Consider the following 251428-nt stretch of genomic DNA (forward strand, 5'->3'; position numbering starts at 1 on the left):
TTTAGGCTTATTTTAATTTGTTACTCGGTAGGGAATGTATCAGCCCTTCACTTTGCTGGTGTAACTAAAATTATTAGTTCTTCAACTTTGTTTTTTGTAGTAGCTCTGGGGCTAAGAAACTCAAAATAATGAATGTGCCATCTGCCAGCAAGTTTAGCTACTATTACTTGGTTTATAACCAGGAGTGTATGTGGCAAAAGGAACCAGTCTTCCTAAAAAGGAAGGGATGGAGAAGTTGAGCAGTTTAACAAAAGGAAATAGGGCACAGAAGTTGAAGATCCTCTGAGCAAGGGGAGATGTTGGAGGTTTTAAACATAAGTGTTTGTTTTCTTCATTTACCATGGTGTAAGGAATTTGGGGACTTGATGGGCTGGTATCCAGATCACTGGATGATAGTTTGGGACCATCTGTCCGTTGGATTTTCCACATCAAAGAGTCTGAACCCTCGAAACATCTTTGCAATGGGAAAAGGTGATTTGACATTGATGCAATTCCATTTCATTGATGATGTTTCACCTTCTGTAATCCTGGAGAGGGAAAGATCTTGTCTGGCTGCTGTGCCCTGCTCTTAAATGTCTCCCTGAGAAGCCTCATTCCTGAGAGCCAGGAATGTGAGTCTGGAATCAGAAATAAAACAAACCCATGGGCTAGTTTGGGCCTCTGGCTCACTGGAAACCAGGCCCAGGCTTGTCATCTCTGCTGCATATCTTCTTGATTTGTAGAAGGAAAGATCAGGGAAGTCTTAGGTGTGCACTTGTCTGTTTATTCCTTGACAAAGCCTTTCTCAAGTGTCCATACATTTCGTACTTGATATGTTTGTGCATTTCCAGCACACTCACCCTGGCTTCTCTTGTCTGGAACAGGCTTTTCAAATTCCTCTACTGCTGCAATGATCTTTTAGAGTAAACATGGATTTTGTGTTAATTTAGTGCACTAGGCAAATAGTGCACAATGTACATGCTCCCTTCGTGCCTCCAGTAGTGGACATCCTCTCTGTGTATTTTATCTTAATGTGCTCCCTTCCCATGCTGCTGGGGGGTCACAGGCACCCAAACCACTCCTAAAAGTTAGTACCGCTGTCAATGGTTTAGTCACATCAGGATGATGCTTCATAAACCAGGATTTATTGGTTGGGAAATGGTGCTGTGCCAATGCAGCTCCAAGCGGGCACCTCTGCCGTGGTGCAGCCCTGTGCCCGTGACTGTGGCAGTGCAAATCAGCTGCGTCCCTTTACCTGGTGACAGACTCTTCACGCAGGGGGGTCTGACCCTCAATAATGAGCCCTAGTGCTGCTGAGGTGAGGAGCTCCTTTCCAGAGCCACTGTGTCTACCATCTACAGCTCTCACCAAGCCTCTGAGCTGGGTCTCCTCACTCTATCCATCCCTGCATGCTGTCAGCTCCCACAAATCCCCTTCCCTCCCCATCCCATCATGCCTCCCAGAACATCCCAGTCCTGCATGGATCATGGAGCATATTAGGAATACTTGAGCTGAAAAAAACCCAACGGGATTCAAAAGGAACATAAATTATCTTCACATTTGTATCTGGTTATTAATTTATGCTGTCACTTCAACGCACAGACTTTTCTTTTTTTCTCTCCACTGATCCACTGATTTTAGTAGTGCTGGGAATCCATAAAAGAAAATGAATTCAGTTTAATATATTTGATGTGTGTGTGAGAAAACTCTTCGCTGAGTTTGAATAATTAGAAATAGTTCATTTTATCACCACTGTCAGGCCGGGCTCTATCAATATGAGTCGGTTATAGAGCTCTAAAGGTAAGTTGAAGCCAGCAGCTTATTGGACTATATTCTTGTTGGAGCCAAAGTGTGGTGATAAATTGTTCATAAACCACATCACAGAAGACTGCTTATTATGTCTTTGAATTACATCACTGTCTCCCTAATTGGCTTTGATATTGCTGTGCTTATTTTAGGACACTTCTGATGAGTGAAGAATTTTCTTTCTTCCACTTCGATATAAATGTACTATCTGTAGTTCCTTTTGCACTCTCTTCGAATTTTATTCCAATGCTGTGGAGGACATTAAACCAATTTCACTGCGTTAATTTCTGCCTGTCTGATTGCTGCCCCATTTCTGTGGGCATGAAGCAAATCATTAGTCAGAACTAAACTGAAGAAATGTAACATATATATTAAAATATTTCCTGAAAAGTAAGTGTCGGGTTCATACAACTATTTCGCGCTCAGCTGGTTCAATGGGCTCAGCTCTCCCGAACGGGGGTGAAGTTTGGCCTTGCACCAGCCACAGATGTCGTTCAGCTGTCAGCATCCGACATGAGGCCCTCATGGACGGGGTTAAGTGCAGCCAGGAGAAGATCCAACTTGATCAGCTCCAGACCACGAACAGGCATCTGAGTGTCCAAACTGGGAGTTATAGTTGCTTTCTCTCTAAGGTGCTCTCCCACTGCCCTGTAATTCCTGTGCTCCTGGCTATTCAGTGTCCCAGGAAAGGCAGCAAGTGTCCCCCCACCCTCACCCACCCAGCAACCCCATCCCACGGTAGCCAGGTGGCTCTGGTTCTCTTTACAGGCATCTCAGTTGCCCCTTCAAGCAAAGACCTGCAGTTGAGGTTATTTCAGGCCAAGTCCTCTGACTGTTGGCTGTTTTAAGGGAAAGGTGGCAACTGCTCTACTGAGTGTGTCTTTCACTGAGCGTAAGTCTGAGGCTTTGGAGGCCCAAACATGATAGTTTAGACAAGAAATTGTTGCCTTTTCTTGTGGACGCCCAAGGAACCTTCTGGCCACCTCAGAGGACGTTGTAGAGATTCCAGGATTAAGCAATGCTGAAGAGCGGACAGGCTGCATCAGTACTGGGACTTGACCAGAATTTAGGCTGCCTGATCGTCACCTGCACGATCCGATCAGGGAGACAAAAGAAGTGCTCCCCACCCACCTCCGACTCTTTCAGGAGCAAGTGCCCTCTCTTGGGTCATGGGAAGGGATTGTCTGGAAGTCTCATTTGGGGATGGACACATCATGTGGCAAATAGCTAAAATATTCAGAAATGAACATACTAAGTCCTAAGGAACATAAAATAGTAATGAAACTGCTGCAGCGAAAGAGAGACAGCTGCAGCCAACAACTCCTTAGAAAGTTACGGTAAAGTAAGAAAATCCCCATTGTGTCTGGCTGAAAATGGGGATGCTGTGGACAGAACTCATCCTGCAGAGCTTTACCGACCAACAGAGAGCAAGGAGGCAGGAAACCAGTGAGCTCCTTAGTTTATTAAGCATCTCGTCTGTCCTATTGCTTTCATCCCCATTTTCTATGACTCCTAAAGGGCACGATGCCTGAATTTTTAGTCTGTAGGGCCCACTGCGCTCAGCCTTCCCTCTTCTGATTCACTGCAGGGTTTTACATTCGCTTTATGTCTTTTAAGGCAACTTGAACTCCTAAATACAGGGAGCAGCCATGTTCTCCTGAGCATGAGACTTACTTGGCTCAGATGTTTTGTGAAAGGATAGGAGCAGACTTTTGTACGGTTTCTCGCTACCTTTACTGTCCTTGCACTGCAGATGTTGCAGCCCATGAAAGGGCTGAAGAGATGCTAAGTCAAATGGTTTGAAGGGACAAATATGTAGTAAAACATCTAGTCTTGTGTGCATTAAGCAAGGTCAAGGAAATCTGAGCAGTATTTGGAATCCAAGAAGAGGAGCACTGGGAAAGGTGAGGAGCAAAGCGGATGCAAAGAGGATTGTCCAGAGGGACTGGAGGAATATGTATCCCTCTTAAAGAGTAGCAGGTCTGTTATGTTCATAATGCTTTACTCTAAAGTGGTATCCTGGCTTTCAAACACCCTTTGTAAATTGAATCTGTGCTGATGTATGCCCTAGGAAAGCTCTCAGGAAAATAAATAGGTGGTTTTCAGTGCTTTCTGCCCTGTAAATATAGTCATCCTGCATTTTCCTTCTGAAAATAATACGGAGTTCAATAGTTCAAATGAATCACAGTGACACCTCTCAAATTATTTCTCTCAGCAATGTAAGATAAGCTTGACACAATATATTAATTACTGAGATCTATCTTTGTGTCAAACACATAATCAACAAAGAAATCTGATTCTGACAAGTGAAAAGGGAAACCACTGTTTCCGAACTGCTCCTCCTGAAAGCTACCTCCTTTCAGGGGCGATTTCTGGGTGTCACTTCCAGCCTGTGTTTCTCATAGAGTGCAGAGATTTCTGGTCCAAAATTCTTGATTATAAGGAGAGTTTAGCAAGGGAGTACCCCAGCCCACTGCCCTTTGTGGGGAGCGGTGTCTCAGTGAGGGTGGAAGGACACTTGGGGCACACAGAAGCATGGTGAGAGCCCTGGGCCATTTCAGGGAAGGTCAAGGATCACAGCCTCCCCACTGCATTGTAAGGTGTACAGAACACCACAGCACTGTCTCTGTCATCCATTCTTTCACAAACCTAATATATGACTTCTTCGCATGCTGAATACTGTACAGATCACCTCTTGAGCTACAGAGATGGGAGGCAGAAAGAGGAAAACTGGTTTCATTATGCTCAGGATCCTAACTCTGATGGAGCAGTTCAGTTAGCTATTTATTTATCAGTTATATATTTATTTTAGTTTTCCTTTTTGCAGTCCCATGTCACTGGAGAGACAGACAAGAGATCCTTAGATTAGCTCCTGGTGAAGCTCATGTTACAGCTGTGAGCCATTAGCTCGCGGCACACTGGAGGCCTGTGTGCCATCACAGAGTGATTGATGTGGCTCTTGGGCACGTCCAGCTCTGAAATTCTAACGGAGTTTTGCTTGGGAAGGTGGAATCGCGCAGAGCAATACTCAGTTGTGTTTGATCAATGCCAGGGAGGATTCTGGATGGCATTTCTTGCTCTCTGTCTCCACTAATTGACTATATGTGTTGATATGAAGTTTTGGCAAACATTTGACATGAGAAGTTATAAGGTAAAGGTTTGCAACTGAGTTGCCGTGTATCTTGAACCCTAGCGAACTACCTGCATGCTTTCCTGATGCTGCCGGGTAGAAAGCCGGAGTACATCTAGTAAATAAATTGCTTTCCATAACCGCCTTCAAGTCTGTCTCCTTTAAATGAGCATGGACGTGAAACACAGCTGTGAACCTATGCCACAATTTTTCATTTTAATTTGTGATTTTATCCAAAGCAATAGTCTTCTCGAAGCTGGCTTCATCACAGTTCAAAAGCATTCAACAGAACATTAACTCCTCAGGTTTTCAGCTTGCTGGGAGAACTGCTTGTTGCTGTTTTGCATTCAGGGCTAGCCGCGTGCTGCTCAGGCTCGTTCCACTTCCTCCCGGATTCATATTTAAGTGGGGTCATCTCTCAGGAGGAAGGCCAAGTTAACTTGCTGGAAAAGCAAAGAGCTTTCTTTTCATAGAATGAAATTGCAAGTCTCTTTCAATCTCATTTACGTGGCTGTTACACCAGTGTGGACACCTGATTTACGGTGCTGCCTGATTTACAACTCTCCGAGATCAGATTTAGCCCTAAGAGTTTCTTGAGTTAATGCAAGTGGAAATATTGCATTAGCTGAAGAAAAGAAAATGGCAAGGAAAACACAGTGTAATGGTTGCTAATGAGAGGACTAATTATGGGTAACTGGTGATTCGATACACAACATGACTGAGCTAAAATAGTGACATTCGGATTTATGTCCAGGTGCAGCAAAGGGTAGAGGGATGTACCCACCGGCAGATGTGAATGTGCCATGTGCTACACCTAAAGCTGAGCCTTGCGCAGAATCACTTTGCTAAGGTCCAGGAAACCAGTTTCTTCTTTTGTGCTCTCATTTTCATGTAGGGTCATGAAAAACTTGGCAGGCAAACCTGCTTCCTTTCAGGCTGCTAACCTGATGGGAGAAAAGAAAACACTTTTCTGGTGTTCTGGTTCTGAAGACATTGGCTCCAGCGATTCACTGCCTGGGTGATTTTTGCTTTTCATTGTTTATTAAGATTACAGTGAGTTGGCACCAAAACGATGAGGTCAGGAGTCCCAAATTAAACAAATAAATAGACTTTCACATCTACTTTAAAAAAATTTCTGCAAATATGCTTTTCTACGAGAACAGATGGTTCCGTCATTTCTGCTTCTGCAGAATGTTTTGTTTTAGTAGGATACAGTCGTTATCTCTGTCTCTGTTGTTTTTCTTAAGCTTTTGCTTTATGTCAGTTTTCACCATTATCACATCTCTGGGTGCATTAGAAACCAACCCTGTGACTGCAACAAAGAGAAAGTGTCTTTACTAATTATTTTCATAATTTCTTAAAATACTTACGGTTTTCATTCCGATTTGCAATGAAATAGCAAAATTTCCTGTGCCTAGAAATTCTTGTCAGCTCTCATTTTAAGGCCAAGGGACACAATTTAAAGCATTAGATAAATAACTTGCATGCACTGCCTACACTGAAAGAAGATGGATTGCATGTGTTTCCTTCTCTCATCTTTGTCTTGTAGACCATCTTGTTTGATGGACAGCCAAGCAAGGGCTGAAATGTACTTTAGATAGACTTCAATAGTTTTTTTTTTCTCCTTCCTGACCAGTGGGATTTAACTTGCAATGTTTAGCACAGAACTGTACACTCCATTTGGTACAACTTCAAGAGCACAATAATTACAGGAATAAATCACCAATATCTGCTCAGCGTTTGTGGAAACGAAGATTATAAAGCACTAGAGAGCTGCAAGCACTAGCAGCTGGAGAAGACAGTGCTGGAAAGTAGTTTGTCTCTAAAGTTACCTCCCTAAGGAAGAGAGTTAATTATGATAATAATATTCTTATTCTTTTGTTTCTTTGGGACCAGAACTTTGGAAATGGGTCTGAGCAGTGGTATAGGCAGACAAATCTAGAAATGCCCCCAAATATAAAAACTGCAGTACTCAGGGCATCACCTTCCAGAGAGAAAAGCATAGAAGATAGTAGAAGATAGTTTTCCCAACTATCTCAGGCACATTTGGACCTTGATCTTTAAAAATATTCCAGCTTTTGGTTCCTATGGAAAGTAAAGGAGGTTAAAATGTCCAACAGGTGTTTATGTCTGCTAATGTAAAGTCATTTTTATGCTCTCTGTCCTCTTGAAGGCATCACAGCTAGCCCAAATTTACAGCCAGATTCACTATACAACAAATTTAGTTTGGATTGCTTGGTGTGGGATGCAGAAACATGCAAGCTCGACCCTCTTTCTGCCCCTCCTCCCCTTGTCCCAGATAAAAGCATGGCAATACTCAGTATTGCAGCAATGCATATTTGTGGATGCTGCCTCCCAGTTGTGGCTCCATACAGTACATTGCCAAAGAGCTCTGCAGAAAACTTTCCACTGTGTATACAGACACCCAACCTTTGGGGTATTGTCGTGGTTTGATCCGGCAGGCAGCCAAACACCACTCAACTGCTCGCTCACTCCTCCCCCACCCCCAGGGACACAGGGAGAGAATCGGAAGAGTAAGAGTGAGAAAAACTCGTGGGTTGAGATAAAGACAGTTTAATAGAACAGAAAAAGGAAGGGATAATAATAATAATAATAATAATAATAATAATAATAGAATATACAAAATGAGTGATGCACAATGCAATTGCTCACCACCCGTGCTGACCAATAACCAAGTAGCGATCGGTACTTCCTGGAACACACCTACCATTCATATACTGAGCATGATGTCACATGGTATGGAATACCCCGTTGGCCAGCTGGGCCAGCTGTCCCGGCTATGCTCCCTCCCAGCCTCTGGGCTTGGCAGAGCATGGAAGCTGAATGTCCTTGACTAGCAGGGTACTTAGCAACAACTAAAAACATCAGTGTGTAATCAACATTCTTCTCATACTAAATCCAAAACACAGCAGTAGGAAGAAATTTAACTCTATCCCAGCTGAAACCAGGACAGGTATTTTTGGCTTGACATGCACTATAGCAAGCAGGAGCTCAGCTACTGAGGAGAAGTAAATTTGTTACAGAGAGTTGTTGAGATTATATGCATCACTTCATCATCCTTGAAGGTTTTGTTGAGATTATATGCATCTCTCCCACATTTCTTGAAGGAGTCCTCACAGAAGCATCTGCCATGGCTCCTTCTAGTGCTAGCCAAGGATTGAGGGTCTGGGCAGGAAAAGTGATAGCTGATAAGGCACAACAAATCATAAGTGAGATACCTGGAGGGGCTTTAGACAGTCCTTGAGCATAAGGATTGGTTTCTGCAGTCTTCAGTTGACTTCTACCAAATGAGGAGTGCAACTGGCCTATTGGTATCGATTTAGACTACCTTGCCAAGGAAAAGCTTGTTACCTAGGTGAGACTGTATAGTCTCCAAGTAAAACATTTCATAAATGAGAGCAAGTGCCTAACATTTATATCACCAGGCTGGCTATTTTCTTTCTGTGATAAATGCCAATGCTGAAAGGCAAACAAGAAGCAGAATCTATTCTATTCTTCAAAATTTTGGATAATAGAGATTCCAAACTGTTTAAATTTGGAACCACTCAAATGCTAAAAAGACATCAAACCCAATATAAAATATTTTATAAATCTAGTTCAATACGACTCATTCATTTTGCTCTGATTAAAGTAAGAACATATCTCTTGTGACATTTTCAAAACAAAATGGGACAACCTCAATAAGTCATTTACTTTTTTCTATCTAATAATAGTTTGAAAACAGTATCCAGAGAAACATTTCACTTTCAATGAAACTGCAAGGAAAATCTCTTCTGGCTAAAATATTTCAACCAGCTCTGGGATTGAAAACGTCCTGGGTTAACATTTATTTTACAGTCAGTCAGATCTATTTCCTGGCAAGACCACCTGGCTGGTGAATACCAGAGGATAAAACCAACATATACAAGTCTCAGGATAAAGGTTTCTGTCACAAATAAATCAATGTCCCAGCAGCACATAAATGGAAAGTGCGAGAGGAGAGACTGTAAGGCTGTGATCATGTGGATTTATTAGAATTCAGGTCATGCTGATGTATGAAAAATGCTGTCGGGGAACAATAATTCACTTTACTTTGGACTGGATAGATTAGGAAATATGGCCTCTTGCCTTAGTTTTCAGAGCTGGTATTTCTTATCCATGGGAAATGTGAAATTCACTATGTCAGTAAGGAATGAAGCTGTAGGAGAGAGAAAATCTGAGGCTTAACCAAAACTTTCAAAGTGACTAGTGACACTGGATTGCTAATGGAATCTTATTTTTGGAAGGGTAATCTAGAACCATCTGTGTCTCTTTGATATCTCTTCAAAACTGGGCACCCCAAAAGTGAGGAACACATCCTAACTTAATGTCTTAGTCTTAGTGATTAATTCTAGACTCTCTCTGGAAGAGGAAGCAGGTACCAATACTTCTCTGGACAAGAGAGAATGTGTATTTGTAAGTAATTTAGGAGTTGCCAACACTGGTTTACAAGAATAATAGACAAACACATAACAAATAAACATGAACTTTTTATAGTATTTTTTTAGCATCTTGCTTTCCCATTTTCAGACACCTTATTGTAAGAACCTTTGTTTATTGCCCAGAAGTGGGCTTCATCAAGTTTATTAGCATGGTGTCAAGTGACATCAAGTGGTCATTTGAAGAAATCATTTGCGTCTTTCCTTCAGAGCAGTGGCCTTGGACTGCTCTGCAGACCCCCAGAGGCTGAGATGCCCAGAACCATAGTAAGAGCTCAGTACTGATCCATGCTACTGTATTAAAAACAAACGTTCATAAATGTGTCCACTCTGTGCATGTACTTTGTGCAGTCTGTGAAAGACTACAGTCTTCCCATGATTCCACTGAGCCAAATATTTGGGAAACAAATTCTTGGAATTACCCAGGATTTCTCTACTTCCTTGATCAGCTATAGCTGTTGGTATAAGCCAAGACATTCCTAGATATGTTGAAACAGAGCTTGTTTCACTAAACTTCATATTCTAACCTTATCAAATCCATGGTCCTGAACCATCAATGTTTATTTCACACGCGTCTGAGAACTTTTGTAAAATGCAGGTGGGCCATGTTCTAGGAGAATGGGTGAAACAACAGGCTTGGTAGATGAGCAGCCCTGAGCAACCTGCTCTAGGAGGTCCTGTTTGAGCATGAGTGTGGGACTAGATGATCTTCAGGGATCCCTTCCCTCGTCCATTCTGTGAGCCTGTGATTCTGTTTGGTTGCAACAATATTGAAATACTTGTTTTGAAAACACATTTGTGTGTTGGTTTGTTGTGTTTTTTCCTCAGAACGTCCCTATCCTCACAATATGGTTCCAATCTGCTAGAATGTAATTTTCTAGTATAAAAAGAGTCTTTCACAAAACTTTCAACTGCTGTAGTTCCCAGAGTTGCTGTGTGAAAAAATTCCAAATCCATAATAATCTGCCCAGCTCTGGGGGCAGAGACACCAGTACTTGAAACCTTGCTGTCTAGACCAGTTCTGGATTCCTCGCAGGTCTGATGTATTGCTAACTGGATTCTGTGCATGTTTTTCAGGGAGGCTGAAGACAACATAAATGCTATAAATTCAGCTCAGTTATTCTTTATGCAGGTTGTTGCTGTCTCAAAGTCTTAGAGTTCTGGTGACAATTAATTGCAGCAATTTTAAAATTTTCATCTCTACTTTTAACAAGTACTTTAGTTTTAACAAAGCTAGTAACTAGATTAATGTCACCTCATCCATTTCTCTGGCTTCCCTTGTGATGCTCTGGTGGGATTATGCAACTTCAATCTTTTTTCAGCTGTTGAAGTTTTATTGATAAATGTGTAATAGCACAGAAGTGACCAGCGTACTAGAAGTGCGGTTAAGAAGTTGTGAATTGAGATCGCTTATAGCACCTGTTGTATTCCTGATCTGTTCAGAAGTGATTTGTTTTTCCTCAGCATTTCAATTAAGGCATGTTGAAATCTTTTGAGTTACAACCATTAGACATCCCTCTATCTTCAGAGGTTTGGAAAAAAAAAAAAGAGCTAGTCTGTGTAAGAAGTAGGAATATTGACACATTCAGGCAGCGTTTCTTACTCCATAATGTTCGTTGCTCCCGAAGATTCCCTGTGTGTCTGGCAATTTAAAAGAAAAGAGGTCAGAAGTTTCCTGCAACTTTGGAAAAAATAGTGACAGGGTTTAATGCTCTGTGGTGATGGGATGGCTCCAGACCCATCCGAGAAATGTATTTCTGTGTTACTAGACAAGATCTTCTACGGGACCTCGTTTCCAGGTGCTGTGAGAGGGACCTGCAAGTGTGAGGGACTAGGGACAAGCTCTAATGCTCATTTAGTATCCCAGGATAGAGTCTGTTCCCATCATACCAAGGTACCTCCTGAATGGTGCCATCGTATAGTGATGATCGAGACCATCAAGAGATGAAGGGACCAGTTCCCTCCTTTGTAGCATAGAGATAGGTATGGCAGCTCTCCAGTTCCTGTCTTGTTCCAGACAAAAAAAGTCCTGAAAAATGGAGTTGCTGTATTTTTAAAAAATGTCCAAAGAAGATAGTCCTCATCCTGTAAGGACCTTATCCTGTACGTTCGTTAGGTGTAGCTCTGAACAGAGCAGGCATTTCCAGAGAGAGTCACTGCCCCACCTGATTTCTAGATGCTTAGCCAGTCTTTGGTAGGAATGAGATGTCCAGTATTGGGAAGAATAGTTTTGGTGTTAGGCAGAAGAAGAAATGTCAGGAGGTAGCGGGAAGAGGTTGACAACACAGGGTTGCTGTTGAGCAGAACTTTTCTGACTTGTAATTTTGGACTTTGGGTCAATTTTGGATTTGTCTCCTGCTCTGCTCACCCTCTCCCGTAGCAATGAAGCAACTTTAAATGGTCCTGGAAAAGTAGCAAACTTACTTAAGAAAAGGCTCTCTTTTATACCATGCAAATTCAGACTGCGGGAAGCTTTGTCTCAGTCCCTCAAAGTTGTTTTTCAGATGTCAGTACTTATATTGCAACTCATCCCACTTCAACCTGGGTAAAGGTACTGAATCCAAATTTTACAAAGGTCCAGCAGCGCTTTCTGTCCCAGTGTGCTTACATTTCCATGTAAAATTATATTTGTATCAGTCATTGATGAAACACTCAAAATGTCACTTTACCATTTTTACAGCCACCCTCCTGCATATTTTCCCTTCCCATCTTGAACTTCTTCCAGACGTTTCAATCTCTTTAAAACCTTTGTTTTTACAGGAACGGTAGTGCTTTTCCCAACAGGTAAAACTATTTCCATTCCAGGTATTTGCCGAACAGTTAATAATTATGTCCTATAAATCAAATGACCTAGTGCTTTCTGAAAAGCAATGGAAACTTTTCCATCAGTGGGAATGTGTCAGTATTTTAATTAAATGCAAAATAATACTCATTACATCTAACAATGCAAGTAGAAGAGGTTTACATTTTATCCAAATAAATGAGCAAACAGTCCAAATCCCGAGAGCAACAGAATGAAATGGAATTAAGCTGCCTGTGATGGTTTCCCCCCTAAAATAATCATTCCTGGCCACTCTATCACAGGTGCTTCCGTTTTTCAATTTATTTCTTAATTACATTTTCCTTTCAGAATTTTTTCTCTGACTTCAAGTGCCATAATTCATCTATCTCTTTTCCTTCCTTTCTAAAAGTTACCCTAGACTCAGTCAGAAATGGAAGTGGGGGAGCAAGCTAGAGCACTGATTGAAATGGAAAATGGCATCACTCTATTAAGATCCAAAATAACAAACAGAAAAGTTCCCAAAAGGTAAAGAATAAAAAAAAAAAAACCAGCTATGTGTACAAAAAGTCAGCAAAGTACCCTTCGGTTGAGTCAATTTTGTCCTTATGTTAAACCACTTCCACAGAAGAGTCACCAAAAGAGTTGGCAAGTGCAGGGGCTTCAACGTGCTTGCAAAGCACAATGGAACATATGACAAGGCTCTGTGGCACGGGAATGGTGAGGTGCCCGAGAAGGGGGATCCAGGCTCTGAGAGTCAGCATGTGGGCACCTATGGAGCCCCGCAGGCAGAGGATCCACAGCCAGGAATTCACGCCTGCAAGTGGAGTCTTACAGAGGCTCTACGCTATGCCACCACCCTGTGCATAGGCTTCGCTCTCCAGCATCACGGGCTTGCTCTGTGTTTTCAGAGTAGTCCAACCGCACAGCAATGCCCCACCCTTTGCCAGGCTTCTAGGGAATATCTATGCTGCTAAATGAAAGACATCTTAAGTGCTGGACCTCTATTGTCCACATTGCTTAGCTGATAACTCACTCTCCAACTCTGCTGTGGACGTCTCCAACTCATTTGTAGACAAATTTGGGACAGAAAGGGTAAGCTCTAAAGAGCATAGATGTGAGCCAGCTGGTTCCACTTGCTCTTGGTGTCTGAGGCTGTTTCCTTTAGCAACACAGACATGGTTTAAGCAGCTTTCTGGAGGAATTGCCTGGTTGGTGTTGCATCCCAAAATAATGCTTGCAGTTCTTTAGGGTGGAAAGTTATGGTGAGACATTGAGTTTGGGATCTCTGTTCATTTAGAGGCTTCGCAAAGAGACAGAGACTCCACAGAGATGTGGAATAGCTTCTAGTATCAAAAGGGCCTGCACTCTTTGAAGTGAGTGGGAGAATTTCCCCTGGCTCCGGGGGCCCCGTATCTGACCATGGTTGCAGAACAGCCCTGGGGACCTCTGCAGAGACCAGAGCTGGGCTGGCTGTGCATGGGCTTCTAGGAAAGTGTCCACAGGGTTTCTCTACATCAGCAATAGCCTTCTGCATGTTGCCTGACTGTGTTCTGGCCAGTCAGAGGAAAGCAGATTATTTGAGCAGTCCGTCATAATGTGTTAGTGCCTTTTCTGTCCTGTTCGTATCCCATAGGCGCTGTGCTGTATTGAGATGCATTTTTGCTAACAAAATCTGAAAGCCTATTAGGAGTGACTTTTGTGTCTTTATCAGCAAAAATGCAGATTTAATCTGATATGAAAACTACTAATCTGTTAGGACTTGGACATTTCATTAGCATGGAGAGAAGCTTTTATTGCCTGCTCAAGCTCATAAACTTGTCTCCAACTGGAAGGAAATGGCATGTAGTTTGAAATCCCGGAGCTGGTTAGTACATGTGCTCAGGTGCCACGTCAATCTCACTTGCCCCAGGGAATGCTTGTAGCACCGTGCTAAGCCTACGCTTAAAGGTCGCATGAGGAGAGACTGCTACTCGTCGTGCTGCTCTGCACCCTGCAGCTTTGCATCCGCAGTAACTGTGCTGGGAGCGGAAGCGTTGCTTGGGAAAGTGCTACTTGAGTAGGAATAGATACTAAGCTACTGGCCAGCTAAGCTGTCCCTATGAGCCTCTGACATCAAGGAAGCAGGGAAAGGAAAGGAAAAGTAATTTATTGAGAGTCACAGGTGAGGACTTGGCTGGGCTTTGCACCCAACAGCATCAATTCCTGCCCTAGATGGATGAAATAGCGAGTGACTCACTGGAGGAAGCCTTGCGTCCTTTCTTCCCACTGTCGCTCTGTGCTGTCCCACCCATGCTCTGCTCACAGTCCCCTTGGCTCTATATCACCCTCACCAGTGCTTTGCCTCCCTGTCTTCTCCTTTCCCTCTTCGCCTTTCTCTGCCTCTGCATAGGCCTAACTGGGCTTTCCTACTCTACTACTCCTTCTCTTATGTGGTTCAGCTGGGTTTATCCTCCTTCTCGTTTTTCCCAGACTTAGGAAGGGTTCTTCTGTGTTAGCTGTTCTTCATAAACTGTGGAGAGCATAGATTTGAGCCTTGAATGAGGTCATTCCTTCAAAGTGCTTTGGGGGGGACAAGGAGGTTTAGGGATGGCTCTTATCCTGGAAAGAAAAGTTGAGTCTACTGTTTTCTCCCCCTGAATCTTATATTTCATCCAATGTTAGAAAAGATTATACATAGGCTATTATTGTCACAAACATGGTGTAGATCTGCTGCAGGAAGATTTAGGTGTAGTATTGGTTGAAAATGGCAAGAGCCGGTCCCTGCTGCATTTTCTGCCACTATTACTCGTGTGATGGAGCTGCATTTACGGCATGTCAGGGGAATTCTGATGAACATTGGTACAATCGCCATCAAAATCTAAGTACTGATGCTATATTCAGCCTCAAGGCTGGAGTAAGATTATTCAGAGCACCTAGCATTAGACCCTTGCATCTGAAGGCCAGTCCCCTGTATTGCTAACGCCGCTGTATTCCCAATGGAGGGAGAGTGCCTCCCCTGAGGAGTAATTCAGAGTGGTGATACTACCTCTTCAGACCTGCCTCTCCACTTGCTAGCAGCATACGAAGTGGGGGTCTTCTGTTGTCCCCCAGCCTCTCAACTGCTTGCCTTTTAATTTGTACCTTTAACTTATATCCTGAGCAATCTGATAGCAGAAATATGTCAATGAAGTAAAACTCGGTAACCTGATACAGCAAAAAATGGTCCTGATCCACAAGTACAGGATTCGGTAGCAGAAAGACAAAATCATCAGTGTATTTATCTGACCACTTCAGCTGTTACACGATAGCTATTTGCAAAGCCAGGGTTATGTCTCACAGCTGGAGCAGCCTGTCTTAGATAAATATAAAACTTGCTATAAGGGAATAGCTCGTAATTGGGTTATGCACAGTGTTTTAATTAGATTTACGTAAATGCATACAATGCATTGCAGAAATCAATAGCTTGAAGACATTCTTTGCTTTTATTGTTTAATTCAGCAATATCAAGTCAGTTGAATTAATAGCATGCTTACATTTACCCCAACCCTCCAAAACCGACACTCTTAACATGACTGATGGTATGTTTGAAATGTGCTGTGCTGCATAATGAGCTCTGCTGAGCAGGTCCATTGCACGGTGCTCTCTTTTATCAGTCTGGCCGCTTGCAGACAGTACCTGTCCAGTACAAAGGAAGGAGGTAGGAAGTATTTTAATTCTAGGAAGAATTTAAAGATTGAACAAAAGCTGTGCCATCCAAAACAGGACAGCTGAATAGTAATTAATCTGACTTGGTAGGCTGACATGAGCTTATCAGTTACTGGAGATGAAGCATTTACCATCTCTGCAAATGGTAGCAATAGTAGAGAGTGAAGCAAGGTCTTTTTGTTATGACTAGAAGTAAAAGCCTATGAGCTACACATATCATGTTTCATAGACAGGGTGTGCTGATTTTCTGCAGAGATCTTAAGGAAAAAATAATTGTTTCATTATTTATTTCAACTGAGAAATTGAAATCGTTGAAAATAATTGCTTTATTATTTACTGATAAAGACTTTCTTGTCTATATCCATCAACTGAGAGGAAAAGGGCAGAAAGAAAACAGTATTATCAGCTACTTCTTAAAGGGGACGAGTTCAAGTGCAGTGTGAGATGGATTTAAAACACTCTGAGGCTCCCAAATAGCCCTGTATGGCATTTTTTAGGGAAAAAAGTAGCAGATTTTCTTTTTTTTCCTGTTTTGTTTCCTCCCTCAGTGTGGTCTGGATGGCACTACTGCTTTTCCATATCTGAAGAAGCCTTTCCGCCCTTAGGAAAACTTTTAGGGAAAATAAGGATGAGACTTTTGGAACAGCTTGATATTGGGCTCACTTACAGTCAATGAAAGCAACTGCTGCCAAGTGCTTCAAAACTCTTACCTTAAAAGATCACTTGTTATAGAGAAAACTATGACTTTCCAGGAACATCATCAAATGCAGAGTTATGCACTCAGAAGTTAACTGCCAGAGCTTGTGCAAGGTCCATTTTTGCAGACTTTTTATGATACAGTCTTTAATTGACTCATCACCGTCTAAACCTCCTGCCTTCTTCAGTACCTCAGTGGACACCATTCATTTATCCTTTCTGGACAAAGTGTAGTTTCAAACCTTTTTTACTGCTGCTATTTAGCCCCAGTATATTGTTCCTCACCAGTTGGGCTTTATCACTGTAGTAACATAACCAGATTTTTGGGTGTCTGAAGATGCTCAGAGAGTTGTAATGGAAGTTTCCAAAGCATCATTGTTTTTCCCTGGAAATCCCAACTAGATCCTTCTGTTCTTCCATCTATAAGCCTGAGCTCTTCAGCTCTAGCCCTCCAACCTGGTTTTTGGTCTCTTTTTCCTATTGTACCATTCAATCCTGTCTTATCCCCTTCTCCCAAGTTCAGACCCTGTCTTGCCTCTTCATTCTTTCTCCTCCATTCTGTTGCTTTGCTGGATCCTCCTCCCAAACTCTTGTCTCCTCCTTTCTTTCTCCCAATCCCTGCCCCATCAGTGCTTCATGGTTTGGATGTTTTTCATCCCCTTCATCCTGGCTGCATGTCATCCTAGCTGTCCTCATACAGCCCTTCTGCTTACCCAGTCAAGTGCTACACAACCCTTCAGCAGTAATTGAAGAGAAGGTCCAGCTCCACTTTCACCACTGCAGGCTGCAGCACGTGGTGTCCCGCGGGGCCACGGCCTGCGCCCCATGCTAGTTGCATGTAAGAGGGATCACACATCTCAGAGGCTGTGCAATCTTCTGAGACTGAAGCTGCCACCTTCAAAAGTATCAACACTCACAGCCAGAAAAATCCACTAAATTGAGCCTTATAATTCGGTGGATTTTCACAGCAGCAGGAAAAGGCAGAGCTGTGACCCCAAAGATCACACCTGCACTAAATTCTAATATGCTCATGGTTTCTAATGAAACTAAGCAAAGCAAAAGGCTTGCCAATATTATTTTAAGACAGCAAAGGAAGATATGCTTCCTGTTCTCTTTTATTCTTATTCTTGTTCGGAAGTTCTAAACTTTGTTCTCAACTGGTTTTCACCAAAAAAGAAAAGAGAAAAAAAACCCACAATAGCCAAAACCAAAACAAAAAGCCTAAGCAACCCCTGCCTTAAATGAATTATCAGACTGGAAAATTTTAGTGATAGTATGGCAAAGCTATAGGCAACTGAAAACAGGTTCTCTTAAAGGAAGTGTTGTATTTATCAAGCCTTGCATGCACACCCCCACACCCCCCCCGAAATGGCTCAGAGACCATCTTGCTTTCAGTAAGTGATATTCCTCTTCATTAAACAACAGAAGTTGGTGTTGATAAATGTATACTGTTATTTTAATTCAAAAAACAAAAGCCTTGTGTATCCTCAACAATGTTTGGTGCTACCACTGATTTATACCATCATAAAGGTTAAATTTAAATTTTATTAAAGGATGGGAATTGTCACGAGGGCTAAAGCTTTCATTCTGTCTAGAGTGCAACTGGAGTGAACAGCAGTAGCACATTTGTACTTACACAGGCTAAGAAATGGGCTATATGAGGACTATGAAAACAAGCACTTAATAGAAATAAAATCTTTGGACCAGCTAATTTGTGAGTTTCCATGTTTGCCACTTAGTTCAGTTAATTTTTCATTCTCTTACCTTTTTTTTTCTCTTGCCCTTCATCTTGTGATGTCCACAGCAACACCGTAGTTCCAAAAAAATAGGGTGGGCTGATGGGTCTGATGAGACCTGTCTTCAGCAAAACTTCTGCTAGGTGGACTGACACCATAGCCAGAAGCATCCAAGTAAATATTGTTTTCCAAAAAAAACCCCAATGTTAAAAACAGCTAATAGAGTTCTGTGCTTGAGTACCTTCATCAGACATACCCTGAAAATTATCCTGGTTGTCTCAATGGATTGAGTACTGGTGACCAAGAGGTGGTTTTAGGAAGGAAGATTTAAGGTGCCATTTATATCAGTGCACAATCTTGTGCTAACCAAGAAAATGTACAGTCACTACAGCTGTGCAGACCAGACTTAAAACGTATCATCTCAATTAAACAGATGTAAATCAGGGGTTACATAACTACAATACAAGGAGTCACTTTGGCTCTACAAGAAGGAATTGGATCATGACCTGGCCATAGATGCAGAATTTGCATATGGAAAGAAATATGCAAATATGCCAGTAAAGTATTTCAAATGAAAACAATAACCACTAGAATAGAAAACATCTTTCAGTTCAGTCTTTGAAAGAGTATGAAATAAACTCCTTTGTAGAAATTTGAAAGTATGCCCAGGCAAGATATGTACGAAAAGAAATCTGAATTGGAGGTGGGAACATGTATCTCTCCTATAAAAATGTTTGGGTTTTTTTTGCAGAGTAAGACATTCTTCAATGAATTTTGTAAGACTCAGTTTATGCAGGGAAATGCTAATGTTATCGTGTAAAGGAAGCTGCTGGGCCAACTCAAATCAAGTTTGGACTGCATCCTATAAAGTCTGTGTGGTTAAAACAGGAGTAAGCATATGCATTTTCATTGCCTGGATTTGAACAGTAGTCTCCAAAATAACTTGGTTCAATATTTGGCAGACAGGGAAGAAGGAAGAAAAGCTGAATCTTCAATAAAATTGTCACTTGTATTCACAAGAGCAATATAGACCAGAGTAAGGTACTTTTTGAAACTGCATAAAAGAACAAGCAGGAAGATGGAGCAAGAGACAGTCAAAACCACAAGAAAAGACAAAGAAGGGTCAATGCTGTGGTGGACTTGGAAGATCCCCTGAATGAAAAAAGGAAATCGGTTCCACGTGGCAGTGAGGAGTCAATAACAAGTGAATGATAAGGACAGGAAATGGCAGAAGAAAGAAGGCCCTGGGCTAAGAACTTGAAGAAATGGCACAAGGAAATGGACTCTGGAGACTATTGCTTACCTATAGTTTTGCTTACTTGCAGTACATGGGGAGCATATGTAGTGTATCTTGTCATCCTTAAAAATAAAGTTGGGTGGCTGGTGGCCTGGTGCATGACTCTTTTTGCAATTAGTTTCATGGTGAGAAGAGTAACTATTCATGGTGTTTGTGAGGATACACTAGCCCACTTCCTTTGAGCCCTAGCTGATGCATAGACATGAAGTGTTCCTTCAACTGACCAGTCCAGGTGGAGAGTGTGAGCTTTCCCTCCATCAACTGGCCAGAGTAGTGAGCTGTGGTGGCCCTAAATTGTGGTGGTGCATAACAGACTGAGCACTCCAAAACTTTCAAACCTACTATTATCCCTTTTATATTTCATTATTCAGCCGTGGCTCTTTCCACCTGAAACTGTTCTGACTGTATAGTAGGGCTAGATTTTTCCATTACATATCTTATGGAAATCCATAAAGCAGAATTTTCAGAAGCAATGCTATTGGTTTTCAAATTGGACTGTTCAGACTCTAAATTAATGTGATGGCAATACTTTTCTTGCGAAATGTTGCAGAGAAAGGAGCCCATATTTCACTGATTTCTTTTTTGCTCATTTTTCTATTTTAAGAACTCATATAGAAGGAGTCAGGCTTTCTGCAGTTATCTGATGGTCACGTCACCCTGGAATGCTCTCAGGAGATGTCTTCTTCCACGTTCTTACAGTGCCGTGGGAATAGAAGCTATTGGTAATGCTGTGGCTAGTGGCACTTCCCAGGAGATGGATCTGGATTGTGCCTGGTCAATGGTTGCTAAGAATAAAGAGATCCAAAAAGATGGTAGTTAGGGAATAAGATTAACAAATCCATGGCCAGAAAGGGTCACCCTGATCAGCCAGTCTCACCGCTTGCATAATGAAAGCCAGATTCAGGCAGCAATTTAGGTATGAAGCTCATAGCTCTTCTTGGAGTTGCTTTAAATTCTTTTAAACGAGGTTCTGTGTATTCTTAAATACACCAAGGGATGGTGAGCCCACCACTTGCCAGCCATAAGTTTGCGAAGCCAGTCACTGTCAGCGCAACAGCAGTACTCTTTCTTCTTTAATGTGAACTAGTCTGGTGGCCTGCACACTGGCTTTTGTAACGTCTTTCACAAGCAATAAAGTCATCACTGATTAACCGAGACGTCTTCCCCACCATGATCTTGACTATGATCTTCATCACTTTCTCCTGGTTTAACTGAATAGATGGCACCGAAGTCCCCCTGACTATATTTGTACCATGAAAACGGATGGGTTGCGTACCAGAACCGACAATTATTGTTGAGGTGCAGGAGCAAAGTCCAGACAAAGTCTTCCCCCTCCCACTGCTGGTTGTTCTCACCCTGTGAGTACTGCCCAGGTGGGATACTCAGTGGGCTGAAGGAATAGCAAAAGGCTGTAGATGTAGAAATATTGAAGCTCCTTCATTTATCTCATTTGAACTCATTTAAAGATCCCCCTGGCCAGTATAAGCAAACCAACCATGAGTGGGGTCACTGCATGTGCTGGCTCAAAAGCAGTTCTGCTTCAGTAAACTTTGGAAATCTGGCCTTGCACAAATTTCAAGAAACCTAAATCTTTTAAGTTGTCCACAAAGGAAAATTAAGAAGAACGTGTTTTGGAAGTAAAATGCTTTAGTTCACTTCTCCTTTATGTTCATATAACATGCAACTTTTAAAAACAAGAATGAAATGTTTAGCTTAAAAAATCCCTGAAATTGTATGGTGTGACATTGTCTGCTTTTCTCTTTACTTCTATTTGTATCCAAAGATAAAATATTGGCAGATCAACATGGTTTTAGTATTGATTCATACTTTTGTTAAGCTATAACAAGCTGCCCATGGTGTTTGCTATAGTTAGTTACATTCAGGTAGTCTTTCAGATAAACTCAGACTTGCCTGAATTCATTCATGGGAAAGGCTGGCCAGACATCTGGGGCTGGTAGCTCCACATGGTAAGGGAAAGAATCTGCCACACTGTCTTCCAAGGTTCGGTGTTATACACTTTAATTATTGCCAGTTATTTCAGTGAAACTGTCTGTGCAGTAAGGTACTTCTAAATGTTCAGAAAAGTGATGTAATCCAGCTCTACCTCATTACCACAACTATAGTGAAATGGTAAAGGCGGAATAAATTGCCTGGTATAATTATGTATATTGCCAGATGTTCTTAATCATTCCACTTCAAGCCTCCTTTGCTAACTGCAATTTTGAGCCTTTTCCGAATCTAAACAAATTGGTAAACATGAGTAATTAAAAAGAAATTAAATGGATTTTAGAAGTGAATTACTGTAGTTCCTGCAACACTATATAATGTAATTAGCACCTTTAAAATCAATCTGGGCTAGAAGATGTGCTTTATGTGGCACAAAGGATGTTTCATTTGTGGTTTGCACTAAAAACATAGTAATTGTGTTAGTGTGGTTAAACATCTCAACAGAACCATACCAGGCATGTAAGGAGAAATTTATTCTTACAGCTGATTTATTAAAATAGAAGCAGAAAGCCATATCTCAGCTGGTGTAAATCACAATATTTGCACTGACTGTTACATGTTGAACTTGCACCAGCTGAGCCTATGGCCCATCCTCCATTTGGATTCATGCAAGCAAAGGTCTGTTGGTAGCCCTATTCACAGTAAATGATTTTTGGCTCTGTAGCTAGAACTCCTCTTTCAAATGAGACAAAGTTCCCGTAGCTGAAAGCAGAAGATACCCTACTATTAGTTCATTTTTATTTTTTTATCGTGTTGATATTTGGAATCTTTCTTTTTTTTGCTTTACAATACTCTGAGGATATGAAGAAAAAAAACAAAGCTGTAACACAGATTGTCTCAAAGAAAACAGATTTCTGACCAAAGTTTTCCTTAGAGGCTCAAAGACACTTGTGCTTTGTCAGAACTCTGTGGTGTACCATAAAAGCTCCATTTATCTGGGAGAATACAGGTATTACCAACAGAGGAAGGTGGGTAAGCATGGGATATCTGCTACAGGAATCACAGACGTAGCAGTGTTGGTGGGGAAGGACCTCTGGAGGCCTATAGTCCAATTCACTGCTCAGCCGTGATTTTGTCTAGCCGTGTCTTGAAAGCCTCCAAGGATGGACATTATAGCACTTCCCTGTGCAGCTCGCTCTAGCATTGCAGCACTCGCCTGATGAAAAAGTTTCTCCTGAACCTCCAAAATGGCAATTTACAGGCATTTTCCCTTGTTATACTCTCTGCCCCTACGGGGTCTTTGTAATCTTTGTAATTACCCTTCAAGAAGTTGAACTACCCTTCAAGCCACCTGATCATGTCTTAGCCTCCTCTCTGCTGGATTAAACAAGCCCAGCTCCCTCACCACCTCATTGTAGGTCATGTCCACTCTCAACTTACATTGAACCTGGTGTTCACTATAATCCCCTGCTCCTTTCCAGCAGGACTGCTGCTCATTGAAGCAGATCCCAGCCTGCACGAGGGAATGGGGTTAATTCCAGGTGCAGAACTTTGCACCTTTCTGTTGAAATCCATGAGGTTTCTGGTTGTCCCAGTCAAGTTTCTCAAGATCTCTCTGGACTGAAGAGAAGCATCAAAAGAGAGAAGAATCCTTTTCTGTATGTTTTGTGCTAACTACAAGGCACTCCGTGATTTGATCCCAGTAAATTCTTTAATTGCACCTAATTATCTTATTGCAAACTAGAGAGTATTTCCTGCAGACCGGGAAGGAAGCAACAGTATTTCTGTTCTTAAATACAGATTTATCAGAAGTTAGGGTACGCAGCTAGTTTGCAGAAACACTTAGATACGCTCAGAGTACCTATGGCGTCTACTGCCTGCCTCTTGACTGTCGCAGCCAACAAATGGGTACTTGTCTCCTTTCACCAGAATGCAAGTTGAAAAGTGGAAAGTTGCTTCAGCCATCCGTCTGCTAGAAGTATGTAGGCAATGCAAAGGAAAGCCTCTTGCATCATGCTGATGAGATGCTCATCTGCTTCTTTTCAAACACAGTGGACCAGATCTGCTGCTGCTGCTAAATTGGCTTTCACTACACTAAAGATACGGAGTTATGCCAACTGACAGCAGGGCCAGAGCAACAGCACTTTAATGGGTTTTGCCTTATTTAACTATCACCATTTGTTACAGGATCGTTCATTAGATGCAGCATAAAGTACAAGTATTTTTATTAGGTTTTCAGCTCTCCTTTTCCATCAGAGAGAGGTTCCACTTTCAAATGAATATTAGAAGAACATTAAATTCTTAGCTATCCCTAATCTTTATGGTTTCATTCGAGTTCATAATATATCTTCTGGTTTATCCTGTGAGCTGGGAGCTATCTATTTGACGGACTTAGTCGAAAGATACAGTATAAGCAGATAGTTTGGTTAAGTCGATTTTTGCAGTTTAAGTGGGTCTAAAGCACATCATGCCTGGGATTATCTTTATACTTATGGTTAAGTTTGACAGAATTTGAGCATTCTTTGTGTATTGCAGTGTACAGCTTGGAAAGTAAAAGGCAGCTAGGTTATTGGTTTATCTGTAAAGGAGCGTTTGAAGGAGCAGGTAGATGATTTACATTTTCATTGTTTTGTACATCACTCAGGGAGAAAGTAAATATTTTGGCAGCTTAGATCATGTGATAGTGAAACAAGAGACCTCGTTAATTCAGATATTTCAGATTAACCAGCAGCAGAAAGGAGGAATTATGACTGCCCAATTTGCTCCAACTGGAAAAATCTAAATCTAGACCAAGGTCAGGTACATCACAAATGAAGGAACAATATGAAGTGCATTTAATTTCCTGAGGGCTGTGATAAAATTAAGATAGGAACCTTGGGAAGAGAGTATAATATACCACTCAGCCCTACCAAGCCTCACATGTTTATGTGTGTCATAGCTGATTTGAAAGGATGATCCCTAAAAAAAACCTGCAGAATTTTCTATTTTTGTACTTCTAGGAGTTCTTGCCTTTCTGAGTAGGGCCATTCACAGAGCCAAATGATGTTCAGTTGTGCAATATTACTTAGCGAAAGTATTTGTGCTCTTTGTCAGTAACGAGGGACAAGACCACACTTTCATTTCTTCAGCCAGCACATAACTCTGTGATAAGCTGTGCCTTCCCTCCCATGGGATTGCAAATCATAGCCCTGCAACAGGCTTTGCCGTCTTAGATTTAGCACTTGCCTTTCGCAGTGAGAGAATTGCTCGTGGTAGAAAAGACCCTTCCTCACAAACAAAGCAGGAGCAGGGCCCTGAGGAGTCCTGCACCGCTGCTGCTGCAAAGCATTTCGTTAAGCTTAATTTATTTTGCAGAGGCGAGAAAAGAAGGAGCAGCACTAGCTAGGGGAGAAAGAGAGGCAGTGGAAACATTACTGCTTTACACCGCCGTCTCCTCGAGGTCGTTGTAAGAAAGGCTTTTGCTCCAGTGGGTGAAAACTCGCCCTCTTTCTCTACTTTTTTTCTTCTCTCTTCAGTCCATCTCTTTAATAACTTTATTTGCATACCCATGGAAATATGTGCGTGCGTGTGTGTGTGCATGTGTATACACATATATTTTTATATAGGGGTGTCTGTACATTGTGATCTGAATTGAAAGCATGTTATTACTGTCTCTTACAGACTAAGGGCTCTGTTCTAAACAGTAAATGTCACACACATTCACTCCTGGTTGAAAATAACACCTAGCATTTTCTTAGCTCAGATCAGATCAGACCAGCTGACACTGGGAAGGAGTTTAAATTGCCCTCTAACCCATGCCTATTTTTCTTCCCTATTTCACAAAGGTTAGACACATCTGTGAAAGCTCCTCTTTGCGTTCTGCCCGCTTTTTTGTTCTCTTCACCCAGGTAACCGAAGTCCTCTGTCCCTGTCCAAAGACCAGACTGTAACGCTGGCTCTTCAGCTCGAGTAACAGCAGCCAAGAGCAGAAGCGTTTGTGATTGAAAGTAACCATTGACAAAAGGGGAGGATGGCAAAATACCTGCAGGCCACCGAACATTTCCCAACAATTCAGCTACGGCCAACTGTGAGTGCTAATTAGAGACATTGCGTCACGGACCTGCTATTAAAAGGGAAGGGAAAGGGGTCTGTTTACCTTTGTTGCATTTAGTTCAGCTTATACAAGGAGCGGTTGCTTCTCCTGGCTTTTGGGAAGCGTGTTGCATGCCTGATGCTGCACCCAGAGCACGGCTCCGGCAGCGAGTGAGAGGGTGCGGCGGTGCCGGAGAGCACCGAGGTCTCAGCAGTGAACTGAAAATTCAGTTGGACTCTGAGGAAGAAGTCCGTATTGCTATGAAATGTAGTTGTGCAGAGTCTCTCTCGCACGCACGTGCGTATCAAAGTCAGATTAAATTGATGGTTAAAAAGCAAAGAAATCCAAGGTGTTTTTAAAGCACCAAGTTTAGTGTCCTCGGTAGTCAGCAGCGTTAGCGCTGCACGGTCAGAAACCATGAGCCTGTTTTCCCCCGGAGATCACGCAGATGTAAAGGTGGTGCGTGCAGCGGTTCCATGCCATAACTGCATGTGCAAGGTTGCGTGTTATTCTCAAGGGTTGACGAGCCACGCATTTACACTAAAAACATGTAAGTAATGGCTCTGGTGTGTTCGTACCTGTAGGGTCTAATGCTTTTACAGCTGTCAAATGTAAAGAAATTTTACGTAATAATAATAATAATAATAATACAAAATCATTAGTTTCTGTAACCCTCAGCCTAAGCAGGTCTTTGTGCTAGATTAAACCCTGTCTTTCCTCTGTATACTTGTGTGTCACATGCTTGTTCCAAGGTGTGCAAATTAAGTTTAAAATCTTCAGTTATCTTCCTTAATTCTGCGGCAGCAAGTCCAGAAGGGGGGAAAGGTTTCACACCCCAAAAGCCGTTCCATTCCTCTGCTCTCAGGCATCAGAATAAATGAGAGCAATCATTTCTCATCTCATCAACAGACACACCTTGAGGGGTTTCACCTTACCCTAACGCAAACCCCTCAAATGGATCTTCGGATGAGATGAGCCCACTGCTGCTCTTAAAACTGTGGGACCAGCAAACAGAGATCAGATGTGAGAAATGTATTTCCAGATTTAAAAAACCACTAACTCACGGTGGTTTGGGAGCCAAACTCCTGGTCATTTCATGTTAGCAATATTGAGTTACCTTCTTTTGAAGGATTTTGAGGTCACTCTCCATCTATTCCTGGTTTGCTGCTCTCTGAGTGATCGGTTCTTGGTTGCAATTTTTTGCCACATTTGTTTTACGCTAACATTTTGCTTCGTTTATATGGGATTTGATTGCTTATCATGTGATTAGATGTGATTAGCTAATGGAAACATGAACTAATTATTGTAGCCCTGTACTAGCAGCTTGGTTTGGCTTGACACCAGGGTCCAAGTTGAACATACAATTGCAAGCCAGAGGGAGCGAAGCCCAGGTCTGAATATTTGCAGGGGAGCACTGCAAGGGCCACCGAGGTGTTTCTGCAGAAGAGGCTATGTGCTGCCCAAGAGCCATGTCCAGCTTGGGAGGCAGTTCAAGTGGACAATCAATTAGCAGTGCCAGCAGTGGTGTGCAAATATGCATGTGGAAGAAGACCCTACAGCAATGGTGAACCTCAGATCAGAACCCTGGACTGCATTTTAGGCTGAAATTGCGTTCTCAGGAGAGGGTTGGAGTCCTCCGTTGCAGGGGAGAAATTACTAGGTCACCTTAGTCATCCCTAAGGAGAAATTACACAACTCCTGAGTCCTCAGTGGTTTTCTAATAAACAACCCAACAAGCTCATCTTCCTTTGCTGGCTCCCCAGGCAGATCTCCAGTCACAAGGGTGAAGAATTTGCTGTTTGTTACATCTGAGCACAGAACAACTTGCATCTCTTAGCAATGCCAGAGTAATACTGATCTTATGCAGCAAGGATCAACTGAATGTCACGTGCTACCAGTTTTGAAAGCACATTTTCGAAGGTGCCCCATGGTAAATGAACCCAACAATTACCTAGGACTTTGTAGGTGGGTTTTATCCTGCACTGGGAGAAGAGGAGAGCTGCGTCACCCAGCCAGGCTGACATGGTGTTTTGGCAACATGGCAAACAAAAGCAACTCCATAGAGACATTATGCAAACTGCTTCACGATGGGTTAGAAATATGAGCTGGGATTACAAATGAGGGACTAATCACGTGAAACTTGTAAAGGGAGAGAGGTACTCACAAAGTACCAGTGCTCAAAAATCCCTACTGAGCACTCTGTTTAAAAAGACATTTAACATTAAACAGGTGAGCCCTGTTTAATGAACAATCTGAGTAATAAATGGTCTTGTAGCCAAAGCATGGAACTGAACCAAGAGAAAGCATGAACACAGTAGCCAGGCTGCTGTAACCAGAGGCTGGGAGACCAGCAGTTCATAGTTATCTGCTGTTACAGGGGAATGGACCTCTTGGAGCGGGTTCAGAGGAGGCCACAAGAATGATCAGCAGAGTGGAACACCTCTCCTATGAGGAAAGGCTGAGAGAGTTGGGGTTATTCAGCCTGGAGAAGAGAAGGCTTTGGGGAGACCTTATTGCAGCCTTTTAATACTTAAAGCGGGCTTATAAGAAAGATGGGGACAAACTTTTTAGCGGGGTCTGTTGCAATAGAACAAGGGGGAATGGTTTTAAACTAAAAGAGGGTAGATTTAGACTAGATATAAGGAAGAAATTTTTTACAATGAGGGTGGTGAAACACTGGCACAGGTTGCCCAGAGAGGTGGTAGATGCCCCATCCCTGGAAACATTCAAGGTCAGGTTGGATGGGGCTCTGAGCAACCTGATCTAGTTGAAGATGTCCCTGCCCCCTGCAGGGGGGTTGGACTAGATGACCTTTAAAGGTCCCTTCCAATCCAAACTATTCTATGATTCTATGATTCTATGAACGTTTTGCCATTCAACGAACAGGTGGGATTTATCCACACAAAGGCAGGCACCTGCATCTCAGTGAGGTTCTATGTTCTTATTTTAAACCAAAGGAGGTAGAGATGCTCATAAAGCACTGTTCGTCTGACCTATCTAGATGTTTAATTTTGAGAAAAAATTCTGCTTAGGCACATTATTGCATGCATGCACACACATGAACACGTGCACACACACAGACACACATGAGCATTCTTTCTCTGTCTTCTTCTGTTGCCTGCAAAAGAGGTCTGGGTGATTAGCTGAGATGCAAACGACTACAGGTCAGGCACTGAAGGGTGAACAGATGAGCCCCAAACGAATGCTACATTGCGTGGAGCTGTGACAGCAGCATGTACCTGGAAGGGAACAGCTTTCCTCCGCACGGTACTGCTCAGTGCTTTGCTTGCATCCAAGCAAGCCCCCAGCCCGCTATTTAGAGGTTCTAAGCCCTCTATTTAGAGGTTCTAGAAAGGGTTATTCTGATTTCTTTATTGGACAAGATAAAAGGGAATTCTGAGACACGATCATCTTCTTCTCCCTTTGTGTGGGTGGTGCACACATCTTTTTTCCTGTTGCCCTGGTCCTTCAGGTGTTCAAAAGGGCAATACCAGTGCTGGGCATCGGGCGAACATACGCAGGTCAGAGGTAGTGAGCCCTGGGTGAAGCTGGACGTAGCCTGAAACAGAAATGGGAGCACAGAGGAGCCTTTTGGGGTGAAGCCCCAGCTCAGCAGCACTGGCAGCATGTTGGGCGTGGGTACTGGCCCCTATGTGACTCCAGTCCAGAGCTTGGCATCAATTTTTAAAATATTTGAAAGTACTGAAAGGTTCTCTGCACCTCGCTGCTAATGAGATTTCAATGTAAGATAAAAGGAACCGTGTCTAACCCAGATTAAACTCGCTTCTGAGTTATTTTTAGCTTACCTAAACTCTTTCAACCCTTTCGGCAAAACTCATCAAAATTCATCTCTACTAAAAGGATGTAACTTCAAAGAAGTCATATGCATTAAATGTCAACATGCTTTACTCATTATAAATTACAGTATCATTAAATCTAACATGAGTTAAAATGAGGAAGATTTAATTTTACTATCTTTAAAACGAAGGCTTTTTAGCAAGGGAATAAACTTTGCTTTTAAAATTATTTTTAAAGTAAAAGTTGGTATAGAAGCTTTATTTTACATTGTATCATATTTGTATATAATAATAAAGACAAAAATGTAACACTCCATTGTTCTTAGGAAAATGTGGAAATAGTAGCTTACTTCTGCTCATTTTACAACCCTCTTTTTGGATAGACCTCTAATTTAAACTATGGAAACTGAAAATGTTCCTTTAAAACTGGTTGTCATGGTTATAAAATCCCGAAAGAAATGATGTGCGTCTGCATCTGCTGAGGGAAACATTTATGGCATGATTTAGCGGGGGGGGGAAGCAACCACCCACCACAACCCATTTTCAGACTTGCTTATTACATTACTTGATAATAATTCATCACCCTCCCCAAAAAGCCGCAGAAAGGCTTCTCACACATTTTTTCACTGCATGCAGTTCATTAGCAAATATCATATGGTGAGGGGTTAGTTCTGTCAAGTTCTAACAGGTTGGGGTTTTTTGTTTGTTTGTTTTCTTTAGTTGTCTTTGTTTCAAGCAAGCTTATCTGGAAATAGAGCGTGCTAGACTACTAGCGTACATTTGCTGCCACAACTGATGTCTTGGATTCCCTCTGTTATTTTTCTTTCCCTGCTACAGTTAGAAAGTCATCTGGCCAGAATAAAAAGCCAACGTCAAAACTGCAGGTCAAACCAGCCAGAACAAGAGTCTGCATTTCTTGATGGAGCTCAAAAAAGAAAAAGAAAAGAAAAAGAGGAAAAGGAAAAAGAAAAAGAGAAAAGGAAAGAAAAAAGGGAAAGGGAAAGGAAAAGAGAAAAAAAAAGAAAAGGGAAAAAGGGAAAAGGAGGGGAAAGGGGAAGGGGAAGGGGAAGGGGAAGGGGAATGGGAAGGGGAAGGGGAAGGGGAAGGGAAAGGGAAAGGGAAAGGGAAAGGGAAAGGGAAAGGGAAAGGGAAGGAAACATCATTCTACTAAAGGAAAACTTTTGTAAAGCCATATGCTCCCAGGACAAAGTTTCCCAACCTTTTGAAGCCATAGGTTTATTAGAAATGGTTCTATGTTGGGCCAGGCCTTATCTCTTACAGGGATGCAGAAGTCCGCACGTGTCTTAGAAGCTATTGTTCGGCACTTTTCATTTTTCACTAAGAAAAGCTGATTACCTGCACAATTAAAAAAATTATGCTACGAAAGACTGAGGTAGCATTATTTAATCTTTAGAAGGAAGGAGAAAGACAAAGGGTGGATGATCTGTTGGCTGGAGGAAATCTCTGCAGCTCCTGGCCCTGCTTCACAAAGTAAATAGAAGGTAAGGAGGATGGGGGCATCTTTGATAAATAATATGCTTTATGTTACCAGATTGTGAACCACAAATGGGATTCAAAGAGTCTGTTTATACCCATTGATCCCGGGCTTTTCCTATTATCCTGGTTTCGGCTGGGATAGAGTTAAATTTCTTCCTACTGCTGTGTTTTGGATTTAGTATGAGAAGAATGTTGATAACACACTGATGTTTTCAGTTGTTTCTAAGTACCCTGCTAGTCAAGGACAGCTCCCATGCTCCACCGACTGAGCTAGGTGTACAAGATGGGAGGGAACATAGCCAGGACAGCCAGCCCAGCTGGCCAACGGGGTATTCCATACCATGTGACGTCATGCTTAGTATATGAATGGTAGGCGTGATCTAGGAAGTACCGATCACTACTTGGTTATTGGTCAGCAGGTGGTGAGCAATTGCATTGTGCATCACTCATTTTGTATATTCTGTTATTATTATTTTCTGTTTTCTGTTCTATTAAACTGTCTTTATCTCAACCCACGAGTTTTTCTCACTCTTACCCTTCTGATTCTCTCCCCGTCCCACCGGGGGTGGGGTGGGAGATAGGGGAGTGAGCGAGCGGCTGCGTGGTGTTTGGTTGCCTGCCGGGTTAAACCATGACACCTATTCAAATACTGCTGCTGGAGAAGGAAGTTTGGTGTCCCCAGCATGAAGCAGAACCCTTCTGAGAAAGTTTGGAAAATCATGACAGGCTGAGCTACTGAAAACCTGTGGATATTTCCAGACTCTTTGAGCTTCCCGCACTCATGAAACCAGGGATGCCATTTTTCACCATTCTGTTTCATGGAAAATTATGTCTAATGAATATTTTCTACTCTCCCAAAAGAAGCCAGTAATTTATAGCAACTGAATGGAAGAATATAGGAAACTGGAGAAGAGGGGGAGCATCAGGGACAGAATTTTGCTTCTCCAACCTTCTTGCATCCCTTCATTCCATCTTAGCAAATGCAAAATCTTGCATTTTTGAATGCCTACATGTGACTTTTGATTGTTCATGTGCTGCATGATCACACATTTGCCTTTTCCCTTGCTGCCTGTTGAGTGAGAGACGTGCTTTCCCATGTCTGCACTACGAGCCCTCGCTCAGGCTCTGCTCAGCCCTAATGGCTGGAATAAATAGGGAAAAGACGGGCAGGCGGCAGGGCTGCGTCCACCCAGCTCCCCACAGCTGGTCCCACTTTTACCTTCTGCCTCCACTGAAGGGTACTGCCAAGTTGTGGCATAGTGGAGCTGGGGTCTTTGAATGTTACAACACTTATATATGTACAAAAAACAGCTAAATGCATCCAAATTCTCTTCCCATGTTGAATAGTGTCTGTTCTGCAGTCCTAGACCTTGCATACCAATGTGCTATTCTTTGAGTAGTGTCTATATCACTGATTTATAATGCTGTCCTAATGCCTATGTATAAGTAGATGGCACAAGTGATTAATCCGTCAAGTCTGTCTGTCCATCTATTTCTTATCTCAGTTCTTTTCTTGCCTGTGCTTTATTTACCTAGCAGGCAATAAATTGATTCGATCTCTCTCCTTATCCAGCCTTTTATTATTCCCCTGCTAATTATTAGTAAAAAGACTAGGCAGCCTCTCGGAGGGTCACCCTCTGCCCCATGCCATGGGGGCAGCTGTCCCACCCGCTCTCAGCTGAGACGGACCATCACTGCCTCCGCCAGTGAAGCCCTGCACTCTCCAGGGGCTGACAACAGTCTGCTTCGCTGCAATCAGATTAATTTGGAAGTATGTTACTTTCCTGGAGAAAATGTCACAGAATTAGAGAGGAAAGAGATGGAAGAGGTTTATTAAATCGGTCGGTCCATCTTCCTGCCAATCAAGGGCACTTCCCGACAGTGCATCCTCCCGGCTTTGCTCCAGCGATGTTTCCAAAGTGCCTCGTGATGTGCTGCCGGCCCCTGCCCTTGAGGGCTCTCCACAGCCGGCACCATCCCGTGTCAGGAGCACTTAGCTGGCCGCGCGTCCTGCACCTGCGCTCTGCGCTCCTGGCCCGTCGCCGTCCCTCCTCATTTATTCCCGTTTGCGAGCGGCACAAGCATACTCGGAAGACCTTCCTCCTCTTCGTTAAAGGAGGTGTTGAGTAGCACTAATCCTGGCAGCAGCACTTGTGAAGCCAGAAAGCGCCTCTGGGATGGCATACTTTGCTGTTTATCAGCGAGGTCACCTCAATGCCTCAGTGGGCAGGTTCCAGCTCATGTAGCTGTGGTCTCCTTCATGCCAATAGGACAAGATACAGCTACAGAGATACGGATTCAGACCCTTTGCTACAATATTTAACCTGCCCTAGACTTTTTACCTTCTAACCCTCTCAGTGAGAGCCTATTTTAAAAGAACACTTTAAGTTGTGCTGGTCTAATGAGAAACAAACCCTTCATATGGTCTGTACAAGCTGGGAATTCCTGAAAATACCTGTGACACTTGGACATCTTTGACAGTCAGTGGGGTAGCATAGCACTGGGCTAACATGGCCAACTTTTGTTCTGACCTGACCAGACGAATCATTTCGGTTTGGGGTTGGTGGTGGGTTTCCATGACCTGCTGCAGAAATGGTTGGACTGTCCCAAATGGTGTCCCGTGCGAGCTCTCAGATTGCTTTTCCATCCTGGGAGCCAGAAACGAGTCTTCCAGAAGCAGAAACTTGCCTCTTCGGATTTCAGGCACTCCCATCCTTGTTTCAGCATCTCTGAAAATCGGAAGGGGAGCAACCAGATTTGTAGAGAAATCTTAGGTTTGGGATCTCTTTAAATACCTCTCTCCCCCATGCAGAATCACAGGCTAGCTTTAAAATTGTGCCCTGGATAACGAGTAACGAGCGCTCAGCTCTCTGTCTCTCTCGCTTAGCTGCCCCGGGAGTGAAGGCACTGCTGACAGTGGCGGCAGCTCTTGGGAGATAGGAAAGTTTGCGAGAGCTGGACAGGAGCAAGTGACTTGCAGGCACTGCAAGAAATGAAGAGGCAACAGGCAGCAGTGGGAGCAGCGCCTGGCAGGCTTGAGCCGGGGAGCTCGTGGAGACAGGAGCTGTCACACAGGTCTGTGCTTTCCGGCTGCTTTAGTTGTTGGGCACTTCCCAGCAGAGAGTTTTGTCATTCGCAGGGGAAGACCAACCCCCTGGCTTTCCTCTGCAGGTGTGTTTATAAAAAGCCTTTCTTGACAGATGCTTCACTCCTCCTGAACCGCATGTTCTCCATGTGCAGAAGAATAATAGATACTACCAGTGAATCTAACTCTTCCCTTCATAATCTGCATTATAATAATCATTAAGCCAGCTTCTCATAACATGTTCACAGAAAGCTTTTGGCAGCTCCTCTAAAAAGATATTTCTTTAAGCTTTTTGCAAATGGATGCTCCAGCAAGAATGGTCCATGTTGCTCTTGAAGGACTTGTGTGATGACTCTAAATACTGCATTTCACCTGCAGGATATGTATTTGCAAAAATACTGGAGCCAATGTTTCCATGCCTGCGTTTGTCCAGCCCAACGGCAATTTATAACCAGCAGCCCAGCACACTAATGACATAAGGGTGTTGTCACCTTAGGCCCCCCCAACCTGGATAATGGGGACAGATAATCCATCCGAAGGGTTTCAGTGAGCTGGAAGTGCCCTGTGTCTTGCTTGTCATGACAGATCTTTAGCAGGATCAGGTTCCAACTCAATGAGTTACCTAAATTTTAGGTGAGATGAACACAGGCCATAGGGAGTAGAATAGGAAGGTAAATGTTCAGATCTTGTCTCTCCCTTGGTGAATGTCAGCAGAGCTTGAGGCTCTGCACGTCCATTTGCGATGGCAGAGAAATTAAGGTATTTTGCTAGTGTCTCTATTTACCATTTCTTTATACAGCACAATTTATTTGTATTTAATTCTATAAATACACCATATATTTGTATTTATTTGTTTGGCAGCCTTTGAAGAGAAGTGGTTATGAACAGGAGAAGCCATTGACAAATGGCTTGCAAGGCAAACCTCTACTTCCCACAACCGCACTAAGCAATCAGGACATATTTTCTGTGTCTTTCTAACCAAGGGCAGAAGAGCACCTTCAAAAAGTGGTGGCAGTGACTGCTGAGCAGCTGCTGGTGCTAGCAGTCAAAAGTGCTGCCACAAAGGTTTGCAGAGGCGTATTGCTGCGTGTGAGCTCAGCGTAGCTTTTTAAATATCTGCCCCATGCTGCCCAAATGCTTCAAACACTCCACCTTCAGGCTTGCAGGACCAGCCTGCTCGTGCCTGAATCATCATGAATGATTTGTGAACTTTCTTAGGTGCAACCTAGTGAGCAAGAAACTATACTCAGGGAGACCTGGCTAGATGGAAATCATTGGCCAGGAGAGGGAGGTGGTCAAGGTGGCCCCAAAATAGCTGACATCAGTGGTATTTCGCTCTTTATCCATTTTCTGAGTCGTGCACTAAAAAAGTTCAGGAGGCTTTCAATGCCTGGCTCAATTTGTGCTCTGAAGTTTCTATGCAGCAAAGTTACCCACCGAAGAATTGCCAGCATTAAAGAACTTGCTCACTCCGTGTCCTGGTTTCGCCTGGGATAGAGTTAAATTTCTTCCTAGTGCTGTGTTTTGGATTTAGTATGAGGAGAATGTTGATAACACACTGATGTTTTCAGTTGTTGCCAAGTACCTTGTCAAGGACAACAATCCTCTGCTAGACTGGGAGGGAGCACAGCCGGGACAGCTGGCCCAGCTGGCCAACAGGGTATTCCATACCATGTGACGTCATGCTCAGTATATGAAGGGTAGGCGTGTTGCAGGAAGTGGCGATCGTTACTTGGTTATCGGTCAGCGCGGGTGGTGAGCAATTGCATTGTGCATCACTCATTTTATATATTCTATTATTATTATTATTATTTTCCCTTTTCTGTTCTATTAAACTGTCTTTATCTCAACCCACGAGTTTTTTCTCACTCTCAACCTTCCGATTCTCTTCCCCGCCCCACCGGGGGAGGGGAGTGAGCGAGCGGCTGCGTGGTATTTGGCTGCCCGCCGGGTTAAACCACCGTTAAGACACTCCGTCTTCATTACTTCACCTAATCAGAGGTGTAAGACGATCGTTTTAGCCTCATTCTCTGCCAAATAACATCACTGTGGACAATAAGGAAAAGAACTTTATAAGAAGTTGCCTGTAAAGGGCGCACTGATGTGAGGAAGGAGCCGGTCTGAACCAAGCCTCTGTCTCTGCCCTGTGCTCCTGGCCCCTGTTAGCTTGTACACATTGTTTATAGACGGATCCTAAATCAGTGGGAGCATCAGCCCTGGAGAATAAATCTTCAGCCCAATGTGTTGGATGGTGCTCTCGTAAAGGGAATGAGATGTGCATATATATTCACTTGTTTCCCTGGCTTTCAGGGCTTATTTAGGCAGAGGTAATATGCACAGGTAAAGCTATCTGCAAAGCAGAGGCAATCTCAGGGACCGATCCTGCATCTCAGCCGGCATCCTTGCCGCTTGTAGGGGTACAAGCCACACCCTGTCTGGGGGCATGGAAGGGGTTTGAGATGCTGGTGAGGACCAGTCCCATGGATAATGACAGAAGTTGTCCGCTTGCTCAGGCACAGCTGCACTACCACACAAACCAGTGCTGCCAGCCAGTAACAAATCAGCTCCTGCAAATAAATCCACTCTTGCTTCATCCTTCAGTCTCCCTCCATCGTGCCTGGCAGCTCCCTTTCCAGCGTGGCTCCCAGGGCTGGGGTGCACAGCCTTGACACCGTCCCAAACGCCCACTTGGAAAAAGCCGCTGTGCTGACGCTGCCAGCTTCCTATCTGGTGAAAGCCAACCCTGATTACAAAAGAGAAGCAGCAGGAGCGGTCTCTGCCACTGGGTTTTCAGCGATGGAAATTACGGCCTGTTCTACCAGTGCCTGCCATGAAGGCTTTAAGCTGTCCTCCCTCCTGTGCTGAGCCCGCGGTCTCCTCACCGCAGCTGAGGATGCTGAGAGTAAGCGCTCAGCGAGTCAAAAAAAAGAAAAGGTCAGCGATGGGTATTTTTCACCATAAATAGAAAACATTTTCTCCCGAGAGAACCTGTCCCTACAGACGGTAACACCTATCAGTGGACAGCTAGATTTGGATGCTTTACCCTCAAACTGAATTAGTTCCACTCTGCCTGTCACAGCTGTAATTACCCCTCTCAAGCCCTGATACCGTCACTGGCCGGGACAAAGGATCTGGATCAAAGACTTGCAAGGGAATAGAAAAAACTCCACCAACTTCCATGTGCTTTGGTTTCTGAGCTGAAGGAGTGTCAGAGCAACCGTGGATTCAAGAACACGTCAGCAATGTTGTGTATATATATATGTGTGTGTCAGAAAAGTCACTGGCACCTTGGCACGGGTGATTCTTTGGGGAATGCCACTTGTGACAAAGCTAACGATGTAAGAAGCAAAGGGAGGAAATGTCTTAGAAATTATTGGAACTTGCTATTTCCAAGTGAAACACTTCTGCCTCTACCCCACCCTCCCAATCTTTATTTTTCATTTGGAATGTATCTAACGTATGGAATTGTTTTGAAGCAAAGAAGTTATGCATTTGCACCAAATAAAATGGAACATTTTATGAACAAAAGGTTATAAGCAAATACTTACTATCCACTTAGATAAAGTATTCCTTCTTCATCCTGATTTGCTTGGGGGAGGGAATTAAATGCTACAAAAGTTTTATGGATGAGATACCTGTGCCCAGCTCAGCTTGATTTATTTCCTACTGTCTTCAGGCTAGTGAGGAGGAAGGCCAAGCATTGTTCCTGTTGTTCTGTATACAAGCTCCACTCAAACAATAGCCCCAAGCCTCCTAAAAATAAGATTACATTTTGCTCATTAATCTCAGCAAATTGTGTTCTGCTTTGGCCAGGAAAACAAGAGCTATCGCTTTTATGGTGCCAGAGTTCAAGAGAAGTAACACCACAAGCACACAAGGTCAATAAAATGCACTTTTTATTCTGTATCAATGAAAATATAGCCACATGTAAATAAAGACGTGTGGAAAAAAAAAATCAACATTGATCCTCCCTGAAGAAGTACAGTTCATTGTGCTAAAACCCATAATCCTTTGGGTTAGAAACAGTTGTCTGCCAATGCTTTTAAAGTGACCCACATTTTCCTTGTTGTTGAATTTTAGCAAACAGAAAAGTGCAACAAGAAACTTGCTACAGATTAACCGATTTCAATCGACCACGCAGGGCGATGTCCAAAAGTGACCGGGTAGTCACGTTTAACCAAAGCGTTCCCACGCCTTCCTCCTCGGCAGTCACGCGAGTGGTCAAGGGAGCATCCACTCTGTAGGAACCGATGTGTGATTTTCAGTAGAAAGATGGTCCTTCCTCGATGTAATTCATGATCGCTTTGCAGATTTCGGATATGGTAGCAGAGGTGCATTCCTTTTATAGCTGTTCAGTTTCAAATGCTTTATTTTTTTTTTCTCTAGGTTTTTATAAGCTTCTTGCTGTCAAAATACAGTTCTCAATTGCTTTTGTAGAAATAATCCTGAAAGGCAGAGGCATTTAAAATCCCCCCAAATCCTCAGTATATTAACAACAGCAAAAAAGATAGCTGGGCTGTTCAAAAATATCATCAGTAACATGAATGCCATTTGCATTGGCTAGTGTACAAAGAGCAGCAAGTAGTAACAAAAGAAACATTATCCGAGCAATAACCCTTTCCCCCAATTTCTCCCTTGCAAAAAAAGTTTTCCCAAAATATTTTTCCTCCCCACAGTCCAGTGTCTGTGAATCACATACATTCAAAAGCTGCAGTTACTCTGTAGATCAGTTTTTCCAATATGAGCTTTTAAAACCAGTTGTTTTGCCCAACTTCTCCAGGAGGGTTGCACAAATGCCATTATACCAGCTGGTGCTTTTTCAGCTAACGGGACACCTTGAAATTTGAAATCAAAACTAAGGACCTCAGGGTAAAAAAGGAGACTTTAAAGCCCATTATGCTTTGCTTGGGAAGAAAGTCCTGCTAATGTTAGTGGAACGATTCCCACAAACCAGGCATTAGCGTTGCAGGATCGTCCCCGTTAGGTGCTCAGGGGTGCAGAGCGAGACGTCGCAGCACAAGCGTGGGTCAGCGAGCGCTGGGCTGGCGAAACAAGGCTGCCTGCTCCCAGGGAAAGAAAAGAAACGCATATTGGCCATGCAGCGGCATTTCAGCAGAGAAAGAGAAGGCAGGTTATGCCTGGGACGGGTGCTCAGCACAGACCGTGTGGGTACCTCGCCAGAGCAGGCTGGGGTGGTTTTTTAGATTCAGCCTCTCGCTGTGCAGGCTTGTAGAGCTGCTCCTGGCTCAGTTCGGTTTTCAGTTGTCATTTGAGGTGAGGGGGGAAGCCTAGGGAAAAAAGCTAGAAAAATAGCCCAACGTTTTGACTGTAATGAGGTCCTCTGTGATGACGATTCTTTAGAAAAATCTCCCCCTGCCACTAATTGTGAGAGCACTCTGAGCACGCCGTTACGAGGATACTTCACCAGACACCACCAGGGATCTGGGGGTGCACAGATGCAAGATCATGCCCACCCCTCATCCCCCCTTTCCTCCTATATTGCCCAGATTTTTCCTCCTTTAAGAGCCTAGGATGACCAGTTGCCTAAACATTAGTGGGAACTCATAAACATTTCAAAGGGATGGGGGAGGCAGGGGAGGAATCCTAAAATCCATGCCAAAACTCCCGTGGCTGTCATGGAGCCAGGACTTCACCCTTCGAAGCCTGGTCTGGGGTGGGGGCTACACTTCCATGAAGTCCTACAGAAGCTGCTCCTTCCCTGCGTGATGCTCCGCTCCGCTCCAGCCGCGGACGGGCATGAGGAAACACAAACAGGACTCAAAAGTTGAGCACGTCAGCCCACGTCTGCATCAGCAGCGCTTGGATACAGGGATGGCAGGACAGGATTCGGAGCCTCACAGTATCTGGTGCACAAACTCCTGTCTTTGTCATCGTCTCTCTCTGTGGTAGCAATAATAACTTTATTTTCAACTGTGCTTCTCCCCCGAGGGAGTTTGCACAGCTTATGTACATATCTGGCTTGTACAAGGATATTCTAGACAGTCATGAATTTTAAGCAGTTTCTTTGGATGGAAATTACTGACAGTTCAGACACTGATAATAAGTCATTTGGATTCAAATATGTATTAATTAAAAAGTGCCCTTTCCCTGATTGGTTCAGCTGCTTTTTATGGCAATTTACCTTGCTGTCCTACTCTTCAAACACACCCTCTACATTTCTGCCTGCATTCCACATGCGGCATTTTATAGGGCGTGAAATCTTGGACCCATTTGCATTAGACAAGGGCCTGAAATTAAAATTCTGGTACCCGCAGCTCTTGGTTTTGAGAAAGCTCAGCCCGTGCTGAAACTCGCTGTCCTGTTCCCTCTGCGAGAACTGCGTTAGACTTACAGAAATTAATGGAAAGATCTCCACTGATCTTAAGAAGAACATTTACACAGGATGCTTGAAGTCTGAAATATTTACCTTCAAAACGAAGAACACAATTTAGAATATCTGCTGAGACACTTTACTGAACCACTTGGTCACTGGCTGGTATTTAAGCAGGACATTAACAAATCAGCCCTAACTACAATTCCTATTAGCATATCATTTCTTCTGAACACAAATAGCAAAACAGATCATTATCTCATTAAATCTGCTGATGCAACATTAATCAATCTTCCCGTTTCTACAAGTTGCTAGCCTCATAATCCAGGCAAGGAAAAAAGAAGTCAAGGAAGGAAGGAAGAGAGAAAGAAAGAAAGAAAAAGAAAGAAAGAGAGAAAGCGAAAAGAGATAAACAAGCAAACAAGGAAGGGAAACACTGCTTTTCGTTGTGGAAAACATCCTGCGTCGTATTCCGTAGCTTTCAAAACACGCAGAAATTCACAGAAGATACGCAGCTACACCTGCACGTGAAAGCCCCCGCCAAGTGCTATATGCATAACAACAGTAAATAGGTATGTAAAGTTTATGAAGCATATCATGTCCTAATTAACGTGAGAACGGTTTGCAGTACTAATGGGATTTTGTTACATAAACTGTGCTGATAAGGCATTGGAGCTTTAGACAGTCAGCAAGTGTACTTTTACTACTGGGATGTTTTCTGGAAAAGATACAGTGAACCTTTATCTCCACTGCAACCCCGCAAGCTGCAGGTTTACTGTGGTGTCCCACGTCCCTTGCAGGGCCACAGCTCTCTTAAAGGGCAAATAATCGACAATCGGTGACAAGCAAGGAAGGGAACAAACCTGTCCTATAAGAAATACTGCAGTACCAGCTTTAGGAGCACCTTTGAATCACTGTGAAACTAGTGGCAGGGGAAATACATTGAGGTTAGTTGTGAAATTTGCCCGTGCTCGTAAAATAGTGCTAAGTATTACATTTGAGGAAACATGTTTTGCGTGCAAGTTTTCTGGGAAAGCTGATTAGCCAGTTCTGCACTCCACAGAAACAAGCCTTGGTTCCCCTTGTCTGAGCACAGGGATTTTACTGGGACAGTTGAAAGGTGCATTTACAGAGTTGCTTTGCACTTTAACGTTAATGAGCTTTTTCACTCGTATCAATAAATTCTCCCGCTCACATGTTTAGCATTCCTTTGGCATGCATTGCCAGATAAATCCTTTATTGTCTTTCTGGTAGCTTGCCCAATTCCCACAAGGCAGATTTTTAAAACCCAAATCCTGCCTTATTACTAGCTACTGCCTCTCCCACTCAATAAATTGAATTTACCACTTGATAGAATTATGCAGTTGGTGGCACTCAGCCCTTCCTGTAAGTAAAAAAAAAACGTGGCTGGGAATCTACAGAGCATCAACGGGCCGTAGGAAGAGTTGGGAGGTGCCATTGCATCCTTGCACCCACAGTCCTTTTCTAAGAGCCACATCGTGGGAGGACCCTGCAGAACAAAAACCCTTCTGTTATTGATTTCAGGAGAAGGACGTTCACACTGACGTGCTGATGACCCCAAAGCGATGAGCTCTGAACACGCAGTGAGTGCAACGGGGTTGTTGGTATTCAAAAGCTAGGTTTAAACTACTCGTTTAGGTGACATTTCAGCTCTGTAATTTTTAAGTACCACCTGACTGAGCTTGTTTGTAATGCCTACAGGACTCCTAATTATACCTAAAATATAAAAAAAAAAGAAGCTGTTGCCAAACAGCATTTGATGATACAAGTGAAGAAGGCAGTAATTAATCCTGCAGGGACAACAGAGGACTAATTAGAAGCAGAGCAGAAATTTTGTTTTGCTTTAGGGAAAAAAAACCATTTTGCATGAGAGCTCGGGTAAGACACCCAATTTACAAACTGAACTGTCACCTCCAACTAATGGTCCTGGCAGCAGCCCTGGATGCAACTGGATTCCCAATTGATCAGCCAGAAAGCGCAGTGTACCGCACCGCTCCTTGCCTGCTTGCAACGAGCCATGCGTGTCCTCTCTTGTCCCACCAGCTGCATGAGGTGGACAGCACAAAAGGGTTTTTTTTTCCCTAGGAAAACAAAGTGGTGACAGAGAAAAGAGGCACAACAACTCAGGAAATTCTTCTGAAACCAAGCGCAGGACAGGAAAGCGCCTGCGTGTCCTGGCGTACCACGCATGGAAATGTTGAGCAGAGCCCAAGGGTCTGCCCGAGGAAATGAAGAGGACTTTTACGAGCACTGCATGGCACCAGTTCAAAGTGCCGCCGGTGGTGAAGTTCAGCTAAGGTGTAACTGGAGGAGGAAACCAGAGGAAATGGTCACACATGGCAGATGCTGGACTGGGTGTGAAGCTGGTGTCTCACTTGAGTTCCCCTTCTCAAACTGGCTCATTAAAAAACACAAACACTCCAATCCCTGCTATTCTATGGGACACTGTACTGTTCAAGATTTTCCAAAGATCCATAAATAAAATAAAAATTAAGTTTCGTTTAATAAAATAATGCACAGAGATGGCATAAGGTTTGCCCTGTTATTCCTGATATATTTGGAGACTCGCTGCCAAGCCACAGATTGGAAAGGATTTTTTGAGTAACCCTGTGAGGGATATGGAGGAGGTTAGAGAGTCTGGAAAAATAGCTTATTACACCTAATAGGGCTAGGTGTAAACCTTGGAATGTGCCTAGAAAAGCAGGGAATAAGCCTGAGAATGGGACAGACTCTAGGGATGTGTGCGGGCCCCATGGACATACCCAGACCCATACCAGACAAGCCCAGGCCATTTCAGCAGTGGTGTCCACACACTGACAGCGAGAGGAGCAGGTTGAATCCCGAGGGGTGAGAATCACCCACTCATCCAGCCACTCATGAGAAACCTACTTGCCACTGCCCTTCACACCTTTCCTAGAGCCTTCGATGCGCATGTCTGCCAGTGCAACACTGAAAACCAGCTCAAATGCTATTGCTTTTTGGACAGCATTTTCAGATACTGTAATCACCTTTCACTGGGCTGGGGAAGAGGTTGGAAGAGGCAGTGAATGTTGCTGATGCATCCATATTAGCCCCCTATTCCCAGAAACTGCATGGTCACCGAGACATTTTTACTCAGTGTTTGACAACAAGTGTGGATGTTAGCTGATGCCAAGTGAAGGGCTTAATTTATTTATATGCCATAGTTTTAGAATATGCCAAATTTCTCTGGTGTCTGCTTGATGAGTATCAGCTCTTAGAAATATTCGTTATCTTGAAAATTGGCACCCCATTCCTCAGTATGGCATTTAAATTGAAAACCAGAAAATAAAGGAACGTAACTAAGAACCTTCAAATTTTACCGCCTCTCTATTTGTGCTATTAAAATCTACAGAATCACCAAATGATAAAACAACATAGCTTGGAAGGGACCTTTTGGAAATCATTTGGTCCAACCCCCCTGCTCAAAGCAGGGCCAACTTCAAATATAGAGCACGCATCGATGCTGCACAGTTTGGATATTATATGCCCCCTTCTGACAGGTCTTTGGCAAGCTGTAAGGGCTTTGGCTCTCCTGAAGCCCACATTTTCCCCTAAGGGCATCTATATTTGAGTCCTCTTAACGACCCTTCCCTGTCCCACAGCTGTCACCCCAGAAAGGGCTGCCAACCTCATCCTTAAATGCCACCTGAAGGAAAGACGAGTCTGCCAACTTCCAAATAAATAAATTATGAAGACGCAAACAGCAACTATGCAGAGACTAGTAAGTATTGACTTCAGTGGAATATTGTCACCATTTTTGGACACCATTTTGTACATCCTTTATTCTCCCTCTCCCCTCTCTCCTCCCATTGCACGGTGCAGAGCCAGGGCTCTGCTGTGGTCTGGGCAATCGCCTGACTGTCGGTCACTCTCTGTCTACCTTGGAAGCTCTTCACTACAATTTTTCCCTTTGTTGGACATTTCCAAGCCTTGGCCTCTTTCCACTGCATGACACAGCTCAGCATCCTCAATAAGACTCCTAACATCCTCAATACCGCAGAGCAGCCAAAGATCCCACACAGGTGGCAGCCTTCCACTGTCCAAAGATGACTGGTGATTCCCCCGTGCCTTGGCGTTGTGCATCGGGATGAAGAGCATCTCAACTGCTATATACCTGTGAAAACGGGGGTCTCTGGACAATCCTGCCATGGCACTGGGGTAAAAAGTTAAAAACCTAATCATCACAGGCCAAGAACTGAGAATCTGAGTGTCTTTATGGAGCCCTCATTAGCAGTTTAGGAGTTTCTGGCTGCGTGCTGAGACATTTCAACGTTCCCTGTACTGTTAGTCACTTGTATGAAAGTGCTTCTGTGCTGAAAGGTGGTAAGTGGTCCCTTTTAGAGCTACTTTTTTATACAAACGAAATCATTATGGGTTGGATTCACTTCATTTACCCTCTAGCAGTCTATAAATCAAGTGTCTAATCTGAAGTCGTTACTCTACAGTAAATGACGAGAGACTGGCACCTCCGGAGCATGATTTATCCCACCCACCTGTCTGAAAGACCTGTCTTAAACGGGCCAGATCTGAGTCCCCATTCCAAATGGGTAGGTATACATACATATGGTGTGTCTATACATCATTTGCAGGCAGGCAGAAACATATTCTGCCATTGCTCGGTCTGAACTGAATCTGCTCTGAACCAGATAACACACAGCCATGTCACTGAAGGGAGGGGGGGTGGGCTGAGCCCAACCTAATACAAAATCCTTTTTATAGGGCTTTTAATTAAGGCTAATTGATGTATTCATGGCAAACAGCCAGATATAGAGTTGATGCACACCAATAGTCTCAGAGTGTGGGCCAAGCAAGCTTACCTCTCCAAGCAGAAAATAATGAAGAAATGCACTTATCCGCTTTATAGACAATGGATAAAAAGGTTTGTGAGAATATTGCCCCAGATGCCTGGTTCCACCTGCCTTGCATCAGGAGGCTGATTAACACATAATGAATTAATATAATTTATTTGTCATGGCCTGGCCAAGTCCTTTTTGAATGCTTCTATCATTTGAGTATTCAAAATCAATATATGCCGCCTTGTCCCACTGTGCAATACAAGGTCAATTTTCTGTGTGACTAAATGCACCCTCAGTAAGGATGATTTTATTTTGTTTGTCATTTGTTAGGTATCACAAAGCTGACCGTTGCACAATATTCTTTATGTCAGTAAGAAAATTTGCTGCTTTTCTGCCAGAAATAATGTGGACTTCTTGTCTACTTTAGCTCTATTCAGCACTTTGCTTTAAGAATGTATTTAATTTTGAAATGCGCCACAACATATTAAAACCAACAAAAAATGCAGAGATCATATTATCCGTTTGTACCAAAAAAATAAGAGGAAAGTTATAAAAACTATTCCCAGATGTGGAAATCTAGCTGGATCAAACTTTTCCTCCCTGTAGGCTCCATGGGAAAGCACTGCTCTGGTGGCACAGACATAGGTGAAGGACTGGGGCCATTCAGGAAAAATGACAGGGTCAACTTTTCTATTTCCTTCCTTAAATTCCCTGAAGGAAATCAGTGCAGATCCAGAAGTGCCAAGAAAAATGCAAACTACTGCTGTTTAGTGCTCACAGCTCTCACTGCAGCTCAGGACAAGAAAGTCACAGAGCCCAGGCTGCCACGGAGAGGTGCCTTTCTCCAAAGGAATCCCACTTCTCAAACCCTCTCTAACAAGTATGTTAGAGCAAGACTATAAAGCCATGTAGATCCTACAGAACTGAAGAGATGTGCTAACACGGGAGCTTCTGGTACAAAAAAAGAACTGAAGAAAACACTTTACATACATACAGCCTATTAAAAACAACGATAACAAAACTTGTTAAAACTCTCTTATGTAGGAAAATGGTATTTGAACACTTTTTTCCAAAAACAGGTATCACTTTGATGCCGCCTCACTTAGGAAAAAAATATTTATTTTAACAAACTGTCTGTCCAATTCTGACATCCAAAAAGATAGGTTTGTGTTTTCCAAATGCTCAAAATCCAAGTAAAAAAGTGTCAATTCATTATAATATATCCCTCTACCTCCTCACTCCCAAATTCCATATTAAACCTTTGACTTTTTATTTTCCCTTCCAGTTCAGGATGTCTTTTTCCCCAAAAAGCCTCCAAGCTATTTCATGAGCACAACATCTGTTTTCTGACCCATGCAAACGATGACGTCTATATAACGGTCTCAGTTACTTCCAGAGCGACTGCTCACGGCTTGCAAATAGTACAACATTATTTCTGCAGCTGCCACTTCTCTTAAAATTTTCTGGGATCCAAAATACACTTTAAGGTCCAATATGATCATCAGATTCAACCTTCAGTTCACACCGTGTAACAGGGTTGCTTTCCACGTGGTGGTAAATGAAGACTGAATTTAAATCTAGCAATGAGCCCAAACTTTGGTGCCAGCAGCATCGAGTCCCTATAGCTGTGCTACTTCTCCACAACAGGGAAAAGAAAAATGGGCAAAGCTTAAGTTTGTCACTTCCAGAGTCAGCTCTGCTCTAACCCCTGTCCCCTGGCAAAGACAGAAAGATGGAAAAAAAGATTTACAAATACAAATTCAGAAGAACTGAATCTTCACTACAACAATTAATTTTTTTCAGTTATTATCCTGAAGCGCTGTTCTATCTCGTATATATAGTATTACACAAAAGTGCTATTAAAGGTACTCTAGTTCGTTTGCTTTGGAAAGTTTACTTTTCTGTATAGATTTTATTTCTATTCCAAAGTCCAGAAAGACAAAATCCACTTGTGTGCAGGTAAAATGCTTTGAACACACAAAGCACAAGGTAAGTGCTAAGAATGCCGTTACCAGCGTGTGGCTGGAACATCTGTACAGGTATACAGCTCTCGAAGGAAAGGAAAGCATGCAGCCGAGAGCCCCCTCCACGCGGCAAGTAGCTGCTTGAGCACTGGCTTAGGTGGAAGAGACACGTTCGTGTCCTTATTGCACTTAATGACTATAGGTGGTTGCTTTCAGTCAAACCTGAACTACAAGACTATGGCTAATGCTTCTTTAACAGAAAAGGAATGCCCCCGTCGGCAGCATGCTCGATCGCATCATGCACAACCGTGAGGGGATGGGAAAGCTGAACCAGTGCCCTGGTACAACTCCATGAAACAACATGTCATGCTCCGATCATGAAATTCTGGAGGCAAAGTGCTTCAGAATTGTACAAGCCAAATTTTCAGAGCAATAGCCACCAGAGTCAATCCTGCAAATCGGGCCTCCAGCTGCACCCCCAGCACGCAGAGCCTGGCACAGCCCATCTGCAGGCTGCATTTATCATGTTTGCGAAACACCCATCGCCATACTGCCTTGTACAAGGTACAAGCTGGTTCCACTGAACTTGCAACGGACAATATTGGAATATGAGAGTCAAAGCAGTACTGGAAGTGGACCTGGAAACACCGTGTTTGTTTCATGAACTTGGTATTTTACTCTATTTATAGCTTTTAGCCACTACACATTTTAACCAGTTGAGTTGCACTTGAACTGTAATAGACATTCCGGGCACAAATAATTTTCAAGGTCAGATTAATCCTGTTACATGTTCTCTCACTGTAAAGTGGCACAAAGTTACACCTGACTTGCAAGATAAACCTAAATAGAGATCCCTTTGCATGCCATGCAGTTCTATCTAGAATTACTATCAGTTACATAGAAAGAAAAGAAGTCCTTCACAAAGGCCGAGGAATGCCATTAAGGCTAAAGCTTTCTAACAAAGTCACCCCCGTTACCCTGCTGGCTCTTTTGCAGCAGCACATCACGGCAGATTCATGCATTCAAGGAACTTTACCAAAATCTGGCCCCCAGACAGCCTGCGTGACTCAGCTATTCACTGGGCAGCTCTGGGCAGTTGCTGTGTGTCTGCCTTTACCAGCAATCCAAGTCAAGCAAGAACATTCAAATCTTCAGAGCTTGGCACTTAAATTGTACCCACAAGGTCTGTACATACTCCAGCAGCCTGCAGCAACCCTGTAACTCCCCAACGCTCTAACACCCTGATTCTTTCAGAGTCCCAGGGTAGGATTTAGAGTAGGGCCTTGAAGGTCCTGCTGTTTTGCAAGTGCAGTTTGTCCTCGCAGACCAAAGCATGGTTGCAGAGTTACAGATTTGCACTTGTGTCAGAACAGCAGCTGCAAAATACAGCTGAAAGCTGTTGACAGGGGCAACTGCAGCTGTAGAAAACTATAATGAGCAGGCAGCCCAACCACCAGGCTTTGGGAAGAGTTGTCCCTTTCAGTGGCTTTTTATTCTTCCTTCTTTTTGTCTATAATTTCCTAAAGAAAGGAACTAGAGAAGAGGCAGAAACAGGCCAGAAAGGAAAAGCAAATGAGAAAGCCCATCATCTCCCAAAAAGCCTCCATGAACTGACACAACAGAAGCAATGACTTCTTTGGCTTTCTTATGAAGTTTTGGGGATTTATGGATTTGATTTCACAGTAGAAGACATGTTCACCCTAAGATGAATATTCCTAATTGCCACTACTGCAAATGATGTTTTGTTTTGGTTTGGGGTTTTTTGTATTTTTGGGGTGGGTTTTTTTGGTTTTTTTTTTAGTTTTCAAGTTTTCAGGAAGCAGTTTAGTTTAGTTTGGTTTCCTGATGTTAAGTAATGGATCTGATATCGGTGTCTGGTAAGGATGCCCACTAATTATAAACATGTCTTTTATTTACCTGATTGATAGTGATGCCTTGTGGTACATATATGTTTTACTCCAGGCACTTTTGAAAACATGGGATCTTGATGCAAGAGGCCATTTAAGTGTGGAGGAGAAATCCTTCTCTGAAGGAGCCATTGCACTCTGCCGGGCTGGCCTCAAGCTGTACCAGTTAACAGCTCTGACGGCCATTTCTGCTGTGCATCACGTGTAGCTGGATTCAAAACCAGTGCAAATGGAGAGGCAAAAAACCCCTCCACACTCAGGTGCAGACCCAGGCAGAGTCCAAAACCTCAGCTCCAAATAGGAGAACAAACAGGATCCAGTGCAAGAGCCTGCCCTGCTGCAGCCCTGCGATATTCCACCCTAGGAAGTGGAGATGGGGTCTGAACATGGTTCAAGACTGGAAGATGCTGATGGGAGCCAGCTAAGAGGAGGGTCAGAGCATCCGACACAGACCTAAGGGACTTAGTACGCGTGACAACTGGCTGTGTGGGCACTGCAAGCCTGCTCTTGAAGCGTGTCCCCCCCATGCACTGAAACCTTCCACGAGTCCAAGGTAAGAGCAGCAGGCAGCACCCTAGGGAGGACTTCATCTCCCCAACACACCCATCGCTCTCCCACCCAAACATTATCATCCAGGTGCCTTGGACTAAAGGGAATATCATCCTGACTGGTTATTTTCTCTCCTTCTCAAAGGCAGTTGCAGACTGATAAACGTCCTCAGAAAAGAGAGTGGAGGGGGATTAACTGCAGCCTTTTAACTTCAGACTTTCAAACCTGCTCACATGGCTCCCAAAGAGCTGAACTATGATTGCTCTCCCCCTTGCTCAGACCTCATGCAAAGTCCTTCTGCCAGGGGCAATGGGGGGGACAACAGGAGAGCAACCTCAACCCCACAAAAACGGGACATCCTAATAAAGATACTGACAGAGCCGGACACGATCGCCGAGTGCTGCAAAGAGAATCTACATAATGTTACTCTAACAGTTCAGTAAAAATGGCATCAGCAAAAGGAGGCTTTCAAGAAAGAAGTTACCCCCAAACACACAGGGAGAGCAGCTGAGAGGGTTTCCGTTAGTTTCGTTTTGTTACATAAATCACCATTATTATTTCTTACTTACGATGTTAAAAGAGCAGGAGGATACTTGAAAAAAAAGGCTGTGCATGCACAATACCCACACGAATAAATTCCAGTGATCCACCCCAGCACCGGACATGGTGCCCTTCCCTGGCCGCTGAGCTTGAGCCCTCCCTTTAGGAGGAGCAGGGGAATTCATCACCAAATATACAGTATATTGTAATGGAATGATACCAGGAAACAATACTAACTGGAGTCTGAACGTTTCCTCCACGTGGTCACGTTAATCTACTGTTTAACTCGGCAGAAAAGACAGTGAGGAAATAAAAGCTCAATTCACCCAGCCTGAGATCAAAACTGTCATGGCAATATTGGCAGGTTAGACCCTGATTCTTTAAATAGTACATTGCCTTTGTTAAACAAAAGTCATTCTTTTATTACATAATAGAGATTATAAATAAATGTAAAGTGTGCATGCAGTCAACTGCATATTATACAAGCAATATCTATGTTAATAATCGTTTTCTTTGGCAGGCCAGAATCCAGCTGGACATGCAATATTTACATATCAAAATCCTTGGTGTGTTCAAGTCATATTGGATGCAAGTGAAAATATATATGTATATATATTTACCGTATACACACACACATATATATGTATAAAGGTATATATACACCTCTGCATATATACTGTATACATATATACACATAGGTATATGCTAAAAGTGGATTTCATCTTTTTCTGATTCAGGTGATGCAGGCCTTGAAACACTAAAAATATCCTGACAGGGAATCTGGGGGGGCCGCTGGGGTGATAAATGAGATTTGGGGGAAGAGATCTGGGGTACGTTCTTTTCGGACAATATTTTTAAAATTTCTGCCACCTGCTTCTCAAGGGCAGCCATCCTACTGCTTAGCAGCTGGATATCTTCTTTGAGTTCGTACTTGACTTCCTGCAGCGTGGTTTGTAAGGCCTGCTCAGGAATAGGGTAGAAAGGGTGCCTAGCATCAGCCTGAATGGGGCTGTGCTCCAGGGGGCTGCGAGTCTCACCAGCTTTATCCAAGCGAAGGTCACTTTTTGTTATTCCACTGTCACAAGAGTCTGTTTTCCTCAGTGGGTTTTTATTTACACCGTTCTCCGAGTCATTGCACTTGGGGTCGTCGGACAGCAACCCCATGGACTCAGCCTTCGTGACGTTGTTCCAGTCCTCCTTCTTCTCCTCATGGGTCCCCATTGTGTTCTTCAGTCGAAGCCACCCTTTCCCGTTCCCGTTTTTCATCCGCATGGGACTGTTTACTTTCAGACATTTCTGGTCTCCGTTTCCATTTGGCTTGAGCTCCATCGCATCCCTGTTGTTCTGCTTCACAGCCTCACTGGTTTTCATGTAAGCCAGGGATGTCTGGATGGGGGTGATCTGAGATACGGTGACCACGCTGGTGCCTGTGATGGAGGCCCCGTTCTGCACGCTCCGGCTCTCCACCTGAAGCTGGTTCCTTTCGGGGTCAATGTGGGTTGAGCCTTGATTACGCATCTCCTTTTGCTGTTTGAATTTCTGGAAGAGTTTCCGCACAGGGTGGTCCACAGGGATGCTCAGCGTCACCTCGTTCTTCTGGCGCAGGCGCTCCTCTTCTTCCTTCTTGACATCGCTGATCTTCCGGAAGATGATCTATGGGGGATAAACCCACAACAGAGTCAGTACCCAAAGGACATCGCATACGGCAAACATTACTGGGAGATGGGGGAACAGTATTGAGAGAACATCCATTTCTCCTTCCTTTCTATCTTAATTTCTTGTAGTGAATTCAAACGGAGCTGATCAAGACATAGTAACCTCAGCTATATGCCACTCCATAGACACATATATATACACACACACTTTCTTAAAAGTATAGATTAAAAGTGGGTTTCACCTTTATGTCTGATGCAGAAGATAGAGCCTTGACGAACTAAAAATATCCCAACACCAAGAGAAGGAAAGAAACTGAATAAAGAGAAGAAAGTAAGTGAGCAAGAACCCAAATACTGTGATACCTACTTACCCGTTACTCACCCTCATCACTATCTTTAGTACAGATCAAAAGGAAACAGTAATTCAGTGGAGACGACACAACTGTAAGTTTAACTCAACGTACACACGAGAGACTGGAAAATCCGAATGTGCTCAATACTTTTTAGCTCTGCTTACTGCTAGTTTTATAACAGTGGCTGGAGGGTGCAATTAGGTTCCCCTTGTGCCGTGTTGTGTGGCTTCCCACGGCAACACAAGCATTTCCTGGAGAGTTTATATGCCTAATATGTGTGGGTGTACCATGGAGAAGCACCGTAACAGGGGTGCGTGATTATAAAACCCAGCAACATCCACCGTTCCGTGATGCCATGCCATTTAATGCTGCAGTTATTTCACCCTGCAGCATCTCTCAGGCCTCTATAGAAAAAGGAATCTGAGCCTCAAGCTGTGGAAGGATCCACAGAGTAAAAGCCTTTCTGATGATTTTATGCATGTTACTCATATGAATTTTTTTTTTTTTTTTTGGTTCATCCAGTTTTCTTGAATGTGGGACTGAGGCAGATTAGGGAAACTCTGGTTCTCTGGATAACAATACTAAAGTGAAAAGCAGCATGTGATTAAATGGAAATATGAACTGTGTAGGAATAGTGTTGGTAAGAAAAGTAAAAGAATGCCCCTGCAACACACAAACAAAACTCTGTGACAGTCAGATGTAGGTTTTGAAGTATCTGTTTGAGTATCCATATTTCAGTATCTATTTACTTTTTATAAAAAGGCTTCTCACGCCCGTCCATATTGCAAAGAAATAGTTGCCTTCAAGCCTCACATCTTCAGAAGTCGGCAGAGGAGTGCCACGATGGCTACAGCTCCTTCCCTGCACGAATCTGGGATGAGCTGGACTTCAAAGCTTCGTTAGAGAGCTTTCAAATGCAGTAAATATATCCTTGTGTGCTGCTGATAGATGCAGCTGCTTATAATAATTTGGAAAGTTAACATGTTTATTAGAAGCCCAGTTTAAAAAAAACCCAACAGAGAAACATGGAAGATACTTTCATCTGACTCTTCTGACCTAGATGCAGTGACACATCATACGCTCATTCAGAAGCTCCTCTTCATTAGCACCTACCCTCATGGAGCAACTCTCCCTCTCAGACAAGCCACTGGGGACAGCAAATAAATGCAAGAAAAGTTGCCCTTGATTCAAAATTAAGTAATTACATTTAATTGAAGCCATGCTCGTTAAATGAAGACTTGGAAGGTGGGTTGTGTTGTTTTGTTTTTGCCTTTCTTTCCCCGGAGGGCAGCGTGGCACCTCTGGCAGATGATGCCATGCTGAAAGCAACCAGCTGCAAGGATGTGTCTCCAAGATGTGTCTCAGAGAAGATGGCCGGTTCCTCTGGTCTCCCCATCCGGCTGTGCTGCTCTGCCCTGTGCTGTGCCAGGCCAGAGCGGCTGGGTCCCTGAAAACATCTGGGGTGGGGAAAACATCCTCTACCCAACGTTTCCCTGCTCCGTGGCCATGACCCTATCTCACAGCTTGAGCACCCTCCTCTCCCCCAGCCAGCTTGTGCCTGGCTGGTGGTGGCCGGAGGCAGCCGGGGCTGCTGCAGGGCAGGCAGCTGCCTGCAGCCTGGCAGGGGCTGGCAGCGCTCCCGTGTCCAGTGCAGCACTGGATGTGCGGTCAGGAGAGGCACGAGGTAACTTCGGTAACTTCTGTCCTGCCAGCTGTTTATACAGACCAGAGCGACAACAACAAAGACCACAGCACCAGTTTTTGATTCCTCTCCAAACACTTGCCCTTCACTGAAAACTACCCTCATCTCTCTTTTTTTCCCCAGTCTACTCTTGTTCTTTCATTTCTCCCTTTTCTCCTCTCAGTTCAAGATTTCTCCAGCCAGAGGTTATCTCCCTGCACAGAATATAATTATCTGTGACTGCTGCCGCTGCCTTCTGCAGAAGAAAAGCCAAGACTTCACTAATTTGACACTGCCTGTACCTCACGCTCCTGAAGTGGGCCCTTCTGAAAGCCAGGAAATTACTTTGTTTTTCTCTGCTGGAGGCTTCACCCCAGAACCACTTGGCCAGATGTCACTGGGGTGAGCCGACCCCCTGGCACGGGGGTCTGAGCCCAAGCGCTGCTGTGCCTCAGCATGGGGCCAACACTTTGGGGGAAGCTGAACGTATCCCTGCTGCGGGGATGGGCGGCCGAGGTGACCAACGCCTTCAGATTTGCAGTGAAAATATGCTCCGGCCAAGTGAGACCAAGGACTCCGTAACCTCTCACAGCCGTGGGCTTTCTCCCCACTTTACGCACATGCAGTGGAGAAGACACACTGCCAAAGCCTGCTGTCACCTCCCCAGGAGGAGATTTTCCTTCAGTCTCTTGCAGGATGCAAACAGGAGCGTAGCAGAGCTCTTCAATAAATCCTTTCCTCTTTCTCTGCTTGGGACAGAAAGTGCTATACCCTGGAATGATCATGGGCAGCTCCTTTGAAGAAGCAAGCCTGCTGCACTCTGCGTTAGTGCAGAAAATGCCCAGGGACTCAGAAATCCAGGGGTTAGCTGGGAGTCAAGAATTCAGGACTGATCTGCCTTGGTGGAGCCGTATTTCCAAGGGAGCAAAGGTGAGCTGATGCAAGCCGTGCGCCCACCCTCCCCTTGGCTTTCTCATGAAACCTGGATGTGTTCACAGGTGTTTGCTATTTTCTTTTTCACTCTGAAATGCATAACCAAGCAGACCCTCATATCCCAGCTGACGCTGTGAGATTATGGCACTTTGGAGACCAGGGTCTTGGTCCTCGTTCACCCACTGAACTACTGTCACCACGAGGAAACCATTTCACCCCTGCATCACCCCATGGACTGTCCCCTCTTCAGGACATCCACCCTCAACCAAGGGAGCACTACGCCTAGCACAGCAGGGATCTAGTCTTAGTCAGGACTACTCAATACCGTTAGAATGTGTATAAGTAAAAGAAAAGAAAGATCCAGACAAAGAACTGGGGGAAAAAAATGAGATGTGAATTCTACGAGTAATAGTTGTTTTGCATTACTAAATTTTTCCATATTAGGAATGTTTTCATGTGGTTGGATTTAATCCACTTCCACAGTGGTTCAACCTAAGACAGATCAGGATTAAATGTGTTTACATGGAGACTTAATTCTATTAATGTCTAATAACTATTACTGGCTATTTTCCTCTATAAATAAGAACAGAAAAACACCTCATCCAAACTGACATTCCTCAGCAAATTGGGAGAGGCTTATTTTGCAATCTTAAATTGGATGAGCAATTTCAGTTGTCCCTGCCCTTTTCAGAGGGGTTACACATAGGCCTGTTCAAACCTATGTCCCAGGAATAGACACAAACCCCAAAGGAGTTAATCAGAAGAAACTGAATTAACTGTATATATAGCACATCTCAAGGAGCAAAGAGCCATACCTCTGTGTCACGGCAAGTGCTAAATTCATTAATGTGACGGAGATTCAGTGTAGGACTTCATTTCCTTTATGGATGGGATTGTGAAAGGCTGCCCTGTGCGACACAAATCTTGTCTCACGAGACCAGGTTCCTGTTTTTCTTGCCTTTAATGTATTTATTTTGGGAAGGGGAGGGAATGGAGGTGACGTTAATTATCGAGCTGGCAAAGGTTCAGTAGAAGTCAACTGATGGCCAGCCCTGGGAACTGAAGTATTTGGATTATCTACGAAGCAGGCTCAGAGGAGACAACAGATTCTCCATTTGATCTTAACCCCAACCTCCTTTCCCTCCCCTCGGTACTGAGAGGTAACTCGCCGTGACTGCGAACTCAGCCCATCACCACTTCCAAAGAGGGACCTTACCAAAGGTACTGGCAACAGGTACGTTACTGCTGGAGCAGCTCCTGTGAGGTGCCAGCTTGTATAACCAAACCCAAAGCCAACTGCAGACAAGGGCAGCAGCAATGAGAGGTCAGGGAGCCAGCTCAAGGCTGAGACACACACAAGTTCTCCCATCTGCTGCTGAACTAATCAGTAAAGCTGTGGCCTTTCCAGATGCTTTGAAATGCATCCCTTGTCTGCTGTCTTTTTTTGTACCAGTACTGCGAAAATCATCCCTCCATGACCTTGCTCCATTCACACAGACCCGTTAATAAGCGACTCCAAGGAAGGTACGTGAATGGATTAAAGAACTCATAAAAGTCGTGAAGAATTACAGTAAGTTCATAAAAGTGGCAAATATTTGACCAGAGATCATCCTGTCCCATTCCTAGGACATCCCATGCTGTTGTCAGTAGCATTCAATACGTGCCTGGCCCTCACCACAGAAATTCACAGAAACGTATAATGGTATAGCAAAAGGGCACACAGTTGTCATGGTGATGAATACAGTGGGTGTGCACCGACTGAGAGAGAGGGAAAGCCACACAAGTCCATCAATGTAAAGATTTTCACCGACTAATAAACCCTGGGTGCCCAAGCTGAGGCATCCTACAAACGTGGCTGATGGGCAAGGGATCCTGGAGTCCTGCAGCAAGGGGAGACCCTGTCCTAGGAGAACTGGCTTGACTCAGCTCACCAGGTGTTTATGCAGCACCAAAAACTGGAACAGGAGACAAACACAACATTTCAGCCCCCACAGCTACATACAGCCATGTAGAGCAGAAGGAGGAGCCCTGCCATGTGGCTGGATTGGGGCCGCAATCAGTAACCGATAGGTCACACTCATTAATGCATAGGCTAGGCTGATGTGCGTGTTGGTCACCTCTCAAAAATTGGTTCCAGAGGTCACTATCTTGTCTGTATTAATGTCTTGTAGAAGCCCCATCTGCCTCGCATCTGGTTACTCACAATCTAAGGTATTTGTCCAGATCCCTGTATTGAGTGGTTGGAGCGAGTGGGAACTTTCCAAGCCGGCTGCAGCGATGGGGGCAGCGTGTTAGGAAATGCACCGTCCCTTGGACCACACTGAAGAGCTGGTGGCTCCCAGCTCGCTTGCGGCTGGCTGAGATCCGCAGAGCCGCTCCTTCACCAGCTTTCAAATCCCACCAGAGGGATTTGATCTGGTCCACGTCCTTCGGGAATGTCTAATTCCCATAAAAAGGGTCAGTGTCCTCACAAGGTGTGTTGGTCTTGGCATCCTTTTATATAGGTCCTCTTTTGGAAATGGGAGAGCTGTCTTCCATTGCCTCCTTGGCCTGAAATGATTCAAGGCGAGTCCTTCACACAAACTTAGCTGAAGCTGGCAAATGGATTTTGAAGTTTTTGATGATATAACCAATATCAAACAAATACTGCAATCACATATACCTCATTTTCTTTGGAAACAATGCTAAAAAACCCCCAACAAATACAACTGAAAATAATAAGGAAAGCTTAATTCATGCCTAGGCTACACAACATAAACCAAACTTTTGTAAAGACATTTGCAAAAAATGCTATTAATTTTCACATCTCGGAGTGCATTGCAGAAAAGAAGTTGCCATTTTTCTCATGCTAATGAGGGAGGCGAATTTGTGTCAGATCCAGGATTTAGACACAAGATACCCCAACCCATGCGATGCTCAGACGAGTGTGCTATTTTCCTGCTTCTAAGAATAAACTACAAAATACACCCAATTTCCAGAGCACAGACGCTCAGAGCAGCGTTCACCTACGAAGCCTGTGTCTGCATCTGAACTCATCCTCCAGGAGCCCTGCACAGTCGAGGGAGAGAAAAAGGCACTTGGAGGGTGTGAGTCATTTCACCTGCAGCTAGATGTTAAAACAGGTCAGACAAGCTGTACCCTGAAATGCCTGTTTGTCTCCTGTGTCTACACAGGGAGCTTTGTGCATGTCGCTTGGATGCAGACATCCCCCGCGTGATGGCGGGTAAGAAGTATCCAAACCCCTGCCTCTAGCAGTGCAAATGTCAGGGTTTGGTGCAGATCGTGTTAAAAGTTTTCCTGTAAAGCTTTGCTCTGTGTATGTGTGTGTGTGTATTACACACTTCATCTGATGCTATTTTTATTCCCCCCAGCATGCTGGGGTATTGCCAGTTCCCGGCTGGGATGCATTCCCCACCCAGCCTCAGAGATCAGCCAGTCCTTCCAGATAAACACTATTATTTTAAAAGCTGCAGGAGGACGAGCGACGACTGCACAGAAGACGATGCCAGACTGGCGGGTCCAAGTGAGAGCTTGTGAAAAAACAGACGTTTTGCCTACACAGAGCAATCAGATGAACCACTAATGGGGAAGGCAAAGCCCCCCTGTTCTTACCATGCTCCAGCGGTTGGCGGGGGATTGAGCTGGTCTCCCCACAGCTCCTAAGAAACTGGAGCTCACCTGGGATGGCTGTGGCTGCTCCCATACAACCTCCCTTTTGCATTGCAAATCTCATCCCACTCCCAGATGTTGCAGGACAGATCCTGCTCAGATCTCTCCCACTGCTGGCACCATGCACTGCGAAGGACTGTCATCACCGGCAAACCCTTCCCAGGCCATTGCTTTGGTATGCTCACGTGAGTCTAGGATGCTTCACCCCTCAGTCCTTGAGGACTAGTCCTCTCTAGGAGCCTTCAGTTGTCAAAACAGGGCATATCTGGGACCCTTTTTTTTGATATTCTGAAAACTAGGCCAGTCAAGCCCAATTTCTCAGGTGTAACCTTTTGTAAACAGGCTTGCTCCAATACAGAGGTGTTTTTTAAATCTAGGCAGCTCACAGAGAACATGATTTACTATGAATACTTGATGTTAAAATGTTTTTAAATCTTATTTTTTCAGATACTAAATATTTTTTAAAAAATAACTTTAAAGATGTTAACAAATCTTCCTTTTTATTTACATGAATTGAAATGTGCTTAAATTTAAAAAGTTAAACTATTGAAAGAATGGAGAGAAATGAATGGATAGGAGATCACCTCACACAAGCCCTTCTGTTTGCAATTAGGCAGAAACTGGAGCCCTGGGACCTGGGCTAGCAGAGCTGTGAAATGCAGTTCAGTCTGATAGAAGAGCCACGGGCCATCTCCTCCTGTCCTTCATCTGGAAGTCCAGCCTGTGAGCCTCACAGCGAGCCAGAGAAACCTGAACAGTTGGTGTTTAATGCAAACCTTCCTTTGGGACGGATGCAAGAAGCGCTGCCATGCACTGTGGATGGACTCACTGTGTCTGGACTGGTTCGCTGCCTTGAAAACCTGTTTCATCACAGGTTTACTGCCCTTCCAAAACAGAGAAAGTGATGGCAGCATCGCCCACAAGATGCAATTCCAGCTCTTAACCCCAAGGGAGAGTTTGGAGTAATGCGTCCTCCTAGGTCGGGGTATGGCAAGGAGGTAGGAGCAGACAGCTAGAGCCGCAAGATCAGCAAGACCAGTAAACACCAGCAAAGGGCCAGCAAGGAGCACTGGCTCTGACCCAGCTTCCATTAACAGCTTTTCGGTATGGCTCATGCATGAGAGCAACCTCTGACCGTGGTGTCCTGCACTGGCAGGAGTCTCTGCAACCGAGAAGCATGGTCAGAAACCCTCTACTGAACATGACAGCGACAAGAAACCTGGCAGAAATGGAAGGGAGCTGAAGCCACGAAAAGCGAGAGCCAACAGAAACTGAAGCCAGGGTGCCTCTTTCCAAATGCAAACTGCATTTAGGCTGCTTCACCTAATTTACTCCTCTAAATCTCCATGTTCTCTTAGCTCACTTTATTAATCTGCACTCTGAGGATGCAGAATAGATGGCCTGAAATGATGGCTTTATTTTTCTTCTGCTCTGTACACTCCTCAGATAGCTTTACTTTGTTGTGAAATTCAGCCTCAAAACCAAATTGCTCTAACAACTGTTTTAATTGCTCTCCAGTAAATTCTCCTTAATCCTCCTGTCCCAGGAACTGTTTTGTGTTAAACCATTGCTCCATCTGCGTGTGGGAAAGGAATCACTGTCCTTGGCTGTGCAGTGAAAATGACTGACTGCTGAGCAATCAGTTAATCTCCAGGATAGGAATGTTTCACTGAACTGTCTTTCATGCTGGATTTTGACGGAAAAGAAGATTTTTGTAGGTTAGTTTGTTGGCTGCTTGAAAGAAACAGTAAATAATAGCTTTTCTACAAATTTCCATTGATCCTGACTTCACAGACGCAGTAGCATGCAAAAGCAAAAGCTTGCTACCAAGCACATTTTAATTTTGCTTTGGAGAAACTGTATTCATGTAGTTTCCTCCTAAGCGATTATAGAATTGACTTGTAAGAGATGTGAAGATTTTCAATCCAAGTAACAAAGTGATGTCACTTCAAGGAAAGGAGAATTATTTCCATTATGTTGAAAAAGCCCTTTTAAGGGAAACTTAATGGCATTTTATGTGCAAGAAAGGGGTTAATCCTTTCATCATGATGTAATAAAGATCTGTGTCCCCCAAGCTGCTCATCTAAAGAAAAAGCGGGGCACGTAGGGATGGAGAGTCCCTTCAGAAGAACCCAACAACAGCCAATAACTGATTTCCCAGAGCCCATAACTTCCATCACCTTGTTACTGCTTGCTCTGTGTTGTAGAAATTGGTTACTGTAGGTCAAATTTTAATCTGATTCCATTTTGTGTTTGCAATCAATTTGCACCCGACTACTCTTGCAGAGAGACATCTGTGCATGCTGACAGTCAATTAGGCTGATCTGCATTTGCGAACAAGCACGCATATTAAGAAGACAGTGGTTGAGAGTTTGCCCCATCTACTTCATACTTGGTAGGGATCTGAGGTCATCCTGTTTTACTTTAAAACATGTCATCCAAAACATGGATTGAAGAAGAAAGAGAAGAGAAGCAGGCAGAGATCCAAGTCACATTTGTCACATCCCCGGAGCATCATGGCCCAACACACACAGCACCAGGCTAGGATTCAGGAGGATGGATTATTCTGCTGGCCTGACCTTTGGCCAAGTGGGAGGTCTTCTGCAAATCACACTGTCTCTTCATGTCTACATTTCTCCCAGTAAGAGAGGACAATAACACTGCCCTTATTTCTGCAATTAATTGGAAATCCCTCTATCATTGCTAACTATTTACAACCGAGAGACTAGGATCCATGGCTGATGGCAGAGAAGCGCCACTGTTTTGGCCTATTGTCAAAACTGAGACAGTTCATTAAAAAAAAAAACCCATAAAAATAAGGTGTTCTCAGGATTTCAACTCAAGATTAAGGGCCCAAGGCACTGCTGCACTGAGACATCTAGGGCAGTGCACAACGGATGTACAATGCTACATGAAGTCCTTTCCTGACGCCCTGATACATCAGTCAAACCTTGATTAAGGGTAGCATTGACACCTACTTTGCAAGGAAGGATCAGTCAAATCACTCAGCTTGAGTGATGGGCACTGATTCTTTAAAATGGTGTGATTACATGTTTAACTAAGCATGTGCTGAGCTAAGGAGTCAGATTGCCAAAAGAAATGCCAAAGCGTCTTACTCTGTTTGCACAATTGCACACATTTACACCGACCACAAGAGCACTTTCTGAGAGCAGCTCAGCCTCCTGAGTCGGGAGCTCTTCTGTTCTTCCAGTCGCCCTGACCTAAGCATCTCCTGCCCATACATGCAGCTCTTACAGACGCCTCCTTCTCTTTGTACCCCAGGGGAAAACAATGCATGGATTTTCTGCTGCTGCAGGCTTAGCTGTTTTATCTGTGTTTCTGCTTGGAAAGGGATGCTGAAGAAGGGCACTGTGCACCTCTGGAAGTGTGGAGCTTCGCCGTGGTTTTTAAACAAAACTCTGGAATAGAAACTGATCACTTCTTTTGCTGCTTTGCCCTCACTATTTTCTGTTTTCTTTGCTTTAACCAAACAGTAGATGCCTTAGCATGTTGCAGAACAGCCAGATTCAGACCTATTTCTCCAATACAATCAAAGACAGAAAAACGCACCTTCCACATACAAAATATTATTTAAAATAATAAACCAGAAAGGCTATTTCATTTATGAATCTATTGTATTTTTCATGGCATGGTATTTTTCAACCAGGGCCCATTGCTGGTTGGCCTAGATTAGGGTCAGTCCATTGCAGAGAGGAGTATTGATCTGTGTGGCCTCAGAAGACACTGAACTGTGACCATGATCCAAGAGGCACATCCAAGGAGCTCCTGCAAGAAGGGAAGCTGAAGTACTTATGGAGTCCCTCCTATGGGGCTCCTGTCATAACTGGGGGTAATGAAACCCAGCTTTAGCCTCCTAATTCCTTTTCAGGACCCTAAATCCTACACTGAACTCAATACAAAGACTAAATTGGACTGGGGAGCTGAAACAATTTGTTGAATCAGGGCCTAATTTTTTTTTCTGTATACAACATCAAGATGGTTAAGCATGGGGAAATTGAGCAGAGAGCAATTTTGGGATAACTGTTGCAGTGTAACTGTTACTGAGTAGTGTCTCATGGGGACCCTTGTTCCCTCTCACTGGTTAGGTTTATCCACTTTGGGATTTAAACTCACGCCTTCCTTTACTCCATGACAACTCTCCCATGTAGGCAAGTCTAGCCTGCGTTGGTCATTTGGTGGGTGAGGAAACTAAACAGTTCCTCCTGCTCTCTGCCTCCTTCTACCAATCTCTCCTCTTGCAGATGGGCTCTTGATGGACAGTATCACGTACTCATCTCTCCTTCCTCTTTCCCTTCCCTTTTCCCTTCCCCTTCCCCTTCCCCTTCCCTTCCTTACTGAAGCAGTTATTAGAGGGAGCAAAGGGCAGGGGAGATATTTCTCCTACTTCTTTGCCTGGCACTAAGGCAGAGGGAAGAGCAGATTTCTAACACTCTTGCTGGACTTTCTTTCTTTCCATCTTGCAGATGTTTCTTGCTCTGTATAGCACAGAGCTCCTGCAAGAAAGGAAACTGAAGTACTTATACAGACTGTGGTGGATTTCCAGCCCCAGGGAAAGAGGAGCCTTGCAGAAGGCTAAAAACCCAAGCTCAATAGACCCAAGATCTTTCACTGGATGGGGAGGAAAATCCCAGCAAAGACGGCCTCCACCTACCACAACAAAACCATCCCATGACTTTTAGAACTCCACACTGATGTAAATAGCTGATGACACATACCACCAAGTGGTGCACTAAGACCATGTTGCCACCACCAATCCTGCCAGCACATCACCATTAGGTACCCTAGGGCTTAGGAACTGAAGGGAGCTTCCCCTTGCCTCCTAGCCCAGTTGTGGGGTGGTGTGCTCACTGCAAGACAGTGTCCCTTCAACAGGACAGTTTCCAACTAGATCAGGAAGGCTTGGTCCTTGCAAACTTATATTGGCCATTGGATCAATATCTGCTATTGGCACTGGCCTAATGAAATGTCAGTAAGCAGCAGTGCCAATTGATTCAGGCTTTGCTGTGGTGCAGATGAGTTACAGTCTGTGCATTTTATTACAGATCATGAAAAAAAGAAACTCCTCAAAGAAAGCAGCCTTCGCTTTGCCCAGCGCAGTATCTCCTAAGAGCTTCTGAGCATAAAAAGGGAAAGATAGTTCAAAGTCTCCAGATGACAGCGGGATGGTTTGAGCTTGGGGCAGACTGCAGAAATGGTGCTCTCTGGGATGGTGAAAAGTGCCAAAAGACTTTTCTAGCCTGATTTAACTTGGAACAGAAAATCAATCATCAATAGTAATATGCAGTACTAATCTACCACTCTTCTTTCCCTGTACTGGAGAAAGTAGGATTCATGTTGCTGCCTCTTTTGCCAGATGCCAAAACCAGGGCACAGAGTGAGGGGAATGGAACCAAGGTTTCCAGCCCAAACACCCCATAGTAGGAAAAGCCATAGTGCAAAAAGATTAAACATATAAACATAAAGATATTTTTAGAGTAAAATAAAATTATTAATATAATAATGCACTTTCTTTTCACTACTGTCCAGTCTGAGAAATACAGAAATTCTGGATTTGAAATAGTTGGAAGCACTCAACTGTAACTGCAGTTAATTGCTGAAATTAAATCCAGTCCAGGACGACTTTACTGCTGTTCAGATTTGCGTTGGAAGAGGGGTGGGGAGGTGAGCAGCACTATCTCTGTTTATTTAGTGAGAATTTTCAGAAGGTTTTGCTCTTATTCCAATGAAAAATGTAAAAATCTTCACGTTTGGCTTCTGACCAGCCCTACTTGTGACAGACCCATTATTCCTGCATATCCCTAGCACAAAACCGCATAGAACATGGGCCCAGAGGATTTGCAGAATTCATGTTTTGTTCTCTGTGTTTTTGCCTCTTACGGGTTTCTGCCTGAAGACCAAATGGTCTCAATAAATGTCTAAGACAGACTTTCCATTTACAAAGTAAAACATCAGCAAAAGAATTGCAAATTATTCCCAAAATGAACTATTCTCTCCTCTCTAAGTGGAAATTTAAATTAATTGGAATCATTATGGGTTTTTTTTCCTTAAATATTACTGTACCAGACTATAAAGTGCCTGAAATTTAATCTGAAGTCGTCAGACCTGAAAAAGTGTTTTGCAACCAAAAGCTTGTTGATTTTTTTCCAGCTATATCCACTGGTCTAACAAAAGATAACACCTCTTGTTATCAGCCTTGCTTCTGACATTGAGGACATTCTACCTGGCTTTCAGAAATTTTGGTTTTATACGGAATGTGCTACCAGCTACTCTCTTTGTTCACTTCATCATTTTCAAAGTTTTGTTAATTTATTGAAAAGCTTTTATAACAGGACCTTCAATTAAAACAATGCACTTCCAGTGCCATGCGATGTAGAACACCATCAGTTTTGTTTGGAAGTGATGAGTCAGAAATGAAGAAATAATTTTGAAGGGCAGAACATATGAACAGACCCAAATGAAAAGGAAAATGGGCAGCCTCTGTACCTCGAAGAGCCAAGGCATCAAACCTTGTTGTATCTTTCCATATTACAAAACAGAGAGGTAAAACATGCTGCTCTGTCACTGTCAGACATTCCTCACCTGAACCAGGTCTAACAGTGGAGAGTAGTTTGGTGGGGAGAGCCAGATTCAAGCTAATTCAAAAACATGGCAGTATTCCTGAGTGGAGCAGATTTAGGCTGGTGGTTGGGTAGTCATTTGCTTGTTTCCTATTTGCTTCTAGACCCCAGTCAAGGACCTGTTCTTTTAAATGCTTGTGGGGCTGAAAGTGAGGGCATGTCTATGCCACACCACAGAGAGGGGCACAAGGACCCCTGTTGTAGCGTTGAGTGTTCCCTCGCAGAAAGGCAGGATTAACTAGGCTCAGTTCAGAACTGCTCTAATCTGGCTCTGCTGCTTTCAAGCCCAAAGCTCACACTGCACCATGGTTCTGCTTTCAGCCAGCCAGCCATGCCAAAATTACCTCAGAGTTACTTGTTTTCCTTCTTGACCCAGCCTATTGCCATATCAGAGAAGACTGAACCTGCCTGGACCAAATTCAGGGAAGTGCTGCCAGAGCTCACTCCCTTTCTACAGATCTTTCGGATGAAAGCCAAGCTCAAAAGACCGCTGGACGTATACCCATGTGCCTACCTTCCCCACGGGATGCCCTGCAAACGAAGCCACAGGGATGCTGCAAGGGAGAATGAGCTGGGGCAATTCAGCAACTCACATCTCTGCTTCTCAGCTCAGCACAAAATCCACTGGCAGTGTGACCTGGCGATTCTTTTAAATTGAAACCAAGACTCGGAAAAGATGAACACCTCTGGCAGGCCATTCACTGACTGAAAGACAGGGTCAGCCCACTGCGTAACAGATGCGAAATAACTCAGTTAAACCATTGGGAAATCCCAATTTAACAGGAAAAAAGACCAAAAGGTTACTTAAACTTTTAATATCTACTTCATTTAACTATAGAAGGCTCTGTGAAATAACCTTAACAAGTATCCCTGCGATTCTTCAAGTGAAACATCTCACCCAGCAAGAGCTAAAATTTTCCCAGTTGAGAGCTCTCAGTTGGCAGTGTGTGAGTAAGCAGTGCTGGCTGTTGAAACATACTGTAATTGCCTTTAACATGATCACAGCCCGTGCTTCAGTGGGGAGGAACCCCCTGAGGAGAACGAAAGACCCAAGACATAAGCTTGCAAACATTGAAGAGTATCCAGTCAAGAAGAAATACACTATGAAGAGGATGTGCTACTTTCACCTAAGCATTTCCCTTTAGCCAAAAGTCGTTGGCGTAGAGCTGCCACTGAGGGTGCTTTAGCTCAAGAGATTGAAGGAATTACAGTTTTTCAGAGGCATCTGTAATTGTCAGCAGAGCAGGGGCCTTCCATTTATGGCATAATCAAATGAAAAATTTTTAAGAGAGCATTTTAAGAGCCCATTTCAATGATGTTGCTAATGTTTCCTCGTACCTGAATCTGCACTAGCGAAGATCTCTTCCTTTCTGGGGCAGAAAGTCAAGGAAAATCACCCACAGCCAGAAGAGCCTGGAGGAGAGCTATCCACCAACTAGTGAGCTTCCTACGACAGCATCAGCCATGTGAAACTTCACCGCAAAGAGAGGCGTGCTGTTCCCTGAAGGTTACTTGTGCAGAAATGAAGTTGCTAATGATAGTTGTATCGGAGTCTCTTGTGGGCAAAACCAGTGGGTTGCCTACATGACAAACACCCAGGGCGGACAAAGTGCTCTGCCTGTCCCCAAAGGGACCATTAGATGTTTTTTCTAACCTCAGAAGATGTGACTGAGGAACTCGACAAGCGGTGACTCTGCAGAGCTTTGTATTTATTTCTGAAGGGTATCAGCAAGAGGAAGAGACAGCACAAAAGAGTTAACTAGTGGGGTTATGGGGATGGGATAAACAGATGGTGTGGTGAAGAGCCATTTCCTTCCCATTTACATACTGACTGCATTAAATCAATCCCTGGGCTTTCAGGCAACAAGCTAAGGCTCTGCTGGGGAGGATTTTAATGATCTGGCTATATCCTAGTTGTGGGTATCATTCTATTGTGTCCCGGCATTTAGTCTATTCTTGGGGAAAAGGTTCTTCAATTTTTTTCATGTGATTCTTGGTGATCTTCCCTAATACCTGTATCACAGCCATCACTTCTTTTCTAGATGTGGACCTCTGTAAAGCTCATCAGCACTGTTTTATGTTCCTATCCATGTATTTACACACTGATACAGGATGCTCCTTAGGGGCTGAGCCTGCTGTTTTTGCAGTCTTAGCTTATCTCATTGCTCCAGACCCAAACAAATCAGTTTTTAATCCTCGCTATTGTATACTTTGGCAAATGTGGCTTTAGAAGTGATCATAAATGACCTCCTCATGTAAAACTGGAGTCAGTCCAGTTGATTTGCCCCCTCTTCCTGCCTGGGGCTAGTAAGAAAACCCTGTACCTGCACAAATAAGAGGTCTTTGCAATCGACAACATTGATGATTCTGTATTTCCCCACTTGTGACTATGCTGCACCCTGTTTACACACTGTTTGTATGCTTTCTACCACTCCCTGTGCACACACAATTAAGAGAACACCAGCTGGTACAGGATAAACGCTGCTGGAAGGATGCAGAGAGACACCGGACAGAAGTACAGATCTCTACCTCTGGCTCTGTTACTTTTCATCTCAGATGCTACGTTTGCTTCCCAGAGGTCTTTTTCACCTCTAAGACTTTGGCTAAAACATCCTCTCTGTTTTTCTATGGTTTGATTTTTTTTCTGGTGCCTGAAAAATCCAGCTAACCCCTAAGCTTCCCACAGAAGACACCTTCTCCCAGGAAAGCCTTGTCCAGGCATTTCTAGGAGGCTGACACTTCTCAGCGGGGTCTGGCACCCACCTTAGATGCTAGAGAATGCCTACAGATGTGCAGCTGTGCCAGATGTTCCACCCATGGGGCAGGGCTGATCCACGGAGCAAGAGCATCTGCCCACAAGAAGGCTAGCAAGGTTAAAGGCGGCTGTTGGGGATTTTGCAAGGTCAATCTCTGTCCCAGCAGAGTCCTTATCTACCCTATTAGCAGCTATCTGACACGTTGGACTGAATTTGAGCACAACTGGCCTGGGAGGAAGCTCTTCATGGGACACGTTACTGATGAACCACAGGGCAAACAGTGCCTTCGTTCAAAATTTCTGACAAACGCTTAAAGTTATGGCTAATGGTTCATGCGGATCAGTCAGGCATCAGTTGGTATATTAATGCATGGCTGCGTTGAGCTTGTATATTATTATTCATGTACTGTTGTAGAACATCTTGAGGTTATTGGCTAAGTCCTTTAATAAATGGAAACAGGGACGATTAATAACACATGAAAAACATGCATGATTCAGTTCATCCATTTACACTTCTACTGAGGCTTTCTTCGGCAGGAGAGCTAATACAGCCTGGGAGAAGGATGGGGGTCATTCATAATTGAGCTGCTCTGAACTACCAACAACTGTTCCATTTAAAAATGGATTTGCCTTAGACACTTGATGGAGATGGAAATTCATTACAATGGCAGGCAGTCAAGGAAAGCAGAATCGGTGAAAATAGTGAGGCTAGACACAGAAATTAAGTGCTGAGATGCCAGGATGCTCTGATGAGGTCAGGGACATGGAGAAGGAAAACTGGATGCCTGTGCACTGAGGGACAAGTGATGGGCACGAACGGAAAAGCAAAGCTAATCTTAATAAAAATGCTACATTTCAGCTGACTGGTAGAAATATCCTGCTTAGAAATGCCTGCTCTTTGCTGCTGTCATCTGCTGGTTGCTTAGGTCTCCATTTTCACATTTTTAAGGGAGTGCAAAGTGTTTTAGGCTCTCAGAAAAAGCCAAAGCCCGTTCCTGTGGTAACAGGAGTGCTGTCCGTAATAAAAAACAGAGGACAATGGACTGTTTCCAAAAGGGATATGTACTCACAGCGCACGGAGAGGTGCTCTGGAGGCACAGTGACTGATGGAAACATTTAGATAGGAAGCGCTATACAAAATCTTTTTGGCAGCTGCGACAGCTTTGTGGAGTACTAATGAAATAATCTAAAATTCACCTAAAAGTGAGAGGGGAGGTCCCAAAGTTCAAAAGACCACTGACAGTTTAACTAATGGAATTAAGAGAATCAGAGACTTTTATAACTGCTTACACCACGCTCCTTTTTTTAACAGTAGCTTATACAGAAACTGAAAACTATATTATGTTTTTGTTATCTTTAGGAAGGGAAACAAATTAGGGCTGTGAAAACTGAGAAGTAAAAATATGAGGAAAAAACATGGATTAATAAAATAATTTCTTCCTAAACACAGGGAAGATTTTTGCCTTTCAGCAAGTTGCTCAAAAGTGCAATAACAGGAGACTCAGCTTATTTCAGGTGCTTCTCAGAACCTCCCCGTCCCTCCCGACAGCTATGCCCCGCTCTGGCATATGTGTAGGTCAGCTAGTCTCAAGATTGCTCTCCAGACTTCCTTTGCATGGGACCTAAACGGAGGCAGCTTGCTAATCACAGCAACTGGCTGCCAATTAAAAAAGGCACAGTCAATCAGCCATCATTAAGTTGGAAGTGACAGGCTGGGTTTTATTTTTAACTAAAACTAGTAGGATTCATGCAAACTTCCCCACAAAGTTTCTCTTGCACTTTGTGTACAATTTAATACTTTCCTACATGCACTGTTTCTTTGCTGTAAAAGGCAGCCCCAAAATAGCATTCAAAGTAAGGTAAATCTAGGATTTGCACGGCTGCAATGATTATCACATGCTGAACCAGCAGGTTTGGCTATTACTGCATCTGTGAAGTGTGTGCTGCAAAACAATAGATGGATGGATTTATACTTGCACAGAAAAGAAAGACCTTATGCAGGGAGTTTTGTTTAGCATTTCACATGCTTACAGTATGTAACTGGTGAGGAGCCTTTCTGTGCAAGCCAAGGCAAAAACCTGTTCGGAGAGGAGGAGACCAGAATAAAATCAGTGCTCTCTCCAGTGCAAAACAGCTGTGAAATTGTTACCGATCATTTCTAGATTGGACAAAATGGATCCCATTTTGGGCAGAGCCAGAAAACTCCTATTTGGGTAATTCTAAAGATCTATCTGCTCCTTGTGAAGCCTATGGGAATTAATTTATATGATCCCAACAAACAGGCAGAAGTTCTCTTTTCCCAGCCATGGTTTTGGGTGCATTGCAATTGGCATTCCCAGTCTTGAAGAAGTAAGGTTTGGGGAGTGAGAAGTCTGGTGTAGAAACTCATTTTTATACCTGCAAGTCATGCTGTGCTGTGTTACTAAAACGTCTGGCGTTCTGCTCCAGGAAGCAACAACAGAAGCAACCAGAGCACTTGGAATTAATCATCTCAGTTTTGTAACATCTCCCCCTTTTTTTGCGGTTGGAAAAGTTATAGATCTATATGGTAATTAGGCTCAGCAGCCCATGCCTGAAGAAATCCATTGCTCTGGGCTAACTGTTTGGAGGGGTGTGAGATAACACAACAGACCTCCTTCCCCACTTTCTGTGCAAATCCTACCTGCTAGGATGCCGGTGGCCTTAGCGTTCAGCACAGTTGTAGGTAATGGAGGTGGCCCACAAGCAGCAGTGGCAGCTGCTGGGCACACTGAGGGCATCACAAAATAAATTGGCTACTCTCAGCGGTAACACAAATGCATTTGTAACACTCCCATGGCTTATTAGGCACCAGAGTCACACAAAGCTATGGGGAGATCGGCTTTGTTAGGACGCCTGCCCAAAAGAGAGCCTGCTGCAGAGCTAAGCCTGGCAAAGTAACAGCCCACGAGGGAAGCTCAGGGACAGGGACGGTGATCCGCTTGGGTCTGCTGCTGGCTGAGCTGCCGGTGCCTGTGTTCATCATAACATCAAAACACGGGGAGGCTGATGATAAAAACCCTCTTAACTGGCAATCAAAAATGAAATGGCAATGTTGCTTCCCATTGCACCATGCATGTTCCCTCCCCTTTCCTAGCAGTTGGAAGAGATTAAAAGCATCAATTTTTATCGATGAGGGGAGATGAACACAAAATATTTATTTTTTAATATTTACAAGATTAAAAATAGTAAACCTTTGATTTATTTTTTTATCATCATTCAAGTCCTGTGCAACCAACACTGCCCTGAATCGATACTAGCAGACAGCCTGCAGAAGGCTTTCTGAGTCAACTAAGGAGAGTCTCTTAATTGTGACAGCTTTCTAAGCAAGAAAATGGTATTAATTCACAAAAAGCACAATAGCAAATCATTGTCAATCTGGATCTTCACTCTAACATAGCCAGTTTACACTTTTGTTTTCCTATGGACGCTGCCCATCCCTGACATTTCCTGTTTAATGATCTGTCCACAAATAAATCACTCGGTTTGCACTGCCTGCCTGAAGAAGAGATGCTCATAACTTTTGCTGGGGTAAATCAGCAGAGTGCCTTTTATAACAGCTGCTGAGTCCCTACATGCAGAAAGCAGCACATCAGCACACATGATTTTTTTCTGCAGCCATACCATACTGTTTAAAGATCCTTGAATGAAAAGGCTAAATTGCCTTGCATTTCTCAAGAAAAAACAACAGTAAAATAATAGCCTGACAAACAAGATCAAATGTCCTTTTGATTCAGATTTAGACAGAGAAGCTACATGTTCAGGAAAAAATAAGTCTACCTCTGTAATGCCAAAGGATTATCAGACTTGGGCTCAGTCCTACTTTTAACAGAGTTGATGGTGCTTTGCCTCTTGCTCCCACAGAAGCACGGTCAGGACCTCTGAGGAAAGTATTTAATTTAGAGATTATATTCAGAATAGACTAGGGGCCTGCTGGTACCCTGTGGGATTAATGTGGTTCTAAAACACTGTTAAAGATGATAGTGCATTGGCTAATCTCTGCATCTGCCTGCAGTCTAAAGGCAAAACATATTAATCCAGACTGTGCCATGAATCCATACTATCCCAGGCCTCCCAAAGACCCCAGCGGATATACAGTGCCCTGTTTTTCAGGTAAGTATTTAAACACTCACTAAGATACCCAAGTCCTTAAGATGGCAAGGAGAAGAGAGATTTCAGGTTTCACCCACTTCTGCACCCATCCACGAACGCTGTCACAGCCAAAGGAGCACGCTGTGCTTGTCGAAGGAGAGAAAACCACTGTGCTCCTCCCCCCATGCCTCTAGGGAGGGGTTCGGAGGTGTAATTGCTCCCGTACCCCCAATTTCCCAAGGTCCGTATGACCCGAAGGGTGCCCAGAAAAGACCACTCTACGGGAGATGATGAAGTGGCAAAAAGGAGAGGGAAGGGAGTGAGGCACGCAGAAAAGAGTCAGGTTCACAGCTACCAAAAAACAAGTGAGAAAGCAAACCCCCCCAACAGCTTTTACAGCAATCGCTCTGCACAGACAGCTGTCCCATGCCGTCTGGCAGAGAGGCACAGAGGGGTGAAGTTAATGCTGCCGCAGCTTTCTCTTCGAATTTTTATGCTGCTCTTCTACCTAGCAAAGTCATGCACGGTCCTCCAAGGACTAATTTCCTTGCTTTGACTGCCTCAAACTCAAAAATCCCTGTGCCCCCGAAGAGGAGCAAAGACACAAGGAATTGCCCAGGGGAGCAGGAGATGGGAGGGAAGAGCTGCGGAAAAAACTCTAGCCTCAGATCTGTAATCCTCACTCAGAAGGAATCACATAGGTCTCTCGATGGTAGAAGGTGTAGCATGGACTGTGCTGGGCTGTCTGTAACCACACAGCTACAAATACACAAGGAATTACTCCATTCTCCATATTGATAAATTCCTCACATGGGTTTGGCTCAGACCCATTAGCAGTTTCCCAAGAAATTCCAGGGCAGGAACCAGCCAGGGATCACTGTCAACTGGCAGTTTGGACAAGGCCACGTTGTTTGAATGTTTGAAGTGGGCTCTTCTGTCCCATGCACATTCAATATGCAAGTCTGGACACCATCAGAGGTGGTACTAGATCTAAATCAATGAAACAGTCTTTTAGGAAATACTGCAATGGAATATTAACATATCTGGAGATAGCTGTGAATGCAATAAAGCCAAACAATAAAAATTAAAAAAAAAATTGTCTTAAGCGAAAGCTTCTTCAAGCATAACGGAGGCTGCAGAGTCTGCTAAGATGTGAACAAAATAAAACCATATTGATTTTTGAGGGTATAACTTATTTGCTCTGTAATCATGCTAAACTGTCGCTAGAGCTAAACTATAGCTATAGGTCTTCATTTTCTGGGACATCATGTTCATATAAAAGAAGAAAAACACCCAGATAACTAAAGGCCAGAGAGGAACAGGAAAGGACAGAAGCATCCTGAGACAAGGTAAAACAATCTTTCCTTTCGCACATGGAGATGGAGAAAGGAATGTGGTGAAATTAAAGGCAAGGCTAGTCTGTGAGCTCTACAGTGGGAGCATGAGGAGGCAAATTCCCCCCTTATGCCCAAACTTAGCTGACCTTATTGCTTAAAAAAAAAAAAAAAGACCAAAAAAAAAGGAACAAGGTGCATTACTTTTGCTGGAGTTACAGGTGAGGAGAGAGTGAGGAGAAAAAGTAAGAGGCTAACCTTTGGCTTAGACAGCTCAGAAAGGTGTCCTTTGCCATGGTCACAAGAGAGTTGCCTGTTACTGCAGTGTGCCGGTTTTGGCTGGGATAGAGTTAATTTTCTTCACAGTAGCTTGTATGGGGCTATGTTTTGGATTTGTGCTGGAAACAGGGTTGATAACACAGGGATGTTTTCATGATAACACAGGGATGCTGAGCAGTGCTGACAGAGTCAAGGCCTTTTCTGCTTCTCACCCCACCCCACCAGCGAGCAGGCTGGGGGGGCAAAAGAAGCTGGGAGGGGACACAGCCAGGACAGCTGACCCCAACTGACCAAAGGGATATTCCATACCATATGACGTCATGCTCAGCATATAAAGCTGGGGGAAGAAGAAGGAAGGGGGGACGTTCGGAGTGATGGCGTTTGTCTTCCCAAGTAACCGTTCCGCCTGATGGAGCCCTGCTTTCCTGGAGGTGGCTGAACACCTGCCTGCCGATGAGGAGTGAATGAATTCCTTGTTTTGTTTCGCTTGCGTGCACGGCTTTTGCTTTATCTATTAAACATAGCTCCATCCTAGCTACTGTGAAGAAAATTAACTCTATCCCAGTCAAAATCAGCACCTGCAGTAATGAAGCAAGAGCTGTAAACACCCGAACACAAGGTCATGGGCAGCACAGCTACGAGCTGTGACTAATGTCACTCTGTGTTTTGCCCTGGAGAAGTGAAGTCACCATGCCGGGCTGGGGAATCCCTCTGTGTCCCCTTGCCTCAGCTAGGGGCAGCAAGCAGCAGGATGTATTAGCCTGCAGATGCTTGGAGTCCCTGAAAAGATACAGACAGGGAAAGGAAATATGCCATACGTGTTGCCATCAAGAAGTTGACCAAATTAATTTTCAATAGGCTTGAGCAAGTCATTGAGTTACAAACAAACTCTGAGTTAAGTCATGCCAAAAGCCTGCTGGCCATATAAGCCGTAATAGAAATTGATCTGTCGGATCTGCCCTTCCAGAGGCTTGATCCTGCACTCCCTGGGACCCTTGCCGCTGGCTCAAGCCAGCAGAGGAATAAGCTGCACATGCAAAAGAAAAGTATCAGGAATGAGACATGGATGAGGACCGAGTACCAGCCTGAGGGTGGGCACATTCCCCGTCACAGGACGGGAGTCCAGGACCCCACTGAAGCCCCACCAGATCTACATTATTAGTCACAGCAGCTCCCTAAGCAGCATGTTTTCCTCCCCTGTTTCTCTTCATTAATAATGATGGAAAAACTTGTCTTTCCCAGAGAGGTTTTGACATCATCACTGTCCCACATGGAGAAAGTTCCCAATAATAGACTGAATGAAAGAATAAAAGAATTAATAGAACAAAATAATAGAATTATTTTTAGAATAGAATTCTTATTATGTTGGAGTGGGTCCAGAGGAGGGCCATGAAAATGATCAGGCAGATGGAACGTCTGTCCTATGAAGAAAGGCTGAGAGAGTTAGGTTATTCAGCCTGGAGAAGAGAAGGCTTCGGGGAGACCTTATTGTAGCCTTTCAGTACTTAAAAAGGGCTTATAAGAAAGATGGGGACAAACTTTTTACTAGGGCCTGTTGCAACAGGACAAGGGGGAATGGTTTTAAACTAAAAGAGGGTAGATTTAGAATAAATATAAGGAAGAAATTTTCTACAGTGAGGGTGGTGACACACTGGCACAGGTTGCCCAGAGAGGCAATGCCCCATCCCTGGAAACATTCAAGGTCAGGTTGGATGGGGCTCTGAGCAACCTGATCTCATTGAAGATGTCCCTGCCCACGGCAGGGGGGTTGGACTAGATGACCTTTAAAGGTCCCTTCCAACCCAAACTATTCTATGATTCTATGAATAAAAGGTGAAAATGGATGATGGACCTGCCAGTGCAGAGGGACCACTGGGCAGAGGAGGTGCTCAGCACGTCCTGCTCCACAGTTACCCCACAGCTTTCTGTTTGCCAGAGTTACCCGAGGACAATGCTGTGATCCCCTCCTGTGTGAGCAAGTCACTCCCCACAACTGATCAGGGCTGAGTGTGAGCACCAGCTGGCAAAGTACAAACAGCTCTGAATTAAGCTGCCATAATTGTGAATGGCTTTCAGAGCTCAAAACCTGCGAAAGTCCTCAGGTTCTCCAGAATATGTGCAACCTTCAGGAGCCAGGGCCAATACGCAGAGCAATGCTTTCTGCCTCTGACATTGCTTCTGCATCAGGACACTCACTAATATAGCATGCCATCTGGAGAGCCTTAAAAATGAAAAAGAAGGGGGATCCTGAATGAACCTTGGTACAACCTTCACTTTTAGGAGACATGAATGCAGAATTCAAATTAAAATAAAGCTTTTCTAAAAAGTATGTGACACAGAAATGATGAGTGATTCAGTCAAGAAGCAACATGTGATTCATTAAAACCTCAAGCAAAAACAGAAAGCCAATTTTAAAAGAAATTATTCTAATCTGAAATAGAAAGAAAAACAGGATGTGTGTTAAGACAGTCTGATACCCTCACCTGCTAAAAAGCCTGAGAAATTCACACTGCGTTGGAGGAATTAGATAACATCAGTCGCTCACAGTGTTGTCCCTGGCTTTAAGAGCATCCCAGGGAAAAGAAACGACCCTCTCCGGATGGTATTTCACTGCCTTAAAGGCACTCGTTTCTCCTCACATCTCCTTCGCTCGCTCTCCAGCACACCTTCCAGGAGCAAATGCACCAGAGGTCCTATACGGACAATTGATCTCTTCCCTGGCTGCTCCTGACTCAGTTCTTTAACACAGCTCATTTTGCTCATGGTAGAAAACAGCAATATGTGACCATCTACCTTAAAAGCTGTGGGGGAAATCTTTGCTTTACTGAAGCACAGGAGAATTTTAGCTGTGATTTCAGGAGGGCCAAAATTTCAGTTTCATTTTTTTGTTGCACTTGCGTAGACCGTGGTGGTGTAGCAGTTAGCTGGAGATGGTGCATTAGCTGGTGCAAATGAAGCAATGATGGGAAAAAGAAAAAAGAGCTTTAAAAATATTTCAGCTGAACACTTGTTTTCTGTGGGAACACATTTGGTAGCTTGATGTAGGCCTTCCTTCCTGAATGTTGACCATCAATAAAATGTACATATATTTATACGGGTTTGAACCTCCTAGAAATCTGTCTTGGCTCCCCTCCTCAGGCCAAGCTCCATGGTTCAAGCTTGCAGAGAGGCCCTCCTCCAGCTGTGTGAAATCTTGAAAGGCACTTAATGAATTAGACATTATTAATATTCTTCTCCAACATCAGAAGGCAATAGTTAACTCTTTGAAGACATCCTAAATACTGCTTTATAACTTCCAATCCTCAGAGGCGGCTATGTAATCTCATTGTGATTTTAAAGAATATCTTTCCAGATTAATTATTTTTCCCTGTTTGGAAAAGAAGTTCAAAGTCCTGGTTCTGCCTTGGAGTGTGCATTAGTGACATTAGATGTGCCATAAAGATTTCAGAGCACGAAACATGATATGCTGCAGTACTTTGCAATTACGAATTAAAAGTCACCTCATCACCCTGGGCAGGAGAGATGACTGCAGGTTGAAAAGCTAGCAGGCACGCTCACTTTATGGACTCATAAATGCAGTGTGATGGCTGAGCTACCCAACGCACAAAAAAGAAAACAAAAATCCAGAGTTGATAATAGCATGCTGAGCAGATGCCTTAAGTAGGTCATTCAACTGCCAGGCCTCTAAATGTTATTTGGGAGTGAGAAAACATTATTTTCCCACTTCAGCGTGACTTTCTCTTCCCTGTCATGTGGAACTAACCTTTTGTGCTCAGTACTATTATTAATTTATTAGCCTTTTGAACGTCTAAATTGTTTCGCAGTCTATGGACTACATCTAAGTGCTTGTTGAGGGACAATGCAGCACAAACGTGTGTGTGTGTGCATCCACATACATGTATGCATATTTTGAAGAGCAGACCTGATGAAAGAACAATTCTGTCTATACGTTTTTGACAGTGAGAACAGCCATTTTCTTCAGCACAGAACCGCAAGGAATGTATTTTTGTTATAATTAAATGCCAAACCTTACGAGTGATGACTACTTAGAAAAAGTGCTAAGTATATTTCTACTTAAATCAATTAAAGGAGACAATGATTTTCTTTCCATTTAGATTACATGACTCCAGCACAAACTGCTGCAGTACAGTGCAGCTGTGTCAGCCCTGTCTCATTGCCTGAACAACCGCTTTCTGTTCGCCTGATGAAACCGTCCTGGATGGCACTGCTTTTCCTAAGAGATGAACTCACCGACAAACACTTCTGTGCCCAACAGGGAATCACGTATACTTTCAACAGATAGGAGGTTTGAAACAATCCCCCGAATAACTTTATGTAACAGGACTTAGATTGTGTCCCTGGTGTTGAAAGTAGCATGATCTATTTTGTGCCTAGGAACAATACACAGAATTTCTGCAAAGCAGGCTCCGGCTCAGCACATCTTACTGCAACACTGGAAGTAAGACTTTTCCCAAAATAGTTCGTGAGTAAAACTGTAGGAGACATCATAGGTGGAGTTCATCTGATGTACCCAGGTATTTAAAGGTTAGTGATCAAGGACTCTCTCAAAAGTCAACAGAAAGGGGATGATTTTCCCATCCTAGATTGGGCACTGAAGAGGGGCCAGATGATTGCCTTCTGGAGGAACCATTCCTCATGGGCTATAAAGGTGACTGGTGACTAGCTCGGATGTCATCGTTTTAGTGAAACGAACTCCACCCTGCATGTACCACACTGACACAACCCTTCTTTGACTCCATCCACTCTCATGTAATGCCCACACATGCACCCAACCAACATTTCCTTTCCTTCTGCAAAATCCAACACTGCTTTAGAAGTGCTGCTCCTTCTTGTTTTGAGTCACTGCCTCCATGGCAAAGTCCACGTACCTAACACTGAGCTATACAGGTATCTGTACTGGGGACCTGAGCCCCACGAGTGTTTCCACCTGGGTGACTCCCTATGGCAGGGCCCTGCAGGGGAACCAATTTTCCTAAAAAAAGGTGCATGGGAGAGAAGAAAATCCATGAAAACCCAGCCAGGAGGCTACTCCCTCTATGCAATCCCTGGACTACAGAGTTGAACTCCAGCACATTGCCCTGTCAGGAAAAGATATGTACGCGTTTTTGCTGTACACAACCTTGTCATGGCTAATGGGGGAAGGGGAGTCCCAGGAAGCTAGCTGAAATGACAGGTTCACAGTTTTAAGAACGAAAGAATACATTTTGGCACAATGTATGTGGCATTATCTTGTCCCATGAAATCGCCGTCAGCAAGGCCTGAGCAGAATTGTTATCGTGGAACTGTAGCTGGGGGCACATCGCAGGTAGGCAAAATGGCAAGGGTGGGGATGCTGAAGTCAAGGCTTGGAGGATATCTTATCAACAGAAAAGCGATAAGCTAGAAGCTCCAAACCAGCTTTCAAGCCCCAAAGGCCTTTTTCAGGTCTGAAGCAGAGTTAACAAGCTTCAAGTCAGAGGTAAGCTGACAAGCTGGAACCAAACCTGATTATAATTCAGCTCTTTTAGGCTCCAGCACAGACAGAGGGGGATTGCAATCCCTTTGCATTTGCTTTTTGCCATGGGTATTTTGTGCCATACTTGGTATGAGCACAAGGAATGCACTGAAAATTAAAACTCCTTTGAAAGAAGCATTTGTAAGATGCTCCAGTGGCTAGAAAGGAACTAGGCTCAGAAAAGTAAAATTCTAGTTGTCTTGAACTGTTACTCCTGTAGAGGCTGAAATTCTCTTGCGAAATACTGAGGTAGGCTCGGTACAGTATCAGGTGAGATGCCCTAGGTACAGCTGCAGAAAAATGTGTTTCAGCAGCTAGAGGATCACAGTTAATGCTCAATAATCTATAAATCATTGTTATGAGATTTCTCTATGCAAATGAAATTTATATAACCCTCATCCATCTTAAAAAAAAATCATAAAGATTAAATTTTGCAGCCGCAATGCAAATTAAAGAATCCGTTAACCTGTTTTCAAGATACGTCCTTATAGCTAATTAATTTTTAGATGAAGTGTTCTTTGAAAGGACTAATGGATAGTGAGCATTGCTGATTGATTATAAAATGAGATGGAGAGTTTAAGAAGTGAGCTATGAATGTAAAATCGCTACCAAGCTTTATTGACCTTGCCATATTAAAATTCAAGTGAGAGAAGCAGGTATTAATACAATACTTTTGCTGAGTACATTTTATTTATTTAACATCAATAAATTTCTCTTAGTTGGTCTACGCCATGCAGATCCATCAGACTGTCCTCTGACCTGTATCTTAGCAGGTGAGAGATGAAACCTCACCTCTGACGAATCCCGAATCTGGATTCTATCAGACTATAAAATATAACTTTATCCATTATGCAATGGGGGGAAAAAAGTCCCAAACCAGCAACTGTGAAGAAAAGGAAAAGAAATATAATTCATATGTCACCCTACTAGGACTGCTTCTCAGAGCTGCAAATATACGGGAAACTTTTATTGAGCCATCATTGACGAACAGTGACAACATTTATTGAAAGGCCAGTTAATCTGCAATGACCTGAAAATATCAAGAGTAAATTGGGGGTTGTTAAACACTGCAAACAGTCTGCAAGAGTGTGCAATCTCTTGGTGAGAGAAAGGGGAAAACAAGAGCAGTCGCCTTACCCGTTTCCTCAAATTGCAGGTGAGCGTGAGATTCCTTGAGAACGAGTTTGCAAAAGCAGTATAGAAGTCCAACACTTTAAGCAAGGCTTCTCGTTTAATAATATGTAAATCGCAGTATGTCAGAGCCCGTACATTGGCACATGCGTGGGCCAGACTGGTTTCCTTCCAGAAGATATCACCAAACACATCACCTTTACCTGAAAAACAGCAGGACAAATTTGTTAAAAAGTAAAACTTATGCAGTGTTTTTCAGCATACAAATTATTTCTTCCCAAACTGTCTTATGCTTCCAATTATTCTAACATAAGCTCCCAACTGTGAAAACTAATAAGGGTAAAAGTTTTAAAAGTATTTGAGGTACTTGAGTATCCTTAGCAGTAGCCCCAGGTTTTTAAGGTATTTATAGATTGCTCTGTGAAATGTCACAAAGCATAAAAACCAGATTGTAAAGGTCTCCTTGTAGCTGAAGATGCAGGTAATAGATTTTTCAAAGGCTCTTGAATATAGTAAGCACTTAACTAATGTTCAGGTGATTGAATATTTCTGAGGGTCTGTTCCTAAGTGACTTAGGAGCCCCGCTCTCACCAAAAGCCCATGACATCTAGGATCCTACACCAGCAAGGCTTTGCAGTGCGGTGCAAGAGCCAGCTTCCAGGGCCTAAGGACCTGGGTGTTTAAAGGACGTTTAAACATTTTTACTTCAGTGTGAGGGGCAACACTCCTTCTGAAAACCCACCAAAAACCTCCCTGTGACTTTTAACCTATAGATAACTGGCTCTAAATCTTAAACAGATCCAGAAGTCTAGTTCTAAATCCAAACACATCCACTTAAGTAGAGGCTTACACTTAAGTCTGTATTTAAATGTCTGCTGAGTAAGAAAGGGTTTGACCCCTTAAGACACGTGCACATATAAATAACTTCAACCAGATGTGAAAATTACACCTGAAGACTATTTCTACATTGGTGCAGCAAAACAGCTGATGCTGAGGACCTGACCTTCACCCTGCACGTTTTGAGGGCTTAGGACTAGCTGTAGTCCAGTCCCACAGTCAGAAGAGCTCCAAGGAGTAGAAGTGCATGAGATGTGCTCCTCTGCATCCCCCAGTTTCCTTCCCTCTGCGAGGAATCCACACCCCCAGACAGCCGTGCTAGACACCGAAGCAGGACAAGTGAGGAGGATCAGGACATCAGATTCAAAATCACACTCCTGACCCAGCCAAAACACCAGCATGGATGCAGACTGGAGAGACGCTTTCAGGTTTGGACCCTATGGTTGCTCTGAGACGAAGCAGCGGCAGAAAGCACCTTGAAGCATCCAAAAGCTGCCTCTTGCTTCCCAGCTTCTTGCCAGCCACGGGCTGGACAAGGGCCATGGCATGTGGTTTGTGGCTGACACCACAAATCCTGAAGCAGAAACCATGGTACAAAGGGCATTTTTTGTTTCAGACCCCAATGATATCCAAGCTCTCTATTTTAGCAGTTATTAAAAAGAAACTAAAATCAGTCAGTCAGTGGTGGTATCACTATTGATTTCAGGTACCTCAAGAAGCCCCTTAGTGAAGGTTAGTGATTTTACAGTTTTGCGATAAAAAAGGTAATACATTTTAATATTTCCTCTTTTAAGAACTTGTAACATTTCACTCAACTCTATTTTGGGAACACAGACCACAGTAATAATTTATCCAACCTTATTACTTTTGGGATCAGAGGCTCTATTTCTCTATTTCCATTTCTGCTTTAAGTATTGTATCTAGTAAAACATAGCCAACATTTCTCATGTAGAGTAAAATAAAATGTGCAAGTCCTTATCTTCATTTCCTTGTTTTAATTTCCTAACAAGAAGTCTGTATAGCAGAATCATCCCTTAAAAAGGTTATAACTGCATTCTCATTGAACTGCTTTTAAACAATTCGATGTATTTTGATGTAATTAAAATTAACTACAATACATAATACAGACAGTATAATTTATAAAACAAGTTGCTTTAAAATGCTCTCCTTATCACAGAGCATTTCCTAGTAACATGCCATTTATCTAATGTACTGTTTTGAAATTACCCTTTGCAGTTAATTGTCCTTGTCTGTACCCACAGTTCAAAACCTGGTTTACAGACATACTCAGTACAGTTACATAATTTATAGAAAATAGACCATTTCTGAAATGCACAAAATTGCTTAATGGATTTGCTCTCTGAGGTGGACACAGGACAGAGTAGAGTCCTGCTTTCAGTGGCTGCAGAGTGCAGTTAAAAAGACAGAATTCAATAACAGGGACTATTACGATTTTCCCACCAAAATGTGAACAAAATACTTGTTTTCTTTCCAAATTTAAGGTAATACATAGCTAATTTAAGCTGAGAAGTTGAAAGCAGTGGATGCTCACTCTGAAACTGTGCATGATGGTGTGTTACGGAATGTGTACCCAAACCACGGATAAATGAAATCACCATTCATAAACTTGAGAAGATCTCATTGTCTTCAGTTCAGTGAGGAGGGAACTGCACTGGGTCCCTCAGAAAGGCTGGGACATGATGAACTGAACCTATTCACTCCTCCATGAGCCATCAGTCACTGGATTTGAACGGTGAAGCTATAAGCTCCTCTTACATTGTGGTTTATTCTCTTCAGAAAGTATAAAATCTTGGAAGCATTTAAGGGTACTTGAATTTGACGTTTCCCCCACACACTTCCAAGTCTTGTCTGCCTGTTACGAATGTGCTAAGGAACCCACTGAGTGAAAACAAAACCAACCAGATTCTCCAAAACAACATATCTTTTCTCATAAATACAGAGATTAATGTACTATATTTCATCCCTATTAACTGTAGTTCACTGAGTAGAGAGCTGTAATTATTCATTCAAGTTTGATTTTACATGGCGCCACTAAATGAAAAATACCTTTCAGAGTTGCCACAGAAAATTTAACTGGTAGGTCCACCAGCTACGCAAAGGCACATATACGTTGTACACTTGCACGACACGTGCATACCTCCCGGGAAAGCCCGGGGCTGGGCTGGGAATACAGAGGCACTTGGGGCTGACGCAGCCTGCAGGCTTTCCAAAGCCTCTCTCCAGAGATTTCTTGAGGGCCCAGCATGTTACCTCCCAAATCTGCACTGCCCTGAGTCACGAGCAGTCTTAATACCCCTCCTGAACGGAGACGAAGCTCTGGGAAGTCCTCCTGCCCCTGCACTGAAAAAAAGGAATGCCGTAAAATTAGAGCGGGAACTGCTTGCATACATTTTTGCAGTTGGATACTGCTGGATTAAAGCTGGCAGGAACTTGGGTGTAAGGATTTGGGGACTGAAAGAACCACGGAAACCAAAAGGACGTGCAGGGTGTTGGTGACAGGCATCATTTTTGCTGAAATAGCTACAATGGTATCATCCTAAACATGGACAAAAATTTGCTGGTGTATTATGTACATATGCCTGTACATAAAACATACAAATATATTCATGCATGTTTGTATATATATTTAGAGACAATCACATGGTATGTAACTATATAATAGATAATAATATTTCTATACACTATTCTATCTTTTATATTATGATAACTGTCCCATACAGAAGCCGGGGGGGGGGGCAGATGTTCTCCACAGCCTTGCACCACGGACTGACTTGCCAATTTGTGAGACAGCAGCTCACGCCTGGACCTTTCAGACAGAAAAAATCTTAAGGGTCTTACGAAACTCCCCAGGAGCTTGCAAAGGGAATGAAAAAGTCTTTGAACTCAGAGAGGAAAGACGTTTATTAAACAGCACCTCAGAACCCATATATATGGGTTTAAGCAGATGTTTACAGCAGCTGTTTTGGTGCAGAAATGTTTCTCCAAATGTTATTTTGAAATAGGTAACACTGTTGTTGAGATGGTGGAAGAGCTGAGTCTCAGTTTTCAGGGTTGATGTGGCCTTTGGAAACTCCTACGGCATAAATAAATGGGGGGAAAAAATCCACTTCATTGCAGGGGGGGCATTTGTTTAAAAACAATTGTGAATTTAGTAAAAAAAAAAATAAACCTTTGTTAAACTTACAGGGCAAATATAAGGAGGAGACTTCATGAATTCAAATTCCCACACAGGTAGTACAATGTGATGTTAGAAGTTGGTAGTTTAATGGTGTCCTCTAATTTGATTCACCTGGAGATCTGTAAGGTGAGCTGGAACTGGTACATGAGCATTGTTTTAGCTTAGTAGCAGATGGACTGACACAGTGGAGTCACAGAGCAATTGTCATGATAGTAAAGCAACACCTTAATTCTGCACCTGTTTTACCGGTGGATGAAAAGCTGAACATGACCCGGCAATGTGCACTCACAGCCCAGAAAGCCAACCGTATCCTGGGCTGTATCAAAAGCAGCGTGGCCAGCAGGTCGAGGGAGGTGACTCTGCCCCTCTACTCCACTCTCGCGAGACCCCACCTGCAGTGCTGCGTCCAGCTCTGGAGCCCTCAGCTCAAGAAAGACATGGACCTGTTGGAGCGGGTCCAGAGGAGGCCACAAAAATGGTGAGGCAGATGGAACACCTCTCCTATGAGGAAAGGCTGAGAGAGTTGGTGTTATTCAGCCTGGAGAAGAGAAGGCTTTGGGGAGATCTTATTGCAGCCTTTTAATACTTAAAAGGGGCTTATAAGAAAGATGGGGACAAACTTTTTAGCGGGGCCTGTTGTGACAGAACAAGGGAGAATGGTTTTAAACTAAAAGAGGGTAGATTCAGGCTAGATATAAGGAAGCAATTTTTTACAATGAGGGTGGTGAAACCCTGGCACAGGTTGCCCAGAGAGGTGGTAGATGCCCCATCCCTGGAAACATTCAAGGTCAGGTTGGACGGGGCTCTGAGCAACCTGATCTAGCTGAAGAGGTCCCTGCTCATTGCAGGGGGGAGGATGGACTACATGACCTTTAAACGTCCCTTCCAACCCACACTATTCCGTGATTCCATGATATCTATGTAAAGGCAAAATTTATCCTTCTCCAGATGGGGACAGAAACTGAGCTAAGAAATATCCTAGTAGACACGGGAACTTGATGGGGCCTTTGGGAAAAAGTTTGAGCAGGCAGTGAAAGAATAAATTCTTGGTGGAAAACAGCACTGAGGAAAAACACATAAAAAGGACCAAGACTTCTTAAGGTGATAAGGTGTTTTTCTGTGCTGTGCAGTCTTAGCTAATAGGCCAGCTACCCTTCCCTCCATGTTAAAACATCTCTAAAGTCCCATCAGTCACACTAGCTAAAGCCAGACGTGACGAATAATGTAGGTTTTCCACCATGATATGCTCAAATCTTCTGTTGCTTATGAAAAGCAAAGGCTGATTTTGTTGCAGAATCAGTAAAACTGAATCATGTAGAGAATCAGCTCAGGTACTAATAGCCATGAAGTGATGGCAGCATGCACAGAGATGGAGGTCAGCGACCAAATACCAAGTCCTTGCAGCAATAATTACATATACTGGTATGCACATTCATACAAATACATCTGCCTGTGTCTATATATCTGCAAGGAAACCTCTGGCTGCAGGACAGACGTATCCCAAACTGATGTAGAAATCCAATGAGCAAAAAGGGAATCAGCTCCTGTCACCCAGAGCAGCACACAGCTCTGTGATGGTCCAGTGAGTAGGTGAGCTCTGCAGCTCCTTGCCACAGGACATCAGGGATGGCTGCACAGGTTTACAAAATGACGGGATGGATTCATGCAATAAAATCCATCTGTGGCTACTAAACACAAAAGACTTCCCTCTGGGTGAGGAAGACCTTAAAACACAATTTAATGGAGGGTTGGAGAATATTCTGGGGAAGTATCACTGTTTGCTTACTTCATCTTCCTACTTTCTCCTGCACATCTACTATTGGCTATTTTTGGAGACAGGCTACTGGGCTGGCTGGATTTCTGGACTTAGATAACACAGCTGTTTACGTCTGAAGCAGGGATCTGGAGAAGATGGGGGTGAGTAGTGGTGCAAATTCATCAGCTGCCTCCTGCCAGCTGGGACATCACTGCTCCCTGTGAACACAGCCTATGGTGTGCAGAGATGACTACTAGAGTGTGAGAGAGGGCTCCTTGCCTCTGTGAATATTTTAGCCAAAATCTCAGCCTTTTCTACGGCGTCCAGAAGGGCCAGAACTCCCTTGAAAATCAGATCAGAGCTGAGCACTGACCAGTCAGAAATCCAGCTCTACAGCTCTGCACATGTGAAAGGGCAGAATGATGAGGAAAACCAGCATTTCTACCATTTGAAAGATTGTCAAAATAGCTAGCAAAGAAACAATAACAAGAGACTGTGCCAAAGATCCAAGTCCATGCTGGCAAAGGTTCTTTGCATTAATTAACACAGAGCAACCTTCCCCATCTGCACCGAAAAACACAAAAGAAATTTACCTTTCTTCCAGCATTCAGGACTGCTGCAAGAAGAGCAAAAGGTCTACACAGATATTCTCCTGTTAATGAAGGGTTTATGGTCCCCATCTCTCTCACTTTTAGTGCAAGTCTCCTAGTACTTCGTATTTTTCTAGAAGCCCCAGCTCCTGGAGACAGGATATCTCCATTTTGATTTTATACAGAAATAAGTTTCTATCATTCCTGTACAAGGAAATAAACTTGAAAGCATGACCATTCCCACCATCTTCAAAACTCACAAGGCAAATCAGATTGCCTCAAACTGTTAGTCTGATTTAAAAGAAATATATCACATGATTTTAAAATAATTTTCCTTTTCTTGCACTGCCAAGACTTTTGAGCTCCTGGGTTTGGCAGTGAAGCGTGTAGGTCTAATTCAAAAACATTTCAATTCAGTGAAAGGAATCTTTCTGACATTGGAGGCTGCAGATCACATCTATAACACTCCAGCTGGCACTAAATTAAGATTGATGCTTCTTTTTAAAGTTAACTATCATGCAGATAGAGACGAAAATATTTTAAATTTACAAAATAATATGAAAAATTGAATGTTCCCTTCAACTCTGTCAGTAAGAACTAATAACACTTTTGAACAAGCATCAGTAGGACTAAATCTTACATGATACTACGTATGCCAACCCAGACATGCAAGATAGGACTTATTCCAAGGCACGTGCTTAAGAAGAGCTGCACAGTGCAGAGCAGCACATCACATTGGTTCTCAGATCAGTAATCCTTCAAGTATTTTGCAAAATACTTCGAAATTCAGCACTCAAAAAACAACCTGCATCACATTAATTATTGCAGTCCTGCTAGCTGAAAAAAACCCAACCCTTTCCTTCATGAATCATTTTCCTCGTAGTTAATTTAGAGCTTTAACTTACTAGAACAAAAGGAATTTTTCCTATAGATAAAATAGGACACAGGCTATTCTGTAAATTGCTACCAGGTGCACATTACTAACCTGGGGAAACTCTCACAATTAGTCTGCCTTGGTTTACTTCACATGAAAAACAAAAAAAAGTTCAGTATAAAATATCAAGAAATGATTTGACATAGGGCCAAATTCTGCCACCTTCATTCCACTTGAGAAGAAACCCAAGCTGTAACTAAACTAATTAAAATAACAGAATTAGCTACTAATACTATGAGATGGAATCGGACTGACAGTTTTTCATGTCATACAGTGCATCACACACAGTCAGTCTTGTCCTGCGCAAAGCACATGCCCAGCTGTATAACACCAAGGAAATTCAATGTTGATGCATGGATCCCAAATACCAAATGACTAATGCCCACAGATGAGAGCTATGGAGCGCCTGGGTCTCCTGCTTACCTAAATGGGAGCTGCTACTTGCTCAGCCTCTAAAGAACTTTCCTCTGTGTGACTTTTGGTAGGAGACTTAATCTTTTGACCTCCAAACACATGTAAGATTAAGAGTAGAAAAAGACTCATTCCTATTTTCAACTGTCATACCAAATTCAAGAAGACATGCCACTGAGGCTCTTGCTTTCCTTAACTCCTCTGATAATGAGTAATATCCCCTTCCCAGACCAAACATTTGGAAAGAATTCATGAAGCAGATCTTTAATAAGTGAAACTCTGGCTTGCCTAAAAACAATAAATCCAATAAACAACAGGTTGCACTGGGACTATACGTAGAACATGCCGAGAAGTTACATGCAACACGTAAAAGCAAATAACAACTTAATTGAATACATATGGGATCAGGACCCTAAATGTGGCTGAAACATGAGCTATTAAATCTATATTCATCCGGGCTTGAATATCAAAACTGAATTCATTTAGCAGCAACCCCCCATTAGGATTTCACTGCTCAATATATTTTTATCACTATGCAGTCTGAGCAATATTTTTGATCAATTCCTAAAATCAACATGTGAACGTGGTGGGTCATTATTTCTCTGCTGGCAAAACTACTTCTTTAAACCTTGTTAATCAATCTGCCTGGTTTAAGTTACTGCGCAACTTACACAGTCAGCTGTGCAAATAGCAGGAGCGGGAAAGCAGCTTCTAGAGACACTTGGTTGGCATCGCCACTTACATGGAACTCCTCATCAGGAGCAAATTCAGGTTAATTGTGGCAGGGTGAATTGTTAGGTGCCCTCTGCTAGCAGATGCCTCCTTTCATTAGCCTGGGGGACTTCAAACCCCTGGTTCTTCCTGAGACTTCTCTGCTGATAACACCTCCCCATGCAGAGCAGTGGCAGTTAAATTGTTTACACCTGCTTGAGACGGTGGAAAATTACTGATGTGCCTTCTCAGGGTCACCTCGCTTGCTACGAAAGTTTTGATAATTAGAGACAAGACTGTTTGCCCTTCTCCATTATCCTGGCAACTGCAGATGAGTTATGTTAAAATGACTGGATCTTGTTTTTTCTAGCGAAGCAGCACCCCATCACGCCAGCTCTGCATGTGGTGTGCTCTCTGCTACAGCAGCAGTCAGTACCCGCAAAAGGTGGGAGACTGTCCTTGAGAAATGGAGGTGACTAATGAGGGGAATGTAATGGGGCACCCGGGTATCTTCATTAATGAGTCCTACAAACTGCGGATCTACAATTGGATTCATTCTCCTACTGTACCGATTTCTGTAATGCTGATTATTGCAGCAGCTGGGCATTTAATTACCCACAAATGAGAACAAAACCAAACTAGGGGAGACAAAATGTCACAGTGCTGCAAGTTGCCCTGTCAATCACAGGGTTTCACCTGCTTTTGAGCACAAGAAATGCCAAACCTGGGGCCGTTGAGCCAGGAAAACTGCTGCTGAACAAAATGATGGTTGTCTCCACAGTGGAGCCTGCAGAAAGCACCTGGATGGGATGCAAAGTCTCCTGAGGACACTATTTCGGCAGACAGGGAGGCTGGATGTGCCAACTCACCGTGGCTCCGAGGGAAGGGAATGTGACAAGGGAAGATGGAGAAGGGGAAAAAGCAGCAACATCGTGTAGCGATTCATGCTGGGACCCGAGGGAGGACAAAGCCCTGCACTCCGGACAGAAGCACAAATGTAAGAGATGGAAGATGCATGTTCTTAACCCATTTTGGTGTCCCTACCTGATTCACTTCTTCAAGGATATTCCACTGATAAGAATACACCAAAACTTCCAGCTGCAGGTGAGCATGGTAAAAAAAAAAAAAGACACACCTTCTCTCTCTCTCTCTCCCTCTCAGCAAAGCAAATAACACTACCATATTAAATAACACTACACTATTAAAACAGTAACTGCAAAGTACCAGTTCCAAAGCAAACTTAGGAAATGAACGGCTCTGCAAGGAGCAGAGGCTGGCAGACAGCATGTCCTGCCACACTCCTGCTCCCATAGAGGAAATTAAAGAGGACAAGTTTCCAAGGGATACTTACTGCATTTCCACTCTGGGGGGTGGAGAAGATGGACAGACTGGTAGTACAACCCCGTAAGTTGACTTTCCCTAGGAAACCCAGTGTGATGGCAGACACTTGGAGTGTTCAAAGCAGGCTACAGAGGCTTTCACATTAGGCGGAGGTTTTTAAACCTGGTATCTCCATTAGGCAGATTCACTTTCCTTGTGCTTGAACTTCTCAAGGCAGAACAGATCGATAAAAATTATGTTCTTCACCATCTGATCTGCAGTCGCTATTTCAGGTGCCACATCTGCCACTATAAATGTCTTTGCAACTACATCTGGGAGAGATTTTCTTCCACAAGTGAATTTTTAGGATACAACATCTCGTAATTACTCAGTTCACTATTCTGTTAAATAATCTGTCAGAGCATGAAAAAACTCTTTAGTGTGCTCTATGACTAGAGGAAGCAGTTTATCTTGCTTTAAGTTACATTTACATACTCTGCCAATCCCTGTAGTACACCATGAACATAGCTCTGAGTCATGGGATTGCCTGTCAGCAGCCATGGCAGAATCGAAGGCACTTTCGGTAATTAAAGGTAATTCACTTTAACTAGGCATGGTTAAAGGTCTCTCCAGCCACATGGAGAATAACATAGATACTAGATTTACCATATCATAGAATCATAGAATCATTAAGGTTGGAAAAGACCTCTAAGATCATCGAGTCCAACCGTCAACCCAACACCACCATGCCCACTACACCATGTCCCTAAGTGCCTCGTTTACACGTCTTTTAAATACTTCCAGGGATGGTGACTCAACCACTTCCCTGGGCAGCCTGTTCCAAGGCCTGACCACTCTTTCAGTAAAGAAATTTCTCCTAATGTCCAATCTAAACCTCCCTTGGCACAACTTGAGGCCATTTCCTCTCGTCTTATTGCTAGTTACTTGGCAGAAGAGACCGACCCCCACCTCACTACAACCTCCTTTCAGGTAGTTGTAGAGCGCGATGAGGTCTCCCCTCAGCCTCCTCTTCTCCAGGCTAAACAACCCCAGTTCCCTCAGCCGCTCCTCACAAGACTTGTGCTCCAGGCCCTTCACCAGCTTCACTGCCCTTCTCTGGACACGCTCCAGCACCTCAATGTCCTTGTAGTGAGGGGCCCAAAACTGAACACAGGATTCGAGGTGCGGCCTCACCAGTGCCCAGCACAGGGGCACGATCACCTCCCTGCTCCTGCTGGCCACACTATTTCTGATACAGGCCAGGATGCCATTGGCCTTCTTGGCCACCTGGGCACACTGCCGGCTCACGTTCAGCCGGCTGTCGACCAGCACCGCCAGGTCCCTTTCCGCTGGGCAGCTTTCCAGCCACTCTTCCCCAAGCCTGTAGCGTTGCCTGGGGTTGTTGTGGCCAAAGTGCAGGACCCGGCACTTGGCCTTGTTGAACCTCATACAGTTGGCCTCGGCCCATCGATCCAGCCTGTCCAGGTCCCTCTGTAGAGCCTTCCTACCCTCGAGCAGATCAACACTCCCACCCAGCTTGGTGTCATCTGCAAACTTACTGAGGGAGCACTCGATCCCCTCATCCAGATCATTGATAAAGATATTGAACAGGACCGGCCCCAGTACTGAGCCCTGGGGAACACCGCTCGTGACCGGCCGCCAACTGGATTTAACTCCGTTGACCACAACTCTCTGGGCTCAGCTGTCCAGCCAGTTTTTTACCCAGCGAAGAGTGCACCTGTCTAAACCAAGGCAGAAACAAAAAGTTCTTACTGTCATTCCGAACACACAATATTCATCAGTAAATGCAATAAAGTTTTGCATGTAATCCATTTAGTGATGGCTTCTAATCCAGTAAATTACATATTTATTGTTTGTTTTCATTGTAATACCCAGAAAACCATTTATTAATGGTTAAACCATTTAAATGCTGCTACTTACTCTTAAAGCTTTTGTTTTTTAAATAGCTGTAAGCAAATATAAGATATCGTCACTGAGATTAATAATAAAAATGAAATGGTCCAGTAAGCTGAAATACAAGGAATATTTTAGTATGGAAACTGCAGATTTAGGAGCTTTCACCATAATAACTTCACACCTGAATACAGAAACAGATTCATTCTTACATTAAATCTCTCTTTTTAAAAACCTTAGTATATACTAGAATACAGAAAGCTGCAGCAGGTATTTTGAAAGAGCATGGATGTGCATTTTCCTGAGTTCATACTCTCCAGCTGGGAGAACCCGGGTTATGCCCTCCGGGAACCGTCCCCATGCAGTCCCATCCACACACCTGCACGCTGCCCAGTCCCACCCCCGTGCAGGACACACGTACACAGGCTTGTATGGCAACCTGTCAGGAGTCTCCTTCAGCTACATGCTTGTCCTCATTTCTCCTCTCCTTCCCCTTGCGGCCAGCTGGGAAGGAGCTGAAGCCTTGATTCACGACCAGTATTGACTCCCCATGTCTGCCCTCTTCCCACATGCCAGTGCAACTGCCAAGTGTAACCCCATGTCCCAGCGATCGTCCCCATGAGATACATGGAGCCCTCTGGAGCCACCTTTACAGGGAAGAAGCAGTACAGAGCTTCAGTGGGGTGTGAGACATCCCCTAGGACAAGGCCACCCACTGGATGTGCCCTCAGGGAGCCACAGCTCCAGTTTAAGAGAAGGCAAATAGCTAATATTGAACAGGAGATGAGATGTACAATAAATGGGTCTATTTTAAACAGGCAAGACAGACTCTGGATGGTTTTCATGCAGAGCCACCAGTTCTTCCTCTACATTGTTCTGCCTCTGAGGATAATTCCTGCCTCAACACTAGTGCTGACCACTCAGTCCCACCATCTGCTATACCTTTCCCAATCCCATACAAGCTAGTGAGGAGTCTGCATTAGGCTCTTTCCCACCCACTGCTTGCAAACCAGACACCACAGCGGGGTGACAGGCTGATTAACCTGGAGCTCCGCCATTACTCAGACTTCTCACGACTGTGGCTGGATAGATGGTGCACCCCTATCTCTTTGCATAGTCATATCAGACTATTTATTTTCTGTAAAGCCAGTTCACTACAAGCGACAATTTTGCTTCCTTGTAGAGACTATTTGCAGGTGTTATTCTGGGCTAAAGTATAAACAAATGAAAATCCCAGTGTGAAGGTTAACGTGGAAATCCTCCTGAGAGACTAATATAAAACAATGTGCATTTTCTCTACCAGGCTATTTAAAAGATGTCAAGCACACAGATGCCATTCTCTTCTGCTCAGGGACACTATAACTGTGACCAGTGAGCCATACTGGGCAAAAAGAGCCATTCCCAATGGCATAAAAGATGAAGGATTTGCTTCTAGAGTAGTATCTCTGGAGACACATCATCTCCATCTTATGACAACCAGTAGCCTCCTGTAGTCCCAGCTGATGTTAGGCAAGACTAGTTAATATTCGAAGCTAAGCAGAAAGCAAATATATCCAAACCCCTAGCATTTCAATAGAGATCACAGTACCTAAAATGGCCACCACTTCGTCGTCCTGGATGACTTCTAGGGATCCCGAGACCACAAAGCAAAGAGCATCAACGCTTTCCCCAGCGTGATAGATGAGGTCCCCCGGGGCGCAATGGATCGTCTGAAACTCCACAGCCAGGGCTCGCAGGCAGCCGTCGCTAGCCAGCCGGAAGGCAGGGTGCTCGTTAAAAACTTTCCGGTTTAGGTGCACGCAAATATCTGCTCTCATGTCCTTTGGGCAAATTGAGAGAACCTGAATAAAAGAAAGATGAAAAATAATCAGCTGGGAATATGACACCGGGCCAGCGCGCACTTCATGAAATACCTGAATTGATGGATCTTAAGATCCGCCTGGGTGGATCTTAAGATCCATCCATCCAGTTATTTCATAAAGCTTCTGGTGGGAGTTTTATCTTGAATTGGGGTAGTCTTTTTCTACCCATCTACTGCTTTCACTGCAGCTGAAAGGGTGATGTGGAAAAGGGACTATTCTGTTACACTGTTCTCATTCCTAACAGTTTTCACACTTGTTTTCCAGAATTGCAGGTGGCACTACTATGTCCTGTTTGTGGGTATCCCTCCAGACTTGGTGCCCAGACTATCCGCCCGCTGCTACGCTCAATCCCTGCAGGAGCACAGAACGGACGCTCAGAGCTGAAGGAGCTTGAAGACATGCAAAGATGGACCATTCACAATAGAAAACACCACATTTTGCTCACATCCAGAAAACCTAGTCTTCAAAAGTCTTGATGTAGATGACCACTTACCGACACGTATCCAAACACACCTAGGGTTTAGTTTCAGTGCCGTACAGACATATAATAAGTAACCTGCCCTGGAGGGCTTACAGACTAGAAAATCCAAAGAGTTTGAGATTAGAGCAAAAAGGAAGTATTATGAAACCTTATGAAATGTAAAGTAAAGGTGAGTGAAAAACTGTCCTGTGAACATGAAGATGTCTTCATAGAGGATCAATTAAATAACACCTTCAATTAATTTCTTACCTTAAATAGCTTTCCCTATTGAAATAGTAACACAAACACACCTGAAGAAAGAAAGTGAAAACCTGTGGGTCTTGTTAGGTTTGTAAACTGCATGTTTAATATTTGTACATCCTCCTAAACGTCCTTATAACCCTAAAATGCATGGTAGCTAATTGCACTGAGAAATATATAAAACCTTTTAAAGTTTTCCTAGGATAAATAATAGAAAAGAGCATGAGATTAACAGCACTCTGGAAGTCTCATATAAAGAAGGCTACAGATCAATAGTACTGATTAATTTCTCATTGTATGGAATTAATCTGGCAGCTTGCTCTGCAGACAGTGTGAGGGAAAGGGACATTGGGTCAATGTGTTGACTACCACTGAATATTAGCAGAGGGAGAGTCTGGTAACCCTGACTAAGCTTTGAGGCAAATGGTCATGTTAATATTGAAGTAAAGCCACGATTTTCATTTCTGTTTAATGCAGAAGAGGTATAAAACATATTATTGTAAAGTATTACTAAAGGTCCTAAAGCATAGAAGGGAAAATAGTAAACAATTTTTAGTTTAATAATAACATTTAGTCCCTTTCTTATTTTAATAGATCAAAGTTCCTTTGCGGTCAAAGATATAATGAATGCAAAAAGGTGAAGTAGAAGTTATCTTCTATCCTCTGTACTATGACAGTCTGAGGCTAGAAGGGGCTACTGCAAACATCTGCACTAACCTGTTGCACTCATAATTTTCATATCAACCCCAGAATACCTGGTAAAATTATAGCCTAGAAGGCCTTGATTTAATGTTTTCAAATTATATAGGGTAGTTGTTCCAATGGACAGCTACTCTCTTTTAAAACACGTGCTGTTTCTGAACGGATTTTTTTTAATTTTCAGCCAACAGCCAGTGGATCTCATCATGTTGCTCAGATAAAAGACCTGCAATCATCGGAAATCTCTTCCACATGTAGGTGTTTATAGAATATGACCAGGTCATCTCTCGATCTCATCTTGAATAAACAAGAGAGGTGATGCTTCTTGTGCCTAACACCATGAAGCACAGTATCCCTTTGGAAACTTCCCCATAGCATGAGGTTTTCTCACTTACAACCACCTTCCCAGATCTACCAGATAATTAGGTTTTATTTGATTTAACACAGAATAAATCAATTTGGCTTAATGCTATTTTTCTGTAACAAAATGTTGTACAGAACACATTAAAATACCCTGCATAAGTCTGTTTTATCATAAAAATTAATAATAAACACATTTGACAAGACATATTCTCTATAAACCATCGTTTGCGTTAGTAATAATGTCTTGTCTGAGTCACTGTTGACCATATCCCGTATCACATTTCCATAATTTTATTAGGGGCAAATGTCAATTTTACAAACTTATACTTACCTGAGTCATTCCATTTACCATTAGAAATATGGGCACACCTCAGTTTTTCCAGTAAAAACCAAAAATTACTTTTGAGACTGATTGTTTCATCTCAGCCCTACTTCTGGATCAAACAGAAAGTTCGTCTTTATTATAATAGAATAGAAACATGCCATCTTTCTTCTTCTCAATAGTAATTTAATGAAAAATTCTGCTTTCTTTCGTATCATGATTGATGATTAACATTTTTATCTACTCTTGGACCTAAATCATGGTTAGAAGTTTTTTACGTCCCTTTAATACTTTCAGTAATGTAAGTGCTTTTGACTTAACAGAGCTATGAATTCTCAAACACTGCTCTTAAGAAAAATGTATGTATTCATACATGACTGATTTCCAAATTTTATCTTTTAAGCTTCCAAACTGCAGGAAAAATTGGTTAAACTATTGCAGAGGTTGTTACTGTAAGATTTGGAGATGTTCCAGGACACTTTGTTTTTTGGAGTGTAAATTAACTGTGTCCCTCAAGAATAAAAGCCACTTGGATGCAAAGCAGCATATTATTTCCTCACAAATACTGAGTTAAATACAGAGTATTAAAAGTGAGCACTTAAAAGCATTTCTCTTTTTATAGACACAACAAACATATCTATCAGCACACACTGTAATATGAAGAGACAGAAAAAATTCCATCGCACAGAAAAAGCCAGTCTTAGAAAGCATAATTCAGGAATTTTCCGATGCCGTGATAAAGTGATTCTCCTAATGACATATTATGGAGATACATGGAGATATCACTTATCAACTAGTACAGCAGTAAATGAGTAATGATCCAAGAGTTAGCCAGGAACAAATATTCTTTATTTCAGTTTTCTTGTCTGCTATTCTCTGAGAACAGAGAATGAAACAGATGACAGCTAAAAGAAATACTTAATATTAAAAGATTTGGCAAAGGAGCTTTGACTGATAAAGATAAATGTAGATATACGTAGGGGAAAAAAAGAACAAAGATAGACAATCTCAATATTCAGCTATGTGTTTACTGTATGCTCCAAGCACAGGACTTCACGAGCTCCAACCTGACTTTGCAGCACTTCTTTTTGTCTTTACAAATACCAACGTCATGAATTCAGGAGAAGTCTCACAGATGCCACCAGTTTCTTTATTAGTTGTGTTGTAGAAAGGGGTTGTTGGTGACACAGATTACAGTATGTAGTAATTTTCCTGCTTCCAAAGAAGACACATAATGTGATAAAGGATCACACAGAAGCATCTGGAAGCTAATGATAAATAGTCCAAAGATCCTAAGAGCAGAAAATGAGAAAATGAGCACTTCAAATTCAGATAAACATTCTTCTGAAAATGATCCCTTATTGATAATACAAGACTTTGACATTCTTATTGTGAAATGCTGAGATGTCAGCATTTTTAAGGTGGCATGCAACTAAAAAGATACAAACTAGAAGCAACGTGGTTTTACATGAGTCCGTATGGTGTACAAATGCACACACATGGTAAGGGAGAGGATATCCTGTAACGCTCAATCTACTGTTTCACTGTTAGGGAAATGCCTCCAACACTTCATGTTAGTAGAACCAAAGTTCAGCTGGGACATTTGTTCTAGCCTGTGTATTCTTTCAGCAGCGATTCAAAAACCACCAAGACAAATTTCTGAAGAGGAAATTTCCTTAGAGATTTCAAGACCTTTCTCAGTGAAACCCATAGTTTATAAGCAAGGCAGGATATTAAGGTTGCTGACTGCATTGCTTTACTAACTGATGGTTTTGGAGCACACGACTTGGAGCAGGCAGTCTGCAGGGACCAGATGCTTGTGCTGCCACAGAAGTTGCTCCGTAATAAATCTGTAGCCACAGACTTCGCAGTCAGCTTTCCCATATGCATCCAAGCAGCATGAAAGAACAGAACCTGCTACGTTTCAACGCAAAATCAGAGGAGAACGTCGAATTCTACCCAGAGGAAAATCTTCGCTGACTGTATAAGCTGTGTTTCTACCAGAAAAGGAGCAAGGCTCCATGCCACACATGAACACTACACATGTATCCACGAAGACCTGAAGCACTACAAAGGTGAGAGAGGAGAAAGTAAAGCACAGAATGACATTTATCACTTCCCTTCTCTACACAGAAAATTAAACCTCCTCCAAGTCAGTATAAGACAATTGCTGAACTCTGCCATCATCAACTGGCACCCAGCTGATACAAACCCCAACACACCCAATGCAGAGATTCAACACCGCTGTCATCTCTAGAGCACTCTATGGCATACATAAAATGCTGGCGGTGAGTGAAAAGCTTGTGGTTGCTGCTGGAGATTGGGAAAGGCAGTAACTAGCCCTGGAAAACTCATAGGGAATTGGCACAAAACGTCTCACTATCTTTTCAGCTCGAGATGTGTAAGGGTGGAATAAAATTCCCAAGGAGGTTCCATCTGACTTTTTTCCTCTCCCATCCGTTTCCTCAGCATGCTCAGGCAGTTTAAGATAAGCCCCTTGAACAGCTCGAAGAACTCTATGGGGAGCAGAGATTATAGAGAATCTTAAAGAAAAGCAAATGAATCGAAACAAAGACTGTACAGATTAAGAGTGTGTCCAAACAGTATCTTTTAGGATGGATTTAAGTATTTTAAAAAAAATCTTTCCCGTCTGGAAAACACTACAGGATGGCTTGACAAATATTACAGAACCTGTTAAGCCTTGTTAACAAAAAGGGCAGAGGCCAGTGAATCACGAACGCTATCTATTTGCAATTCTCTTTCAGCCACAGGATTCTCACTTTCTCGGGGTTGTACCTAGGGGATATATTGACTGATATTCAAGCAAAGAGCTTAGACAGTCTTAGTGGTGGAATAACAAGGACCGTTTCCTAATGAATAACCATAACAAATATTGGAGATACTAAAAAATGTCAGCTTTGTCAATAAATAAAATAACCAGTTATAGGCCACAGAAAGCTCTCTTTATTTTGTGGAGAAAGGCCACTGGGTTTTCAGACATATTCAGCAGTCATAATCAAGGTCAGTTCTTTCCAAAAAACCACAATACCCTCTAGGCACCTCACCAAGTTATCCAGATTTTTAGAAGGATTTAGAAGGATTTGGCTCATTTGAGTAAATTCTTTTGGAGGCCTGGCTAAAAGTGTTACATTTGGCACTGGACGGAGGCCAAAGAGACAAAGGTAAGAAAACAGCTGATTGGCAAATCACAGAGCATTTTCCTGTAATAATCAGGTAATTTTGTAAGTAACTGAAAGGTGATGTATGGAACTGAGCAGTTATTAACCCTGCATGCATTAGGGTAATCTTTAATACATCACTGAATATCTTGGCACTAAGAATTGAATTTCAGCAGCAACGGTGTGCTCTGTTTTAATTGCACTAAAATCCAAGGTCACTTGGATTTAAATGCTCAGAAACTGAGATCTGAAAATCAAGTCTAATAGGTTGAGTTTGGTTTGTTTTCTTCTTAACAATACATGATCTGAACCAGTGATCAAAATGGTTAGGTTTAGTGGTATAGTAACAAAATTAACCACTTTTTAACTGAATAACAAGTGTCAGAGACATTAAAAAATCCCTAGAAACTGGCTCTCGATTACATTAAATTCAGTATTGTCAACCCAGATAGAATCTGGCTAAAGGTCTGAAAAACAGGGGAAGATGAGAGGCATCACCATGTGTTTTAAGGAATCAAGTGGCTCACCAGCACAGGGCCTGCTGGTTTGTCTAACGCACTGTGGCACACTGGTAAAATTCACCAATGACCCAAAGTAGCAGATCCCAGGTTGCCTAAGGGTTGTAGAAGTCTCAGAACAGTTAAAGGTTTTATTGTTTTCAGTTTTGCTATAATATCTATCTCAAGCACAATCATCACATGACCTTCTAATGGGGCAAAGGATAGCAGACTACAGGGAATTCTATCATTAAAATCAACTTTTTAGATAAAAGAAAGAAAAATAAGCATCAGAAAGAATATGGCATACATCAAAGAATCTCTCAAGTCACACATTTTTTGGAGTGACAACTTCTGGCACAAAGGTCACCCTTGGAAGAATGGAGTCGATCAATGAATTATTTTATTTTGTGCTTCTTCTGGAGGTGGCTTTATATTCTAACATGCAGCATTATGTAAAGACATTCAAGGGTGAAAGCATTAAGAAAACAGATCTGGAGAAGACCTTCCCCTAGATGTGGTCTCTGGAACTGACAGCCCCTCTGTCAGCTCCATCCCCTTGGTGGCAGTGCTCAGGAAAATGCCCGACCCATCCACTCGGGTACTTCTTCCCCCACAAAATAAGCTCATGAGCTGCTCCATAGTCATGGTGTATGGCCCTGGCATTTCCTCAAGCATGATAGTTCATAGTTCAACCTGTATCAATCCCAAGATGAACACATCCAAGAGGCAGAGATAATTGTGGATAATCTTTCCTGGCTCTGCACAGTGCATACAGGAGGTAAATAATCCATACCATCCATAAAGGTGAAACAGAAAGCCCCACTGGTGCACAGGCCCCGCTCTTGGACCCGTGTGAAGGACAGTGAGACCCTGACCGTCTCTCCTGCATCCCGCTCTCCAAAGAACCGTGGATTGCAACTGTACCTGGTCCTAGCTCAGCTCTGTGAGGTGAGGGAAGACTTCTTGTTCACCTCGTCCCGATCTGCAAGGAACGACCAACAACCTCGCCTCTACAACGAAACAAAAATACTTGTCCAAACGATTTTTACCTTCCCTCTTCAGCAGGGAATTGTATGTAGCTGTCACACCTAATTTTGTAGAAGTTCTCTTTGGCCACGAAGCTTGGAAGCCTTCTACCCCGGTCATCCACGAGGAAATCCAGCCAGCACTTACAGACACCTCTATGTGATGGGACACCATGGGAATGGCAGCCTGATTCCCCTATTCATCTCAGGGTATCACTAATTATTACTAAAGCTCTTGAAGATCTTATTAACAGCAATCACGACTAAACTGCACTGTCCTTCTGTAGATTAATGTTTAATAAAGTTACAACCTGTGTCTATTTACCATAAACCCATCTCTCCTGTATGAAAGCTTAGTGGGCCAGCAGTGAATAGTTTTAATACTGTGTTATTTTCCCATGATTTCCATTTCAGTCATTGCAATGTGGAATTGGCTCTCATAATTCAAATCACTATTGATGCTCAGGTTGAGACTTAAATAGACGCCTTTTTTCTTTTTCAACCTATGGCTTTTCTGAAGGAATCGACTGTTAAAACATGATAGACATTTATTTAATTGCTTTCTGAGCAAATCCTAAGCCATACAACAGCATAGAGGTCAAGAAGAGAAAATCTTTGGGTTTTACTGACATTTCAGAACGTTATCATTAGATGAAACCTTGAGACATCTGCATGTTAGTTAATGGTTGTTCTGCTTTCATGCATAATGACCTATTTCTTATAGAAGAGCTAATATCTATAAATTTTTCATTTGCTACCTAGAGATTTCAATAAAAACTAAGAGATTTGAATTCAGTGTGTGTTTCATATATCAACTTATTACTGTAAAGATTTTTTCAATTGCTTAAAAATGGTCATATACAGAGAATGCACTGCCTCTTTTTTACCTCTCTCAAAAAACAGGTTCTGCTGGATGAGAGATACTGTTTAGTATATAAAGGCTTCTTAGTTTTTTCATGTTTTTAGTCCTGCTCATTATTAGTTGAATAACCCCGAAACCTGTAACATTAAACATAAAAAAAAATTCCATCTTGTTTGAGCCACTGTTACACCAGGAGACAAGAGTCCATGTGCATGTATTACATATATCATCCCAGCTGTCAGAGGAGGGCTCACATGTTTAAGTGATTTAAGATTATGGATCAGAGGCCACTTGCTTCCCCTTAAGTAATAATAATAAATACACTAATGCTTTTAGTGTCATTGTTAATTCCTTATTTGTGAACACTCAGAGACAGGCTGAAGCGCTGTGGTTTGAAGACAGGATTTGAAGACGAGCTATTCCCACGGAGAACAGGGAAGCCAAAATTGTGTGCTTAAGGCATCGGCACTTCAGTGTGGGAGAAAAAGTCCTCCTCCACACACAAGGACAACAGACTGGGGCTTTAAAACAAAATTCTGTTCGGGACAGCTTGCTCTCACAAGCAGCAAGGACTAGATCTTCATTAAACTTCCTCCATGCTAACTTCCACTTTGCCTTCAGTTCCCATCTCATCCTTACTAGTTTTACCCAATATCTTCTTTGGGACTACACACTGAATATGTCATTCAAGAATAGATATTTGAGCTCTGATGCAACAAATCTACACATATTAAGTGATAGTAATATGTGTAGTGGTAGTAATTCCAATCAAGTTATTAACTTCAAGCATATGAATTTAAAATCTTCATTTATCAAAGAAACACATGCACATGTGTTTATTTTCACTCCATCAAATTGCTAGAATTGTTCATCACCATAGGAACCTACTGTAACACTCATATAAGAAATTTCATTCTTCGTTAGTACATTAACCTTCTTGTTTTTTGAATTTGGATTTCAAAGCAAAGCCATTTCAACATGCTGAGTGACTGAATGAAATGTATTATAAATTTGTGGCAAATGATGTTGCAAAACACATTCCAGTGTGACAATGCAGATATATTTGGAACAGTTTAGGATGTAATACTGTATGTTAGGTTGAAAAACATCCTTGGATGATGGAAACTATCTGAGCTGTCTGATGGAAACTGAAAAGTTGAGAAATTCCGCACTAATTATCATGTGTCATGAGCACAGGTGTTTTGCAAGATAATAAGAAGCTTATTGAAAAGTTCATAATAATTAAGGAGAATGGGAAATCATGTGATACAAAGATATCCAGACAACAGACTGGTCAGAATCTCATTATTGGAGCTTTGAAAACTAGACTGGAAGAAACCCCTAAGGTCACATCCAGGCTGTCAGACAAAGCAGTGCAGAGAAGCAACTCAAGACCTGGGGCAGTAATCCCCTATTCCAACCCACGCTGGAGCACTATCTGGATTTAGCGAGTCAGCTACAGGTGCAATGTAGTCCCATTAGCCCCACTGTGTCTACAGTAATAAATCTGACTTGACTCTGTGTACCTTGGAGATTCCTAAGGTGCGCTCCCATCCACTTGCTGCTCTAGGGTTAGTACAGATGGATTTAATTTAAATGCAGAGGGTCTTGAAGGGGCAATGAAGGAATGCAAGAGAAACGATCCGCTCTACATGACTAGTCTCTGGGACTGTACCACTGTTTCTATCATTTCTCAGCTGGGATTTACAACATTCTCTCATTTGTTTTGGTGAAGCGTATCATAACACCTTCCTGAGTGGAGATAAAGGTAGGAAGGCTGCCTGGCTACAACACAGCTTTCCACCCTTTTACTAAAACAAATCCTGACTTTGGCCAAGGTCCTGCAGCTGAAAGCAAACTGCCTGATCCTTACACCCGTACAGACCCAGGGATGCTCAGTGCGGGCACTACAGGCCGCTGGTGCTGTTGCTTTTCAGACTTGCAGGCTGTAAGGGATACAAAACACCAAAATATTCAAACCGGTGCTCAAGTTCTTACGTTTATCTTGTCTCTGTTCTTCTGTAACATGTGCTTTTCTGGGAAGTTCGATTAGATGCAACTACTGATGTCCAGATGCAGAGGTTTCTGAAATCCTTCCACTGTTTTAAATAGGTTTTGGATCCAGGCCTAAGTTTAGGCAAGTCTTTACCAAGGGAAAATTGTTAAAAACCTAAGTCACAGATTTTACAGCCATATTAATTATCTAGCTAAGCAGCCACTACTGTCTTACAGACCAGAGAACACTGCTTACCATGAGTCGAAGATTATGGCTCTAACTGCATTTTTATAATCTATAAAACCGGACATGCAGAAACTATGGAAGGAAATTTCAGTAATTAAAGCATAGGTTCTCCTAATTAACTGCAAAGCATCATTAAAATCTAATGAAACCGTAGTGGAATAATACAGGATTCTGGCTTAACTACAAGGAGATAAATGCAAACGAAAGTTGAATTTTCACATGGTTTTGAGTTTACACAGTAAGACTGAATGCATTTACAGTAGATTACAACATAAAAGCTCGCTTTTAACACTGTATGAATCAGCATTGGGAAGTTAGGGTATTAGTGTATAAGAAGTTAACATATTAAAGAATGTGACATACTGAGGCACAAGAATCAAAGAAATCAAAATCCTTGTTACTTAAAATAGTTGTATTTGTGATGGTAAACCAAATTTCACAGCAGATGATTAATAAGATAACTGCTGTTGCATCAGCATGATGTAAGACTAAATTTTTCAGTGTAGCGACTTCATCTTGGCATATCTGAACAAGCTGCATCATCGTTCCATATTACGCAGTAGATTCAGCTGAAGCTCTGCAAGCACTAGATATTTTAAGATATTAATCTGCCAGGATGCTTCCTCACCCTCCCTCAGACACTTGCCTTTTAAGTTCTTAGGAGGGAAATCTTCATGGAAACTGGAGCTTGAATGCCTAATTTCAGCTGATGTGCATCAGGTCCACAGAAGCCACAGGAGCATCACCGATCTCCACTGATGAAAAATCTAGACCTAGAACTATTATATCTTGCCTACATTCAAGGTATTGCAGGTGGAAACCCTTCCATCTGACTTCAGCTCTCTAAAATATCCAAGGCTAGACAGACTCACTGCACATATCACAGAGAAAGAGAGGCCCTGAGAACAATTCACTTGGTCTGTCCTGGCACACAATGAATCGCTCTCCGAAGACGACCTTTTCCTTTAATCAGCTTTTGAAGAAACCTAAATGACCAGTCCTTTCTGAGGGCTAAAGTCCTGTACGACTTCTACCCCACACGGCTGCCAGCAGTGCCACATTTTCTGTATCTCCCTACCAAAGGCCTTAAGTTCTAGCCGAGAGATTTTAGCTCAAGGAGATCAATCTCTACTGCCATTAAATCCTATATTAATTATGCTGATGGACGTGTCGATGTCCTGGGCATCAGCAAAAGGTCCAAGACAATCAAACTCATTTCATTGCAACTCACAGATGCCAATACTTTTCAGAATAATACTGATGTAGGTTAGACACCTAATTATGTTCTTGGACTAATTTGAAGACCAATTTCCCGTTGATTTCAATAGTTAAGTACATTAAAATTATTTAGTATTTAGGCAAAGTAAGACTGGAAAGCAGAAAACATTTACCATAATGAAAAATAAAGGCATATTTCCAAAGCAGCAAAACAGTCCTTTTTTAAAACATCCAGGTTTTGATCCAAACACAAACATAATAATGGAGTAGCATGCAGTTAAGAATTTGTTAGTAAGTTATATGCTGTTATACAGTCCTGTTTCTACGAAAGTACAGAATGGACACAAATTCTTGCTATCTAAATTGTTACCTCATGTACTCATACCTTCTCTGTGTCAATTCCTTTAGACATGGACCAGGTTGAGACAATATAATCCATGACTCTTTCACTAAGGCCTTTTGGGACTTGATATAATTTTAGGAAATCCCTCACATTGTTCAGCATCTCATGGTATCGGTTGGTGTTGGCATACATTTGCTGGAAAATGGTGGTGACGTTTCCAAAAATAGTTGCATAAAGAAGAGCTGAAAAAAACCAAAGGTAATTAAAAATAAATATGTATGATCCAGTAAATGCTACTCATAATTCAAGGATAACTTCAAAGAATTTTATGTATGGTTACAAATTACTGCAAAGTGCATAGGTGTAAACTGAAAATTTCTATTTATGCACACACTCTCACACATATACGTGTACAGAGTTATTTACTGAATTTACCCATAGAGCTCATACAGCCACTCAGTCTGCATTAATTTACAAAAATCAGTCATACAGATAATGTCCACACATGGAGTTATTCAAAAACAGCCAGTGCATTTTAACTCTATACCCTATACTAATCCAAACTAATTTTCAAATGTAGCTTCAGCCTGCCAGTAAACCTTGAAGGCACAAAGAATCGTGTGGATCTCCTGTAAGGTCGGCTCAGCTAGCACGTGCTATGAGTAGACAACGGCCTCAGTCCCAAAGAAGAAATGAAATGGAGAAGAAAGGAACCTGGGAAGCCTGGCAAGGAGATATCTATACAAATCGGGTCCTGTGTCAATGTCCAAGGTGGGCACAAGAAAGATTCAGAGTGGCATTTCACAGTCCGATTTCACAGCCAGCCCCCAGCAGATGACTTGGGTATGTCATGTCAACTCTAGATGTCAGTCACTAATCATTCCAAAGAGAGAAAAACTGGATTAGCGAACAATAGAAACTCCCAAGTTACCTCATTGCTGAGGACATATCAGTAGGGCAGGAGGAGGACACGGTAGAGTAGGAAGCACTACCTCAAACCCACTCCTGGAGTTACCTTCTCTTCTGGTTTCATTCTCCCCTTTCCAAACGTGCCACTGTTACTGTCAAGCTCAGCTAACTGAGTTGTGCAACACCAAAGAATGATATGCCATATTCGAGAAAATCACATGTTGTAAGTAAGCCTTTCCAACTGAGAAGGCATCAAGTGTGATGCCGCGAACACTATTTGATGGGCAATGGTTAATTTCTGAAGCCTAAATTCAGCAAAGCATTTAAGCAAAAACTTAAATGCACACCTTTGTTACTCCTGTCTTGAATAGCGGTGGATTGAAAGACGCTTTTAAAATCAAGCAAGTTTAAGGTGCCTTATTGAGTCACAATGTAATTACCCTTGCATGCAAGCCCAAAATGACATTCTTCCATTAGACATTACAGATTTTGCAGAAAAGAGAATTATTCTGATATCTCATAACACCAATGTGCGGCATTTCACTTCTGCTCTTGACATTATCAAATACACAGAAATGTGCCTGTCATTTTTAATAATCTTCGCTTGGAGATACTTTATAGCAGAATGCAGCTATGCATTTCCATATTGCCTTTTTGAAAAACAACTGGAGCCTCCAAATGGCAAGAAATAACCCACTGTGAAAGGAAAAATGCCTTCCATCTCTCAGTGCATAATGTCTTCCCTCTACACAACACATTTCTACCTCATTCCAGAAAACCCACTTTGTTTCATACTCATTTACTGTTGTTTATCACCCCTATTTGAGAGGTGGCATTTTTAAAGAAACATGGTGCTTTCCAAAAACCTGTCTAATAGAAAAATTGTACTTCCATTTCTCACCATGCTTTTTATTATGTCCATGTAAAAATTAGATGCTGAAGTTCATCAGAAATACGATGTTCATTGTTTCATCAATGTCTTGGGATTTTTCATCTCAACATGCAAGATCATATCAAACAAGGTCACATAATGTGTAGCAAAGATGAACAGGAGGTTTCAGTTTTAGAAAACACAGCAGATTAATACTCTATGTGATGTCCAGAAATAAAGCTCTTTGCACGGGTAGGTTTTTTCCTCGCTTTACTGATTGTTATATCATTTCTGCTAGCTACTGAAAAGTTTTCTCTACCTCTGTACCCATTCAGATATCTATTTCTTCACCGAAAGGGTTATCAAGCATTGGAACAGGCTGTGCAGGGAAGCGGTTGAGTCACCATCCCTGGAGGTATTTAAGAGACGTGTATACATGGTGCTTAAGGACATGGTTTAGTGGTGGACTTGGCAGTGCTAGGTTTACAGTTGGACTTGATCTTAAAGGTTTTTTCCAATGATTTCTAAACGATTCTATGATTCTATATCAACAACAAGAGTATGTGGATTATAAAAAGTCTAGATGGATGAATGCCACCCGACTTTTTTCTTTTTTTTTTTTTTCAGCTTTCACCACTCTTTTGGACTTTTGTAGTAGGACAAACATGATGAAGTGTCACTTCTTCTAAGTGCAACATCCCTCATCCTTCCGAAAAACAGTTGCTGATTTACCATGAACTCATCTCATCAGATGTGTGAGTGCAGAATATCTCTCGTCTTGCCCTCTGATGTCAGATGCATCTGAAAATGACTGTGACTATAAACTTAAAAGAGAAGTCATAACTGTCCCCGCAACCCTGCCTTTCTGCATGAATGAAATTTATGCAAGCCTGTAACTACAGCTAGACTGTACATGCAGTTACAATGCATACAACCCAACTGGCCATGCAAACCTACACAGAAGACACAGGCTGACTGAAAATGTGACACAGTGCCCTGTGAGTTGAGAAAAAAGAGATTCAACTCTGACACCTACCAGGTTGGAAACACCTAAGAATGCCATGGTAAAAACAGTTTGTCTGAAGCAACTGGCACATACTGCCTCCTCTGCAAAAAAAAATGACTCTTTGGCAGAGACAATTTGTAGAAAACATACCTCCAGAAGAGAAATTCTAGTTCTGTGTCTCTTACTATAGGGTCCTGGAAAGTTGTACTTAAAAAGAGTATGTTTGTTCAAGCAATTAAGGATAGAATAAATCATTGGATCAAGCCTGCAAAATTCCTGGAAGCATTACCCAGCAGTACCTCATTAAGCCAGAATTCACAAGCCTACACACTGTAGAGTCTGCACAGACAAAACTAGCACTATCCCTCTGTTGGAAATCAAAGCCTGCCTTTGCCTCCTATTGGAAATGGTAAGACACATAGTTGAGTTTGTCCAAAAATTCCACTTTTCTTACAGGTTACTGCATGGGGGTCCTTTGGCAAACATTTAAAAGGAACCTACTTAGATCTTCACAGCTTTGAAGCTGTGCCGCAAAGACTCTCCTCGCTTGTGGTGCTTCCCTACACCAATACTGGTAGCTGCTGGGACTGGTTTGTTGTTTTTTGGGGGACAGTACATTTTTCATAAATTGGCATGGAAAATCCACCTCTCTGTAAATCAGCTCCCCATCCCTGCTCTCTATATGATACCTAGAAAAGGGGGTCATTTAAAAAAAGCTGATATTTATTGTTTTGCAGGTCTTGGTATGCAACAGAACAAGTTTGTGCTGATAAGGAAATAATAAATATATAAATAAAATCATTCACATTGCATTTGTTACACCTGTTGTGACACTCCTCTACAGGGAAAGGGTCCTCTGCTTGGGAGGGTCTACTGAGAAGAGCTTAGTCCGCCTTAAAAATACAAGTTACCTGCTTTTGCTCTTCCCTACCCAACTTTAGGCTGGGGTAACTGCATTAGCTGCAAATACAACAGAGATGGGGCAGAACAGAGAAGTGAGCTGGATCAGCTCCTTAGTTGGCAGAGATGTCTCAGCTCAGGGATCCAACAACCTCCGGAGCCCGTTGGATCCCCTATGCACAGATGCACACGTGCAGGTACGTGCACACATGGGGACAAGCTGGCGAGCATCTAACACTGCTCTTGCCTTTCTCAGCCCGTAAAGGTTTAAGACTCTCATGAATGACCCTTAGTGCCTGTAATTAGCAAACGAAGATTTCTCAGAGTATCCCTATTTAATGAGAGAATGTTGAAGTGCCAGGTATGAACCTCACCCCTCACCTTTAAAAACCCAAAAGCAGAGGAGCACCAAGGGCATTTCACTTTTGCTGTATTTTAATTATTTTTGGCAAGGGGAACTGGCAGTAACGATCATTTGCAAAAGGTTCGGAAGGAAATAAAATATTGTGCCTCTCTTGACAGTAAGAAGATTTAAACAATCTCTAAAAAGAAATCTCTAAAGGTATACATACACTTCAATAATTTTAATTTAGTCTCTCCGTTTACAAGAAACGGGAGAGCTGATGCTACAGAGGTTGAAGGTGAAATTACCCAATTTCTTGAAATGACTAGTAGGGTCAAACTGCATTTATTCACCTTCTCTTTAATGCCTCACATTTCTCCAGTCGTTTCCTGTTATGTTTCTACAGTCATGCAATGCTCATTTACTTAATTGTCCTGTGTCTGTAAATCTGGAACAGTCTTCACTAGGTTTCATAAAGATCAAATTGATACAATGATGCAGGAATATTTTTTCTCAGTCCTAAAGGTGAGGTAGGTGGTTCAGCTGTTATTTTAATTTCTATTTTTACTCTTCAGTGCTGAAAAATCTCCCCTAAATTATATACAAGGATCTAAGTGCTATATATTTTTATACATAAAATGTGTGTTACTATATTTGTACACACATAAAAGTTTTGAATGATTTAGCAACAGTGTTACATAAATCTTTATGCCTGTTTAAAAAGAAGGAACTTTCTAAAAAAAAAAAACACTCAGAGTTACCTAAATTATCCCAAAGCATTTCAGATCTCTTATTATCCTGGCCATATGCTAAATATGTCCAGATAGGAAAATCTTCCTGTAAGAACTGAAGGCTTGATTGAGAGATCTAATTTTCCCTATGGTCTACTCTATGCTAGAGTATTATTAATCTAAGCATATACAATATACCTTTAAACTGTAATTGTAAAGAAGAATATGATTTCTTGATCCTGGAAGAATATAGATACTAATTTTTGCATGCTGAGGCTAGCTGCAACTTCTTCAATGCATTTTTGGAATTAGGTATTCCTGTAAGATTATTAGATTAATATTATTAAAGCTATATAATTCATGAGAGTTTTGATACAAACCCCAATATATAGGTACTAGATATAATTAGATATAAGCCCAGTACCCAAATATCTGATTTATTATTTTAAAAGCAGAGCAGTTTTCTGTTATTCCCTTCCACCTCACCTTAATACATCTGATTATATTGCAAAACGTTTGCAGGCGCTATTCGGTGTGGCACCTGGCAGCACATGCAGTGTCCGTCTCCCAAGTTCAACAGCCTCACTGAGACGCAGCAGCAGCAATAGGCTGCCGCTGACACAATGAACAGCTTTCTTCAAATCCATCAACATTATCCAATGAAGTGTATTATTGGAAGAAATAATCCTTTTAAGTCCCCTCCCTTATCATCATCTTACAGCACTTCTTTGGTGCCTGCCCCGTCCTGCCCCACAGCCTCAGCCTCCCACCTCCACCCCGCAGCGACCTTGGCCCCAGTAAAAATTGTGCTGTTAAAATACGCTCCCCCATTCCAGCAATGCTGACACCAGTTTTACAGCAGTGTTCAGTCAGTGTCCTAAATACAGTTACTCTCCATTTACAGGGAGGGGATATCAACACCAGAGCATACCAGCTTTCCAAAAGGTCCAAAAGTACCTGAAGTAAAAAAAAAAACTCTTTCCTCCAATTACACTTGCAGCCCCGTGCCACATAATCCAATGTATTTATCCTCCCGTAAGCCCCAACGATGCAGTGTTACACCCACTTTGCAGAGGAGAAGCTAATGGGCAAAGATCTGGATTCAGCAGTGAACTTCAACTCTGAACTTCTCACCAACATCATCCGACTGCTGAAATCAGGGGGCAGTTGGACATAATTGTGTCTAGGCGAATGCACACCATGGCCAGCTTGAATCCATCATCCCAATGGCCTATACGCTTTACATACAGTGCCTGCATCCAGACTTACATCCCATATTGCCAACACAGGGAGGTGGTGGCCCTCCATGCATTCCTATATCCCATGCTGCAGTCACATAAGATGCACAGTTCCTCCATGGGTCCAGCTGACATTCACCTGTTTTCCTGATCCAACACCTTCTTAATACTATAGTAATGCAAACTCTAAATTAAGAGGATAATGATAATAATGATGTCTGTAAAATCCCTGTTCATATTGATGGGATATTTGTTTGACGAGAACTAAACAATTATGTAATGAAGAGGATGATCCGTAGTAAAACTGTAGGAACCCACACTCGCTGTTCTTCCCTTTATAGGGGACACTGCACAGCAAAGTGGAACAGCTGCTTCAGAGGCAGTTAGGCATTTTGCATACTTTATGCAAAAATCCTTACAAAAATAAGGGCTTTCAACTGCACTTGTACAGTCACTAATTTTTAAATGGTGAAACTGGGAGCTTTTTTTTCATGAGAGCACTTAGCTAACGGAAAATATTTACTTTAAAGCTCCAATGCCTCTCCACCATGCAAATGTGATGAGTTGACTAGCTGTATTTTTGCACACACATGCAATCCAAGACTGGCCAAAATGGTATTGTAAAACACAGTACCACGCTTTACCGAGACAGTCTTAAATTAAAGCTACCGTTGCCCATAGTTATCAGTGGTTTTGGCTTCTAGCGACGGACATGTGCTGAAGTTTGCTAAGGTTACTCAGCAGCATAGACAATAAAATTACACATTGCCCCCCCCTGAGGATGAGGGGCCAAGGGCTGCCTGAGTCTGACGATGCAGATGCTAAGCAACTTGAAATCACAGTTCACACAACATCTTCCCTGCTCAACATCCCCTACCACAGCCACCCCATGTTATTAGATTACTTTGTTCGTTCATCTGAGAAATGGTGCTAGCCATCAAAAATACAGCCCTGCACAGGTTCAGTGGTCTCCTCTTGGCATTTGGATGCAATTTTCTTTCATCTGGAAAGCTTTATGTGTGTTGGGTCTGCTAGGGTCTGCTTCCCCCTCATAATATTATTCAAGGGTGTTAAGCATCATAGGGGAAGGCACAGCCTGAAAAACGGCTGCAATTACACCGTAACAGGCAGCAGAGCAAATAGCATTACCCTGTGTTAACTGAGTGGCAAAACCTCACTTTGCCTGAAAAATCCGTATCTTGTAGTGAAGGGGCCTTAATTCTGGAAACTTTTTCCCTAAGAGCTCTGGACTGAGAGTTAGGGCTTTTTCTACACATTTCATACGCGGTGGAAGCTGGGTCTAATGGGTCACAGCTTTTGGTGGTGACAATTGGGGGAGGAATATTTAAATTTCCATTTATAAGAAGCGTATAAACATAACAGAGAATAGACATAAACACAGAGAATAATTAACTAGTGAAATGAGCTAAACCATTTCTTATACTAATGCTTCATCATTCCTGTTTCTTCAGAAATCCACCACCTCCTTACCAAATGGCATATCTAGCATTTCACACGCTGCATAAAGCCCTGTGCAATGCTAAATGTTAATTACAATGCAATCATTTCCCTACAGGAATTACAGTGGGTGCAGAAGGAAAGTAGAGAGGCAGAAGATGACCAAAATTCATGAAAATTATGTTCACCATGAATGCCAGCAACCCCATGCCTCTAGCACTTTGCTCCATCCCTCATTTATCATTTTCTCCATTTTCAATATTATCTTTAACATTGCCTCATTTCCATGCAAATCTCTCCAGTACTTTGAAAAAAGCTGGATTGTGTCTGTCAAACAATCATCCACCCATCACATAAATCGTTCTCTTTCCTTTCTCCATCAAAGAAATCAAGAAGCTGCTTTCCCAGAGTGCTGTCTTTCGTGTTATTACTGGCCGGCGCTGACACCTGTAGATCAAAACCATCCCATGTGCCTTCCTCTGTGTGTCTCACCATGTCAAAACTGTCACCAGTAACAAGCACAGGACGCAAAGGGTCTCCAGCACTATTGAATGGAAGCACAGGAACCAAAGGGATCATCTCCAGAAAAAAGTTCTCTGAGCAAAGTTGGCAGCTGTCAGTATTACCATATGAAACAACTTGACAGCTTATTGCTGGATTTGAGCTGCGAGGTTTTTTTCTGTTGTTGGTTTTTTTTCCCTTAATACGTTTAAGGGAATTTTTTAGTGGGACACCAAGTTCTTGTCACATTAAAATGAACCCAGGATGTTGCTGGAGGCAGGATGCCAGAACATCACTTGCACACTGACGAACACCACCTAAATTGCCTATCTTGCTAAAATATAATAGGAAATTTGTAAACACACCTTCAAAGTACTGGACTGTACTAGAAGATGTTTCTAGCTCTCTGCTCCTAGGTTCTTTTTTTCTGCGTATGCCAATGTAAAAGATCGTACTGTATAAATCTGCGTGTTGGTGTGTTTTAGATACTCACAAATATACATATTTATACATGTACATACACACAGATACACCTGCATGTAAGTGTAAAGGCGAACATACAATACAAATGGGCTCAGACTTTCTGCAGCTGCTAATTTTCCTTTCAGTCTTCTAATTTGCTCATTCCTTCTACTTCTTTCAAATATAACTTTGCTTATCCATTTAATTAAACATTCAATTTTATCTCAGCACAATTAATAGGAATGGATTTGGGATAATTAGACAAATGATTCCAGCTATAAAACACAGGCCACGCACAGCCTTGAGAGGTGGGGTAAACACACCTGTTAGCACAACAGTGCACGCTTACACGATACCTGCCTGAAAATATTAATGAGACAGAGCGCAGGTAAAGCAATGCTGCTTCTATTCGGTAGTTCCTTTTTTCTGTATTTTAATTAATCAGCCTGAACTCTGTGTGAGGATAGATTTTTGTATGCAGTTATAGGGTATTTTTAGGAACAAAATAAAGTACTTAACTGTTAATACTAAAACCTCATATTTGGAGATGATATTTGCATCCTATTATTTTCAGAATAATTCTGCTTTGTAAAACGACCACAGAACTGGCTTCATTGAACTGAACAATAATGTTCTTACTCATCTAAGTCATCTACAGAAGCACTTTCTCTCTAATTCTCAGTCCTGCAAATTTAGCATCTCTGGACAGAGCCGAGCAAAATTTTGTATCCAAGATTTTCTATGTGATGCTGACAGTCTATCTGAAATTAAATTTGCCTTCCCTGAAGTGTTTGCACTAAAACCAATGGAAAAAAAAATAGAGTTCCACACAAAGTTGAAACAATTCACCTCCAGGTTCTACAAAGTTAAAATAATTCATAGCAAAACATTTTTCCTCCAGTCTTTTGATTTTAAACCTTTGAAACCTGAACAACAGAAGAAAATCCCATTTTGATGCAAAAAAGTCTTAACAGCCTAAGAAAAAATGGAACATTCATCACCTTCACATACCCCCCAAATTTATATTATAATGGAATATTTTCCAAAAAACGCAAACCATGAGTTCCTAGCGCACTGCTAGCAATCAGAGCCAACGTGAACCGCTTTTTGCCTGATTTATTAGCACCAGGTTTCCATTTTATCAAAGCATCTGTGCCCGTGACTGGCATGAAGCCTGCCCCCCACTCCCACTAAAGGCAACGCTTGGGCAGACTGCTGCTCAGGGCTGGACCTCAGCACCTCTTGTGTTTTGCTGGAATAACGCTGGTTTTGTCTAAAAAGTTTCACACTAATATTTTCAGGCTTTCAAGGTGAATTAACTTTACTATGCTTTGATTATCCACTGTGGGAACCTGTCCTTCATCACAATATTGATTTAGCTGTGGCAGATGCTGAGCTGTCACTGAGCCTGACAGCTTCTTCAGAGCTTCCTCGGTGGTTGTCTTGTAAAACAGTCAATAGCCAAGTGAAACCCAACCGCAAAAACGAGCACGTTTCCCACTTTCATACTGCATGAAATCATGTGTGCTACCCTGTACTGCATCCTTCCAGGAGGAGGGGGGAGGAAAAACGTTGGCCTCTTAATTTAGCATCCAGCATTACCGATTAACCCTTTATGTATTCAGACTATATCCACCCCCACCAGCCCTGACACAACGGTGGAACCACGTTTCAGTCACAGGTCTGTGGCTTTGGTGTCACTCACTGCCATTCCAAAGCCACTTCTCACCAGTGGAGAAGGGTCTTTGGGGAAGATATTAGTGTGAATGTGCTTAGCGAGAGGGTTTCATCTCCTATACAATGTCGATTTGAATCCCAGTATATTTGGGCAGTTTTTATGGCACTTGAGAGAACATCTATGGTCCTAGGAAGATGCTCTCCACATTCACCTTTGCAAGTGCCTCAAACTGTTCTGCTGAAGAGCAATGGCATGGCAAAATGGCAGGCAACATCCTAATTATATTTTTGCATTTTCTATCAGAGGAGCACAAAGCCAGACAGTAATATATAGGTTGAACTGGACATCAGTACTCCAAAGATTACAAACAGATTTATTTTCAGAATAAACAAGAGCTGCCTAAATACTCTATCAAGCACATTAATTCCACCTCTTTCCACCAGTCCCACAGCTCTCCATCACTCCCTTCCCCATAATACCAAGCCAATAACAACATTGCTAGAAATATTACTAGCCATCGATGGTGTCCTGGTAGAAGGGGTTTGAGAATACTCATTGATGCTAGTAGGGGTTTGAGAATACTCAACAGAACAACAAAAGATTGCATATATTGGCAAACTAAAACAAACAAAAAAGCCTGGCGTTTCATTTCAGCCTCTGCGCATGTATTGCTGAACTCTCCATGACTATGTGAGACTGGAAAAGTGTCTTTATTTCCTGGCAGCAGCTCCTGGAGCTCTCCTGCTTCCTGTCCAACTCCTTCTGATCAGCACTTGTTTCTATCTGATTACCTCTCTGTTTTCTTGCTCGCTATTCCAGGAAGGAGATGCTGGAATTAGATTTGCTGCATTTCCATTCCTACATTAACACTAATTTCACTGAAGTCAATGAAATTACACTGATGTCTGGAGAGTATCTGAGGAGAATAATTGAGTGTATTTTATCACTTTCCTTTGACTTTTTTGTGGTTGTTTCATAGCATTTTTAAATGTCCTATTTTACTAAAATCCATTTATTCTGAATGAAGTTACTCACTTTGGGACGATGGCGTTCCTGCTGTAAAGCTCCAGACGCCGTCTGGAAGATGCTTGTGATGCATATGGCCCACAGAGATGTGTACAGCAACAGAACTGACACACAGCATCACACCAAGAGCCCGTCTAAGCCAAAATCCTTCCTCTGACTGCAGCCCCTTCCGGATACTTATGATAAGAGTACAAGAAAGAGGGTGCACAGGGCATCTCTTGCCCTGGGCTACTCCTTCCAGACTTCCATGAACCCAGAGCCCAGGAGCCTTCTAAACTGCCCACTGCAGCCAGACCATGGTATTGGCCACCGACCAGACATCTCCACCAAGAATATCCAATTCCTTTCCACAAATCCACTTCTACTTTTTTCTCACCAAAACATTATGTGGCAAAATATTTTGTCGTGCTATTCTGCAAGTCTGACTGCCCCAGCCTTTACGCTGGCCACCCCAGCTCCCCTTGCAAGTAAGTGAGTGATTGCTCCTCTTCCCCTCCTGTGCACCACCCTTGGTTTTTGTAAGCCTTCCTCCACTGTGTTTTCTCGGTCGTGAAGAGCCCTCGTCTATCTGATCTCTCCTTCTGAGAAAGTCATTCCATGCGTCATTCTCGTCACCTTTTAGACACCCTTTTTAATCTTACAAAATCTTGTTGTAGAACAGTGCAGTGTGGTGCAATGACGTTAATTTCAATTACTTGCCTAGAAATCCTATTTGCCTTTTTTTGACCTGTACTGAATATCGCACTGATATTTTCAAGGAACTATCTGCAATAACCGTCAGATGTCTTTCCTGAGTGGTAACTGCTAATTTAGAAACCATTATTGTATAGGTATAGCTTGCTATTTTTTGCCTACATGTATTAATTTGCATGCACTGACACTGAATTTCATTTGTCCTTTTCACAATCGCTTCTGCAGTGGGATTGATATAGCAAACCAGAAACCCTAACTTCAGTATTAAGCAGAAAAAAGACCTGCAGCACAAGGGAGAAAAGCTGCACTTAGATACAACTACAAGGTAAAGAATAAAAAAAATCTGGGCAAAATTGAATTGTTTCTTACATGTTTTAGGTTTATACTAGTATCATGGCTTAGGACCCAATAACTGGGAAGATTTTATCATCTTTCTACTACAAGCAGGATTGACTATTTCCCAGAGCAGTGCAACTGCAGGCAAAGCTGTTCTTTCTTGGATTTTATCCAAGAGTGACTAAGCCAATCCTAAAAGTCCAGTGAAAATAAATGAGAGATTTGACGAATAAAAACGTCAAGATGTGACCCAACACTTATAACAGTTATGGGATGTCTCTTGAACATTAACTCTCTAGCAGCAAGAGTAAGCATCGATTTCTAAAATACATGTTTAACCCTCCAGTTTGGCAGTCCCAGTGTCACACCATTACCGACGCCGAACAGCTATCACCTTTATTCAAGTAGCAGTGAGATCAGCTACGAATGCGATAGGTTAATTTAAGTGACCTTGATGCCTTCGATGTTATTGTTCATATGCTGATAGCTGAAGGAATTACTGCGGGGTCTCTCCTCCCACTTATTTTGCCACTACATGAAGCATCTTCAGATACTTCTCAGCTGTTACGAGGCACTAATAGCTGGGCATGTACGCCATTAATTTCCTTTGTTAGGGGCAATGACATCTGAAATTATACATAGAATAGGGATTGCACATGGAATGGGGAGTTTGGGTGTATTTTCAAGTTTTTTGGTTCTTCTGTATTAATGACCTAAACCAGCTAGTGCTACCTGCAGGTATCAATCACTGTTGTATCATTCACATTGTTCCTACCACTGACTACTTCTGTGAGTAAGAAACTGTTGTAAGCCTTGCAGGATGAAGTCTTCAAAACCGGTGAAAATGAAATTCAACAACCCATTTATTAGCACATATTTTCAGGCCTTCCAGCCTGCTTCTTCCCAAGTCTCTGCAGTATGGTACATTAATTTTATACTGAACTATTAATTGTAGTTGACTTTGCAAAGCTGTTTTCTTTACATTTTTTATTCAGTTTTGCAAACCCAATCCCAATGGAGTTCATTTTATTCCCCACAGTTTGTTTGATCAGATTGCAAATATTTTCTTTAATCTTTTTAGGCATTCAGATTTATTATCTATGGAGCAGAGCCTCTTCATCTCCTCTACTGATGGTTTGGGAGAAACAATCTTTCACATATTTCTCATTTTATGCAAAAGTTTATTCCTGCAAGCACGTATTAGTAGGCATAACATTAAAACACATTTACCTAACCTAAATAAAAACACTTTGAACCAAATTTGCAAGCTAACCTGCTATGGTTCTTAATGATATTAATCTGAACTCATTTTTCCCAGAGGTTGTGATCCATAATTCACTGAGGTCAATGGGAGGTAGCTGCTGATGTTAGTGAGTTTTAGGGTCGACAATACACGATGATCTTAGAGGTCTTTTCCAACCTGTATGATTCTAAAGGTTTGTCTAAATACTTTCCATATTATCTGAACAAGTTTCTACCACAAGTTTTTTTCACTATCTCATAAATTCCCTCCACTTCTTCCTCCCCTCCCCGTCTCCTTTCAGGCTCTGCTGAAATCTTCCAGAAGTGATATAGCATATTTTTTATTTTGTTTAGAAGCTTAGCTGCCTCCCACCTGACATCACTCTAAGCTGTTTTTCTTCATTTTACTCAATGTTATTCCTAATTATTTAACCTAATTGATAAGATGCCTCCTCTGGGTAGAGCTGGTTGCCATGACATTGTAAGAAATGACTCCATATTTCTCCAGCCCTGGATCTTTCTGAGGAATTTATACAGAACATCTTGCTTTCACCAACTCCCCAGCTCCACACATATCCATAAAAAAAAATTAACGATCTAACCCTTGCAGCCAGGTTTCATTGCAATAATAGGGCTAAAAATGTTTTTTTCATAAAGTTTTCTCCTTCTGCTAATACTGGCCAAGATCACACAGCTTTAGCACTCTGCCGTAGCACTGCACGCCTTTGTCACATGAAGCGCCGTTAGTCCAGCTGCCAAATGGCAAGCTCTCATCACAGGGGACTTGTTTTACTGAAGTAACCATAATTAACAGCCTCGTCAGCTTCTGCCCTGTGGCTCCTACTAGAGTTACTAGGGATACCAAAGACTCAGGGCTGCTTAAGGACGAAGCTCTGCCTGGTTTCTCTAACCTGCCCACCACATGGAACTCGACAACTTGGCTTTGGTCTAAGACACAGGACACATGGCATCACCCACAGAGTGTCCACGGGTGTTAGCTACAACACAGACATGGACAACTCGCACACTCCCCCCACCTACACGTTCCTCCTCAAATTCAGACAAAACAGAGGCAGAGAACACACCCTTCTGCATCTGCCATCACCTTCCATGTGCCACCACCATCACATGTCCAGTGGAGCAAGATGGGTGCTCCCATGGCACAACAGCTATGACTGCCCAAATGCTGGCCTCAACTCATGCCCTATCTATGTCTACACCTGTGCTAGAACACAGGAGCCTGCACGCTGCAAGGCAGAGGCACTCTTCCTCCATGAGTTTCCAGATAGCAAAGCACAAGGTATCAACGCAACAGCCATGATTAACCTAATAGACAACTTCCTCCCTAATGATATGTTTTGAAGGCACCCGTGAAGAACGGAAGTTTCCAGGTGCCTTTCTAGTATCTTTGTGACCATGTGTAAACCTCCTCTTTCAAAACCTAAGGGACAACACGGAAGGTCGTACTTACTTGAAAATTTAACAAGTGGCTGCTAAAGGTAGAGGTACACGAAGCTGCTCAGAGATAGGACCACCCTGACAGTGGAGGGCTTCTGATAGATTGGCAAGGCAAAGGGTCTTAGAAGTAAAGGCAAATAGGCTACGCTTGATGTGACAAACGAAATGCACCCAGTGGAAAGCAACAAGCAGTGAGGTGGCACAGGCACAGTATCATCAGCGTAATAGAGCTCATACAGGTATGACTTTGGTGTGAGCCAAGCTGGGTTATAGCTGAGTGCTTTTGCAAAGCACCCCCACCATTCACATCAATAAAAAGTGGTGTGCTCTCAAAAACATGGAGGAAAGAAGACACAGTTTACAGTAAGCTGGTGTCTAAGAAGCTGGAGCCTAACCCTGAAGTTTCAGGCAACCTTCTAATTACAGTAATATGATTTGAGACAGTGAATTTCAGAACAGATGTTAATGGCTCGAGATGTTTTAAGGGCCCTGCAAGTCTCTAAGAGCTTTACAGTTGCAGAAAAAGGAGCACATTGAGGGAACCTCGTGCAAAGGGCAGGGACGCAGTACGGAGCTCCAGAAGAAGCTGAGATCCCTCTCAGGAGAGCGGTCCTTGCTAGAAGTCCCCACTCACCTTTGGCAACCCCAACCCCTCCTGCCTGGCCCCTAAGTCACCCCAAACCTCAATCCCAATCTCCTCACAACCTCCCCTAACTCATGGCCCAGACCTTTCCAATCAGGACATTCGTTTGAAATCATGAAATATAGCCAAAGCATGTTAAGTATACACCAAGCAGCATTAACAGCTCAATCTCTACAGTCCATTTTGGACTGGCTTTAGACAGTGATCACACTGCTTGTATTGCAGTACTCTGGATAATTACGTACAATTTAGAGGACCGCAGTTCGTACCTAAGCAGTCTGAAAAACACAGCATGGACAATCCTCATAGTGTATTCATCCTTGTGAAAGTTGCTAGCGAAACAGAATATTAGCTGTATCTGTTACTTTTATTTATACACACCCCTAGAGTCTGGTTCTGCTCTTCAAAACTAGGAACTTAATATTGCAGAACTGATACAGATTGGGAATAGCTAAGCTTTTTATGGTAAGCAAATATTCGTTTATTTTAATTTTTACATTATTAACAAACTCACTGGGTAAAACCTTCTTTTATTGTTGATTCATCCACAATGCTAGGATAAGAATTGTGGCAGAAGCTAAGGAAATCTTAACTAACAAGTCAGATATAACAACAAAATTGCCTCTGAAGTCCTTGATGTTATCTGCATTTCACACTTCAGAGGCATAAGGCTATTATTAAATTTTCTTGGTTTTTATTATTATTTTGGGCAGATTCATGCCGGATTCAAGGACTGATTTATTTACCTAATGTATTTATTTTCATTTATGAAAGACATTTCTGAGTGCTCTAACCAAAATAACAACAAATGAAAATTCTCAAAAGCTACCATTTACTGATTATAATTAGTAAGAGCTTGCCCATCTCCCATCTCATTTACACAAAATGAATGTACAGTCCATTTCCAAGTTCATCCTCTACAAGCAATCAGCAAACAGTAAGTACTTCAAAGAACATATACTGAGAGGGACTGAGTAGAGGGTGAGAAATGATCCTTTCAACCCCGCGCGGAACTCACAGACAATTTAAGCAAGCCTGTGCTCACCCCACAAATCTCCTCCTGCCTCATGCAGACATAGAGTCATTAATTGCTCCATAATTAGACAAGACCAAAGAAATGAATGTCACTGAGCAGAGTCAGTGTGCAGCACGCATGGCAGAGCATGACCCCTTATGGCCTCCCTAATTAACAGGTACCAAGTGCATGTACATTGAAGACAACAGGCTGCAGAAAACCACGCAGCATGGCTACGAAGAGTCACCTCGATGGAAGGGGAAGTTGTCAAAGATATGCAAAAATGCACATTAGTCAGCACACCATATACTCACTGGAAAAATGAGCCAACAAATGCAGAAGGGCAAACATGTTTTCTTTACCTGCAGCTTTTTTTTATGATCTCTGACTGCTAAAGCTGTAGGTTTGGTCCCATTCCTGAGCCGGTGGCCAGGCTGTTTTACTCTACTGTTTACAGCTATTACTGGAATGAGACATTTTGCCACTGACTTTTCCAGGGACAGTTAGAAATTCAGAATTTGACCTTTTTTCTTTTTTTTTTTTTTTTTTTGCCACAAAGCTTGATATTTACCCCCTTTGCCCTCAAAAAACATGTAGAGATTGACATGTCTCAAATTTTCTCTCTCTCAGGGAACTCTAATTTTGATACCAAACTGGAAAGAAAGACTAATTTTTAGATTTAAACATTGGGGGTGGGTGGGTGTGGATTATGGTGAAAAGAATTAAAATTAAATCGTTTTGCACTATTTTGCATTCTACTAGGTAACACTAAAGAATAAAAAACTCAAAGCAAAGGATGCTTAATGACAAAATTGATAGGTCAGTTTGTCCCTAGAGTTTATCAGGACATAATGGAAGGAAAAGGACAAGGACACAGAGTGCTAGCAAGTTTTTAAAAGATCAGTTAAATGCTTCCTCTTTGACAAATCAGTTTCTTCTATTGAAATTACATTGTCCCTCAAAAATTTTAACTAGCTTTAATAATCTGCCAATTTACTTGCTAGTAAGGGATTTCTGCAATACTCCAATGGTATTTGCATTCAGGGCATTCAGGCTTACAAGGGCCACATTGAATATCTTTGTATTTAAACTCATGAGGATGTTCAGACAAGTTACCACTGTGACATAATTTAGTACTAAATTATTACAAGCAGTTTGAAAGTAACTGCTCATCTAGTATCTTGATTTTTCTTCATTACTGGAAGAAGAAAACTATTTTCTTTTTGATCTCATGATCCTTACACAGGCTGAGATGACATCTGGGAAAGGCTATTGAACACATTGACCATGACCAATCTTCCATGTGTTATCTTTCATTTTCCTTCAGAGAAAAATAAAAAATAGTATCTCTCAGTATCAAGTACTAAAAATATATATTGCTGTCCTTCAGAAGCAAGTCTATTTCTCACTGTTTCACCTAATTTATTTCAAATAGAAAGTGAATCATTCAAATTCCTTTTTGTCAAAATCATTACAAGGGCAGTACACCCCACCCATGGAGACTTTGTCCTCTGCATGGATCTAAAATATGACTTAATACTATACTGTCACTGATAAACCAGTGGCTCTGTAGGCTGTTCACCAGGTCTTGTAACCACTAGTTGGTCAGGTCACTGCTTTGGACAGATAGTTTTTTTCAGGATAGAGCAGGCTGTGGGAACTGGGAAGGGAGGTTCAGGATGTGCCAGATCTTTTCTGTAGTTTCTGCTAGCCAGGGAAAGTGGGGATCATCAGTAGTTAGGAAATAAGGATCTGTTCTGCAAGAATACAAAAAGTTTTCCACAAAAATGTCCCAACTGTATTTTGTATTTGTGCACAACTGTATATCCCCACAGTATTTTGCATTATTTAATAACGCAATGAGGCTTTTACCATTAACTCGTCTGTAAGCCTACAGCACAGCCACAAGCTAAGTAACAGCATAAGAATTTCAATTCGTCTGGTAACATGCACTTCAAATAATTTGCAATAGAAAGTCTTTTTAAAAAGTTATTTGAGAAAATTTTCTCTTCATAGAGAGAGAAAGGGGAGGGGAGAAAAAGAACATTACCCAGCACTTTATTTTCCTAAAAATAATTTTTAATAGGTTTAAAATTTATGGGTAGTATATTTGAATGACAAAAAGATAAAAAGAATCTATATTAGGTGTAATGTCTTCTATTTAGAGAAAAGTTACAATAGAAGTTCTGGAGACATAAGTTACATAAACCTCGCATCAGAAGAAGCAAGCTCCAATGATTGCAGTAGTCCTTCTCTATAAGCTTCTCTATAACCTCTCTTCAACAGTCCCTTGCTAAGAAGAGAAGAGAAGGAAAGAAAAGGTGGATGAAAGATGCGGAATAAGGACTGAGGTTTCATTGGCAATATGTAATAATTCTTCCAGTTGTTGGTAAAAAAGGTTTTAGAATCCTTTTACCTTCATTACATGAACATTTCATGATCCATTTGAAATCAATACAGAAAAGCTACCATCTATTTTGAGAAACCAAAAACTGTCTAAATCCAGAGTGTTTCACATTATCCGCATTATTGGAGGTACTGAATTAACACTGTTCTGACAGCAAACCTGCAGACTGATTCCTTTGCCTCAAGGAACTTCAGAGACATATTTGGGAGATGTGTATTGATTTTAGCACCAGCAGAAGTAAAGAGGGAATGACAGGGAAAGGTGAAAGAATTTAAGCACTGCTTTGCTTTGTTACCCTAGCATTATTTTTGACAGAGAAAAGAAATGAAAAATCGGGTGATCGAAGAGTTTAAGAAGTCAGCTGCACCAGGATGGTAAACGCAGGTGCAACCTTCTCCTCTCTGTCCACATGCCCAACAACCACTTGACTGTGGTTATTTTCAGCTGCCTGTTTTCAGCTTCTCTTCTCAAGAAAGACACTATAGCTGCTGCTTTTCCCACAAATAGCAGTAAACATATAGTGAAAGCCAGTTGAGAAATAAAAGCCTATTACTTATGCTAAAAAGTGTACCTTTTCTAAGTACAAAACATTCTCATAATTTTCTCTTTTCTTTATAAGGAGTATAAAATGGCTATAGTATTTTCAGATGTTTTACAATTACGTGTTAATATACTCAACAGTTTTTACAAAAGTTGTGAAAAAACCCTCAAAAGTAGCAAGGATTTGCACAAAAAATATAATCTTGATAATGTGATTTTTCAAGAAGTAAGACATCTTTTAAAATACCAATTTTGGAAGAAGCATTCCATTTAAAAATTTACTTTTTCTCCTAATGTGATTATGTAATTGTATTAAATGCTCTTAGTCACTGAATTTTTGAAAAAAGAATGCAGGACAGGGTACTGCAGATGAAACTGGTCTGTACACACAGCTTCACCTCGATGCCAGAGTATTTCAGCATAAACATTCAGAATAGAGAATTTCACTTGGATGAGTACCTTGCAAAGTGAAAAATGTATCATTGTTAGGGCCTTTGGACATCATGGAACAGGTCCAAAGAAGCAGCACAAGCAGAAAACAAAGGTTAAGCAAATTCAGATGCCTGCATCATTGTGTTGCAATGAGAACTAACCCTGGAATTACTCAGAATCATCGGCTGCCTCTCTTTTTAATCTAAATATTCCTGAGTCACCTTCAATGCTGCTTTTCTGCAGAGACCAACAGACTTGGCAGGGGTATGGGAGGGACCAGGCAGAGGCACCTGCAAAGAATGAAGGTTGCTGAACTGGGAGGATGTGGGAAAGAATTAAGAAGAATGGCCAGGCTTGGTCACAGGAGATGAATGAGTTCATCTGGGAGAGAACATCTGGGAGAGAGACAGGCAGGAGCCTGAAGCAGGATGTAGTAAGAGGTATAAGTTAGAAAGTTGACTTGGGACCTCTAGAAGGTGACAGATGCATGACTGAAATCCCTCAGACCAAGGATGGTTGCCCAGGTCCTACGGAAATATTCTGATGACCAGCTTCTCCTCAAATACTCAGATGAGGGCAGTGACCCTACCATGGTGAATCCCTGTTGGCTCCTTTCAAAGACCAACTACTGGCTCCAACTGCATTTGTGGTGGTGGGTCTCAGATGGGCAAAGGATCCTGGTAGCCACCCTGCCTTATAAACTTTGGTTCATGGGATTTCCAACATTTGGATACCCACTGTGTTCAACAAGTAACCCACTAGACAACGGCCAACTCATTTGGCCATTTTCATATTGTTCCTGTCCCACACTCCCACTCAGGAAGCAGGCAATAGGCACCTAGAATTTATAAGGAGGTTTGTAGCTTCAGCCACAACTTTGAAGATTTGTTACCAGTGGTGGGGCATTTTTGTAACCTTTGGTGTTCATCATCCAAAGCAAACCCTAGGAGATGATCCTGTGGATCCAATTCAGCTGTGCGTGTTTACTCACAGTTGTAACAGAAAAGTGGGTATTTTTCTGTCTTCAGATAACACTCCAATTCCTTTCACTAATATATCTCTATTAAATTTCTCTGCTAATTAAAGAAGCCAAGGCCATAGCTAAGGAATTGGAAGGTGCTCTTCTCCAACATAGCAAAATCTTGACAATCACATTAAAGATAAAGAGCTAGAATAAATGCTGTTGGCTTTTTCAAAGGAAACATCATCATGGATATTAACACCTTCTGTGTTAACAGTAATACATGCATTAAATATAGCAGCTCGAGTGACTGAAATGCCTATAAAGCATCTGCCACAAGATAAAGCATAAAGAAAACTCTGAGCTGAGAAACACCCTGGAGAACTGGAATTAAAACAAGATCTCAAGCATACCTAAGCTATGACTTCCATCAGACTACAAATACAGTCCATTTCAATTAATCTTCATATTTAAGAAGTTACCTAAGCTATTTTGACATAAGGCTATGCAGCATTTACGGTTTTGTTATTGTATCAGAGTTCTCTCTTCCTTTCACTGTAATATTCCTATGCTCCAGCGACACAGTCTTTCCATTTTCCATCACATCATTTTCTGGGAGAGGTTAAATGGTCCCTCAGCTTTTCACAGTGGACAGGGAACATGGTTAAAGAGCCAGTCTGTTTGTGCATGCATGGAGAAGGTCTGTGTATGCACTATGTATGGCGTCATAAGTCTATGTTTTGTACATGTCTTATGAAAGACATATGTAGATGTCTTTCCCTACCAGGAAAGACAGCTCAGCCCTCCTCCCACAAGCCTGGTCACACAGTTGTCTTTAACCCAGGATAGCCAGAGTTTCAGCACCGGGGCATACAAACAGCGCAAGTGTCCCATGAACCTCAATCATCTGCTAAACATTGTTTTCCCTGTTTCAGCTTTTGCACACACACAAAACCTCCCCTGACCTCAGTTTCTTCATAATCACTCTTCCAACATACATAATGCTATTTTCCTGCTCGAGCCTTCTCTGCCTGGCAATTTCAAAACTGCCAAAACAAATCAAGCAACCACATGGTGCAACTTTGCCAAGCCTTGGTTATGACCCAGCTGAGCCATCGGTGTTTGCTGAGCATGGATGAGCATGGGGATTCATCCTGGAGGTCACTGCACTTGCAGTCACATCAGAAACACGTGGACAGTTTTACCAGCAGATGATACCTCTGACACAGGTCTGGGCTTCTGTTATCTCTGACACCACCACTGCTTTTGCATTGAACAAATGAAACACAACTAAGACTAAAACGTAGGGAGCACTGACATCCCTAGTTTTGGTTAGCTTTTCCAAGGTTTTCTGTACTACAGCTGTTCCATTGCATCATCTTTGAAAGTGAATGTACTGTCAGGTATTTAATATTTAAATTGCTGAGGCTGTTGACTGGATCCAGAATTGACATTTAATTTTTAAAAAAGGGGAGTCTAAAAAAAAAAGGAGAGGCGGAGACATAGCAGACAGAATCTTCCTTCTAACTAAATGGTGTTATTTAAATAATAATGGTAATGATAATTTGCACTGATGAGTTTTACCCCAGGTCAGGTGAGTTCGCTTCTTGGGAACCGAGTCATTGGAAAACAGTAGAAAGGAAGGAGAAGGTGTTCAGGAACAATTTTGACAATGCATTTCCTCCTCTTTTTTGTCCGATACTCCTGATGAATATTTTGTCAGCGTTTTTACCATGTAGCTCTATAGCTGATCAAAAGATAGGATAAGCAAACAGAAAAGCTGTAAAGCAGTTATCTATGGTTTTTCCAGCAAAGTGAGAGTAAAAAATAAATCAGCATTTGAAAAATGCCTTCCTGCTGTCTGTAGGAATAATTGCTCAGCAGTAGTTGAGCATCAAATCCCGCATTTACTCAGAGTAGCCTTTTCCCTCTACATCTTATCCAGAAGGTGGAACACAAACCAGATCATTGCGGGGCCCAGAAAACAAGTTACTGCAATGTCCTTAGCTCAAGGCTATCCCGAAAACCATCTCTAAGCCACAGCTGCACAACAGCACATCCCTGCAAGGCTGCTAATGTGGATGTTGGGAGTCAGAACCATTCCCAGCTGCCTGCACTCCACTCTGCCCTTGGTAAATCAAGTCTTAATGTCAAGTACACAAGGACATAACAGTACCTACTTGCCTTACTGTGGTTGCCAGCAAAAGGACTTGCCACAGACAAAAACAAGCGACTTTCAAACGAGCTTTCCAAATGACATGCTTATTTCCATAGAGTGACAGACAGAAGGGAACAAGAATAAAGAAAGGGAGTGAGCACTCAAAGTGACAAAATGTAAACAGCAGATGGTTTTACGTAACTGGCAAAAAGGGAAAAGTAAAGAAAAAAAAAAATCCCGTCATGAAATGGACTAAAACGTTGTAGATTAAAGTCTCAGTTTAAAAATTGATCCACTGTGGGAAACTGAATCACTTAAAAGAAGAAAAATGGCAGGATGCAAAGTCTCTCCATCCTGGGCCTTTGCTATGTGCTGGTCAGCCACTCTGTATTCCTCGCTGCTTTCAAACACAGGCAAAGCACACTCAAACCCAAGCCTTCCTCTTACTCTCTGAGCCTGAACATCCAACTGATTTGCAAATCTTCCTAACTCAAATCCTCCCAGAGGACATAATTGCAATAATATGATAATCAAGTTCACAAGACTCACCTTAAGAGTAGCTTAATGTTCATCTAAGCAAATGATACCCCTGTTAAGGTAACTTGCAACTGCTTGCTTACATTTCCTGCCCTAAATGTCTCACAATAACTTCTGGGCCCAGAAATAGCTGACTCTCCCTTGGAATATATTTGGGTGTGTGGATAAAAGCATCTTCTAATTCTCTTCCCACCATTTCAGCCTTTAACCAGAAACAAGCTAAGAAGGCACAGTACTAGACGTCCACTGCTGACTGTAAAGTACCAGATTCAAAGATGTGCTTACACAAAACCCCACTCAACCCAGAGCTCAGGATTGGAATTAGCAAAGGGATTAAAACCACGAGGTCACGGGATAAAATTTTTGATGGGATTAGAACCACGAGGTCAAGGAATAAACTTCTTGAGGAGATTAAAAGTACAAGGCCAAAGAACCAAAGAATTACTGGAGGGATTAAGATTGTTCCCTGGCTATTGCTATAGATGCTTCTTCCCTGAAGCACTTTCTCTTGTGCAGTTTAAAATAAAAATGCTACAAAGAAAGCAGGAAGGAAGAAAATCTGAGCAGTGGCAGTAGCAATCAGAAGGCAACATATTTCTCCTTACCCAGGTGGTTTCTTCACCTACCAAGATGCTGAGAACATGCATAGAAATACCAATTTTCATTACTGAATGGGAAACATAAATAACTTTTTGTCAGTGAACATTATGACACATCCAGTATCTGCGTGTAGTTACTCAAATCTTGAGAATGCCTGAAACGATTAAACTGTCCTCCAAGTGACCAAAGGTCGTGCACCTTCGCCTGGCCCCTGAACAAAATGAAAAGATCAGTCGCAGTCTGGCTCTTCTCCTCTCTTCCTCCACAAAGACCTTTAGCTCCAAATGTTTAGAACAAATTTAATTAGCGTGAAAAAGCAGGGTTCATGTACTGTGCTGAAATCATTGCATTTTACTGTATATTTAAAATTTCAAGAGATGATAAAACTACCTTGCAGTTTATGATTTTCCTAATGACCTTGTTTCTCTGCCTAGTCCTGCTGAACAGACAAACTTTACAACATGCTGCAGCCTCTGTGCGTCATGGGAAAAGTTAAACTTTAGAGCAAAGGGACTTAGCGACAGCCCTTTCTGTAACCACAAACTTATTTTTAAAAAATCTTTAAGTTCTTCAAGGTCCGTATGTGATCATTTAACTTTGCACTATGAAGCACTCCCCTGACATGTTCAGGAGATTCAAGCATTAGACAGCTGAAACATCATTACTTTGAAACGAAATAGTGCATTACTTTAATCAACTGCTCTTCCAGTGGACTCAGGCAGGAAAGACATCCCACGCAGGCAGCTGCCACCAAGACGGTGCTGTAGTAGCACCGTATGCCGTGGTGGGGAGTCCCTCTTATAAACGGTACTTTCAGGCAGCAGCAAGTCTCAAGTGACACAACACTTTCCAAAAGTTATTTTTATTTATTCCCATGATGATTCAGCTGATTGTCATTTTCCATATTGCATCTCAGCACATGAGGGGAAAAAAAGAAAAGGTAGATCCAACTCCTCAGTGGGTGGATAATTCAGGATGGAGCCCATCTGTCGAAGGCTGACTCTTGCCTTATCCCCAATAACTAAGCACCATTACAATCTGATTACACATCTCAGGTATCCTTTCTTGACCATTTTAGACCTAGAATTTCCTGCACTGTAAATCACAATGATAATCCTTCGTTTTTATGATTGGAATTTATTTATCAGAAAAATCTTGACATTACAAAAAGCTAGTTGCTTAAAGGAAGTGAAAGCGCAGTAGCCTAAGTCTCCTAAATCAATTTTTGGTTTTTGCTTTCTTTCTTGATTCTTTGTCACGCACATTTGGTCTTGGCAGGTTGAAAAATGAGTTGGTGGTAGGGAAGTACTCATGTACTCAGTCTATTATATGCTAGTTAACAAAAAAAAAAATCAGGTTTTCTATTTGTGATTTTTGTTGCTGTTGAAAATATGGAAACATTTGCAGGGAACTAGCTGTAATATTTGTACAAATAAGTCGTGTTTTATGTTTACTGCTGCAATGCAATTCAACACGCAGGATAATATGGTGCAATGTGAATAATTAAATTAATAATAATAAAATAATAATTAAAAATTAATTGTATATCTTACAAGTGAACAAAGCATATAGAATACTAGGAAAGTCATCTACATTGCTTGGTATTTCACAGCTCCATTCATATTGAAAAAAGAATGGTTTTAATTTTATTTGAAATCAAGTAGGTTTTGCTGGATTATGAGTATATTGATTGTGTCTTCTGAAGTTGCAACCCAGAGGACAAACCATGGGTATTCCCTCTGAAAGAGGCAAACCACACTTCTTCGTAAAGGTACTTGTTGCAGGTTTCATGCCTCTACTCTTCACTCTTTGAAATGTATTTATATAACAATATAATCAAAGCCTTCCATACTTCTATAATTTTAAACTACTGTCTGGCTTAAAAACCACTCACTTCCCATGATCTAACATAGCTGGTGCCAAGTCTGTACGTGAGACTGACTGTGTCTATTACAGGATCTGTTATATGAGCACAGTTAATCCAACAAAGTGATGCTGCTAGTGAAGTTATACACTGCCATCATGCCAAATATATACAAATTATCGTGCAATCCAGAGCACTAAATACTTTTGCAGGGAGATAAATCGCCTAGCCAGCACATGAACAAGTTACAAGTGACTGTGCACAGCATCTGCACGGAGCCGTGCAAGGTAACACTCGTCAGAACTGATTAAGTTAATGGGGTTTGGGAGCAGAATTATCTGAGTTACTCTGCTGAATCAAAATGATATTATCAATTTTGCATTCACTCTCAAGGTACTTACTGGCTCCCTCATAAGCTGTTCTTCTCCCAAGCACACAGCAGCATTGACTGCCCCATTTTCCTGCAGGAATTAGGTTAGTGGTTATTGTGTAAAGCAGCACACTCAGCTCTCAGTCGTATTTACCATTTCTTAGGAGATTACCAAGTAACAAAGGAATACATAGGCAAGGCAAGAATTTATCACCGCCCCGCATACCTGCTAAGAGAGCCCAACAGCAGCTCTTAATTTCTGTGCACAACTGGTGCGATATGGTTAAAATGGAGCTATTGATTAAGAAGGTGCTATCAGCAGACTGCACCATGCAACTCAGGGCATCTCTTCAAGAGAGGATAAAATAAAGCAGGTTTTCAGCGACACCCAACTACTTCAATTTTAAAGTTTTTCAATGCTTGGAGTAATCTCTCCGGATCATGTATTTATATCAAATGAACCTGATCCAAATCAAACTGTTGCATTGGTATATACAGAGTAAGCACACTTCAGATGTGGCCAAGCTGGACCCACTTTTGTTGATAGTTTAAATAATTTTAGGCAAATTAAGTTAATGGGGTTAAGTTAATGGGGTTAATTAAGTGCCCAATTAATAGAGGCCACTAGTGGTGATGGGCTGCACATAAACCTACAGAATGAGAAAGGAAAGATTTGCCTACAATTGAAGAAATGATAAAAGTAGAGCAATTATAAAACCAAAACATTCAGACACACACAGTAAGTTTATATATAAATTCACACCATCCATATGCACTCAATATACATTCAAAGAGAAACAATCCTTTCTTTTCCCTAAAAATATGCTATTTCAGTTCCACAAATTTCTATGGCAAAATATTTACTGGCAATGTAAAAACTCCCGTACTTCATGAGGTGATTTTATGTAAGTACAGCTGCATTGTTCTTACGAAGCTCTACCTGTGTTTCTAAGGAAATGTGGGATACAGATATCTACATTTAAGTTAGTTTTATAATGAGACTTTAAGAACATCTCTTTTTAAAGTATAGACACCTACAATGGGTTGGATGAATTGTGCCTTGAAAGTGCCCATTTCTTCTGAATGAGTCTAAAAGAAACCTAAAGGAGGTGAGGAAAGACATTAATTTTTTATATCATACATGTCTTAAGTTAGGCAAGATGAATTCTAGCCAAGGGGACCATTTTTAAAACATTCCGGACCACTAAGATTAATACTCATTTATGAGAAACAATGTGCTTTTTTAAGATGACAGAGAATCCAAGATTATGTCCCCCCATGATACCGCTTTTTACTAGGAAAGTATGGAGCATGATAGCTGTTAAAATAGAAGTCCCACAGCACACTGAAAAACTACAGCCTGAGGTCAAAAAAGAAAATCACACAACTGTAATTAAAATGATTCCTCTTGTTGCTGAATTATGGATGTACTTTGAGCCTCTTCAGGGATAGACTCTCTTCCTACCTCTACCTAACCCCATCCTTATATGATATCCGTATGTTAAGCACTCGAACCCTAAATTAGCCTACAAAACACCACTGGGACAGAAGCACAAATAAGGTATTTTTTCAGGTCATAGACCAAAATGAAGGTCAAGTTTTATGCTGACAGTAGAAATTATCATCTACAACTATTACCATAATACATCAGAAACACTCTTTTTTTCTTTTTTTTTTTTTTTTGAGTTGTTCAGTTTATTACCATTAAGAAAAAGAGGTTTCTCATTAAGGGCATCTTAGAAACAGCAGTGTGGCTTTCACCACACGGTTTAATCGGTTCTCTGAATCCCTGGGAAAACAATCAGATTGAACAAAATTCCACATTGCTTTGGTGAAGTTGACTCTAAACTGAGGAAAAAAGAGGAAAAATATGGCAGCTGGATGAAGGTCCAAAATCATTTTCTTTGGGTTAATTCAACAAGGACCTACTGACTATAGATGCCTTGAAATTCCCCTCCTGCGTGGTCCAAGCAGAGGATTCTGTTCCTCTCTTTCCCTTTTTTCCCCCTTTATTTTTTTCAGGCCAGTAAAGGAACTGACAGAATAAAAGCTCCAGATATAACATTTCAATCTGACTATATTGGTCCTTTCACTTACAGAAGCTTTCCAAGACCTAAATTAAAAAAAGTGTACTGTCCTTTCCATGAAGATATGGAACACGGACACTGCAAACCACCCCTTGCACAGAACGACCGCTCCAGTTTCATCCCAGGTTTTAACATGAACCCCAAAATCTGTCCCCTTCTTCCTCCATCACGTCTGGATGAGGAAAACCACACTTGTTGGCCATTTTTCTCTTGGACCATCTCTGCTTTTGGTTTTGCTCACCCAGCCTTTTCAAGGCAGTCCGGAGATCCTTCGGAGAGATGAAATCTCCAGGATCCGCACAGAGCACACAGAAATGAGCTCTGCTGATGCAACCACTGGAAGGAAGAGGCAAGCTGAATCCTCCTCCTTGGAGAATTTAGCACAGCTATTTGGTACTTCTTATAGTTCCTTAATCCTTAGAGATTTGTCAAGTGGGACACCTTGCTTTTTGAAATAAGTTTGCTGCACTCTCCATTAAGTGCTTGATTAATGGGCAGCTGTGTATGTGCTGATTGGGAAAGGGTGGGAGTCTGCCCTTTTTGCGGGAAAAGTGCGCATCAAATTTTCCGGTGAAAAATGGGCAAGATTAAAGCAGAAGCAAACAGAATGACTGCTATGAAATGGGCCCAAAGTGCTTTTTTAATATATTTTTAAACATCTCCAATATTCTGTACTTAAAGACTTTGACAACGTAATTCTGTGAAAAAGCTTATTTATCCTACATAAAGAACACAGAGCACTAACCTCCCAAAGGAAAGAAAATACTCATGCCTGTTGCTGTGACAAATGTTTCAGACAACAGCAAAAAAATCTCTCCTTCAGTAGCATGAAGAAACACAGAGAACAAACTTCACTGCCAGCCCTCATCCCTGGAAAAGAGGAAGAAAAATTCCTGACCATAATTAATTTCAGCCTTTTCTAATTTCACCATGATCCGTGCTTATAAATATTTTCATTAACTATCCCATACAACACTCAGCTACATACTTAGCCTAATTAGATTATGGAAATGGTTTTAAATCAGGAAGCCTTAATTAGCAGCAATTATTTCACATACTATCTCCACTATGTTATGGGATGGCATGGATAATTTCATAATGAAACAACAAAAAAAAGATTTTTCTTACAATTCCATATTCAACCATGACGCACAACACAGGCTTACTTTCTGCCTATTCAAATAGATGCTACTAACAGCAAAATTAATGCTGAGTTGATAGGTACTCACTTTCACATCTCAACACCATAAGTACACCCTGACTCAAGCCAGCTTGGCTTTCATTTAAAAAAGAAAAAAGAAAAGAAAACGGAAATGGGGGGCTGAAGCTTCCCCTTGTTTTAAGGAGAAGACGCCACATAAATCAGCCTCCAAGATACCATGCTCCATGCTCTACGATGTCATGAAAAGTAAGCTGAAATTAGTATCAGCAAGACATAGTGCTGCACAGTTGAGCCTATGGATCCTGTAGTTCTCCCCTTGTTGTCAAAACACATAGGTAACGTTCTGGTTGCATGGAAATAAGCAGAAAAACTATGTCAGGATTTTACCCTGGGACAACATAGATGGCCTTATTCCAATTATAGCTGTACATAACTACCTAACTGCGTGCCAAGTCAACAGAGTTGTGCCATGTCAGCAATTTTTGAGGGAAAGATTAGGAAAAAAATTAATTACCATCTTCAGGGAAAACCGTTTCAAGAAAAACAGCGTATGAGGTTAGAGTCCCTGAGGATAACAATGGGATAATTGTCAAAACATCTTTATCCGATATATCAGATACCCAGACTATCTAAACACAATTTAGTAAAGTCCATTGTTTTATACTGACTTCTAAAATGAAGTAATAGGATCAAAACCTAAGGAATGGATTTGTCCTCATTTTGTGACACTCTTCCAAAAAAATCTTCTGCCTATGATATTAACTTTATTGGTATTTTTAGTTAGGTGTCTTAAACGTGAAGGGACCAAAAAACAATGAAAGAGAGTATTACAAATATAAAGCTGATTGTAAAATTTTATTTGGGGCAGGAAATGGAAGTGAGGTAATACTACGTCTCACAAATATATATTCAATGTTTTTTTACCAAAATAAGGATATGTAGTTTGGAGTAAGAAAGGGAGTTAAAATGTTATTTGCAGAGTGAACAGTGCATTCCCCAGCTGAGGCAGAGTTTCACCTCCCACTCTAAACTTCCTGCCTTTCGTCAGACCTATTTGCTTTGACCTGATATTTTCCAATGTCAAGATGAATGTTTTTAGGAAATTTGAGGGAAAATGAGTTCGGATGTTTTTCATTTGTTGTAGCTCCACATGAAAAATATGGTCTTTTTCATTCATTTTTGGAAGTACGTGTAAGAGTAAAAACAGTTAATAGGCAGAAGTCTCAAATTCAGTGCAATTATTGATCACATTAGGATAAAATATATATACAAACTTTGAAAATACCCTTTCAATATTAAAAGCATTCAAACAATAACATTTTTGTTCATCTACAGTGGAATAGAATTTACTATGCTTTTTTCTTAAGGTTACTCCAAAATTTTTGAGACAGAAACAGGTTGCAAGAGCAAGAAACCAAGGAAATCTCATGCAGCAAGCTCAAACCAATGCCAAATCATCAAAATTTAAAAAATAAAAAAGTGCAAATTTTAAATTGGTTTCTTGTTCTTTATGGAGGAAAAAAGTGTCTAATATTAATCTACTATTAAGGCTTAGTACTCCAAGACCTAGTGCTTGGAGGTCAGAGAACTCAGAGTAATGACTTGATGGTTTACCTTAATCTTGTCTATTTAGTAGTTTTTATCCCACATTTCTTTTTTATAATTAACATTTCTGGGTTGTTTTGGGGGTTATGAAGGGAGCAAGGAGCAGATCCTAAACTAGTTTAAAATGTTCCATGTTGATTGTAATGGGAAAGATTTTCAGAAAAAAGGAAACATGATGTAAAAGCCAAGATCTCTCTGAAAGTGAATGGAAAATAAACTCCCAAAAAGCTGTATCGGTGTTTTGAATATGTTGCCTAAACATATTCCTAAACAACTCACATTTCCAGTGTCTATGATGGGACTTCCAAACCTTTTGTTTGGATTTATAGGAGATACCTGTTGTGGCTTTGTCATATCAGCCATATACATCTTGCCACTATACTGAATAATATTGCCTCTGCCTTAAACTTGCTAACATATCAGTTTAAAAGATCAAGATATATTGGACTGTTGCATTTATGCCTACGTATGCTCATCACATTCTTATGACAAGCAAAAGGCACTAATTTCAGCACAAATCCGTACTGTTCTCATGTGCCCTGGCTATGTTAATCCTGGAACTATTTAGCATTGAACATGCTGCTCATGGTAGGAAGAATTGCCTCCAGTCCTATGTGGTAGGCTGCATCCCCTGAAGCAAAATAATACGTATTTTAAATCAGGATGAACTAGAGGGTTCATCTGATTTCTTCCCACAAAATGCTGTGGCTCAGACCCACATGAACTTTTGGCTATCATGAAATATCCTGACTGCAGGCTATTAGATAGGCCATAGCTATGGACAGCATCCCATATTTACCTCTGCCTTCACTTGAGCTTTTAAACTGTAGTTTGGTAAAAATCAAATTCCTCTTGCACTCTTTGAATTTAACCCGAGGTCTGACTTAGGTGGCGTCAACTACAGAAATTCAGACTAATTCAGTCAGACTACTTTTTTTGTGACTCCTGGAACATTTTCATTTGTTTTTGTTGGTTCCCTGTAACTTGCAACGTGGTTTGGTAGGCACTGTACAAAAACATGTGGAGTTCCTGCCCCCAACCGTTTAACATTTAAACCAATAAATCAAGCGTAGGTTTAGAGAGGAAAAAAGAACCACGAAATTTACCAAATGCCGAAGTTCATGATTCTACCAAATGTCAGATCTGGAAATGAAACTAAAGGTTTCACATTCCTAGACGAGAGCCTTAACCTTTAGACATATCTCTACCCAAAAGCTCTTGTTCCTGTTAAACACTACCAAATAAAAAAGACCACAACTGACGACTCCTCCTTTTCATGTACACATGAAAACACATTAGTTAACAACCTCCATGTGTTGCCATTATACGTGAAGACGCTTTGTTGGTACAATTATAACCTGAAAGTCAATAAACTATGAGAAAGTCTGATTCATTCTGACATTCTTATTGTAGTAACATAAAAACCATTAAAAATGTCATGCCACTGCAGAGATGTCTGTGTCATATTGACACAATGACGCACCTTTACCCACAGTATAAATTTGGTTAGAAATATTTCTTCAGCACGCAAAGGAAGAAAGGAATAAATATCTGGTGAAGAGATAAAGAACACAGGACTCTGTTCCCTTTGAATTTATAATCGCAAAGTGATATATTTCAGCAAACATCCTCTTTGATGCTTCCTCAGCTGGCTGAAAATGCATTATAAGGTGAGGATGCATAACTTCTCTACGGTCCATTATTTCTTATTATCATCCAGATGGAGCGTGGCTATTAGAGCACCACTAAAAACTCTAATGAACTGCAATGTTTTAGATTACTAATTCTTCAACAGCGTGTTTGTATATCAATAATAGACTGTAAAAACAACAACAACAATCTGACTAATTAGGCTAGATCAAATCTGCTCAGCTCGGCTTCCTGGCCCTCCTATTCTGTGTGTTCGTTTGGGTGTTCAGTACTGATGCTGTTTCCATTAAAAGTCCTTCCAAAGCCTCTAATCACCCCCTTACAATATTGCAAACATTTAGAAGCCTTTGATGGCTCCTCTTGCTTATAAGAAGCATTTAAACAAAAACACACCCATGTTTAAACCATATGAATAATTTTCTCACTATTCTGTCTGTAATGAAGGGAGTTTAAATCTCACTCTTTCCCAAGATAGCTAGAGTATTTTACTTGGGAGATCCCCAATAGTTATCATTAACCCCTCCATTTAGCAAAGCACTTTAGAATTTATTTCATTAATACTCTCTGATATTCCTGGGTTTGTTGGTTTTTTTTTAACAGGTTACACAGAAACTTGATTTAATCTTCTGCTTTCCCAGATTGCTCCTTTAGCAGTTGGTAGAGTATGTAACAGCTGCAGGGCTGGGCCCCGCTCTGAAGCTTGGGAAAAAAGATTTTTTTTCCAAAAATGCCCAAAGCACACTGTGGGATCTATGAAGTCACCAGCTTCCTAAAACTGTAATCCTGCTCCAAAGCCCGTCAACACAACACAAATAATGTGCATCTGTTATGATTCCTGAAAAATACTAAGGAAGTTCTGCCAATGAAGATTTATTATTTTGAAATGAAGACTAATGCTTCAGATAAATCTCTCTAATTCTGCCATTTAAAATCCCATCTAACAGCCAATGCTATCCCTCGACCTCCCAGAAAAGACAGCAGAGCAACCTCGACATGGGTGCAGCCATGGGCACCCACCTGCTCCTACCCAAGGAACAGAAAGGGGACAAGGAGCTCAGTGGCACCAACCACATCAGCCTCTGCAAGGTCCCACAAGACACCAGCAGGCTCACCTTGTTTTGCTTCTCAGCAGCACCAGCTTTCAGCCCCTACTGCAACTGAAACGTATGTGATAGGGCTCAACACACCATCACTCACAAGCAAGCACACACAGAGTCTCGCACATCACCGAACAGACCTCTCTGCTAAAATGACCTCGTGCATGGGGAAAGGGAAGGTTGGCCAAGGACCTCCAAGGGTTGTGACCGTGCCACGGGTGTTGTAGGCATCTCACACACTTGTTTTCCCCTTCTTTCCTCTTTAACTTCATTTATCTTCAGACAAGGAGATTTCATTACAAGCTCCTTCTTGCATGACCAATCTTCACCCACATTTAATCATTTCAGCCTTACATCCTCTAGCTCTTTCAATATTTTCCGATACAGCACTGATGCCAACAGCTTTTTTCTGAACTTTTTCTCACCTCACTGACTTGCTTTTTTTTTTTTTCTTTCAAGTGCTAGAAAGATTGTGTTTGATTAACTAGAAAGTTACATTTCCTTTAGGTAAGGTGGACTATCAATTTGGCCAGGAAATGCCTGCATTAATGAGGCACAGTAGTAACCTTCTTTATGCCTCAATTTCCTATTCAAAAATAATGGAGTGGAAGCATCCATCAGATTTCGTGCTTTAAAATGTTTCTGGTCAAGGAGGAAGAAGAAGGGCAAATGAAGCTAGTCCTTTCACCATATAAAGGAATGATGGTTTGTTCCTATTTCTTTACCGACCAGGTGATCATTCAAACATATCATGCAAAAAAATAATTTCCATTCATCGTACCTCACTGAAATGGATGGTGAGGTTTTACAATATGCCTACATGAATTTTAGGCATGAGTCCTAGCGACCTTCAAATGGGACCTACCCTCCTAATTCCCTCTTGACTATATTTGGAAGATCCACCCATAAACCTTAAATGTCAGAAATGTTCCTTTCATTATGGCTTGCGGCCAGAAAAACACTTAAAGGTAAGCTCGCATTAAGCAACAATGAGGTCGGTGGGACTATTCGAGTGCTTAAAACACACCGCATGTTTAAGGTCCCAGTTCAGGAAGGACCGAAGGACCTGATTAAATGCTTTTAAAAAATAGGTAAGAATTCATCATACCTCACTCTGCCCGCCTAGCCTTTAACCTAACGTCATTCGATCACATATGAGGCAAGAGAGATGAGACTTAAAGGATGCAACACCCCATCCAAAGGCAGATAACGTTTGCCTGTGTGATGACTGATGATACTTTCAGGCTGTTCAACCTTGCCAATACATTGTAAGAATTACAATTTTTCCCTAGCTGCTACCATTACTGTTGGCACGTGCACACACAAACACGAATTTTGAAGGGACACGGATATGACTGCTACTTCCAGTGTTCCAACTTCAGGAAAGATCCAATTAAGGGGCTTTTACCTCAAAACTGACCATCTTCCACTGAGGAAAAACTGATACAGAACTCGACGTGATGCCATTTCTATTGAGCTGGGCTTTTTCTGCAGAGGAATTCAGCCTCTATGCCATCTCTAACTGTCACATCACCATGTAGAAATCAATAGCAGATATTTATAACCCCTTTTCCATCAACTTCATCCTATTTCAATTCTGATTACACTTCACAATAGAGTTTTGAAATATGCTCTAATTTTCATGACATACGTTAGAAGAAATTAAATATTCTGCTGTAACAGAAAATCCTTCATGTTGTTATGCAACAAAAATGTAGACAAAATATGATAAAAGCTTATTAATCTTTCAGCTTTTAAAAAGAGGCTTTTTCTATCTGCTGGCCTTCTTCCTTTTACCTCCTTGCTTAGTTTCCTCTGGAAAAAGAGATAAATTGTTGAAAGTGAGAAAATTGCCCCATAATCTCTCTTTTCTCTTTTTTCTCAATCTTCAAGAAAGATTCTACTTCCATCCTTCTACTATTCTTCCAGTGGGTAATACCAAAAGATGTGGAATTTTTAAAAAAATATATTTTAAAGGAATACAGAGAGGGAAAAAAAGAGGGGGAAAATAAAATTTCCAAGATAAAATTAATATTTTCTCTTTCTTTATTTTCTTAATGAAAAAGACCTGATGAAAACACTGAGGCAAGAACATTTAGCTGAGAACTATATTTTAGTAACAAAAATTTTTAAAGCCAAAAAAATTCAAATTCCTCTACTGAAATTAATTTCCCTCTGTTTCCTGCAGATGGACTTGATTCAGACCCACAGTGAGAACAGGTTCTTCTTCCATGAGTTATTGAATCAAGATTCGTCAGCTCCAAACAATGCCTTCCAAATATGTTAGAGAATATGAATGCTACCATGCAGCCCTTGTACTTGAGAAAAAAATCCCACTAGAGCTTTATTTTAGTGTTGGACACCCCCATTCATCTCTCAATGCCTCGCATGATTTGGATTACAACAGCATTTCCACAGGGAGCTGAACTTCCCCAGGATGAGCATACCCCAGTGCGTGCATGCATATTTCACAGTTCAAATATGGAAGTGAATATGCAGTGCAAACATGCAGCCACTACATCATGGACCATAAAACATCACTAAATGTTAAAGGATGGTCAACCATCTAGAGAAAGAGAGCTTTGCAAGCTTTGCCAGCTTTTCCTTGCTTAACACATAACAGAGATTTTCAGCTGTACCTTTTCCTCCCTGCACATCAGAGAGATGTAGGGTTGGGAGGGACCTCAAGGGATTGCCTGGTCCAACTGCCATACTGACGCAGAAGCAAGGATACCCGGAGCAAGCCTGACAGATACTCATCTATGAAGTACAGTCTACCAAATCTGGTGGTGGCTTTGCCCATGGTCTGAATCCACCCACAGCTGAAAAGTTTTGGTGGACTCATGTTGGAAACAGGGATTTCCAACATCAGTCTTTCATTCCCTCCTAACTGACCTGATTGCCCTTCAGAAAACACAGAGGACCAACATTTTTTTTCCCTTTCAAGCACACTCTTTCCATGGTAGAAGTCAATCTTCATGTTCCCCTTCAGCTTCCATCAGCTTAAACCAAAGTCAGTTCCTGCAACTGTTCCCCTGAGGTCCTGTCTTGTAACAGATCTTTATTGATCTCCTCTCTCTCCAGCTGGTCTACAGCTTTCTTAAAGCCCTTTATCAAAAAAAAAAAGATGTCTCACCAGTCCTAATCCCAGTGGAATAAATGCCTTCTTCAGCTTCCCTATGACAGTGCTCCTGATACTTTCCAGAGTGAGATTTACACGTTTTAGCCCATTGTTGTGTTACATTCAGTCTGCAGTTGCCTATCACTTTCCCCCCTCCCTTTTCCTCCAAGATCCTCTCCAGCCTCACCGCAGCAGAGCCAGTTATTCCCTATACCGCACTTACGCATTTGATTTGCCCTCTTTACACGTGGTGCGTTGCACTTGCCTTTATTGACATTCACCTTGCTGATTTCAGACCGCCTTTCCAATTTATCGGGACCATTATGGATTCTGATGCTGTCATCTAAACCACTTGCAACCCTTCCCATAACTCTCCTGATGTACTCTCTCTGTTCTGTCACTCAACTCTGCTAATGAAAGTGTTGAATAAAAACCACACGCGGGGCAAAGACTTACCTGGCAATTCCCTCCAAGTTTGACAGTGAAGCCCTTGATTACTTTTTGAGAGAGATTTTTCAATCAGTTATTGCCAACTTCGTTATGACCGTGTTAAGATCATCTTTCACTCGTTTGCTATGAGACCACTATGCAGAAAAGCGTCAGAAGCCTTTTAAAAAGTTTAGATATGTCGTATCTACTAAATTCCCCTTATCCACTAGGCAGTTACCTTGTCAAAGAAGAAATCAAATTAATTTGCCATGAACTCATCTTGACAAATCTATGCTGGTTGCTGGCCAGTGGAAGAAAACTAGTTTTAATCATTCATGACCAAAATATTCCTCCTGAAGCACAACTGGATTTTTTTTGACTCAGCACTGGCAGGGATGCACAGCAGGTACCCAGGGGGGAGATGCCATTTTGGATGCTATCCTGTCCTTTCTGCAAATTGAAGGGAAAGGGGTAAAGCCCTTAAGGAGGAACATGCAGTCATACTCCCACATAGCGTACACTTCCACCAGCAGAAAATTTTTCCTGATTCAACCAAGATTCTTGCAGAAAAAGCTGCAGGAAAGATGAATGAAGATGACACACATGCAGGCTCAGTCCTCAGTATTTTCAAGAGGAACATGACATTGTACTACTTCAGACGTACAGAAATGAAGCAATGAGAAACCAAGAACTAGTATCTGTCATCTTTTATCCAATTACCTGATATCTCTTAGTACCACCAAACATGTTACAGTACCACAGGCAGTAGTGCAATAATGAAACCTCCCAGAGATTTGGGCTTTTTATTTCTTTTACAAAAACAACGCAAAAAAACCAACTCTATCAAGACTCTCTGAATGTGCAACAATGTCACACAGTTTTTCAGTTCTGAAATTCAACCTAACAAAATTTAGGCGAGGAAATCTCGATTGACCTGAAAAAGTAGTATTTTAAGGCCTGATTCACTGATATGATTCAATTTCTCTACAATGGGACACTTCCTAAAACAACTTGTCTCCTCACTCCACTGCCCATCCTAACAACTTTCCGTACACTCTGGTTGATAAACCATAGCACTTGTCTGCAAGTAAAGCTAGGCCAATATTAAGGAGATTTAACGGAAAACACCTGTTTTACCTGCTGAGGAACACAGCTCCACTGAAATCTGGCAGGATATATCTGGGTAACTGGCCTGACTGACTTGGGTAACTCTCCCTTTTGAATGCCAACCAGGTATTATCTCATGAGAATACAAAATTAAGCCCTGCAGATGTCCAAGGATCTCTGTGCAGACGCAGGCCTAGATCACTCACTTGGCCTTCTGAAACTTCAGAACAGAAAACCACAAAAAATCTCCCTAGCCCCTTCCATCCAAGTGGTATAATACCTTGGGGGTTAATCTTTTATCTAAGATTTGTTTATCCCTCTAGCACAATATGCTATAAAGCTGTGCTGTGTTGTGAGCTAGTCAGATATATTTGCTGATCTAGTTGGATTAATTAAAACTTTTTGCTTCCTGAGAGATACAGACGTTATGAGTAATCCGAGACAACCTGATAATCCCTCTGGGACCATCTCAGGTGGTTGCTTGCACTATGTGTGAGCAAGAGCACTGTGTAAAGGTTGGTTTTCCATGTTTACGTATCAGTTACTCGCAGAGGCAATGGTGCAGGCGCGTTCCGCAGCGGAGCAGGGGATCGCAGCGTACAGGCGGGTTTCCTGAGCCGGGGAAACCCCAGGGGAGCGCAGAGACCCGCCGGGAGCCCGCAGCTCTCACAAGGGCGGCTGACGAGGCCTGGGCGAGGCCAGGAATAACGGCGGCCACCCCCACAAAAGGCAGCCCCAGGGAGCGCTGCGACCAGGGTGGGCAAACAGGGCCTGGCCGTCAGCCAGGGCGTGGCGCGGCAGTTCGTGGGAGGGCACACAGGGAGGACGCCTCTTCGAAGGAGGGGCATTCCACCGGCCGAGTGGGAGACTTAAAGTACACATAACCCAGCAACCGGGCACCGTTCTGTGACCATCGGCACAGGTCAAGGGCACTCGTCCTACCTGACCTGCAAGGCAGAATGGCGGGTACTCATCTGACAGCAATGGCTGCAGCTCTGGCTGGGGGGGTCTGCACCATCTACCCCAGCGGTGGCCGATGCCTCCACACAGATGGAGCTGCTGAAGGGAGAGGCTGCAGTGCAGACCTCAGCCTGCAGGCAGTGCCTAGACCTCTCCCCTGGGGCAGGGCAGGCGGCAGACCTGCCTGCACAAGGCGTGCCCAGGGGGAGGACCTGCTGCGGCAGGCGGCTGAGCTGCAGGAGGCGGTGAGAAGGCTGCGTAACATCAGGGAGGCAGAGAAGGAGTTAGAGAGCTGGTTCCAAGCACAGTCTGCAGTGGACCCACAGCCCATGGCAAACAGCCCAAACCTCCCCCACCGGCAGACACAGAAGGGAGGGGGGCCAATAATGCAGAAGAATGGACGGTTGCAATGGCAAGGACCAGCAGGAGGAAGAGACTTCCCCCGAAGCCTGAGGTGCCCTTGCAGAACCACTTCACCGCTCTGCAGACTGAAGAGGAAAGACCCGTCACACCAGGAGGGATGCTGGAGCTGAGTAAGGCAGCCCGATCTGCCCCCCGTGTAACAACCAGCGCAACTAAGAAAAGGCGACGGGTGATAGTAGTAGGCGACTCTCTTCTGAGAGGTACGGAGGCACCCATTTGCCAACCTGACGCACTCTCTAGGGAGTTGTGCTGCTTACCGGGGGCTCGTTCAATCCACTGACTGTTATCCGCTGCTGTTGTTTCACGTGGGCACCAGTGGTACAGCCAGGAGCAGCCTGAGGACTATCAAGAAGGATTACAGAGCCCTGGGAGCGGTGGTAAGGGACTCTGGAGCACAGGTAGTTTTTTCAAAAATCCTCCCGGTCAAAGGGAAGGGAAAGTGCCAGTTGAATCTGGCGAATCAACAAATGGTTACAGGACTGGTGCCACAGCCACGAGTTCAGCTACGCTTTGAGAAACCTGGTCTGCTGGGGGTAGAGAGAAGGGGAAGAGCATCTTTGGTCATAGGCTTGCCAAGTTGGTGAAGAGGGCTTTAAACTAAAGATGCCGGGCAAGGGGAACCTCAATCCATCCCACTCCTACCAGTTTGATGCCAGTGCCAACAATAGATGCCCAGAGCCTGGAGAAGGATCACAGGTCAGCAGGAGAGCACCTGAAGAGCAGCACAAAGGAATTCCAGCCACTCCAGCCAGTAAGTCAGCTTCATCAGGGGCCCAGCTTAAATGACTCTATGCAAACGCACATAGCATGGGGAATAAACAAGAGGAGTTAGAGAGGTACGCACGCCTGCAGGGCTATGTTCTTACTGGGATCATGGAGACTGGTGGGATGGCTGCTATGGCTGGAGTGTTGGAATGGAAGGATACAGGCTCTTTAGGAAGGACAGGCAGGGGAGACGAGGAGGAGGTGTAGCCCTCTATGTCAATGACCAGCTGGAGTGCGTGGAGCTCTGCCTGGGGATGGATGAGGAGCCGACTAAGAGCTTATGGGTCAGGATCAAAGGGAGGGCAGGGACAGGTGACATTATAGTGGGGGTCTGCTGCAGACCACCCAACCAGGAAGACCGAGCGGGTGAGGCCCTCAATAGACAGATAGAAGCAGCCTCACGTTCACAAGCCCTGGTCCTCATGGGGGACTTCAACCACCCCGATATCTGTTGGAGGGACAACACAGCAGGGCATAAGCAATCTGGGAGGTTCCTGGAATGCATGGATGATAACTTCCTTCTCCAAGTGATAGAGGAGCCAGTGAGGAGAGGTGCTATGCTGGACCTTGTTCTCACCAACAAGGAGGGGCTGGTGGGGAATGTGAAGCTCAAGGGCAGCCTTGGCTGCAGTGACCGTGAAATAGTAGAGTTCAAGATCCTTAGGGAGAGAGGAGGGCGCACAACAAGCTCACTACCCTGGACTTCAGGAGAGCAGACTTTGGCCTCTTCAGGGCTCTGCTTGATAGAGTACCATGGGATAAAGCCCTGGAGGGAAGAGGGCCCAAGAAAGCTGGTTAATATTCAAGGTTAATACTGATTAATACTCCAAGCTCAGGAGTGATGCATCCCAACAAAGAGGAAGTCAGGCAAAAATGCCAGGAGGCCTCCATGGATGAACAAGGAGCTCCTGGACACACTCAAACACAAAAAGGAAGCCTACAGAGGATGGAAGCAAGGACAGGTAGCCTGGGAGGAATACAGAGAAATTGTCCGAGCAGCCAGGGATCAGGTTAGGAAAGCTGAAACCGTGATAGAATTAAATCTGGCAAGGGATGTCAAGGGTAACAAGAAAAGCTTCTATAGGTACATCGGTGATAAGGAAGACTAGGGAAAATGTGGGCCTTCTCTGGAAGGAAATGGGAGACCTGGTTACCCAGGATACGGAGAACAACTTTTTTGCCTCAGTCTTCACCGACAAGTGCTCAAGCCACACTACCCAAGTGGCAGAAGGCAAAAGCAGGGACTGGGAGAATGAAAAATCGCCCACTGTAGGAGAAGATCAGGTTCGAGACCATCTAAGGAACCTGAAAGTGCACATGTCCATGAGACCTGATGAGATGCATCCGCGGGTCCTGATGGAACTGGCAGATGAAGTTGCTAAGCCACTATCCATCATATTTGAGAAGTCACGGCAGTCCGGTGAAGTTCCCACTGACTGGAAAAAGGGAAACGTAACCCCCATTTTTAAAAAGGGAAAAAAGGAAGACCTGGGGAACTACAGGCCAGTCAGCCTCACCTCTGTGCCTGGCAAGATCATGGAGCAGATCCTCCTGGAAACTATGCTAAGGCACGTGGAAAATAAGGAGGTGATTGTGACAGCCAATATGGCTTCACTAAGGGCAAATTGTGCCTGACAAATTTGGTGGCCTTCTACAATGGGATTTCAGCATTGGTGGACAAGGGAAGAGCGACTGACAGCATCTACCTGACCTTGTGCAAAGCATTTGATACTGTCCCACATGACATCCTTGTCTCTAAATTGGAGACACATGGATCTGATGGATGGACCACTCGGTGGATAAGGAATTGGCTGGATGGTCGCACTCAAAGACTTGCGGTCAACGGCTCGATGTCTAAGTCCAAGTGGAGACCGGTGACGAGTGGCGTTCCTGAGGGGTCAGTATTGGGACCGGCGCTGTTTAACATCTTTGTTGGGGACAGGCACAGCGGGATTGAGAGCACCCTCAGCAAGTTTGCCAATGACACCAACCTGTGTGGTGCAGTCGACACACTGGAGGGAAGGGATGCCATCCAGAGGGACCTTGACAGGCTTCAGAAGTGGGCCCGTGCAAACCTCATGAAGTTCAACAAGGCCAAGTGCAAGGTCCTGCATCTGGGTCAGAGCAATCCCAAGCACAAATACAGGCTGGGTGGAGAATGGACTGAAAGCAGCCCTGAGGAGAAGGACTTGGGGATGTTGGCTGATGAGCAGCTCAACATGACCTGGCAATGTGCACTTGCAGCCCAGAAAGCCAAACTATCCTTGACTGCATCAAAAGAAGCGTGACCAGCAGGTCGAGGGAGGTGATTCTCCTCCTCTACTCTACTCTCATGAGACCCCACCTGGAGTACTGCATCCAGCTCTGGGGCCCCCAACATAAGAAGGACATGGACCTGTTGGAGCGAGTCCAGAGTAGGGCCACGAAGATGATCAGGGGGCTGGAGCACCTCTCCTAGGAAGACAGGCTGAGACAGTTGGGGTTGTTCAGCCTGGAGAAGGGAAGGTTCCACGGAGACCTTATAGCAGCCTTTGAGTACCTGAAGGGGGCCTACAAGAAAGCTGGAGAGGGACTTTTTACAAGGGCATGTAGTGATAGAACAAGGCGTAATGGCTTTAAACTGAAAGAGGGTAGATTTAGATTAGATACAAGGCAGAAATTCTCCCCTGTGAGGGTGGTGAGGCACTGGAACAGGTTGCCCCGAGAAGTTGTGGATGTCCCATCCCTGGAAGTGTTCAAGGCCAGGCTGGATGGAGCTTTGAGCAACCTGGTCTAGTGGAAGGTGTCCCGGCCCATGGCAGAGAGGTTGGAATTGGATGATCTTTAAGGTCCCTTCCAACCCAAACCATTCTATGATTCTATGATTTATTTAATAGCAGTTTTCAGTTGTTTTAAATAACACAGCTCAATGCATGAAAGAACATTTCTTTCTTCATTCTTACCTCTCCCACTCACTGCCCCATCTCTCTTGATACCATAAATTCATTTAAACGTATCAAGCCAATGATAGTAATAGTAAAGCTTATAGAAACACATGCTAGCTATAACCTTGCAAAAAACATCCCATAAAGCTTCCCAGGGAGGCTGTTTTACAGTTTTAAAGCTCTTTATATAAAGACACATGTTTTGGCTATAAACTAGAACCTGAATATCTAAAAATCTACTGCCATGTCAGAGTTAAAGCAAAACAAAGCGCATATGCCCCCATGGTGCTTCTGCCAATTACCCTTGTTGTATCCACCCCAATCTCACTCTTAGACTGAAATTCATGAAAAAGTGGATGATGGTAGATCTTTTACTCCCTAAGAGTAACTTGTTTTTTACTGTAGGCTACTGATAGGTTTACACTCTAAGCCTTTTCCATGCAGCTGTTCAGAGAATATCAAGATTGCCGCGTTCAGGTGCTGCAGAGACCAATACCCTGCCTGGAAACACTTCGTCTGCTCCAGCTGTGAGACATAACGGAGATCGCTAACAATTGAAAGATATCACAGAAAAATCTTGATACCCTCGCTTTGTAGAGCTGATAGCACTTGGACTATGGTTCAGCAGTCCAAAAGTGTCAAAACACTTTTTCAATGGCACTCAAAAGGGGAAATTTCCATTTGCAAGGCAACTTCATATAACTTTCTGTGTCACTTCCTTCTGTTTGCGCTGATGGGTAAATGTGAATGAACAGTTTTACTCTCCTGATTTGGATGTTAAAGAATTTATCACCTTTCTCATTGCCTCATCTGAAATACTAAAGTAATAATTTATCCCCAGTTTCACTTATAACTTGTATCACTGACCTGGTTGTACAGAAATCTTTACCCCCAATCTTCTAGGTGTCCTGCCACCTTTTAAGAACCTTTCTTCAAGCTCTGAAATATCAAGATACGCTCACTTCAAAGTCAAGGGGTAGGGGTGATGCACAGCTTTACTTCTGGTATTTCATCCAGCGGGATATTAGTGACGAGGCCAAATGCCAACCTGCCCAGAGCAAGACAGCTAGAAATACACCCAAATCAACCCTTCTGGGAAAATCTTTGGCACCTTGTCTCAATGTTTAAAACCACTCTGGGTCAAGCAGTCCTTTACTGCAAGGCAATCCCCACATCAACACCTCCTCCTCCACCCTACATTTCTTAGAAGTCCAATTAGAAACTAATGATCTCCTCCAGACAATCTCCGCCCCTAAATAAAATGCTCTGTCTTTGAGATGTAGTTATTAATGCGCAGCTGAGTTTGCAGCCTTTCTGGGTGGATGTATGCTTGTGCAGAGGAGCAGGAGGGAAGCAGTTGCACGTAGAAGGGCTCCTAGTTTGGAAGCATCCTTGCGCCCACCTCTCAGTAGCCTCGATCGGGGCAGTTTTGCCAAACTGTGTAGTAGATTCACATTGTACAATGTAGAAGACCATGAAGAAGTGAGAAGCTGCTTCATCCCTCCTTCACTGGGCCAAATTCTGTAGGACATTCAAAACTTTGCTAAGTCCAACCTGGCAATAACCTGCAAGCGATCCCTCCAGGGGGTGCAAGCTGTCACCCAGCTCTCCAGCCACTTCACACCGATTGCTGTGGAAGCATCCTGCACCCCATCTGCCAAAAGACGTTTGGGGGTTACATCTGTACGTAGCTGAAGTAATTAAGAGCTTGCTAGCAGGGCCATGCTCTTGTTCAAAGAGACATGTTTCCCCACACTGGCCCACATTTTAAGAAACTGTAAGGAGCCGCGCAAAAATTGGCACGAGTCCTCCACTGCTGAAGAGGTCAAACCTTTCTGAGGCTCCTGAACGGGTGGTGCAGAGCCATGTCTCTCCCATATTCCACATCTCTGCAGGAAAAGAAAATGCCCTTACACAGGACTGACTCTTGTAGGACACCCTTAGAGCAGAGTTGGATTTCAACCATAGCTAAACACTCAAGTCTATGAATTCCTACAGATGTAAAGCCTTCTGACATTACTATCTGTTGCTGTGAAAAATATGATTTAATCTACATTACTGGCACTGATTTTTGCTAGAAGGTGCTATCTTACACATACATTTTCCTCGGGATCAAAAATTAAATCCTATGGACTCTTGGGATTGCTTGCCTGGAATTCTGCCAGACAAGTGCTTTCCTACAATTATACACTGCGTGGGCTTAGCCACTGCTTAACAAATTTACTAGATAAACTCCCATGATTCATACAAACAGCACTCAAGTGGCTAACTACCATATATTGCCAGGGAACTGACGAATGTTACTTGAACAACGAAAGAACCCACTTGAATAATGAATTAGGTTTTTGGCAGATCAATGGAGAGATGACTGACAGTCCGTGGCAGTCCATGTCACAACTTCAAAACAAGAGCTGAGCAGCAGCAAGGGAGGGTGCCACCAGCAGCCTTTCAGCATTATTCGCCCAATACGGGAGGTTTTAGAACCAGAGGCGGCTCGGCTAAGAGCATCTCACCCCACCTCCATAGGAAAGAGCATGTCCTATTCTCCCTGTTTAGTAAAATTAAAAGCAGAGCAGGGTATCAAGAGGAACCCACCCACAATCTCCTACATCAGCTCTCCCCTGAACAAGAACAGCTTGGGGTCAAAGCGACAGCAATCATGTCTGTTTTCCGTTCCAACCTGCAAATCATCATCCTGGGTATTTTTAAGATGAAAACAAGAAGTCAACATTTCAAGCCATGAAATTAGAAACTGAGTTTTGGAAAGAGCTATCTAGAAATTGCTCCAATAGCTGGCAGAAATGACCAATTTTCCAGAGACAGTATCCTGTACAATCACCACAACAAATTCTTCTGCTCATATGCAAAAACAATTTGAACAAGCCTGTCTTCACCATAATTTAAAACCAGTCATTGAAAAATAATATCTCCCCCACAACCACCTCCCCATATATCTGGAAGTAAATAGAAGCCAAAGCAAGCTATGTATATGAGATATAAGTATCTCCCTAAAGCAAGGACAACAAAGTACCCTTTCACAGCTCTTCTGTGGACTGACGGATGACTAAGAGATTATTCTGGGACTTTCAGTGAAGTATTCAATGTTCATTGACACTCCTGCCTTCGATATCTTGTTCTGACCTTCCCTTAAAGCAAGGATCATTGGAGCATTTCGGTGACCAGTGGAATATACTTTATTTCTGTTATTGCTTAGACAAAGTATGTGCTGGATTGGGCCCACTCAGCTGGACAAATAAACTCGTGTAATGCCATATTTATGGGGCTAAACTGACTCTGCAATCTGCTCTGTGTCATTCAGAGCAATTTCATTGTTGCACATGGACGGGGGCAAACCGATTGCTCCAGGTTACACAAGAAGCATACAGAAGTGCATCAGAGACCTTTTGAGGTGCAAGCTGGAAAGCTGGTCACTTTTCTCCCAGTGGAAGCACAGGAGGGAAGAAGGCATACGGCAGTCCACAAACTCTTATCGTTTAAACATTCATGCTTGTTTGTTCAGAAAACGCCATTTCTCCTGAATTCTGCAAGCTGTTCCGCCCTGCCATATTGCCACCTTCCCCAAAATGCCTTTTCCCTTTCACAGACTTTCCACTCGCTGAAGTCCTGGCTGTGCTGAGTTGCAAGATAGTAATGGTGTAAAAACCAAAAGTATCTTTCTGACTTCTTTCTTAATACATTCCTTTTTGTGAAAGGCACAGAACCAGTTAGTTATACAGCTACATCTATGGCACTGCCTGTGGACTGAGCTAGAGCAACGTGCAGCAGCAGAGACTGAGTTTCTTGCTAGAGGCTGTGAGCTGCAGAAGATAACAGGAGGTTTACAAAAAAGGTCCTTCCTGAATGATAAACGATTCCTGGTCCATTCAAAGGATTTGATGGACCTATCTATTTCTTCTGTTCTGGGCAGAGAGGGGATGAAATGACCTATATCAACACAAAAGGAGCTACAAAAATCAGATTTTCAATGCATATTTAGCAGCTCTGGGCAGCAAATGAAGAATAGGTATTTAAACAATAACCCTTGTAAAAACCTTGCTCCCTTGTCATAGGATGCTTTATGTTTGCTATTTTTAGCTTTTCAAATGTCAAGAAGCAACAGAAAAAATATTGCTGAACAGCACTGGACACCAAGAAGAAGCAAGTGAGGCAAAAAGAAATCTGAAGTAAGCTCCACAAGATGAGGTTAAGTTATTCAAAGCTCTCTTTCCTGCAAGACAGGTGATGTATCTCAGTCTAAATATCCCACCCGATTCTGTCCTCAGTGAACAAGCAAGTGACAAACTGCCAATCAAACTGAAAAGCATCCCCATTCATCTGGGTTTCTCCTGCCACCGAGCAATGCTTTATCAGCAGCTACAGAATCTTAATTTGGCTATTTTTAACAAGTACACCATTTTGCAATCCTGCCCACCAGAAGGATTTGCAAATCTCTCCAAATACTCCTCCCAGGTCCCGATAACTTTGCCAGCATGAATAGGAAACTTCAGGCTTGCAGAACAAGTCGCTGCTAGCTGACAACGCAGTGAGGATTTTCTTTCATATCTGCAGTTCGCATGAGCAGGCAGCTGGGATTGTGATGAATTACTATCTCTGATTCCAGTGCTAAGTTTAAGACATTTATTTGGCACAGTCTGTTAGAAAAGATGCTGCCAATATCAACTATTGGTATTAGCAAAGTTCTTCAGGAAAATTACCAAAGGTATTTCACAGTCTCCCTCTGCTTATAACAGGAGTCAGTTCAGGGACCAGAGTTTTTTATTGATTGAACTATAATTGAATTTTGCTGAATGTTTATCTCAAAACACTGTTTCAAAAGAAAAACTGAAACATCTTCTTTTGAAAACAACTTGAATAATTTTCAGTTCTTAGTTACACCTTTTCTTGGGGCCAAATCCTTTTCCCAAGCTCACTGGCCACTTCTATTGCGTGAGAAATTGCATTTTCCATCGGCTATTTGTTGTGCCTTCCTGTCCCATTTTAATGTTCAGACTGTCATGTTTTCAGCAGCTGGCACTGCAAAGCATGTTTATACAATCCTGCAGGTCTGATCTCTTTGCAGAAATATTGCAAGTATAAAGCTCGTGACCAGTATCTATTTGGAAGTTGGCATATTTTCTAACCAGTATTCAACCAACAAAGCAACTCCTTTAGATTTCAGGAGCAGTCATCCTACTGATGTGCATAAACTGAAAATCTTCAAATCTTCATTGGTATGTTTGCAAAAGATTCAACCATTTGATCATAACTGAGCATTTTGACACTTGAAAATAATCTAAAAAGAAGGTTTCTTTTGTCTGTAGATTTCCTGCATGCCACAGTGCTCTCTACCCCACTCACAAGAGAAGCCACATTTATTTTGATGGCATTATTTTTATGCAATAAGCAACTTAACTGTTCTTTTGCCATGCTTCTTGAATTTTAGATTCTACTTTTGACTTTGCCCAAAAGCCTATAAACCTACTCATGGTTTTCCAACTACTAAGCTTACAAGTACCACTTATAAATTTGACATGTACATTTAATAACATTGTAGGTAAGACTTATGAAAACTATAAAAATCAGCCAGTGGCACATACATACTTTGTTGGAAATGTCAACTTTGATACTGCTATGTGTATTTCCCATCTTTAACATGTGTTTCAGAGATGAAAAAGCAAGAGTACAATCCACCCAGAACAAATACAAAGCAGGTTACAAGCTCCATTTCCTTTTCAGTTACTGAGGTCATGTATCTATTTTGTTATTACTATTATTATTATTATTATCATTATTCATTATGTTTTTATGGCTCTCACCCCACCCTAAATCATTTACCACGGCTGCTTAGTTCCTTCTGTGGGACCCTCCTCTGCAGGGCAACAGAAGTCCTCACAAAAGACAAGGGAAGTAAATATTAAAATATTTTAAATGTTCTATATCCACTTTATTCTCCAAATCCCCAGCCTTCTGTAAATAACACAAAGCAGTTTCAACAAATGGCTAATCAGCACCTATAGAAAACCTATGGCCTAGCTGCAATTGCTCATTAATGCTCTAGCTTGGGGATTTGCTTTTTATGGACTTTGAAATGTTCTGAAACACATCAACCCATCATGTAAAGATGCTGTTCAGCAGAAATTTCATTGCACCACGCTGCAAGCAGAGTTCTAAAACTGCAACCTCTCTTTTTAAAAAACATTTAAAAATCTCCAAACAAATGGCTTTAATCTTTTAAAGATCTAGAAAGACTGTAGCAAGAAAACTTCCTTTTTATAGTTCAGTATTTCTCTGAGATGAGCTCAAAGTGTTATCCGAGATAACTATCAGACAGATTACGCAGATCTTATTTCCAAAAGGTTTTGTTTGCTCTCGTTACATAATTGCTTAGCGTTTGTATGGAGCTCAGAAAATAGAAAGCATCAGAGAAATACCCAGAATTATTTATTTAACAGAAAAATAATTTTCCCAAATAATACTACCATTTTCAGCACTTTACTATATTTTGAAGATTTCTTCAAATCAGTGATCTAACCTTGGCAGCACATGAAATGAGAAATGTGCCTTACCACTATTGTTTTTAGACTATTTCAGCAGAGCTGCGAAAACAGCAGGAAGCAGAGAAAAGGTGCAATATAGTGTCTTATTATTTCCTTCACTTCTAGCTTTGCTGGTGACAAAGGTCACCACATTCAGGAGATAAAATCAGGACTTCTTGTAAGTAAAACCAGTGCCATAAAGTACACAATCACTTTATGGAATCACTAAATGTTTCGAGGATTAGCTAAAATCACTTCAAACATTGCCACGCCTGTGCAAGTTTATAAGCAAAACTCAGTCAGACTACCTGAATTTGAATATAGATTGTAGCTTTTAACCAAATTCCAGCCAAGACCTTTCAAACACTATCACAGCCATCTTTAAAGCGTAAAGAAGAGGCCCTGAACTCAATATGAAATTGTCATCGGGCACACTCATGTACGTACAAGTGTCTCACAAACAATTTAAAAGCTACAGCACACAATTTCAATTCCTGTTTTCAAAAATTCCAATTTAATTTCATGACTATTTACAGGTACTTCAGATTTTTTAGGATGTCAAGAAAGCTTACAGCAAGTGTACTATGCAACTATACTAGCTATACAACTACCTTTTGCTTAAACACAATAAAATCAAATTCTACTTACAGCCAACCATCATCATGGCCACCGAAAAAATCTTCTCTCCATCAGTGGTTGGAGCTATGTTTCCAAATCCTATCGTTGTAAGGCTTGTCATGGTAAAGTAGAGAGAGGATATGTACAAGGAGTCTTTACTGGGTCCTCCTTCCCACTGTCCTGAGCCAGTGGTGTTGTATCGATATGGTGTCCCGATACTCAGTGCCAGTTGGTAGAGCCAGCTATCTGTTTTGATTGTATTAGTGACTTCATCTATAACTTCGTAGTCCCCGATGCTGTACCATATGCAGGCTAGCCAGTGGGCCACAAGTCCAAACACACACACCAACAGTACCAGTACAGCAGCACCATATTCCAGATAATGGTCCAACTTCCTGGCAACTCGACCGAGTCGTAGAAGACGCACCACTTTTAAGGAACTGAAGAGGCTACTGATCCCCTAGAAAAGAATAAAAATCATTACTTCATGCAAAATATCCTGCTGGTTAACACAGAAGGCTGTACAGCGATTCCTGCATCTGCTTTAAACCTTTCTATACAATTTTTTCATGCCCCAGATGACAGAATACAAGATCAAACCCTCCTCCCCCTCCAGTACTTTGTCCTCATCAGCGTAAATCAAGTTTGGCACTCATTAGGGGGATAAATTACTTCGTTCGAGCTCAGTCCTTCCAAGTAACAGAAGAGTTCTGTGGAATCCAAAGTGAGAAATGGCATGTTTATTACAAAAAGGAGTGATTCGATACTTTGCCAGTTTGAAGTAAACAAGAGACTCTGCTTTGACCTCAAGGAGGTCAAACGTGGTGGTGGAAGAGCAGTCACAGATGGAACAACACCTTCCAAGTGGAGTCTTCTCGAAGCTTCTCAGAGAAGAGTATTCTATTAAATCCAAGAGGAGGATTGCTATTCTGGCCAAAACGGGGGTCCACCTACTTCAACAACCCTCAGCATTAACAGATGCTCAAGAGAAATGTCAGAAAGTAATTGTAATGGGTAACTACAGAGAAGTCTGCCTCTTGTTCCTCTCATCCACTAGAGAGTAGCTGGATAACTTCCTCCAGTCTCCACCTCATATTATCCTTCACCACAGCTAATATAACTCTGGATATTTTGTTATTTATAAGAATTCTCACTGACTGAACATGGAACTAACAACTGTGGGCACATCACCTTTCTGAGTGAGGTTAATACAGACCACAAGGCACTGGCAAGGAAACTACATGCCTTTGCATATAGGGTTAATTTACTTTCGGTAAACAGACATTGCAGATATTTTCCTAAAGCAAGTATTTGTGTGGTGTTTTTTTTTCACACAAGATAAATGAAGTACAAATAAATGGAAGTACAAATATTTAGGGAATAGAAGCAAAGGGACATCAAAAAGTTAATGGAAACATCTGAGAGGGAGCAAGAAATGTGCATGTCCTCCTCAATGCACAAATGGTTTGCAATGTATTTTAATAGAGTTTATAGATGCAGATAGAGAAGAAAAATACGTTCCCGATCTATTGCAATCCCATGATATACCTAACTTGTGCATTAAATTAATTAGTGGCTCAAAATAGAAGGTTCGTAAAGGAAGGTTTCTAATATAAAACATTCAGAAGCTGAAGACGTTTAATTCAAAGTAGAAATTAAGACATAGAAAGCAATGAGGCAAACATTCCTAGTTACTGTGCCAAGATTAAATTGCCCTTTTCTATGCATCATTATCAAATCAGTCTAGTCAAAACACTGGCTAATTATATTATCAAACAGTAAAAGACTGGAGTTTCTGGAGTTTTCCATACCAGAAAAACATTAATCTCTTTTGCACCTCTGTTTCTTTTCACAACTAATGTTTGAAGGGTAACATACATCTGATATTTCTAGATGTAATCTGTTCAACAAAGTTCTTGTATGCTTTTCAAATCCTGTTGGAATTTGTTTCAGATCCCCAAATCCTTAATAAATTGAAGTTCTATATTTGCATTCAAGCTCTCATGATGACTAATACCATGGAGGGAAGTGGAATTTTCCCATTTTGATTTCTGTATTTTGCATTTACACAAGACACAGATCTAGTTTATCATTCTTATTTCCATCTAAATGTATATCTACTTATTTGCTTTGGGATAGATATATGACTGTGAGGCACTCTGAACAGCCAACTTGTTCAATAAACTGGGAAGTCCCTTACGATGTTCATTACGCGATGGACTGGGGCCAATGGACTATTGAATGAGGGTCACACCCCACAGAAACAATATCTACATTAAAAAAGAAAACTACAGAGTAGTTTAATAGTGTATTTAATGAATTTCAGTGAATTAACCCTGATTCTGAAAGTTTACAACTTGCTGTGAAATCAGAGAGAGAAAACAGCGGGGTGTTTTTTGTGTAGAATCAGGTCTTACTGCATTGGTCAAGGAGATAGGCATTATTTCCATTTTACTTAAAGAGTCACTGTTCGTCACCAAGATTAAGGCTAGGGAAGGAATTAGAGACCTGGAATCTAAACTTTTTGCACCCAGTAGTTTAAGCTAGTCGCAGTGGCAAGGCTTACGCTGCACTTCATACTGCACAAATCCAAACCGCGAGTAAACCCTTGATCAGGAGAGTTTACAGTCTGACACCCCATCCTCCATCCATATTACATCTTCTCTAAGTTACGTGGACAGTTTAGCAGTTGTACAACTAATATAAAAATACAGTATTTATTTCAAAGTCTGGGAGAAAGTTTGTGCTGTGGTTATTATCACATTTCTTATGTATAAAACAAAGAGAAATGTTTCATTTTAGCTGACATTGAAATATATTCTTTCCAAAGAGTAATTCATTTAAGTAACTTTTACTGTAAGTCTTAAAGCCAGTTCAGTCTGACCCACTACTTTAAGGTCAAAAAATCAGAGATATATTTATTGAGCATTCACATTTCATGTCTAATCTTGCAAAATATAAAGACAATATTGGAAGCTTTAAAAGCCTATTCCATAAAACACTACCTAGGAAAGAGCAATTAAGCACATACTAAATGAACATGTGATGCATCGTACTGTTTAAGTACTGGGTTGGGTCAAGCTGATATCTTTATACTTAAAAAATTGCCTGACGATAAATGCACAACTGTTAACACACAAAGCTCTGCCTAAGATTCAGCAACAATCTCTTTGGTGGAAATTATGTGAACGACTAACTGCCTTGAATTAAGTCTGGGCTATTACGAAATTCAGTATTCTAAACTCAACTGATTGCTGGCTGCCTTTAATTTCATTTTACTTCCAACTGTATTTATGCTCCATAATGAATATTTTGGAAACCCTTCTACTAAAGGATAGCATCTGGTCTAACTGCAGTAACCTCAGCACTCAAGGAACAGAGAGGTGATTAGAAACCTTGAATGGGGCATGTAATCCCGTTTGGCACTCGCATCGTGTAAATAACGCACGTTTTTGATACTGAAGATCCAACCTTCTGGCAGGAACATTTGTCACTTTATTGCTGTATTTAGTCAATTGGGCCCATTGTATGTAGTATCTGCTGGTTCTCTGACTGAGAATATCTCGTTATGTTATGAACTATCCAATACTGCGCCTTGAGGTTTTGACTAATGTATTGGATCACGTCTTAATCAGATGAGGATATTCAGCTTGCTCCTCTTCAATCATCTCAGCTTTTTAAATGAAAAACCACCTACTCCAGAATTGCATTTTGTGTGTCAAGTTTGGAACCGAATTCCTATCTGACACACATCATTGACTTAAGTGTTACAAGTGTGAGTCACAGGAGACTTTCCCAGTGACTTCTAAGGCCATCGGATCAGGAGAGGACACAAGCAGTAGCTCTGAACCAGCCCTTTTTGTACCACCATTTCTATTTAGCAGACAGCTGAAGCCACCACAAAGGATGTAGGCAATGTCAAATTCATCCAGAAAGACATTTTTGAGGAATGGATGTTCAACTTTGGAATTAAATTAGCCATTCATGATTAAACAAAGCCCAAGTTTACTGACATGAGCACCTTGCAAATTCTTTTGATACACTAAGAAAGGAAATTCAGTTTGATAGCAGAGGCACAAGTGATGACAGCACTCAGTCTGAAATGCCGAGGGACCACTCCTTCCTATTAAAATTACCTGAATCTTGCCATTTCAGATCCTAGATGTTACCACATTGTCAAACTTCAGTCTTCCAGGATGAAAGAAGTGTCTGTGTGTCTGACACTAAACTTCTCTGACCAAAAGGCTGAGAGATATGTTTCCTGCAATTGCGATACATGCCGTGGGAACAGACTTCTGCACCTCGAGCAAGAACAGGGAGCTAAGTTCTCTTGTGCTTAATGAATCCCTGATAAGCCAGGCAATAGGAAGGATGAAGCTGTCAAAGCCATGTTATACAGGGGTCGAGAGCCAAACATGCAAGAGGATAAAGAGACCATTGTCACCAAAGGAAAATAAAGGTTAAAAAGTGCAGGAGCTCATTCAAGTTAGCATGAGTGCCAGAGACGTCCTCCTAAACCAGGAAAAAGAGAGTGGAGTCTGTTCTACACTAAAGGAGCAACAGAATAACAGAGCTGCATCTTTGTAAAAGACATAAAAGATTTAATCAGCTGGTTACTTGCTAATCTAATAAGTCTTTTCTGCAGTAGGAAATTATTGCATAAATGTTTAAAAAAGTAAAATAAAAACAAAACCAGCCATTCGTTTCTACCATCTAAATATACTAAAATCTGCTTAAACCTCAAAATTAAATCCCAGTATGCTGAAATGGTAAATTTGTGCATTTTTTTTTTTTTTCCTATTAGGGAACAATGTGTTTTTAACTCTAGGCACTTTTTCCATTAGATTTCACCCCATGATTTTTTATTTATTTGTTGTTAGCTGTGGGCACATATGCAACAGCAACAAAAAAATGAAACATGCATTTTAAATGTGTTCTAAAACTGAAATCCTTCCGGCTCTGAAAATGGGGATCGGTACTGCATCATTTAACAGAAACACTGTCTCAGAAAAGGTCAGAGGAAAAAAAAAGAAGAGCTTTTCACTACGTTTTGATGTTCAGCACATTGTGGTTTTGAAGAATTTATGGAGTGGCCAAGAACCAGAGCTGGGACCCTTTCTATGAAATGCTGTAGGGAATGTTGCCACTGCAGTCAAAGGTGTGACTGCAGTATATACAGACCTTCTTAAGCTAAATTTAAGCTAATATGCTTAGAGTTGCTAGACGCAAGCAATTACAGCAACCTGCATTCAGCAAAACTAGCCATTAAAGTGATGAAATCCTCTGAGGATTTTGCAGCCCAGGCTGAGCTCTTTATCTCCGAGCAAGAGCAAAATGGTTTCATGTAAGCTGAGCTCGAGCACACCTGCACAAGCCACAGCCACACCATGACTGAGCTCTAACCGCCCTCCTGGGGTGGGATTCACCTCACATAATGCTGCAACCTTACGGCAATCATCCAGTCTATGTGAATTGTCCAGCTTTCCTCCCTGGTGAGCGAAGAGAGAGGCATGTCAGAAAAATGATTCACCCAATCCATCTCAGACAGCCCGGGACGGGATGAATCACCTCCTGGAACTGTCTCTCTCCCCTCCCACTGAATACAAAGAAGCTGAAGCCTATCACTTACACAGCTTACGGGAGGAGAAATTAAACCCATCCTTAGAAATCTGGATAGCCCGGATCTGGGCAGCATCCAAACCTGTATTATGTTATTGCAGAGAGAGATATTACAGAGCACTGCCTCACAACGTGAGACTTATCTTTCTCGATACGAGCTTGGAGAATAAATGCTATTAATAACAGTAGGCTGAGATTTTCTGCAGATGCAATAGCATGCTTATTTCTTCATTGAATAGCCAATTACTCCACAGAAAGTGATGCTACACTACATTTGGTTCTGATAGGATTTTGCAGAAGTCCCCATTGGTTTGAAGGAGGAATTGAATCAGTTCATTAAAAAAATGAACAGTCACAAAGTAAACTGGACTGGGGTTCTTGATCTCAAAGAGCAAGAGTTGGTAAATTATAAAGGATAGTATATTGAACTTCAATAATAAGTGAAGACAACTGGACTGAGAGAGATAGGAGAGTCAGACACCTGGCAGCAGAAGACACCTGGAATGTCCTTACGTCAAAAAGTACAAAATATCCACAGGTTGTATCTCAAAGAAGGGGAAAAACTTGTAAAGCTGGGCATCAGTTATAAACACATAAATAATCACCCAAAGGAAGAAAACAGAAACAGACAATTGGCAATATATAAGAAATAAAAAATTGATCAACAGAAAGCTACACCTTAGAGGGTAAAAAGAATAGGGATAAATTGAGAATTGCCAAATGTCAGGTTGAACTTTTCCTTGTAAAGAACATTAGGACAAATACCCAAAGATTCTTCACATTCATAAATGAAAAAAGAACAATAAAAGTGATCAAGCGGCAATGAAGTAAAAATAATCCAGGCTTGGGCTAAAAATTAAATTAATTCTTAGCTTTAGTTTTCAAAGATGATGTTGATGTTTTCCAGAAAAGCTAATGCATCAAGAAGGAAATAAATAGATACATTACCTGAACAAATGTTAAAGGAAAGAGTAATTAGAAACATTGAGATAAATCAAAATGCAATCAGTGCAGCAATAGGTTTGCTAAGCTTCGGTCAGCTGAGATCCAGCCAAGTTTTCCTGATAGCTTTTTCTGATAACACACCCCATTTTCTAAATAAAAGAAATGCAGTATTTCAGTAACGCAAGGGGTGAAATTATTAGGAAACACACGAGAAAACAGGGACCACAACTGGGATTGTAAGGTGACTGAGGAACTCGTGAAAAGGATGGCAAAATGGAAACCCTTAAAAGGAAGTCTAGCAAGGGTTACAACTGGTAACTCTTGGTGATTTCGTTGGTTTCTTAGTGAAGTAAGCAGAAATTTTACATGGTCATAAAATCTGATGATGGCACACCTTTGGAACACACTGTCAGTGCAAAGAATAACCAGGTGGGAATAAAGGAAAATGTGATAAAGCTTAACAATACAGAGTCTCAAGGCATCCATTACAGGACAAATCAACAAAAATTTCCACAACTACGAAGATCTTTAGTTGAAGATTACCGAGGACAAGAAATATTTGGGTATATGGGTTAATCCCACAGTGACTCCGAGCAATCAGTGGGGCGCACTCACAGAGGAGGTTAATCCAGTTCCAGGGCGGATCAGCTGAATGTTTCCACCGTCAAGAGGAAACGCCAAACCCCAATTACAAAGCGAAGATGAATTCTCCGCCTGGAGTAATACGTACAGCTCTGCCCTAAAGAGATATATTCAAACTTAACTCTGTGCAGAGAGAGGCAGCGGGAATGGCAAAGAAAATTTGCATAAGATTTCATAAATTAAGTTTCTTGACAAGATCAGTTTGCTTAGATTAAGGAAAGGAAAATAGGTGTGTTTTTGCAGGAGGAGGGGGGTATGACTGTTCTTTCTAAGCACACCGAGGAAATAAACATGAGGGAAGGAAAAGAAATATTTAACCAAGAAGGCTGGCACAGGGACAAATGCGCAGACTGCAAATTTGCAGTCACCATGAGTTAAGGTGAATTTCGACCAGTTTATGGGAAAGGTGATACAATGAACCCGCCCACCAAAGCCAGTGACTCGGTGACTCAAAAGGTGCTTGTGAGTTTTATCCCTGTTATTTTTTTCTGCTTTTGTTTTTATCCTTTGAAAAGTTGAAGTGAGGCAAATAGAGTCTCAAGGGGAGGATACACATAATCTCAGCCTAAACTATACCGTGGAGGGGTCTGCATCTGAGCTAGTCACACTAGCGTTTTCATTACAGTCAATGGTGAGAAATAAGCATTTTAGGGCAGGGTGACTCCTCAGACCTATTTTGGAGATGCATCTGAGAACATGAGGAGCCATACTCTGAACATGCCTGTATCTCCTCATGGACTATGCCTGGCCCTGTGTTTCATCAGATGAGAATCCCATGCTTAGTACATTCTGAAATACAGTCCAAATACTTTATTTAAAGAAGCATGGGCAAAACTTCCATTGCCTTTCCCTCACCAGAAGTAATTATACACAAAAAAAATTCACCCAAACGAATCACTTAGGTGATTCTGTAAAGTCAAGGTATAGCTCAGCATTTGGTATTGAAGCAGTGAAAAAGGCACCATTTTCGTAAACCTTAGGCAATCTTCACTGAGCAGTTCTTACACGATGGTACACAATGTAAAAGAAAACAGATTTTGGGAACGACTGAAATGGTGAGTCTTGCCAAGATGAGCGGGTGAGCCTGCAGGCGTGTACCCAGAAGGTACTATTCTGTGCAGTGCAGGAGGAGTATCCAGGAGGACGTATAGGCTGTTTGAAATTTAACCAGCAAATCATTCCTGAAAGAAATTTTTGAGCTTAGCTACTTAAATAGAGCTTCGCTCTAAAATTCCTGATTAGCTCCTTAATGCTTCTTTACTGGAGTTAATGTTAAAATAAATCTTCCAACATATCCCAGAAACCCTTCTTTTTAGGTAAACAATTAACGTAATAAAGCTGCATAGTTACAAATCAAAATGCTGGAATGAGAAAAATAAAAAGCAACATTTCTGATTTATCACCACTTTAAGAACTGAATTTAGGGTTGCATTCAATTATGTAAATCCACACAGGAGTAAGGGGCTTTGCTTCTGCACAACCTATCTAGATCCTAGGTCCAGATACAAGCAGAGCCCATTTAATATTTGACCCTGGTAGCAATGGGAGTAGAGACTGCAGTGAGCACAAAATTGAGTCCTTACAGCAAAATGAAAGCAAGTAGGTTTTCTCATACAGTCTCTGAAAGCACCTCTAAATCTATTGCTTCAGATTTACCTTTTTTTCCCAGGAAGATGGGGGAGCTTTTCATTTTTTTTCTCCCCCAACACAAATGTCAATAAGCTATAACATTATAAATAAACTGCTAGTGAATTGTTTATGGCACATCTATACTATGAAATACATTTCAAACAGTGAATAACTGAGGTTATAAAAAGAAGGGCAATTTCAAAATATTTCTTCTAGATTCAAGTTAAGGGGAATGTGGCATCTTGCACTATTTATTTGTTAGTGCATCAGTGTGCCCAACTGGGGAAAAAAGAGGATGATATCATAAAATCTGATAATTTTCACTTAGGGAAGGTGGACGGAGGATGAAATGGGAGAGAGAGGAAGGTGTGTCACATCAGTTGGGACAGCATCTGAGCAGGATGCTGAACTTAGCTGATAGTTTAATGCCAGCAACAAATTACACATTTCCTATGCCAATATAGGAATAAAAAGAGAGACGAAATACCTGGAGAGAGTAACCTGAGCTGCCACGTTTCTGCAAATACTTCTGGAACTACACATATCCGCGACGCCAAGGGGTAGACATAACACCAACCCAGTCTTGAACAAAATAAAGACTCACACCAAGTTACAAGGCTGTCTCTCTAGTAAAACTTTGCTAATTCTGATACTAGCCATGCAGTTCTTTTCTCCAAGGCTGTACCTTGGCCACATTTTGTGCAGAGCAATTGCCCATCCGTAAGCCTGCGACTCTTCTCCTCCCATTGACGGCTGTGTACAGCAATCTCAGTAATGTGGATTTGTGCTACTTCCATCAGCATTATTGCAGTGAGTATCTGATTGGATTATTTCATTTGCCTCGTCTCCTTTGTAAGCCTTCCCCTCCTTTGCAAGCGAAGGGATCGCACAGGACTCGAAGCTTCCCTTGAAAGTACTCCACACACAATTTGCCCCAATTGGACGCTGCAACACTTAATGCGGCTCTGACTAAAGATTTGATTTAAATGGCTTGTACTCAACATCTGCATCCCAGCAACATACACAACACATTAAAAAAAAAAAAAAGTGAAAAAAGGCCACTGAGACGTATTAGTAAAGTTCAGTATGCCATAATCCGCATCAGAGCGGTGCAGCATGAGGCTACCCGGTCACATCCATCCCGTGGGACAGCCCTGCCTGCCCTCCCACCCCCCCGCATCGACTCCGGTTCAGGCCCTTCCTTTCACAAGTTGCCTCTCACATCAAGATGACGTTCATGTGTCTCCATAGGGGGACCTGAAGAAATATCCCAGACCTTGTATAGCGTTAAAAAAGCTGGTAATTAAACAGTGGCACAACTTGAATAAAACCTTGGCTTGAATAAAAGCTGGAGAGACGACATGCAATTCTGCAACTAAGATTGCAGTGATAGGGGTGAGTAAGCGACAGGGCTGAATATGGCTGACCATCTATGTAATACATGCCTAAGGTGGATACATTTATATTTGGACACCGTAACCAAGCTGTTGTATTATTATATTGCAGTTTTCTGCACACTACAGCAAGATGACAGTATTCTTCATATTTAATTGCATTCCAACTGCATAACAAAGGGCAAAATGCCAGGTCCCAGCCTAGTGCGTCTGTCGTTATGTTGCTAGGAGTCTTCATCATAGTTTAACACTCGGCTGCAGCAGGGATTTAGTTCTATGGGAATTATTTTCTCCATGTCAGCCACCTAGATTTAAGAAAGGTAGCTAGCCATGGACTTTATTTCAGAGCCAACGCCACATTCCTGAAACACACCGATTTATCTTCACCTTGCATATGCCACGCAGACTGGGGTCCATAAACCCTTCAAATATCTCCCGAAACGGGAAGGTTTGCAGTAAAGCACTGCAGATGTGAATATGACTAAACTAGTATCAGCTTTCATTTGCTTTCAATTTACAGACATTGCAAAATTAGTTGCTGTTAATTGCAGTGATGCAAAGAAGTTTCTGCCACCGCTGAAATAGATCGATAATAGTAATTAAAAGAAGATTATAATTACAAGGATTCCATGCCTTAATATGTCCCGCACAGATCACTAAATTTTAGAGGCCATTGGATCATGTAGTCTTACATTATTAAACAATAGACTTAGAACTTCAGAGTTTTAGGTCATTCAAATTTGTCTGCTTTCACTTCCAGCCATTGGCTCATGAAAACTAATTTTTGCAGAAGGGATGATCTTTTATACAACTCATTTGAAAACCATCTATTTGGCTATCTGTATGTACCATCCTGACATCTGGTCCCATTCTTCGCAATATGTGCCGTGTCATTTTAGGGCCATGTTTCCAGCAGAGATGAGATCAAGCTTCTAGGCTTTGTTTCATTACAAACTCAGAAGTTCATGAATCTCAGGGAAAATTCCCAGAAAAGAAAAAAAAAAAGACATCAATATTTTTCCAAATAGTAAAGGGGGCTTTTTCAGCTGTATTTAACACTTAATTTGTGGAAGCATTTTCCATTTGGCCAAAAGCTTGTCCATCCACCTAGTCTTGGGAATATTTATTCTATATACTAACTTACAGAGGCTCAAATGCAGCCCTCAGCAGCACTCTGTCAGTGTGTGTGTACCTAATGGGGGTACCCGAGCTCCTTCCAGCTCCAGGTCCTCTTCCAGCTGTATGGCTCCATGGGGGGACAAGAGCCAAGCAGCTGCACAACATCCTGGTTTCCCTGGGATGTAAATCCATGCATTTTGTCCCAAATGGAGTTGTAGCATGGTTTGACCATATCTGAACAAGCAATGGGATCATCGTCCTCAGGCACACTGTAAACCCATCTGCTGATAATTTCAGCACAGTGTGACTTTGATAATTGTGACTTGTATGGAATCGATGGTTACTCACGCTATAAACAACCTTTTGGTAGCCCAGACTGACAGAGGTTGGATATTTATCTCTCTAGTAGGCAGAACACATATAAAGGTTAAGCCTTAAGGTAACACAATTCTCTAGCTTCAAAAGTAGGGAGTCATGATTTTAGAAATATAAGTGTCGGTGCATGCACCAATCGAAAGAGTTGTTAGATACAGCTAAGTACTCAGGGAAAAAATTACTACAAGTGACATGTAACTCCAAGACAAAAATCAAATTTCCAGTCGCTATATACTCCACAGCCTAATAACAATAGGAACTTCATGTGACCAAAATCTTTGAATACAAGCACCATATCCCCCATTACTTTTTTTCTTTTTTTTTTTAATATAAAAGAAGAGACAGACAGACATGCACTTTTGGACTAAATCTGAAGTTTCAGAGAACTCTTTTACTTTACAAAAAAATACTCAGCCTAGCTTCAGAGACTCTGAGCACACACCCTCCATTCTGCTTCACACCTTGAAAATTGGCTGGATTCCTCAGTATGTTCTGTAGCGTCCCTTCTCACACTTCTACATATGAAAGGTTTTCCGTATGGCTTTGGTTTAGCCAGAATGTATTTCAGTGCAAGTAATGTTTCCCAATTAGAAAAGATGCCATGCATTTTTCTGATTTCTAGGACTATCATTCTACCAATTTTCTTAAATAAAGTATGTATCCCCTAAAGATTCCACTTTCCTCTCTCTTAGCTCATTTTTCTCCAGCCTATTTTACCTTGTTTTCCTACCCTTTCAATACCACTTAGCCACTTAATTCCTCATCCAGCACATCAATTTAGATCACTCTATGCTGTGCAAGGTATCTCTCTCTCTCATTATCTTACCTTTCCCCCTCCTTGTCATACATCCAAATCCCCCTGCGCAGACTGTAACAGCCTGGCTCTCTAACTCCAGGCATGGAAACCTACACCTCTAATTCTGCCTCAAATCATCTTAATCCCCCCTAATTCTCAATTTGTGTGTCATAATCCTTTTCATCATATCCTTCTACTGAGGCTCTACATCCACTCAACAACAAGACAACTTTGATTTGCAGTCATGTTTGCCTCAGGTGGGAATTTCACAAGACTCCAGCCTTGGCCTAATGTTGTCCATGATGGAAATGACACTGTTCCTACTCCGGCCAAGACTGACTGCATTTGAAGAACTCCAACCCTCAGTAAGAAAACTCACACTTCCTTTTTTCAAACTCTTTTTTTTAATCTTTCAATTTATCTTCTTAATTCTGACATTATAAAATAGCACTCAAGTGCAGAAGGCACCTTAGACAATGACTCAGCAGCTGCTGCATGACAACCTTCAAGCACTTATATCACATATAGTAGTCTACAACAGAGAGATACAAACCTAAACTTCCTTGGCCGTATCCTTCTTCATGCGTCAGACCTGCCCATAGGGAGGAAAAGAAACTGCCTGCAATGATGTCCCCCACAACTCACCTAGTCCCTTAACAACTAACAAAAATGCATTTGGTGCTGTATGCCAACGGCTCAAAGTCCAAGTGGAGACCAGTGACGAGTGGCATTCCTGAGGGGTCGGTATTGGGACCGGCGCTGTTTAACATCTTTGTTGGGGACAGGCACAGCGGGATTGAGAGCACCCTCAGCAAGTTTGCCAATGACATCAACCTGTGTGTGCAGTCGACACGCTGGAGGGAAGGGATGCCATCCAGAGGGACCTTGACAGGCTTCAGAAGTGGGCCCGTGCGAACCTCATGAAGTTCAACAAGGCCAAGTGCAAGGTCCTGCATCTGGGTCAAGGCAATCCCAAGCACAAATACAGGCTGGGTGGAGAATGGACTGAAAGCAGCCCTGAGAGAAGGACTTGGGGATGTTGGCTGATGAGCAGCTCAACATGACCTGGCAATGTGCACTTGCAGCCCAGAAAGCCAAACTATCCTTGGCTGCATCAAAAGAAGCGTGACCAGCAGGTCGAGGGAGGTGATTCTCCCCCTCTACTCTACTCTCGTGAGACCCCACCTGGAGTACTGCATCCAGCTCTGGGGACCCCAACATAAGAAGGACATGGACCTGTTGGAGCGAGTCCAGAGTAGGGCCACGAAGATGATCAGGGGGCTGGAGCACCTCTCCTATGAAGACAGGCTGAGACAGTTGGGGTTGTTCAGCCTGGAGAAGGGAAGGTTCCACGGAGACCTTATAGCAGCCTTTGAGTACCTGAAGGGGGCCTACAAGAAAGCTGGAGAGGGACTTTTTACAAGGGCATGTAGTGATAGGACAAGGGGTAATGGCTTTAAACTGAAAGAGGGTAGATTTAGATTAGATACAAGGCAGAAATTCTCCCCTGTGAGGGTGGTGAGGCACTGGAACAGGTTGCCCCGAGAAGTTGTGGATGTCCCATCCCTGGAAGTGTTCAAGGCCAGGCTGGATGGGGCTTTGAGCAACCTGGTCTAGTGGAAGGTGTCCCCCAAACCATTCTATGATTCTATGTGGAAAACGAAGGGATGGAGGTGGGACACACAAGGGAAATTTGGAAAGTCATTTTTCACTCAGCTGGCTTTTAAGGCTATTCACTCTAATTTGCGTCCATCCTTTGCCAGCATACCAAGAACTCAAAGAGCACCAGGACCTTCCCCCAAGGTCTTTACCACTAAGCTCTGATTTTCTGTTAACTTTTTCTGAAATGCCACAATCACCAGCTTTAGTATTAAAGACAAATACCCTTATCCAACACCCAGGGCCAAGATAAAGAGCTAAAATCTACCAGAATCAAGAGCTAAAAGAACTCTTCTCTCTCCTACTTGCCTTAAGGAGGAAACACTCACCTTCTAATGAGAAATACTCTTCTTTTAATCAATCAGAATATTTCTTCCAAATTAAGCTTATCAATTTACTTATTCTTTACCTATGAACACTGTTTGAGCACACTGCTGCTAGTGGGCCAAAAAGTTAAATCCCAGAAAAGAAGTACCAGTTAAAACAAATATTAAAAGCCAAATGAAGATAAAGAGCATTAATAACTACAACCATCCAGAACACACCGACCAGCTCAAAAGACTTAAACGTCACAAATGAAGACATATGACACAAAAAAAAAACGGTCCTCTGGAAGACAGAGAGAAGGGAAAATGTAGACTCGAAGAGGAAAGACTGACTGTTTACATACCTGTTTTCAAAATCACTTCAATTCTTTTCAGGCACTAGGGAAAACTGGAATTGGAGGGGTTTGAAATCAAGTACATAAACAGTTACACTCCAATGTCTGCTGGAGGCTCCAGGGCCATAACACACCATTTCATAAGAAAGAAATGCTACTCTTGGTTCTCTAATTAAAAAGGAGTTGATATTTCATTTGTTTGAAGGTAAATGACAGCAGCTCTAGGATCACTGGAGCTCATGATACTTGTTACTACATTTTGGTTAAAGTTTGCCACTTTAAGTGTGCCTCAATTATAATGCACTATGCCATTGATTCTTTTCACTGTCACAAATACTGCAGATGGTTTACTTCCCGTCTATATGTTAGAGAGCTATATGTTAAGCTCATTGTTTAAATCTGTACCCGCTTGGGCACAGACATTTTCTGTTTGTTTTACATATAAAAGCAGAAAATCTGGAGATAATGCTGCATTTTTATAAAAATCAGGCTCCTCCTAGTCTGAAATTGGTTATCTTAAAAAGCTGTATTATATTTACAACCTTGATAACACCACCTCCTTACACAGCCTGACTGTACAACCTGCTTCCAGACGGGCAGCTCTCGTATGATCTTGAATTTAAGCTGCAAGTATTATCACTTCTGTCATATTTGCTATAAATAAAATGGAACAATGTCAAAAGATGGTACTCAGCACAGAGACAGGGATGGAATTTTAAAGGAGCTCTACAAAATCTGCACCAAAGTCTGCATTAAAAAATAAGAATGTAGATTTTATATAGTGAGGATATATAACTGCAGAATTTGAGAATTTAAAAAAAAAAAAACAAACACAAAAAACGCCACTCAACCGTGTTCTAAGAAAAAACTGTTAAAATGTTAAAAAATGAACAGAGGCTTTTTCATCTGTTTATGGCCCTAAAGATAAAAGGCTCTAGAGAAAAATTATAACAAGTCCTAATGCCATTATAGTTGCATTTTAATAATGAATTTTCTCTACACTGACTTGCACATGCATTATTTGTCGTAGTTATTGCTTGTTTTCTCTATTATCTTAGGCTGCAAGCTCAATTTCGTAAATGTTAATACATTTAGCAGTTAAAAAGCTTTAATTCAGCGTCCGTTTTAGATACTTATGTTTTCTCTCCTCAAACAGTTTCTAAAATTCCAGCAGTAGTTCAAGAACTGTTTAAAAAAAATGGAGATAAATCTCCCTCTCAATCAGACATTTAAAAAGACATCACAAAAAAAAAGAAAATTACAGCATGGTTCAAAAAGTAATGCTAGGGCAGGATTTTAAAAATGCTCATTCAGAGGCGTTCTCTACTTTCATATAAGTCAGTGGCAAATTTGCCACCAGCTTCAGCCAGAGCAGATACAGAGTTTTGATTATTTACGTCAAGCCATATTAGTCTGCCCTGCAATGGATTAGGACTGCTTGAAGGCAATCACTGGGTATGAGGTGAGAAGGGAGGCTGTGGAAGGGGGACATCCCAACTGGTCCAGCCCATTTTGATACGGATGTGCAACAATGCTTCTGGATGACAAGCAAGTGATTCTAAAACCCGCATCCATTAATGTACATATCCACACATGGTACTGAAATCACAAGACGCCTTTTCTCCAACACGGGAATGCCACGTAGGTGAAGCCCAGCAGCTTAAGGCCATCCCTGCATATTTGCACAGAGCTTCAGTCGCCTCTTAGTGCTGCCAGATGCCTGGGAGCGTGCTCTTAAATTAACACCTAATTAAAACAATCCTTTTGAGGTGGACTACAATCACTTACCTCATCCACATTCTCAAAGGCATTGATGATGTCATACGGTAAACAGGACAGAAGATCAATCACAAACCACGTTTTCAGGTAGTTCATCCTTATGAGTTTGGGATCGGATATAACCTCTCCACCAGGGCCAACAAAGGTTGTATGAAAGTTCAAAACAATGTCAACCAGAAAAATAACGTCCACGACACTGTCCAGCACGAGCCAGGCAATGTTGTTCTGTTTTGTCTTGAAGGAGACGTTATATGGAACCATAATTGCTGTGTAGAAGGTTAGAATTAAGATGACCCAGTCCCAAGTGGTCTTAAAAGCACAATAGTGTAGTATAATGTGTGGTGGAGTCTTTGGAGCTTCTTGCTTGTACTGAGGAAGAATATCAGATCCCAGCTGGAGAACCTGTAAAAGACAGAAAAGCAAATGTTACTGTTTTCAATTAATATGATCCAATAAGGGCTATTACAGATTTCTGTAAGGAGCAGCACAAAGACAGGACTGTGTTCATTGGACATTGCAAGTCAACCCACAGTTTCTAAATTATCTATCTGGTTTATTAAGAATGTGTGGAGCAGCTATCACTCGATGAATGGGAGCAGCACAGCAGCTGAGGATGTTCTTGCAAACAGGGAGGGCTTTGCAGATGGACTAAGGGGAAACCATGCCAATAGCAAGGGCAGAGAGGCTCCATAGACAGGTTGTGGGTACCGCCACACCAGCTTAGCTCTGCAGTTATGAACATGAGTATTCATCCATATTTGGAAGTATTACAAGACTAATCCTTCGTGCCTGACCTCTTTTTTAAACCACTGTTGAGACAGAACAATACCCTATCAAAGCTAAACCAGACTTCAGCCTTGCTGGTTGACCTCCTTCTAAAATGAAGCATTGCGTGCACAACTTCTGCCCCAACACCCTGGCAATATCATGCTTCCTTCTCATTTTCTTCAAGAAGTTGTTGCTCTTACAAGCTCAATATCACTAGTGTGTTCTCTTTTATTTCTTGTAATTACTTTTCTTTTTTGCATATGACTATAATCTCCTGCATGTGCCCTTTTGTAAAATATGGAACTGGAAACATTGCAAAGGAACCAAGCCAAATTCGCTTAAGATATTCCTCCCAGCTAATATAATTACCTCTTATCTCAGTCCAACACAAGAAACAAAAGCACAAAGGAACACACAATGTGGCAATATATTGTGCTGACAACTGAAAGATTCATGTGTATTTTGGAACTAATAACACGTTTTACATTTGGGGATCTCAAGTCTGTATGGGATAAAATAAGTAATTCCAACAACTTTAAAACTCATTTCAGCCCTAGACCTGTCCCATATTGGAGCTGATGCACCGTATTTGCAGGCACAGTTGGATTCCAAATAGCAGTCCCTATGCGTAAAAATGATCAAACGCAGGATGCTTCCTCGATGAAGAGGAGTAAATGGCTCCAAATAAACAGCACAACAACTAAGAATATGAACTCAAGAACCGCAGGTACAGATTCTCCATTAATTCTTTGCAGTCTTATTTTTAAGATGAGAAAGCTGTGGCTGAGATCAGACATTAAAAGTCTGGCTCTACTGAAAATCTGTTCTTCAGAAATCACCAAGGGACAACAGCAGCAGCCTCTCTCGCTCTGTGTTGTGGTTTTGCAACATGTCTAATCTGGCCCAGCGTCAGGCTGTAACCTGCCTACCTATTCCCACCCTCCCTGAGGTCAGATTTAGCAATCACAACTGGTAAGGAAAGTCAGTTAAACTGGTATGATGAAAAACTACCTTATTGTTACATTAGTTAGCCATTTGTTTTCTACACAGTCAGCTGAGTTGCACAAATTTATCCTGCAGCCAGGAAGCCACTAGACCCACTACGCAGGCAGCAGTGAGAGTGCAGCAGAGACCTCCAGGAGACCCCAGCTGCTCCCCTTGCCAACAGCCTTGTATCACACCAGCTTCGGTGTAACACAAACCCACGTGTTGAGCTCCCAGCTGAACAGCAGCGCACACGGAGCAGCGTGGTCCCGATGGCGCTCACCAGAGACCCTCACAGATGCCAAACTCCTGGTGAGACCCGTAAAAATATCAGCCTGCAGGTGTCACTTCCCCAGCGACCAGGACAAGACTCACTAACAGCACTCCCACAACCACCCAGTGGGCAAGGTTCAGCTGGCCACTGCGGCACACTGAACTCGCTGGTGGATCCATGGGTCCTTCCCTGGAATAAAAGCAATGATCAGTACAGTCATTTTTTCACAGCAGCCTTTGTGCAAATCCATGAAACTTCTTTCAATGCCAAAATTGTCCCCTGCATTTCACACACCATTTTGGCTTTGACTCATAATCTGGGCATTATCTCCAGTTACCTCTTTGGACTCATGTTTGGTCAACACTTTACTGCCATGCTAAATCAGGACTGGGACTTCTCTCCTTGGTTTCACCAGGCCTGTTTGTTCACTGTCTTGTTCACCGGGGCAGGATCTGGAAACAGCCTCACTATAGCTGGAATAATAAGCTTCTTAGGGCTCAAGCCGAATGCAACGAACATATGCTTGATAGTTCCCTATGCCTCTGGTGGTGGAGTGCTTAGGAGCTCCCATGATACTGTAAAAGCATAATTATTATTCTTAACACAATATCATGCTGAGTTTGACATGGTGAGTGGGTGGCAAGTGGCTGTGGAGACCACTGAACTATAATGATCATTTCTTTCATGCTGCATGAATTCTTAATTTTAAACCACTAAAGAATACACAATATCTTGTTAGTCAGCTGCATTCATCGCAGACTCTCTGAATTATTCTTGAATACAACTAATGAAAACGGCTGATAACGGTTAAGCCTGGTAAAGGTGGGCAGTACATTCTGCCAGGGAGGAGCTGTGATGATAACACTCCTCCTCAGACACAGAAGTATGGAAAATGGGGGATGGCATACCTCCACTCAGTCTGCATTCCTGACAGCACTTTGCCTAGAAAGCATTTTGCAGCTCTAATCAACTTGTAAGAGAAGAGATTGCACACTCTCCAAGCAACGTATTCCTGGGTACAACCTTCTCCCTTACCTGAGCTCTTCCTACGGCCTGATCTAAATCTTCCTTGCTGTGACTTAATGCCATTACTTTTTCTCTAGCTATAGTGGTCCTGGTGAATAATTTCCTCCCTCGTTCTATGCAACTCTTTTAGACTTATTTGAATATTGTTACCATATCTTCTCCAGTCTTCCCTTCCCTAGACTAAACCAATAGTGGATATAACCGGATCTACAGAAAGCTGAAACATCACGCATCAGAAAAGCAAGACATGCGAGTAACTCAGCAGTCATCCAAGCTATTGGTACGGGATAATTCAAGGGATAATTCAACGGCTTCAGGCTGCCAACACCTGAAAACTGTGGGTTTCCATTCTGATTCTAATTTAACTAGAGTTTTTATTATCCAAGTCCACTAAAACCAGAAAGGGAACAAAAAAAACATTTAAAGCTGCTACCAGTTCTTAGCATCAAACTCAGGACAAGCTCTCTGGCGCAAGGTGGCTAGGGCTGTCATTTTCAGTAGCCCATATATTTTGACCCATGTATTTTTCATTACCAATGGACATGAAGAGGAAAGCAGTACCTCTGTTTCATCAGTTAACCTGAAGGCATTCACTTGTTGCACCATCTGCACTGTTAAGGAGATGTTTGCAACCTGCCAAAGAGTTCATTTCATCAGTTCTGAAGAAAAAAAAGATGAGCAAAATACTGCAGGAATGACTTTGCAAGAAAGTCAAGATATATATGTAGTCAGCGTGCCTGTGCAACCCCTGGGACCCAGACAGGGATACTTCCACAGAGGAGTACCTAGTTTCTCAAACAATCCCATTTCCCTGGGAGAGTAAGCGACCATCCACAGGGCTCGAGGACATCAAGCCTGGTTCCACGTCGCTGTGAGACAGCACGCAGAGGAGCACACTGTGCCCCCCCAGCTAAGCCACAACCGGCAAACTGAGAACTGCGTGCACAGAAATAGGGCCATTTAAGTAAAAGCGACCTACAGAGACTGTTTTCGTGACTGAAAGAGCATGACCTGTCCCAGAAACGTGGGCTTGGCACACAGTGCTGCTCTAAGATGAGCAGAGAGGTTGAAAAAAAAATCAAGAGTTGGGAAATATTTTCCTCTAAAAATATTATTTATAAATAGGAATAGGTTTGGGTTTTTATCCCCGCCCATCTCTTCCTGCCTTAGGAAGGGAGCAGGCTGGTGTCCGTCCCACTTACTTCGGCCAGCCGGGAGTGTTTGTGCACCACCTCGGCCTTGTTCATCGGCGTCAGCTGCTGCAGTACGCTCCGGCTGTTCGTCAGCGCCCGCGTCAACCGAGCAAACTTCGTCCAACCTGCGGGAAAGAGGGAAATCGTGTCAGAAGTACTCAAACCTCATTCATCGCTAGTAAACCTCCTTCATGTTCACTGATACTATGTCGCAGGCTTGAATAGTTTCTCCAAATTCTGCCCCTGTACTCGGCACTGGTGAGGCCGCACCTCGAATCCTGTGTTCAGTTTTGGGCCCCTCACTACAAGAAGGACATGGAGGTGCTGGAGCGTGTCCAGAGGAGGGCAACGAAGCTGGTGAAGGGCCTGGAGCACAAGTCTTGTGAGGAGCGGCTGAGGGAACTGGGGTTGTTTAGCCTGGAGAAGAGGAGGCTGAGGGGAGACCTCATCGCGCTCTACAACTACCTGAAAGGAGGTTGTAGCGAGGTGGGGGTTGGTCTCTTCTCCCAAGTAACTAGCGATGGGACAAGAGGAAATGGCCTCAAGTTGCGCCAAGGGAGGTTTAGATTGAACATTAGGAAAAATTTCTTTACTGAAAGAGTGGTCAGGCCTTGGAACAGGCTGCCCAGGGAAGTGGTGGAGTCACCATCCCTGGAGGTATTTAAAAGACGTGTAGATGAGGCCCTTAGGGACATGGTGTAGTGGGCATGGTGGTGTTGGGTTGACGGTTGGACATGATGATCTTAGAGGTCTTTTCCAACCTGTATGATTCTATGATTCTATGATTCTATGAAATTGCTGCAGAGAACAGCTTCAGGCTCCAAGCTTAAAGACCTTGCAAAAGAGGAAAAATACCGCTGCTTCAAGGCGACCACAAGTAAATCTGAGTAAAATCAAAATGCTCTGGGTTGTTCTTTCTTCTGCCTTTTGGAGACATCGTGTTAGAGGGATCACATTCTGCTTTCAGCCTTCTGGGGAGTTACTCTGCTGCTGAAATCTAATTCTAAGCCACTGAAGTTAATGCAAAGGCTTCCCAAGTCTGCAAATCCTGTTGAAGTAAAATCCTGCCCACCTACAGAAAGGCTCCTGCTGATTCAGGGCCACTGGAGCAGCCCCAAAAGTCTGATCCCTAAGTCTTTACTGTTTCTTGCCCCAACTAGACTTCAGGGACAAAACTAAAATTTAAAAAAAAAAAAAAAAAAAAATCGGTAAAATTCAGGGCTGCATCAACAGCAATGCTTCAGACTAAAATTAAAAAAAAAATCATTAAGACTTTAAAGACAGATTAAGCACTGTCTTTAGCACTAGATTTTAAATGGCATTAAGAAATACATTTAGCTGTCAAAGTAATGATAAACAGCTGCCTTAATGGTAGCTTGAGACCTACACACTGGGCCGCCCCTGGGGAATTTTCTCTGCAGCGTTCAGAAAAGAGCATTCGGAGTTCGTTAGTGACAGCAGCACCGACCCGGGAACATGTCATCAAGTCATTCCTGCTGGAAGAACGCCCAAACGTGACAGCTGGCATGGATGCATCAAAGGGTGAGGTAGATCGGCGGTAGCAAAGAAAACGCCAGGGGTGTAAGCAGCGTAGCACCTCGGTGTCAAGCAGGAAAATTGAAAATTCACATATCTGCAGGAAGGAAATGCCTCCCCAAGAGCACTGAAGGAGATGCTCAACATTCAGTTTAGCCAGGTATAACCTGATATTTTACTACACAGATGTGTATAAAATATCAAACAAGTTACGGACAGGAAACAGGTTCAGAAGAAGGTTTTACTTTTATTTAACTTGAATGCTGAGTAGGTGAAAATTGGGGGAAACATCACATCTGAGAAAGGAAACACAACACTTCTATGTTAGCTAGGTTTATTTTTAAATGCCTGTTGGCTGATAGGAGTTAGGGACTTGGAAAGTTAAGGGAAGTCCTAGGGTAGATAAAATGAAGAGCAGAGAACAGACAAGACAATAAAACTTCAAGAAAAAAATAATTTACAGTTTGGCTTTGCAACTTACCTCGTACATCTCACATTTACGCAAATGTAAATCCGTTGTTCATCATTTAGCAATCAGAACAGATCTAAATATCATGATACACCACCAGCACAGCACAAACCATTTGTCTGGCTATTTATATATGACCTCAAAAATGCACATAAAAAATGCACTGTGAAAAGGTAAAAAATAGAAGTATTTTATTAACTTTTCATATCTAAATGTGAACTTCAGATACGCCTCATGCTTCTCGAGCTTCCAGGCATATTCAATTAGGAACATGCACTTTCTGTATTAAATAAGATCAAAAGACACTATCGTGATCTGAGTATGAACTATTAATTTCTAGAAAAAATTCTCATGGTTTTCTTTTTCCTAATTGTCTATAAACTGTGGCAAGGAGACAGCTTTAAGACAAAAGTCAGAACTGCTCTTTATCTTTCTTAGCCAGTGATTTCAAAGAGCAAGTGAGCATGGTAACAGCGTCATGACAGTTCTGCCCCGACATTTCTTATAATTGCTGGAGGCCACGGTGCATCCAGCCGATTGCTCTTGGCACGCTGCAACCATGCTGCAAGAACCAGAGAAAAAGAGCAGTTCTCCTCTGGGAAGGTGGTCACCCACCTCCAGACCCTGGGAAGGTACCTACACACACATGCATACACGCAGTGTCCTCTTCCGCTGGAAAGACACTTCCCTGTGGTTCATGGGGACCACAGGTCCCCAAGCTTTAGTTTGTCACCCTGTCCCACAGAGCTGATACAAGAGTGACGGAAAGGAGCTCAGCCCAGCCAAAACCACCACAGCCAAACTGTTGGATTCAGTCCCTACACCCTCATTTGTCACATCTCAGCTTTGTCAGTTAATCCAACTCTGACAGGAACCTCAGGAAGTTCAACAAGGACAAGTGGAAAGTCCTAAGGAGGTACAACCCCATGCACCAATACATGCCGGGGGGCCAATCAGCTGGAAAGCAGCTTGGCAGAAAAGGACCCAGGGGTCCTGGTGGACCAGGTTGAACATGAGCCAGCAATGTGCCTGTGCTGCAAAGAAGGTGAATGGTATCCCTGGCTGCATTAGAGAAAGTGTTGCCAGCAGATCAAGGGAGGTGATCCTTCCCCTCTACTCAGCACTAGTAAGGCCAGTACCTGGAGTGCTGTGTCCAGTTCTGGACTCCCCAGTACAAGAGAGACATGGACATACTGAAGAGAGTCCAACAAAGGGCCATGAAGATGATTAAGGGACTGGAGCATCTCTCCTCTGAGGAAAGGCTGAGAGAGCTGGGACTGTTCAGCCTGGAGAAGAGAAGGCTCGGTGGGGGGCAGATCTTTTTAATGTATATAAATATCTGAAGGGAGGGGGGCAAAGAGGTCAGAACCAGGCTTTTTTCAGTGGTGCCCAGTGACAGGACCAGAGGCAATGGGTACAAAATGAAACACAGGAGGTTCCATCTGAAGATCATGAAACACTGTTTTACTGCGAGGGTGACCGAGCACTAGCACAGGTTGCCCAGAGATGATGTGGAGTCTCCATCCTTGGAGATATTCAAAAGCTGTATGGACATGGTCCTGGGCAACAGGTCATAGGGGGGCCCTGCTTGAGCAGGGGGGTTGGACAAGATGACCTCCAGAAGTCCCTTCCAACCTCAACCATTCTGTGATTCTGTGACCTTTCTGATGGTTGATGGTTCATATTTCAAGGTTTACTTTATTTTCTTAGTTTAGAGGTTTAGAGCATGGATCTGCACAGTGATTAGATGAGGATTTGGAGAAAAGTCAGGGGCTCGCAATGACAGGAGATGGCTTCATGTACTCTCCAGCAATCCTTTCCTATAGTGCTTCACAGGCTGAGAGATCCCACTCACAAAAATATGGGTTTTAAAAATGTCTCTCCTCTTAGAAAAGCAAAATTGGTAAGAAACCCTTTGTCGTCATCTTAGGTAAGAAAAATATCTGTTCTGCATTAATTGCAAATACCGAAAGCCTGGGGAAGTTGGGAAAGATGTACCACAAGGAGCTGGAGGAGTAAGACACATACGAAACAACAGCAATCCTTTAGCTGTAAAAAACAAAAAGAAAAGAAGAACTATGACTTTTTCAAAAACTCCTTTTCCACCTTGGTGAGATCATCAATGTCATGTGAAAGAAAGAAGCCACACGTTTTAGCATTCAGGGTTACCATTCTGCTCATCTGGCCTGACCTCTTCTTTTCACAGGGCAAATCATTTCATCGTGTCCTTTCTCCACCAAGACCAAAGCTTTGCTTTGTGCTAGAGCAGACCTTTTGCAAAAACCCTTCCAGCCTCATTTAGAGGCATTTTCACATTTCTTTCAGCCCTGCGAAGCCCGTGATTCTGGACGCTGGAAGTACAGAATATACTAACACGACTTTTTTCTAATTCAGCACGAAGTCCAGCATTATTCTACTTGCTCCAATCTATCCATCTGCAATAGTGTGAAAAAGTACCAAGTTCTTTTGTTTCCTATTTACAACCCAAGAGAATTAAAAACATAGCAACAGCAAGATGCTGGGGTATGAGTGGGAAGGTGAAAATGTATACAGGCTGCCTCGTGTCTGAAATAATCTGTACAGGGTACATTTCTCTGTTTCTTGACCTTGTTGTAGACTAAGATAAGTTCAGAATTATATTTAAAGCCAATGTGTATGTTTAAATAGACCAGGCACAATTTGCATAGCTGCCTACTGCTGTCAATGTTTCTTCAAACAATTCTCTCCTTTCTTTTCCTCTATAGACAGAGACTTGAAAAGAATGATAATTTTATCCCATGTATTAGTGACCGCCTGTCCTCACAGATATTTTCAGTCTGGAAGGAGTAAAGGAGCGGCACAAATAGCAGGTGCAAGAGGAGGGAGAAAAACTGCTCATGAGAAAAAGCAACACTTCTGATGCTCTCTTCAGCTCAGCTGGATTGTGTCTTTCTTCCACAGCACCACTTGAAAAATAATACCCTGAACTTGCACCATTGCACTCAGATTCTGAGGAACAAAGGCAACATCATCAGATCACACATCAGATCAGGCCAGCAGCTGCTTCTCCTTACAAGAAGTTAAACTGGGTATTTCAGAGGAAGATGTTAACTACCCCAAACAGAAAACTCTGGAATAACATACGCATAAAATGATTGTATCCCCTGGTTCTCCTTAATTACTTTCAGATTCATGGACAAAACGAGAAGAATTTGTACCCCTGCTTTAAAAAAACACCCTCTTTATCTGTGTTCATTCTCATGATCCAAAACAAGGGTCTGTTCTTAAACAGAAGCCTTGCAAAATATTTCCCTGTTCCTATCCATTACTCAAAATTTTTGCATTCTCAAGAAATTGAAGATGCAAGTTTAACAACTCCACACCGTAACGAAAACAGGACATGAAGAAGGCAAGCATGCTGATAGACACAAACTAAACTAGTCTCTGCCTTGGCCCAGCCGTAATGCTGTCCTTCCAAGCATGCAACTTTCTTCTTCCTCCATGTGTTTTAGTCACAATTAAATACTTTGTATCCGCAAAATATTCTCCACATCTCTTGCTCTAATTAGGACTGCCAATTTGACAGCACTCTCACTGCAGGGCTAACTGAGCCAGGGATGACTTGGTAGTGTACTTCACACAACGGCTGAGCCAAAGGTTTCTCTGAAGAGAAAAAAAGGAGTACTAAATTAATTTAAAAAAAATAAATCAGTATTTCTTTCAAACCCTAGCTGCTACAACATGAGTTGGAGCTGTTAACATTGTGCTTGAGGGAGTGCAGGAGCACGGAAGGGAGGTAGGCAATAGCCAAGTGAAGCAGACAGAGCGCCCGAACACCTCCTCAGAGAGGGAAAAGCTTTCCAGATGGGTCTCAGATGCTCACTCAGCCACTCCCGAGATGTATACACCACTACAGAAATGATGTGATGTCTAAGGGGGAAATAGTGTTTCCAGCTTAAAAATTGATCCTATTGTCCCTCCACCATCAGAAAGTCCAAACTATCTTACCTGAAACCTCGCTCACTATAGCAGGTGCCTTTCCGTCAGCTACCCTTCCAACAAGAGTAGTATTATGCCCACACATCTTTCTTCCTGAGATGTTGAAGGAAGAATCCTCACAATCCTCACTCATTGTGTTTTACGTCGGTCAGCTGGGATGGCAACTACTCTGCGGCAGATGCTCCCCTAACAGCTCCCCTCCACCGCCACACTCACTGCTTACCCTGTGTTCAGGGACCTTCTGCAAACTCCACCCTTGCATTGCCAGAGGGACCTCTCTCCCTGCCGTTCTGGTCACTAATCTCCTTCCCATTAATATACCCTGCAGATCAATCCAGTACACAAACACTCTCATCCATCTCCAACACGCGCTCCTCCTCTCTGCTGCCCTTCTCTAAGTAAGGAGAAATGTCATCCAGGTCGGAGATGCTGTTGCAGTGTATGGCAGAGCATAAAAAGGACCAGGGTAAAAGCTGCCCAAAGAAAGTGCAGCAAGGGAGGCTTCCCCAAGCAGAAGTGATGCTGGAAGTGATGGGGCAGAATCACTGTTTCCTAATGGCTATCTGAAGACAAAACCTTTAAATCCCTCTGACTCCCCTCAAGGTCACAAAGCAGGCAGAGAATTCGTTAGACTCCACCCAAAACTGTGAGCCTCCTGACAGTGCTCCCACGTGCCCTGAGGAGCAACTCCTGGCACCCATCACACACGGATGCTCCTGCCAAGGGGCTGTGCCAAACCCGGGCAGTTCCCTCCGCCGCGGAGAAGCCCCTTGCAGGCACAGGCTAATGAGCAAAGACAACTTGGGCTCTTTTGCTCCACTACCCTTAAGCCACCTTCCCTGGACAAACCTCAGCAATCAATAGGCCTACCCATTACCTTCAAAGATAACAGCAAATATTTTCAAATGTAAGTATTTGCAAGTGAGAAAACCCTTCAAATTCTCCCCGTAGTTTAATTAGGAGTTGAAAATCTGCAATCTCTCTTACTGGATTTGTGTATAGGTCCAACTATGGGTTTAGCCACGTAGCTAGCAGCCACACTGAAAAAAATTAATTAAAATCTCTAGTTCATAAACTATATTATGTTATTCTAAAGCTAAATTCATAGATCAGAGTTTATGAAGAGTTTAAAAATCTCAAGGCAAGATGTTAATGTTCTTTATAGCGCACTTACTCTGAAAAACCTAGACATGACTAGTTCCCCCTAATAAAACATTAGTGTAGCTCTACTGGGTTGCAATTAACCTTTTTGTCAAGGTTTGTCTGGTCTTAAAAGGATCAGAAATAATGAAGGCCTTTAAATCAGCGTAACAGGGAATTATCCAATATCTTAGACTGCAGTGAAAACACTTGGGTTAAGAATGATATTGTATGTAAAAAACAACCGCAAAGGGTAATTGCAGCAATGCTCATGTTGATTCCTGCCTGCTGGAATGTAAGTAACACCTCTAGACCCTGGAAAGGTTGTTCTCCTCTCACTGCAGAGCACGAAACAGTTAACATACAGAATGCTTAAATAATACATGATCTATGACTTACCCACAAAAGCAAAGGGCTAGCAACCCACGGAAATAGGCAGTTTGGAATTCAATTGATAACATGGATCATCCTTTTGCATCAATAGTTAGCATCTACAAATCTCAACTATTTCTAGACGTTCAGACAGTAAAATCATTGCAATGGCTGGCTGTCTGCTCTTTATTGTAGGTAAAGTATAGCTGAAAGAGCTCATTGTCTCTTCAAAAAACTTAATCCTCCTGGTTTTGCTTTGTTAGAGAGAAAGGGATAAATGGGATTCCTGAATAAATAGAATAATAGTCAAACAAAGCTCAATCACTCCCATGATGTAGTAGAACTATTTAAGGACTGAAGAACCACAGAGCCTATTCAAATGTAATTCAAAATATTAGGATAAATTTACCAATTTGAAATTCTGTGCATTCCACTGTCTGATGATGTACTGCACTCCTGGGGTAATTTTTACATCTGATCTCTGTTCTTGCTCTATGTTGTATTGCCAGTTACCATCCACCCACTGCAACTACTGGGGAGCTCAAAATGGATGAAGAATCACTGGGTAATCTTGGGCGTATCGCTTTACCTCTCTGAGCTCAGTTTCTCCCTAAAATAAAGATAATGCTAATGACCTACTTTGCAAGCCATTTTGAGATCTACTGATGTAAAGTGCTAAGATTTATATACCACTAGACTACATTTGGTATACAATGTATTTTTAAGTTTAATTCTGACATAGCTGTAAATTTGCAGTGCACAACTTCTTAAATGTCATGTTTAAAGGTAAACTTTATACACACACACATAGGGCCACGAAGAACTTACTTCCTGTAAGTATACAAAAACAAGTACAAATTTGGGGGGGGCGGAAGAACAAGAGACTAAGTACTGTAAATGTCAGTCAACTGGCTTTTAGGAGTTTGTCAGATAGCAAAATGGTGCCATTCGATGGTCACGGAAAAGGATTACACCAGCCAAAGGCTCAGGGTCAAAAGGAAGGCAGCTGCTAGAAATGAAAAAGCAGTATACAATAAAGCACACAGGGATGGGAAGAAAGAGAGAACAAGTGAGTATGTGAATGAGAAAATATGGCTTATGAGAATGGACACGGAAAGCTAAAGACATATGGAAAAAATCCTTCTCTGGCTAGATTTATTACAGTAACAATGAAGTTTTTAAAGAATTCCCAGAGTACAACCAAAAGGCTTTCTGCACCCATACGCAGAAAGGGCGAACAGGCTGACCCAAGCAATTAGAGGTTGCTTAGCTTGATCTCAGGCAAAATGAGAGAAAAGCCGATCTGCGTTTCAATATGTTCAATAACAAAGGAAAGGAACATTGAATGGCTGTCAATACAGAATGATATAAAATGCCCCACAATGTTAATTTCATTGTTTGATAAGAGTATAAATCTGGTTCAGGAAGACAGCCAAACGCCTTGACAGAACAAGCTGCAAGCCAAATGCAACAGCCAGCCGGAGCCGCAGCATACGTATGATGTACGCCAGAGAGGCACGAGCCAGGGCAGCTCCCCGTACCAGTGCTCCCTTGCTGGGGCTGGACTGGGCAGCAACGTGGACTGTTGACTTGATGACAACCTCAGCAGCTGCCCCTGCTTTGCTCCCACCTGCAGCCAAGGACCCAACAACTCCCAAACCAGCACAGCCACAGTGCTCATCACATAACATCCCCTCATCCCGGTGCTGCATCTGAATCACCCGAGAGCCACACGCTGGCCAAATCCTCTTGTACGGTAATCTTCACTGAATTGACACTGTGTGACACCCTCGACAAAATATTGAGACTACGCAGTTCAGTAAATTACAGGTTAAATGGACGAAGAACTTGCTACCTGGCAGATATCAAACAAGAGTAGTGGAAAATAGCAAAAAAATAGCCTTCTGGACCCCAGTGGACAGGTCCCCTTCTATTCAGTGCTTTTCTCTATGGTTTGAAAGTCATTTTATAATGACTGATAAAATGCCAGATGACAGGAAGATTAGAGGAATGTTAAACAGGAGTAAGGGCCGTCAGGCAGGATGATGTGCTTGATAACTGGGCGTGTGCCACTAAAATGTGTTTTAAATGGCAACCAGATATCTAGGCAAAAGCAATGCAAATTGTATCTCCAGCACGGGAGGGGGAAACGTCCCTAGCAAAGAACAGTTCTGATAGGGATCCAGAGGTCTTAGTAGACGAGCAATTCAGCATGTGATTTGCTTTGGCAAAAACTCACCTACTCCTTGGATGCACAATGGTAAGAGCTAGGCTTGGAGAGGCTGAGCAATGGGCAATATTGAGGAGTTAGCTGTGAAGCCCCCTGGCTACAATAACGGCTGCAGAAACTTCTTTGGGACCTGGGAGACTGAAATCCATGTCACCACGGCTTCATCCCTACTGCTGCTAATGAGCTGGATTAAAGTGCAGCTAAAATGTCTGTATCTGCAATCACCAGACCTCCAAATTCAGGCTAGACAGAGCTTTAAGGAGCTCAACTCACTTACTTAATCAAAAGAAGGTGGAGCGATGACTTGATTATATGTGTAAGTGACTTAATGGGACTTTTTTAGTACAGTGGTCAAAATGTGTAAGAAGATGTCACTGAAAGAAGCTGAAGCCAGGTTAACTTAAATACGACGCTTTTTGTAAAGCAATTAGTGTAATGAAAAAGCAAGAAAAATATGAAGGAATGTAGTGGATCCTCAGCCTCTTCAGACTTCTAAATCAATACTGGATATTTGGAGGGGATGGTTTAGTTAAACGTAAGTTCATGGGTTCAGCAGAGGAGTAACTTAGTGAAATGTAATGGTCTGTGATATACAGATTAGACTCTTAAACTCTCTAACTCTACTAAATTTATACTTATTATCTAATATATGGCTTATGAGTGTTCAGTTTTCTACCTAGAAAGTGTATCCATCTGCAAACAGTTACCGCTTTAAAGATCAGCTTCCAGTTTAATTCAATCTCTCACAGGGTTAGATTTGATTTCAGTGGGATTTCTTTCTCATTGCACATTAAACTTCTAGAAATTTACAGACAGTTAATGTGCATTGTGGGTTGTTGATGGAGCACAAAAAGGCCTCAAAAGGCAATACCAGATTCAGAAAAGTACTTGATTTCTGTGAAAGAAACTAAACAGCCCTGGATATGGAAATTATCTGTTCTTCATCTGACAGCAGCAAAGCGAGAAAGGAGGGGGGCAGAAATAAGGCCTGGGAGTGTCACCCCCAGGAGTGAGGAAACAACTACCTCTTCGTGACTGTTCAGTGTTCAGCGACTGTTTAGCAGTGTCTGCTAAAAGTGCCACCAGCATGTCACAGAAGACAATAACGAGGATGCTTGTCCTGCAGGAACAGGAGCAAAGTGACCTCGGAAGGTCTTCCTGGTTACTAGCAAGCTGTGCCCATCCAAAATGGATGGTTTCAAATACCAAGAGACTATATCTTAGCATCATTCCTCTGAGTTGTCTACTCTTGACACTGGAAGCCCACCTGGTGTCCTGGCAAATGATCACCTCTCTTGTCATCCCCTATAAAGTCCTTTCTCAAGGCCGGGGTGTCCCTGGATACTGCACTCTAGACCCAGGGGAGAATGGAGAGATGGAGGTGATCTCCTTGGTGCCTGAAGGCACTGGGGGGTGAAACTGCAGATCAGAGCAATAGGAGACAGCACCAGAACAAGTGGGTCTCTATGGCACCAAGACCCTTGTCATCACAGCCATGGAAAAGTGCAATAAAAACACGGTAAGGATATCCAAATTGTGACCTCTTAAATTACTGTTATGGAGTACTGTCAAGGTGATGCATTCAACAGGGTACGCTGTGCTTCAGCTAAAGGTAGAAACCTCATTTTCATGCTCTAATCCCTCCACCCACTTCTATTATCACCAGGATTGATACCCCCCTCAAGGAAGAAAGTTCCCATGTGCAACTAGTTATATGTGCTTAATAACTTGCACTTATTAAAGATAAAAAAGGATCAGAATTATAGGCTTAGCAAGGATTAGCAAGCATAAGCGCGTATTTCTGCAACTACTACACTTTTTATAGCCCTGTCACACTCCGAGATGGAGTTGTATCATTATATAGAGTTATATAACCATAAAGAGTTATATCACTGGAAGCATTACAGCATTGTCCCAGACAGTCTTGATTATCAAAGTCTGGCTGTGTCACTGGAAAAAAAAATAAAAGAACCAACTTTAGGATACTGCTGTGCCATCTCCTGATCCCACCTGTTAACAGCACACAGTCCCGAGTTGTAGGGGCCTCATTAACACAGCTTTGTATCCTAATTCAACGTCCCACCAGTATTCACCAGAACTTCCCGATCACTTCCAGCACTGACAAGCCTGATATTTCACTCAAAAGAGACTTAAGACAACCAGTGAGAATACTAGCCGAAAAAACTTCCACGTTTACCTAGAGGCCACATTTTTTCTTCACCAATGATAACAAAGGAAATAAAGCCATTGCACAACCAGGTGAAACTCCACTACTACCCAAAAAATGCCAGTCTTTTTTTCTATCCTCAAAACTTTCAGTTCAATATAATCTACAGCACTCCTGGCTTCAAATGTTGTTAACATTTTAAGTGGCCCCATTTGCCCTTCTAATAGTTAGGGCCCAGAAAAATGGGATTCATTTTTTTCCAACAAATAAACATAAGATTATTACCACTGTGTGTCTTTGGAGGGACTGAAAGTCTTCAGATGTTTTTAAAAGGCCATTGGGTAAAGACAGAATAAAAGCACAGCACACTGTTAAAAGCATCCAACTGTGACCCTACAATGGTACAAACATAAAAAAAAAAGATTCTTTGGGTTTCATTCTCTGGAAGAAAATACATAATGCTTGTAATAGCCTTCCACCTCTGCTGTGTAAGGCATTCATCCAAGACACCTGGAGATCTGGCCTTCCACCACCACAGGTACGACCTATTGCTTGGTACTGAATCCAGATCAGACAAATGTTCATATTACCAAAGAGGAACAGGAGAAGGAAAGAAAGAGAGACCAGAGAAACAGAGCACAGCTCCTTCACCGGAAAATAAGGCATTGTCCCAGTGACCACCAAGTGCAGCCATCATGTCCTGTGACATCTCCTGCCCCATCACTAATTCTCACGCCTCTTCTTCCACACTGCCACCACCCACAGCTCATCCAGCCACCGACTCAGGAGCTGGGGCACTACGAACCATAAACCAAGCTAACGGGGGGTGTTGTCCCTACCCTCCACACCTGCACAACTGCCGGTGGCATCTTCACCCAGGAGTGAACACGTCAACCACGTGGCTGATGTTTCCTTCCATTATCATCTTCACGGCTTCTACTTGAGATGCTGGGTTTTTTTTTTTTTTTACACGTTTGCATGGTTAGACACTTTTAAAGTGATTTTCCATTTACAAGGATTCAACAGTACTTTTTGGTCACTGTTACATTGCTATACATCACCCACACATCACCCAGAGATAACAGATACCACCATGGGTAACAAGAAAACAAGTCAGTCAAATCTTTAGTGTCAAACTGCCTGTACCCTCTCAGAAAACGAGGTTTTCTCTGCCACTGTATTTTATTAGACAAAGGTAGCTTTTAAATATCTCTTTTCTCTTTTTTAAATATCTCTTTTTTCCAGTCTTGCTTTCAGTCCAGTAAGTTTCAACAGCTTTCTGGACTGCAACAAATTCAGAGTCTCCTGGGTGACCCAGGAAAATTTTTCATTACTTTTACTCCCTCCTGCAAGCAAAGCCCCCTCCTCCTCCTCCTCCCTGGCAGAATTAACACACAGGAACGGTGAGCACACAGGTAAGCAGAGGGATACACCATCTGCCGCAGTGCCCCAGACCTCCCCAACTCCCCGTGCTGACACGGGGCTAGTCCCCGTGATGTCAACTGTATTTTTTGTACTGAGCCTGTAAACAAGCATGGTTTTGAGCCTATATTGAGAAAAAAATCCCACCTCTCCCTTGCAACGTGCTTTGTAGCAAGACAACTTATTTTCTTTTATTTGTATGTCCCGTTTTCACAAATACAAGCAGCTCCTCAACACTTCTGAGCAGTTCTGCATCCCCAGCACCGGGGCACTGCTCCCTGTCCCCCGGAACCGCTGTTCCCTTGCAAGGTCTACATGAGATGCCGACCGTGTTGCAGCCACCACAAGCAGATCTGGCAAACCCAACCGTTTATTTCCAGGAGCCAGGACACGCAGACACTCTGCAGTGTAGATACACCCATTGCTATGATTTAAACACCAAATCCTTGTACCTCGTAGGAGCGTGATACACTGAAGCTTCACAACAAAGCACCATACCTTCGAACAGTGCAGAATATATTGGTATGGAGAGATTATTGCATAATCGCATCAATATTTTATTTCTGTTGAATTTTTTATCTCAAATTTACTGCTCCCATAAGTAATAGACAGTAACTCATCTGCACCATAGTTACTTATGTATTATGTATTGCATGGCAGAATTTCCAAAGAAAAATCTTTCTTTTAAAAAGGAAAAAAATAGCTCTTTCAATGACAAATCCCAGCACTCAACAGCAGTATTTTACTGAAATGCTTTTTACGAAAGTTTAAAAACTCTCCACTAAATTGTAATGTATATGCTTACCAATCTCATAATTCAAAAAGGAAGGGGCCTGACAGCTTCTAAGCACATTGTAATGTTATCGGCAAGGACGATGAATTATGCATCTCTCACAGCACTACGTCTGACAAACCAACCCTGTGATCCCGGTGCTGTGGGATCCTGCAGATCCACCCAGTTGAGACACGGAGGGTAATGCGATGTTTTCCTATTCTTGTAGTAAAACGGTGCAAATATTTGAATATGATTTTTTTAATACGAAGAATATAAAAGACAAGCTCTAATTTATGCAAAAGGAGAGGAAAAAATCAGGTCAATGTTTTGTAATAATGGAGCTTGTTGGACGTATTGATCAATGTTAATCAATGCTCTAATCAAAGGACCCTGAGCAAATTCTAAGACTCCAATCACATGCCTTAAAGGCACTTGAGAGATGTGGCTGTACTGCCTTCTGCGGTGTTTTGGTTTGGTTTGTTCGGTTTTTTGGTTTTTTGTCGTTTGTGGTTTGTTTTTTTTATTTTTTTTTTTTAAAGTATGACTTTGACAGAAGTAAGTGCTCTTTAAACATGCAGTCAAACCTCTCCGGCTGCTGACGACAATATTTTGCAATGTTCATAGTTAATGCCTGGCATTTTAACTAATGGTACACTTCACTGGAGAACAGCAGTACACAAGTTGCGCACTTTGCAGCTATTGCTCTTTCCCATAGGAACATATATTGTTCCTATAACAGATGCCAGGTGGATTCTACTCCTCCTCAGCCACAAGATGGGGAGGGGGACAGCCCAGCCCCCCAGCACATCCTCGCCTCCCCAGGGAAGGCAGCAGAGTATGAATCTCCCAAGCTGAGAATCCGAAGGAGGCAACATTCATCATTCCTGCATTTGGGAGCCACCTTCAGTATGTTTCCCCTGTCCTGCTGCAGCCCCACACTCCTCAGTACAACTATGTCCTGCAGAAAGTAGGGCAGAGCCGGTGAAAGGGGGGGCGTTGGGGGCTGGTTCCATGTGAGATACATCTTGGTCCCCCCAGAAAGCAGCAAATAGGAAATCCTACAAGAGAATCCTTGCAAAGACTGGCTTTTTCCTTGATAAGCTCCCACTACATATTGTATACACTGCAGCAAGGAGCCAGTCCCATGCCTTCAGACCTCTACAATTAAAATCCTTTCAATTAACTGGCATTATCCTAAAAATTTCAGATTATTTCCAGGCAGAAGAATTCCACGTTATGGAGCTGAAAGTGAAATAAAGGAACATTTGCAGGTTGCTAAATTGTAGAGGCAGTAAAGCTTACGATGGCTGAGAAGGTATTCCTATATCAGGATCTTACAACTTTACAGATAATACTCTCTACACAAAAAAATTCTCATATTTGGTGTTAGCCCAAAGAGAGGCCTTTCATTTTATTTTAAGTCTGCCTTTATAAATCTACTTTTCAGTTATCCAAACACATATAAGAAGTGTTATCTAGATCATAAGAAATTAGTTTAAATCCTGTTTGCATTCAAATGACACCAAGTTTATTCTAAAGAAGATGGCTTAGAGCACTCACGGCTCTCGGTGAGAAATGAAGCCCTCTCCAAGCCTGAAGAGAAAAATATAGCAAGGAATTAATCAGAAGGCAACTTCCAAGAGAAGATGGGATGTGGATGCTGTAGCATAAAAGCCCTTCTGCATTATTTTACCCAGAGCAATACACACGTAAATCTGACACAAGACACACGTCTTATAACCAAAGCAGAGGATGCTGCTAGATCCTCTGCACCCTTCCCCACCAATTCCCTCTTGTGCAAGGCTGCAGGTCTGGCCATGGGTTGTGAGGTGACGAGAGCATGGCACATCTCAACGAACACCATCACCAGCAGCCGTTAAATAACAAGTACAAGGTATGCTGCCATGCAGCCAACATTGCTGGCCAGTAATAAAGGACCCAAACGGGCTGTTTCTTTTGCATTTCATCTCCAAGAGTGAGAAAGGGAGGAAATATCAGCATCTCAGCACAAAGGAGCTGAAATTTTTTTTTTCTGTAAAAAAGATACCAGTCCCTTAGGAGAAAGGTCTCCCAAAACAACACAGCATTAAAATGACTCAAAACTATGTAATTTTTAGCAAACGCCAGCTGTAGTGAAGAAGTAGTGAAACTACAAAGAGAAAGGAAGGCTTGTGACTCTGGCAAAATGTTGTTAGGGAATTTCCACTCATGGTGATTTCTCTTTTATTTTTAAGCAATAATTTAGCAGAGTGGCATTGAAACTCTGACAGGTCACAAAACATTTCCTGAATTCGAGACACAGATCACAGGCATGACATGTCCCTGTCGCAGGACTGAGCTCAAGCATGTACTTTATCATTTACAAAAAATAATAGTGTATTTCATATTTACCTTTTGTTGAATCATCTTCAATCGGTTGTTTGAACAAAGTGATATCCTTAAAAGTGCACAGGAACAAAACCACTTTTTCATGCTCATTTCTTATAGGTGCAATTTGCATGTAGAACCAAACTGGGGTTCCTGAAGCAGAGAAAAAGGTGACATTGGACTGTGGTGTAGCGCAGCCCATACACAGAATACTTCATCATTTACACATTATTATAACACACGTGTTGTTTAGGACCATATCTCAATATTTCTACATCTTCCAGATCTTTTAATTTTACCTCCTCAAAGGAAAACAACATAGTCCCATTTTTACAGCTCCATTAAAATGGGGAAATGCTACCAATCTAATTAGATGATAAGCAGACACAGGAGGCTTTATAAATCTCCATTCTGAAATAAAATATATTATTCTCCCCCTCTTGCTCTTGTTTTTTCCCAGCATGTCTCACAAACAGTGTCTGCAAGGTAGGAAGGCAAGAAAAAATGGATGGATGCTATCTTTGATTCCTTCTTCCCATAATATGGAGCTATCAAACCCAAAACTGATGTGGAGTATATGCTCCAAATTTTATGCTACTCCATTATTTAAGAGGACCTGAGCTAATCCAGATACAGACTTTAAATGTCCTAGCAGGACAAATCAGGAGATTCGATTTCCTTTTTGTGTTTCAGGTCATACCCTCCACCTCCTCATTGTCCTGCCCCGTGGAGCACTTTCCCAATGCAGTTATCTCTATGCAGCTTTTGAAATAAAATACAGAATATATTTCAAATCCTACCACTCATCAAATAACAGCCAAATCTTACCACTCATCAAATAACCACTCCTAGGGTGTTGGGAGTGGTTAGCATAGTTTTTGGTAAATCCTCACTGTTCACACAGGGCTCCGGCAGGTGCCCAGGAGCCGAAACTGGCCTTGTTTCCTCCTCCTAGGCTGAAAGGCACACGGCAGCCCCCTGTGTACATGCAGGTCTGCTCTGTAAGGGGCGAAATCCTAAAAGACTTTAAGCAATTTGCTTAGAAACACCCTGTTCACCTGCAGGGACCTGAATGTCAGAGATGCTTTCCAGCCAGCAAAGCTCCATGCCCACGGCCGTGTCTTCTCCCTCCCAAACTTGCACCTACACACTCTGCTCTATAAATGCCTTCACAGCCAGCTAATTACCTTTGGGATTTGATGTGCTTTCAAGCCAGTTGACATAATGGCTTTTCTCCTAAGCTGTCCAAATGCCAGCCTGAGAGCTGACACATTGAGACAAGCCGCTTGCCCACTGTTATCCCATGGGCACCGCTGGCCCCCCCAAATCTCCTCTAATGCACTGTGTCCGGGAGCTGTGCCAGAACTGCAGGATAGATGCCCAGAGGGCAACGAAACCCATTTGGGCTAGGACTACTGTGGGGAAGGTTAAAATCCACAAGGGTTCATGACAAAATTCAGCATTGCTGAACTGGGATTAAACCAGTAGCTCACTAGCAATAAACTGGAGAAGCGGGAGAGATGGGGGACTGCTTTTTGTGATAATTCCAGAGCCATTATGCTGATTACTTGATTATCTCAATTCCCAGTTGCTAGCCCAAGATAAAAGACTCTTTTCGTAACTTCTAAAACAGAGTGCTGCAGCTCTCTGGAGTAATACTGTACTTGCACTTATACCTGGCAACTCATCGGCACCCTTTGAAAAGCTCTGAAAGTAAGTAGGCAAAATAACCTGCACAACAGCACCGATAAAAACCAAATACAGAGGCAAGGTGGCTACTGCTGTAGAAGCAGCAATCTGGGCAAAAGCAGGCAAAGAGTTTTCCTGAGTATTACCCACATGTACATATATATACCCACAGATATATATATATACAGCTATTCATGGCTGCTGAATAGCTGAGTGGGTAGAGCTGAGGACTACATATGAGGGAATGCAATAAAGCCGAAGAAATTTGTAGCAAACTTTCAGGTCTGAACCTGAAACCTGCTAGCTGGGTTAAAATGACAAGGGGGCATGTGAAGTCAGCAGTCGTGTGGATGCTGCCTGAGAACAACAGCTCCTGAAGATCATCTCTGTGCCGAAGGAAAGGATGGGAAAGCAGTCCAAAAATCTCAACATCTCCCTCTGCCAAAAGCATAAAGGAATGGGTGAGAAAAAAAAGGTTGTGCCACATCAGCAAAATACACAGCACCTCTGGACCTACAGTTCGAAAACATGGGCGGGAGGGTGTTCTGAGAACACTGCAAGCTCCATGCAGGAGAGAGGCAATGGCAGGGTTTCTGCAGGTGATAAACACAAGCCCTTCCACAGAGTAACTGTCTACATTTTGCAGAAGTACGTTCATATACGTGAATACGCAGAAATGTATTCATTCATACCAACAGACACTATTCTTTATTTCTTTATCTGCTCCAACATTCACCCTGAAAGATAAGAAGGATAAGTAGAGAGTTTCTTGAAGAACCTTCTTCTGCAATGCTTAGAGTATGACAAATGGAAGCAAACCCTGGGCAAACCAGATGCTGAACTGGAGCCAAAAGGTGAACCTATTAGTGTTAGCAAGAGATTGAAGTTCTGGGCTTCAGGTGATGGAGAAAGAAGCTGACAACAGATGTTATGGATGGAAACTGACTCAAGCCTGAAAAGAAATATGAGGTCTTTTCCATAAAGCCCTTCTGTAATCCTGCATAATTTACGGAAAATATAGGCTTGGAGATGTGGGCAAAGGTGAAGATTTTATTAGGGCAACTGCAGCTCAATAAATCTCCGAGGCATCATCAAGCTCCAGCAGGCAATCCAAAACCCAAAGCAAAAAACGACTGGCTTGTTACAGAAAAGTCACCAAGAGAAGGCTTTTCTCTTTTTATACTTAAATAAAATAGAAAGGAATTTAGTTCCGGACTGGCTCATGTTAGAGCAGGAGCTGCCAGCCCAGTTAATAAGAGAAGCCAGGGCTGGGGAGAGCACTGGGTCTCTTGGATCCTCTTTGGAAATCACATGGACGCAGGGCATGGCGGAGCTGGGCACCACCACCTGCAAAGATACCCAACACAAGCCTGTCCCGGGAAATTCCCCTAATGTGGGGGGACGTCCAGGTGATCTGTACGGGAAACGGGCAGAGAAGCAGAAAATCTAGAGAACAGACACATCCATATGCTGAGGAACCAGAAAGAGGTCATTTGGATGGCTCTCATGGTCACCTGCAGAAACAGCTGGACTTCAGAGCTGCTCTTGCCTCTCTTTTTAATTAAAGTGTTGGCTAAAATGCTTTGGAGCAGGCTTAACTGGAGAAATCTAAAGACATTTCCTACTGTTTAAGTGCACATACAGGAAGATTTAGTCTAAAAAGGGAAAGTGTCAATAAAGCATAAAGCATGTGAGTTTGTTTCAAGAAGACGAGGTATCCGGGATGCTCTCTTCAATGTCACGAAAGGTTTATGTGAGTTTGCAGTGAAATGCGGCAGTCAGGCACAGTCAGCTCTTTGCCGAGGCACACCGTTACCTTCCCTCAGCCACGACACGCAAAGGAAACCTCCAGCCTCATCCCAGCAAGGTGCTCCATGCCAGCACCAAAGTCCAGCTGGGGGGGAACGTGGCCTCAGCGACTGGGCTCCAGGCAGCTGAACCAGGGGGAAGCTCCCCGACCCCAGAGGAGCTGCATCCTGTACTGGGCAAGGAAAGCCAAACCGAAGAAAACATCTCTGTCAAGATTGCTCTTGGCTTGTGTTTGACATGGCCACCGACCTAGTCAACTAGACTTGGTCTGCTCAGTGTAGAGGAACCAGCTTTTCTGGAGCACGTTTCATCTGACAGTTTTGGCTTTCTGCCTGGGGAAGATGGCCTGTGCCAGTGGAGGAGGCTGCTCATCTCCACTGACAACAGCAGGAATGTCAACCACCAGCCCAGGAGAGATGTCCACACTGCACAAGCCCAGCGTGAGACCCACAACAGTGCGGGTTTTGCTTAGTACGTGCTATAACGTTGATAAGCCAGAAGTACTACCCACATACGTGGCAGGACAGAAAATGTGACTGGAGTGACTCACAGTTAAGACAAACTGAAGAAAATCTTCCCTGGTTCTGGCAACCTCCTATAAACCCAATGCCACCAAGAGGAAGGGACTTAGGTCCTACATCTCATTAAGTTACAAAATTCCCTGGTTTTCTAATTAATCCCTGGGTTATGCACCAAATTCAGTCCTCTGGCTCAGACGTGTTGGTTTACACACGGCAGAGGCACTGCTGGGAGCACCCACCCAGGGTCTGGGTTCTCACTTCTGGAGACATGGGGGTGTTTCCTGAGGGATGTGGGGGAACCTCATTCAGGATTTCTTTTCACTTAATGCAGTCAGTTTCCCTTCTGGGAAACAATCCTCAAAACTAAGTATATTTTGGAACGAAGGAGTCAGAGGAGGGACAGCAGGGAACAACTATTCTTGGCAATCTGAACACTCACCCTGAAAAAAGAGCTCTTTTCTTGAGCTGTGGCGACCAAAATACCTGTTTCTTCTCCAAATCTTGCCCCAAATTTACCCATATGTCAAAATGAAAATTTATTTTAGTCTATTATATACTTTAAATACGCATTATCGCTCCCAACACCATACACAAATATATACGTACTGTTTTTCTTGTAGAGGAGAATTTCAAAGCAGTTTGACTCATAGTTGTCGAAAGTCTGTCTGACTTTTTCAATGGTCTTCTTGTCTGTCAGTTCACCATACATAAAACTGAAAAAGAAAAAAATGTTTCTCTTTTTTCTAGACAAGCAACAACTTTGTTACAGTCACCTTAAACGGCATAAGCATTGGAAATGCTATTAACTGTCATTTACCAAAGTTTAATTATGATTTACACCTCATTTCAATATTTAGAGTGTCCCAAGGAAACCTACAATAGTGAGTAACCATGACCACCTTCTTACTGTAAATGAGAGCAAATGAAGCTACTGTAATGTTTCATTAAGTGCTTTTCTGAGCATATCTTTAAGGATATATGGTTAGAAAGAGAGCAGATAGCCTATAAAATCATTATTGCCACAGCTGCAGGCCATGAGAATATCGCTGTCAAAACAGAGAAAACTGAACAAAACCTCTAAAACCTCCCAAATTTTGTTCAATCCTCTTGAAAAGGCTTCTGGAGGAGGAATGGAAGCTACTACAGGTAAAGGCTGTTGGCTGAATTGGTGGCTGCAAATCTGATCTTGTCAAGATGCACCTGGGACAATAAGATAATTGGAATCCTTTTACTAAATATCAATTGCAAAAGGAGGGAGGATTTAACCAATAAGAAGTGATGACTGTAATTCTCTGAAAATTCAGCACAGAAAGCAAGTGTATGAGTTGTCTCAGTGTAGCTATGTCTGCACTACTACCAAACATCACCAAATTCACCCTCACTTTCCTTATTGTATACTGCATTTCTTTAATATTTCAGTGAAAATATGGAAAACATTAAAATGCTTTTGGAGGCTCATCCCTCTCCAGAATATAAAAATGTAATTTTAACTCTGCTATTTCTTGCCACGACCATCTCATCTTTGCATTCTTTTCCAGGTCAGACTTTCAGCTGGTGTAAGCAAACCCAACCCCCTGACCTTACTTTTGAAAACCTCTGTAAGGAAATAAAAGCCAGGCTTCTATTGTCATTCTTCCCTGGATTAAAAATAAGCGAAGACCACTCTGTGCAAATTCCCAATTACAGAACTGGAGGAAAATGGAACATGGGATAAAAGCTTTCAGACACTTGGATGAATATACTTTTAATTGATCAGACTTTTTTTTTTCTTTCCATTTTCTTTGTTCACGACCAGTTTAAGCTTCAGCTGAAACCTACAACAGACAACCCTGAGAATATGAAAGAGAAAAGAAAAGCTATCAGTGCCTCTGTGGTTTCAGTGCAGCTTCTCTTTTATTGATCAACAGACCTCCAAAGGTTCAATAAACATTTATTTTATGTCTACTGTTCTGAAAGAAACAATAAAACAGCATAGTGGTTAGTGACTCGGCAAGCATTAAAATACTCAATGAAGGCCAGACCATGAATCTTTTCTTTACCCAGCCAACCAAGGGAGGTAACGGGGCTGCTGCCAGAAGAAGGTGCTGCCCAGCATGGGTGATGGAGGCAGATGCGGGGCATCAGAGTAACTACAACATCTGTATGTCAGTACAGGCGCTTCTCCACCGGTAACACAGGGAGAGCTATTGAAAAATGACATGTCAGAACTGTTACCTTTGGGACAGCAATGTAACGGAGACGCCACTTCGGCGACTGACGTCAGGAAACGGTTTTACCAGGGCACAAGGCTTCGTTAAGGTACTGCTTATCATTAACATACACGGCCGGCTTTAGGAAATGCAAAACACAGCCTTCTGCTCGTTTTCAAATGACCTGCCTTTCTTTCCCGAGTTGAGCTGATAACCTTTTATACATTCATACGTGAGATGACAACAAACAGAGTTGTTTTTTGGTTTTTGGTTTTTTTTTAAATCTATGCCTTTTTTAACGCAATGATGAGGTAAAGCAGATCGCTCTCCTGTCTGCAAGACAAAATAAGAGCTGGTAGTTTTCACAGCGCCTGTTGTGCAATTGAATTCTCTTTTTTTTGTTTTCTTGAGATTTAAAACAATGTTTCTCTTAGTCCTGAAGGAAAAAATAACAAGAATTTGTTGAAGTGCTTGACTTTACATGGCTTATAATACAGAAAGTCATCATTAATTCGTGTTAAAATGACAAATCGTACTTGGCGTTCTGAGTGGTGGACGATACCAGTTAGCGCTGCTGAATACAATCAATCAACTTTATGTTTTAAATTAAAGGCAGCTTATTATTGTAGTAAACCTGTAATACTCAAATCTTACATTATTTTCACATATAAAGAGACATTTTAAAGGCTTGTGGAATAATAAAAACATTTTTCAGAAGGCGATTTTTAACAGCACCAAAGAAACCTCAAAGCCACTCACTGTGTAAGTTATGTAAGATCTTTGCTTAACACAGGTTTAATTTAATTTAGTTTGTCCTATTTTGTACACATGGAGGGACTCCTACTTCTTCAGTCAATCACTCAGTCTTTTTCTGCCTCATATTTTTTGTTATTCAGTGCTTGTCGAGTGCCTTCAGTGCAAACTGTACAAGACATAAATATCAAAACCACCCTGCTACTGGGAATCTTACTACCTAGAAAATAGACTTTTCAAAGAGAAACAAGACTTACTGAAATACTCAGAGAAAGGCACAATCTTAGATAATTTCCCCATCTCCGAAACAGACCATTTGTCATTTAAGACGCCTAGGCTCCCGCCTCCCTTTGAAAGCATCCCTTGGCACAGAGAAGCCCCATCTGAAGCTCTGCATCGTGCTCTTCTGTCCTTTGTCAGGATCCAGAGCAGCGGCATCGGAACAGCTCCAGGTCTGCAGTGCGTGCCAGGGCGGGATTTAACAGCTGTTTGCGAGGAATTATCCAGGACAGAGGACAGGTGAAGCACGGAAGGTATATGATCCTGCATCCAATTTACAGCTCTCATCCAAAAGCGCTGGATGAAAAGGCATCAATTACAATGGACAAACATCTACCCAGGAGGAACAGCAAATACAGATACACGTCAATGGCTTCAAAACTTTGCAAGTTAAAGAGCAGGCACCATTTCTACGGAGGAACGGTGCCGCTCCCTGGGTCCCACGGGCATGCTCAGCCAGGTTGCTTTGCACAGCTTTGGCAGTGCAAGGCGGCCTTCTCACATACACAAAAATCAGGTCACGGAGATGACATCCCGGGATCAAATCTAACGTTTTTCAAGTCCAGCTGTACCCACCATGCAAAACCCCATTTCTTTGAACACGGTGGGAATTTTGCCATTAGCTTCTCTGGAGCCAGGATTTCACTCGCAGACTTTTTTTAACCCCACTTGTAACGGCAGTAAATCAAGACAAGGAGAGCAGAGATGCTGACTGGAGCGCTGCAAGTGTTTCGCTGGAAACGCTACCTGTAAACAACCGCTTCAGCAAGGAGATCCAATTCCATCCCCCTGTACAGCTGGAAGGCAACACACAAACAGGGCCGAAGAGCAGGTTTCCTCTTTGAAAAGAAAACCAGCAACCAGCTGCTCCCAGCCCAGTGCAAGGCTCTCGGGTGCAAGGAAGGGCAAGCAAAGCAAAGCCTGGAGCAAATGCCAATACTAGAAAACACTGATATTACTTGCAACGTTAAACTGGGCTTTAATGTTTTATAACTGTTTATTCTTTCAGCGTATTCAAGACGACATACATTGTCATGACTGTGGGCAACTGGGCCTGAAACAAGTGGTTTTCCTGTATGCTGGCTGATCTATCGGTGCAGCTCCAGGCAGGGGTTTTTGCACGGTTAATTGAAGGTTAGAGGTGTCACAGTTGCAGATGTCCTGTTCCTCCTGGACTATCAGCTCATTTTCATTTGGCACAGCAGTGCTTCACCAGCACACAAGTTCTTCCACCTAAAAATCCTGTGGATTTTAGCACTCACTTATAGCAATTATTCTATATATCAGCCCCAGCTACACATGCAATTTTGGGTGCCATGTGCACCCCGAAAGAACACACACTGATTCCCATCACGCAATACTCACATAGCCTGACCCCTGTGGACACTGTGCCTTTTATATAGCGCCCGTGAAACGAGGGAGACTTGCCCTGAGGTATTTCTAAGTGATTTTCCTGCCAATGAGCACATTGTTGCTGATTAAAAAGATGAGAGAAGTACAAAATCAAAGGGATTACCAGCTTGTCACAGGACTAACCCATTGCCTGAACTGGAACAAAAATCACTCGCACCTCCTGTGCCTTCAGTTTACCCACCCTCCCTGTGATCAGCCAAGACCACCCGAGACCGAGTATAATGATGACCCATGAGCAGCCCCAATGCAGGGTATGGGGTGGGACAGACAGAAAGAGGATACAGTGAATACTCGCTGGACTACCCAGAAGAAGAGCATGGGTGAAAGCTGATTTGAAGGCACTATACCTTATAGGCAGGGGCAAATTGACCAAATACTGCAAAATTTATAAACTGTTTTTTACCATGCTCACGATCAGTAACAACAATAACTCCAGTCAGGGGCTAGATTTACATTGCTTGTATCTGTGTATTTTTCTTTGCTTGGATTTTTGGCACTAAAAAGCTGTAAAAACAGACCCTTCCAAAACCTGCAATAAAGGTGTGGCACCATAGCACTCTTATCCCAGAGCACTCGCCTTAGAACAGTAAAGCAAACATTAGATATAAAGCAATTTTAATGTCTAATGTAACATAATCTGGGCATAACATAGCAAATCCGGACTGAGAGCCTGACTCAGAAAATAATATAAATAATAGCCCTAGATATCAAAAAACCTCCATTCTACTGGGTAAGCCTAAGCAGGCACCGATGGCCTTCAAGACTATTTTCCATTCCATAACGTCTGCACAGCTCTTCGTTAGAGAGCAGCTCCAAAGACACTGCTCTGGAAGGCTACGCGTTGCGTGTCAGACCACACCGAAAACTTCTCCTGCTCTCCTTTAATCTGGAAAGCCTGGGATGTCTCCTAAGAAGCAGGAAACATCACACTGCATATATAACTCCACCAGCTAAGACCCAGGCACAAAAGAAGTGCTAGCCATGCTTTGAGTGTAGAGAGGCCTCTCCAAAATCCAGAGATGGATGTATAGAATGAAGATTAAAGAAAAAAAAAGTATCTTTGCTACCAATTCCATTTTCCACAGTAATTCCTCTTTGAATTTGCATCTGTATGATTCACCTTTATGATCTACTTGAACGTGGTCAAAACAGGATCCTTACAAATGGTAACTGGAGCCCAGCACATCCACAAAAAGCACTCAGATGGAATAAACCTTTTGGTCCCCTCAGCGTTTGAGGCACAGGGGAATCATTATCAGAGAGGTATCGCCAAACCTTCACTTCCTCAACATTTTCCTACAATCCCATTCTATATTTGCGATTATTTTAATGTGCACAGACTATAAAAGTGCTGGCTCACAGCAAACTTACACGGTTCAATATACAGGATAGCAGAGAGCAAAGGGGAAAGCATGTACGTGTATCCGGGATGGCTGTGATAAGGCTGTTTCTTTCAGCCCCACTGAGTATATCGACTCTGTTGCTACTCTGTGAATGAGAATTTCATTTCAGCAGCACGTGCCTCTCTCTCCTCCGTGGCCCATTAGAGGACACCTGGCTGCACAGAGCAACCCCGGACCCCCAAGGCTTCCTCCCCTTCCCGTCAGATGACAGCAGCGACCACACGTCAGGACATGTTGCTTTTTGGAGGAAGTGATGACTGACATCCGAGGACAGGCCCGCCCTGCTCCTGCCAGCTGACGCATCGGCCGACGCTCAGTGTCTGGCAGCACCCATCTCCCAAAAATCACCGCTGTAGATACGCAGCCCCCTCCTCCCAGGGCCCTGGAGTTGGTCCCTCCCTGAACGCATAAAGGGAAAACCCACACAAACTTGTATCTCAGCCATTCCTTATTGCCTCTGTCCCTCGTTTACGTTGCTCACGTGCACACGCATTAGGGATTTAGTCTTGCCCCGAAGCACCTCCTTTCAAAGGATGCAGCAGACAAGGCGCAGATGCATGTCTACCCATAAATCACAGCTGCCCACTCCTGAAAGGCCACCAACAAAAGGAAAAAGCCATAAAGCTGCAATGCTTAGAGTAAATATATCATCAGCTTAATCACTCTCTTGGGAATAAAGATGCAATTTGCACATTACTGTGCGCTCTGCGGGTGTGTAATAACAGGGACCAACATGGGCTACAGAATAGCCCACTGCCTCCTGGCAAGATAACAGGAGAATTAACAAAAACCTAGTAAAAAAAAGCCTTTGAAATATATTACCTAAAACCCCACTTCCTTTATTGGATCATTAGCTAGAGCACATTCGTACTGATATTGGCCAGGATAAATTTCAAAGTGCTTTACCATGTCCTGAATAAGTTGATGGTTTCATTCATTTAAAGCCTGTTTCAATACCTTAATTTCTGCAAACCAATGCTTTCCTTGCATCAACCCTTTTTCCAAAACCTCATTGTTCTTCCCAGCAGATTATAATTTTAAAAGTGCATCGAGTGGCAACAAACAGACAGTCGGCATACCTGCAAGTGCTACTCTTCTGCATGACGTCAGCTCGATGATATCCAGAGAGTTTACAAAAACCGTCATTACTATAAACTACGGGCCAGTCCACAATCTGGGCATTTCCCAACAAAAAACTGGATTCTGAAAAGAGAAAGAGAAAAAGAGAGAAAGGGCTGTTGTCAGTGGCAAATTACATTTAAATCCTCTATGTGTTACACAGCAGGTGCAGAGTTATTCATGATGGTAATGTCTACTGTGAAATTTCAGAGGGAACTGAAATCAAAACGGGCATCAGAAAAGAAATTGTGATGAAACAGGATGACTCCTAGTAACGTAAGTAGCTTCTTGCACCCCAAAATACTGATATAAGCACCAATGCTTTAACAATTCAGAAAGGATTCATTTATTCACAACATCTGGGCAAGGTATCATGTTCGATTTTCATTTTATATGTATCTTGAAATCAACCTTAAATTAACTTACAAACTGAATTTTAAAAGCTGAACTGTATGTGTGCCCAACGCTGATGACGATTCTCTTGCTTAAGACAAGTAAATTTTTTTTTCCTCCCAGCAGACGCCAGTCTGTTTTGCAGGACACAGCCAGCACCCCTGGGGTGAGGGACAGAGCGCGCCAGGAGCCGCTGGGGAGGGGCGAGATGTGCCCACCGCATCTCGTGGTACGGCACCAGCCACATCACGCCTGGCAGCGCGGGTATTAAGTGACCCGCGTGGAAATTCAGCGTGATCGGGGAACTGATGAGGGCCAAAGGGACTTACACGTTGAAATAACACAAAACAGGTATTGAATTTCAGTGGCAGTCTATTAAAAATGCAAATAGGTGGGTTTGGCTCATCCTAGTAACATGCACCCATTGCTGTAAATACAGAATACGGGCAGGGAGTATTTCTAGGAGGCTGAACACAGGTTTAAATATCGCTTCAGTCATCTGTTCTTTCAGTCAGTGCCTACAGTTTATACGCACGGACTGGCACCAACACATTATGAGTTAGTCCTAAAATAGTTTTATTCACTGGTTTACAAAGATTCTTCCATCCCTGCTTTTAGCAAGGCGTTTCCAAAGAAGGAAATACCCATTTTGCTTAAACACACTGTTGTGAGATTTTATGTTCATCCGCACTGTAAACATTCCTAATTTTGTTTCAGAAATAATATTCTCACTTAGTAGAGGTTCTCAAGTTGTAGTCTGTGATGATCTTCAGAGTTTTCTTTATTTTTTTTACTATTAGTTTTCAATTTCATTTTGACTGCAGCTATGGCACTAACTGGTCCCATTCATTGATGCTAAAAAGCTATTAAAATATAACGATTAACAATCACTACTGTATAGAAATTATAGGAAATGTTCCTTTCTGCAGTTCTTGTGGGGGAAAAAAGAGATTTTTACAGATTTTCCTCATAAAAGCCAACAAACGGCTATGCCAGTTACTTACAGACATAGGTGCACACATTCATTTTCACATAAAAGTGACACTGGGTTTGCATGAGCTACACACGCCCTTCTCAGAGTATTTATAACTGTGACTGGATTGTACATTATGCAAACGTTATTCTGTTGAGCAAGGAAAGTGTACTGAAAAAAATAGTATTTCTTTCTTTTTTCTTTATAAGCATGAATTTGGAAAAAAATAGTCTGGAGATTATTGGATTTTCTATAGAAAAGCAGATTAAAAAATATTTAAAAGCCAACCAATGTGAGAAATAGAAGTTTAGATTTTGTGAAATCGAACACTTTCAAGCTTAAAGAATTTATTTGAATCCATCATAAACATTCTTAAGCCTAAATGCCAACTTTAAAAATTTGCTTTCCTACCCGAAGGGAGATGCCCTCGCTGCAAGCAGCAGGAGACACGGAGTAAAGCCGGAGCGTTACAGAAAATCTCCCTGGCTTTCCGCAGCCCTTTCTGCAGTGGGGACTCAGCCCAGCTTTCCAGCGCGGATACAGGGGACACACGGGACATCCTAACCCTCTGGAAAGCAAAGGGTTCGCTGGAGCTCATCCCATTGTATTGATGTCCCCCCCAACACCTTGCATCTTTTCCAATTTGGAAAAGGGGAGACACCACCAGCCCCCTAAACCCGCCGGGCTCCCCCCGTGGCAGCTGCCCTACCACCACCGCACCCCAGCAGTGGAAAGGATGGGAGCACAAGCAATTCTTAAATTTCCCATCCCACAGGGAAACAACCAATATTACAAGTCCTCTGGTTAGATCTGGAAAGAGCTTTCTTTATAGGATTACCTTTTGCCAAAGTTTTGCTCGCATATCTGGATACTATGGGCACAACCTGGGTGATGAGACCACAATACCAAACTCACTCGTGGATGCTGTGCACATCTGGGTGCTCCCCAGAGGGCCACAGTCCAAAAGCAGATAACCCTGCTTCGAAGCCTCCCCGTCCGACAGACATAATCTTGGCTGTGCATTCCCACCACGTAACTGTTTCAGGACACAGAATACACAGCAGAAGATCGGTGTTGGCAGCCAGCGGCCGACACGCAGCATTTAGTGGCTGTCTTCTATGGATTTTATACTTCTTTACACCTGAGTGTCTCAAAGTACTTGATAAGGCATTCACTAAACTGATCAAATCCACCAGAAACTTGGGAGGAAACAAAACATAAAGCCAAACTATTGATAGTTAAAAAAAAACCACAAAACGTAAAATTAGAAAAAAATAGACACTAGAAGTTTCTGGATAGATACTAGTATTTGTAAGGTTAGATCAGATATACAATATATGTACTAGAAACTTGACCAGCTATTAGAATATGTTTTCTTTTGTCCCCATGAATTTTCCTTTACTTAATCAATTTCTTTTTTACCCTCGTCTCCTAAGCAAATAAGGCTTATTCATCCGTGCTCAGCATGTGAATATGTATGTGTGTGTCCTATTCCAACTGAACAAAAATCTTGAATCAATGTTTGCATCTTGTTAGAGACCAATGAATCTAACTGCGGGCACAAAGCCATAGGAATCCATGTTTCATTAATGCCCTGCTCAGTGAGCAGCTTGATGAAATTTAAGGAAGAACGGGTCAGTGTCTGACCGTTGGGTTTTATTGTGTCTCCAAGCCTCAGCATCCACAGGACTCCACGCCTACCCTACATTTTATCAGGAGTCATGTTATTTTCTCCAACCAAGACACATATTAATTCTTCCCTATTTCTACAATTTCTCCAGATCAAAACTCCAGGCAGATTTAACTTTGCATTAGCAGTCCATACCCAGCTGTAAACATCCAAACTGCATACTGAATGACAGGACACTTTGAGAGAACCTCTTTTTTTTGGCCATAATTTCTTAAAATTGTAAAGTGCAAAGGAACATGGAGGAGTTTTTGCTTTGAGTCCTCTGCTGTGACTCCTTGTGTATTCTCTAACACGTCTCTGTTTTGGAGCCTAACCTTGGTCAACAACAGAGACTCCTTAGTAGAGAAACCACCTTAGGGTTTCTAAGAGTTTTGTGTAGTTGGAGAAAAGGCTGCCTTGTGTCACGTCATCACCACTAACCACTCACGAAAGTCCATTTGCACAGTTACCTCCCCCGAGGTTGGGTCCTAACAGCCAGTCCTGGACTAAATCCATCTGCAGGCCTGACTTCCATATTTCTACAACGCAGTTACATGGTTTCCTCGCTGAGAAAGGTCAATCACAGTTGTGTCTTGCGTCAAGATTTCCATCCATCTGACTATGGCAAATTCCACTCTGTTCCATTTCCAGCTGGCTGCTTGAACCTGGTGTAAGAGACAAGGGCTGGAAAAACCTCACTGCCTCTCCATCTCCAGTTGCCATAGGGCAGCCTAACACCAAAGACGAGTCTGTTCCCTTCCAAACACAACTGGCTGCGCGTTCCTCCTGGCCTCTTTTGCCAGCAGCTCCAAAGCAAGGACCCTCAGCCAAGGGCACCTTGATGTCCCCCTGTGCCCTGCTGCGGTGAAGTCCCATAGCAGCGTCCTAGCACAAGCCAAGTCTTCATTCAAGCAGATCAAGACAAGTGTGCTACAGACCTGCCTACGGGCTGCCAACCGACTTGCTCCTTCCTGAGATACATCCATACTCATGGCACGCAACAGGGAGGAAAGGCACCCAGACCACAGCTATTCACCCGATGGCAGCCCAGGGACGTGCCCCGCTGGCCCTGCTGCAGGCAAGCACTGGGTGCACCTCCATCATCAAATCCCAGGTTCGCTCCTGGTCCGCCCCTTCCCCTAATGGCCCACACTCCACATCTGTTAGTTCATACCAAAGATCTTTTTTGGAGTGAGCCGAAGGACTTTACACTATCAGTCCTTTCTAAAGGATGGGCGTGAGCCTTGCAATGCCACACACCAAGGACTGCCCCCCAGGGCAGATGCCTTCTGCAAGACAGACGCAGGCTCAGACTCCCTTCATGGGAGAGGCAAGCTCTCCTGGCCCGCTCTAGTCTTCAACAGATAAGACTGGTGTTTTATGCCTTCTTCAGAAGAAAAAGAAAAGGAGCCAACAAAAGGTCTGCATAGCAAGGACACCAGCACTGGGATCTCCACAGCTGTCTTCCTGTTGGATTCAATACACAAGAGCTATATTCTGCAAGCTAGTTTATTTAGAGAATATATTATATTGGAGGTATTCGCAAGGATAAGTATTTCTTAACAGAGTTTAGCTACTAATAACTAGACAACACCAAATTCAGCCACTACACCTACACCAGAACACCTGAATTTACTCAGTTTTTAAGTATACCACAACTTTACTGAAAGAACAGTATCACAACAGGGATTGCCAAGGATAACCAGAGTTACGGAGCCCGCATTCTGCAGTAAGACACTGGTAACTAAAACTTGTGCAATATCTGTGCTGTGGCCCAGAAAGGAAAGTCAGCACCCAATCTCACAAGTATTTTACTATGGAGGCTGGGGACTTCTCCCCTGGTCCACTAGCCATTGCTGAAAGCAGGACAGTAAATTTGACAGACCAACGGTCTGATTCAGTATATGAAACTCTATGCAACTGTGATCCAGATTAGCATGTGGTCACCTCTCATACTCGGAAAACATTAACATACAGCTAACTTCAAAACTTGCACGACGATTCGCCTGAAGTGTCTGGTAATGCATTCATCCTTGCTTGAATTTCTCCAATGCACTGAAAATGCATTTCCACTTCCCATTTCCTTAGAGATAAAAGTCAATTTTTATTATTTCTAAGCTTGTCTTGATGTCATTGCCTCCACCAATCATTTTCTCCACCTTTCTGATATATTGCAGAGAGCCCAAATCACAAATCTGTAGGTTGTATAAGTTCTTTGACTAGGCACGTCTAAACACCAGTGTCTGTCTATAAGGGCGCGGGGAAGCAGGGCTCAGCCAGCAGACTCGCCTGTCTCAGAGTTGCTAAATTCCTCTTAGGAAGTCAGCAGGCTTTTTATTAGCTAATATAATTCTCCTATTTACAAGGTTTAATACCAATAGCAAGGAATTGGGGTATTAGAGGCATACAAAATTTCAGGCTGGAAAACACAATTGAGGAAAACAATTGTTAAAGGCACTGTATTTGCTGCTGCTGCGCTTCTGTTTTGTAAACAGGCTCTTTTGTATAAAGACAGCCTATGCTGTAAAGCAGCAAGACTTTAACCTAATCTTACTCTATCTTGCAGTAGCTAATACTCAACACAGCGCTGAGCCTTTGTTGTTTGCTTTTTTTTTTTTAAAAAAAAAAGACCACAGTGTGCAAGCAATTTTTTTAACCAATGAAATGCCCAAAGCAGTGTAAAATTCATGTTATGTAATCACAGGAGAGCAAGAACAGCTAAATGATTCCAGGAGATATGCTTAGCCAAGTGAGAAACGTTGTCTCTAATCATCTCTTCTCAAGAATGCTTGGGTACCACTTGTAAACAAAATTGTTTAAATCACCATTTCGGAATTCCATCTCATCCCAAGAAAACAGGCAACTAATCTTTTTAGAAAAGTCACCATTGAAAAGATATTTTTAAAAAAATGAAGCAGTAGCAGAACACAAGTAATAATAATTATTATAATAATAAAAAGAAGCAGTTAGGAACAAACTCCTAACTCAAGCAACTTTACACAGAGTTGTCCTTCAGAATTACCACCCTTCCATTGCAGAGCAAACGCAGCCAGGACCTGACAGGGTCTGTGAAACATCTGGAATTTGCCTTTTTTGCTAATGCTGTCTTATAAAAGCCCCAAACCACTTGAACTGCTGTCAGCTGACTCTCCTTATAACTACACAGGGTCAGCATATTGCTGCAGTCTTGCTTAGATCATCTTGGAAAACTCGTGGGGCTCCTCTGTGCGTGTGTTGGGGAGGGGGGTCCTAAAAAATGTTCTCATTTTTTATTTTCTTTTAGCTCTCCTGAGCAAGTCTCGGCCCTGATAATGCATATTTCTACTGGTGGTGTTTGCAGTGACTCCAACCACATGCCCAAGCCGTACTGCATCCTCACAGAACACAGCAGAAAATCCTAAAGCCTTTTGATGGGCGCTGCCCTCTGAAATCAGCCTCAACGGGCACCAACATCCCCCCAGCTCGGGGGTCAGGCAAACCGCTCTGCTTGTAGCGGCAACCTCCACCAGCACTTTGTACTCCTTACTCTAAAACCACATTGCTGTTTTCTAACCAAGCTATCATTTCCCCAGTGTCTTTAGAGCATGCAAAACATCAGTGTCATCCAATTTATCCAGCACATTAAGCGTTGCTTGCCTGGGAAAAAAAAAAAAAATCTCAAAGGACTAACTCTTTACGTCACCTTTCTGTAGCACTGTTGTTTTTAGTTAATACTCATATTATGAAAATGCAAAGAGGGCTAAACCCAGAGCAAGATGTCACCATACTGACTATGCTAAAATGATTTATTTCCTGCCCCAAATAAGTGCTCCTCAAATAAAACAAAAGATAAATAATCCAGGATTGTCTGAAATATTAAATCCATGTGTAAGTCACTTAACTGGGAACACGGCAGCTTTCAGCAATTTAGCAAGCAAGCTCGAGAAGAAAGATTAGAGTCTACCTGGAATTTACCTCCTGAAAACTTAAAAAATTAACTTTATTCATTCTGAATGTGAAAGCCCACAAACAGCGCAGTCCCCTGCCTTTACTGTGGCACAACTTCATTGACTCCAGAAAGACTCTGGAGTCAGTAAGGACAGGAGAGTGTCCCTGTGAGTTGTTCACAAAATGACATTTTATACAATTCTGATCACAGGTTCTCCCCCAAACATTTCATTTATCCTGGAGTTAAACTAATCCTCACCTATCCCGGTTATCTTCTAAATGCCACCGCTGAATCTGTTCTCTATTAAAATTATGCAGAACAAACATAGATGTTGCAAGACTAAATTTAAACTGGAGCACCCTGGTAGCTCTCACTAAAGGCACAGAGGCACCCTCGGGAAGCAACCAAAAATCGGATTTCTAGCTTTATACAAATGCGAGTGCTTGCTTCACGTTCCCAGATAAGAAAATTGTGGTACCAGTAGTTGTTCAGATACGGGGGCTCCTCTTGCAAACACTCAGCCCCACAGTGTGTCACAGAGCCTGGCTGGGTCTCAAAAAACCTCCTTTGGCAGAGAATCGTCTGCCTCTCCCGTGCTCCCCGCTCTGTGCAAGCGGCTGAAGCACAACTACCAACAGGACGATCCCAGCCCAGCGCCGAGGTGCTGCTTCAGCCCAGTCTCCCGCGGGGCTGCTCACAAGCCAGCGGTCGGACTCGCTGCCGCGCGCGGGGGCAGGATCGGGCCCGGGCTATCTGGGTTCCACAGGGCTCGGCATTTGAAACAGCCAGTCACCGAGTGTGCTGGTTAAACAAGTACCAGACTTTTTTTCTGAAAAACAGGTCATTAGAGTGTTAACTCCAAAATCTTCTTCTATTACTTAATTTTATCAAACCAGAAAATCCTACTCCCTTAGCTTTCCAGGAGAATAACTTAAAATCCCAGCTAACCACTGAACACTACCCTGTTAAACGGGCTAATTAAATATATTTCCACAACTCACTTAACTTCCTGACATTATTCTTTGGCTCCTTCCAACAGCAATAAAAATACTGGATGTTTACTCTTAAAAAAAAAAAAAAAAACAAAACAACAAAAAGAAACCAACCAAACAAAAAAAAAAACACACAACAAAAAAAAACCAGTAATTTCATTTTTCTCTTCTCTCTCAGATTTAAACATTAACCTGGGAATGCAACAACTCTTGCAGTGACCTCTTGTGGCAAGCGCTCAGCAGCACCCAAGCCTCCCCCAGAAGAGAACCTCTCTCCCACTGCCAGCGATACGCACAGAAAGAAATGTTAGGAAGAGAAGACCCACAATTTACAAAGCAGCTGATCAGACCTCAAAGAAATCCAGCTATTCCTTTGGCTAACGATACAGCATTATTTGGGTTTCTAAATTAATACAGTGGTATAGAGCTGCCATAACCAGGGTTTAAAAAAAAAAAAAAAAAGATATAAAAAATTTTTAGACCATGCAAAGCTCCCCCAATTTCAGCAGCAGTCAGATATGCTCAATCTTTCTGCATTCAGCAAACCAACTTGAAAAGTGAGGAAAGCCGGGTGCTTGCAATTGAAAACTCCTCACAAGTCATCTAGTAATGCTTCTTAGTGTAAAAATCCACTTTGCATTGATTTACGTATCAGCAGGCCCCCTGCAGTCGTAGGAATTGCAAAAGGAACCCTGTGCCTTCGAATGCCAAAGCAAGCCCTAATGACATAAGCTCCTCGGTTGTCCCTTCAGTAACTTCTCCACAGTTCAGTTCAACTGAACTGGAGGACGGAAACTTTCACCCCGCGGTTTAGAGCGTCTTTATGCAGAGATTTAGGGAACTGCTGAGGTCCGCATTTTTTTTCGGAGGATCCCCAGTGACAGACATCCTGTACACTTGAAGTAACTTCCTTTAAAGAACTTTCCCTCTGCAGCGTGTGTAACTTAATTTGGATCAGATGAAAATGCAGCTTGTTTTAAGTTAGGGGAGGGAAGCCTACATGTACCATGTCCCACGAGAACAACAATGTTTTGTCACCCTGCCTATAAGACATCAGGTATGCTGCACGGGCTGGTAGGAAGGACAGGACAGACAACAGACACTTATGTTATCTATAATTACCAGTATAATAAAAATGAAAAAGGTGTCTTAGCGCTACAGATGTGACACTCGGTTCCTCCCCCTTCCTGGGCAACCTGCCCTGACAGCGCAGTCACCTGTAAACAGGGCTGATCCTTTCGCGCCCCAAAGTCAGAGGGACCCAGCGGGGCGTAAAGCTCTGTCTGAAGGAAATGCTTTGTAGGAACGTGGCACAAAGCTGAAAAAGGCCAGGAATTAAATGCTAGCTTCATTAAAGCTCATACTAAAATTCCCACATAAGCCTTATGGAGCCAAGATTTCAGCCCAAGTGTCAAAATAAATTTGTGGAAGATCTGAAAGACCCATTTTCCCAAGGAAGCTTCTAAGAGTTATTGCAACAGAAACAATAACCAATAATGATGACTCTTATCATATAGATAAGACTACATATAGTCTTTCACTAAGCCTCTTTTCCAGTCTCTTAGCGCTCTTTCTTGCATATTGCCGCAAAGTCCCAGAGTTAACTTTTTCCCAAACTCATCCTCTACCATAAAAGCAAATTATGCCATTAAGACAAGCTTACTGCTTTTCCTGCTAGAATATGTGAAGGGTGAAGACGGACAGGCAAGACAGGCACATTTCTCTGCCGCTGGGCATGTGGCTCTGCACGCCGGCCGTGTCCCCGCAGCCCCAGCCCTGCTCTAGAGACTTGCCCAATTCTGTACCCGATGCACCTCCGCGATGCTGAGCCGAGGTCGGTATCAGCAGGAGTTCTGAACACACTGAAGAAGCAACCAATAATATTAGTAATAACGGGCACAGGCTGCTGAGAACATGTTAGGAGAGAACGTTGCCCTAAGGAAGGCCCTTATTAAAAGGCCAAAACACTAATGGCAGTAAAAGGCAGTCACCGTGATTTACCCCAGTGCTCTCACAAAACACTGCTTCTTTCAGCTCAGCAAAACACCTCGTGGCCTTAAGATCCAGGGCACAGTCAAGGCTGTAGTGAGATCGTATCAATCTTTGTCAGCCTCAGATAAGACCTTTACTCGATGTATTTTCACTGTGCTTTAAAAGAGAAAAAAAAAAAAAGATATTACAGAGAGTGCATCGAGATTACCCTGAAGATAGGTCTGTGTGTCCTGAGGGCTCGTCCCTTTTTACCAACTGCAGCAGTTGGTCTAACGACAGACCCCGCTTCTCCCCGCAGACTCCGTCTCTCCTCGAGCGGAGCTCAGCTGTGGTGTGGGCGAAGAGCCCGCAAAGCAGCTTAGAGGTTACCGTCCACCACCAAAGGCTTTGGGAAGCACCTGCAACCTGCTGCTGTCCAAAAAGCAAAGTATGCCGCTGCTCTAAAACACTTCACAAGCTCCAAGGTGTAAAGTCACCTCCAAAAAAGAGGTTCCCTGGGTAAAGGGACACCGTTGGAACCTCGCATCACTTTGGCAGTTGCTCCATCCTTCCCAGACACATCGGCTGGGACAGGAACGTCCGGCAGGGCAGCCCAGAAATCCCACCCCTCCATATGGGTGCCAGGGCCACTCCATTCCTTTCTGCTCAGCTCTTCGATGCTTTGCTCATGACTGATTCACTGTGAGCTCTTCTCCCACAATTTTAACCTGATTTGTAGCCAAAGCTGGGGTGAAAAGGAAAGGTTGACAACATTCCTACATAGAAAATGCCTAAATAATGCTGCAATTCAAATATATGATTGCTTTGAACACCAGGCTGGCCACCACACTAAGTCTGCACGCCGCCTTCCCACTATGTCAGCTCTGACTTTCCACATTTTAAAATTACTGCAATTTTGTCTACAAATTTTGTTATTCAGATCCATCTCTGGGAGCCCTGAGTAATTTGTCTCCACCTACATTTCATTTTGAAACCATTGCTTCCGTTTCACCTGAAGGAGAGTCTATCTGCCGAAATACCTGTCTAATTTTTCCAGTCGTACCTGTTGCCTAATAGAAGGTATTACCTCTATCTACAAACCTTCTCCTGGTTGTTAAGACGAGATTTATGGTCAAGAAGTGCAATGGGATTGCATAAGTGTGAGAAATCTCAAAAGAGAGCGTTCTCTAACCAGGAAAGGCGATAGAAGGGCTTTTTTTGAGGATGCCGAAGATATATTTTAAAAAACAATCATCAGTCTTTCCTTCATCCCATTCCTCAACTTGTCAATGAAAAATCTCTTTGGAAACTGGTGAATCCAAGTATAAAAACAAAACCCAGCACACAGTCAGCAGACCAAATCCTTGCCTTCTACCGAGCACTGGCCGGAGATACTTGAACCAGATTTGCTCTATTGGATACCATTAAGTTCAGATTAAACAGTGCTGAATCCAATGAAAATTACTATTTTTATAAAAGACAAATAAGGTAATGTCCTGGATGACGAAAGAACTAAATCATGTTTCAGGGCACAACACTGACCACTGACATGCGTTAAAAACAAATTCCCAATCCACTTTTTGCTTTGTTGTCCAATGGGGCAGATTTGCCTCTGTAGCATCATGCTTAGGCAGAGAAAAAGCAGAATGAATGACCAGATCAGCATGATTTATGCTCCCAAATTAGACCACGTTAAAAACTGGGGAGGGATATGTGCTTTTAAAGTATAATGTTTGAAAGCCTTCTGAGCTTTTCCAGTTCTTGACATCTCAAAGCTTTACTGAGCTTTCACCAGGAAGGACATGTGATTTAATTAGAGCATGACACAAAAGCATGGCAATCCCAAACCGTGTTCCCAGCTCTGCCACCGACTTGTTGCATGACCTTGGGAAAACAACTGCGATGCCCCGAGCCCCCGTTTACGCCACAGTTCTAAGAACAGGTTGGGAATGCCTCTGTGTGTCCTCTTCCACAAGGAGCTGTGAAGTGTAATTAAATTCCACCCAGCGCTTTGAAATTGTCAGAGGGAAAGTGCTATATAAACCCCTATTAATTAAGCTTGCATTTAATATTCTGGTAAATAAATACACTCTTGCAGGAAAATAGCTCTTAGTGATCATGCAGCTACAGAGCTTGACACAGAGCCAGCAACCAAACACAGAACAACACGAGAGGGAGGAAGCCCCCCAAAAAGGGTTGATGGCTTAATATAAGGCTGGCATTATACCATGCAACATTTTAAAACAAATTCTAGGTCCTCATCCCACTCCGGCTTCTGGGGAAGTCAATGAATCACTAATTCACTACCTGCCAACAAAATCAACTTCAAGCCAGCACACCAGACCACATTAGTATGAATGTGATGTAAACCCAGAATCGTGCAATAGAAAGGTGGAAGGGAACACTTTTCAGCACAACTTCACATCACATTGATTAATAATATATGTGGTAACTTTTCTCAGTGCTCTGCCCTGCCCATCTTTCCCATTGAAGACCCCAGATGCACGCTGGCACAGCAGTGCTTTGGTACAGCAGGGTCACCCTAAACTTGGGCTGTCCAAGGAGATGTCTTTCAGGAGATGCAAAGTCCAGGTCTCTTACCGGACTTCATTTGTGCAAATACTCATATGTTTCAGTAGTTATGTGTCAGTGCAAAGACTACATAAAAAAGGAATGTAACTAGCACAAGACTTGTCTAAAGCAGCATCTACATTAATACACCTAGAGAGACGGTGGTCTGCAACCACATCGTAAGTTTAATGGAGCTGTATACAGTACTCTTGATCAGTGCTTCGCACTGGCTGAAAGGGTAAAATTAACTCCAGCAGCAAGGAATAATTTGATGGCCATGCAGTCCTGAACCAGTCCTGTAAATATTCACCTAACAGAGGAGCTGTAGATGAGCAACTGCAGACAGTTCTTTACATATTTGCTCAGCCACAGGATTACAATCGTCCAAATCACAGTCACTCCCTCATCCTCTTTCCCGGTACCTTTGCCACAGACTTTAAAGTGTCACAGAATTGCAAAGACTTTGAAACCCTGAAAGAAAACAGTTGCAAGTCCAATTATTAGAGAACTAAACAACAAGAAGAAGGAAAAAAATGACCCGACGAGCGGAGAGGATATTAGAAATGTAAATGATGACTACTTATTTTCAAAAGCGGCTCACAAAGCAACAACAACAACAACAACGCTACAAATCCATAGTACCGATAACGATGTAAGAAGAAGTGAAGGGGGGAGAGGGAAAGGACCGCGGAGGGCAGGCTCCAGCGGAGCCCGGCGGGGCACAGCAGACCCCGTTCCTTGAAGGCACCGCTCTGGCACAGACCCATCGGCGTGGCAGCGGGCGCGGCGGCTCCGCGCCCCGAGGAGCCGCCGCGGGGACGGAGGGATGGATGGATGGAGGGATGGATGGACGGACGGACAGAGGGATGGACGGAGGGGATCTCTCACCGCTTGAGCGCCGGACAATGTTCTCCAGGAAGGTGTTCTGCGGTGCCACCAGCCCTCTCTTGCCCCCCGGCATCCTGCAGCGCCGGGCTCGGGGGCCGGGGGTGCGCGGCAGCGGCGACAGCGGCGGCGGCGGCGGCGACGGGGGGGGGCCGGCGGCGGCTGGTGCGCCCGGTGCCCGTGAGTCGCGCAGGGGCGGCCGCGGCCGCTCATGGTAGTGGCGCCCCCGCGGCGGCTGCAGCGCGGACTGGGGCCGCGCCGCGCACGGCGCCGCCGAGCGCCGCCGCCCGCGCCCCCTGCGCCTGCGCGCCCGCCCCGCCGCGGAGCCGGGCCGCCCCGGGACGGGGGGGGCGGAGCGGCGCGGAGCCGCGCGGAAGGGAGCGGAGCCCCGCGGGGTGCGGGGCGGCCGCACCGCGGGTCGCGGCCGGTGCTGTGCCCCGCCGAGCATCGTCCCCTGGGTGTCCCCGAGTGGGGCTCTCCGGGAAACCCCTTCGAAGTTTTGCCCTGTCCCCCTGAACGAAACAAACCAAAAAACCCCCTAAACCCCTGCATTTTCATCTGTGCGGTGTTTTTTTAAGACAGCGTTCCCATGTTCTCAGCGGCTGGGTTTGGGGGAAAACAAATACGGAATGCTGTATGGCATAGTAGAAGGTGGCTGCGTTTTGCCCACAAATGATCACGGTGAAGTGCAAGGTAACATGTAAAATGCCAGCCTTGCATGAAGCCATCAACCATTTTTTTGGAAGATTCCTCCCTCTCCCAGTGAAAGCAGCTGTGAGGGGGAGGCAAGAGGAGGGAGATTTGGGGCTGGAGCCCTCTCTTCTATCATTTTATTCGGGGACCCAGCTCTACCTTGTTGCTCCTGTGCCGGGGCCCCAAAGGAGCAGATGAGTCAGTGCAGTGAGACACCACACGCCGATTTCTGTGTAAGCGCTTCCCTACTCTTGACCCAGCCACTTTCTCCCTCCAGCCTTTTCATCACTCGGACAGTGTCTTTTAAAGGTATGGACAGTAAAATCCTGGAAGGAATTTCTCCACCTATGGCTTCTGCCTCTGCTAATTTTGTATGCTGCTACAGACTAGAAAGGATCGTAGAAGGAACCAAGAGATGGAAAATCGCTGTTTGTCCAGGGCAGGAGAGTGCCCTGAGGAGCACATCCCGGTGTGCTGCACACTCCTGCCCTAGTTGGCACAAGCAGCAGTGCTTCTCCCAGAGGACATCATTCCGCTGTGGAAAAATAATTTTTTTTTTTTTCCCAGCCTGTTTTCAGCACCTCATCCTTCCCGTGCTGAGGTCTTGGTCCAACAAGTCACACTGAGGTCACCTGAACTCCTCTGCTTAAAGTTAAGCGCATGTTTAAAATCTCTACCACACCGGGAGCTGTTGCAGGAGCAGCTCCTTCAAGCCGGGTGTCAGGACTGCTGTCGCTGTCGCTGCCAGCCGGCCCCCAGGCAGCTGAGAGGAAAAGGTCTGGTTCTGCTTTCATTTAAACAAATGCAAATCAGGAGCAGCTCCATTACAATCAGCTTGTGAATGCTGATATAAAACTAGCTTGAGAGGCGAACCAGACCCTATTTGTCAAGCACTTATTGGTTTCCCCCCACCAGCTCTGAAATCTTCAGGGCTTTCCTTAGAGTGGTGTGGTTTAAAAGATGCTCCTGCTGACACCTCCCCCAGAAACAGGGAAATTTGTCTCCTGGGAATTGGCGGGTGGACGGCAACACCTTCGTTTCTTTCAAGTGAGCAGTAGCCATATAAAAAATCTGTGCGCAGGCAAATACTGTGTGACTGATCTGTCTGGACAGTGTTGCCAGGACCTCTGCTCCCCAATTCCCTCCATTCCACCCAATTTGAATTCTTCTACTCATTTCCCATCCTCGTTTTGAAACCTAGGTTTGCTTACTTAACTCTTCCCCCACCATCTTTTGATTAACACATCAAACCCCTTCTTGTTTACCCTTTCTACTAAACTTCTCCATTGTGGTGTGGCAGTCGTGCCCGAGAGTCATTCCATCCTCCCTGCTTCATCTTCTTAACTTCAGATCCCGCTATTAAGTTTTGCTGCTATATTTCTGGTGGCACTAATTAAACAATAGGTTATGGAGCGGGACAAGCTCCAAAACCATATCTTTAAATGTCACACACGTCTGATAGGATAGAAAGGGCAGGACATGTTGTGGGACGCTTGCCTGTACATCAAGGTAGCAAAAAACTCCAGAGGACACCTCTTTTTTTTCTGAAATGCTGGATGAGGCTAAAGAGAACCTTGAAAAGAAGAGTCTGATAAAGAAAGCAAACTGGGAACTGCAAAGAGACTCTTGTTTTCTTTTGGGGATCTTCAAATTGTGCTTGGAAACAGTGTCAAGCCACCACGCAGGAAGCTGTCAGAAAGGTTTGAGATCAGTCCAAGTAGGAAAAAGGCAGCTGAGCAGTTTCTTTCCAAATCAAACATACCCCAGTCTCAACCAGCTTTTCTTAAATGTGGCACAAAATACACTGTGGTTCAAAATGTATGTATTTTTTTATCCCAGAGTAGGTAAGTCAACACAGTTTGATTTTAGGGAATTAATTAGTTGTTAAAATATTTTTAAAAAAGTCTAAGCTAAATGTAACAACATTCCTGACGGAAGATCAGAGGATTCCTAGTCCTTCTTTCTTCCCAGCTTTCAAACTTTATTTCTTTCAGCAAAGAAACTAGCTTTCCTTTCCTAAAGGGAAAAAGGCTAAAACGGAATGAACACATTGTTGTACCAGGGTAAAAGAGTAATCATGATTACTTCCTCTTCTGCTTCACCATTTCTTTTCTTCTGAAATTTGAAACAGCTGCTCAGTGTGATTTACCTCTTGGTATTTCTACAAAAGGCACAATACCTCATATCCACCGAGCAGTGGGCAAACCTCGACTCCCACAGCAAGTGGAGACAGTGCACGTTATAAAGTTCAGCTGCATCTGATGAAGAGCTGACCCTCTAAATCTAAACCTACAGGAGAGGGTTATTGTACTTCAGGGACTATTAAACATTTCAGAACTGGTTCTTATCCACAGCACAGGCCTTTAAATGTATCTTCCATGAATTTATGAATTGAAGAATCGTCACCTGGGACTCAGGGGGCTCCTAGAAGAGGAGGGAGGCATAGGCCAGCATAAACAGGTCAGGCACTGATGCACCCCGATGCCCTGAGTAATTAAAACATACGAGCTGCTGAACTGATTCACAACATTGCCTTTGCTTTCAGTGTTTGTATGTAATAAGGTGAGTCAGGTTCCCTGGGACCACCTTGGGCACCTAATGAGACCCACCCACATAGGTCTAACAATATTGTGAGCAGAACTGAGTGATGGGATACCCTTGGCAAGGCTCAGAGCTGCTTTCTAAGCCAGGTGCACTCAGAAGACTTCCCATTCTAAAAATCATAATCAAGATGGTAGAGTTTGCTCCTTAAAGCCCAGAGAATCTGCACAGAAGAATGTGACAAAAGAGACTTTTCTGGTATCTATGAGGCATGAGGTCCTTCATAAATCTTTCTCCATGGTTAAAGTACACCTGTTGTCAGAAACCAGAGTGGGACAACAGGTGAGCTCGTACCTCCTCAGCAGGGAGGACTGAACCACAACCAAGGTCAATTCTCTTTTGGTGGCTCCAAAACACTACCCAAGAAGTGAGCATGGGACCCGTCAGAAATCTGCAGGAAGCAAACATCTCTGAGCCCACTGTCCCCTTCACCACGCAGGTGAAATCTGAGTTCGGAAGTTACTGAGGGGATGCCCTGAGATCTGCTTATACATGTGACAGCATTTCTTCATTTCATTCGGACAGCAACCTTCAGAAAGGAGGAAATACCTCTGCTCATAGCAACAGTTATAATACGAAGAAAGAATACTTAGGAGAAAAAAAAACAGGTGGAGGGAGGGAATAAATTACAGTTTCTTTCCTATTTTTTTGTCTTTTGCTTCCTCCCCCATTAGAAATTTGAAAAAGCAGTTTGACAGACAGGAAATCAATAAAAACTTGACAAAAGTCATTGCTTTTGATATAAAAATTGATGGAAAGTATCGATGAAACCTCAGAGCTAAATTACTTGCTGGGATCTGATTTGGCACCGATGAGAATTCTTCATTCTCTGTTGTGTTGCGCAAGTAAGTCTGGACAACTAGACCTGGAGGTTATGGATCTCCTGTCCTTTAGCCCCTTTGGCAGTCCAAAGCAAAGGGATGCAGAACTTACAGGAGGCAACAGCATTCAGAGAGGGTTGGATAGCTGAGTCGAGCACACAGGAATTAGGAAGAATTAGGAAGGCTTCTTGTATATCGTGCGCCTAGGATGTGCTCAGGATGGTGCTCAGTGAATGGGTAATGGCTAAGTCTTTCCCTTTATACTCCTCATTCAACATGGCCCTGTGCCGTATTTTCCTGGGACACCAGCCAACCTCTGCTCACGTATGGCACGATTAATTTCTTCGTGGTGCTCATCACTAACCTGCTGGTGCTTTGTAGGCATCAGTGAATGTCTTCTGCATTTTACCTTGTCATACAGGAATCAGACGGGAAACTGCGGCACAGTGAGGTTACGGTCAAAATCGTCTGGTAATTCATAGCGTCCAGCTTGAGACATCCAGGATCCTGTAGCAGAGGAGTCCCACTGCAGTAGAAGATGACATGTTCACTGTCTGGTGACTTCAATTATAGTTGTGAGAGCAAAGCATTTCTCCAGATCGCAACCTGTGCGTTTGCCATGAGCTTATGAAAACAAATAGGAAGAATGGACGCTGGGAGACACTAGGTTCAAGTGACTCGCACAGCTTTGTGGAAGAGCCCTCTAACAGATTTAACAATTCCAGGTCTTGTTTGCTTTTAGCATGAGACTTTTTATAGACCTTGCCTTATTGCTTCATACCTTTCTTTTTCTCTAACGAGCACACCAAAGGTATTACAGGCCAAAGTTGCACAGAAGTTGGAAGCCGGTGGGGGAGATGTATATACACACACATATATGAAATCTTGTGGGGAGTGTAACTGAAGACTGTGTTGCAATGAATAGACATAAGGGCAGAAGCAACCCAACCATCATATAGGCATTGCCTCACTTTGGAGTGCTTAGAAACCCCAACTTTACTTTTCCACAGGCTTTTCTTAAGCCAGAATCTGACACTCGGGGAAAAAGCCTTTAAAATATTATTTTATTAACGTTGTTTTTCATATGCCTTCACCTGCAAAGTCTGTGCTTCAGTTATCTTCAGTCCAGCTGTGCAGTCACAGGGAGCCACTAAAGCTTCTGAAATGACCTAAAATAACACCTCGAATTTAACAGCATCAAAACTTTCAAAGTCCATTATCACAGCACCAGGCAGGTGCTGCAAGGTCCAAACCAAGACTCCTGTGGACTTTCTCCCTGGAAAGAAGGGAAATTCCTTCTTTTCAGGGGTACAGAGTTCATATTTCTAACCCTGCAAGGAAACCATTACAGATGCTGCAGCACATTTACAGGTAGAGAAACATACAGCGATAGGAGTGAAAGTTTTCATGTCTTTGAGACTTTCGGGAGAGAAGAGGTGGGATCCTCAAACTCCTTCTTGGAAAGGAGAGGAGGGAAGAGTCCTCTGAGTAAATCTAAAAACCCAGTAAGTCCAGTACCACAGGATGGCAGCTTACAGCTGCACGAGAAGCAAGGTTTGGGACAAGGGTAGATGGGGCACGGTCACAGCAGTCGGTGGTGTAAACGGTTGGTGTTCAGTAGGTCAAAAGGGTGTGTGGAATAAGGGGAGGAAATGTTATTCCAGTATAAGGACAGCAAATGTCAGCACTGAGGTTAATCACTGGGGGCTCTAATGAGCCTGTAGCAACTTCCCCTTCCAGGGTTTCTTCCTGAGAAATAAGGTGATAGGAACCAATAATTTATTGTCGGACTTTACAGAGATAAATCACTGGATTGATTACAGAAAGCCAAGAAAAACAGACTGATGTCCTTCTCCTCTTGCCTTTTTTTTTTTTTCTTTTTTAAGGGGAAAATATTTCTACCCACAAACAGGTAATGCCTGAAATAACAATCATGTGAAGATGGGATTACAGAGTATTCCCGTGCTTCAAAATCATACTCTTTGGGTTATTTTTGCCAATAGCTGAATCATCACAGAAAAGATTCAGAACAGGAAACAATCCACAGTTATATCTTAGAAGTGTTTTGCATTTAAAGTAGTGTCCAGCTAAAAACAACTCACGGAAGCATCTTCTGTTTCTCTTGGCCTTTTTGACTAATCCTAACGTCTTTATAGCCCCAAGAAATCCTTGCAGGAGTGCTCTGAGGAAATCCATAACAGAGGCAAAGACCGCATGGGCTCACAGGTCCTTCCTGGGCCCAGTTTACAACACACAAAAACCTGCTTTTGACTCCAGGCTGCCGTGCTTGTGGGGGTCTTCGGGCTACTTGAACCAGCAATAAATCCTTGACACCGTAGGGGCGGGGAACTCAGAAATAGATGGTATCCTAGCAGCAGAAAGGGATATTTTTTCAGGCAGCGCTGGATAATAGTCTGGATTAAGTCTAACAGAGGCCCCAAACAGCATGATATCCCCCCTCGCACCCCCACAGGTCCCAATCCCACCAGTGGAGAGCTGGGGTAGTATGAAATGAAGAGCTGCAAATACCCCCCACTCTTCTTCTCCAGCCATGGTCATGCGTGGGGGACAGGAGGAAAGCAAGCACCCCGCTGGAGGATGGAGCTATTTTCTGCATCAGAGCTATTTTTCAGGCTTCCTGCAGAATCAAAGACATGGACTGCTTCAGAGGCTATGATCTGACCATGTTTCCAGGCTTTTTGGGAGACTCCCAAGGGAAGAAACTTTTCTTTGTTAAAAAAGCGAAAGCTGACACTCTCTAATCCTATGACTCCAGGAGCTGGGGCTCTAGGTCTGATCTTTTTTTGGTTGAATCTTTTTTCCTTCCACACTTGGTAGCGTGCATGTGTGCAAAGCAGCCAGGAAAGCTGCGCTGGCAGGAGGGAGGACAGACCAACCAGCCATCAGTGGTGCTCGTGGCAAAGGCTGTAGCAGGCAGGACAGTCTGAGACAGACCATCACCTCATTTTCCCACGCCTGACACCCAAGTTATTCCCACGCCTGACACCTCTTCTGGACCCTTCTCTGTGTGAGAACCATGTCAGGTTCTGGAGCCTCTTCCGAAATGGGCAGAAGCTACAGAAAAAACCTTCTCCAGAACTAGAAGTCCACTGTGTTCACCACGTTTTACTGTTATAGGAATGCCTCTGAGAGCCTGAGGATTGTGCATCAAGTACACTAGAAAAATCTCAAGACTTTTTGGCACCTGAAGCATCGACAATAAGTGGATGACATTAAATTGTCCTGAAAATTATGTACTTAAAAAAAAAAACCCAGAAAATTGCTTTAAACACCTTCGCCTCTAATGTAAGCAGACTAAATTAAGCATTTTATATATTTTGAGTAAAATGTTATAATAACAGTGATGTAGTTAAGAACAAGGGTTTTTCAATTTTAAACCTATATAACTTGTTTATAAAAATTGTCTTTGAGAAGGAAATTATGTACACCAGGGCTTAGCTCAACTGCGGGGTTTTTTTTTAGAAATTGTCATTAGAACTCAGCAGGGAGCTAAATGTTGAGTTTAAACATACTTGATAAAACTTGTATTACTGGAAAGCCAGAAAGTTTCAGCAACAAAGACACTGTACCTATGTGTACATGTACCTACATGGTTCAGTTTGAGCTAAAGACAGGCAAAAAATATTGTTCTATAGATAGCAAACTAAGACAGAACATTTGGGCTAGCAAAAAATCAGGGTAGAGCCCACGATCAGACTTAGATCCTCTAATTGCCAGCCTGATGCTTCATGCACCTGCCCCAGACTCCTTGTCAGACGGAGAGAAGGACGACACCAGATGCATGTCTGCACCAACCCTTGCTCGCATATTCCTTCTCTTCACAGAGATCAGTTTGACATGGAAACTTTAATTTCAATGTATGGTACAGTAAAACCAGTTACCTATGGATGCATCACATGACAGAGGAACTGATCCTTCATGCCATTCTGGAAGGCAGCTGAACGTTGCCCCTCCCATATATGTTATCCTTCAAGTTATATCTAACAGCAATAGGAAAAAAGAAAATCAGTTATGAGTCCCTTTTCCTAACTACTAAGGCAAAAGATCTGCAGGATAACAACATAGATAACATCTAGTAAACATCTAATTCAGCTGAATATTTTTGCACCAGTGAAGTTTTCCACTGAGCCCGGCACTATCGTGGCCTGTGCACAGTTTAGCTGTCCAGGCTTAGGATGAGTGGTAGCTGGCCGTCCACTTTTTCTTCGTCAAATTACTTCTGTGTAAGTATTCATATTGATTTTCACAGAAGCAGAAATAAGTCCTTAAATCGATATGTTTATAATAGTGACTCTTCAGAGAAGTTAAAAAACTTAGCATGGAATTGCCTCTTTTTCATGCAGTTAAACTCAACCTATCACCTCACTGGCAATGTTTTCTCGCATTAAGTTTTATTAGGATTTGCTGCTGGCTCTGCAGAAAACACAACATAGACGCAGAATCTGCTGACACACAAACCTTTCATAACAAGTAACACGGCTGCTACTCCAGCACTTCTTTGGAAAGTGGTAACATCTTACATGACTAATTGATTAGCACGGAAAAGGTGTCCCTAATTTGCTCTTCTATTGGATATACAGTATAACACATCTCTTCACTAACACAAGCAGGTCCAACAGATGAGATGCTGTTTAAAATGCAGTTCAGACTGAATTAAGTATTGAAGGACACTAAGCTCTGCTTTACAAGAAGGAAGGATGTGCCAGGACATTGACCAAGCAACTTTCAAAAAAATCTTTCTAAATGGTCTAGTTGCTTCCCTTAAGACTACAAACATGCCAGGTAAGCAATGTAAGACAAAACACACTTTTGTTTTTATAGTGGGTGCCAGTCTGAAGCCTACAGACCTTGTACTGCCTGCAGCACCTTTGGACTATGGAAGAAGTCTTAAGATGTGGTGTCCCTCAGAGTCAAGTCACTGCAACTGGAGCCACTACAGGGTTCCTCCTGGACCAGGACACACATCCCAGCGCTCGGGAGAGGAGAGCTGTCACCACTCAGGGGCTGAAACTCCAGCGGCAGATGCAATCATGCTCTAATCATTCCTCAAGACCTTCTTACTGCTCTAGAAAAGTGCACAAGAGTGACAAAATACCTGCACCACAGATATTACAACTGCTCCTGAGTCCGGCACAAAATGAGACATCGAGACCAACACATACATATAAGCACAGGGAACTGCTCCCATGCTTGGGCCAGAGTAACTCAAGGATGTCTTTGGAAGAGGTCTGCAAGCATCAAAGTGGGATTTAATTTTGTTACTTGGTCCCTGGGCTCAAGTCAGACCCATATATTAGCTCGCCATGATCGACACTTTGGAAATCCCAACCAAGAACTTCAAAATGCACTAGCGTACACCCCCGGCAAGCTTTCAGGCTTTGAAATTTTACAGGCAAGTTGCACTCTAGCACCATCCACCCACTGATGCGAGTACCAGGCTGCAGGAGATGAGCAATGCAAACTACAGGAAAGGTATCCTGGAAGGGCAAAAAGAAAACTTATTCCGTGGCTGGTAAGTTGTTCGGTACATAGATCCCAAAAACATAGATGGCGGGGAGGGGGAAGAGAGATGAGGAAAGAGGTGAATATGTGAGTGTCCTTTCTATTGATGAATCTGATCCAACCCTCTCCCTGGCTAACGACTCTCCTTTTTCAAATTACAAGCTGCTCCTGTGTTAAAGACTTGAATGGGAAGTTCACCTCTGAGCATTTGAACTTTAGTTGGAAAAAAAAACACCGTTAACATTAAGAAGATAGTCAAATATATGCAGAAATAGGAGCAGATTTCAAGAGGAAGCTATTGTAGCAATTACCTTTTAGTAGCTTAAACTTTGACATCTTAAAGGGTTTCATTTACTCATGCAGGCAAACCTACAATCTGATAGAAGCGATTAAAACTAAGCCGCTTCTTAGAGCGCACTGAAGGGAGCCTGGGCTGTCCTTCTCACGTGGATATGGCACTTAAAGGAACTGTCTGTGAGCCCGTGTTCTGGGGTGTCTCCCACAACCTGTTTAATACTGCAGAGCTGTCTGCTATGATCCGACACACAAACTGGGCAACAGGCAGAGGTCAGAGACACCAGGCAGCAGCAAATTGGACACACAAGCAGTGTCCCCTCCTTGTGATTTCCTCCAGCCGACGAGGCTGAGAAACGCTCCGTAACCCCCTCTGACCTGTACTCACATGCAGGGAACCCAAATGGAGCCAAGTCCTGGCACAGCGGAGAGCGGTGGGAGAGCAGTACAGCCCCTGCTCTGAAGACCAGTGGGACCGGTACATCAGAGCAAACCAGGCATTTGAGAAATGCCACCACTTGGCATTTCTCACTTCCAGCAGAGCAGTTTGGGGTTAGGCCCCCGGGGTGAGACACTGATTGAATGCACTTACCATTAGGACAAATGCTTGGGAAGCATCCAACCCTCCTTGCTTCAGGCACCACCTAAAGAGACCTGCCAAAAACTATACCTTCCCTTATCACCTGCAGGCTTGCAAAGTTTTATCCATTTTTCTCGGGCAAACGTTGTGCTTTACTTTATAAACTCTCTTACCTCTGCAACACCCTGCTACAGGACTGGCTGTTTGCAGTTATATCCCCTTCACCTTCGTTCTTGCTGGATAAAAATGAACCAGCCTCCTCTTGTTTTTTTTATGACAGGGGTATGAAGAGGGCTCAGGGAAGGGAGATACTGTGTGCCACTGATCCAATTAGTATTTCTCTTCTCTGACTGTGGGGGACCAAGAATTGTTCACAGCATCCCAGATGCACTGGCAGGCAAGAGCTCTGCAACTGCTAGAGGTTGCTCGTTTGTTTATTTCAAAATCATAACTGTTACTTTAGTTGGGAATAAATTAAAGTTAGTAGGTTATGTAAAACCCATTTTAAATAAGGCAGGTAATTAAATCAACTTCTTGAAAGTTAGAGCGTCTGTACATTTTAGCCAACAATTTGTTTTGACATTGCTTTATGAAAGCAGTTCTCCTTAGCTGTATCACCTAATTATTTAACATCTACTTCCTTAACCTATTTCTATATTTCCAAATGCAGCACAAGTTAACTATAGATTGTAGAAATCCCTTCACCTAAAACAGTTATCCAGCTGCTTGGGTGTGACAGGGGCGCAGAGCAGGCTACAGTTTTCCAGCTGCATGTGTGAAGAGAAAAAAGTTGCTTCTACAGTCAGTGCTATAAATATAAAAACCCACATCTCCCTCAGAATGTGTGTATGAATAGTCCCACATACAGGAGTATGAGTGGTCATAGCCATAATAATTATCTCTGTCATAAATATTACTTTCATTTTCGAAGACCACAATTTGTGCTTGCACTGTAGCTCCTCACTAAAGTCTTTGCATTCAGTAATCAAATAACTCGAGGCAAGGTTTCCTCCATAATGAAGAGCAGCAGTTGACTCTGTACTGCTGAATCTAATTTCTATCAGAAGGATATAATTGAAGCCTTACTTTAATTTCTGGTTAGAAGTCATCAATACAAACCAATTTGCACTAGAAACATTTATATTTTTCAAGTGCTTTTTGAGCTACAGATCATAGAAAAATCATCTGGATCTTAATTACATCAATCTCACTTATTTTCATCTCGAAATAGATACAAGCTAGACCTAAAGAAAACAGAACAGACTTACACAGATACTAAATCTTCTGAAAAAACAGAAACCTGTATCTGTTGTAGGATATAGGATTCCCATCCTGCTGTTTTCAATCAAACAACTTTGAGATTTTTCTCTGCTAGGAGTAGAAATACACATTTAATAAGCATAAACCTAATGCCCCCTGTTGGTTATATATAGCTAAAAACACAGCCTATGCACATAGGGATTCCTCCATCTCCTATTGCTAACAAAAGCATTGTACAGAACATATAAGATTTTACATGGGGACAGAGATTATACTCCAGATTCACCTGGACACATTTCTCACCTCCTTTGCAGGCAAGGAGCCGCATCCTGGTACACGTGAAGCTTCTGTGTCTGCAAAGCCAGCCCTAATCGCAGGAGGGCTCTGCAATACCCTCTCCTGCAGGCACAAACACTGCACATGGCCATCAGAAGTCATACAGCCTAGGGCCTCTGTGCTACCTGCTAGAGTAAGCCAAAATGTTAATTGTGGGTCATGTATTTAAAACAAAAAATACTTGGGGTTTTTAGCTTTTCCGTAACATGTTTCAGTAGTTTCTGAGGAGACACCTAAACTGAAAACTAACAGCATCTTCAGCTGGGTAAGTTTTCTGTAGTAATTTTATCTGAAATTTGGAATTGTCCTTTATTAAAAAAAGCCCCAAGAGCAAATAAACAAAAATACCCAAAATGAAATGAAGCTTTCTCAACAAAAAAATTATTTGGCCAACAGCACTTTTTCTGTTGACTGAAGGTTGAGTGAAATGCTTTGCCCAGCTCTGGACAGCAGACCATGCTAAAAGACTCCTGCTACCTGCGGTCTCAGGAGCAGTAACAGAGCAAATAACACTTCAGAGGTGAGAATTACCTCTGCAAGTGACAGGAGGTTGCTGGTACCATCTCTGTACCTTTGCCTTTCAGCAAGGATTACTGCCAGCTGCCCACAGCTGAACACTACCTGTCCCTCCTAGCTGGCAGCCACATCCTCAGAGGAGGGCACTGGACCCATCCTCCATAGCTGGCTGAGCATCGTCTTTCAGAAAGATACCACTCAGTATGGAAGTAATAAATAGCTCAGACCTATGCAGCAGAGCAAAATGCAAATATCACTCCCTTGTCGTGACCTGGAAATAGCATCAGAATTGGAGACACGCAGCAGCCATTACCATCTTCTCACATTTTGCTGCAAATGCTGCCATTAAAATAGCTACATTTGTGAGGAGTGCTGTGCCGTCTCCTGTTCTTTGAGTCTGCGATGCTACAGGCTCCAGGTTCATCAGAAAGAAAGCCCAGAGCTGGGTATCAGCAACGGCCAGCTTCCTCCCGGAGACACACCTGGTCTCCACCATACAGATGGCTAAGCTGCCCAGAGCCGAAGTGGCTTTCAGTGTTATGCTGTGAAACCACAGCACAGCCAGGAGCAGGAGGCGTAAATCCCATTTCATTCCCTTACTTTAGCTCCTGGAGCAGCTGCCGCTCGTTGGGAGATAGCATCGCCTCTGTCTTCAGGTTAAAAGCATGCCAGTGATATCAGGATTAGGACCAAGGGGAACAAAATAAACTGTTTATGAAATGACAGAACATTGAAATGCAGGGGAACACCAGGAGGCGTTTTGTGACTGCTGGTAGCCCAGCAGATGCCTATCGCTGGGCAAACGTGGTGGGGCCTTGGGCACTCCCTTCGCCCTTTCCAAAAAAAAGGAAAACAATCACATACCCAAACAAACCTCATCTCCCTCAGCCACACCACGCACAGCCAAAACCAGTACCTTTGGCTTGTCCTGCTTAAAGGACAGCAGAGCTATTTCTTGCTGCTTGCCTTAACCCTCCACACCTGGCTGGCAGAGCTACTCCTCACCCGTGCTGGGTACAGCCCTGCTCAAACCACCCAGTTCGCCTCCTGCCAGGCTGTAAGTGGCACCCATCCACAGCACGTCCCTGTGGTGCTGACACCTGGGCACCCAGGAGGAGAGCCCATAAGCCCCCCAAATGCCACCCAGCCCCTCGGTGCCCCACAAAGTACCAAGTGTCACCTGAGACCAGAGGCACCGAAATTCTTCCTGACTGTGGAAGGTCCCTGGAGCTGTGCCTCTCTGTGTGTCCACAGCCATCACCACAGTGACACGGGGACACCCTCCCTGGGCATAAATCCTCTCAGGAGCTCCATAGGCTCCAGCACCAGCCATGCTGCAATGGGACATGCAGCTGCTGCAGCACTGGCAAAAACAGGCCCCATTTGTCCAATTTTTGTTATTTACACAGCTGGCCCAGGAGGAGGGTGGGTTGGTGCTCATTCAATCACCTGGATCTCATCCTACCTAGAGCAGAGGGGCAGCTGCTGCAGGTTTTGATATTGCACCCTGGGAGCCAATGCCTGTGACCAAAGCCTTGGAGTAGCCACCCTCCAGTCACCTCGGTCCTCTGCTGGGTTTGGCCAAAGCCAAGTTCCGTACCTAAAGCCTTCCAATTCCCCATCTCTTGCATAGCTGAGCTGTGCCAGAACTGTAAGTGATAAAATATACAGGTTCCTTAATTGCAACAGCGCATGGAGAAAGAAGGCATGACTGAAATTATGGTCTAAAACATGAGCAATGTAGAACAAGCTTTTAGCATTTCAGCAAAGCCTCATCACTGAAACAATTTTGCAATATCTAGTTGTTCTTTCAATAAAAGCAAACATAGTTTTCTCTCTGTCCTTAATTTGAAAGCATCCTATGAGATAATTTTTTGGACATTCATTAATGAAATATAAACTCTATCATTAATTAGCCAACAATATTCCTTCATTGGTTTTGACATAAAAATACCTCTATTGAGCCACTCTTGAACCAGCATTATTTGGATAGAATTAAAATGTTATTTCAGGTTCTTTGTTAGAGGTTTGGGGATCTTTTTGCTCTTTCTGGCACTCCGACCTCCTGTCATTTTAAAATAAATTCAAGAAATCTCATCAGTGATAGGAGAGATGGAAGACTCTGAGAAGAGTACCTGGATTTATCTGTTAAAGTGTTTTGTGTAATCCAGTCTGACTTTATTCCATGCTGGGGAACCTGTTTATCCTCATATGTAGTCCTTTGTGACCCTTAAGTCCATGAAGATAAGAAGAGCAAAGCTTTTCAAATAATGCAGTGCCACAACTTTAAAAGATTCCAGTCTTTGAGGCTGGAGGGAGGGAAGGAGAATCCAACTGAACAAAAGCTTTAAAAGCACATGTGATATGCCACAAATCTATGTAACCGCCCAACGAAACTGGAAGACAAAGAGCAAAGAAACACTTGCAAAGCAGCACTGCAAATGGCATGTGATGCAAGCAAACGATAAAGAAACTCTTGCAGCCTTTAAGGACGTCAGGTGAAATGCAGAATGCTCAAAGTTGGCTTGGCTCGCTCTCCGCTTGATTTGAATTTCAAGCTCTGGTGTACAAAAAGCTTTGTCTCAATGCGAGGTTTTGAAGTCCTGCAGGACTGACTGCCTGGATGCTTTTGCTTTGAAGCTGTCTAAAGCTTCCCTGGTCATCACTGCTTCACATTAAAATATACATTCTCCATTGCAGGACTTGGCAAATAATTTTTCAGCTGTTCTATTTTTTCTCCCCCAATCAGATTGTTTTCTTCAGGCTCCAAGTATATGCAGATTTAATGGAGAGATCTTTAAAAAATAATGCTTTCCTTAGAGAAAACAATAAGTTAAAAGCCATTTGTTGTCTCCTGCTGGCAGATTTTTGCCAACAAAACCAGAAAACATAATATAATCAGAATGATCTATGCTGTAAAGCAAAACTGTCTGCCTCTACTAAACCATTCTTTTATCCTGGTTACATCAATTCCTAACACTTAAGTGTTTCCATTATTTCAGCTGCCTTCCAGTTGATGCCCAAGCCCAGTCCCCTGAACTGAGCAGAAGACAGTGAATGCACACGATGGTTAACATCACGGGCTCTGCTGCTTCCCTTAGTCCTGCGTTTCAGGCTCAGTGCTGGGTCCTGGCCCTCACCCGAGACCAGTGCTCCCTCTGCCAAGCTCCAACAGCTCCCGCACCCTCCCGGCTCACACAGAGCATGTTTGCCTTTCCCTCCTTTTGCAGCCTTTTCTTTCTCCCTCCACCTCACGCTCCTACCCATCCCACTCTCCTTCTGCTTTCCTCCTTTTCATGACCCAAACTCCTGATCTCTTGCCTCTTAAACATTTCTTCTTGGACTTAAATCCTCCACCTGCCTCTTCCAATGGTGGAACAGATTCAGAAGACAGCACTGCAATTGAATGAACCACCAAACTTACCCAAGGGTATGATGTTTTTCCAAAGGAAGAAACATATTCCTGTCTTTCATGTTGTATATAATGAGTAATAGAGATCAGGATCTGAAGATGACCTTTACCTATCACCAATTATAAGAGGATTTTAGGCAAAGCATTATGTGTTTTAGAAATGTAAATACACCGTGATGATTTGTGAGCTGGCATAATCAAGGAGCAAGGACAGTGAGGAACACCCTTAAAAGAGATTAGAGCAACTGTAACTGCAGCACAAGAAGGTATGTCTCCAGTTACTCCATTGCCTTTGCCTGGAAGGCCGAATTCCACCTACTAACTGAAAAGCAAATAACACACCTCTGCTTTTAATGAATAAGACTTGCTAATCCCACTCTGTGCAGGCCAAATAGCGACTCAATATGGAAAGTATTAGCTCCAATTCTTTTTATCCAAATCTTCTTCTATGTTTTCCTTTACTCCACCTACTTAATTTATTTCTCAAATCCTGCAGCTCCAAGTCACCCTTATGTTCTGAAGCCCTGTTTATGGTAATAACCCCAGAAACCCAGACCCGGTATAATATCCCTTGGAGATAACAGCAAACCACCACACTGCAACACCCCAGATCTGAGGGGGCTCCCAGTTCTTAAGGAGTTTGTCACAGCAGCTTCATGATCTGGTTCTCTGCCATCCACTTTGCATGCTCACCTGCCATTCCTCCTCTTTTCCCCTCCCATAGTCCTGAAAAATGCTTTATGGCTGGCAGGCTGTGCTAGGGTTTCCAATGTGATGCTCCCTGATTCTCCTTCCCCAGCTGCCGAGACAGGAGCAAGATCTACTAATGTTATTTGCTGTTGAAGAAAGACCGGCTGCAAAATGTATTCTCTGCTTCCTCAATCCCCAAATCCAGCTGTAGGCCTCCTCCTCCACCAGCCTATCTTCACATCTGCCTCTGCTTGCTCCCCCCGTGCCTCCAGAAACTTCTCTTCATCTTGTTTCTCTTACCTCCTCTCTAAGAAAACATCCCTCTTCATTTTCATTCATCACCTCCTTCTCTTCATTTTCTCAAATCCCATTTCAGCCCCATAAACCTCCCCACGTGATCTAATCCCTCCCCACCCCCTTCCCTGTCCTGTATCCAGGAGCTCCACTTCATACACGGGACCAGAGCATCACCCCTTGTTTCCCTTGGGTGCTGCAAATCAACTTCCACTCCCTCTCCTTGGCACTCGCGTATAACCTGCCACCCCTTTGGAGGTGAAACCACCCAACTGCTCGTAGTATTTGCATCTACCCAACAGCTCTTGGTAGAAATCATTTGAGCAGCTCTGGTTTATATCCTTCTGAGGTTTCTTAAACTGCTGCCCAGCTTTGATTAACTTGTCAAGCCCCCAGACTCTCTGTATTACTCCCTATTCCCTTGTTAACACAGCTTACTTACCGCTGTTAGCTTTTCACAGCTGCTTTGCATTGTGGAGACATTTTCACTAGGTTCACAGGGATATCTAAAGCTTTTCTCTTCAGCTAGGAGGCCCCAAATAATTCAGACCCTGTGTGCAAGGGTGACACTGGTCCATGCTGATTTTCAATTTCCTCCAGTTTTCTTAGCTCAGAGCATCTCAAATGGCAGATTTTGAGGAATTAATATGAATCTGGAGCATAAGTAAATTTTGCCGGAAATTCACCAAGCTCCAAGACACACGATGTCTTCCACATTCCTGCAGGACATCTCATATTTCTTACTGCTTTCCCAGGCTCTGAGGGACCAGCGCGTCAAAGACAGCACGCGATTCTGCCTGGGCTGTCGGAGGCAGAGGCTGAGTACTGCTTCCTGCTGAGTGGATCTCTATAAAAGAACCGAGAAGACCTTAATAAATAATAGAAAAATTGGTAAATTTGCTTGGAGGGTGCTGGTGAAAAATAGGCGTAGCCTTATTTTACATCTTTCCAGGATTCCTCAAGCCACTGCCCAGTTCAAACTCACTTAAGACATTTGTTAAGGCAACATGTATTTTTAAGTTGTAGTTTCCTTTTTTGAAAGGTGATTTGATTAAATGGTTTTTCACTTATCAAACTTGAAATTTTGAATATAAAATTTAAAAAAAGAAAAAACAAAACAAAACAAAAGAGTGATGTATAGGTCCATTTAGACAGCTGGGATATTTTCCAGGCAGGCTAACACAAGACAGCGTGCAAATACCCCACTGCAGTTCCATCAATGGGAACAGGACTAATCCAAATAGCATCATGTAAGGGTAAGAGCCTCTCAGTACCGTTAAACAGGATTATTTAACCATCTACAGAGACGTTTTTTCTTTCCTAACAAACAGCTGGGTACTTCTTTAGCCAAATTGAACCCCCTTTGAAGCACTACCAGTGGAGCAGATGTTTGTCCTGTCAGTGACTGTACCAAGGAGCTGGAGAAGCATTGACATGTCTCCTCAGCTGAGGATCACAACCTCTTGGGGTTCCACTGAGCATGTCTAAGATGAAGTTTTCCAAGACTTATATAGCCAGATGACCCCATGTAAGTGCTGTAGCAGTCTGAACCATTTCTTTAAACTTTCCATTGGACTGCTGCTACCACGCGCGTCTTCACGTGTCCAAACACTGTGTATGCCAGAATGACACCTGAGACTGAGGAGAAGGATACAGGGATGTTTCTGATCCTCTGGCAGCAGTGAAAAATTATAATTTGGGCAATCTGATTAAATCAGATATATGAAACTAACCCATTATTTCTTCTGCGTTTTGAGAGCAGCTCTCGCAAGGAATTTCATCAAGAGAAAGTCAAGCCACAAATGAGCTCATATGACCAGAACCAACCACAAATGGTTTACTGCTCTGGTTGTTATTTAATGAAATATGTGAACGAGTATTAAGCTTTTAAAGGGATTTTCATGAGGTTTTATGATATGTCTTTTTAATTTTTAACGGTTACTTTCAAAACGTGGCAGTTTCCAGAGTTCTGTGGGGGGTGTACCTAACTGCACCACGTTTCTGTTTCAATACACCCTATTTTTTTGTTTCACATGCAACCTTTGACATGCAGATTACCATACCAACAAGGTGGGCAAGCAGTTTTATTTTCTGTTGTGATGTGGAGCCAAAGTAGCTCCAAAAATCAGGTGTGTTGCTGCTGAGAAACATGTTAGAAGCAGAAAAGCTGTTTTGTTTTGATGACACGGAATAAAAACAAGAGGACAAAAAACTGAGATACTACCTCAGATGAAAGACCCATTGTCCTGTTTCCAACACTGGCTGAGAACAGGTGTAGGAGAAGGAATACAAGAACACAGCAGGCGTATGCAGATATAGTCCCAGGTTATTCTTCACAGCTGAGATATTTTGCAGTTTAGGAGATTCCTAAGCCAGAGGCGTTTTCTCTGCATTTAGTATCTACAGGCAGGTTCTTCTTCTATGAATTTGTCTAGCTCCTTTTTGAACACTGACTCAAATATCTGAACCAAAAGTTTTGTTTGTTTATAATAGCTAATCTGAGGGCAGCAGCTGCCATCAAGACTGACTGTAAGAGAAAAAAAAAAGTATAATAAATCTCATTATTGATGCACTTGGCTTCCAGGAAAACAAAACAAAAATGAACCATGCCAAACAATAAGCATGTTGCAAAGAGCTAACACTTACACATATAAATAACAAGGTGTAAATACAAAAGCCTCTTCTATAGCTCCTACTGGCAATTTCCAATAATAGTCTTTGAGCTTAATGGGGGAAAAAAAAAACCCACAAAACTCCCCAACTGAAAATTCTAATTGCAGACAGTTTATTCTTTTTTTAGTTTCGACAAAAAAAGCATCCCGTTTCAATCAGCACTACCAAGCTCTGTCTCATAGGATAAAAATATCCCATAGAAATGAAGATTGTCAGAGATATAATGTCACTTCATGTTTCCTGATCTTTCTTCACTGTTTGTGAAACTCATGTTCCCAAAATGAGCAAGTTTTGTATGGATCCCCAAAACCCAGGTAACCCACAACTGTTGACTCCTCCTGGGACAGCCACTGTACCACTGAAGTGCAATGAAGTGGCCAAGGACAGCTGAGCATCTGGCATGGTTGGGCTCTACGTTTCTTACCTCACAAATGCTGCTCAGCTCAAAGAAAGTTAATTTATGCCTGAAAATACCTCCTTCTAATTGTTTTCCCTTGCCAGAAACCATCTGATCAAGAAATCTGCATGGGGTATATTTTTTCTTGGTCTGTATTTAACCACAGTAGCATATTTCTACAGGAACATCACTATGTTTTATAGATGTGCTGGTGCTGCCACAAGCTTTTCTCATTATTGCTTCCAAAAGCTTATGGTCAGAGCCAACCGCAGCTTTTCCTGTACGAGTGCTCACAGCTAGACATAGACAGACGTCGTTGTATGGTATGGGATACATCCTTTCCAATCTGTGCATTGTTTACTTTTGCAAATGCAAGACTTTTGAAGGGATAAACAATTGGTTTCCCCCTTTTGCAGCTGTATAACTCCAAGCCTTTGCACAGATGCATCCTTTGCGTCTTGTTTCAAATGAATTGGCAAACCTTGAAGGGAAACGATGCTTTTGGCATCTCTGAATCATAATGAAATACTTCTTTTATAGACATGCGGCTTTCCGATGACTTTAAAGATCGTTGCGGTTTACTCTTTGATCACACACACAGTGCAGACATAAACTTGAGGTAAGAGTTTTCATATCAATTCCACCTAAGGCAAGAGGCCACCCAGAAAGGCCAGATGAGCCTCGGACCCTGGTTTTGGAGAACAGAAGTAATCCTTTTCATATCATATCATATCATATCATATCATATCATATTATGTTATGTTATATTATATTACATTATATCATATCTTAATACAGGAAGAGTTATAGACTCAACTTTTACCCTTGGCTCCCTGGAACCTCTGTTTGTTAAAGGATCAAGCCAGTACATAACATTTCAATGAGACTATTTTTCTTCATATTATAATAATGTTACATTCTTATTCAACGCTTAATAAACTCTCTGTTGTGTTAGTCAAGCTGTCATTGCTTGGAAGACATTAGATTATTGGTTCTGCTTTTGAAGCAAGACAATTGAGGAATTAGTTTCTTTTATTATGCTATAAGCTGTCTGTTCCCAACTAACTGCTGCTGCCTTTGCTGTACAACCCCTCTTGCAGGACCTGTGCCACGTGATTTCGGCAAGCAGGAATGGCCGTTGGGCTTCCATGGCCTTAAAACTCACTTCCTTTTTGATTCTCATCTTTGTTCTCTTTTGTCTTGCTTTTGGTGCCTTTTAGTTTCTGAATAACCCCCGTGGACTGAGATGCAATCAGATGGAGAGCACCCTCCGAAATACTCATCAGGCCATTTCTGCAAATGACTGCTTGAAGCAGGACTGAAGCAAGTAGGTTGCCCCATGGGTTAAACGTTCATTTTTGTGTAAGATCCCATCACTACATCTGAGCGTGATCCTGAGCCCTATAAAGGCCATCCATGACAAGGCAGAAAGCTGATTGCTCAGCTCCCTTCCTTCAGCGAAGATCTCCCTGGTGGAAACATTTCAGCCTCAGTACCTGGCAGCAGAGGTTCGCACACAGCATGGAGGGACAACGAGCTCCACTCGTGGGGACGGCGGCATGGCTCATTATCCCCACCAGCTCCCTTTATTTATTCAGCAATAAAATCTTTAAATCCTTTAGGAAGTAAGTCTTGACTAGCTGAAAGGACTGTCAACACAGCCTGGGGAGGGGAGACCTTCTCAAACTGTGTTAGGTTCATCTGTACAGTCTCCTTGGAAATTCTTCCATCACCCAAATTTTTTTGGGTGTTGTTCCACTCAAAAGCCCTTCTCTTTCCATGTCCGTGGCAGGCGACCTTCCCGCATGTCCTTCTACAGCCTTCGATCCATGCCGGAGGGATGAGGAGTCGGCAGGACAACATCTGGTACTTTGCAGGTTCAGTGAATAATACCTGACCTCAGACTCCCCCAGGGCTTACAGCTGGGAAGGACCTTGGGGAACGTGGCCAATGTCCCATAAGAGCATTTTCCGAGGTCAGGGAGGCCAGAAATAGTGACTGCTACTAGCTATGGCACGGAAACATGCTCCAGACTTCAGCAGGAGGGTAAACAAGATACCCAGAAATGGTGGATTTGGGGGAATTTTGAGCCAATTTGGTGCTGTTCTCCAAAACTATCTTCTCTATGATTTCTCTCTGTGAAATGTTTCTACCACAAACCCTTACCTAAGCACCTGAATTGGGGAATAAGTTACACCGCTTGCCTAATTAATATGTTCAATCCAACTACAAGCCAGAGTGTATTCACCACTGTGACTGAGAGACTAGTTTTGAAAATTTTACCTGTACAGACATAATTCTATTTCAGAATCTTTGAAAACAGCCATGGGAAAAAGATAAGCAAGCATATGTCACAGGATGTGGAAAAAAAAAAAAACACACATTCATCCAAAATGTGTGTTGGGCACAAAGTTTCGCACCTCATCATCTTCCTAAGGTAATTTTTTTTTTTAAGTTTTCCCATACGACCACAACGGAGCTGTCTATGCAGTTTTACGCAGATCCCCAGTTGGTGTAAGACAGTGTGATCTCCAATAACTCTGTTTATGTTAATGGAGGATTTGGCCCAAGGTGTTAAAATATTTACTGCAGGGAGACTCACAGATCTGTTATAATTATGTTTTATCTACTGATCAAACCTCTTACTGTTCCCAGTGCCTTAATTACTAAACTTGGATTTCTTCCAAGAAGAGATAAACACCAGTAGACAGATGGGCAAAAAAAGAATAATTTAACATTTCCCTGGAGAAACAACAGAGAAGAAATCATTTAACAATAACCAGAATTAAGCAAAAATTAAGATGTTCAGTAGTCATTGTTCACGAAGAAAATCAGACACATTAAAAAGGGGCACGAGCCATCCCCGTGTACCAGGCTGGTCCCCAGTGCCTGCTCACTGAGGTTGCTCTCGCGCAGGATCAAATAACCCTTTTTACTAGACTTTTGACACTCCTTACATGGATTCTTCAAAGGCCTGGTACAACACACCATTGGGATATTTTTCTTGTTATTCCACCTGAGGTTCTACCTTCTGATCATCACGACTTTGGCTTTAAAAGCTCTGTGACCTGCTGGTTGCAGTTCTGCTACACTATAGGAGTTTACTAGTCTCCTTGCAATAATTTGTTCCATTCTTCAGCTGGGGATGGAAATTAAACTAAAAGTAACATACAAGTAACTCATATTAATCAACACAACTTCCTAATACTACAAAGGGCCACACTGAGCTTTCCTGTAAACTAACATCAGGAAGGCAAAAAGGCATCCAGGAATTTTACAAAGCAGAGTGCTCACCAAACCCTTCTTTCAGAGGCAAGGGTGTTTGGGGTCCCTGAACAAGAGCACCAGGGAATCTGTTGTTGCAAGTCCTTTCCTGGATGTGTATCACGCACATATGTTGTTGGCTGGTGGAGAAGAGCTTTCCATTAAGACTTCACATGCATATGTTCACAAAACCCCAACCTAATCAAAACACTGCTCTGCCCACACTTTTCCTACCCAACGAGAGGCCTAGAGCACAATGTATACATAGGCGATAGTTGATTTATTTGCTGTAGCTCTGCAAGGTGCTCAGAGATGGGAAGGACGTGCCAAGCTTGCAGACACGATGTTGGCTGCTTCAAGCAATGTGGTATGGGATATACTCTGGCTGGTGGCTTTCAGTTTGCTGCCCAGGGCCTGCAGATTAATTTTTAAGGGGTCACAAATGGTTAAAAGAGAATAAGATTAACATCAGAGCATCTAAATGCACTTTCACAGAAAAACTATAGGAATCTGTACATACAAAGTGCTGGAAAAACCCTGTTCTTGAAAGGCAACGTAGAAGTGTTCCCTATCCCCATACCAAACCCCTGAAAAAAGCCTGAAGGAAGGAAGATGAGGGTGTGTTGCTCTGCAGCCTCATCTTTTCCGCTCGCCTGCCCGCCCCTTCCCGGGGGAACTATCTATCCAAACTCACTAAGCTGAAAGGAAGTTCAGCCTGAATCTTACCAAGACCCCAAGCACCAGCCAAGAACACGATGTGCATGTAGAAAACAGGGACTGAGAGGGAAAAATCCCACTGTACAGTCATCGGTGGACAGGCGGTGTCAAGAGTTCAGTTCATTTGTATGAACTGGTTGTTAGGAGACTTGCCAAATAGCATGCAAGGCAATGATTTCACTGCTAAAGTGGTCATTCCCTTCAGTGTGAAGTCATTAACCAAATCTGGGCCCCGTCCCTGCACAGCACCCAAGCTTGCCTCTTCCTGACTTAATTTGGTCTCTCATTTTCCTATTCCTGGTGCACCATATAAAACTGTAAATCACATTTCCTGGAAAAGTAGAGGAAGCTACATACCTCACTCATCATAAGTGACAAGGCAGACACAATTTCAGTACAGATGTTTTGAAGATGCTGCATCGGAGGCAATTTTCAGAAAATCAGAGTTAACTCTAAAACTATGTGGAACTTTAAAATGAGCACAGATTTCCCAGTTACATCATTACCGTTTTAAAAATAGTCCTCTACATCAGATGCAAAACAATTTACCTGCATTGTTAGTCTTCATTAGTTGTATTGCTAAACCACCCAGGAGCCTTAGCTGTGAACAGCAACCACCATGAGCAAGACTCTGTACAAATAACATAGATAATTATCTCTTGACCTGGTTTTGACATTTATAGAATTTGAGCCAAATTCATCCCAGGAGCAACACAAAAGAAGCCAGTGAAATGACACCCTGGGTCAGTTTAGTCCTCCCCCTCAAATCTTCAGTCAATACTCATTTATTTTCTTATATACTTTTAAACACATCCTGGCTCAGACACCAGCCTTTAGCATTTGAATATATCCTAGAATTTCCTTTTAATTTTTTTTCCCACCCAGTACTCCCTCTTGGTCTTCACAGTGATACCAACTCCTTCAAAGGGAGCAAAAATGAAGCAAAGCTTTAGTCCCAGCAAACAGCTTGCTGCCTGCCTTCAGGAGGTATCTAATGGATTTCCACCCCTTGGCAAAGGAGAAGGCTTCAGCTTTCATGTCCTTTGTAGGTTATTGTGGGGCTGTGCCTTTCTACGCCTCCACAAAGCCAGAGAGAAACGTCCCTTCAGTTTCCTCTATAGATTGCCAATTCTATACCATATGTACATTTCTGAGCTAGCTTCAGAGAGCCAGCAACCTGCCAGCCTGGATTATAGATGGCCTGAGTGCTCAACTACCAACATCCCTTAACTAGGCTTTATTTAAAAAAATAACTCTACAGGATAGGGCAAACCAACCAATTAACTAAGAGGAAAAAAAAATGTACCTTTTCCTCCCATCCCTTTCGTTGACTTAGGATCTGATCCAGCTTTTTCAACACCCTCTTTCATAAAGCATAATTTGTTCAGTCTCTCCTCTTTCTGGGTGGTCAGTGTCAATCATCATCTTCAAGTAAAACTCCATGGTTGGTTTCTGTTATTTATTTGATGTTTCATGTTATCAGGGACAGATGCTTTCCTGAGTCCTTTGAGAAGTGTTGCACCACTAAATTAATGAGGTCAGGAACCAAAACAGAGGAGTCTCTGCACCAAAGGCTGTTCAACACCTCCGGGTATTCCTAAAATCCCAGTCGTGCCAGTGCCACCATGGCAACATTGCTGTTATTGCCCTCTTTTACATCACTTTTATTTAGGTACACTCTTAGGATGCAAGGCGTTGTTTCCTCATTCAGGGCCATTTTATCAGCCATAGATGAAAGAAAAAAAGTGACTGTATGTCTTGCAAGATATCTTCACAGCTATGGTTTGTTAAGCGCTGAAATAGAACTTGCTGTGATCAGAGTCATTCCTAACCACGGGGACCTACAGGAAGAACAGGACATAAGAGTACTGAAGCCGATGACCCGGTTCCCACTTAAAGCACAGGATTGATTTTTCTGGGTTTACCCTTAGGTCGCTTCCCCAAGAACCAAGGCACGTATGTTTTGTAGCTGACCTCCAACCATTTATTGCACACCAGTATGCTGCTACGTTTTCCCAAAGCTCTTTCTTTTCTCAATACTTCTAGTCACCCTACAGTCGAATCTTGCACTTTTAAGCACTTTTTAAGGGAGAAAAGGGGTATACCTACACAACGGAGCTGCAGTCTCTCCTGTGAGCCTCCCTTATATTGTCTCTGATACGCTATGAACTTGGCTGCAGTTCCTGTTCGTTAGGTCTGCAGACACTTGACAGAGAGCTCTCAGTAATGGAAATATTTGGAAACTGGGCTTTGTGACCATCACATTTTTCTGCTGACTTAATTTCTGCTGAAAAAAATACTGAAGGAACGAAGAAGAGATCTGTTTTAAATAATCAGGATATTTAACTTGGGAACATGATGCAGCTGCTTTAGTATTGAGAAAAAAATAATTATTTTAAAATGCTTTTGTCTGTAGAGTGAAAAAACACTGCAGAAAGGCAGTGGGAAATTAAGTTAAATGCCATCAGTAAAGGTTACTTAAAACTCATGGTGCAAAGGAAAGAAGGCGATGGCAGAATTAAGAGGGATTTGATTAGGTGACCTTGATCATCCCTCAGCACTCTTTATTGTCAGTTCAACACCTCCAACGGTGTACGCAGGCGAGCTGGCCCAACGAGCTCTGAAATGCTCCTGCTGGCCCCTCTCAGGAGAGCAGCTCTGCATGCAGCGGTTGATGTCTCCTTATACCTTATTAAGTGCAAAGCAGAGGCAGCCCAAAGTGGACTGGTGGGGTGTAGTAGTGCCGGGGGGCACAGAGCAAGAGGTGCCAGAGGCTGGGGAGGAGACGGACACAGGGAGGGTGGCCGAGGGGAGAGGGCAGAGGAGTTAGCCATCGTGGTGGAAGTGCTCAGTGCTTGGGAGTAGATGGGTGAGGAGAGAGACGGGTCTTCAACCACCGCACGTCCACCAACTTCAGCACAACCTCAGCTCACCAGACCACTTTAAATCTGGTGAGGACCTGGCCCCAAATACTCTTCCATGCGTGACACAGGAGGGCAGATTTACAAGCAACAATAAGAACATGACAGACACAAACCATGCGCAGCCTCTCCAGGGGCTATGCCAAAAATGTAGTCTGCCTGTCATGCAAAACTGTGCTGCAACCCAGCATGGAATAGCAAATAATAACGTTATATTCTTCAAATAATTAGTATGAAAGCAGGTAGCTCCTTTCTGTTTGCTACAGTAAGTAGGAAACGGGGAACCCAGGTTCTAATATGAGATAGAAGATTTCTTCTGTGATTGTTTTCTCTATGCAGATAAAACTGGTAATTAGAAATAGCAATGTCTTTTCAATGGCTTTCTTCACTGTGTAGGCAGTAGCCCAACACTGCCATGTGTACTGTAGTTAACAATGCTAGTGTTAACTTTTTACTCTGAAAGGACAATGTCAAATTAAGGGCTTGATCCTGCAAACACTTAAATATGCTCCCACCTTCAGGAATTCAGTCATCCCTTTATTTTCTTTAGTGTATTGACTTGTATGCACAGGACCTATGTTTCATAGCAAGAGGATAAGGTTGAGCCACAATCCTACACTATAAAGAGAGAAACTTTCTTAAGAACAACCACAATACCATCACAGCACCTGCTCAGTGTTCAACGAACAAATATTTCATGTGATGTTACACATCAAGGGTGTTAGAAGCTGAAATTCATTATCACCAGAATGATGGGATTTCCCCAAACTTTCATTTTCTAAACTGTGAGAAACAGACACTATAAACACAGATCTAAACTAGCAATGGTACATTTGGACTTAAACATTTTCTCTCTTACACGCAAAGACAGACAAAGGGAAAATTGTAAAGTTATTAATGATACAGATATCTTCTGGATTCTCTGTTCTTTTGCCTTGTGTTCTTATGTTCTGAATAATAAAAAGGATGTAGTAAGCAGCAGCAGGAACAGAACAGTTTTCTTAAGGGATGTTTGTGCCTAACAGCTTATTGAGAAAGTTTATATAAGCATCATGTCCCGGTACCTAATCCACCAAAATAGGTCAATAAAGCAATGCCAGAAAAAAAACCCCTTTTTTTTTAAATAAGCTGTTTGGGAAGTTAATTCATTTTTTATTAAACTACAGAGTTCTTTCCTTTTTTTGAACACCAGGGATTAATGTGGATATGATCGAAGCTACATGTCCTACATTGGCCTTTCAGTTCTTTCAGGCTATCAGTGCGTGCTGGAAAAGACACATTTGGCTTTTCCACACTGGGGGATGGACAGCTGTGCACCAAGTCAACATTGCACTTCTAAAATACCAAGATGCCAGGAGCTAAATACCCAAATGTTTGGATACCAGCAATACTCCAGTGTGTGCAGGTCTTTTCTGACAGCTGCTTTTCTCTCTGCAGCCTCTCCTGACCGAGCCACCACTGCTTGGCTCTCCCGAGCCCCCGCTGCTGCCGCACACCCTCTGCAGAGGTGGGACAACCCTACCTGCATGGCCTCTCCCTGCTGCTTTGTTATCGCTCTGAACGTTCAGGTCCCATCGCTGCTGTTGTTTCTGATTAATCCTCAGGATGACTCAGAATAGTTGTCATAATGCAATATCGTTTTGCTGCTGCTTTGCATGAAATCACTTGCGTTGCATACCGGGAAGGTAAATAGAGTACCTCTCCCTTTTAAAGGTGGAAAATGAGAATCTGGGGAACCATAAAACTGTCAGTCTGGAGAGAGACTAGCGCAAAGTATTAAACAATCCGTTTATAAACACCAGGAGAACAATAAAGTGATTAAAAAAAGCCAGAGTGGATGCGTCAAGAACACATTGTACCAAACCCAAACTCATTTCCCTCTTTGACAGGATGACTGGGAAAGGGGGAGGTGGTAGATGTTGGATGTCTTGATTTCAGTCATGAGAAGCTAGGAAAGCATGGTTTCCAGGAGCACCTGCCTGCAAAAACAGGTCCCAACAAGTTGTCCTCAGACCGACAGCACATGTTGCCATGGGGCTCCTGAAGTGGTCTGTCCTGTTCAATTGTACTCAATATTTCCATTATCTTGTTAATGATGGAAAGTAAATCTTCAGCAACATGCAGGTGGCCTCAATTAAGAAGGTCGTAACCACCAAGGAGGGCAGGATGGGAGTGTGATGTCTGATCAAGCAGAGGCCACAGACAAACCAGAACGGGCTGTGACCGGGCAGGGGGCAGGAAACGCGATGCTGATGGGGAGGGGGATGCACTCCCCTCCCGTGCTCATAGAGCTATGCCAGACCAATGGTGCATCATCAACTACATAGTCCTATAAATACACCTTCTATATGTCAAGGTGTAAATTAGGGTTAGCTGTCAACCTAACCTAACTTGGGATCAATTAGTGACCTAGTCTGCCTTTGACTAGCTTCTCTGGCACCCTCTGAAAAGGAAACAACTACTGAAAATAAAAAGTAAAAAACCCAAGCTATCTATCATTGGTTGCCACTAGGATCTTATTTAGGTAAGAAAATGTGTCCACAGCCCTGTCCCATGCTGTTATTTATTTCAGAAAAGTCAGCAATAAATATATGACTGTATGTTTAAAGAAAGCAACGGCAGCTGGTAACGTTGACAAGCGAGCTCCGTTTTCCTGTAATTTACTGTTGTACAGAGGTATTGATAAGAGAGCTAGAGGGGAGACGCACATTTCTCTCCATCTGCTTTATTATACCACTGTAAGGCACAGCATGGAAGGTCTCTGTAGAGTCAAGTGGAAGAAATAATAACTAGGTTTGAGATAAGGAAGAAATTTAACTTGCACTTCTTCCATCCCACCGTACCTTTCAGAAAGGTGGTGTCACACTTGGAAACCCTCTGCCAGACTTTTCTCCTCCTCACTTGAGCTACAGGATAATTTTATTCCTTCCCCCGGTGCCACGGGGCTTTCCGATTCCCTTCCTAGTTTAGGGATTTATTAAAAATAAACTCAGTAAGATAGATGAGGCAGCCCGTGGGAAGTCCACAGCAATGGGAACCCCTTTTCTAAGAGGGGAAATGTCTGTCTCCTCTCCAGGGAAGCTTGTACCGATCTGCTAGAGCTCAGAGCCGTTCAAATCCCAGTTAAAAGGCTTTATTAGTGTGCAAGAGGGGAAGGCTCATCAGCGAGGCCTGAAAAGGGTATCTTGGGTGAGATGATGGAGTGGCACCATCAGCGAGCAGCCTCTGAGTCCCTCCTCCACCCAGTGTCCCCACGGGTCACCTGGGTCTGCATTCAGAGGTAAGGGACAAAAAGCTTTGTGCAACCTTAAGCTCCAGGGTCAGAGGTAAGGGACAAAAAGCTTTGTGCAACCTTAAGCTCCAGGGATTTTCTATAAGGGTCCTCTGGGAAGTTTTTCTGTTGGGGGAAACAACAGCAGCATGAGCTGGGACCCCTGCCCCGGTGCTGCCTCCGCATGCGGGACAGGAGGACTCAGCCACCAGGTCTCCCCTGCCCGTGTCTAGCTGGCAGGAAGGACACCCGCACTGTCCTGCAAATAATAAGCCTCAGCCAGCACTTTTGATGCAGTTGCAGTCTTTAATTATACTTTTCAGCTTTCATTTTCCAAGTTTTATTCACAGAAAGAAAAATATCATTACCCTCATTTCACAGTTACAGAATAATAAAACTACAACGAAGAGCTGGAAAACATGACGAGAGATCATCTAGCGCTGAGGCAGGGAGCCATCCGTGGGTAACCCAGAGTCAGCACCAGGTACCACTGGGGCTGCTCTCTTTGCTGTGTTTCGTGACCCACTCTAAAAGGGGAGTAGCAAAAAAAGCACTGCTTTCCCAAAAAGGACCACTCCCCATTTAATAGTCCTGCAGGCTGTGTTTGTATGAGTAGTCTCAGGGAAGGTAGTGGAATGTCTTGTGTTAATATTACAACCACATTTTTGCTTCATATATATTTTTCTCTTGTTACTGATGACACCGTAGGGCACTGGAATGGGAAGAATTCAAACAACTCCATTTGCTTTTGCTACTTACTCTCCTAGCCCTCTTATTCAAATTTAGACAAGTCAGTATCAGCTTTGCTTAACATCCATATTCATTTTAATTTCTCGTTCTTCTTCCCTTGCCCAATGTCACATTGTTTGCAGAAAGAATTAACCACAGCCAGGCCAAACAAGCTGTCGAGCAATGAAGATGTTTCTGCTCCTGTCACATTTCAAACTTGCTCTCACTCACCGCAAAACCCACAGAAGGAGGATTACAGAGGAAAGAAAAATTAGCGGCCACTGCCCGATCGTTTGTTACAATCATTTCCTACCATCAGTTCAGTTTCTTACCCTCGTCATATTTTGATTAAGAGTGTATTGAAAACAAAGGGAATCCTCCAGAAATCCTCCTCTCTGCTTTCATCTCAGCTAGATAATCTACAACAAAGGGAGCAACCATCTCCTCCCTGTGCTGGCATGGAAAAAATGCAAAATGCATCACTCACGGAGGGTTGTTAAGCACCCTGGTTTAAGCCTCTGCTCTATTACAAGTCTTTTAATGACCACTAGGTGGGGAGAGAAACTTATTGTCCCTAAGTCCCTGGGAAATGTGTGAGCAGCGCGATGCGTTCTCGCTCCAAACCCAGTTTTTAACCTGACCTTTTCCCTCCCTCAGCTGCAGATGAGTGGTGGGAGCCATGAACTAGATGTGACCAGAGACAAAGAAATCCTTCAGTATGATCTGCAAGTTTCATTTATGATCTGTAGCTTTTCTGAGCTCTGTTGCAATCCCTGAGATATCGGATCTTAAATTTGTTGATGGTGCAGGAGTGAGTTTAATATTACGCATGGGAAATGTTGGGCCAAAGTAGTTTTTAGGGGTAAGTTCCTTACGGAGAGATTTATTTGGGCTTTTGTTTGTTTCTTTGGTTATTAAATAGCAGGTATTTAAAGAAAGAATTGGGTTTGCAACTTGAGAGTCCCAGGAGGGAAGGATCAAATTCAGAAAGTTTAAGAAAGATGACTGAAGAGACACAAGACATGAATTATTTCTCCAGTTATCTCAGAGATGCTAATATTACCTATTTCCAAAGATTCAGACATCTAAGCTCTCACTAGATAAGTACTTACAGGGGTGTCTGGGGTCTTTGGAAGGATGGATCTCCCTAAGGAGATATCAGTCATTCTCCATTGGCAACACCACAGCCAGACCCCCAAGTCAGGCACTTTTATGAATTGCATCCCACTAGTTGGCATGAATCTGGGCCTATGTGTCTACATGCTGCCATGGCAGAGTACCGTGGACCCTAGCAATGTTAGCTCTAGATAGCAATACAGGCAACATCAGGCTTCAGAATTTCCAGTGAAGATAGATACACAAGCAGTGAGTTGATGAAGGTGCACTGCGCCGCAGTGGCTAGCCTCTACTCGCACCCAGCTGGCTAGTTTAAAGCCAGATTGGGTCTGTCTCTACCACTCTGTGTCGCGGACATGGCTGCAGCATAAACATGTCCTCAGAAACCCGAACTCCTGGTATTTACTTTAGAGACAGAACCAGAAGTCCTCCTTCTCACTTGCAGTCTTAGCTGAGAACTACAACAGCACCCACAAGCAACTGTGGTTGCTATAAAAATTATATCAGCCTCTTAGTCACCTTTCAGTAACAAATACCTTGAAAGCACTTGGCTTCAGTTACTGTAAGTTTCTCACTTCATGCCTGGTAGTAAACAACATCATCCTTCAAACAAGATGTGAAGGTTGCCATGGAGCTCTCAAATCTTTTTGGTCCAGGAGAAGTTAATGTTTCAGCTATAACGTTTTGATGAGGATATTGTGTGTGGTCTTTTTCCTCCACATTCCCTGATAGAGGGATCATTACCTATGACCAAATAAGAGATGTACTTGGCAGCTACCGCGTTCATCTGCCAAGTTCAATGTAATGTACTTCCAAGAGGAACATCTGGCTCTGTAATTTTGTTCCTTGGCAATGCAGCTGTTGTCTACATGGCTGGCTACCCCTCTCTGCTGGCAGCTGTGAAGCTGCATCAGGGTATGTTTTGGACACAGATTGCTGCTTTATGATGTCTGGATGTTCTTTGTCCTTTCCTTCATCCCAAACTTGCCTACACCTAGGAATGATTTTGCTTTGCAAATGAGTGCAAGGTGCAGTCCCTCAAATTACACCTCACTGCAAATGGAAGCAACCAGGGAAGAATAGCAGCATGGGCCTATTTACCTACTCACCAGAATTAACAGCAGGTGTTAGCGAGCTGACGACCACTGTAAGATCACTTGCAGCTAACAGGCACACATAATCATAGATGCTGTCCCCATAGAGTGTGAGAGAGAAAGGAACTCCTGTCTCAACCGCAAGCCATTTTATGGAACCTTCACTGAGACCTTAAGTGGATCTGAGACAGAAATTAATGAGTTTTCAAGAGAACTTAAATGGAAGATTTATCTATTCAACAATAGTAAAAATATAGGATGTACAGATTTGGGGCCACCACTATTAAATGTGCATAGGGGGAATGCAGCAT

The 251428-nt window shown here is 42.7% G+C and overlaps 1 protein-coding gene across 1 annotated transcript; it reads right to left on the reverse strand.

Annotated features, from left to right (window-relative positions):
• Window positions 1–48582: 48582 nt before the first annotated feature.
• KCNH5 (potassium voltage-gated channel subfamily H member 5) lies at window positions 48583–217991 on the reverse strand. The gene is made up of 11 exons (XM_075150883.1): window positions 217919–217991; window positions 204494–204617; window positions 197984–198090; window positions 193383–193511; window positions 176912–177027; window positions 172667–173059; window positions 156070–156499; window positions 105219–105418; window positions 93429–93681; window positions 80175–80371; window positions 48583–51768 (listed from the first exon to the last, which is right to left on the reverse strand). The coding sequence occupies exons 1-11, from the start codon at window positions 217989–217991 to the stop codon at window positions 50821–50823; spliced, it is 2970 nt and encodes a 989-aa protein (XP_075006984.1). The 3' UTR covers window positions 48583–50820.
• Between the last annotated feature and the right edge of the window lie 33437 nt (window positions 217992–251428).

This window comes from Calonectris borealis, chromosome 5 (genome assembly GCF_964195595.1).
Source record: "Calonectris borealis chromosome 5, bCalBor7.hap1.2, whole genome shotgun sequence".
NCBI lineage: Eukaryota > Metazoa > Chordata > Aves > Procellariiformes > Procellariidae > Calonectris > Calonectris borealis.

Excerpts from the sequence above, each read along its gene's own strand:
- KCNH5 (XM_075150883.1), bottom strand. The coding sequence starts at position 217,991 with ATGCCGGGGGGCAAGAGAGGGCTGGTGGCACCGCAGAACACCTTCCTG. Across the intron at positions 156,500-172,666 it reads CCTTTGAGAATGTGGATGAG|GGGATCAGTAGCCTCTTCAG; the intron begins GTAAGTGATTGT and ends ATTCTTTTCTAG. Across the intron at positions 51,769-80,174 it reads CCTGCAATTTGAGGAAACGG|ATCATCTTCCGGAAGATCAG; the intron begins GTAAGGCGACTG and ends TATCCCCCATAG.